This window comes from Indicator indicator, chromosome 16, assembly GCF_027791375.1.
Source record: "Indicator indicator isolate 239-I01 chromosome 16, UM_Iind_1.1, whole genome shotgun sequence".
NCBI lineage: Eukaryota > Metazoa > Chordata > Aves > Piciformes > Indicatoridae > Indicator > Indicator indicator.
The window spans coordinates 11,825,155-12,065,144 of NC_072025.1; the positions used below are offsets into that span (position 1 = coordinate 11,825,155).

Here is a 239,990-nt window from a genome sequence, read left to right on the forward strand (position 1 = left end):
TGTAGATTATCTATTTGAAAATAAGCTAAATAGTCACATCCTAAAGGAATTTTAATTAAAGCTGGTCAGTTACAAGATATTTCCTTTTACAAAAGGTCAAATGAATACTTACTAACAAAATTTTCCACAGTTTCTATTCTGGGAAATAGAAAATGACTGAAAGCTAAGCTAGTTTTTAAATCAAAGTAACAGCTACAAAAATATTGTTGTGAATTAAATACACATATTAAATGTTTAACAGTGCAAAATGCTGAGATGAAACATATGAAATAAGGGCTGCAAACCTTTACAACAGTTAGTTTTAGTACAATTTCTAAAAAGTTCCTGAGTTCCTGCTTTTTCTTACGGCATATAGATGGTGTCTGTATGTTCTTTATCCAAAGAACTGCAGATGGTGGGTTTATGTTGAGTGTCGCTCACATGCTTATCATTGGTCCATTCCTCACCATCAGTGGCTGGATCAGCCTGCTCAGAAGTCTCTATTTCTTCCTCTTCACTTTGTTCTGCATTGTCTTCTTCAGCACCACTAAGGGTCTTCCCAAGCTGAAGGGTCTCCATAGTTCTCTGCGTCTCTGAAACCCAAGACTCAATTCTGCTATTAAGCTGAACCTCTACAGAAATGGGTTCATGAGCATAATCCTCATCGTCATCCTCCTCCTCCTCCTCCTCCTCTTCTAACATTCCTGGTACAAGAGTACTTGTGGTACTGGTCATGGAGGAATTCAAAAGATCTCGACAGCTGCCATCCAGTGATCCTGTTTCTGTACTCTGCTGTGAGGCCCATTCCAGATTGTCATCTGGTTTCACCTCATCTTTGTCACCTGGTGTGGATTTTCCATGATTTGTTGCTGAGGTAGTGCCAGTTGTAGCCAGAGATGGTTGTTTATTAACAGTGGCTTTTTCAATCTGACCATTGCCAGCTTTTTCTGGTACTGCAGTCTTACATGAGGATTCTCTCTCATTTTCAGAGGTTTCTAACCCATCAGACGTTTCCACCATATTTCTCCAGTTTGTTTCTACAGATGTCAAAAGAAGTAGGAAATATTAATTCTTTCTATATAAAAATATTTCTTAACATTCAAGAATTGTTTAAATAGCAATAGGACCTAGTAATTTTAATATTCTGTGTTTGCTAGAAAATTTTCAATTAGAAAAAAGAAGGAAGATGGGAGAGACAACAGAGCTGTGAATAACCTTGTGTTTTACAGTATCCTAAATCAGACAATACAGAAAGGTGAAAGTTTGTGCACTTAGTTTCCTGCATAAAGTGTGGAAGCAGCAGATATAACAGTGAGTTCAAAGAGATTACTCTCAACTATAACTTAATATTGAGGCAATTTTCTGCTTTTAAGTTACTTGTTAAACATTTTTTTAAAAAGTCCTTAAAACAAATGAAATAAGTTCAAGACATCACAAATTAACTAAAAAAAAAGACAGTAATCTTTAATTTGGTAAGAGAGGAGAAATAGAGAAGTCTTCTGACTTCAAATAAGCATTTTCTCTTTCATTCCCTTTGTAATTTAGGCTTAAGCCACCAAAAATAAATTTGGCTTTTGCTCACACTGGAATTGTTAATTTTCGTCTCAAATTAAAAAATTTAAACTACATGTGTTATCTTCAGAGGCCTCAATAAATTAGTTTCTACCCTCTGTCATTACTTCTTCCTCAATCATATAATCAGTTCTGTGTTTGATACCAGTCCAATAAAATTGGAGAAGCCACCTCCACTGATGAGAGATCATTAACAATTCTGAGGATCAGAAATTACTTTTCATACAATTTGGGGGAAGAAAAAACAAGTTACAAAACTACCTGAAAACTAACCAATGTTCCCTTATTTCTGAAACTGCAGAATACTGCAAGTTATGATGAAATACTGAGTTTAGCTACGTTTTGCTATTATTGGCATTTGGAAAATTCCAGCTTCTAGTTACAAAACTTTTAAACACACTTACCATATTCTTTCTCATTCACTTCAGATATGGGTTCAGAAATAACACTACAGAATGAGATAGCACTTGCTGCAGAGGGGTTACGGGAATGACCCATATGATGGGGTGCCTTCTTGACATTCTTCAAGGCTTCTTCTGCCTGCTCCTGTTCCATTGCAGCAACCATATCTCTGTATGCTTTTCTGGCCTCTTCAGTAAGCGATACCAGCTTATTAAATAGGTCCTAAGTACGAAGGTAGTTTTTATAATCAGTACTACTCACAATTTTTGCTTTAAATTACTCCTTTTAGCCAAAATTATACCACACAGCGAGCGTTAAGCTTATTAACACCAAGTACCTTTACTTTCACACTAAAAGTTAATTCTTCTCTGCGTTAAATAAAAACATCACCCTATTTACACAACTTTAGGATGTACCAACTTCCAGATACTGTTTTTCTTAGGATCTTAAGGCTTGCAGAGAATTTTAGATGGCGTTTAAGTCTATTCAAAAGCTACAGGGACGTTGCCCCGTGTTTTGACGTAATTCTCTCAGTTCTACAAATACTGAATTGAAGAAAGTCTCACACCCTAATAAAGATCAGGTCAGGGCCTGATGCATATGAGCTAAGTGAGCTCTAATGCAAACCGGCTCTTAACTACGAGGAACATAACTGTTTACTTAGGCAACTTAGGTGAATGGAATTGCTCACCTCAGCACCTGAGTAGTTGAAGATGCCCACTACGCTAACAGGAACCAGCTTGTTCACACAGCGGCCAAGAGCTTTACGCCCAAGCGCAAAGACAAAAGGAATTTCCTGTTCCCGTGCCATGGCTATTACATTATAAAGAGCCTCATCTAGTCCACCTTGAAGAAAGCAATGTTAAATAGACATGCAGTCAGTTCAAGTCATGGTACAGTGCAATGCAAAACTATCTCATTTTAATTGTAATTAGTCAGTACAACTTCCATACACACAATCACCAGCTACTATGTCCTGCAGAATAGGAAGCTACACATTTCTATTATGAGTGTGTATAAATAAAGGCAATGCCCTGCATTCTCTATTATTCTCTATTAGTCCTGCACACAAACTGAATCAGAACTTTTCTTGGTGCCTTTCTGGAGCAGAGCTTTGGTCTTCTATCTCAGGAAGCCTCTGTTAAAATGTATTGGTTGGCCAACTAACCAATTCACCCCTTGTGAACAAGATTAGAGCAGACTAGAAGAAAATCTATGTCGAGTGGCAGTTACCCTCCACATTCTGGAGCTGATTGTGGAAATATTACATCATGCATAGTAACTAAAAAAACGTCTTAGCCTTGCTACCCAGCACTTCTACTCATCATAAGAAAACTGTAAACAGTCAAAGTGCACCACTTGTTTTACCGCTTTATACCTTTTGACTGGATTTTCTCGCAGTTGGGAGATATGATGACACACTTGATTTTGTTTAGTTTCATATGCTTAGTGACCTCACGCAACCCCATAACAAGCCTTCTCCTTGCTTTAGCTCTCATGGGATCCTTTTGATAAATCCGTTCCTGGAAGCTGACGAGCTCTTGCAGTAGAAGAGTTACACACTCATCTATTTCTTTACTTAGAACTTGGTTACAGTATCTGTCAATTTGAAAAAAAACCATCAGAATACCGGCGTTAACACATAACCAACATTGTTTCACAATCTACTCTTTTACAAAGAATTCTACTTCCTTAGAACAGTTAAACTGATTTATAAATAAGACTGTATACTCTAAGTTAAAAACACATCTTGAAAATGATTGTATTTCCAGTAACATACCTCACCTCAAGAAGTCAGTCAAAAAGACTACTAAAAAACACAAAATAAATACTCCAATAGCAAGGTATTAAGGGAGTGACTATTGCAGTATTTTCAGCATTTGTAAGTATTCCTTCCTTTCCATCCAAACTGTATGTGTCACTCATTTAAAATCCAATTTCATAGAGTACTTCTACCTAGGTTATTTGTTGCAGGCACCAAAGAAAGTCCAAAGCGCAAGTGTGTACACGAACACACACACATTTGTACACACACAGCAACCCATCTATGGCAAAAAACCCAAACAAAACCAAACAACTTGCAGAAGCATCTATTCAGGTCAAGTTAGCTCATTTGTTAAGCTAAATCCACTAAAACTATCCAACACTTAATTAAAGGGACTTAAGTAGAAGCCTTGACTTTATATTAGTAATGCAGAACTTACTCTCTAAATCTCTTGCTGTGAATTTTTGTTATTGCAGAAGATGCCATTGGGCTGCCTATTCCAGAACTAGCAGGTGAACCTTGTGACACTGGGGTCATGCAGTATGGAGAATTCTGACTTGCTGGTGAAAGTGAAGTATCACTAGGCATGCTTAGGCCAGTTTCTGAAAGACAATTTTGAAACATTATAAAATGCAAATACCTTCTCACATTAAAGAAACAGCATCAGACTTGTTATGTATCACTCTCTTACTTTTTCCAAGCTGAACTCAGAAAAAACTAAACAGTATTCCTCCCTGGAGGGGTAATTGAGGGACGAAAGAAAACAGGCACATACCCAACACTCAGTATAGGTTGGGTAAATAAGCAGATTTGAATATTCATCAAAAAGTATCCAAAATTTAGTTTGGAAAAGAGAGAGAACAGAAAGGGGAAACATGTCTAACTGCCACAACTTCTTTCAATATTTAACTAACTTATTCCTAGAATACTTAAGACTTTCACACTTCAGTCAAGTGAAGCCAGTCACAAGAATTTCTGATGCAGTACATCTGGGAATCTTGATAGATACCTCTTGGCTTCCTACTCCCTCACCCCAAACACAAAGACACTGGAAATTCTTGGGAGTTTCCCAGTGGCTCAGGCCTGTGCTGCAAATGCAATCAACAGTTCAGACACTGCAATTGACTGAGCATTTAACAAACTGTAAAACCTTATTTGCGGTTTGCAACTTCTGTGTTGCAACATTTTCAGTATGTTCATCTTCAAAAAGCACTACGATAACATGGAATGGGTTGACAACATGTCACATTTTGTCTGCTAATCAAAAATGCTGTCAGCTCTGGCATGTGTTGGGAACATCCACTCAAGAGAAATTAATTAAAAGGCTGTATGGAGATTATGTACTTAGCACCTATACTGTCTGAGCCTTCCACAACTGAGGGACAGACAAGATGTTTTAGAAGGTTCCCATTTGCAGTATTTCCTAACGTTGAAAAAGCTAAAAGATAACAGGAATAAATTGTGCTGCATAAAAAGACAAAATACTAAAATAATCATGTTAGTACAAACTTAAGAAGGAAGAGGGACTAGAGGCAGACACCAACCCTCTTGAGAGGCCAGCTCCTGAGACTGATCAGCAGTCAAGTTTATATGGACCTCTTTCTGTTCCTCAGTTCCCAAAATGCTATGATCAGCTGATAAACGTCCTTTCTTCTCTTCTCTCTCTTTCAAAATAATCTGGGAACAAAACCAATAGTTATCAGCACCTGAAAGTTACAGAGATACTTATTAAAACGTCCATTTGATTGAAATAACATAAAATAAGTTCAGCTGAGTCGTTCTGAACCTCCCTACTTGTGCTAGGATAGAAAACTCTGAACTTGTTTCAGGTTCCTCTTCCATTACAGAGTATTTTATTCCAGCATTTTACAGATGGTGTATTCAATACTTACACTTCTATTTAAATAGTGCTTTCAAAAGTATCAAGTACTATCATGGCTTTTTTCTGATACGTAACAGTAACTCCTCACTGTCATCCTTCAAAAAAACCACCTTATGTAAGAATACTAGTCATCCTTGTGAGGCATCACAACTAGAGAATGATGGCTATAAAGGTCAAAGGTAAGTACCCATGGATATATTAGTATCACTATGATAAGAACAAAAGTCATTGACAACAAATAGTTTAGAAAACTTTTCTGAACTGTGAAGCTGTGAATTTCTCTAACTCAAGTAGGCGAGTCAGAAAAAAGATTCCTGGGAAAGAATAAATTAAAGAAAAACAAAAAACACCAACAAAACTGGCAGCTTAGTCAAGGCCAATCTCTGTACAAACACAGCTGTACCAGTTTCTAACTGGTGATCTTGACAAGCCATGTGGTGCATGAGTACATGTGACTTGTGAAATTCTTGTTTGAAGGTGGCTTTCACACTACCTTTTTCAGGGCTTTGTAAAATTTACCTTCTGATTTCCACATGTACCTACTTAGTACATATCTACTGCACATATCTGCTTAGCGTGCATATAGTTACATACAACCAATGATGTCTAAATTTACTCTATTAAAAATGGTGGCTTTTCTTGAAGTTCTATATCCATCTCAAACAAAAAGCCATAAAACAGAAAGTTAGCATACTACATTGGCACTGCTGACTAAGATTCAATAACATGAAAAATGATGCAAGTTTTCCCAAGAAAGGTGCGTCTAACAGGTCTTGAGAGGTTCTCCTCCCTCTCTACTCTGCCCTGGTGAGATCACACCTGGAATACTGTGTCCAGTTCTGGGCTCCCCAATTCAAGAGAGTGAAAGATCTGCTGGATAGAGTTCAACGGACAGCTATGAGGATGACTGTGGGACTTGAGTATCTCTCCTATAAAGACAGACAGAGCTGTGGCTCTTTAGTCTTGAGAAGAGAAGGCTGAGATGGGAATCTTATTAAAGTCTATAAACATCTGAGGGGGAGGTGTCACAATGAAGGTGCCAGTCTCTTTTCAGTGGTGCCCAGTGATAGGACAAGGAAGAAGTACAAGCTAGAACACAGGTGGCTCCACCTCAGCACCAGGAGACACTTCTTTATGGTGAGGGTGATAGAGCACTGGAACAGGCTGTCCAGAGAGGTTATGGAGCCTCCTTCTCTGGAAACCTTCAAAACCTGCCTGGATGCGTTTCTATGTGCCCTGCCGTCAATACAGATTGCAAGGATTTATTTCTACCACCTTCAACTAATTATAGGAGCACAGAAGCTATGCTACATGCCTAGATCCAAAGCACTAGACATCACTGTAACAGTAACTAGAGCCAGAAACTTCTGACTCTCATACTGTCTCATTCCATGCTCATGGTCACTAGCCTTAAGTAAGAAATCAACAATTTCTAGAACTATGAGTATGGGTCAAGAAACTCCAGGGTTGACACGTTTACCTTTTTAAGTGCTGTAGGGCGTTTCAGTTTTGCAATCTCTCTTTCTTTTCCTCTTTTCACTTTTGGGGCAGTTGAATCCAAAGGATTAAGGCAACCCATAGACGGCTGTCCCTTTGTTAAGGACTTTCTGTTGGCAGATTCTTTGGTATGAAAGGGAGCAGCACTGCCAACTAAATACAAGATAGATATTAGTTTCACCAGAAGACATGTCAGCTTTATTACAATACTGTTTTGAGAATTTCCACTGATGAATTCTCAAAGTACATTTTCCTTCCTTGGAAAAAGAAACCAGTTCATAATGACAGGAAAATCACGTCATCAGATATTGTTGCTTCCAGATGGTTTTAAGCTTTCTTTGACTTAGTCTCACATTTTAGGAAGCTATGGATTCCAGGAAACAAATTACTTTAATACTGGCAAGACATGTCTCCCAAATGACTACATGTAGCTTTACTAGTAAGAGGTAATAGTAAGGTAAGGTGCAAATATTTATCCAAATGTTTTTAGTTGTCAAAGATTTAATTGACAGGACAAAACAGATGAGAAAGTACCACATGTAGTTAAGTATCGTCTGCAAGAAAGACTAATGCAGTTTCCAATGGAAACACCAACTATTCTTTACTGAGCTGTGTTTGATATAACCTTGCCAACTTGAATTAATGTTTGAACACAGCTGAAACTCAAAGCAGGTAAATGAAACACCACAGAAGCAGCCGAACAGTAACTATGTGCATAACGACGGACTCCAGGCTACATCCTACTGCTCAGGAATGAGACTTATGGGTTGTACTAGATAACTACAAGAATGTCAGTTCTGCATTCAGCAGCAAGCATTAAAAAAGCTGATTTAATGTCAACTGTTGATAAAGAAAGAGAACAAAAGAAGAGTTAAGTCATTGCACACATTCATGATGGTACTAAATAGTGTGCACGTCTGATCTTATTTTCAAAAGAATACAGCAGAAGTACAAGAAGGCAGAGACAAAGTGATATGGATTATTGGAAATGACATGCTTCCACAATGGAATAACTAACTAGACGAGGACTTTTCTTCACACCAGAAAGGATGACAGATCTCTCAATGTAAGAGAAGAGAAGGGAATGATTGCTCAGTCATTTCCAATAAAAAAAGCAATGAAAGGTAACAAAATACTGAGCGGAAAAAAAAAAAAATCCATAAACTGCCCTAAACTCCTGACCCCATCCCAAAAAGAGCACAGTAGAAGGAAAAAGAGAAGTGATTGTGCCACTGTAGTTAACACTGGTGAGGCTACCCCTCAAATACTCAAGACATTGAGTTGCTGGAGCATGTCCAGAGAAGAGCAATGAAGCTGGTGAAGGATCTAGAGAAAGTCTTCTGAAGAGCAGCTGAGGGAAGTGGGATTGTTTAGTCTGGAGAAAAGGAGACTGAGGGGAGACTTCAATACTCTCTACAGGTCTCTAAAAGGAGGTTACAGTGAGGTAGAGAGTAGGTCTCTTCTCCCAAGTAGCTAGTGATAGGACAAGAGGAAATGGCCTCAAGAGGGGTCAAGGGAGGTTTAGACAAGGAACAGGCTACCCAGTAAAATGGTGGAGTCACCATCCCTGGAGGTGTTCACAAAACACACAGCACTTCAGGATATGGTTTAGTGGGCATAGTGGTGTTGGGGTGACTGTTGGGAGTCTTCCAACCTTAATGAGTCTATGAATCACACACAAAGCACTTAGAATTCAATGCCATTGGACCTTATGGACAGTAAATACATGATGGAAGTGATGAATGATTTAAGAAACAAACTTAAGTATGAGAAAGCCTTGGGTCAGGAAACCCCAAAATTTTATCAGTAGAAGCAGGAAGAACACCCTGGAGAGTATCCCTCTGCATCATAGTCACAGATAACCTCTCTAAGCTTCTTTCAAAGAATTCTGTAAAATCTCCAGTAGGTTTGGTTTGACTTAGTACAGTTCTTTTGACATATTCATTCCAACACTACTCTTAAGGCAGGAATCCAAGTTTTAAATTGTACGCCTTTTAAGAGACGTTTGATCTCAGTTCTATGAGGACATTCAATACTGTGTACTGCAGCTCAGAGAAAAATAGCACAGGTGAATTTTTCAAGAAACTACTTGCAGGTTATCATGTGTGTATTCACAAACTAAAACTTGACAGAAAAAAAGCATATTTAAGATGCTCAGATCAATCACATTTATCAATCACAAAACACATTTAGTAATAATCAAGCAGATGAGAGGTACCTGTGTATGAGATAGGCCTGGTGTTGGTAATCTGACGAGCTTTCATTGCTTGCTGTTGCTTTTCAAGAGCTGCTAACATGTCACCCAAATCTAACTGAACAGGGGTCTTGCTCTTCTTCCCAGCCGCTTTTGATAGAGCCTCCTGTAACAGGAACATCACATGCTGATAAACGCAAAGGAACAGAGCAAAGCATGTTTTGCAGGCAAAGAGATTCCTGCCATTATATGGAGGAGCAACACCTCTTTACTGGGGGGTGGGGAGTTGTGCTACACACTTGAAGTTTTTTCTGTTCCATGCTTATCTCTGAATACTCTTGAGCTGTTGCAAGTGCTGCCGCCAGGGCCTTCTTCTTCTGACTTTTTGCACGCTTTGGCACAGAGGTTGTAATGGGAATGGGAGTTTGGACTATATTGATTGGAGAATTCTCTGGTAAGTCATCCAACTAGGATTTTAAACAAAGTGCAAAAAAAACCCACAATTAAAGACCACTTCCTCAAGATTATAGAAAATGTGGCACTCCAGAGACCAAATGAACCATTACTTCAGTCAGTGTGACACCCCGATTAAGTACTGCTAGATGACACAGTACATCAATAAAACTAGAAAAGCTTATGTATTTCATTTTTGTATGGGAAAACAATTCTATCTATCTCCAACTACGATTTCAGAAGATTTTCCAGTCTGATTGCTACATAAGAGTGTTTTCATCCCCCATGAAGGTATCAGATAGGGCTTTAATTCCTGGAAAGCAGTCAGATTAAGTAATACCATAAACACACAAAATGAATTTTCATCTCAAAAGTCCCGTTTCATCTCCTGCTCACCCAAAATTCATCATGGAACTCCAAAAAGCACAAAGCTCATTAGAAACCATCAGTAAGACAGAAAAGTTTGGAGTTGAGCTCAGTCCTCAGAATTCTAATTTGGGATAGTCTATGATATAAGTGTCAGTCTTATGTACCTTACAATTTCACTTGCTAACAACCTCATTACTGGACAGAAGTCCAGCAGTCTTCGTTAAGATGGTTCTCTGCACCACTTATTAGGCATTTCTTTAGCATCCAAAACTAGTAACATGAATGCCCTAAGAACATCACAGTTACCACAAGTATTGTAGCAGAGATTCATAGAAAAGACAAACCAAATAGTCTCAGGACAACTCAATTTATAAATGCTTTGCAAAAATGAAAGAATTACTTACTACTTTGGGTGAAATCTTTTGCTGGATGTTATTACTTTTGCTACTGTTGTTGTCACTATTTAGCTCTGGAAATTCTTCTTCATCCTAAACAATATACAAAGTAAGATTGAACAGAATGGAACCAAAAAGTATCAACTGAAACAGCTGAAGCTAAAAGAATGAACTGAATTCTGAAGTCCTACAAAAGCTAGAAGGGCTTAAAAGTGACACAAACAGAAAACAATAAAAAAAAAAAAAACAAAGCCTTCCCTTATCCAAATAACCTTTTTAAAAAAAAAAACCAATTTATTAATGTTTTATACTAACGAAATCCAGTTACAAATAGGGAGAAGGGGGGATGAAGCAAAGAACACAGTAATTTATTTGCACATGAGCACAGCTAGTTACTGGAAATTTGCTCATCTAATTTGTCAGTCACGGATAGTTCTAAATTCTTACTTTTCACAACACCCAATACAAGTCTTTGTACATACATACAAGAAAACATCATATAATAAAGTTAGTGCATTATACCGTACACTTCTGGAGTCAGATGTTTTTCAACTTATCCCTGTTGAGTAGATCACTTATTCCAACCACTTGAGTGACTACACAGAAATAAGTTTTCACACATTACCTCAAAATACAGAGGCTCAGGACTCTGCTCTGTTCTGCTTGACTGACTTGTAGCTAAAGGTTTTTCATGTCGTTTCTGCAGATTCCGCCTTCTTTCTGAAGAAGTACTGTGGTCTCTGCACCTGAAACTGGACTAAAAAAGTACAAATGTGATTGGCACAAGATGTGTGTGCATTTCATGCCTGCTTACCAGCAACTACGATAGTATAGCTTTCACAGAATTAGATTTAATGAACTACATTTTGTTTTGTGCTGGCGAGGGGTGCTGGTTGGTTGCAGAGTTGTGGCCTTGTTTGGGGTTTTTGGTTGTTTTTAAAACCTTCACAAACGTATTCCACAGGCAGAATCAGATTATTCCCCCTGCAAGCTAAATACAGTATCTCTATATATTCATCCCTAAATTTCTAATTTTAAAAAATAGGCCAAACACGAGGCGAACAAGAGTTGATAGTGACTATGTAACTGACAGAAACCCTCAGGAGCTATCTGTAACCATGATCAAAGAACTTTCTCCCACTATGTAATTTTCTGCAAGCAGTTACTGCAATTATTTCAGTGTGGTTTATGACAATGCACAGAGTTCTGCAAGAGACCTCAGTATACGGATATAAACACTATGTGAATCGTTGGTAGAAACCCATATGCACGACTGGCTGGCTGAAAGCAAAGCACATTTTGAATATGAAATTTGGATCTCTCACACTAATGTATTTCTCAAGACAATTTCTTGCAGACCTGGTACAAATTTAGTTTCAAAGGAAAATAGTTTCTAGGACAATTCTGCCTTGAGGAACAGGGAATTTGGCTGGGAAAACCTCATTTAAAACTCCTTGTGCCAGCTTTGTTTTAAAATCTCTAAAATAATTGCTGAATTTAGTCTGAACTATGAAAGGAAATGTGGTTCTTCCTACTCTCTGAATGTCATAAACCACAAACAGTGGCTTCTAAAAGCCTCAAATTTGACTCAGAACTGCTATAACACCAGATACAAGGATCAGTGAGCTTCTCCATATAATAAACCCATAGATACCAAAAGGGGAAGACAAATTAACAATTCCATTTAAACAACTAAACAGGGCAAGCTAGCTCACATGTATCTGTGCATATATGTATGTCTAAGATAAAGCTCCCACTTCAAGCTCAGCTGTTCTTGTCTGCAATAACTGAATTAAAGCAAAAGGAGATGTTTTAGCTTCCTCTGCCCACTCTGCATCCCAACTTGCAAGAGAATTAGCAGAAGGCCACCTTCTCCCCACATACTGATTACAGAAATCCTGTTCCACTTGAAGAAAGTTTCACAGAAACTTCAGGATTGTTCAAGATCTCGCATAAACCAATTTAAATTCATTATAAAAAATGCTAAATATACAGTATGCAAATAAAAATTAAAAAAAAGAAACTTTCAAGGACAACAGGAGTGAGAACAGAGGACTCGAGTTCACCATCACATCGGAATCTTTCTCTAGAGGGTTTAGCTTTTGTTTTGCTGACATGTGAGTGGGTCAAAAATGGACCTAACTTTTCTACAGCCATACTGTCTCCATTTCACAAGTGCTCATATATCAAATGTTCTTCCTAGGTAGATAAAGAATAGACTAAAGGCAGAAAATTGTCAAAAGCATGAATTTACATTCATAGATATATACACACACACGCTTTTATATACATGTACGAGATATAGTGCTAGCTCAACATACAAGGTAGAAATGTAAACTGACTTCTAGGCTATATTTCTACACTTCACATTGACTGAAATATTCATTGTTAATTTTTAAATCAATTTAGAGTTCCTTATTTTCATACATTACAAGAAACAACACTTAAATTTTAGAACCATTAACACACCTGTGAGCTATTTCTTTGTTCAGCTTGTCTTCCACCTCTAGAAAATGTCTGAGCTTTTTCAATCCAAGGTTTTTTTTGAGTTGCCTGAGAATTTACATTAGTCCAATTTACACCAGCTGAAAGAGAATTGCCATATATGAAAAGATTAGTTGGTAGAACAAAATGTGTCATGATGATACCCATGCCACAAGCACAAGGAACAAAATTTTGATAAAGTTCTCTGAGAATGTCTTACTCTCCTCCTCTGACATTTACTTCTGCAGCTATTTCTAGATCGTATCAGAACTGCCTTTATGGAAGAACCAGATTAGAGACATTCAAATTACCAATAACTGGAAAAGCAGTCAAAAGAAATCTCAGGTTCACATCCATACCAGTAAGTAATATCCATTAGTGGTATCCACTCTACCAAATTAATGAAAATATTTATTCATATTACAGCACTCCTTAAAGCTTTTAAGAAAGAATCAGCACTTCTCTTACAGAGAATGAGGATTGTTTGGCCCTATTACTACCCAGGTACAAGCTCAGTCCAAAAGGGTAAGGAAGCTTGAGGACAAAATACAACAGTCACAGCTTCAATAGGAGTTTTGGGCCTTTAAAGAAAGGAGCTGTTGATAAGACCAGGCTGGATGAGGCTTTGAGCAGCCTGGTTTAGTAGGAGGTGTTCCTGCACATGGCAGGTGGGTTGGAACAAGACCATCTTCAAAGGTCCCTTCTGACTTACACCATTCCATGATTCTATGGAATCAATAGCGATAGCTACTTATACACCCGTTCATTCAACAGGTAACAGGGGTGGTAGGAATCACAGCAAAGATGGATCTTAACACACATCTGATCAGTAGCATGCTGGAAGTAGATCAAGAGATGGTTCCTAGTACTATGTAAAGCAAAAACACAGAAGTGATCCTGCCAAAACGATAACAGCTCACCAGTCAAGACAATGCTTACTTGTATTTATCGACGAGTCTGCAACCTGAAAAGGAAAACCCAATTTTTAGTATTGTTTAGGAGTCTGTAGGGTACAAATGTAACTAACTTATTCAGTTATGTTTACATACGTTCATTGCACACGAATCTGTATTTCTTGAAGCCATAGCTGCAGCCTGGTTATTGCCATGCTTAGGACTACAGTAGCCACTGTCACTGTCAATGTCTGCTTCGCTTGCGCCCTGTTCACTAGAGGATTCCGCAGCAGGGTGAGAAGTTCTTCTGCGCCTGCCTTTTGATTTCCAAAGCATTGCAGAAGAGCTCTCAGAAAGTGACTTATTAGCTATATCTGAAGGAAAATCTGCAAGAAAGAATACAAAATTACTTGTACAGGAATTGTTAAAAGAGATGAAAAAACCACACATCATAAAAATAAACAGAAAAAGTCAAAGTTTTTGCACATGACTACAATTTCCTTTTAATAAAATTAAAAACAGCAGTGAATTTAAACAAATTATGTCTAGGTACAATAATAGTAAACTCCTTCAAGATGACTCTGTTTTCAACATAGTAGGAGTATCAAATCATTGCAATGTTACAATGGAGAGACATGTGGAGTAGGTCTCTCCAACCATCAACACCTTTCCTTCATTATGTTTTTGATCTGCAAAGACTTCTTAGATCTGCAATCAAACCCAGGTCCACCTTCTTTTAAGAAGTATATTAAATGGAATGTAATTCTAGTTATTTCATACAGCCAGAACACAAGAAATTACCCGTTTGCTGTGATGCATCAACCAACAAAACAATCTTTGATCTGTTCTCAGGACCTGATGAGCTGGTCTCCTTTTGAGTGGCGACATTTTTCACTGGAGGACGTTTATTTTTTATGTGCGTCTGTAACTGCTGTTGCTGTTTTAAAAGATTAGCCATGCAGACACATAAGTTACAAAGTGACTTCACAGTTGTAATCAAAGCAATTAAAAGTTCTAATGCTCTCTACAGAGGTTGTATGTTTAAAGTAAAGAGATTAAGGGAAATATTCATAAAAGTATTTGACTACTTAACCTCTTTGCAGTATTTTCTGCATGAACTGTTTGCCAGAATGTGAAATTATCAAAAAAGTAAAGAAATCATAGGTATACTTCCTTTGTTATCTAATGAAATAATTTGAAGCTCAGACCAAACTAGCAGAGAGGCAGTTGAAGGAAGTTTCACAAGTTAAAATTGCAGCCTTTGAAAACTTGTGAAGTATTCTACCACAAAATATCACAGTAGCTAGTCAGATTGTAGCAAAACTACCTCCTTTTTCTGACCACCTCTTCTGGCATTAATAATACTACTGACATGCATGTTCTTGCTCAAATGAGATGCATGCTTCCTGTGAAAAGACATTTTCTTTATATAGTTCTCCTACTAAAAACAGACTTACTTTTTGTGTGACTGGTCCCCTGTTACTGCTCCTGCTTCGCTGACTGGACAATGGAAAGACCTGGCCTGACGGGCTGGGACGCTCAGTGCATTCTGTAGTAACTGTACTTACAGCATTTGCTGTTTGGAAGGGTGCAGAATAAGGGGTAGGGAAAGGATGATAGAAACCCATGACCTGAGCACATGGTGCTGGCATCAACTGATAGTATGTATATTCTGTAGAAACAGGTGGCTGCGCAGATATTATAGGATAAGCAAGGTATGGTCCTGCAGGATTTGGGTTGGGTTGCTGCCATCTGATGTCGTTGTTGTATAATGGAAACGGTCTGTAAAAATCCAAAGCAGAGATAACTGCTCAGAAAGCTTTTCCCTCTCAAGGAAATTAATCTTTCTACCAAGCCCTTAAAAACAAACAACACACCAACCAAATAACTGCAACTCATTTGTTTAATGAGCTCCCACCTTTTAATAACTGAACTTAAATTTACTAGCACTGTTTAGAGATGCCAACTGAATATAATGTGAGCTTATGAATCATTTAAGCACACAATAAATATCTTTGTTGATTTTGTATTTCTATAAACTTATTAAACTTCTAGTACTAAACATAGAACTAAAATGTAGGCATTTCCTTTGACAAGTACTTCAGACCCATTATCCTTTAATCATTTCACAAAACATATAACCTAAGTAGATACCTAAACTTACAGAAGGTAAACCAGCAGATCCATGGAATCATGACCTTCGTTAGCTAACTCATGGCCAAGTACTGGATTAAACTCATCTGTGTTTAAAATTCCTGCGAAATGCATACATGAAATCTGACATTTACAAACTTACGCATTAAACCAAGTGTGGAGACTTCTTCCTGTGTTTATTTGTGATACAGCACACTACAATAAGACCCCCTTAGAAACTATGAACCCAGCTCTCTTCAAATCCCCCAGAGACCTGGAGACCCATCTACATGGAAAACGAGGAGGCACAAACATTAGAGAGAAGTAATGGAGAGAACAATAGGAGAAGTAATGATTCAGGGTAATTTTAAATACCTGAAACAGACAGTGTCTAAAGGATTTTGTCTATTCAAGTCCAGCAGCACTGAAGTGCTGTCCTAAGCAAACACTCAGTACGTTTTTCAGAAACAAACAGCAATAATCATTTGTGCCTTAAATAAAAAAATAAATCGGACATCTGGAGCCTTGCTTCAGTATTCGAGATTCAAACACAGACCTCTTGACTGCTCTGGATAATGGAAAAGCACAACAGGTGGCTTCGTGAGGGATTTGTACTAGACCTCTATAGTCACAGAAAGAAAAGTAGCAAACACTATGAATAGAGAAAAGCAGAGAGGAGGGAAGGAAATAGGTAAAAAGACAGCTGGGGACAAAGAAAGTTCATCCTCACCCATGAAGGGTCAGAAGATTAAAGAGAGTGAACAAAATGAATATACAGCAAACAGTCACCGAAACCTTTCAAGTCCATGAACAGTTTAAACTTATTTAAAAAGTCAATCATCTTTCATGAAGACCACAACCACTTATTACCTGTTGGATTGGTTCTCCTGTACAAATGGATAGCAAGTTATCAGGTAGCTTGGGATAGGAGTTGGTTCCATGCCATTAATTCCTCCACTGTCATTAGGAAGTGCCATTGGGATCATTAGTGTTTCTGGACTCTTCTTCTGAGGAATAAATGGTTCTACTTCAGCTGAGAGCTTGACATTCTAAACAAAAAGAAAAATGTCTTCATTAGATACAATCAAATTGTTTGGGAAAAATAAGATTAATAAAGTTGCATGGCAATTACCACAATTAGCAGGCAAATGGATGACAAGACTAAAGGGTTTCAGCAGTAAACTGAAAGAGTTGGAAAACAGTTGGCAAGCACTTGTACATCTTTCCAATCAATATGGGGTGTAATACAGATCATCCACACATAGCATTTGTTTTAACCTTTACGTTTTCAGAGTGCAATATAAACACTAATTAATTTTAAAGGAACTGAAGTTCAGATCTTGCAGAGAATATACCAGTCTGAGCACAGAAAGAAATCAGATTAGCACAGCTAATTTGCAGCACAGCTGTGTAGGCTTCTGTAAGTGAAACCACCATATGGAAGATGTAGTAATGCCTGGTCTGCTCTACAAAATTGACTACGTTCTTAGACAATTATAAACTAGATGGTGTATCACAGAACTACCACACACCCCCATACCTTCTACACAATTTTAAAGTGTTGAGTATGATTAAATTTTGCCATGCGGAAGGTATTAAAGTCTGCTTACAAATACGTTTTAAACTGTGCTTTCAGAGAAAAGCATGTCCTCTGATCCTGCAGATATCCTCACACTTCGTAAAATGTTTTTACCCATGATTTTGGACTTGAACAGAATAGCTGGACCTTAAACAATAAAAAATGCTCTATTCAAGACAATTGTAGAACTAAAGTACCTTTAAATTCTATATTCCATTACATTCAGGCAAAACCTATTTTTTTGTACAAAGATTTCAGCTCAATTATACTTGTCTGTCATAGAATACCAACTTCCAAGAAGTCCTCGGTAAAGCAGGCAAGGATTCCAGAAGGTTTTCTGCCATTTTCTAAGAACTCCAAAGCCAACACATAAGCTGTCCTAGTACATGCTCTTGTTTTACAAAAACGAAAGTCTGATGGTTTCATGTGCTGAGGACTGCCATATGTATTTGCCACTACCTGTCAAAGATCTACATGATCAGAAATACTTATCAATGGGAGCTCTGAACATCTCATGGCAAGTAGTCCTACATGCTTTTCAGCCCATGTCCTTCCTCTGTAAAACCCACAATGCATCCAGAGACAATCTCACTGTCCAATACCCAATTACATAAACTTAGGTAAAAAAAAATTAAATTTGAGGACTTTTAAAATAAGATCCCATATTTGCTTAGTAGCATGGGGGTGGAGGAGGTGGGAGGGTCAAGTCCAAAAATGTTTTGAAAATACAGTTGTTCCCACCAGTAAAACAAAAAAGCCCAAACAACAAGTTTTACTTACTGAGTAGGCATTATAATGTAACAGACTGAACAAGAAAAAGTGAGGTCAAGACCCACTCATGCAGAGGACTGGATCTTTGTTTAGTTAGTATGACACATTTATGTGCAAGAAAACTTAATTACTGAGCAAAAAGTACAATCACCACCAAGTAAATTACTAAGATCACAAGTTAAACTGTAATTCAAGTTGAAAAACAATGGGTATTTAAGTACTTTGCTATCAGGTACTCTTAAAAAGAGAAAAGAGGAAAAAAAAACCAAATAGTTGAGACATACGAAAGCTAGGGAACTTTTACAATGTATTATATTCACCATTAAATCATAACCGTGAGTGACTGATACACTGTATTTTCATAATACAGAATTATTTTCAATACATATTACTTACAATTTTAATAATAGAATTCCCTGCCAATTTAGAAAATTAAAATTTAGCATTCTCCTGAATTCCAAATATGACATTCAAACTAAGTAACTACCAAGACAGTAATTTTGTAACAGCTATTTGAATGACTTGTACAAGTAGAATCTAAATCTTCCTACAAAGTCTTATATATAAACTGGCTGCCTGTTTTTTTTTATCCTTGCATTTTCAAATTTGCTCATATTTCTTTCACGAGATTTTATGCTGTAGTAGCTCAAATTTAAACTGTTAGCTGTTTCTGTAAACACAAGTTCACCAAATAATTTCTGTTTAAACATCACTTAAAACAAACTTTATGAACACAGGAGGAAGCTTTCTGAGCAAAACACTGTCTGCAGGATGTCTACGAGTATTAACTTGAGATCAGAGTTACATCCTTAATAAATGTGATGGTTGGTCATTCTGCAAACCACAGTGACCAAGGCCAGAGCTTGTTTATAACTGGACTATGAATTCAAAAACACAAAACAGGTGTGGAAAAAAAGCAAAAATTGTGAAGTATAGAGTCCATGATTATTTTCAACCATTTCTTGAAAAGTGTGCTGGAAAAGTAAGTACATCTCTACCATCAAAACAAGTCTCTCCTTTGATAGACTAATTTTGTAAGACCATCAGTCATTTACAAACAATACTGTCATATGAATGATCTTAAGTTATAACAGCAATTTTAAGAGGAAGACAAATCTAAAAAAGTTAAAGGATAAAAGTGAAACTAGGGTAGTGAGGGGAAAAGAGTCTGTCTTAGCAAGTGATGATACACTAACCTTGTCAAAGTTGTTACTAATGACTGCTCTGAAACTGCTTATGGCTATAAACACCAAGTATCACTACCTGCTGTGCAACTAGGTCTGCAGTACAGAGGAACAACCACCTTCATATCAATTAAATGTATTTCTTGATCAGGCAGTGAATAAGCATTTCTTCCTTCTATGCTAATTCTTTTTCAATACCTGAAAGATTAGGAGGAAAAGCTTTGATGCTGCTGCTGCAGCAGCACCAAACTTGTGCAACATAAATTGAGCACCCTGCTCTAGCCAGAGCTTCAACTGTGACCTCAGGCACATCTCTCAGCTGCCAGCTGACCCATCTACCCTCTGCAAAACAGACATTCTCCTCAGACATCACTCTGAGCATAAACACTATTTATTGAAAAAAAATAAAGTCAAGTGCACCATACAGTGACCATGTAACAAGAGAAAAACTTACACTGAAATTCCTCCCTGAAAACTTGCCTTTTTTCATGCTGTTTCAAGATTGCTGGGCAAAAATTTCTGCTTAAGAATAGATTCAGTTGTGGGCTGGCCTACAAAACTGTATGGCATAAATGTTAAAAGGAACACAACATGGCTCTCATTCAAAAAATTCAACAGTAAAATTAGGAAGAGTGCTTTACAAATATGCTATTTCTAAGGAAGCATTGAAAACTTCCAAACAACTACCCTTAACTTGCTGGTCATTATCTTCCAGCAACACGCAATATGAACTTTAGCCAAGATGCTAATTATAAAACACTCTAGTACTGGTTCAGAAACAGTCATGTGATTCATGTTGGGACAAGATTCCCTATGTTAAACAACTTTCCTGTTTGGCTCTCTGTTCTTATCCCTTTATTATCCTAGGAGACTGATGTGGCAATAAATTAAAAAAAGAAATCCACTTATTTGTATTATTGCACTATATCATCATTCATTATCACTATTATTAAAGATCAGTCTTTCATGTACAGCATGAAAAAAAAAATATAATGGATCAAAACAGGAGCTGAATGACTCCCATCAGCAATGCTGCTATAGCAAAGTATTTCTCAGTTTGGAAAGATAATCCCTACCTTCCTTTTCCACCCAAGTGTTTTGGATAAATTTTTTTCCTCATTCTTTCCAGTAAAAATATTACATATATTTTAGGGATTGGGGTTGGTTTTTTATAATTTATTTAAAAATAAACCAACAACAAACAAACAAGCAACACACTGCTACCATGTAATTTGACCAGTTTAGGAAAATTTCATTTGAATTATTCTCTCGATGTTTCTAGGAGATGCCCAAGGTAAAAGGGCAACTTCAATGTTTCCTTTCCTGTTGTCCAGTCTCTTAGACAGGTAGTGATTAACTATTACTATGACAGAGGAAATGGCTGATATATTTAATTACCACTTTCTGTACTGCTCGTAACATAATTGGGTTACCCAGAGTGGTAAAATAAAGACACAGCATATCCTGTAATCATAAACACATATGGGCGTATTTGAAAGTTAATTTCCTTTTTCGCCTACAGAACTTTGATAACGTCTGTTATTTAAAGGAATTAAAGCTGCATTTCAGAAATCTTTAACAAGCATTATATCTTAAACAACATTGCCATGTGACATTTAATCTGCACCTACAGGTTTGTGGAGGTTTTCTTAACGCTTCAAATAAACTCGTTTCAGCAAAAAATTTACAAACCTTCACCTCTAAACATTATATTTGTGCGGTGTCTACAGAACAAAATGCATCTCCTATCTTACCAGATAGCAACTGAAAACTTAAAAACCTTACAACAGGTGTTTCAAAATCATTCTACAAGCATAATACAAGTGATCCTTAGCACAACTAATACATTCATTAGACAAGGCCCCATTTCCACTTCAGGGTAGAAAACAAAGACAGCTCACGTATGTTATCAACTAAAAATTATATTAGACATTTTGCTTCCTTAAAGCATTTTACCAGTCCCTAAAATACTTCAAGTTCCCTTTCACATAGTATGTGTCTTCAGATGAGGTCACAAAACTTCACTAAAGCAAAAAAAAGGGAAATAAATGTATTAAGTCAGGTCAGACTACCAACCAAACAAAAATGTAGACAGAATTAATTCCCCCATGAGATTATCCAGACATCTCAGTACATTTCACAAATGGCTAGTGGTTTCATCTGACAGGAGGGACACAGCAGCAAGGCTAAGCAATTTGCCTAAAGTTATCGCAGCAAATTTTTTCATTAGACTGTTGTTTTCTCAGCTAGCAATAAGGATAAGCAACACAACTCCTCTTTTTAGTAAAAGACATTTTAGGTTTGCCAGCTCCCAGGATGTTGCCAGAGCAACACAAATAATATTCACTCAACATAAGGACGTGAACTAAAAGTCAGAGAAAAGAATAACCAATTTAGTACTAAGTAGAGGTGATGTTAACTTCTCATTGCACTTAACAAGCAGCTCAGACTTACTTAACAGGTTGTCTCTGTGCTTCTTTGGCCAAATACAGAAATAATAATGCCAAATAAACCAGTTTACCATGGCTTTTTTGTTGTTGTTTTGTTTCTGGGTGGTTTTGTGTTTGGTTTGTTGCTTGCTTGGTTTTTTGTGGGTTTTTTGTTTGTTTGCGGTGGGAGGACATTTGGATTTGGCTTTTTTGGTGGTTGTGTTTGTTTCCTTTGTTGTGTTTTTTGTTTGTAAATACCACATGACATACTTGAGACTCAGTGGAAAATGCAACCAATAACAACTGAACTCCAGAATAAGAGAGAAGATCCTTTTTAAAATAGCATTATGTTTCAGAAGCAAATACAAATGGAGTGACAAGTGCAGGTGAACAGAACTAACAGAACCAATCATGCCACAAGTTTTTAACCAAGGATAATTCAAAAGCATTTGACAAGAAATATTTGTCAAATATTAAAGAATTTGAAGGAAGGTTCCTGTACTTTCCCTAATGCTTACAAAATATTATACTAATTTCTAGTCCCATTGCTCCTACAGTTTTGAGATTTACTCTAGTCTATATCCACTAAAAAACTAGCACTTTGCCACTAAAAATCAGTAAAAGTAGGGTCAGACTATCAACAGTCAAAATAAACTAATACCTGTTCTTGACCAGGCAATCTAAAGGCAAATATTGCCCATATTGCAAGACCAAACTTAATTCTGGAAAGCAACTTTATGTTTATTCAACCTTTCACATCATAAAGCTAACAAACCTTTACTGAAATTGACCTTTGATAACCAACACAGTTCTAAATATGTCATGCTGAAATACCAGATTTTCAATGAGTTGCCTATAAATGGAAGCACACCCCTTCAAAAGCAACCAATATTTGTACAGAAGTCTCTTTTGTAGACATCCTGAAATGTCTTTCAGTAGCTCGTTACATATTTCAGTCCAACAATTACAACTCTTTCAAGATAGCATATATACTGAAGTGATCCTTTGTTTCCCATATAAAAGCTACTGTAGTCATCAACAGCTGCAAAGACAGAAGATGACACAAGCAGGAACAGAATGGTAAACTTTGTCCTATAGTTATAGCACTGTATGTTTAATCTTAGAAAAGTTTTTGTTCACTGTAGCTTATTGTTATTCAGCATGCTGCCTTAAATAGGGTCTCTGTTAGCTTGCGTTCTTAGAACACTTGGTTATCAATCTTAGCATTTACAGGGCGAGAAAACAGACACAGATGAGACATTTCAGAGGGCTATAATAAAATCAGCTGGTTTACTGTCTCAAAGTCTGGAAACAAGAAGTCTCATCACAAATCTGCGATAAAACACAGCTCAAAAAACCCCAACCCTGCTTCTACATTTTGGATTTCATCACTTAAAAGTAATGTTAGTAGTAAGACAGGTCACAGTTAATCTATTTTAAGAGAAACTTTACAAATATGGTAGTCATTGTTTCTATAATTAGCTGCTTGTAAGTGGCAGATACTTCAGGAATGGTAAATATGCAGTCCAACTGGAAACACCAGCAGCAGGCCATTAAACAAAGCACAGAATTTATTCCTCCCTATTTAGATTAAACATAGTAATTTCAATGCAATACTTAGAATAAATACGCTATGAAGTTAGTCTTTCCCTTTTTCCTCAGCTCATCAAGGAAACATGAATAATTCTCTCCCCTTTCACAGTAGAAAGTACCATGCTCAGAATGTAACAAATTTTTAGATATGTAGAAACTGAGTGAGCAGCACAAAACAACAAGCTGGCATATTTAAACTGAAACCCACAATTCTCTCTCAAAAAAAACCAAACAAACAAAAAAGAAAGAAAGTAAAAAAGAAATAAATATTTGTATTTCACACGTCTTGTCCAAAGACAAAAAAAGCTACCAATTGGATCTCTCCTCACTTAGTAGTTCACTAAGCACTACTAAGCACTACAGCACTTCACAGTACACACAAACTTCTTAATCCACACTACTTTCAATGTGAAGTAGTAAAGTTTGAGTGTTTTGTAGCCTAGGCACAGAAAGTATTTATACGAACCAGTAATGTGAGTCAACTTCCATCTCCACAAACAGGTCAATGATAAATGTGATCAAAAAGATGTTCATATATCATACCAGTTCACATTTAAATTCACTGGAGAACATTATGTGGTAACACAACACAAAACTGTCATAAACCTTAAATTCTTCTGTAAGAGAAAGTGCAAAACACAGTACAGGAAAACTGACCTTTTTTTGAGTTTGTCTCAGCTGAAAAATCTGTCGTGGGTAAGGAACACCGAAGGAAATGGGATAGGATAAAGGGCACAAAACACTGATTAGGATCTGCTTCTATGGCAAGCATATTATCCAGCCAACTGTTGAATGGTCAACAATAGCAGAAGCAAGCAGAACAGTCTGTTTTTAAGCAATACTAATACAAAACACAGGTCACTGATTTTGCAACTTCACATGATTTCTCAAGTGCACTAATGGAACCAATTGTCTTAATCATAGGACAAGACATATGTATAACACTTAGGAAAATCAAAGCAGAGTGATATTTTTGAGAGGGGAAGTTGTTTCTTGTAAGTTTTTTTACCACAATCAGCTTCAACAGAAAGCGCAGTACAAGTCATGTGCTGAGTTTTATCTCTTGTAAGAAAACAACCCCCACTTAACTGCTGAAACCATGAACTTTTAAATGGGAACAGTTCCAGTTCTGGCATAGACAGAAGCGAATTCCCACACCCACTGCAAAAATCACAACATGTCCTATCATAAAATAATTATTTTTTAACAGCTTCATCACATTCTCTTCTATGTGAGAGAGCTTCCAAAATGTTGCTGAGCAGATGTTAATAACAAAAGTCATACCAGAAATTAAATAACAGAAACCTCGAGGGCAATCTACAAGTGACATCTCTGTCATTCAGGTGTCCCAAAGTTCTTGGGGCACAACTTATCCTATCCACTTACTGAGTCAGCAACATAAAACCCTGCTCAGACACATCCTCCATCAAAAGCATTTGTGATCCCCCTTTACTCTGGAAATACTACACTTTAAACAGATTATGAGGGAGTAGGAACACTGTTAATTCCACATTAGTTATTCCTATCAGTTTGTACACTTACCATACCGAAACCGAGAAAGTACTCTGGGGGAAATAGGAGAAGAGGTTAAGTACTGTTAACACATATCTGCATGCTTTAATATTCATTTATCAGATACCATGAAATACAGGTGCAGAAAGGAACCCAGATGAAAAGATGGTACAGTACCCAAAACTGATGCAACCTTACCAAACACTTACACTGGCAAAAGAGATTACATTCAATTCTTATAGCACAAAAGGCTCAAACCCAAAGCATTCAGGGAACTCTAATCAAGATACTACTGTACAATGAGAAGACAAAAGGAACAAGATAGTTGCATCATTTTAGAAACTCATCAGGTATTAATTATTTGTCTGCCTAGAAGCCTTATTAGTGGATAAGGAACCAACAGGACTAGATATGCTGCAAAGCGAATAAACAAAATACAGCCACTGCTTCAAAAAGCTAAACTGCACCTCCAAGCTGAAACACTGTACTGAGTTAAAGTAGTCACATCGCGAGAGTCAACACAGAAGCCCACAATGATTCTGTGTTTTCATGAGCTATTTCCAACAAATAAAAAGAATGGTTTAATAGGAGCATGTGTGTGAACTTCCAGTAACGAGAAGCTCGAACAACAGGAAATTAATATTTCACAAGTGTCCTTCAGTGCTAATGACAGATGAACCGAAAGAGTTAAAAACAGCCTCACACCACCTCCCAGGATTTTAATGCAAGATTTTGAGAATAAGAAAAATTTTTCTACATAAAGACAAATAATGAAGCATGAAAAAAGTGAATTTAAAATAATTTTCTTACTAGGCTTTCTGGTGTGACAAAGACAACAGGAGCCATACAATAGTAAGATACTCTAATTCACTAACTTCCTTAGACATATGTACAAAAAAAAAAAAAAGGCAATATATCTTTAAAGAGTGCATTTTTACTATCTACTTTGCCACAGGAGCCAAAGCTGAAGCCACAAAACCAAAAAAACACCCAAAGAAAAAAAACCCAACCAATTAAAAAAGGCAAGAATTCATGACTTATCCACACACTCTCCTGAAGCAGAGGCTTAGAAGTAAAATGAGATTGTTACAGATTTCAACATTAATTTCAGATGTCATGCACAGCTACCTCCCGGTGATGAAATATTTTATTGCGTATATGTAACAAATCACATGAACCCTTAAGTCCTAGCCTAAGCTTCCTCACACCTACAGCGTGAAGGGTTTTCAGAATAATGCAAACCAATTACCTTGACAAGACCAAGCTAAGGAAAAAAAAAAAAAAAAAAAAGAAGTAATTTTCAGAATTAATCAGCTACACCCAACTCTTCCCACTGATCAGCTGAGAACATCGGCTTTTTCTAACACTGAAAGCTTCAAGTTAAGAACTTAAATCCGATATTTAAAGTATCTCAACAAAAGTGACAAATCTCTCACATTGCAAAGTTCCCATGAAACCTGTAGAATTCTCTTCGAGTAACCAGGCAGGTTTAAATTAAGTGTCACTAACTGCAATTACTCCCCAAGCTTGAAACAAATCCTGCAGGAACAGGACAGAAAAGGCCAAAACGGAGCTTTACATCCCTTTGCGAATGCAAGGGGGGATGCTCACAGCTTTCCAGCTCTCCCAGACAGAGCAAGTCAAAGCTGGGCTGAACGTCTCTCGCAGGAGCCAGCGCCCAGCCTCCCGCACGGGAAAAAGGACGGCGGACGGGGTACAACCCGCAAACATACCCCCAGCTCCCGCTTCCAGCCTTGAAAATGCCTCATGCAAAGCCTCCTGAGGGCCCTTCTTTGGCGGGAAGGTACGGGAGCTCGCCGGCACGCCAGGTCCCCGTCGTTCTACCCTACGACACAGCTGGCCTCACAGGCCGCGAGCCGCGCCCTGCCGCTCCGCTCGGCCGCTGCCTGATGGGCCGCGCCTGACAGACACGGGTCTGGCAGAGACGGGCCGCAACGCTGCCCCAGCGGAGCGCTGCGCTCTGATCCCCTCCCGGCCACTTTCACCCCTTCCTCCCTCACCGCCGCGCCGGAGCGTCGCAGATCCCTCCCGCCGCCACTGTTTACGGTCTCCTCAGCGCCGACCCGCCCCTCGCACCTTGTCGGCTTTGTCCATGGCTCCAGCTGGGCTGGGCGGCGGCTCTAATAAAGACGGCGCAGAGTGCAGACTGCCTCCCCCATAGCGCACGCTTTTCCTGACGGGCTCTCGCACACACCCGGAGCGATGCGGCCCTCGCTCGCAGCTATCACGGAAACCGAGCCCGGCTACGCCACGGCCGGGGGCGGGGAGGGGAAGGGGAGCGGCGGCAGAGCGAGGGCGGCGGGGCGGGATCGTCTGGGACGGAAGCCGGGAGGGCCCACGCCGCAGCGAACGCCTGCGCCCGGTAGCGGGCGGTCCTTCCCCGGCATCTGCCCGGACCACCAGAAAACAAGGGAGGTTGTGACTTAAACGTTTGTTAGGGAATTCTTAAGAGATAAACGGGGAGCGGGGTCGAGTCATTCTCCCAATCTACGGGGCCTCTGCTTGCGGCGCTTCTGCCTGTGCGCGGGCAGCAGGTGCACTGCGGAGCTCGGTCTGCTCGGAGACGGTCTCGGGGGACCCGCAGGCCGGCGGTGTCCTTGAAATTATCTGGAACGTGGAAATAGGAAAAAAATCCAGCTCTGTGATTTATTTAGAGGCAGAAATCTAAAACTGTGGCACAAGCGTCCTGAGCGCAGCGCTGGGCTGTGAAACGGATCACAGGCAGGTCCCCGCTGCTGTCCTCGGTCGCCGCCCCCGGCACCCGCGGCTGGAACAGTCTCTTAGTGCCCCAGGCCCAGCTCCGGCAGCTGACCTCCATCAGCTCCGCCCCGTCGTGACTAGGTCCCTAGCATATGAAGAGCGAAGCTCTCAAACATGGGTTTTGGCACAACTTTATATTGCTGCCCTAGTTTTAACTTGTCCTTAATTATCGTGAGTAATGCCAGCAGTCTGGAGACCACCCCTGGGACTGGGGAGGACAGGGAGCGAGTGTACAAGCCAGTGATGCATCCCAATGTATGTTCCCAGGCACGTGTTTAATGGAAGTCAAGGATGATGTATTTACAACTTGATTGATAATATTTTATCAACGTTCCCTAAATCATGGCAAGGGAGAAGAAGGAAAAAATTGACAAAGTACTTTTGTAAAAGAGATATGAAAAGGATATTCTAGAGCAGACTCTTGAACATGTCCACGTAAAATACATTTATGAAATACATTAACACAAGAAGCAGGTTTCTGCTTGATAGAGACGTGTGTGAGGAATAAATGGCCAATGGGAAAAGAAAGCAAGCCTGTATCTGAATTTAACAGATAATACTACCAAAAATGTTTCTTCGGACCTCTGTTGCTAGATCTACCTAAATTTAACCTTTATTTTCTAATTGTTTAATCTTTACAGATATATGTTTATTATGCTATGTAATAATTTGTTCTACTTTGTAACAAAAATGGGTTTTTTTGATTAATGCACCTAATCTGTATTTTCGTCAGAGTTGCTCTTCACTGTTAAAACTTTGTAGGCAACATACGGCATTATGAAGATGGCTATTAGATTGCACAGCAAGATCTCCTTTCGTAAACATGACAGAGAACTTGTGCAGGCTTCTCTGCTGTTTTTGCTAGTCCATCTGTATCAGCAGATCACCATGAAATGTAACTTCTAGCTGTTATGTCTGCAACATCACTTATATTCTATGACAAGTTTTCATGGGGTTGCTGGTATCCAAATCATAGGTCCTGTGGATCATATGGGAAAGGGAGAAAACGAAGTTACAATCCCCATTAAATGTAACTGGTGTTTCTGTTAACTGTTTACTACAAAGGGGACAGGAGAGCTGCTGCAGAAGTGTAACTGATAAACCTTATCTTAACTGGACAAGCTGCAGTTGAACACTTTATATGCACTTCTCTATGCCATCACTTTTCTTGACTAGATTAAATGGTCAGCAGAACTGAAACAAGTTTCCATAACCCTATGCAGCCATTTCAAGGTAGCAACACAGATTAATTTGGCATTATGATATTCCCAGGGGCTTTTACACAACGACATTTGTTATTTTAACACAAGAAGTCATGAAAGTAAAACTGAGGATTAAGCTGGTTCTGTCAAGAGCTTGCAGTTGATGCAATGAACAGCATTTCACCAGTCACTGATGAACTTAAATGAGATGTAAATCTACAGATAAATGATTATGAAATATAAAGTAAGCCACCTAAACTTAATCTCTGTAAATCAAACAACAAATCTGTACTGAGTGAAATGTGTTTTATTCCAAATAGTTGAATGTATTTTGCTTATTTGTGGAAAATTAGGTTGAATTATATAAAACCTAGGCACTTTTTAACTCCCAAGTAATGTGGGAGAACTTGCCCGACTGGACAGAAAACAGTGAAAAAAATCCCACTGAAATAACTATGACAATTGTCTTCTTGTATTAGCACACCAGCATTTTAGTGTGGAATGCAGCCTGATTTGTCCAAATTGATGCTGACCATGGAATATATATCATGGCATTTGTTTAGGAGAGTTGCTGTATTTTTAAAAAAATAATGACTCATTATGGCAAGGCTGTTCATTATGAAATCCTTCTTTTGTTCCCAAGATACATAGCAACAGAAAGGTCACACTTGAAAGGGCTGTTATGCATACTTAAACAACAGTAACAAGACATTCTAAGATCTAAATTGGGCAGTGATTAAATAGACATCAGATCTACATAAATCTATACAATACACATAATATATAGAAAGTCATGTTGGGTGACCCAAGTGGCCACTCGGGTGAAAAGAACTCAAATGTCCCATAAATTTAACTCTGTGTTTATCATCAAAAGAAAAAATACCAAAGCACTTGGATGTTATGTTAGATCCTCTATCCACAGCTATCACAACTGTGCCAGGGTACCTGGTTACATCAGAATCATCTTGATCAAGTGTTGTGTAAAAGAACTCAACAGTGTTACAGTCCTTAAGGAAATCATTAAAAAAAACTTTCAACCCTGTTCAATTTGAACACACTGGTAACTGCAGTAGCTGGTTTTGAGGGACCAGTTCTCAAATCTTGTGTTTCGTAAACAGTTACTACTACCCTTTTTATTATTATTGCAACATGGAGTAAGTGAACAGTTTGGAAGAAAAAATGATGCTTGAATGTAGCAGGTGCTGACTGCAATTTGCTAGTAAGTTGTTGAGTTTACTGCTACATCTGCTGGATAATAGAGATGTCCTCCTGAAAAAAATGGAGGGCACCAACCAAAGAATCTAGGTCGACACAAAAATATCTCAGCAGTATGGAAAGGCACTTGGTAATGACTGTATTCAGAATTAAACCCACAAGATTACAAACAAATTTAACAGCATATATGTGGCTCCTCACACTCCCTACATATAGACTCTATTTACATCTAGTGGGTATAAAGTCCTACAAAACATGTAAGGATCTCACAGAAATCAAGGCAGCTTCTTACACTGAAAGCTAAACATAGTATAAGCGTAAATCACCCTGGCATGGGAGGATGAAAGAAGGGTAGCTCCGTAACACCGCTCTCCACCCTCAAGGATGAAGCAGGCTGGGATGGAGCTTCATGGCAGTACAGCCCAACAAGGACAGTGCCAGCAGGTTTGCAGGTTGCCACAGAGAGCAAGTGGAAGAGGCACAGGAATGATGCTGACTCCAAAATGTCAGTTTTACCGGATTGGGACTAAAATCTTCAGTGTAATTATCGCAAAGCACAAGTACAGAAAGCAAATTGTATCTTGGCAAATAACATTTGTGCCTGATGATTTGACACACAGCACCCTGCACAAACAGCCAACGGCAGACACAACAGGGAACAAGCTGCAACCAAAGGGGGAAGGTGAGCTGGGAACTAGTCCACGAATCTGAGAATCACAATTCAGATGGCACCATGTGATTACTACCTGGCAGCACCCAGAGTGAGCCCAGCACTCCCACTGAGCAGCTACAAAGAGACAGTAGAGCCAACCAGGACAAGATCCTGCTTTGCAACTCTTTGTAATGTGGCCAGAAGGGATTAAGCCTTTACTCTTGCTGTAATGCTTAGTTATTACACCTAAAATTTACTGCTAAATATGTAATTATTCTAATGCAGATGCAATTTCCAATCTACCTTTCCACAGATTTAGCAGCGTCTAAGGTGGCAGATAATCCTTTCTGTCAATGTCTTAATTAACACTTAACTATGACTAGCTAGTCATAGCTAGTTCTCTAACCTCATTCTAAAATATATCTTTTGCACTTTGAAAATAGTAAAGCAAACCCTAAATTTTGTAAGTTAATATTAACATCTATATATGGAGATTTAGTTCAAATAACTGCTGTATTTTAGAGAACACAAGGAGTACTGCCAAGAGTGATGTCATTCTACTCTTCATGTATACAGTTCCTGCTCAAGTAAATTAATTCACCACCTCAAAAAGTAAATGTGAAAATACAATCTTAAAATACAACGTTTCACTGCTGATTTCTGTGTAATTACAAAAATCAGTGTTTATTTACAGACTACAATTCAAATATCATCTTTATATTATTCTGCCAGGTACATTTCAGCTGCCTAATCTTTTGTCCATTTTATTTTTTATTCAATATATTTCTAAGCATATTTAAAATGAAAGGAAAATTAAATCCTCACTACATAGTTTCATATCCAATCCATTAGAGGAGTGAGAAGAGATGAGAATGCATTCCTCCACAGTATGTTTGATAAAGAATAATAAAAAATTCTAAAACACATGCAGTACCCACATCCTCCTGGATTTCATCTGCTTGATGTTCAGTTTTAATGCACAAGCTGCTAGCAACCTGCAATAGGTGTTTATAAATACACGGCTTAATTTCTGTTGTAATCTTATATAGGATTACAACAGCCATTAAAATGTGGTGGTTTTGTTTTTGGTTTTTTTTTTTTTTTTTTGCAAACAGTGTTACTGGTGCTAGCTAAGGTGCCAGTTTGTCTTGTACCAGCAGCAAAAAAAGATATATCAAAAATATCCAAAACCTTGTGAAAATCGTGGCTCTGACAGCTGCAGAAACTTAATGATTGGAATTGAGATTAAAGAATGCAATGAGGCTTCTTAGTACATCTTGAGTGAAATGCAGTGCAGTTGTGCTACTAGGAAAAAAAAAAAAAAAAAAAAAGGGCAATCATTCACCCTCTTCCTTCAGCTGCTTGTTCACTTTTCCAGAGAAGGCGGAAATGACATCACAGCCAGATCCACCAGGGACTAAGTGGGCTACAGCAACTATTAGCAGTTTTGCTGCAGTTGTATGACAACACAGCTCCTCCGTATTTCCCAACAAAAAATCCTCATCTTCCAGTTTACAAATTACAAGAACTCAGAATAGGGGCAGAATCCCTTAGGGATTACATAAATCTTTGTGACGTGCCTACAGCACAGATACTAAGGCACTGCATGCATGAGCAAGAACTAAAATATGCCAAAACATACAATTTATTAGAGGTAGATGCCTTTTTTGGCCTAAAAGCACATTGCTAGCCCTCACTATTCAAACTAATAGTCCATCACTAGTTGGACTAGCCCAACTACAGTTAGTCTGTCACAACAAAAAGATAAAACAAGGGAACTAAGTAAATATGACAAAATTTACTCCACTATTCCCATTTCCTTCTTCAAAGACCCAAGCATGCCTCTGGACAGGGCATAGCTGGAATGGGAAAGGTTACATCAGTTACACAAAGTCAAGACGACTCTTTCTGTTAAGTGGTACTAAGCTTACACACAGTTCTTCTTTTGCCCTCCTTTAGAAGAGGGTAGTTCCTGCACACAGCAAGGGTGGTAGAAAAGAACTGAAAAAGGAAACATGCTGAAATAGCTGTCATTGTCATAGTACCCATGGAAAGAAACACCTTACAAGACTAGCTACCCAAATTAAAAGTCTCTGGACCTGTAGATAAGGGTTCCAATTACCATGCATTTTAAAAGTTCAATTTCATATCATCTGATATTAGTGGAATTTTCAAAGTAAAAGCTATGTCGCATATCACAGCTCTGTAAGGAAACAAAACAGGAACAATGTGCTTTAGTAAATGTTATCTTCAGATTTTATGAAGGAAAAAACTTCACCTTTGCTTAAAAATTAAGTTCAATTTATGTCCAATTTATGTTTTGCAATTATTTTAGAAACGCCTATTGGTAAAAAGTACGCATCAGTGAAGGAGAGATGCTCACTTGAGACGCGGCATCGTGCTACTCGTGCAACACATTAAGTTTTACTTAATCTGTTTTGAGTGTAAAGTTTAGGGGAAAAATTAATTAGAATATCACTTGCTTTGACAACTCCAGAGCAAAATAATTTTCTAAGGGACATAGCTATCCTTCAGATGCAAGTCACTTTTATTCCATTTACACAAATACCAATTTAATTCCTCTCCTAGAACACTGAGTGTAGCATGCTGTCTTGCATGTATGTGATAGATGTGTAACTTATTAGGCTTTTTCATTATTTTTGGGGTTAATTGCTCTGTATACGTATTTTTCCTTCTGCTCTAACAATGACTATGTGTGGCACTGCTTTGTGCATCATGATACCATACTTTCAGCTTTAAAAAGGATTACTTGCAGTTATGTAAGAAGTGACCCTACGAAATTTCTTCTACATTTCTGAGATCTGCAAGAGATTTTTTTATTGTCAGCTCCAGACAAGCTGCTACAGGAAGAAAAGTCATGGTCAACACAGCAGCTCTGTATTTTAAATGGATCTGATGATCCCAAAATCTTAAGACACGAAAGGCATATGCCTACTATATAGTACGACCTCAGAACTTGAATAGCAGCTCTGAAGGGGCTGCAATACAATCAAGCATTTCAGACAGATCAAATTCCATTACCACTGAGTTCACTGTACTTGGTCTCTACTCAATACACAGTGTTGTTTTATGTACACTGAATCTAGTAAAAAAGACCACAGATTAGTCAGAGAGTAGCAATCAGAGTCAGCATTTCTATTCCCAGGGTACTGCTTGTCAAACCTGTATTCCTGAAGTACCAAAATAAAAACCGAGCACGTTCCTGAGAAATGCCAAATACCCACCAACGTCAACTAGATGGGAATAAGTTTGGTATCATGCGAAATATAAGTTAGTTAGCAAGACTGCTAAATGTCAGCTTTCAAACTCTTTAGTATTTACATTTAACTATTTCAAGGGGGAAAAAAAGGAAAAATCAGCAGCACGCATACCAAGGTTTAGACTTAAAATCTCCATATTGTCCCTCATAAGTGATGTGAGGATGAAAATAGAATATAATGAAAGCACATCAAGAAACAAACTGTACAATTTCTGAACTGCACTGTTTATTTTGCTGCTTGAAACCTAAGTGACAGTATGCCACTATAATTATGGGGTTTCTTCTAAACCTTTACTACACTGCAGGTACAGAAATATACGGACACATTTTTGGAGAACTGACATTTTGCAAAATGCAGCAAACATTTCAATTTATACATGAGAAAAGGAAGTGTTCAAAAGGGTATGCATTTCAAGTTATTGCAGGTTATTTCTGTGAGAGAATTTCTGCAGGTAAAACATGTTTAAATTTAACCAACAGTAACGCGTCAGTGTATTTAAAATCATGACAAAAATCTTCTCTCTGGTCATTAGTTGCCCTTCAACAATTTACTAGGATGTTGTATGTTTAGGGCAAGATGTCAATACAGCATAAATCCCATGGTATTTTGGTTTTCTTCTGGAGATTAAAGCTGTTTTGGTTTTGTTTTTTCTTGGGATAAATGCAGCAGCAAAACACAAACCAGCTGATCAAAAAAGCACTTCTGCCATAACTCCAATAATTTCAGGGCACACCAACCGACAGCAGTTTTGCCATTCCCAGTTCTTTTAAGGTTTACATCACTGCATTGTTGCCTTAAGTACGTTTGTAAAAGCTTGGTTTCTGTTAGGCCAGTTTGCTGACTACAGCCTGGTTGAGAGAATTTAGTTGGTTGGTCCATTTATCTAATGCAGTATACCGTGCACCACCTCTCTTCTGATGATCCAGTTCTAGGAGCTGGTTGACTTGATCAATTCGGCCATGTATAGTGCTGGAAGTAAGTAAATAAATAATGATAAATCACTAAAGCACATGGAAATAGGAGCTAACAATACATTGGATATAAAATGAGAGGCTGTCTTATATTAGACAGGCACAAAGTCCATTGTAGAATTCAGCAATTTTATAATATATTGTCCTGGGTAGTGCTGCCTATTTAGTTGTCACCATGACTGGAAATGAACAAATCCACTGCACAAGGCAGATTTTATCTGCCTAGCTATGACCCACATATAAAGTCAGAAGTAATACGAGGTAAACACATTTTCATAAAAATTTGATATTTATGTAAAAAATACATGAAAATATAAATCCATGTACAGATTATATTTTCCTAGTAGATGTAATAAGCTACCCTCCAAAGAAAGATTTTACAAATTGCAATTAAGTTTTTCCAGTCAAAAAGAGCAAACAACTAATTTGTGGATTTGAAAATGTACTTGCAAATACACATGGCTATAAGAAGCAATTACTAAGAATAATAAGTTTAATAATTTCATAATAATTCAAGTAATTCATTACATAATGCTAAATTAAGGTAAAAACGTCACTCAATCTCTCTGTAATTTTCTTGGCTCCTGTCTCACAAATAGACTTTACTGCTCATAAGCCAAGTAGTCCAAACAAAGTCAGCATTATTACATTTTTCTAAAATCAACCAGTACTGTTACAAGGAACAAAAGATTGCCTTATTGTTTCTTATATGTTTTGGTTATTTCTAAGTAATCAAAGATCAGTAATTAAAAATAAAGTACATACTTATCCAATATGCACTGCACAAGCAAGCTTTCCACATCAGCTACATCTATGTTTAACTCCTGAAAGAAAAAGAAAACTCATTACGCTGCTACTCTGTTTTGCAACAAAAAATCCTTCCAATCTTTATCTTCATACACAGAATCTGGTTTAACGTCTGGCTCTTACTATTCAAAATTATCAATTCAATAGTGATCTATCAAACAAAAGAACTCTACTTGAAGTATATACGGCTAGCGGATCAAGAGATCTGTAACTTGTCAGAAATGCCTGAACAGGCTAATGCGAATTTTTGGCAGCTCCAGAAATTAGGCCCTTTGCTGAGTTACTGAAAAAAACAAAACAAAATACCACCACAAACCAAACAAAACTCAACCAAACAGAAATAAAACAAAATAAAAACAACAACCCACCCCTCCCAAACCCCTACAAACACGAAAAAACCTCAGGAAATAAAAGGAGACAATAATTATCAGGAAAGAATGACTACACTCAAAACCATTTAGAGGGCTAATTATGTCTTCTGGCTCAAGCAGTTTCTATAAACATTAAGGCTAGCTTAAAAATAAAAAAGCACACAGAGTTCTCAAGAGAATTTAAGCATAAAAAATAGGCATCTCTAATTATTCATGATATATTTTGGAATGCTGTGTATTTTTGCAAGAAAAATCACATTCACAAGAGATTAAAATAAGTCATCTATTGTCACTGGGTTTTGAATTTTTTCATTCCAGACTAGGGAATGAAATCAGTGATGCTAGTATAATAGTTGGATTGTTCTATTACCATAGTTCTGTAACCTGTGTAACACAGACATTTGAAGATATCTTTAGAACAAAAGGAATTTAAATTTGGGTTTTTATTTTCATAAAACTTATATTTTGAATTACACAAATTTCATTTTTTCTCTTCAGAAAAGTCCTTTTCTACACCAAGCAGAAGTATATCCTACATAATTTTAAAAGTGTATAGATGGGCATTATAAAAAGCATTAGGATGACACTTGAAATTCATACTTTTGCACTGCAAAGCTTTCAACAGTGCCTCAGTACTACTTTATGGTTTAGATTATATTTTAGATGTTCTGTTTCTAGAAGCACTGTATTTATTTAAGTGGTATTATTCACAATTAATCATTTGCTGAAGCAAATGCAAGGCTCTATTGACACATACCTTAGAAATAAAAGGAATATGTATTCTTGTGTAAGGCTTAATTAATTTTATAAGCACTTGTGTTCTGATGTTTCGCAATAGCTCTGTAAGAGAAGAAAAAATAAACAGTACAAAACCAACAGTACTGAGATAAAGATGCAATATAGCTCCACACAGAAGAACATCCTAAATACCATCATCTTTTAAGGTGGTAATCCAGTGAGGTGGGAAAGCACAGCAAAATAAAGCGGTTCTCTTTTTTTCAGAGATCCAAGCAACGTGTAACTCTGAAGATGGACATACAGAGTTGAAAAGTGTTTAAACATGGAGCAGTGTATTGAACTGGATAAATCATAAAAGTATTTCTGCCCCTCTGATTTATGACTAGAATGCTTGTCGAGTACAAAAGTAGAAAAAAAAAAACCTTAAGGCTCTGAAACTGAAGTCTTGCATGCATTTAATTTCATGCGGAATATTCACATTTTACGTTAAAAGACTGGGGCCTAATGGTATAACTATGCTGAGGAACTAAAGAAGTGGTATAAAACAGTCTGCAGGAAGTGGCTGATTTTGCTTAGATACGATAGTGCAGCCACCGCTTTGGAAGTCAAAAGTTTTTACATTATGAAAGAAAGTTTGGATGAAATTAGAATTATAATTGTACATGAACAGAGAAAGAGCGAGATCCAGTTTTACCTAACTAGTTACAGAAGGACTGTTTGTATAATAAAAAATAATACTGGCACTCAGATTACGTATCTCAATAAAACTAAGGAGATTAAAACAATGAGGCAAGGTATGTGGACATTCTAACCACAAACACACATTCTGTATCAGTAGAGAGTGACAAACGATGACAGTGTCTTCATTTTTCCTGCACATCACTAGCAGACTACTACCATTAAAGTGGCGAAACTCAAGTTCTCTTCAATCCTTTTATTCAACTGCCCTCCTTCTCTTGCTTTCCAGCTCTGTCATACTTTCTTCCCTAAGCATCCATCTTTAATTGTACAGTCTCCCTACAAGACTTTGAAGTTTACCAGTAGTCAACATGTAACAGCAGTAGAGGGGTTATATTTAGTTTCCCCTGCTGTTTGCCATGTTCTCTTTTACAAACAAGAAGTGTCAGAAAACCAGGTCTCTGGATTTAACTCTCTCCTTTCATGTAACTATCCAACTAAATTACCTTGCAATGCCTCAGTAAGCCCTACTCTTGATGAAAACAGTAGTTATCTGAAAAACTGGACACTATATTCAAGTGAAGGAACTTTTAGAATTCTCAAGATACGTGGCAAATGCAGGGAGCAACTCTATTTTTTCACGTTAAGGGAATGGAAGAGCATGTGTTATTTTGTTCCCCTGTTCTATTAAGTATAGAGATTATTAATCCAAACATTGTTTTCAACATTCTTATCTCATTATATATTTTATTACTACATATCTATTAATGCAACCTTCATTACAATGCCACCATAGAGATTATTTTAGAACATCCACTCTTGCTAGAACTTTCTCCATCATTCCTGCCATTCTTTGCAGTCCTACATGCCTGGGTGCATGCTGACCATGCTTCTAAAGAACTTACAACTAGAAAAGGAATCATCCACAAGTAATTTGAAAGAACTCTCATCAAAAAGGAAAACAGATCATGAGGGGAAAAAAAAACAACCCAAAAAACCCCAAAAAAACAACCAACCAACCAACCAACCAATTAACAAAGGCAGCTTACCAAGCAATGAAACCAAAAAGGATTAAAATAGACTGCAAAAATACCTTCGATGTGCTCCCTTATGAAGGGATCGTCCATGATGTTGCTGTGATTTGTTTTCAGAATCTTCTCAAATTCAGTGATGTCATTATTCTGATAGGCACTTCAGAAAACACAAGATTGAATGATTATTTTTGTAAGTTAAACAGACTCATAGGACTGTGTTTTACGCATTCTAAAACCCCCTGTACGAAGTGTTGCTGGCAAATAATTATATTCAGAACCTTTGTCAGGAAAAAGTATTTCAAGGTGAGATACAACAGAAATGACCTTTCCCCTATTTCAATTTTAATAGCATTTACAGAAGTGTAGTATGAACATTCAGTTATTTTACAGCCGTGCTACAGCTTCAAAAATTTTGTACTTTTAGAAGTTATTATTTAAAGAGGCCCAGACTGTAAAAATAGGCAGTTTTGTAAAGTACCATTACTTGAATTTTGGCTTCATGAAGCAACAAGTAAGAGCTAAAAAAGAGTCTAGAGAGCTGATGCTGTTTCTACAATGTCCATCTTAAACTGATTTCTAAAAATACTGGAAGATGGAAGAAATGCTGACTTCCACAATTAAGCATCAATAATTCTGGCATAATATTACTGTTTAGGTTCTTCTTTATAGCTCTTTCTTGTATATGTGCCATTTAACTAGTAAATCGTATTATCTGAAAAAGGATTACATAAGGGACAGACTTAGACACCTATTATTCAGTATTGGCACCACAGCATCATTTAAAGATAAAAAATTGTAACCACTGAAACAAAACATTTTCCTTGAAATACCATGGGTTTACAATTCAAATCTATCTTATTTTCTTACAGAAACAGTCAGCTGTAGTCAGAACAATCTACCAGCTGATCAACCTTACAAGAGAAATTTAGTTATATTAGGCTATAGGCTGTCAGTATTTACCTGAAATACATGGTTTCAACTTCTTTTTAATACTAACATCAAAGACTTTTAAAACCATTTTTAAAATTGAATTTGAAATTTTAAAATCTATTTGTCTGTACATTCTTAAATTGGTTTTAAACTGGTCAAAAAGTCATTATTAAAGTAAAATGGGCAGAAAAAGACCTGTTAGATTCAAGGTAGAGCTTGAGGAGTTTATTAGATGGACTTATGTGAGTGAAATGGACTGTATCATAGGAAAACAGAAAATTTTACTTCCTAACTAAAAGGAATTTCAGTTACCTTATTGTTTATTCCAAAAGTCTCTTTTTATCATATATTAAGCTCTCAAATTCCCAATCTAGCATATAGGAAGATTTAAAAACCTAATTGTAATCTTTGGAATTGATTTTATCTTCTGCATATTTGTCTTTGCCACTTTAATGGCATTATTAATTTTAAAGAAACAGTTATATTCAAATGTCAAGATGAACTATATAAATCAGGAGCATGAGTAAAATCAGATTGGGTAAGGCCATCTGGAGTTTCTTCTGCCTCAAATTCACATGAAACTACGACAGGGAAGTAGAAAGACATGTCTAAAGTGGAATTACTAGAAATAGTTCCTTAATAAACCACCAAATAATTTATTCATTATTATGTCAATAATGGATGAGCTTCCTCACTTACAGGAACAATTTGTGTGCACATAATGGTACAGCAGCACAGCAGTATCAGAACAAGACTTGTTCCAACAGGAGATCAGCTGTGTATTTCAAGATGTGAGCAGGCATGACTTCTTACACAATTAAAATGTGGAGAAAGTTTCCCTATGCATTGTTCATTTTTTTTTTCACTTGATAAAGCAAAAGCAGTGGATGGAATAGGTTATCTTCAAAGCACAGTATATAAAAACTGTCTTGGTTCAATTTCTTATGCCTCGTGATTTTAATACACTAAAAGTTCTCACTTAACAGTTGCCTCAAGGAAGGGGACATGACTTGTGAGTTCAGTTTTGCATTCCTAAATTATGAAAGTCCTTTATTAATCATGACATATCCAATGCATCCAATTATTCTACTGGCTTTGGTATAAGATGTCAGTCACCTCAGTTTCTTGTGTATGATCAGTCAAGCCTTAAAGACCAATTGAAGTACATGGTAGAACAACTTTACTTAAGGTAAGAAACGAGGGGTTTGCCACTGCATAAGAAACAGCATGTTTCTGTACCCCTACCTGGTAAAGTATAGATACTTTGGTATTTCATAGAAAATAAAAGTTAGTTAAGAAAAAACAAGTCTACCAGTATTTGCCCAATATTTATGAAATAATTGTGGTGCCTGTACAGAGAAAAGCCATTCCTAAAACTATTCCATTTCTGGTTTGGATGCTACATCTTTGTATTTTCTTACCTTACTAAATTTGTCATTGCTAGAATCTCTGGATCATTTTTGTATGGTTTAGCCTACACAGAAGAGAAAGCACAGTATGCATGTTTAGACTTTAAATATTTTGTTTCCATTTATCTCTTTTGGGTATTTTGCATATCAATTCAGGAAGCGGGGGAGGGGGAAGAAAGGAAGAAATAAAAGAAAAGTACCTCCTGAGAGTCAAATGGATTTATTCCAGATTTCATGAGCATGTTTGCTAAGACCAAGTATTTTAAGCAAGTGGTTCTTCTGGGGCTCCCTGATTCATCATAATTCTTGAATGCTTCAAAAAAATCAGTATGTGCCTTTTCAAATTCTCCTTCTCTTAAGTGCATTTTGCCTCCACATTCTGAAAAGAAAACACAGATGAAGAGAAAAAGAACAGTGTGCTTGTTGCTGACTACAATAATTGTACTCAGAAGTTCCACGCTATTTCTAAATAGATTACTGAAATAATTTCAAGAGTCTATTCATTCTGTGAAATTACTAGGAAAAAAAAAAGAAAGCAACCAAAAACCATTAGGGCTTTTATATCCAGCATTGTGATTTGAATAAACCCATTCCAAAGAAGAAAACAAAACCCAACCCACATCGTAATTCATAATAAGAACATTAATCCTTACAGCCAATAATTATTTTAACCTTATGTTAAAACACTGTAAAAACTGAAATTTCCATTTCAGAGGCAACAGACTTCCTGTATTGATGGAATTTTTTTCTGAGGAGCAAAACCACACAGAAGAATTGAGAAGCTCTGTAGCTTCTTTTACTTCTGAAGTACCCACTGCTGCCAGATTGCCTGTACAAGTGCCTGCACTAGAGGAAGAGAGATGAAAAGCACAACACTACTCTGGACAAAGTGTTTTCAAGACATGCGGCACATTTCTACTCTTAATTCATCATTATGGATAATGAATAATATTTACTAACACATCTTAAAGCCCTTCAGTTCCTGATGAACTTTAGTGAAGTGAGACATGAAGCAGAACTTTACAAAACAGGACTGCAAAAATAGCAGTCCCTTCTGGTAGCAGTCCTGCTAAGCCTTTGCTTTTTTATCCTTTGCAAATGCCTTTGTATTTATTCTTTGTTGCCTGCCACAGTGCCAAACAGTTCAAGTTTTCCTCTTGTTCTTCTACTGCTTCTCTCCTACATTATATGCAGCCAACTGTCCTTCCCTTCTGACCAGTACTTAGGCAGCAGAACAGCAATACTGTAAGTCTTACAGGAGGCAAACATTAAGTGATGAGACCATAGCCACTGCATTTTTAGTCCTTTATTTGCATGCATTTTGTCTGCCTCTGATTATACAGGATCCTCTGGTTTTTATAGCTGGAATTGGAAAAAACTTTAACTATCAGATTTTCATAGAACTACTCTCTGCAACAGAAGTTAAATGAAAAATTCAAGTTTTACTTGCCTCTGATGACTCCCATGATCAGTGGATGAGGAATGGCTGACTTGATGTGCAATGACTGTTCATATAGTGCTTTAAGTTTTTTGTTATTTTTCTGTGCTGTGTACATTTGAATTTCCAGAGCATAGATTTCCAATAGTTGAGTACCTTTTTTTAGATCATCTTCCCCATCATCAGTCTAGGATAGATTAAGTAATAAATACTGTGAAATTTTAAGAGAACAGTGATTTCAGTTTTATACTAGAAAAAAACTGATTACCAAATATGCTAATTTCCTGACAGAAATAAGGATATTCCTAAAACTTCACAGTTTTAATATAACTATTAACACAAAACATAATACTCAAAGAACTTATGACTAACACACATGCATATATATAAAAAATACATACAATTCTTCTGCTGTCTATAACAAAACCATTTCCCAGATACTTGTAACCCACTTTCCAAGCTGAAGGAATAAAAGGGGACACAAACAAGCCCAGCAGGCTACATGGCTAATTTCCTCCCCGCCTCCAAGTGAGAAAGTAACAACTGTACTTCCAGTTTTGAGTAATGCTCACTTGGATTTTCACTACATTTTAAAATAAATGTCTATGCATTATAGATTATTTACATGTGCTTCTCATCCTTGCACCTGACTGAGCTTAATCGGAAGTTGTGAACAATGTTTTTAAAGATCATCTTTAAGCATGGAATAAAACATTCTCATTTTCTGTTCCATGTTATCAAACAGAGATATTGCGGCAGCCACAGTTTTTCTTACCCCTGTGCTTAAAACACAGAAGGCCAACAACAGATGTAAAAAAAACCCCAAAATGATCCATGTTGTTAACTAAGCTACAGTGATTTAGAGTATAAAGGTACCTGGCATGACTGATGCAGCTGACGCAAAATCTTTTGTAACTTTCCATATTCCTCTCGTTCTAAATATAATTTGCCAAGCTGTAATGAAAAAGAAGTTGAAGTACTAAGGTCTACTGAGATTTCACAATTATTGCTCATAAGAGTTAGCTGAAGGTGTCAAACAAAAAACAGTAAGTTATATATTTTACCTTTGTGTTTGTCTTAAACCACAATCTATCATTCTTAGCATCTTTCAGAGCTTCGAGTGTTGTTTCATAGAATTCCTGAAGCAAATCCATCTGACATAAAAAATCAGAATTCTATAATTGTAAACAGCAAATTTGTACCTGTTAATAAAGTCAATCTGAACAAACTAAAAGTGCATGCTTGAACTTCAAAATAAGAAAGGTATCTGCATTATGGTCTGCTTTTAAACCATTAAGAGCTTCTAAAGTAACAAAACTACACTTATTTTTCTTATATGAATCAGGTAACATTTTAAAAGTATTCACATTCTGAGGTTTGCAACCATCTATCAAGCTACTGAAAAATGAAAGCTACATTATACAAGCTCATCTTATACAACCAAGTAATAAAATTCCTATGTTGTGTAACAAAAGGCAAACACAGGCCACACTGCTCCTGCTTAAAAGAAGAACAAAAATAATTTAAGTATCAAAAAGAAAATACAATCTACAAAGAGAAAGAAATGGTCAAAGGAAAATATTCTTTCTCCTTTCTATATTACCAATGCTGCCTTAAGCACATCAAACTTTTTCTTTGCATAAAACCCAAAAATGCAACATCCAAAATGGAAATGAAAAGTGTCAAGTGGGCTCTTTAACAAACGTTCCACAGAGAATGAATTTGTATTGTTTATGGCCATTGTTCTTTTGGGGATGACAGATCTGTGCCTACATATTAAGATTCCCAGACTGTCCCTCCAGGTCTGAGTCTAACTGTATGTAGATCAAGCACACTGATTTCTGCCAGCAAGGTATAGCCTAAGACAATTCTTTAGATCTTGAGAGTGAATGATCTTTCAACTATTAAACTTTCATTTCCTTTGAGTGGGAACACAGGAATGCTTGTGATAATGACACAGGAGCCATCACTAAAGACGAGTGATCCTCCATATGCAGGTGCTACTTCCAGATAGCCAGTTAGGGGAGTTTTTTACTCTGTACTTCACAGCTTTTCAGAGGTTCCCCTCTCCCCTCAAAGTGAAAAACTGAAAACAAAAATTAATTACAACAATATTTGTTTAATTACAAATTACATTTGAGAAGACACTTACAATGAGCAACTACTATGCTAAAAAAAAAATAAAATAGAAAGGTCTTCCCTGTGCTTATTAGCATAGAATTCCCAGGGAAATATTGCCAAAAAAGACAAATTTATGAAAAGTTATCTATTGACAGAATTCATTAAACATGGGAAATGTATTTTAACATATGACAACTCCCTAAAACCAACAGACCACTATACACAAAAGTCCATAGCTAAAAAATGCAAAAAAGTAAGGCCATGAAGGTGAAAGAACTGATGATCTAACCTGCTTGGAAGTAGAGATATAATCAAGAATAGAATTGATGGATTTTTCAGAGTAATTCCTTGTAACTGCACTCCGTATGTAGGTCAATAGCTGTTTATATCTGTTCATCATTTCAGGAAAGTTAGTCTAAAAGAAAACCAAATTTACATTACCATTTTTGTTTGAGTGATTAAAACATGAGTTACATATTGCAAATACATACAGAAAAGAAAACATAACACAAAGACTATGCATTAGCAATTGCTATTAGGAACTTCTACATCACCACTTTTTTTATAAGCAGCAGAATCAGAAATAACTTCAGCAAGACTGCATGGAACAGATATTTATTTATCTCAATAAAATAACCCCAAGAATTGGCTATATAACTATTTGGAATGGTTGCATATATAGCATGTACATTTTCCACTGGAAGCACACATACAGAAACATTACTGGTTTCAATGGTATGGTACCTCAGGATAGCAAGGACTGAGCTTCAAACTTTCAGACAATATCATCTGAGAACAGTGGCTATTTTGCATCCATTTTGCCTTGCACTTGCAACCACCACATAATTTCCCTGCTATGTCTGTAGTAGCCATTAAAGGCTGCAAAAGATAGGTTCTGGCAGATTTAGTTGTCATAGCCATAAATTAAAATATCAACTTAAGACCTCTGGATCAAATATATATTTATGCCATTTAGTCTCAAGTGACAGCTGAAATTCCTACCAATTTAAAGTTTATTTTAATCATCTGTTTCAGGGCTTTGAATCCCCATTCTCCTTTTTCACCTTCAAGCTCCAGAACCTGAAACAGAAGAATTTAAAAAGGATTTATAAAAGTTTTATTCAAACTGAAACAGATTTGCATCTTATTTAAAATGTACATATCCCATACACATCTTTTCCCCCTGACTTTTTTCCTCACAAAGTAATGCTTCACTCTCCCCTGTTCTTCCACCGCTACTCTTTCCTGATATTATTATTATTCTCTTGCAGGAAAGAAATTTTTCCTACTATCCAATATAAATCTCCCCTGGCACAACCTCAGGCCATTTCTTCTTGTCCTGTCACCTGTTACTGGGGAGGACAGACCAATCCCACCTCACTACAACCTCCTTTGGGGTAGTTGTAAAGAGCAATAAAGCCTCCCCTCAGCCTCATCTTTTCCAGACTAAACAATCCCAGTTCCCTCACCCACTCCTCATAAAACTTCTTCTCTAGACCCTTCACCAGCTTTGCTGCCCTTCTCTGGTCATGCTCCAGCATCTCAATGTCCTTCTTGTAACGAGGGGCCCAAAACTGAACACAGTATTGAAGGTGCTGCCCAGTGCTGAGTACAGGGGCATGTTCACTGGCCACACCATTCCTGACACAGGCCAGGATGCAGTTGGTCTTCTTGGCTACCTGAGCATGCTGCTGGGTCATGAAAACACACTTAGGCCCATTTAATTAACTTAGTAAATCCTAAAGATTGAAAATTCAGTCCTGGGATAAAATAGGCATATTCTACATCCTATTTATGCTTCTTAAGAATGATCCTGAAAGGCAGTCAGCCACGAGTCTAAGTCATCCAATAATAAACATAGCACATTACTAAGTTAAAATATAAACACTATATTTACAATTCCAGAACATAACTCCAATGGAATGCAAATATTTTAAAATGCGAATAGAAAAATAAGAGATGTAATATAAAGATAGAAAACCTTCTGAAAACTGCTTAATGCTGCTTTGGGATCATCTTCCTTCAAAGCTTTGGAATTGTAGTATTGATTTTCCAGATCCACATTTGGTTCAGAATTGCTGTCTTCAGAATATTCCTGCATTTTAAGGGGAAAGAAAAAAAATCAGAAAAAAATAAAAAGAAAGGTTCAGAACATTCAATATTTTGCCGGAAACTGATAAAATATTTTAAGACTTAGTGCTCAGACTAAAACAGAATGTTTGTATATTAACAGAAAATCTTCAGTTTTAGAGTATGTAACAGGTATGGATTCTTACGATGATTTCATCTCTCTCCCATTACTAGGCCAGCCTCACTATCCATCACCACTTGTCTGTCAACAGATTTCTTTTTGGACTAATGAAATCATAGGTCTACCAATGTAGCCTTTATGACAAGAACAGACTGAATTAATAAAATTCTGCCCATTTTGGTGTTAAAGGACAGCTGTCTAATAACATCATGTCATTCTGTATGGAGAAGAGAACATGCTGGCCACTTGTCTTCTACAAGGTGCTCAATTATATGACGTTTGTCATCCACAGAAAAGACTCTGGCTGAGCTGCCACACAAGTAATGATTCAGCAATGAAAGATAAAATGCTTCCATGAATCTCTCTCTAATCTGCCTTTTTATGCTGTAACAATTCATACTTGTCTAAGGAAATTAAGAAAAAAAAAAAGTAATGATGATAACTCCAGCTGCTTCTCAGCACAGAAGCAGGGGATGATTGAGAAAATGATAAAGATACTGCCAAAGAAATGGGGTGGGGCACAGGCAAAATAATTTAATCAAATAATTACAATTGTGTATGTAGTGCCAAATAAATTTAAGAATTTGCTTCTACTAATTGCTATTTTTTTTAAAGTATTTTGAGCCCTCTTCTGATGAGAAAAGTTAAGTGTTTTAATGAAGGACAATGTGAATTTGAATTACAAAATACTAACAAAACTGTTTATTTAAATAATAATTTACAGAAGACAAATATATTTCACACCTCTGCATTTTCATGCCAGTGCTTAGCTATTAGGAGATGAATTGAATGTATTGAAATCTCAAAACTGCTGTCCTTGAATAACTTCCCCTCCTATCAATACAAAGAATGTATAGTCAGATGTCTTTCTTTAAGCTAGAATTTCTTCTTTACTGTACTTCATCAGGCACAGTTGTTCTTCTGTCCATTCAAATATTGATAATATTAACGGGATCCTTCAAAACCACAGGAATGAATGAAAAAGAGATGAGGCAAAAGAGAGGTTTTAAATTAACTCTCTCTTCCCTACAGTGCAAGCAAATCTTTCAAAGTTTAAGTTTTCTGACATCCTAATGGAAAAAAATTTATTACAGAAGCTCACAATTGGCCCAAATTTTATTAAATATGGTCCTTCAATGTTCCTGTATGTTACATGTAGGCATGTTGCTCATGTATGTACTTACACTCACATGATGCATTAGCATTAATAAGAATGAACAGGCTTAAAAGCCTACACACCTGTTTTCTGAATTCCTTGAGAATTGTAAAACTTAACACAGAAAACTGCAAGGAAAACAAGGAAGCAAGAGTCTTATTTCATTGGTTAGCTTGTTTTCATAAATTCTTTACCCTGTTGATCCAACAGGTGATGGAACACGTGCACAATGTCCATCACTGTAAGTCTATCGGGCACCTTATGATGCTACAGGCTGCTGAAGCTTAAACAACATAGCATTTGAGAGACATGCAATCAGCTGATGTCTTGTTTATACTAAACTTGAACAATGGGGAATATTTTTGGCAGAAGTACCTATTTGTAAAGATAAAAGGAGAGCGAACTAAATTAATTTGTCTTAGGAATTAATTTGTCTTGTTGTTAGCCTAAAGCCAGAAACATCTCAATTTCCATCTTAGCTCTGGTAGTAATTTGGGTTGTTGACTCATGCAGGAAGCCTGTTTTTTCAGCTAATTTTTTCTCAATGCTGCTTAAATATCCAATAAAATAAATATACCATTCAAAATAATATTAATGCCTAATAAAGAATATGAGTTAAGATGAGAGATCACGTGTTTCTAATGGAAACACTTTAAAATGCATCACAGGTAGTGTTCTATGTTTTAATAGCTGTATTTTTGTTTTATTTGATGCCTATTTGCCTCATTTCAAATTTAGGATGTCCATATGGACTCACCATAGATAATCAAAGGAAAAAAAAAAAACAAGGCAGCCATGTACATACTGCATCTTAATGTAAGCATCAATCCTAACTATGCCAGTGTTAATTCAGAAGGACCAGCACGCTTCACTCTTCCCTTGATGCAGTATTCTATGAATGTGGCTTTTGCCAAAAGCAAAAAAAAAAAGAGGAAAAGAGTGAAGTTGTACCCTCAAAGTTCAAGCTAAGAAAACAATGCATTTCCTTCTCAGCACTGAAAAGAGAAAAGTTCTTCTAATAATAAATTCAGATACCAAATGCTTAAAATTTCCTCACCCTCACTTTTAACACGCGTGCTTCCTGCCTGAACAACTTCCTCAACCCAACCTTTTTAGATATAAAGTTTGTTGCCTCAAACAATGCACAACCAAACCAAAAGTGAACAAAAATTAGATTGAATATCAGGTTTACAAAAAGTATTTCTACTTAACTCTCTAATGCATACCATCTAGATTTAATATTGAAGGATACCCTTTACAACCTCAAGTTCCAGTTGATGTTAAAAAACAACTGGCCTACAAATTTTTTTAAGATCTTGGTGACAATTTTTAAATGTACATCAATATGGGTATAAATGAAAACAACAGAAGTATGCAGAACTGATCTTTGAAACCCACTTAGTTCTCCCTTCCCGAGAGAACAAAAACAAACAATTGCAGGTTTTTTATTATTACCAATGAAATTAGAAAGCCCTGGCACAGCTTTTTTAAAAGGCAGTTTAAAAAAAGTTAAGGTATTATTTAAGCATTCCTCCATTGTGTGCCTGTTCTAAATGTTGTCAGTTACGAAAAATCCAATCCCGTATCACCTTTGGGGGGAAGAAAGAATTGCTGTAATAGCTCAACTGTAATGGAGATAAAAATCTCTGATACAGCTTACTCTGCCTGGAACATAGGTCTTTCAAATAATTTTAATAAAAGTTAATTAGTACCAAGGAACCCATTTATTTTACAAGTATTTATTATGTATTAAGTTTTCACTGATTTCATCTAGTAAACGGCTTTAAAACATGAAGCCTCAGCTTCTGAAATGAACACACAGAAGACAATTCACCCCAGTTAGCTTTAATCATCCTTTTTAGGGCACAGATCCATTTCAGCATCTCCAGCAGCAAAGGCAGGTTAAGAGCATCCAGCACTCCAACTCTCCCTGTTCATTTCTGGTCCTAGCATTCCCTTTCCCCTTAACGGCAGTGACTCAACATTTTATGCTCTACGAGTACCTGATGATGGCTGATCATGCCTGGTTTTGGAGAACAGACCTGTCAGCCCTTACACAGATGCAGTCCTGAGGCTAGTGAGCAATGGCAGAGGAGCAAAGTGACCAGGAAGAGTAAGAAAACCAGCTGTAACAGGAGCCTGTCACAGTGCTCTCCAGAGCTCCTGAAGCCCAGTCCCGTTCTTCAAAGACAGAACGGGAAGTACATGAATTTAAGAGACCAAAACACTGCATGAGTGACATTTAAGGCTAGATTTGTGGTATTCTAGCAGATTAGAGTGACACATTAACCTGGTAAACATGTGCAAAACCAAAGATAAATTATTTTTGAAAATTATTGTTGTCTCCTCTTTTGCCTGAAGTGCTCCCCTAACCTCTATAGCAGAATTGGAGCAATAATCTAAACTTTTGTTTCTCTCTGCATCACTCAGCTGTACAGGAACCCAACTCCTACTTTGCTAACCTTTTAAAATAAAATCTAAAAAAAGGGAAAGCAGCTATACCAAGGATCACTTTCCAGATAAAGACACTATACGAAGAGCTCTATTTCTGCAGGAATTTATCCTTCAGGAACATTGTTAACAATATTTATTACTGTCAATTTTAAATTGCAGGCAACTTCACCAGATTTCAGCCACCAGGCTGACTCAACCCGTTTTGGGTTTTATATGCAGTGCAATTACTTCTGTGAATAAGTCTTGTACAAATTTGATTTTCCTTCAGCTAACTTTGTTTCATAACTATGGCATTGAGGAGGCCTTCCTACTCTAGGATTTGGAGAAAAAAATTGATACTTTTCAAGAGTAGTAGTAATGTGAGATTGTGTGTATGTTAGTTTGTTTAAACACAATGAAAAAATGTCCAGATGCAGCGAAATGAAAACAAAACAAAAACCAAAACACACTAACCCAGTAACAAACAAAAAATCCCAACCATATCCCAAATTTCTCAATACATTAATATATTAGGTCACCAGCTTGAACATTTCATCTACAACGAACATGCATTATTTTCACACACCTCATAGGCACGACCAACTGAACAGCATGCTACTGGTAAGTACAGCTTTCTTTGCGTTTCTCTTCCTGAACCACTGGCCCCCAGGCACCAGGACAAAAAGCAAGCAACAGTTTCTATGTGTATTTGCTACTGGTATCCAGGCAGATGAATATAAAGAAAGCAATAAGACTGGAATGCAAAAGACTAACGATGAAAAGAACAGAGACAAATCATGAGAGTAAAAAGCAAGAGTGTGATTTTCATAAGAAGCCCTCAGTCTCTCAACCATGAAGTGGGAGGCTTAATTTTCTTTTCCTCATTCCAGGTCTCTTTGCTCTCCTGCTCCTGTTGGCTAACTGCAAAGTCATTTAGTGCCTACTGGCTCACACTGGGGGTGACACCAGGAATAAAAAGCCAGCAATTTGCAATGGGGTCAGTACAGCTCTATGGAAATACAGCGCTCTCAACTTTAGTTGTTTGTTGTTTTTTTTTTTCTAAGCAGAAGTTGGAAGATGCATAAAAATGAGACAGGAGACTGCAGAAGGAAAGGATAATATGACATGTAAGGAGTATTGGAAAAAAAAGTGCTTTTTCTTTCTGCCTCTATCAATGCAGCTCCCCTGTAGTTCTGTGCATCCTTTCCAGAAGTTGAGTTTTTAGCATAACTTAGATCAGATTTACTTCTGTTTTAGATCCAACTGCCTATCATATCGTAGGGAGATCTATTTTGAACAGTGTTAAACAACTCTTTCTCAAAAAAGCCCAAAAAACCCAGAAAAACAAAACCTACAACTTACTGGCACTATCAGTGTTCAGATGGAACGAATTTAGCAATTATTCTCATGTTTTTTGCCTCAATACTTCCTTCTGAGACATCATGGTAATTAGAGAAATAAGTTCTAAATATATTCATTCTGTGCTTAAAGACAAGTCTGAAGAGAACACATAAAATATCAAGACACTGAATCCATATAAAATATGAAACAGTAATCAATTCAGAAAACAGTATATTCTGTGTCCTCTGTGAAGCTCTCAGATTTTAAGACATATGTTCATGCAATCAAACATAACAAAGAAACAGAAGAGAGTAAAGCGGATCTGCTCAATTTGGTATTTCTCTAGTTCTGTTCTTGTTTTGGCAGCATTATCACTTTCTTGTTTGCAGTATGTATATATTTTTTTAGATTATGGCAATACTGAAACATAGAATTGGGAAGAGGTGACAGTACTGACAGGCATAAAATTTCAATTGTTTCTACTAAGAACGCATCAACATAAGGTAGGAAAATTTCCCTGTCTTCTGGTAAGATCAAGTTTGGTAACATACAGAAATTCCTTTTGAAATTGAGTTTATTTCTCCCTGCTGGAACAAAAGAGCGAACCAATTCAAATTTATAAGCTGCCATTCTGACAGCTTGAAATAAAAAGTAAGGCTATTTCCTAATATCAGCACAGCCTGAAAAGGTAAATCCTCAGTCATCTGAAGGCATGCTCCCTGCATATCTAAGTGATGCCAATTCTCATGAACCTGCAGACATCTCACCAGGGTGCAAACTGCTGGCTGTCCATTGGAATTGTACACAGCTCTTCTACTAAAGTCACTTAGGTAATACAACTCCAGAACATAAAAAGACAAGTAGCTCAGTAGACAGATTTGTCTATCCTGTCTCTCGATTAATTTTGCGGTTGAATTTTAGAACACAATGTCTCATTAAGAACACCAAAATTTCCTTATTTATTTAAAACAAAACAATCAAGTAGATGTGTTAACAAAAAGCTGTCCATATGTTGTCATTGTACCTGGATGAATCATGTTCTGGAGAAAGACTGAGTTTAGACTCAAAGTCAATTCTAAACATAGCTTTCTGCCTGATACTGAAAACAAAAATGAAATTTAGAGTGCTCATCCCTTCTTTCTCCTTCTCCACCCTCAAGTTCAAACTAGTAAAAAGAACCTGGATGGAAAACATATGGCACCTAACAGCAACAAAGCAGAAATTAAATTTGAGTGGTTTTCATAATGACCAGTAAACATTATTCTGCTCACTGAACCATAAAGTGGAATAATCCATGTTATGATCAAGACTGTCACTGTACATTACTACCAAATCGTCAATCTAGGTCTATCCACCCATGAATATAAATGGAATTTTTTCCTGCTACCAAGACATCCATAAAGTTAACTTCTATAGGAACTGCTGAGGCCATTTACATTCAAAACCTTGATTCTTAACCCAATGGAAAACTAAGCAGAAACAGTCAACTACGATCTGTAAAGTGGGTAGTCTTCAGTTGTTTAGCAGTACAGTAATTACTCTAATTATAGAAAAATCAATGATGAATCTGTAAAAGAGCTGGCCCTTCAGACTATCTGTTCATATTTTGGTTGAAGTGCGAAATATTTGCATACTTAAGAAAATTTAACTAACTGGTTCTACATCATCAGCAGGTCAAGAGCACATTAAAAAGGGACAGCCACAATCACTTCGAATAAAAGCTGACACAATGAAAACATTTTTGAGAGTCGTCTTTTCACTTTTTTTATGCTAGTAGCTACCCTGAGAGAGCTAAGTATTGTTTCACCACACTGTATTTTGACAAAATAGTAATTTCTCCTTTCATTAACTGCTTCTGTAGTTACTGCCCCTCCTATTCCTGAAGAAAACGAAAAAAGAAAAGCACCAACACTCACATGTGCTCTTTTATTTTCAAAACTGTATCTATCTTTCAGTATTTTGTCTTGTACTCACTTGGCTTCAAACTCTTCTGCAGCAGCCTTTACATTGAACTTTGGAATAACGCATCCTTTTATAGTCTTCTCTTAAATAAACTAGATTTATATCAACATGAAAGGAAAAAGACAGGCCCTTTCTTCAGAGCCTTTCTGTATTTTCCAAAACAGTTTTGTGGAACACCACAATTACAGTCTCAAGCACATGTGAAAGCAATGTCCAGTCATGGTTTCTTAGTCCAAGAATGCTGAAACTAGTGTAGCTGGAATATTTTTAATCTTATATTCTGTAGGGTATTTTTTTCCGTAAACTCAAAAATTTTAAAATCTGGTTTGTTTAAGGATGTATCTTAAGCATTATTTGATTATTTAAATGGGGATTATGTACTGAAAATAATAACTTGTTCCTAATTATTACAAGCAATATTTTTAAATTTTGGAAAAGTCTGGGCTAGTGGTAATTAATGACTATGAAAACATTACAAGAAAAGTAACTACAGTCAGGGAGTCAAATCTGTCACAAGCAAGAAATTTTAAGAAGGTTTTTCCAATGAGAAATAAGGAGAATGAAGGAGAAAAACCCAACCAAACAAAAAAACCAACAAGCCACACACCCCAAACAAACAAAAACAACCACACAGGAGAAAGCTTTAGACACCATTCTTGGTGAAAACCAACATCATGAGCTCCGAGCTGCACTCCTGCTCAAATTTCTTTGTAGACAGCTGCATTTAAGATGGAAAAATGTATTTCCAGTGCTTTCTCCACACATACAGTTCTCAGCGTTACGGATAGTCAACATTAATTCTGCTGTGTTTAGTATTCCTTTGATTGCTATACATAGGAAAATAAACACCACATTTTAAATCAAGACAGGAATTTCAGTGGTAATGAAAATGAATGGAAATTTATTTGGGAACAAACTGTAGTAACAAAGTATTTTTTAACAGTCTCTGTATTTCATTCACAAACTTTGTTTCTAGAAGTTTGTGAATTCACTCATGGACTTAAGAAGAATAGTTAACAGTTCTTGGAATACTGACACAAGCAGTTCGTAAGGTTAAGACAACAACATGTGTCAAACAAGCACTCTTAGGTGAATTTCAGAAACTCAAAACCAAACCCACATGCTTTTATTGTATATCCAATGTAATCCAGCCATTCTGAGCAGCTCATAACAAAAACTTCTCAGAAACTATTACACATAAAATTTGAGAAGTCTTTTAAAGTGAATTTTTAACAAACAACTATTATCAAATAATTAACAATTTGTTAAAAAGGAAATCTTCCAGATGCAAGTGTCTGTTTTTTCAGTAGAACTGGTTTAGCTGAAATGAATGAAATACAGACTATCAAGCCTGAACCATGCCCAGCATTTTTTAAAAATGTTTTTGTTTCAAATATGGCAGCTATTTGGTTTACTACCCTACCCAAGATGGTTTTACTTATTGTAAAAACTTGGGGTTTGACAGTTTAAAGGAGACTCGTTACAAACAGTCTCATCATACACCACATTTTCCCCGATAAGTTGGTCTGTTGATTACTGCAAGCAGCATTTTTTTAAACTATAAAAACTTAGAACAAAACCTGCTATCAAGAAGTAACTACATACAAGAAAAACACCAAACCTTCACATAATAAATAAATAAACGTGCAAAAATACCAGAAATATTATAGAACCAAGAAGTTAAAAAAGAGTACACCCTTGGCGTGTTGCATCAGAAACCGGCTGTGTGGCCGTTTCTCCCCACTCCCCCTTCTCTTGCCCCCACTCTTTTCTGAGTTGGACGCTCAGGCCAGCGCACGAATGACATCCACCCCCAGGGACCTCTCCGCGCCGCAGGTGGGGATGACGGCAGGCAACTTTGTAAATTTACTTAGTGCCCGGCACCTTGGCCAGAGGCAGGAGGTGGAAGGGGAAGCGGTGAGCTCACCCTGACACCCAGAGAAAACAAACGGGGGCCGAGCTCGCTGAGCCCGAGGGGGCCTGCCCGGGGCCTAGCTAACTTCCCGGACCCGGGTCTGGCCTGCTTTTCCGCGAGAAGTGGCAAAGTGTCGGGCGGTGCCTCCCCCGAAACGAGCACCCGCCCCTCACAGCCGCTGCCCGCTGCCACCATCCCTCCTCCGCAAGTGGGAAACTCATCCTTTCACCGCTCCCCCACGGGGCAGCACCCGTTGGGGCTGCTGCTGTACGGCGGGGGACGCACGACTGGGGACGCACGGCGCCGGCCTGCAGCGGCACCGCTCCCGCGAGGATCCCCGACCGCACCGCGCGCGGGCCCGCCGTGCCTTACCAGATCGTAGTCCTCTTCATCATCGCACATGAAATCATCCTCCATGTCAGACATCTTGGCCGGAGGACGGGCGGGGGGAGGGGAGAAGCAGTGGGAACAGCCCCTTCTCCCACAACCCCGCGCGGCGCTGCCCAATGTAGCTTCGCTCCGCCCGGAACCTGCTGCCGCCCGCTCCTCCTGCGCCCCCTGCTCGGCGTACACGGAGCCCAATCCGCGGTGCACCACCGTCGGCTTCCTGCCTGTGCTAGCAACCGGCCCGTAGCAACAGCATCCTGCAAACAGAGCCCACCTCCCGCCCGTCTCGTGGTTTGTGGCGATTGCGCTTGTACCCTGATGTCGAAGGGGCCTCCCTGAGCGGCGCTGCATCTCTGTCGCCCCCGGCCCAGAGAGGCGCTAGCGGCCGAGTATGCAGATGCGCTCTGCGAGCATGGCTCCTGTGCTGGGGCTGTAGGCCCTGCGACTGTGTCTGGGAAATTAAAACAGCCTGGCCGCTCGCCGATACCAGCAATGTCACTTAGCCCTTTGTGCAGTTTATTCGCCTCCCGCAGTTCTGGTCGGTTTACAAGCGCTGCGTTTACCATGCACACATAACACTATGGCAGACGCAGAAGCCCTAAGCTGTACAAAGCGCGGGCCTTGCCAGGCTCTGGCTTGCTAAAGATTCTTACACACCAAGTTCTGCTGTCATCTTCAACTGAGCGAGGCACGAACCCCAGACAGGCAGGCTTTGCCTATGCACAGGGTCCACAAAGTCTATGGTTCTCACAGACTCCGAGGAGCATTTGCAGTCTTTATTTGGGTCTCCAGATTTTTCTTTGTTGGTCATTTTATGTCGTTACAGTTTCTGACATGTTTGTTTTGTTTTGTTTATATTTCTCTCTGGCTGCAGATAAGGCTTTTTTAAATCACAGGTTCACAGAATCAATAAGGTTGGAAAAGATGGATAGTTAAAGTCCAACCTGTCACCCAAGACCTCATGCCTACTAAACCATGTCACCAAGTGCCACATCCAGTCCCCTCTTGTACACCTCCAGGGATGGCGACTCCACCACCTCCCTGGGCAGCACATTCCAACGTCTGACAATCGTACCAACCAGGAGAAAAAAAGTTTTACTCAGGCATGTAAATTACAGTGAAGCCTCAACGTTACCATGCTTCTCAATTCAAACACTTAAAACTTCGTAGATCCAATATTCTGGGTTGTAAAGCAGACACCAAAATAGACAATGAGCGAGTGAGCTTGGAAATGCATTTCAAAGTTCAGATCCCCAAAGTAACTGCAGCCATTAATCTTGAGAGGTAAACAGGAGCTGTGAGACTGAGGGAAGCTGACAGAACTATACACCAGAAAACAAACAAAGAAAAACCCCAAACAACTCACAAGGGGAAAAAATAATGCCACAGGGAATCATACTGCCAATGTGTTCTTTCCATTACATGTGCATGTTGCTGGAGAACTCACTTTAGCCCAGCACCGGGCGCTGAAGGGGATCCCAGCCCCACGCAGCACCCTGTGAGCTGCTGTGCACACAGCCGAGGGCACGTTCCGAAGTTTCCTTCTTGCCAGCTCTCCTCTGAGGGGAATACAGGGAAAACCAAAACAAAAAACGTTTCCTTCAAACGTGGCAGCAGCTTTCCTGTCGCGTCGGAAGTGTGGTGGGCAAGGAGCTGAAGGTAGGGCGGCCCTACAGTCGAGCGTGCAGGGTGTCTGCGAGACGGGCCTTGAGGCTGAGCACCGTCGCCCCAGCGGTACACCGCCACTGAGGCCAGGAGGCGGCCGGGCTGCCAGCTCCGCCGCCCGGAAGGACCGTGTCTGACTGTCCCGTGACAAGCCCGCCGGAGGCGCTGCTCCACGCTGCTGCCCGCAACGCGAGCCCCCATGGCGGCCGACGCCCCCAGTACCCTTCCGGTTCAGCTGGTAGAGCAGCCCAGGTGGGTGGGTTACCCCCCGCGACCATGGCTCCGGGAAGCCACATCCGTAGCCGGGACGTGAAGGCCCGTCTCCGTTTGTGCCAGGGTGGGTGGGCGGTCTGCAGGCGGACTGGGGCGGTGGGCAGACAGGTGAGACGGTCTGTCGCCGTGCCTCGAAGTCTGCGCTGCGAGAGGAGTTTGATTTGAGATCTTTTGGTTCGTTTCAACAGAAACAGCGTGACGCCGGCATTTCGTGCGTCTCCGGGAGCACCCTTGCCGCAGCCACGTCGGCCTGGGCGTAGCTGAATTTCCCGCTGGCAAGCGGGTCCGCTGGGCAGAGCGGCCTGTGGCCGGCCACGGGCCCCTCCCGCCTTTCCCCACGGAACAACTCCCTGCGGGCCTGGAGCCCCAGCTGCCTCTCCACAGTGCCACTGTGGCTGGAGGGAGAACCATTTATTCATCTTTCTCGTGAATTTTTTTTAACTTCCTCCCACCCAGAGTGGGTATTACTGATTTTATTACTATCCTCTTACCCTTTTGGCTATAACAAATGCCCACAAGGTTCTCTGGAACAGCATCGGCCTGGCTCTGCTGTTGCCCGCAGCACATGCTAGCCCCTGCTCCTTCCCCACGGATTCGCACTCGTGTGGAAGTAGAACGCAGGAACGCTTTAAGCGAACCGTTTTACCTGTGCTAGCACTGCAGAAGGGTAATTTTAAAATCTTTTGTTACTTGTGTACGATGACACTGTTCCAGCGTGGAAAGGACAAGTACAGCATTTCCAGGCTTGGATGTGTGAAGTTGTGAGGGATGCTTTTGTTTAACACTTCTGACAATCATCTTTGATGTAGGTGCTTAAAATGCAGCATGCATGTTGTAACATCAAGGCCAAAGCCTATAAATAGCCTTTCATTAGGCCTGCTTGTAAAACCCTCTTTAAAAAGAGAGATCAATCAGCACTTAGATAAACACGCCCCCATGACTGCTCTGTTTGTTCTGTGTCTCTTAGTACCAACACAACTATGAAAGTAGCTTTGAAACAAAGTAGCATTCCAACTACTGACACAAAAAGGAAGAAAGTCGACACCTCAAATTCTGCCAACAGATTCCCCCAAGGAGTATAATATTATTAATATGGTCTGGAGAAGGGATTATACAATGAAATGACAGAAATTGCTCCTGCTAACTGGAAGAGTGATAAACTAATCAGTATTAGAGGAGATTATAAGGAGGGGAAATTACAGAGGAACCTAATACATTTTGTTACTGAATACCAAAATGGAAAAGTACTGAAAAAAATAAAATCACAACAAATAATATTTCATAGTTTTTCATGTAAAGAGAACTTACCAAACATTTGAATATATGTAGTTGGGCAGTAACACAGCTTTTATGAAGTACAAACTAAATAATCAACTGCGAAAATTTTAACATCTGTTTCTCATTTCTATTTTCTTCCTTACACTTCGCATGAACTAGGCTTCTAGTTCTGGTTCTAGACTAAGTGGAGGAACCTTCACAGGTTACTCGTGTTACTGGATTTTTGTTATTGGACTAAAACCCCTCAACAAAAATTTAGTTGGTTACATGCTTTAAAGTCAACAGGATAAGGCAGTGAAATATTTAAAGTCCCGTTTTAAAGATTATTTTTCTCGTATTCCTACTGCTTTTTTATCATTTTAGTCTGTTGTGTACATTAATGGGTTAGTTAATAGGTTAGTGTGCAACCTAATTTTTTAAGGTAGTTTTGAAGTGAATCACTATCAAGTTCCTTATACTTCACTAAGATGATGACTTAATGTCTTCACAGTCTTTGTTTAGCCATGGTTCCTGCATGTCATGTCAAAGCATCCCAAGTTTGCAAATACAAGACGGAAGCCAGATACCTTTGCAGCCTTAAGAAATACAAGAATATGCCAAATTTCTGTTTGTGTTAGAACTTTGAGTGGCACATCTAGTACCACCAGATGGAAAACCTGAAGAACTTTCTAGGAACTGTAGAGTAAATAATATCGGAGTAAGTCACAGGGATAATCTGAAGATTGGAATTTTATTTCTCTGTATATGCATTTTTTACAGAAATTGGGTTGTGTCTAATATGGAAATTGATAAAAATCAAAACTTATGCTCAGGTCTGGTGTGGTCAGATCTGATTTTGAAGTGTGTATGTGACAAATCTCAGTGCCCCAAGAGAGACATTGCTCCACGCTGCTGGATTCTTCCTCAAAGGCAAAGGAGCTACCAATCTTTGGTTTGGGAGAGGTAGATAGAGGCCATGGTATTTTGTTACCTCAGGCATCTGCCTTCCCTGCTTCTGTCTAGAATGAACCTGGGCAGAGGACTTAAATTTTCAAGTGAACATACACATTTCTTACTAATTAGTATATTCTAAATAGGATCTTCTCATTATAATATGTGTCATGTGAAAAGGAAAAATAAGCAGCTTAATGTTCCTCCTGATGTAACAGAGAAAACAAAAAATTGAATTTACTTGAAGAAACATAGAAAATGTTGGTCTTTTATGGAAATAGAGTCCTTTTAAATGTTTCTAACCTGCCTTTCAGATTGCAGAAGCTGAAGGAGATGTTTATATCAAAATTTGGATCAGCTCCCAAGTTTTATGTTCGTGCACCAGGGCGAGTCAACTTAATAGGTAAAAGAGAAAAATTAATCCGTTATTTTATCTGCCATGATGGAAGCCCAATAGTTTAAAACATAGAGTCAAAATAATGTTGGTCTTTCTTTTTTTTTTTTTTCCCCAGAGAGGTTGCTTGTGATAAATGGGAAAGATAATATAACATTTTATTAGCTTTTAATACACCTTGTTGTAAACAATTGCACACTCACGTACCAGTTTTGTAAAAAAAAAAAAACATTTATAGACAGTAGTAGTGGTTTTAACTTGCCAGCTTATTGTTGGATACTATTTTTTTAAAGGCTTTGGAAATTCAGTCTGAAGTAGCTGATGAACAGTGCATACACAAATTAGTGTATTTTTTTTCTCTTCCATTATAATTTAAGTTACCAAATTAACCAGCCGCACAGCAATGCATATGATAAAGCATAAAATGATTCTACCACCATCTCTTCTCTACTTTTCCATAGAGCTGTGTTCACAGAACTTAGAAGAGTTGGTTGTGATTCACTGGCAGACTGGAGAAACACAATTATTTTGTGTTCAGGACTTACTTCTATTTCTGGCTTTGCCTTGTTTTTGAGATATCTCTATCCACGGTTAAGTTTGTGTTCTCCCTAGATCTCAGTGTCTTCTGTATTCATAAAGTAAGACTGCATATTTGAAGATATTGTAAGTAAAAGGATCCTGCAGAACAGATTTAGAAACTGATTAGTCCATTGTGCAATTAATTATATTTTTTTAACCTCTGTGTTGTGTGATCATATAGATTAAGTAGACAGCGTATGCTAACTGGGAATTATTCCCACAAGAGAGGATGTTTACTACATATATTTTGTATTTGAATGTTAATTCATGTATCATATGTAACTGTATTAATGGTTATTTAAGTATAATTATAATTATATATATAAGTATATTTAAGTATAATTATTATCTTATTGGAAAAAGATGCAGAAATTTTATGGAAAAAGAAAAAAATTTTCCAGCACAAGCCCTAGCTAATGGCAAATGAATCACCCACATGAGCAGAGATCACATAATGAGGAGTCATGTGGTGTCTTTCTCTCTTCCAGTCATCAATGTGAATGATTTGACTTTATTTTTTTTACTGCCACAACAGTGTACAAGTAATGTGCCCATATTTATTGCTGAACAATAATCTATGTAGCATTTTTTAAAGTTTTATAAGTCAGCATTAAAACATGAAGAATTATAAACAGACACAGTAGATAAAATCATTGTGCAGGAATGTGAAATCACAGAATACATCCGGTTAGGAGAGACCTCCAAGATCAATGGAGGTCCACATACTGCTTAAACAGCTCCAGGGACAGTGACTCCACTAGTGGCCTGGGCAGACCATTGCAATGTTTGATAACCCTTTCTGTGAAGAAATATTTCCTAGCATCCATCCTGAACCTCCCCTGGTGCTGCTTGTAACCATTTCCTCTAGTCCTGTTCCTTGACACCAAGAAGAAGAGGCTGGCCCCCTCCTCATTCCAACCTCCTTTCAGGTAGTCGTAGAGAGCAATAAGGTCTCCTCTCAGCCTCCTCCAAAATGGAGGAAATGCACTCCAAACTAAAATATGAGAGTCATAGTCACACATTGTCTTGTACAGTAAACAACACTGAATATCTGTAGAAGCTCTGTTGCTACTGTTCTAGAAAGAACTATTTCAAAATTTTTCACTTGTTGATTTCTTTGGTAGGAGAACATATAGACTACTGTGGTTATGCTGTGCTCCCTATGGCCATAGAACAAGATATACTGATTGCAGTAGAACCTGTAAAAACTCAAGTTGTCCAGCTGGCAAATACCAATTCTTTGTACTTGTAAGTAATTACTTGGTTTATTCACTAATTTTTATGAACCTGTTTATGCAACAGGTTACTTTTCAGAAGTCTGACAAATTTCCATTGCAATATAAGGTTTGATTGTGTTAAATGAATGATACAAGCAGGTGGAATCCCACTTGACTCTACACTGTGCATATGAGAGTAGTAAGTTCGCTGCTTATGTCTCCCACCTGTGTGTTCAGATTTCTCATGAGGCTTCTGATGTTTGCATTTTTCTAAAAGTGCAATCCTGTCTTCCCTTCTTTTAGCTCATCTTTCTTGATGTAATTCCCATAACTGGCAGCAGTTCAGTTTCTCCCGGAGAAGGGAGTGAAATGTTTTGTAATCAATTACTACACATGTAAGTTAACACCCCTCTGCTCTGGAGAACCTGGGGCTATATTTTCACAACACAACTTTAGCAACAATCCTGGCTCAAAGAATCTCTATTCTCTCTCTTCCACTTCCTCCACTGCTGCTTGTTTGTGGAATCAGACAATTTACGTTGGAAGGGACCTCTAGAGAGCCCTTGTAACCATCTTGATGGCCTTTTGCTGGACTCCCTGCAGTTTGACAGTGCCTTTCTTGTATTGGGAAACCCCAAAACTGGACACAGAATTCCAGCTATGGTCTCACAAGTGCTGAACTTAGGGAAATAATCCTGCCGTTCTTTTCAACTTCACATTTTTCTGCCTCCTTCCTTGTAACAGACTGATATTTGTGTGGTTGTGAGGCAGTTCAGATGAGGTCACTCATCCACATGAACTTTTGTGGGCATTTTGCAAAAATCAGAATCAGCACAAGCTTACTTTAAGCCATTTTTATTAAGCCATTGTAAATTACTCTCTGAAAGCACAGGGGCAGGAACATATTGCCAAAAGCACATATTCCTGCTTAAAGCTGAGTTTGTTATAAAAATATGTTCTGAGCTGCTGCCTGCATCTAAGGCAGCTGAAAGGAATTTTTACTTCCATGATAAGTGTAAGTACTCAAGTATTTTTTACTCAGTTTGTGGAGTACGTATTCATATCTTCAGTGGGCTGAATGAAGAGTTTACCACTGCCAAAAGGTGATGGCTTCCTTCTTTTACCCCTAGTCTCTCTTTCCCTGCTTCTAACATCAATCCACTCTCTGCCTTTTACCAGTACTTGTTTAATCTTAATGTAAAATGCACCTTTCATCCATTTTTTGCATGGTTAATTTTATGCCATTTTAGTGAATCGAGCTGCGCCATGCACTCAGCAGTAAAGCTGACTTGGTGGGAATACCCAGTGGTGAGCAGGGAGAAGAGAAATGCAAGACATGAGCAGGACCTTTCCCGGAGCAGGGAAATAGCAACCTCCAGCAGGGCTTAAGCTGTATTGCAAAAGCATTCTGCAAGGCTTGATAGTCCCAGGATTAGAATAACTTTGATTAGGAGAAGTTGTAATAACGGATGCTAAATAAAACAGTAACCAAAAGATAAACATTTTTACTTGGTCTTTAAGCTTTGGCACAATACATTGCAATTGAAATGGCCTTCTCCTACAGTAAATACAGTTCCTACCAACTCTAGAACTACAGCTGTTCAATTGATACTACATACACAGTCACTGTATTTTTATATCTGCCCTGGTTTCAGTTTGAAATCAGATGTTTTAAACCGTGAACCAAGAGGAAGTCTCAGAGATGCTTAATACTGTGTTCTGTTTTGTTGAGACACTGTTGCTTAAAAACAAAGCTAAAACATGCCCATAATTTCATAACAAAGAAATATTTTTCAACACTTTGAATGTTACACCACATAACAAAACTGTTGACAGTAAAACTTTTTTCCCCAGCCTGTTACACTGATGGATTTATGCTTGTGGTGAATGCATGTATATAGGCCTTTAGCAAACAAGGACTAGCCATAAGCCTCTTTAGAATCGCTGTTTGCTATTTCATTCTTATTTTATGAACAGGTAAAACATATAACAAATCTCTAGCCCTTTTCCACCTGGAACAGTTCATATTATATTTTAGGAAAAACAGGGCAGAGAACAAGTTGCAAGTAAAACCGCTTATGCGTTTTTCATCATAAATTATCCCAGCTGATGCGTTTTCTGTTATTTAGGCTAAAACTGTATTCAAAATTTAAAGCCTTTTGAAGTTCTTGATACTTCACGTAACGTCTTTGCAGTCAAGAAGGACGCGTACAGAGACTACCTGACAAAATACTTCTCAAAATGTCTCCTGAAGTACCACAGGATGACCATTATCAATTGGCTTTCATCTTGTGGCAAAACCTAAAGATCATTTTTTTACAAAAAAATCAGAGGGAAAGAGTACTTCAGATTTGCTTTCTGTTAATTACTTTTATGCATTGATTTCCATCAACCTTGTTTTTATACAATAATAATTTAGGATTATTGTAGACAACAAGCATAAGCAAACGTGGGATTTTTTCAAATCTTCACTACTTTTTGCAAGTGTTTTCTATTTTTCAAATATTTCTGTTTTTTAATATTCAAGTGCCATAAGCAAAGCTATTCTGTTTTACTCTTTGGCAATTGTGCTAAATATACATGAATCAAATTGAATGAATTTACATGTTGTCAAATTTTTCATGTATTTTAATCTCAATACTCCCTTTCAGATACTTTGTGTTACTCTGCAACCCCCAGTAATTTCTGACACTAACTCTCACATGACCATATTCTTTGATGCTGCATTGTTGCTAAAGTCCTGTAAGTGACACTATTTTGAACAGGTCAAACTGAAAGACAGCATTCCACTTAACATCAGTCTCTGATATTTCTGCATTGTATTAAATGTTGAAATGGAATGTGTAACTGACAAAATGGTAATTCTAAGATGATACTTAAAGGATAAGATCTGTTGTGTAATGTCGAGCTAGGAATACAAGCTGGAATAAAACAAGTGGAATAGCTCACTAGTGCTGAGCAGGTGTGAAGAAGAGGCAGGATTGTGGGTCCATTTTTCTACTGATTGTCAGGTTTGGGGGCTCCATAACACAAAGACTGCAACCTTTAATTCCACCAGAATACAGTAAAGTTTTCAGCCGCCATTTCAAGACAGTTACATCATTGTAAAGATGCTTTGAATTAGTATAGTTGTTTCTCCATAACAATACTTTGCCAATAAAAAAACACCTTTACACCAGTATTCATTACAGCCATTAACTAGCAATATTATTTTAGATAAAAATAATACCAGCACATCACTAATCTACAGTATACAGATACAGAATGAGACCAACCTCAAAACAAAAAAAAAATTACTCCCATTAAACTTAAATATTTCTGGGAGTTCAGCTGCCTCTCTGCTTGCATATGGTTTGTCAGTTGTTATGGCACAACTTAGCCTGCAACTTCTGAATATTTTTTCTTAGCTTTTCTGACATTCTCAATACCTTTCCTCTTTCTGTGTTGGACATCTGCTGTTATGACATCAGGTAGATCTAATTATTGGACATTCAACAGTATAGACTTATAAACAAAATGCACTTCTTGGTGATGAATGCCTATTCCTCTGAGGCATCACTTCGTGCCCGTTTTGATAGCAGCTCTCTGTAGCATTCTTTCTTTGTAGGAACATTCAGGCTGACCATTTTTATTATTTTGAAATTACAATGGAGTAACAAAACCATTACTAGAATTACCGTGGAGGGACCAGAGATACTATTTTAAACTACATTATCTTGATTATATCGTGTAACATACATACCATCATTTTGCAGCATTAGGCCTGTTTTAGTGAAGTACCATTCAGAACAAAAGTAATGAAGATGAGTTCCTGAGCAGAGATTACCAGAGAGCCTAAAGTGTATTTTTTTCTAGTTTAGGATTGACATATATGATTATTTAGATTTTTCACTTCTATGAGACCAAGAGAAAATAAACACAAGTGATGGCAGACATGCTGCCTTAGTTAAAGATACTAAAGACAGATTAATTTCTGAATTTATTTAATAAATTCTGTAACTTAAGAAAAAATTCTTATGTTTATTTAAAATACTCTCAACTGCTTAATAAAGAAGATCTTCACAAAACTCCCCGAAAAACATGGCACTGAAAAAAACTTCACATTGAAATGTTGTTGTTCATCAGCAGGTGGCAGTAATAATCCACGGGTTTTCAAACTACATTTAATGACAAGTTAAAGCCTCAAGGTTTTTCTGTTTTTGCAGGGATTTCAGTGCTAGTGTTAATAACATTCAGATTAACAAAACCAAACCTCAGTGGCATAACTACTTCCTTTGTGGACTGAAGGGTATTCAGGTAAGAAAAATCCATTTAACTTAGAAAATGAATGTAGAAGTAATACATGACAAACATACCTATTCACCTTCAAAATACTGCCCGTCTTTGATAGCTTTTCTTAAACTACACTTCTTCATCTTAAAGTCTGAAGAGGAGATACGAGTGGGTTCATTTTAAAATATTTGCAGAACACTATTTTTATTATATAAATTACAATAGCAAATCAGTCCTTATTTAGTAAAGTCATGATCAAATTAATTATCAATATGATATTTCTGTATTTTGAAGCTGAAAATAATGCTTTACAGTGGAATAATCTAATTATTAAAGTATGCTTTTAAAAAGGTTTGGAGCCTTGTCTGTCAGGACACACTAAGATCACATTCTAGTACTTTTCTTCCTATGGAAACACTTTAAAAACATTAATTGCCAGTACCACAACTTGTGCACAACATGAGTGAAGCTGACTCCTGCAGTCGGCAAAGGAAAATGTAAAAAGTAAGTGAACAGCATAGAGAAGAAATAGTCCAGTAAGAACCATTACTTATGCAGATTTTCTGTGTGTGGAACTTGAATGGGATTTTCAAAATTTCCTGAGTTAAGAGTGCAGCTATGCAGGAAGTGGCACACTTGCAGTAAAGGCAGGGACACTGAACATACATTTTCTTGTCTGCTCTTTTGAGCTTTATCTTCTCCTTTGTGAATTAGCTTGTCTGCAGACTGGCTTGAAGACTCAACTGCATGTGAAACCAAATGCTGATCATCAAGTGTTGTCCTGGAAGGCAGCTTGATCTCACAACTGAAACTTGGTGACTTCTTAGCTTGATGTCAATTGAATGATGTATGTGGAAGGGCAGATGGGATAAACAGTAATGGCTAGGTCAGGAACAGGTTGCCACAGCCAGTCCAAATTATAGGTAAACTTTCTTTTTAAAGCACACGAAGCTTGCCTCAGGATAGGCCCATCTAGGTCATCCCACAGGATGATCTGATCCTGTAGATAAGGATAGCAGACAGCCAACAAAGCTTGCCTCAAACCTGCCACTGTGGTCTTCAAAATATAATGTTTGTAACAAATCAGTGCCACAGATCACTTTATAATAATCCACAGTTGCTAAACAGAGCCCCACCCCTGTGTGTAGACACCAATAAATTACTTAGGTTTGCTGTAACATGAGTATTTTCAATTTTGTATGGTGCAGTAACACAGGCATGTAAATTGCTTTGACTGTAGAGATATAGATTAGGTTTCTTTACAATATATCCTTTCATATATTAAGGCTAGCATGACCAATTGACTTTATTTATTTTGCAGTCTGCTACCGAGATTTGTTTCCTAAGGACAAACTTTAGTATTTGAAGGTTAATTTGCAAACCAGGTTTGCAGACTCTAGCACTGGCAGAAAATAAGCATAAATCTTACAGACTTAAGAAACACTGAAATACAAGTACTCAGAGGGTCCAGCGGGATAATCTGTTTATATTAAGTTGAACATGCTATCCTTTTGGGATAGAACTATTGCAGAACTTGGCAAAGCCCATTTTAATTTTTGAAACTGAAGTACGTTTTCTATTTAAACATTGCATGATAAGTTTGCAATCCTGATTCACATTCAAGGCAATCCTGAAAGTATGGATCAGTTAGTGGTTACTCAAGCATTTTCCGGTTTTGAACAAGCCTGTCTAGTATTCTTCATGAAGGGGCATGGACAGCAATGGTATTTTAGGTATGAATTCCCTTATATTTGTAGAAAGAGAAATTTTAAATGATGTGAAGTGATGGCAGAAGACATTAAAGGAAGCTTTTTGGTGATCTGTACCATTGGTATTTATGCTTTAAGTTGTTTCAGGAAAAAAAGTAGATATCTCTTGAAAGTAGGCATTTCTTTATGGAAATTGTAATTTTTCCTGATTACTGACACTGTAACATAGTTTTTTGATTTAGAAATCTGTATCATGATGTGGATATTCATATACTCCCCCATGTACTTTCAATGATCTTCTAATAAGTACTGCATGTTTATTTTAAACTAACAACACGGAAATTTATATTAAAAGTGTTTATAAATAAAAAGACAAAGCAACTAAAGGGTGATTAAATGAGTATGTACACAAGGGTTTATGACTTCTGGATTAAACGTATTATCTGTGATACTCCTCATGGATGTGAAAATATTTTAAACTTTATTCTAAAAATGGCATGGCAGAGACCACCACTGCTGATATCTGACTTTGAATACAGCTGCATGGCAACTAGCTCCCCATCAGCATGATGCAGCTCCCTAATATCATATGTCAGCATTACATTAGAAGTAAAGCATAAAGTGGACCTTAAGATGTTCAGGATGCTTTAAGTGAGGACCTGTGGAGAAGAGAAGAGAGGTAAGGCATAAAATGGATGTTAACCTCTGGTACTGTCAGCACAGCAGCTCAGAGCAGAGCTATTTGCTGCAAAGCCCACCCATGAAGCTTGGTAAATTTAGCCTGTACTGAATTCTGCTCGGGGTACTGTTCTGGCAGCTCATACATGTATGTGCACAGAAATTGTAGACATATATTTGGCTGAAGCCATTGGCTTTGTTCTTAAGGAATAGAATGAAAAATTCGCTTTATTTTGGAGATAGCAGAAACAGGTCCTTGGTTCCAGCAACTCAACAGAAAGATTCTCTTTCTAAGTATCAGATAATTGCAAGCCTGAGCCTGTCTGTACTTGAAACTGAGATTGTTTATTTTTTCATTGTTAGGAACATTTTGGTCTTAATAACCCAACTGGAATGAATTGTCTGCTAGATGGAACCATCCCTCCAAGTTCTGGTCTCTCTAGCTCCAGTGCTTTGGTGTGCTGTGCAGGACTCGTGACACTAACAGCTAATGGAAAAATCCTCTCTAAGGTAATTTACTGTAAAACACGAGAGTGTCAGCCGTAAAATTCTACTTAAAATTAAATATTGTTAATGCCTGTAAACATTAAAAACATGATAAAATTGTTTTTGCAAAGAGTTGTTGGATATAAACCTAAGATATTGCACAACTGAGCAAACATCTTTGGCCAAATTTTGGCAGGATTTGAATTTGGCAAGAAAGCAGGCTTACATTAAAGCTGAAAAAAGGAGCATTATTGTAAGTCTGTACTTTGGCCAACCATCAGGTCCATGCCTGGACCAGATGTGCTATCTGCAGGCCAGGACTGAGGATATATGTGCTGAAGCATGTGGACCACACCCCCGAGGCCTTTACCCTCTCCCTGAATGACTTTTCATGGCTTTAACAGCAGAGCATCTGTTGAAGGCCTGTGGAACAACTTCTTGATAAATTATATAATCAGCACAAAGCAGAGATAAAATTCTTCCATCTGACTCTCCTTATTCTCTTCACAGTTTTTTTGGAATGAACATATTTACAATCCAAAATGTACTCCTCACTTTTTTAAACAAACATTATTCTAAAAACAAACCCCAAGTATGTGACCTGTTAGCAGTACAACTGTTAGTAGAATTTGGCTCATGTAATACACATTTCTGGAGGAGTCCTTGAATGTGCCATATGGAAATGAGGTTCTCTCCAGTAAAAATGTCTGGTTAAGTGAAACTAGGATCTTAAATTAGAACATTGTCAGGAAGAGAAAAGAACGGATCTAAATGTGACTGTTACGCATATTTGTCCCTATTGTCTAAGGCAGACATTCCCAACTTGTGGTACAAAGCCAACTTGAAGTGGTACATGATGATGGCAGCTGTTAACTGTGATTGTATACAAGCACTTATCTGAGCCACGAGGTAAACAGATCCACACAGAAGTTGTGACTTGTAGCTGCAGCTGCAGCAATCCACTCAGCAGTAATGCTCAGTCCCACATTGCACAGCTGATAGGCTTGCTTCAGGAAGGAATCGAACAGTGTTAAGGCAGAAAGAAGCAGGAATGGTGTGGCAGGGCAGCATTTTTAACTAGGAGGATATGGCTACAGTCACTGTCATCCAACTTTGTGTTGCTGTGATGTGTGGTCACATGGCAAGTAAGAGCTTGGACACTTAAGAGAGGCTCTAGTTGGTGAGGCAAGATGTGTAATGCAGGGTAGATAAAAAAATGGAATTGAGGATCCCATGTTGATGTTTGAGACTTTGCAGTAAGAGGGGTGGAGGTGACAGATGTTCTTTGTTATACGTATGAACCTAGCCTGGTAATAAGATTCTGGTTTTGCATAGATATTCTTGTCACAGACCAGCATCATCTCTGATGGTGGTAACCAAATAAGCTAAGCTTGGGAACTGCTGACGTGAATCACTGGAGTGCACATGTTCAGAAACTGGGCATCTGCAAAACCCATAAAACTGACAGAGGTCAGAAAACCCAAGCTTTACTAGGTAGTAGAAATCTGTATCTGGAAAACCAGAAGCCAGGTTTTCATTATTCCAAGAAATACTGCACAGCTTTCTTCAGAGAATAAATGATACAGTGTGTATCTTGAGCTGCATTTACACATGGCTGGGGGGTACCAGCCGGCATTGTGCCAGACCTGTTCTGAACAAAGGTGCAACACCTCTTTTGGCGTTTTCATAGAGACTTGTGGAGGAACAGAAGGAAGAGAGAGACTCCACTGAGTGTCTTTCCTTCGCCTCATGTGTACTTTTCAATCAACCCAAAATCTCTTCTGCTTACTGGTTGGAAAATGTGCTGAAAGTTAATCTTTTATCTCAGATATAGTTGAATGATTCAACACAAGAGACACAACTGCACATTTCTGTTAGGAAATTCTGCTGTCTGCAGCTACTTGTTATGAAAAATGAGCAATTAATGTATTGATGAGAATTCCCAATAGCCAAAATAGAAGCAGTAAAAAAATGCCTAAGGTTTAGTGTGCTTGCATAGACCAAGACACCTGGTTGTGGTGGTTGAGACAGAAGATGATAGCTCTGAAGACAGATTACTTTCGTCCAGGCTCTCAGATCTTACAGGACAGTAAAAACAAGTTGCGTGTTGGCTAATTTATGATTTAAAAGCATTAGAGACCTCTTAGAGCTAGCTACATCCAGATTCTCTATTGCACTGAATTTATGCTTAGCCTCACAGAACTGCCTTGTATAAGGCAGAGCTAGTCTGAATATAAATTAGAACAATCTAGGTATGTGAGCCTTCAGAAGTATAAAACGTGCTCTGGCCACTTCTTTCCAGCTCCTAATGCATTCTGTGCTGGTGTCAAATAGTATCTGTGCAGGATCCAGTGGTGCTGGCTGTGTATCAGCTGTGAGCTCCCTCATGATGGCAGGGGAATTCTTAGCTGGCCAGAAAGAGGGGCTTTCCAGATGCTTTCTACTAGAAAGCACACCAGGACCTTGCATTTTTAGGGCTCTGGCTATTTCTGTGTTTGTTTATTTTTAAGGAAGAAGTCTCACTTTACCTCTCCCCTCTGTCTTTTTGGTTTTTTCCCCCTCCCAAATGGTTAAGCATTGCGAAAGTTGTAAATAGTAGTGTTTATAAGTGGTGGTAATTTTATGAGAAAAGATTGACTTTTTGCCCCTAATTAGTCTGATGGACTTTGCAAAATCATAATATGATGGTCTGTAGCAGCAAGATAGAAACTCTTGGCTTCAGGATCGAATTTGGCTGAATTGTAGGGCTTCTGTAGCCAAAGTTATGAAAAATTGACCTTTTACTGAAAGGAACATTTATCTGTTTTGTTTCTGTGAAACTATTTTTATGAGAATATTTCCGTTTATGCCCTTTTGCCTGATAAATCTAAGTTTAAAATAGTAGCTGTAGAGTAAAAGTCATTGAAATTTCAAGCTTTTATGAGATAACACTTCCAGTGTGAAGTTTGAGCCTATGAGATTAAAAGCCAAAAAAAAAAAATTGTAAAAGCATGGCTAGAATTTCATGGTGGCTTACTTCAAAAATAGCACTTCTTTGATGTTGAAAACAAAATCAGAAAAAAAATCTGCTCTCACTAATTATTGTGTGTAGCAGTCTGCAATAGGGCATTGTTTCAGTGTGCATGCAGTGTTGTTTTTTTAAAACCCGTCACACACATACACAATAGTTTAGGGAAAATACCAGTCCAAGACAATTCAGCCAGATGTGCAGTGCTAACCAGTTGCAGCAGTACAATAGCATTCAAATAACAAGATGGAAAATTTAGAATATGATCTTTAAAAAGAATCCATTTTTCTCTTCCAAACAGGATACCAGTCTAAGACTCTGTTGGCATCACTCAAAGAACAGCAATGCTCAGTATTAGCTTTTGATTTTAAAGTGATTTTTAATTTACTGTTACAAAATCAATCTTTTGTACAACTTTTCATCAGGAGAAGACACTTTTTTCTAAAGGAAATAAAATAATGCTCTAAATTGTCCCAGCTTTGTGTTTCATGGTAGGAATTAATGAGTACAGAAAATCACTTAGTACTTTTGAATAACTAGATTTACTTGAAAGATGTGATGATAGTGTTGATGTCCAAATGTTAAATCTTGTTGTGTTAAGTTCTGTTCAGCTACTCTTTAACATTTTTTCTGTTGCTCAGGACTGGGCAGCTGTGCACAAACTTATTGGGAAAAATAGATGAAAAGTGCATATGTTTTATTCATTTTCATGTGACAAGTTGAGCACAGGAACTTGAATTACATTTGGCTCTATGTAGACTGAGAAATTTAAGTCAGACAGAATGATAAAAGACTTAAATCTAATCTGTAATCTCACAGTGTCCATTGACTTCAATTTTCTCAAGCTTTGGCTCAGATAGGTTTGAGTTTGGGATTTTCAAAACATGTGACATTGTCCTGTATTTAAACAGTTACAAGACCTGGAAATGCCATTGATTTCAGTGGGAAAATAGACAACTGGGATCCTTTTTGTGTTTCTGAAGCCTGTATATAATAAGGAAAAGGCTTTACTTGAATATGTTACTGCTTCCTAATAATTTTTCTGATGTGCTTTAATATCTAGCAATCTGTCAGGAATATCTGTGAGTATTCACATTGATATTGTGACTTGAACATTGATAACACGTGTTGATAATACAAGTTATTTTATAATCTTGCTGCATCAAAAATGTTTACTAGATGAATGCTCAAGTTATTAACATGAGAAACTCTAATTACTTACACAAAAAAATGGTACACAAATATTGTATTTTAAAGTGCTGTTACTACTGAAAAACGTTAAAGTTCCTTTCTGCCTGTGGATTTAAAAACCAGGGTTCTTTAACTTGTTAAGTTTGATTATGTATGTCTGTAATCAAGAGGAAAGAGAGCACTTTGGGGCAATGGTAATCAAAGACCGTAATCTCTCATCAACCAAATTGATAACCTTCTATTTGAGCATGTTAGAGGGCAGACAAAGTCAAGCTAAGATTGCTGTGCTTATGAGCACATCCAGATACTATCTGACAAATATCTTCCCATTTTGGGAAAAAAAAGTAAGCGTAATTACTTTGCAAAACATATATGAAGGGATTTTGCTTGCAAACTGGAAGCAGATGGTAACTTTCAGTAATCCATTCATAGTCAAAACCAGATATTAAAAGTAAAGATGTTCCTGGTGGTAAAAGCAACCTTAAAATTTGGGCATAGTTTTATACCTTAATAAATTAAACATAGTGCCTTGTATTTCAGAAGTTATTTTCGTACAGCTACATGTATGTATAAAACACCTACACACTGGAAAAAGATCACCATCTAACTAGACTTCAAATATGCCTTAAGTGATGGAGACTATTTTCCTTTTACTGTAAATACTCATCTTTCCCTAAAATGTTTCTTCAATTTCAGCCTTGTGTGCTGTGACTCAAACCCTGTAGAATCTCATAGAAAATCTTCACTAAATTCACCATAAAATCACCAACATTATTTGTTATAAAGTGAAGCAGCAGCCTGAGTCTGACTTTCCAGATTAAAGTGGCCAAAATGTTAATGAATGTGCATTGGGCAACCATTACCTTATTGCTATATAGAGAGTAAATGTACACACAGGTCTTTTGGCTCAACAGATATTTAAGTACTCCAGATACTTAAGTTTACCTGCTGAAGAGACTTTTGGAGCACTGCAAAAGACAGTCTAAAAATAATTAATATTAACAAATGTATTTTCTTTATGGAGCTTTCCTTCATGAACAAAAAAATTTAAAGGAGAAAGTAATTTTTGTTGTTATTTTAAAGATTAGCTATCACTTCATTGTTAGCTGTAGAAAATCTAACATGTTTAAATTTGGGCAACATGAGCTTATATAAAACCACCAAGGAAGATGTAAATTAATACTATCATTTTATAGAGAAGGTTGCTTTAGTTTAGCTGCTGTCATTCTGGATTTGTCTATATCAAGTTTCTGGGTAATGCAGGGTGAGCTGTTCCAAAAAAATACTAAGCAACACTAATTCTGTTTTACTAACAAATACTTGCCTGTCTCCTATTCACTAATTGTCTTACTCTTTTAAGGGGTTTAATCTTACACAAGTTTATTTCTTTAAAGTTCTATGTGAGATTGAAAGGGATTGATCACTGGTATGAAACATATTGACAGTGACAGTTATATAGGGACAAATTCTGTCACAGTTTACATACTGTCCAGACCCATTGGATGAGTGAAAATCAGAGCAGTTAGCCCTTGGCCTCTTTGTGAGCAAGGAGAATATTAAAGGTGAAACTCCCTTATCTGTTCTCACTCAGATAATTCTCTATGCTCCATTTTTAGGATTTCTTTAGTAAGTGATCCTCTGTTCACTTTATTCTTCAGGTGCCTAAATACTTCTGTACATTTAGGCCTTCATATTCGTTATCAATAACATTGAACTGAGAGAAACTAGAATAATGATGGGGTAACAGTGAATCAAATGAGCTGTACTGAGTGGTTCATCATGTGTTGTGCCACTGGAGTATCAGGATATATGTGGCCAAATCTCATACAATGTTGGATTGTGCCTGTAAACAGTCAGAAAAATATTCTTCCATCAGTTCTCCCTACATTTTTGAAATACCAAAAATACTCAGTTGAAAATCAAACCCTGAATTTTAGGTGTTTCAGTATGAAACAAAAACAAGCAGAGAAAAATACATACCAGTGAAAAGTAGCATGTTACTGAAACCCTACTTTTTCTATTAAAAATTCCAAACAAAGTGACATGATGCAGAGTTATTGATGAATACTTATTACCAAAAATTTGTCCGTTTAGAGTAACTATATGTAAGGCAACTATACTAAAAAATCAAACCCCTTTTTCTTTGGTCAGACTAAATTTTATCTCCACTAATACCGTTTCCCAGATTAGACTTTCAGCATGCTGGATAGGAAATCTTGTGGCTCAAAGATAAAACAGATTTAAGTGGTAGTAATTTCTTTCTTTGTAACCTAAGATTGACTTTCTCCTTATCAGGGAGCACCTTAAATTGTTTCAAACAAAAAGCAGAGGTAGTTAATAGAGCTCTTAGATCAAAGGCTAGCCTAGGTATGCACATGGGGGCCAGTTGCCTAGTAGACAAACTGGTGAGTGCTGCCTCCTGCAATAGGAGACATTCTGAGGAGGCTTTAGAAGTAAGCTTCTAAAAAGGAACTGTCTGATAAAAACCAAACAAACGAATGTTTTGCACATTGTTTGGTTTAGATTTTTCCAAATGCTCCAACTGAAGTTGTCTAAGACCTAAGAGTTCAGTTTTGGAATCCTTGAGATGCATCAGATTCCTTAAATAGATTATTACTTCACATAGATTACTTAATTTCTTATTAGGCAAGGGAGTGAATTGTATGTACTAAGATTCTACTCTTAATTATGTTGCTTTGTATTGGTTTATGTCTTGTATCTTTTTTGTTGGCTAAACAACAAAAAACTAATAGATCATGTAATTCACTGATACTAAACATCTCCCATGGAAGCACAGCCAACCTGGCACATGTCCTTGCCAGCAGCTATAAAAGTTCTGTTTGCCTTTGTATGTATTGGGGCTAGCTTTCAAAACGGCAGTATTTAGTGTTTCTTGACAGACCACCAGGGAGGCTTCAAGGTTTAACTCATCTACTAGCTACTACTACTACTGTCATGTTATGCTCATCCTTCTCCCACATTCAGAGGCTGAACAGTCTGGTTGTACATACAAAGTAGCTCAGGGTATTGCTGGTCTAACTAGATTTTTGTTTCCATCTCAGCCTCCCTACTTGCTACTACTCATTTTTATAGACCTCACTACAGTCAGCAGAAGGGAACAGTTTACTTCAGCCATGCCACTGCAAAGCAGGTTTAAACAAAGGGACTTAGCACAGGAGTGGCTGGCAATGTGGTCACAGTCTCTCCAGTTGACTGTAGTGTCAGGACAGTAGCCTCAGTATAAGAAGTGGAATACTAGTGCTGAAATTTGGATGAGGTCACATCACCATGTGTCTGTGTCAACGCTAATTAACACACGTTATGTGGCTCACTTGCCACATAAAAATGGCAAAAGACACAGTGATGTTTTCTCTAAGGTATTTTAGGAAAAGCTGCAAATCTGCCTCTCTCCTTATCAACTGAGATAGTTAACTGAAAGAGATTCAGGAAAAAGCCACGTGGATGATCAGAGGTACAGAATGACCTCTGTAAAGTAAGACAGGAAAAAGGCACTTGAAGGAGGAAGTGATAGAGGTCCATAAACAGTGAATGTAATCAGAGTGAATAGAAATCAGTTGTTCTTTGCCTCTCACATTATGAGAGCAAGAAGGTATTAAATAAAGTTAGTAAGCTGCATGTTAACAATCAACAAAAGAGATGGTTCTTCACCTGACAAGTTGCAGACATCCTTGTTACTGGATGTTCTGCATGTTAAAAGGGAATCCAGAGAAGTTCATACATAAGAAATTACTGGTAACTAAAGTGTGCAGAATTCACATTCACTTCAGAAAACTCTTTATCAAAAAATAACATTCTGGAGAAGTATCATCTAGCTTTAGTCCATACTAAGAGCTCCCTTTCAGGTATGAGATACAGAACTAGAAGGGGCATTGGTTTGACCCACAAAGGCTTCTTTTGTATTAACACAGTCTATGCTTTTATGCTCACCCAAGTCTTTTCATGAATTTTAGCTAGCTGACAGCCCCTTGCTTATTCATAGGCATTGTATGCACTTCCATGCACTTCGTTTCTTGCATAGGTTGTGTTTGTTTTGGTTTTTGGGGGAGGAGGGGGCACTGAGGAGGGGTTTATGCTTTTGGCATATTTCTCATGGTGCTTCACAAAAGAAACATCTCCTGATGTTTCAGCTTTACTATTTTAACTGCTATGCTAAATATATCATTTTGCTTGTTTAACAGCATAGATAACAGCTTAGGACCTACTGTCTGCGATATGAAGACTTGGTCTGGCTGGTCCTGCTGAAACAACTTCCTGGAACAACAGTACCAAAATTCAGAGGGTAGTAGCACAGCTACATGACAGAACAATTGACAATTGTTTATTAATCTCATTTTTTTTTCCTAGAATCTCTACAACTACCTGAAATGATGTTGTAATGAGGCCAGTAACTAGCAATAAGGCAACATGAAATGGATTTAAGTTGTGCCAGGGGCGGTTTAGACTGAGAGAATGGTGAGGCATTTGAACAGGCTGCCCAGAGAGGTGGTGGAGCTGCCATCCCTGGAGGGGTTCAAGAAGCATGTAGATGTGGTGCTTCAGGGTATAGTTTAGTGGTCATGCTAGTTGGGTTACACTTGGACTTGATGACCTTAAATGTCTTCTCCAGCCTTAGTGATTCCATAATTTTATTATGTTACTGTTCAGATCCGTTTTTATTTTAATTTTTAGTGTCATTACCATAATCTTAAAAATATTTTAAAATCACACTACAAAGGTCTCCCTGTGACCGTATGCTTTAGAGAAATAAGCCACAACACTGGAAATAGGGAGGGGTTTGTTCTCATTTCAGCGTTGTGGCTGATTCACACAACTTTGAACAAATCATGTTAATATCTGTGTTGTCTCTGAAGTGAAGATAAGAGCAGCCTTATAGGAATACTTTGAAAGTAAAGTATGCAATATTCCATTAAGACAAATTATGATTTATTAGTGTTTTTGAAATACTGCTTCGGGGAAGGAAAAAACATGCTAATGAGTCTTGGGTGTGTAGAACTAGTTATGTTTTGTGGTTGGCTTGAAGGGATCTCCCGTACAGATCAGAGCACGTGGGATGGAACTGTCTATGTATGGAAGGGGTTTATGCTTTTGGCATATTTCTCATGGTGCTTCACAAAGAACAAGTATCTGCTTTCACCTAGCTCTACAAGAAAGCCTCTTTAGGACTTCTTCATAACTCAGTAGGGGTGATATTGTTTATTTGATATGCGTAACAGTTGTACTTAGAGCCCTTCCAAGGAATGGCTGTACCCCTCTGCCCTACCTGCTTGGCAGGTGGTGCTATGGTGTAGCCTGTGGTGTGGTCCCCCTAAATATGGCTATGAGAATGCTCTGAGTTACTTCTGTGCTAGAACTACAGTGCAGCCAGGAGGAAGGAGGAGATGCATGCCTAGGTATTGTTCAGACATACATTTGAGATGTTGCCAAATTGTGCAGTGAAATTTGAGTCCTGAGAAGCTCTGTGTTTTTACAGATGAGACATACATTACAGAGAGATATAAATAACAGGTGAATCAAACAGTCCCTGCCCTAATGAGCTTCTGAGCGTTGCAGATTGAATGGAAACAAGGCATTGCTCTGAGATAAGCAAAAGTTATTTCCATTTACTACATGATTCTAGCTTTTTTTCCCTTAGAGAGATTGTCGGTGGAAGCCTAAATTCAGAGGACTTAGGTAGCAAAATTAATTTTGTTTCATATTCTAGTAATGAAGTCACACATAGTTATTGCATTAGCATTTAGGAATCCCGTAGCAGTTACAGTTACAAAGAAGGGAAAAATACTCCTCATTTTACTAAGGAAATGGAGCGATGATGAATTAAAGGGACTTTCCCTGAATGGCAAATTTAATGTGGAGCTAGAAATTGAGCCCAGACCTCCTGACATTTGGTTTGCTGTTTCAGTCATATGACCTTCCTTACCCAAGTATCAAATATGTACACAAGGCTCTCCAGTTTAGTCTTCACATTAATTTCCAGTGCTACAACTCAGTCCCTTTGAACTTTGCCCTCTCACTGGTTTTAGCAAAAAGCAAACATTTGCCCATTTGTCTCAGTAGTAAGTACAAACTGCTTTCTATACAGATGATGATTTTTCTCCCTTCACGTGCTTCTCATCCTAGTATTAGAAGGCCAGCCTGTGTCAGCAAGGGCCTGTTTAAATTAGAAACCAAATAATGTTTCAGGGATGCCTTGGGCTGTCTTGTGGAAAGGGTTCTTCTCAACCCTTGCCAGTTACTACTTGGTGGTCCTGCCAATCCTTGCTAAGTTTCAAAACAAAAGTTGCTCAAGCTCAAACAGGCCTGTTAGTCCAGCATATGCAGTTGGACAGCTGGTGAGCTGGGACTAAGCAAGGCCCAGTGCTTAACAAGGCACAATTCACCAGACCATGTAAAGGGACAGGGGAGTGGCAGTGTCCTAATTGTTAACATTCCTCCTCTGCAAGACGTCTCCTGATATTTATTTAATAAGCCCAGGCTCATAAAGTCTAAACGATTTAAGCAATCAAGCAGTAGCTGATGTGTATATTGAGATGACATGCAGCCAGACTAAGTGAAGGGTGAAATGCTTAATTTCTGACTTGGCAAAGCTTTATCTGGCAATTGCAGATGAAATAATACCTCAGGCAGCTGTGCCCAAGAGTAGAATATAGATTGCAAGTACCTCAGGAGTTGTGCTTCAGGCCAGGTTTGCATAGCCACATCTCCTATTTATGCATGACCAGTGTATTAGTGTGATCTTCTCAGCCAGTGAGAAGTTTCTGTTGCTGCCAGTGAGTAATATTTATGAACTCCAGTGTGATGTCTTCTGTCAGTGGCTACAAAAATCAGAGATGCTGTATTGCTCTATTCTCAGAGGATTGAAAGGCAGGTTCAAGCAGAGCTGGCTGAAACACAGCAGCATTTTCACATGGCAGCAGCAGCTGTTTGTAGATGGGCATGACTTATGTGTGGAAGGAGTGAGCATCTGGACATGCTCTGTGTGGAGGCTTGTACTTCTCAACTATGGAGCTATTGCCGAGTATTTCAGCATTAAATGGGTGGGGAAAAAACATCACTACACTCGTTAGCATTTTATTCAGAGTTATTTCCAACTTGTAGTGGAGCAGGGGCACACAGTTGCTGGATACTGAAATGTCATAAAGAGGCCTAGGGTTCAAACTGGAAATAGGTCTGCTTGGAGTAGGTGTGGGACAAGGGAAGAAAAATGAATTTTGATGAACCTGATTTTCAGCAAAAGTCAGGCACTGGGACATGGCTTTTGTTAGAGAGAACATCAAAATTTGTGATGTGCCTGTAACTCTCAAGAAAAGGAAAAGCAGCATTATCTCTGTTCCAGCTAATCTTTAAAATGCACAAAGGCAGTACAGAAAAGGAGAGCATTTTTGCTGATCATACCTTCTATGTTCTCTCATTAATGGTTGTTTTCTTGTGAGTGGTTATTTACCATGTTTGATCAAAGAGATGCAGTCTTCAGAGTTGGAGAGTTCTTTGATAACTTCTCCTTATCAGCCTAAGGTTTATTGGCCACAACTGCATCACAAGTTAATTGATTGGTGGTGCATTTGCAAACAGCTCAGCCTGGTTACATTAATCTAAGCACCAATTTTACAACTTTGTGGTGCCATGTGCATGCACATGCCTCTCTCTTAGCAAGGTGATTTACTGCTTCTGTCTGCTGCCTTTTACAGTTGTGTGCTGGCTAATGTCCCTGCCTTGCTGGTTAGCTTGTTTCAATCCTGTGATGCTACACCCTTGGTATGAAATCCAAATCTGCATTTGCCACCAGACTGAGAAACAGACTGGCTTTTCTGAAGTAGTTCTCCTATCTTCCCTGTGGTTACCCTGTGCTTAGAGAAACACACTGGTAGGGGTTTATAGTAGGTAGACACAGATGTTTTCTTTTTGACTTTTTTTTTTACTAGTCTATGTTCTTCAACCATTCTCCAAGGTTTCTCTTGTGGTTTGTTTTTACTTCGTTTTACTTTTATCTGATGGCTGAAAGCTTTAAATTACTATTTTGGGCAGTTACAACAGTGATATTCCACCCTCCCATAGTATCCTCTGACCTGCAGGTATCCGAATGCACAACGATACGCCTAAAATGTCACAAAAGAATGCAGATCACATATAGTTACAAATTAGTTTAGATAAACACTGTAAGCAGAGTACAGTATATCAAGAAGAAACAACAGACACCACTGATTAGAATATTTACAGTGAGAAAGGGTTTCTGAGTTAAGTTCAATACGTAATTTTTTAAATGGATTCAGTAAATTGAAATAGTCCAAAGTAAAAACTTTCCATCTTGCCGTAAGCTACCAAGATGCATAGATTGACTCAGCATGGGAGGAGGACAGCTACAATACTTAAGCATCTAAACAAGTATACTCTGAAAAGCAACTGGCTATACTGGGGCCAGTGGAGGCTGGATAGTTGATTCTTTTTTTTTTCTTCAGAACTAAAGAAAAAAGGGGTCATGTGGCATCCTGGTTGTTACCAGCTTACATTGCTTGGTGTGTGAGAGACAATGGTTTCAGAGCTCTATCATTAGTCCTTTGTTTTGTCACTGGTCCATATGTTAGCAGAATAAAAGTATCATCCTTAACCTTGGCTGAAGGTTCATGTTAACATTCTTTTCAGGTGGAACTTGCAGAAATTTGCACAAAGAGTGAACGTTACATTGGCACAGAAGGTGGAGGAATGGACCAGTCTATCTCTTTTCTGGCAGAAGAAGGAACTGTATGTGGATCTTTGTCATGTAAACTAACAATGCAATATTAACTTACGTAAACAAAACAACTTCATAGGAATCTAGCAGAAAAATAAGAAACGAGTATACCCTAGTAAGCAGTATCAGCACCATTGGTGTGCAAAGGAAGCAGTTGTGCACAGTTGAGGATGACAAGGTTGAAGGAGTAAGAGGATGAAAAAGAGAAATGTCAAGAAGGAAAGAAAAGATGTGGGGAAAGACGCACTCTAGAAGAGCACCACGTTCCACACTGTTTTGCTGATTACTGACTGAACTTACAACACTTCCATATAATGAAATCTGAATGGTCTGTATGCCTTGTATTCAGTGCAAATGGGATAATTGTTGCAAAAATGCTTTCTTGAAACTTCTTCTAACCAAACAGTTCTAGAAAGTTTTGCCAGGTTCAGTTGCAAAGACAATGGAGATTTTTTCCCCAGTTTTGCTAATTCCAGGCAATTCTGTGGCTGGCTTCTGATGTAGAAGACATTAAGCTGCCTTAAACATAATGACAGAAGGTAGACTAACAATGACAAACAGTCAGTGAAGTCTACAGTGGATTTCACCTACTGTCCAAGAAGGTACACAGGACTGCAGCTGTGCAAATCTAAATGTATCAAAATAGTTTTATTGCAATTAATGTAGTATTTCATAGCTGCCTTTACTTTCCTTATAACTGTCATGTCATACCTCTATAGTTTTTGTTCCTTAATGCTATATCTTAGATAAGTTTATATAGAAAATGAACTATTTCCTAGAATTATACCAAACATTTAATTCCATCATGAGGCATGTATTTTCAATTTCACATGATGTGTACTTACTCTACACCTCACCTTCACACTTCATACAGTTAGTAGTAAACACACAGCCACATGAATGCTGAAGGAAGCAGCGTATTTTCCTGGCACACACAGAGATGATCATCAAAGTCAAGGTTTGTCTGGTATATAGAGATGACGATCAAAAAGGCAAAGACAATGTTAGAAAAGAACAGAATAGAAATTTTGAACAAACCAGAAAATATCCTTGCTTCAGTGTACTTGCAGCTGAACGCAGTTCTGGCCTCCCATCTCAAAAAAATATACTATAATGAATAAAGTACAGTAAAGGACACTGAGGTTGATCAAAGCTATTTTTTTATATGAGCATTGACTGAATAATTTAAAACTTTTCAGCTTGGAAAACAAGTATCTTCGAGAGTAATGTTTGGAAGCTCTGTAAAACCCCTTAATGGGTAAGAGAAGGTAAATTGAGAAGTCAGTGGTTTTCATAACTGAAGAACTAATAGAAACACAATGACATTAGCAAGCAGCTTGTTAAAAACAAACAAGGAAGTTTGTTTGTTTTTTTCCAAAACATTCATTGTTAAATTGAGAAATACCGAACATTGTGGAAGGCAAAAGTTTATAAAGGGTTCACAAAAGAACTTCTTGGGTATACTAATGGAGTATTAGCCTATTTGTAGCTATTAAACATAATAGCCTGATGTTTCTCCCAGGGTAAGTATAACTGCTATAATCTTTGCTTATAGTAAATTAGAAAAATACACCCCCAAAAAAGATTGCTTTGTATGTATATGTCCTATTTTTATATTCTCCCTAAATATCCATTTATGGCTAATGTCAGAAACAGGACGGTGGATCAGCTTAGTGGTACATTCTGATCTAATGTAGCAGTTCTTAAAGGGTCTATTGAAATGTAAGCAAGTTTCTCTGTCTTGATAGTAACTTTGTGATCTGGTCCAGAATCTCAGTGGCAGGGAGTAACACACATGCTGTACATAATGTACAAGCAGATTTGTCATTGTTTATTTAGCACTCTAGCTGCTCAAGGAACTCTCTGAGGCTGAACAATGCCAAAACCAGTAAGACAACCCTGCTTACAGAGTTCCAGTCTATTCTAAAAAGCCAAAGCAGGGCACATGATTTACAACTTATCCCAATGAAAAACCAGATGTGAATTTAATCTCTTGATTACATTACATCCTGAATTATTTAATTAATGGATGCCTAGCTTATTCCATGAAAAGGTCACAAATGTTGGGAACATCTTAGGCAGCCTGTGTCAGGCATCTGTGAAGCAAGGCAGACTCATCTCAGAAAGAAGGAGACTAACTACTTTCTTACATAGAGTGTTATTTCATTTCTATTTGATTGTCTGTATGTAACATGATCACTGTCTCCATTCAGTCCTAAAATTTTGGTGCTATTTTGTACCTCAGCAAAATAACGTTGATTTAGTAGGAAATCAGAAAACTAAGGGGGAGGTGGATATTAGTGAAGGGGAAGGGAATGTGAGGCCCCTTGTTTCTAGTGGCATGCACATGAGTTTCAGTCAGGCCTGGTACTCTTCAGTAGATCAAAGAAAAACTGTTGTCTTAAATAGGCAAGAAAAATAGGTTAGGTGGGGTTCTGTAAAATGCTGAAAAACCCCACAGACTTAATGGAAACATTTTAAAATGCAACTATAAGGGAAAGGTTTGAAATGTATGTGTAACTTGGCTGATGAGGTTAAACCTTTCTTCACACTGTTTCATGTCAGTTTCTTTAACTGTCCCTGGATTTTCAAGAGAGAAAACATGCAAATTTGCATTTGATTTATAGAACTAAGTGCACTGTTAGCTAGCAGTAAATTAAAACTAACCTTTCATTTTTCTTTCAATAGGCCAAGTTGATAGAGTTCAGTCCTCTGAGGGCAACTGATGTTAGACTGCCAAGTGGAGCAGTGTTTGTTATTGCTAACAGTTGTGTTGAAATGAATAAAGCAGCAACTTCTCATTACAATATTAGGGTAATGGAGTGTCGTCTGGCTACAAAGGTAATGTATGGCTTATGTCAAACTCTAACAAAACCTTCATCTAAATATGTGCTTTTCTCCACTTCTGACCAGTCATGTCTTTAACACCTGGCTAGGTGCTACTTTAAGTAGCATTTTTCTTTCCAGAACCAGACACCTCCATTTCCGCAGAAACAAAACTACTGAGTTAAATGGAAGTATAAGGACTGTGCCCTTAAATAGAAGATTATGTGATTTAGTTCTATTCAATTTTTGATTATAATTCAATGGAAGAAATAAGTTATTTTTCAGCAAAAAATATTCTCAGTTAATAAGGTAGACTGTTTCTAATTAAAGCTGAATAATGACAAATAATGGAAAGCAACCAGTGTGGTCACATGTTTATATGTATAAATGGCAATAGATATGCATTTTCTAGGATTTAGAGGACATCAAAGCTCCTAGTTGGAGGCCTGGAAGTAATACTGGAAATGCTGAATAGCAGCATGTATGTCAGTGCAAAGTTTGAAAACTGGCTTGCATCAAACCCCAACATTTGGGCTGTGCTGCTAGTTTACAGCTTGGAATTATCTCTAAAATGGATGGAATTTGAACATGAAAAATCTAAGTTCCACTTGAATTCTGGATTTTGTAGACCAGACATTTAGGAATATGTAGCTGTAGGGTTTGATTTGAGTTTGTCAGAGGAATACAGTGGAATTTTTGTTGATTACATTATACAAGGAGCAAGCAATTATCCCTGACATAGCGTGCTGTATGAAAGAACAGAATTTCAGTCACAAAGTCTAGGTGAAAGTTTTAAAAACTGCAGTGTGAAGCCCCTTGCCCCAAAACATTTAGCCAAAATCTAGGCAGTACTCAAAAGTACTTTGAGCATTTTTCATCATAGTTCGATGAAAAATTTCCCTAGCTAATGCTAATTAAAAAAAAAAAAAAAAAGAGATCATACAATCATAGAATCATCTGGGTTGGAAGGGCCCTCTAAAGGTCATCTAGTCCAACCCCAACTAGATCAGGTCACCCAGAGGCCTGTCAGGCTTCATCTTGAATATCTCCAGGGATGGGTCCTCAACCACCTCTCTGGGCAACCTGTTCCAGTGCTCAACCGCCCTCATTGTGAAGAACTTTTTCCTAACATGATCAGATACTGACAAAATGTAATACAAAATGCAATCTTACTGGGAAGCTGAACTTCAGATGACATTTTAGATGGGCTTTAAACTTAAGTATAAAGATCATAGCTGCATTTTAGATCCATATAAGATATGGTAAAAATAATCAATGACCATAGTTTAAGCTGTGTCACTGAGGTTAATAAAACATTCTTACACCATTAAGAAAATGAAGGACCTGTCTGCATGTTGGTTCTGGCATAACTGATAAACCTTTAATTTAGGATAGTTAATTAACTATGTCATTCACAAAAAGTTTTTGGAAATGTTTTTGCATAAGAAAGCCTTCACAGCTTACCTGCTCTAAAAGGCAAACTACAATGAGTTCATTGTTATAAGACCTTTCAAAGTACCATTCTGTATACCAGATTTTGTAAATTGAATCACACTTTTCTATTTTGCTTTATATTATTGGTCCTGTGCAGGAAACTGAAAAGATAGTAAGGAGAGAGAATTTTTTTTTACATTCCTGTTAGCTATGATGCAATCTCTGAAAAGGTACTTTTAGCAGATGCTTGATTTTCAGAAGACTAACAACCTACACCTGTCCATTTTAAAACATATGCTACACACATGGAAAGTTGCACATGCTGTAAAAATTCATTGAGCCAGGAAAAGAGTGTTTTTAGGAACAGGGTACAGTGGGCTGAAGGAGACCATGTATGTAAGTGGAAGCAGGGAAGTCTTTTAAGCACCATTAAGCTAATGAAACTAGGAAATAACATGCTGGGCCTGGCAATAATGCTTTAAAAGAAAGTCTCCTTGGTAAAGTGCCTTAGGGTAAGCTTTTTTTCCCTTTCTGCTTTAGGTCAGTCTAGAATTGGCGTTCACAGGCTCTTGTCCTGCTGGGGAATTTCAGCCACCCCAGCATCTGCTGGAAATGTAACATAGCAAGCTGTAGGCAATCCAGGAGACTCCTGGAGTGCCTTGATGATAACTTCTTCAGACAGGAAATAGACAGCTCTGCCCAAGGGGATGTGATACTGGATCTATTGGTCATCAGTGCAGGTGAGCTCATCAGGGTTGTCAAGACTGGAGGTAGCCTGGGCTGCAGTGATCACACATGGTTGGAGTTCACACCCCTAAGGGATACAAGTTAGTCAAGGACCATAGTCAGGACCCTGAACTTCAGGAAAGCAAACTTCCAGCTCTTGAAGTGAGTCAATAGGGCCCCTTAGAGAATGGTCCTTAGGGATAAAAGAGGATAACAGAGAAGATATTTAAGGATGCTTTTCATAGAGCACAAGAGGTCTCAATTCCCAAGTGTAAGAAATCGATCAAGGAAGGGAAGAGACCAGCATGGCTGAGTCAAGACCTGCTGGTCAAGCTAAAACGCAAGAACGAACGGTACAGGCAGTTGAAGTAGGGACAGGTATCTTGGGAAGAGTATAGGGATACTGCCTGGTTGTGTAGGAGTGAGGTCAGGAAAGACAGGGTGCAGCTGGAGCTGAACTTGGCAAGGGATGTGATGAATAACAAGAAGGGCTTCTACAGGTGTGGCAGCTAGAAAAGGAAAATTAAAGACAATGTATACCCCCTGATGAACAAGAACGGTGTGCTAGTAACAACAAACAAGGAGGAGGCTGAAGCTCTCCACAACTTTTTTGCCTTAGCCTTCACTGGCATACTCTCTCCTTAAACCTTTTGAGTTGAAGGACCACAAGATGTGAACTAGGGAGACAAAGTACCGCTCACTGTAAGTGAAGACAGCAAGTTGAGAGAGGTGACTGTGCAACTCTGCTCTGGACACTCACCTCTGTCCAGGTCTACAGCCCTCAATACAGGAAAGACATGGACCTGATGGATAAGATCCAGAGGAGAACAACAGAAATTATCAGAGGGCTGGAGCACCTCTCTTATGAAGATAGGCTGAGAGGGGTGTAGTTGTTCAGCCTGGAGAAGAAAAGGCTGCAGGCAGACCTTATAGCCTTCCTATACCTGAAGAGTGCCTAAGGAAAGCTGGGAGTGGGACTGTCTGCAAAGGCTTGCGGTGACAGAGAAGAGTAAATGTGGACTGGATGTTAGGAAGAAGTTATTTCCTATGAGGGTGGTGGAACACCAGCACAGGTTACCTGGGGAGGTGGTGAAGGCCCCATCTCTAGAGATGTTCAGGGTCAGGCTTGGTGTAGTTGGAGATGTCAACCCAATGCCTTCCTTGATTCTATGATTCATACTATTTGCAGAGAGCTCCACGTAAATAAAGATGCCAACACAACATATCCCTGCTGGCGTTAGTATAGAACATTTTAATGTCAGTCTGTTCTACAGCAAGTGAGCTCCTAATCATCCTCAATTATCTTCCTCAGGTTCTCTTCGTTTCTGTTGCCTTGTGGACAGTCAGTCTTTTGCTTGGGGTTTGGGTGTTTGGGGTTTTTTTGTTTTCTTTGTTTACTTTTGTTGTAGCCTCCAAGGGCTTTTCTGTACTCTATTAAGCAGTGTGTTTAAAGACACTTAGGTTCTACAGAACACACACAGCTCCAAGGCAAATTAATTTGTCCGTTATACTTCAGGAAACTCACACGGTAGGTGCTACACAGAATGGAGACGAACATTAGTGAAGGCTGTGTTCTCCCCTGCTTCACTGTGTGTGGTTTGCTTCAGTCAGCTACAGAGCAGTGCCAAGAATGCCTGCAACTGGAATGCCATGCTGTTAAACAACTACTGTTTGTTAAATGTGGAAAGATGCTCAGATGACATTCCAGAAATGTAAAGTGTAAGACAGTGATGTTGCTATATATGGGCTAAGTATTGCTGTACCTACTCCTAGGCAGACTTTCTTTTATTTGTGTTTGCCCAGTCATTTACGAAGCATGTTTTCCTCCAAGTTACTTATTTGTCCACTGTGCCTGTGATGAACAATAAAGCCTACAAAGACTATATCATGGCAGTTAAGAGCCAGCTGCAAAATGTCCACATCTTTAATCTGTCTAGTCAGAGCTCATCAAGAAAATAGCCAATTGTGGGATCAGTATTTGGATTACTTTTTTACATTAAAGAGATGGGACTTCTTTCTATTTCTGGTCTGTGTTCATTACAATTTGAGCTGCTGCAGCTAGATGTTTTCAAAAAACATTCCTGTTTGCCCAGAACAGTGCTGCTGAATTGAAACTTTGCTATAAGCAGTACACGCCTTTTGTACAGACCATTCCAACAATGTGTTGCCCACTGGCCTGACTGAAGTCAGGTTCCAGGTGGAACATTTGACCTTTAAAACCCCAGTGCAGTCTCTTCTCAAATACAGCATCTTTGAAATACAGAAATGGGAACAAATGTGACAATACACAGGACATATTTCTGCAGGGGATCATTTATTTTACAAGGAAGTAGAAAAATGCTTGTTGCCTTATAGAACATTATTTTTTTGTAAATCATGATTCTGTTTAATTCTTGGTAATAAAGTCAGCAGCTGACCATTAGGATTACAGTGTGAGGAGAAAAATTTCAATTCATTTAGCACCTTGAAGCAGATCCAAGAATGACATGAGAGAATGAGTATTTAAGTAAAACAAATGAAGTAATAATTGTTATTCTAACTTATCAATAAGTAAGCTAAAATACAATTACATAAAGGCTGTGGAGTTTAGGTACTCAAAGCCTTTGAAAAGCAGGCTAAAAGTGACTTGGTCTCTTACAAGAACAGTTTCTCACCTTGGTTCTGCATTAGCCACTAGACAGTGCTGCTTCTTTCTCTGCCACTGAACATGCAAAACTGTGGTTTAGATGGTAACAGAGTCATATGATTTTGCTTGTTCTCCTCTACAAAGTCTTACATAAATCATAGCAAGTCACTAGATGGCACCAAAAGTAGTTAATTTCTGTATATTGTAATAAAGCAAAACTGGAAGTGCCCCTGCAAAAGCACTGTTGGGGGAGAACAGGAAAGTGAGACTGAAGCACAGTTGGGCAGCAGATCGTCTGCTTAAATTTCATGCTGTAACATTACACAAAGCAACATGTATGTAAATCTCATGATCTTTTTAACACAGGAAGTTAAACGGCTTTGCTGTATTGAGATGTGAATGGTTTCAAACCAATCACGCTCAAAACCAGTTTGTCGAAAAGAATAACAAACATACTGGGTGAAATCTTGGCCCTGATGAGTAGAAGTTTTAATGGTGATTTTAATAGGAAAAGTATTTCATTCCCTGGTCTGGCTGCACTGGTTTAAACTCTCTGCAAACATACAGCCTGATCTGGTATATTTAGAAGCTTTCATCTCAAATGATGCAGAAGAGGAGGTATGCCAGGTACCTAAGGATACAGTAAAACAACGTTAGTATGTACCTGCTAATCTGTGGTTTACTGAGTAGTAATCTGTTAAAACTAAAGGTTGTATGTCAGTAGGATCCCATGATGGCCACTTACTATCCTTTTATAACATAACATTAAAAAATGGCCACCTAATGAGAAAAGCTGTTCTACTCAACTATTTTCATTAGGCACATGAGATCATCAACAAATGTAGCAACCTTCCAGAGAAAAACCACTTTGACATTTCTTTTTAGGATTCTGGTACGTTGAAGTAACTACAGTCAATTGCCAAACCATCAGAAAGATACATAAAGCATGATATCATTGCCTGGAGTGGGAGAACCAGATACATCTATAACTAATTAGCATCATAGCAGTCACGCAGGAACAGAGCAGACTAACATGTCATAACCTTCCTGTAAGCTTCAAAATGTCCTTTCAATTGCATAAGAACGTACTTAAAATTTACTTCAAACTCTAGAGATTGAGAAAGCTTACAGTTAATTCTCCCACACAAATCTTACGCCCATGATTGTATTTTTAAGACTGTTACGAGAAAAGGTTTTAACGACAACCGCAAATGTTAAATCAGAAAACTCCAGGAGCGTATTGGAAAGGTCAAAATGCTAGTGCAAATTCTAACAGTACAGAAAGAAACTTCTTAGGGGCTCATAGCATTTGTATTGAACCATTGTCTGAATGTGATTGCAAAAGGTTTTTAAGTGCTTGAGGGAAGAAAACCTATGGAAAAGGATAATTCACCAATCTGATATCACAAATAATGCCAGTAAGATTTTTCCAAACAACGTCTGATCTGAGGGAAAAATATCTGTCATTTGCAGACCTTTCATAAGTAAATATAATTATTATCTGCTCTGTACTGATAGAAAGTATCCCAGTTAAGAAGGGAAAAGACCAAACAGGTCTTCAAGGTGCCTGTGGACAATTAAATAGTTTTAATCAGGAAGGCACAGTATTTTCTGTTTTATTTTTTGAATTTTAGCTTCTCTCAAAGTCAAAAGGCTTGGACTGGAAAAAAACAGTGCGACTCCATGATGTGCAAACCAAGCTAGGAGTTAGCCTAGAGGAAATGCTGACCATTGTTGAGGAGGTATTACATCCTGAGCCTTACAGCACAGAGGAAATTTGTAAATGCCTGGGAATTAGCCTGGAGGAGCTCCGCGCTCAGATCCTTAGTCAGAACACGCAAGATGGTAAGTATACATGAACTGGTGGGGTTTAGTGTACAATGTTTGTATTGCATAAAAAGTTCATGTATTAATAAGCAGTGCAAGTGAAAGCCTTGCCAGAAAACTTCCCCGGAATCTTGGGTGGCAAGTGAGAGAATTTATATCACAATTTTCATTGTAACTTTTAAAATAGTGCAAAGCTTTGATTTTGATTGAACTATCTTAGCAATGGCAGAAGTATCAGATCACTTCCTATTTTAGATTAGCCTGTGCTGTTTGAGAGTCAGCTCTAAACAACCCATTTTTTATTCTAGGGAAAAGTCTAAATGGAACTTCCTTTTTAGGCAATAGCTCTAACAAAACCAAATGTTTTGCATGGTTGCAACATCATTAAAATTAATCCTATTTGCTCTCCCTCAACTGGTGTTAACCACCAGCATAGATGGAGCTTGTGTTTCTGGTTTTAAATTGATAAATTCAGGAGCATATCATAAAACATGCACTGGGCAGCAAGTCTTCTAGGTCGCTCCTGAGAAAGGAGTTTCTGTCACTATCAATATTTTTTTCTTTTAGGAAAACGTTGGTGGAGGTGAATAATTTGCTATTTAAAATATTCCTCGTATATTATTGCTTATGATTATAACATGCAGTCATGAGCAGTGGCACACCTGGAACAGATCCTAGATGGATGTAGTGGGGTTACTAATAATACTGAATAATAGAGCACTTATAAAATAATTAATTTATATTAATAACAAGTTTCCAATTGAGACCACAATCTTTAAGAACTTTAAACAATCCTTACTTCCTTGTTCCCATTCAGTAACCTTAATATCTCTACTGCTTTGTAGCTGAACCAAGACTGCTTTTGAGGACATACATATTTGATGTATATAAATCAGTAACGTTGTCTGCGTGCTTCTATTTAAATAATCTGTATATCCCTAACAATTGTGAGCTTTACATATTGACTGAGGACCAGGTCCTCAATCTATATAACCTGTTCTGCACTTGAGTGGTGTAGGAAAGTATGAAACTATCTTACTGCCTAATTACACTGCCAGAGGGTCCCAGGATGGAATATGATATCTTAATCCAGGTCTTTATCTCCATAGGAAGAGTTAGGATAACTCTGTGCTGTATGTACATGGGGAATACACTGAGCCATGTACCTGCACTCTGCAACATTTTCATGGGTAGCTACAAGGTTGTAAATCTTCCCTGCTGTCCCCTTGCCTCTTCCCTTCATGAAGCAATGCAAGACTATTATAAACTTACAGATGTTTATACTCCTTATAGCTGGTTTGTAAAACAAAATTCTACAGCTCTCTAAAACTGAATTGTTTATACAGTTTTTTTTTCCAAAATGAAAATCAGAATAAAAAATTTATACATAAATGCTACAGAAGAAACTCAAAGGAAATGTTATACGGTGGCTCTGAATAGCATTTGCAGATGTTTGCTGAACAGAATCTCTTCAACTTGCATGACCATGATTTCATTTGATAAGGCAAATTAAAATGGGTTATGCTGAAGGCCTCTTTGCATGTGCAATATAAAATTAAATAACAGATTTCTGTAAAACTATATGCAAAGAAGAAAAAAGACAGACACAGAAATAAGGAATCCAAACCCACTGTTTGTTTTTGTTACACACTAAACAAATTACATTTTGTGTTGGCTTTGGAAAACCAGAGGCTGTTTGACAAAAATATTTGTCTTACTTCCCCTCTGCTTTCCCACTGTATTTTAATGACAATGCCTGGCTTCTTCATGTGAGAGAAAACACACAACAAATAAGTAATCTCTGCAGAGAATTTCAGAATGTTGTTGAACTTCTTTGTTCAACATGAGGAAAGAACCATAACGTTTAGGATATCTTTCTTCCTTTGCACACATTTTACCATCAACTTTCCTAATAAAACATTAGTGTTGTGGGTGAATGATTTGCATGATAATTACTATTAACATAATTTACTATATTATGAATTTTCTCTGTGGTTGAATATAAATTGTCAGTAGTTTTAAGTGATAGTTGCAAATAATGTTTTGTACTGGCATTGTATCTCATGTTTAGGGACGTGAAATTGCTGTGTAAGTATTATTTTAGTCTTAAGACTAGCTTCCCCTCCTCTACTCCTCCACTGATGGTGCTGTATACTTACATAAAGTTTTGTAAGTATATGAGGCTGAACAGATAAAAATTCCATACCTTAAAGAAAAATGGTATGAACCGGCCAGGGCAAGTCGTAGGCCAGGACTTCCAATGTGTGGAATCACACATCAGCTTTGCATCTCTTTTATAGGCAGGTAACTCAAGGATTTCTACAGTTCCCCACTGTACAGCCCACTTGTTCTCCAGGTTTGGAGAAGCACAGATGGTACATAAATTTCTTGCAGTTGTTCCTTGGTCAACTCAAAATCCTGAGCTTAAATCTCCTTTGCAAATGTTTACACATGGATTGAACTTGTGGCTTCTGAACATCTCTGGAAAAATAATCTTTATTACTTTCTAAGGTGCATGATGCCATAATTTTGGCTCAGATTTGAGTGTTACACAGAATATTTGGTGTGTGGTGATTGTGGGACATGAAGTATTTCTAAGTGTCACCACAAAAGGATATTCTCCTGTAAAACAATGTATTCTTTAACCATGAAATGTTGGGTTTTTTCCATCTTAAATGAGGTATTTTTAAACCCATTTTTCCTTTTCATGTATAAAATTTTAATCTCATTTTGACATTTAAACTGAGGAATGAAATTGCCATGGGAGAAGCAGATATCCATTTGCTATGTGGATTTGGCTGTTTAACTGCCCTCCTGCTTGTCCTCTGGAAGGAGCATTCTAAGTCTGTGCTGTAGCTTCAGCAAATGGTGCCTGAGCAGCCTTTCATTCCCACAGTCAAGTAATCTGAATTAAGAGTGATCTCAGTACAGAGTTTCAACTTGATTTGCACAGACAGGCATACATGGAAGTGGACTTTCAGCTGTTCTGTCAGGCTGCTCTGGCATACATAATGCTTTATCACATGCATCAGGAGAGTGCCCTTATGTTATGCTAATAGAAGTTCTCTCCAGACTGGTAGACCTAAGAGCTTGAGGGTCCAGATACCTATTCCAACCTTCCACAAAATTGTGGTTTACTTGGAATGAGCCTCAGAGATGTGGCTGCCCCAAGGAGATCACATACAGCTGCCTGAAGAATGCAGGCCTCTGAGGTATACCACAGCTTAGGTACAGGCACTGAATGGTTTAGGTTAGTTGCTAAAGCTAGTATTCCTCTGGGGAAAAAATCACTTTAAACCAATAGTTACCATAATCTTGAAGCAGGTGTCTGCTAAATGGGTCACCAAATCCAGCAATGACTCGTCCCCTGGTTTATTTTCAGAAAGCCAGATTGCAGTTACTTGAGCAGTCCCAGCAGAGTAACTGTTCCCCACTTTGAGTGGGGGGTTCACAATCTGGCTCAAATTAAAGCCATCTGGCAGCATTTTCTTATACACATTATAAGCCAGCAACCTTCACCCTCATCATGTTCAATCAGCAGGATGCCTAACAGAGAAGGGTACTATTCCATATGAGTAGTGGTGGTAGAAACTGCCCCTTACATGATTTTGGGTCGGTGAGTTTTTCCTGTTGTAAATTTCTAACAGTCCCATCAGCCATGTGTAGTTTATTAATCTACAGTGAAACATATCTTAAGAAGTTGCCAAAGCAACTAGAAGAAAAAAAAAGTATCACCTGAAGAGGTTGGTCCTGAGCTAAAGGCCAGATAGAACTGTACAGGAAGCCTCTAAAGAAAGGAATCTGCTGAAACTGAAGTTGTAACAAATAGTATGAGTTGCTTAGAAGCTACAACATTTAAAGGGAAAAAAAAGCCTGTAAATGGAGTGGACAGCTTTGCACAATTTTGTAAAGCTCAGATTAAAAATATGACCATGCAGTTGAAAACCCACAGTTGACTCTTCTGTTACATTTTATTAACCCACAGTTATTTGGGACTAATAGCCCAAGATTTTTTTTTTTTTAAAGTTTTAAGATATTTTATATGGATTTTGGACAACCATTAATGTTGGTCTGCTGTGTCTTAACAACTTGGAAGGTTCTTGCTGTAGTGTGATCTATGAGTGCACTGGAAAATGTCAGTGTTTCTTTCAAGCACTTTTGATGGTTTGTAAGTGAATTGAATCTACTACCTGTTCATGGATGATGTTATTGAAATGCTATGCAGAGGACAAAGCCAGGGTGCAGAGAATCCACAAAGGGTCAGCAAGAGTTGCTGACACTCTCTGAAAAAAATAGATAAGGACTGATAATGCAAAGCAGCTGACAGTGGAGGAGATTCCTTGTAGAAGGTTCACTGTGTCCTCTTTGAAACTTCATAAACACAGTTATTGAGGCTATGAGATGGAAGGTGGATTAGCTGTTCTGATGGCAGGCTGAACACCAGGGAAATCTGTGTCCTGGTTTGATATAGAACAGAACTAATTCTGTTCAGGGATTTTACTTTTCAGCTTAGTCTCTTCTGAGTTGCTGCACTTTCTGAAATTAGCAGCATGTTTTCACAAGCAGTGTCTGCTTTTAGTAGTGATAGGCTCAGTGTTTCTAGTTAGTACCAAGGATTGGTGTGCAGACCAAGGTCACTCCTAAATCTCTTGTACTGTGTTGGGGATGCAGAGTAAAAGGCTGCAGCTGCAGGGAGGAGCAGACAGTTTAGGTGACCCTAAATTGACTATTCCATGCCGTGAATGCCTTATTTGGTATAAAGCTGAGGGATCATGAGGGTCATGTTCTTTTTCTTCAATGGCTGGCATCAGAGGAAGACTCTGCCCATTCTGCCTGTGATCCTCATCCATGAGTTCCTGAATCTAGTTCCTGTCTGTCACTGAGTCCAGCCTGGGACTTCTGCCACAGCATCAGTGTCAATGATGACTAATTGCCATCAGGGGGGTGGGTTCAAATTGATTCTGTATATATTTGCATAATATTTAATCTTATTATTTGCATTAGTTTTAGTTTCCCAGTTCTGAACTCTCAATTATTCTGTTTCTCTTCTCTTTAGGAATGAAGAGGGGCTGTCATTTACTTAGTGGCCAGCCCAGCCCTAACCCTTGACAATGTATTAAAAACTGACTGACAAAATGTCACTAAAAGCAGACCCAGCTATAGGATTCCTTGTCCAAACCTTTCTTTGGTTTCATGTTGACTTCTCAGGTTTACTTTAATTTCTAATGACCAGTATCTGTTTCAGTCCATAAAAGGTATTGCTCACCTTCACTTGAATCCATAAGATTCTGTGCACAGCTGATGCCATACAAAATAAACCACAATCTGCATGCTGCCTTTTCAAAAACGGACAGCAGAGACCCTGATTGTGCTGTGTTGTGTCTATGTCTAATACTCAACGGTTCGCTCATGCGCGGCAGCGACCTCCGCAGTACCTGGCGGAGTAGAAATGTGCAGTGATTTTCAAAGAAGAGTTTTTGAGAGCATGGTTCTGGTCAGAGGCACCATCCTCAGCTGATCCAAACCTCCATCAGTTCCAAAGGCGCTACGCCACTTTGAACAAGCGGAGCACCTGGACTGAGTATTTCACAGATCTTCTTAGAGAAGAGACTTTAGACATGCCCTAGACAGTGTAGCATAGCAGCCAGCTGGTTTCATTAGGCTAGAGGCTTTAGGTTCCTCTCTAGTCACCAGAGAAATGGGTACCACAGGGCAATCTGGATCTTGGGTGGGATAAATGGTTCCCCAGCCTTCTGTTTTCACTGACAGAAGATAGAGCTGAGGGTACTTATACAGCTCATATGGAATGTAAGCAGGAGAAATCAGGCCTACGTAGTTTAGTGGATTAGGAAAATATAGTTACATTTTCAGTCTAATTAAATACCTAATTTCCATACACTGCAATAGATTTAAGGATGCACATGCTTTTAAGAATATGGCGTTAATTCGCTAAGCCCTACTTCTTTGCTCTTTTTCACATCACAAAGGGTGACACCCAGTCCTGTGCAATACTGGAAGGTTTACTTTGAGGGCTTCAGTTTTCGTCTTTCAGAGGACTCCAGCCCTAGCTCAGATATAAACTAATCAGTTGTGCGCACTTGGGTTTAATTTCTTTTAATCAGTCCTCTTCAATTGTAAAACATGTGGCTGCACAAAGCACGCAGATTCTGTTCAGTTTGTGCACTTTTCTAAAATCACAGCTTCCATAGCTCTTTAGCATGTCCTATTAATTCAGATTTTCTGTTTGTGGAGCCAATATACAGGCTGTGATGTAGCAAGGAGATTCTGATATGGATGTAATTTTTAGAAGCTGACACACATGTATCATGTGTAAAACTCCTGATCTAGTGTGAGGCATCCCTGTGGCAGGGAGGTTGAAACTGGATGATCTTTGAGGTCCCTCCCAACCGTAACAGTTCTGTAAGTTTGTGTGCTCTGCTGTATTTGATTATGTAGAGATAGGGAGTTGAACTCCCCATGCAAGCAAAAGGGATGCAAGAGAGTGGCTCTATTACCAGAGGCACGGTGTTGAAAGCTGAATACATATTTTAGGATAGGACTTACAGAGTAGAGAGGTGTTTGGTGTCCTGAAGGTAATTTTACCTGATCAGTACACTGCCAGAGGGGAAAAGCAAACTATAAACACAAATAGAATTTTCTGAAATAAAATGCTGCCTATGACCACCCAATAGCTAAGAAGCGATGCCAGCCATTGACTGCTGCTAATCCAGTAAGTGTCCACAAGTGCTTCTGAAAATAGCACTCAGACGCTCTTCTCATGTGAGAGCTGCCCGAAAGGATTGCTTTTGCAGTGAGAGAAAGCCACTATCAAGGTAGCAAATTCTCCTCTACAGAGTGGCTCTCCTAGGAACAAACACTCTCAAGGACACAGCTGAGATCTTTCGGCGGGCATCCAGCACCCATTCTGGTTGCCAGTTCATAACATGATGAGCACAAACACAACCCCAGAGATTTTGAAGGTAATCTAGCCAGTAGAGCATTGCTCTTCCAAAGGGTGGTCTCCGAATCAATCACAGCCTTTGGCAAGTCTGTTGCCTTACAATTGAAACCAGACATGTTTTCAGTTCATTCTTTGGGTTACTACTGTTCAACGGTGATTTACAAGAGAGTGTGAGCTATGGCAATCTCTCACGCAACTTTAGATATTCCCTAAACAAATGCACATTTAGAAATCTCTTTGCTCTAAAACAATAGCTTATAAAAAAGAATATTTAAAGAGAAATCATCCTTAAAAATAGGCCAAGTTCCCTTTCTTCAACATTCAAAAATACTGAGACATTGCTCTGCAAAAACATAGTGCAAGTAACTCCAGCAGCAACAGATTCCAGTGGGTTAAAACACACCTCTAAATGGGAACCCAAAATAGGCTCTTGCTTTGTGATACTCTCCAAGATGCTGTTTCTGGGGAGCACTCAATTTTCTCATTTCTGCCTTAGAAACAGGCATTCAGAAGGCCTGTTCAAAAGACAGCAACATAGGGTTTCTCAGTAGCAGACTCCATTGAATTACAAAATAACTATCATCAGAAGCTGTATCACCAGTAGCAGAACACTGCCATGTTCAATGTTTCTCTCTCAGCACTGTAATTTACAGCATTTACAGTTGTGATTTATACTTACTCTGGGGAAATACAACAGAATAACACAGGTGCTGATGAAGTTTGTAGTCTGTAAGGGTTGCAATCTGGAGTATACATGCAAGAGACTTAGTACTGGATACAATTTTCTTTCTAGTCTCTCAAGGAAGATTTCTGCATACCTTGCAAATATAGATTGCTGAAATCATCAGAAGTGGTTCCAGAACTTGTCTGTCTGCAGAACAGCCAAGTAGGAACTCCATGTGTCTGGGTCAGATGGCAAGTTCTGTTTTGAATACAGGGCTTGTCTCTCATCTCCTTCTACCTCTATTTGAGTATTTCATCAGCCATTTTAAAAAGCAAGAGACTGGAAGCTGAAATGAGGAAAGAGATCTTGCTCTAAAGGAGAATTTACATGTAGAAAGAGATGATTTCACAGGAGTGAGCTTGAGTTGTGGTGGAATAAGGAAACATACTGCAGTAGGTGCTCCACATAGAGAATAGAGTTTACTTATCTAATATTTACCACCCAAATACCTCAAGTAAATGAATTTAATTGTAGATTAAATTATGTCACGTGTTTCAGACAATACCTCCTCAACAGCAGTCATGATATTAAAGCAAACAGAACTATACTGGGAGAGAAAAACAATGAATTCTGAGACTGGGAAAGGCAAATCACTTCTCAGGTATTAGTTGCAATCCAAGCCCTCCTGTAAATAGGTGTAGCTTGAAGAACCTTTAACTACAGCCATCCCCTTAATTTTAATGTCCCACTGTTGAAGTCTTTACCCCAATGGCCATGAAGTTTTGGGTACCCCTCCACCCTTCTCAGAGGAACTGCTTTTTAATGGCACAATAGAAAAACATTAGCCAAAATCCTTGCACTAGGCTTTGATCTCAGTAAATCCATACTAAGCAGTACCTGTCAGGGCTTGACATCTCTTCACAGAAGCAGCACTGACCCTCTGTCTGGTAACACACATCAAAAATAAACCCTGAAAACCAAACCAAAAGCACCTGTGATCTTCAGTGTACCTTTAAGCTAATATTATTTCCAGTCAGAGTGAGCCTGCATTATTGTGAAAATATTTGAGAAGGTTTCCTTACCTATGCACCAGGAAATATGGATAATGGCATTTTAATTAATCCCAGTTTAAAACAAACAAACAAACAACAAATAGTTGGTAGCTTTTTGTGGTTTGGTGGTTGTTAGTTTGGATGAATTTATTTTTAAGAAAAGGTCCATCTGCACAGTTCTGTAACTGATGCAGATTTGGCCTGAAGCAGTCACACACAAGGCCCTGGGCCAGCAGGTGCTGGCTAATGACCACAGGGCACTGGGTTCCTTTCTGGTGTTCTCATGACTCAGTTTAGCTGGTATTTGAAAATGTGAGAGCTTTAGATTCATACCCTAAAGCATATTGCTGCTAACTCTTGAACTTGTGGCTTGCCTCTGCAAAGTGAAAGGAGAGACTGGATCTGTTCAGTGACACAGCAAACAACCAGAGCATGTGCATGAAGTTATCAACATGAATAAATATGTGCATTGTATTTTGATAAACTCTAAATACTATTTTATTAGGACTTTTAAAGATGTAGGTGAGCTGTTGCAGAAGACTGCTAGCCTAGCAAATCAACATAAAATAGAATTATTTTTTTTTTAGTGATTCTACTATGTTTTTGTTTGTTTCTTTTGTAGTGACTCTGAACACATTACTGTAGTACTTCATTTTCTACTTCGTTTTGTTTAGTTTCCAGCTTTAAGCTATACCAGCGTGCAAAGCATGTGTACAGTGAAGCTGCCAGAGTGATGGAATTTAAGAAGATATGCAGCAAAGCACCTGCCAATGCAATCCAGCTGCTGGGAGAATTAATGAACCAGAGCTATATCAGCTGCAGGGAAATGTATGAGTGCAGCTGTCCTGAACTGGATCGGCTGGTAGACATATGCCTGTAAGTTCTGACCACAAGGAAGAGTACTCGCCTGTGGAGAATATTGTTTGAATTGATGAGAAAATATGACATTGTTGGCTATTGCAGTTTTAAAATGAAAGTATTCTTGTCTCTTATTACGAAATTAATCTCCTGCAGGGACCTTACATGGTCAATTGTTTCCCTACTGACATCTGTGTAGTATTTTCAGATGAAAGCTTCAGGTTATGGCTTTATTACAGACTTTGCTTTTGGACTGACTCATCATCACAAGTGTTACGTCAGACTGTTGGCTGTTCTTTTGAGTCATAGAAGTAGGCACAACTAGTTTTATAAAAATCACCTTACTTGTTCTAATTGAACTCTGTTACTTTCTGTATATTTCTTAACCATTTCAGAACTGCTGCCATAGGAATTTCAGGGCATAAGCAAGCTGTTCTGCAGAATTCAGTTGCCTTGAAATCATAATGGTATATTGTGAAATGCATTTTTTTGAAATTTGAAAAAGATGTTGTTTAGGGTATCAGCAAGGTTGGACAGCATTTCACTGTTTAAAAGATGGGTGTGTTAACTTACAACAGCTAACACTGCATCTCCTCCCTGCATTTTGTCTTTGAACTTTCCCTACATGATTCTGCCCTAGCTTCATTATTTTAGCTGGGTTCCATGACTCAGTTTAGCCATGATAAAACAAGTCCTTTCAGCTGCAAAATACATTCCCCAAGTAGCATTTTGTCTCTTCCCATCTCTCACTATTCTTAGAATCATAGAATCAACCAGGTTGGAAGAGACCTCCAAGATCATCCAGTCTAACCTATCACCCAGCCCTAAGCAATCAACTAGACCATGGCACCAAGTGCCTCATCCAGTCTCCTCTTGAACGTCTCCAGGGATGGCAACTCCACCACCTCCCTGGGCAGCACATTCCAATGGGCAATCACTCTCTCTGTGAAGAACTTTCTCCTAACATCCAGCCTAGACCTCCCCTGGCACAACTTGAGACTGTGTCCCCTTGTTCTGCTGCTGGTTGCCTGGGAGAAGTTTCCCCAGTTTCACATCCTCTAGCCAAGTTTGTGAAGTGGCATGAAGTGAGCTGGAACTCAGAGGTTGTTTTGTGTGGCAGGCTGTTATTTTCATAAGTTTGCTCCAGTAGATGATGAGATCTGATATAACCACGTGTTAATGCAGAAAGTAAAAACAAATACTTGGTACTCGCATTATACAGTATTCACCCATATCACAGGACCAGCATGAAAGGTTACACACATTTCAGTCCCTCTTAATTTCCATTGTTCTGGTACATTTAATCACAGGACAGACATCTTTTGCTGACTTTGATCTAATTTCAGTGCCTATAGAAGGAATTAATTGGTTGGTGATCATTTTAACAATAGCTAGGGGGAATAAACAGCTGCCCAACCAAGCTTTCCCACCATGCTCCATCCCTGCCTTGGCATCAGCCATCTTCTCCCAGCCACTTCCCTCATTCACTCCAACATGGCTCCTGGTGATGCTGCCTTCCAACTGCTGCTCATCTGTTAGAAGGGTGTGCTTAGTTTGGGAAATTCTGCCCTAAGTAAGGGTGTTACTGCCCTGCCAGAAGGGAAAAGTAGGGTGCCATAAATATTTGCAGGCCTGAGGTCAAGAAATGTTTTTTCACTGTATTTTAGAAGCAAATACCCTATCCTCTCTATGTATCTTTCAGTCTTGAAGAAAACAAACTGTTTCAAATCTGAAGATTGAAAAAAAAAAAAAAAAATCTTTCCACATAAAAATGGAAGTTACCAAAATAAGTAAATAAGTTACAGAAGTACTTCTTTACCAGCAAATGGCTTTAAAACATTTGTCAGGCTTATAATGAAAATATGAATTTTACAAATGTGTGATTTGCCATGTGCTTGCTTTCCAGTGTTCTCATGTGGATTTTGTAAGTTGTAATACCCATTTACCAGGTTTGTAAATTGACAGATTATGCTATAGATGATTATTTAGTTAGTTTGATTTCTTTTGCAGACAAGATGGAATGACCTCTCAGCCATAAACTACAAACTTAAAAACTCAACATAAGACTTTTGGACATTCACAGATTATTTTGCATATGGGATACACATGTTGTTTTGTGATAAAACACAGAGAAGCCCCAATAGCCATTGGACAGTCTGATAGCAATTTAGCAGTACAATTTCTGATCCTTCTCTTGGGATCCAATCCAGTATGTAACTCACTAGCTGTGTTCAGTTTATTGTATCACGTAATGATCACATAATGGAATAAGCTACGACAGTCACTCAGCAGGGTAGTTACACTGTGGTTATTCCCAGCTACTCAAAGGGAACTGCTGATCTGTGTGCAGGAAGGGGGAATTGTCTCCAGAGTGTCTCTCTTCAGCTAACTATGCTCTACTGAGTTATCAAAGATCTTGGGCTACAAAGTCTCGGTCCAGAACAAGGTATCTGTGACATTTGACAGATGAAAGACCTTAAAACTTAACACCTGCATTATTTTTATGTACAATAACTAGCCAGTGTTGATGCCTCAGTCAGCAGCAGCTGCTGAGCTTCAGAGAAGCGAGTAGCCATTTTAAGTGTCTTCCCTTAGTGTATACAGCTTGCATCATACTGACAGGGACTACTCTCAGAAACACTGGGAGAAAGTTTCAAGTAGGGGAAAACAAATAGGTATGAAGCAAGAGGATCTGCACTAAAGTATGGAGTACCTGAGCTCCATTTCAGTAGAGTAGTATGGATGCTAGCAGCAGCCTATTGCAGCATGGAGCTCAGTACAGGGATGAAAATTCTGTTTCTCCTTTATGCTGAGCCCTGTGCTTTCACAGCTAGGCAGCTGCTGCTCTCTGAGCTAGCCTGGGTATCGTGACACTGATTTGCAGGCAGTAGCATTGACACAGCCACAGAACCCAGAGGAAAGGAGCAGGCAGTTAGGATTTTACTAAATTAAATTAAAATTAATCACAGCATTTCAGTTCCAGCAACCAAAATATAAATTGCAAAGGAAAAAAGTGTTCTGTGTTCCCATGTTACATCAGATTTCTAACTTACCAGCAGAAGAGCCCACAGCTATTACCATGAGTATAGCTAAGCGCTGCAGTGGAATGCCATTTGTCTGCAATAATTTTGAATTGCAATAGTAAAGTTATTTAACCTGTTGGGGGTTTTTATTACTGTCATTGCACAGAAGTAAATAATTTGTTCATTATTCTTTGCAATCTTATCAAGAGTATTTCCTAGGAAATATACCTTCTTCAGAAGTTTGATTTTTTTTTTTTTTGATCCTGTGATGAGATTTCTAGAAGGGTATAGCTATTCTAGGCGAATGCAGCCTAAGCAAGCATCTAATTTTTGGAAACTATTGGCTTTTCTTGAGTTGTACATTAAAAAAAACTAAGGGACATAAAATCACTAGTCACTCTAGGAAAATCTGGCTGATATGATTATAAAAATGGCCAGGGAACTACGTAAATTACATTCTTTACTTACAATGATATACAGCTGGCCTGTAACTTTAAAAAGCCTTTCCAAAAATACATTCCACAGAATTGCCTGAGTCTACTGCTGCTCTCTCCTTACAAGGTTTAAACTGTGAAGAATAATCTGCATATCCAGATGTTTTCTGTTTTGCCTAGATCTTTATGTTTTACAGTACAACCTCTGCCAAGAAGAAAAGGCGATCCATACTTGCTGTGTTCTGTAGTGCTGAAAATTGTAACCACTGGTTGGTCGCTTGTTTTTTGGTTTTGGTATTTTTTCCCTTTTTGCAAAGACAGGTTAGACAAAGTACAACTCTTCTATCTCATGTTGTTAATAACTGTTTTACCTGTTATCTTTTTTAAGTAAGTAACACAGAAGATTTACTGAGCAATTACAAACAAAAAATTGAATCTGAGCTCCTGAATTCATTAGGTTCTTTTGAAAATCTCTCAGAATCTGAGTGTTGAAAATAACTCTCTCATTCTCCATCTTGTGGTAGTATAAATCCCAATAATTTGTGTTACCAGCCATGCCCCTTTCCACTTGAAGATAACTGAATCCTCTCTGATACAGTTTTTATATTACATCCAGGCGCATCATGGCAGCTGAAACAACTCTGCTTTCTATCAGACTCTTATCACTGATGAGTTTCTTAAAGCTGCAAAGCCTGGAGTCATGGCAGAATTAGAAAACTTACCAAAAAAACCCAAACAAAAAAATCACCCTACAAAAAGCAGTTTCCAGCTCTTTCAGAGCCAGAAAGGAGTAAGTATAGTATCTGCCCTCTCGATTTTTATATTTTAAATCTCATCATGTTAACTCCATCCTTTCTGAATAGCCAGTTCATAACTTTGAGTATTTGGAATTAACAACATTGCTCTTTCTTTTTTTTCCACCTCTTACAGCACTGTTGTTTTTGCACTGAGGTACTGCAGTATCTTACCTATCATTTCTATATACCAAACTCTGGGACACCCATCTTTAGCTTTCTTTCCTTTGCTGCCATACTCATGTTTTTTCTCTCATTTATACACCTTACCTTCCTCATGAGATAATTCTCTTTCTATGCAGTGAATATTGAAACAAGATATAGAACCTCTGCCAGAATCAAAGACCAGAACCCGGGACTGGGAGCCAAGTGCCTGCCACACTGGACTACAGATACTTTACCTTTCTTGTGTGCCCCATCTCTACTTCTATCAGTTCTCCTAATGGCTGCAGCATAGCAGTGCCATAGGGTACTTTCCCCATACACTGAATCCACCTCACCCACCATGTGGCTGAACACTTCATCCACAAGGTTATTGTCTGCTCATACTGTTCATAAATGCATGATGTAGATGCCAGTGAAGAGAGTGTCTGGCTGTGAATCTCACTTTACAGGAGGAGTCTGACTTGGAACTAAACTGATGAAGACTTGAAAAAGACAGGTTCAGACCTGTTCCAAAGTTAACTTTCTTGTGTTTGATTTAGGTATCAACCATGCACCACTTCTCCAGTAGATGCAGAATTAAGTGCTCATTTCTGAAGCTGTGTAATACCAGATACCTAGTTTTCCAGTCTTACAGCATTGCCCATCAAAGTGCCCAAGTTTCTCAGTGTTAAGCCTCAAGTGTCTAATCATATCACCACATTTGAAACTGTTAGCCATGGTATTTTGAAACACAGTGACTTCAGCCCTGAAATGGGCATATTTTCTGTCTATGTTATGCTGTATTTCAGCTAAGTATTTTTAAATGACTCAGTAAAAATGAGGCATGAGCATGACCACAGAGAATTATGAAATCAAGAAAAGGTTTAGAACAATTCTGAAAGGATTTCAGTTGCCTACCAAAATAAAAGTCAGATACCATATGAAATAGGAAGTACTGACTGAGGTAACAGACCAAACAGACAGTTGATTTAGCAGACTCTGAAAAGTGGATTGGATCATATGAAGTCGATTGGAATTTCCCTACTGATTGCACTTGAGACTGGATTGGGTTCTGCTTATTTTAGGTTGCTCCATAGACCAGAAATGACAAAAATTACATCAGAGAATGAGTGGCCTACAGGAATAATAAGTAAAATAAAACACCAACAGGAAATAAAGAATGAACATAAAATTGAGTCAATATGAAGGGTGGCACCACACAGACACACTGAAGAAAGTGTTTCTGTTCAAGAAGAGATGTAAGCATGTTTAGAATCAAACACATATGTAAGTACTTGCTTGAAATATGACCTAAACCTCTAACCCAGCAGTATACCAGATTCATTTAACATAAAATGCACATATGAAAAATAACCGTAGCCTACTAGGAATGAGCTGTCATTTTCCAATGATCTTCACATGATGCTGTCTTTTCCTTCAAACACATTCTAGGACTGGGAAATCTCTCTGTGCATGACTTTTGGACACATAGCAAAAGTATTTGGTTGCAAATCAGATTAGATCTCTTATTCTTACAAGATTTTAAACGAATTTCCTAAATCATCCTGTGCTGACTAGGTTAGAAAAGCCCTAAAGAAAAGCATTACATAGTAATTTCCTACTTTTTCTGAATATAAGTATAGGTCAGGAACACAGGTAAGCAAACTAAAGAAAAAAATTCTACTAAATTCTAATAACACAGCATCCGAATCTTGGAAGAGTGTTGGCATAGGATTTTCTGTAGGACATTTCTAGTGGATCGGGATCTTGAGGCTAGAAATGGTTTATGTTTTGGATGTCCTTTATTTGTCATTGTTCTTTCTATTCACTCTCCTTATTAAGAGCATTTTTTTTCCTTTGGGACTAAATTCTTATTTTACCTCTAGTGCTGTAAATCTGCTTAAGTTCATGAGGTTCTCCTGAGGAGAGATTCCCAACTCTGTCCGCTCAGCATAAACAGATGTTTGAGTGCAATGACTCTGTGTGACTTTTTAAGACTTCCTGAACTCTCCTTTTCTTGACTGGCATGCTCAGCAATCCTGCAGAAGCCTGTGAATCTTCAGCATGTTTTAGATCTGTCCTGGAAGAATACAGCTATTTGTCTTTGCCACATTAGAAAATGGCTTGTTTGCCTACATCCTGTGCAATTAGTTTATGAACCCTCTTTTGTTATTTTTGTCATGTATTTCTGTTTTCACTTCTGATGTCTTACGAATGTTGCTAACAATTCCTTTTTTCTGCTTTTTTTTTTTTTTAATTCTCAGCTGTACCGTGATCTTTCACACAGCTGATATTGAAGCATTATAAAAGAGGGTGACTTTGGGGATTGAAAGAAATTCCTATATTGTAGTTTAAAGCATCAACATACTCTTCTTTGTCTGAAATGGTAACTGCAAATTGCTGTAATGTTGCATAAATGAACCAAATGAACTTTAGAAAAATCAGATTACATAGATATGTTTTGAGTGAAGTATCCATCAGTTTTCCAGTTTTCTATAGGAATTTTATGTATGACAAATTACCCCTTTTCAGTTTATTTTACAGAATTTTATTTTATTTTTTTTTAGACAATTTGGGGCCATTGGGTCACGTCTGACTGGAGCTGGCTGGGGTGGCTGCACTGTGTCAATGGTGCCTACTGACAAGCTGAACGCTTTCCTAAAAAATGTGAAAAAAGCTTACTACCAAACGGATGTCCAAAGGTTAGCACTGGAGAATAATAGTCTGTTTGCTACCAAACCTGGAAGAGGAGCTTTGGTTTTTGTTGAGGCCTAAAGAACGTAAAAATGTTAAAGAAACTATGTAGGGTATTTAGAACTGGCAGTACTTCCCATGCCACAGTAAGGGATTGCCTGTTCTGGTTTTTACAGTAATGAGCAGTTGCTACTATCAAAATATATTTCTGAAAAAGTGCTTAAAACTCTCATTATAAAGTTTTTTTTTTTTTTGTACTAAAAGCATCTTTCAGTATAAACACTGATTTACAAAAAACCTATTGACAAGGAAAACGAAATAAAGATGATACTTTGCTACACTGGATATCTCTTCTGTTTACTGTCATGAAAGTAAGGCCAGGTGGAGCAATGAACTATTTCATTGTAGGGTAGGAACCTTGCAATATTTGCAGGGCTGTTTGGTGCTTATTCTTTTTGGATGCTGGATATTCTTTTGTTTAGAGTGTCCTGTGAAAATGGAAGATTAAACAGCCGTTCAGAAGATTGTAAGGACCTTGCTAAACATTAGAAGTGTTTTGCTCTCCTCAAATAGGATTATTACTGTTGAAGTTGATGATGATACTGGAGTAGCACCTGCAGGCCAAGTCAAACATTAGGAATACATCACATTAAGCAGGAAAACATGCCTTCTAGCTGTGTTTCTTCTATTTCTTTGTACAAGGGTGACTTGTTAGGAGTTTCAACATGCCATCTATGAGCTGTACAGTAAGACTACATATTCCCTTAAGTGAATGAACAAATAATGAAGCAAAGTTTGGTTTTGAGTTATCCAAACCTCATATTCTACTTGTTGAGTCCAAGTTGTGCTTCTACAAGGCAGAACATTTGTATTTTAATGCAAAACTATTATAAAGGAATAGTTATAATCCATGGACCATTTTAAGAAACCAATAAAAAACTACAAGGAATAATTAAGGAGATAATTCACTCAGCAAAAGTAAGAAGAGATCCTCTGTATGTTACGCATGCTAATTTTGGCCAAAAGGTAATGGAGGCTACTAATTCTGTGAGAGGGCTCTGCCAAATCTGAATACAGTACATGAACAACAGCCAATGCAAACTGCCAGATCTTTTCAGGAACCTTAGAGGGGACACAGAATGGTAATGCTCTCATTAGAGAAGATTTCGGTTTTCAGACAGCCAGGAAAAGTGCAATAAAATGCACTGTAGGTCCTAGCAAATCAGGCACTTGAGCGGAAAAGGATGGTGATTGGGCATGATGGGGAGAGACTGAAAGACAGGATTTGGAGAAGGACAGTGAAAAGGATGCATCTGAGAAGGGAAAAGCAAGCGATAATGGAAACAGTTAAGAACAACAGGCAGAATTATAGAAAGGTTTCATCTCAGAACATCGACTATTGCTGTCAGTGGAAACAGAGTATCTTGTAACCTAATTGTAATATACACCAGATATGCTTGTACATTCAACTAAACTTGTAAACACAGGATTCCAGAAATAAATAAAACCCCCAGAAGCTTCTAAAATCTCCAAGATAACCTTCGAAATGTTGAAGAAAATCATACCATGGCTTTGTTACCAACTGCCTTATTAAATATGTAGCCCTCAGTTTATTCAGCAGGTTCCTGTTTCTTACACTATCATAAAGATGGAGTACACCACAGTAAACACCAGTCCCTTCGTTGATACATTTGCATTGAACTTCAGCTCCATTGGATTCATGAAAGCACTAGTGAGTGTATGAGCAGAAGACATATGTTAGGGTTGACTTTTTTCCTCCTCCTTTTTAGGCTGATCATTACACAAAGTCATGGAATCTTACCAAAAACATGCAGGCAAGTTTTTGGGCTGCAGTGCCCGTTTTTCTGTCAAATAATCTTAAACGATATTCTCGTAAACAATGATGAGGAAAACAGAAAATTGGCACTGTATAAAAGAATGAAACTGAATGCTCTAAACTTCTGATTAATTTCTTGCTTTCCTTTTTATTGCTTCAAGGTCTTTCCCATACTTTTGCTGAAATCTGCAAACAAAAATGGGACATAACTTTTACTGAGAGACCTACAGTATTCAAACTATATACTTAAACATGGCACCTGGCATTTTTATTTACTGTTTCTTTCTAAACAAAAACAAACAAAACCCAACATTTGAATGAATCAGTGTTTTGAGGTTGTGGGGTTTTTTTTTTGCTGTAAGATATTGACAGCAACACTGTCTGGTGCTATATTAATGCTCTGTGCCATCTTAATCCTACCGACGTGCATCTTCCTTACCATTATTTGCTGACTCCAAAGCGGAACCACAATAATTCGACCATTCACTTGATGGAAAGGAATCATGACTGTGTATTTGACTGCTCTCTTGGACACAGCACACACACACACAGAGGCACATACATATGGCAACCTAATATATAGTAATTTCAAAACATCTTGAGGAATATTGGTTTCTAGTTAATATGATCTGAATGCCAACTTTTATTTTAGTAGCTGCTGCATACTTACTCCATATAATCCTTCTGAAATTCCTCTCTGAGTCCATGTGTCACTTTAATAACATCTTGATATGCTGGAGCAACTGCTGAGCTACAATTTCAGTCAAGTGAAAGATCTGTGTTTTCAGCTAACTACCAAGTTTATGTGCTAAATCCCAGTGAGACAGAGTTAAACAAAGATACAGCGGAACAACATTCATGAGAGCTATCTTGTTCTAAAAAGATACTTTGCAAACCATAGTTATTATGAGCAGGACTGAAGTAGTGTTTTCTGATCCTCATAATTATATGCTTCATCAGGAAAAATGAACTCTATAAAAGGACTTACACTGCAAAGGAATGATAGCATGAGAAACAGAATGGCAGGGTTAATGTTGCACACCCTGCGAATCACGCAGCATGTTACGTTATATTGTAAATGCTACTTTTGAGACGAAAGGCTAGGTATTGATAAGAGACTAGTTTACAGCGCAGAAGGGAGAACAATGAGGAATGTGAAATCATAACTGAGAATTGCTCCCTGTGAACAGTCTTGTCTGACAGATTTTCCCACCACACACTGGATTGGCAGAAAAAGTGCTGCCAAGCAATATTGCTGTCACATCTGCCCTGCCTCTTCACTTTTCATTGAACACTCTTCTGAGATTCATTATCCCGTAAAAGAGAGACAAAAGATTAATTCTGTTCATGATCTTATTTCTTAAACTCTGCCCTCTGCTTTTGGACTTGTGTCAAAAGAAATTAACTGCAAGATACCACATCACAGCCTTGGAAAACTGCACCATGTTTGCTAGGAGATAACTTGTCATGATGCTGATGGTGGATGGTACCTAAACTCTTCTGTAATCTCTCATGCTTCAGTGGGACTGCAGTACTGGCTATGGGATTAGGACCAAGATGTAATTAATATATTGGGAACTGCTGTTCCCTAGGCAGACTTTCCTCCTCCCTGCCTCAGGTGAGCTACAATTGTTTTGTTAGTAAAACCTGTAGATGAATGCCTTCTGAAGCCCCTGAATACTCTGCAAATTTGGTCACTGAGTTCAGCAAAACATGGATTTATCCCAGCCCATATTCCCTAGCGAACAGTTCACTCAGCAAAGTAACACACAGTGAGCATTTGCACATAAGCTGACATGCCCAAAATCTCACATATAGTTAAGGCACTCATTCCAAATTCATCATACGTGTAAGACTTACTAATGGAAAATCTGCAGAGGAGTAAAAACTGTTGAAGCTGATAAGATGAGAAGGCATTAAGGAGCTTTCAGAATTAATTGACCAATAAAACATTTGAGATGGATTTCTAACATCGGTGGTTCCTGCAGAAGCAACAAACTGGATTAGGATTCGTACAAAAGCATTTGGTATATTTATTGGATTTTAAGTCTAAAATGTTTAGAGAATTGCTATTGTCTCCTAAGCACTGCACTGTTGGCCAAAATTACGCATTAATATTAAAAAGGAAAAAACCTCCACTCCCCATAAAAGCCTTTCTGCACTTGGCACACGAGGCTCAAATAACTCAATAAAGATTAGATGTACTTAGAAGTAAAACACACTAGTGCCCAAGCAGCTGTCTTCTTTCCAGACAAGCTGTGTGTGATTTGGGGTGGGAATAAAAGTGTGTTCCATTAGCCAGTGATTAAGCCAGATGTGTGGGTTAGTTTGGGTTTTTTAAAGTCCAAATTAATTTTTCAAGGGGCAATGAAGCAGGTTTGTATGAAAACACCACTTCCCAAGGAATATAAAGGCCTCAATTTTTGTCAGATTTCATACAGTGGAGGTTTTATTTACGTTTTACATTTTCTGATTTCTGTCCCTCATGATAAATACATATATATATTTATTTTTATTGGCTAAGATGTTCTGGCTTTGAGCAGAATTCTTTAGTTGTATTTCTGTTGATCAATTATCAACAATTAAATCATTCTCATTAAATGCTAAAGACTTTTCTATTGGCTTTCTCCCAGTGAATGTCCTTTCTTTTAATTGTTTCCTTTTTGTCTAGAGAAGAATTAAAACAGTTTTACCAGAACACTTAATCCTTGAGGAAGAATTTGTTGAGCCACTATGAATGGAAAGATTTGGGGACAAAGGGTTAAAAATCAAGGCAAAAATACCTAGTTATTCTTAAAGCAAGTTATGATCAAACCTTGACCCTAAGAATATATCCAGTTAAATTCCTGTAGAAGACTACAGCAAATCCAACTATATCAACAGCAGAACAGATTATGAGCTTTGAAAAGCCTGATTATTTGGGGATTTTTTACTTTCAGAAGACCATTTGAAAGTGAGAGGAGGCCTGGGCAGCTTTTGTTTCTGAAGATCTATAACCTGATGATAGCCAGTGGGGAGAGCGGGGAACTGTTGCAAAGGATTTTCAATACTTCCTCTAGAGGGAATAGCATGGCTAGTGTGAGCTGCTTCAAGAGACAGACTCACAGGCCTCTTGGTATTGTTGTTGAAAAACTCCAAAATTTATTGTCCTGTCTGAAATTAATAAAATATTCAGCTTTCTTGATTATAAGGATTCAGGGGTTTGCCTTCACAAAGCTGATTGCTGGTTAAAAAAAATAGTTAAATGAATACGATTTTTTGGACAGAAAAACGTAATGATTTATAGGATTTCTTACTACTATACTAAACTAGCAGCCAAGTGCACACAGTCAGCTCTTGGTGACCTTCTTCCTGCCTTTCTTAGCTGTTCTCATTTAGCAAAAAAATATACCGCAAGTGAGGGCACAGCTGTGTGAAGAAACACACATCATCTCCTGCAGCACACTGGAGGTGGGGGCTTGAGACATCGGTGCATGTTTTATGCTGCAGTTCCATCACCAAGAAAACAACAGCTACTTTGCAAGCTCTTTCAAGTGAGCCTAAGGGGTTGGGTTAGCAAAATCTGAATCCCAACTATCTGCCTTAGTTCTACTAATGAGATTTATTTTATTTCTATGTAGGTGGTCTCTTATTTCTTAAATGCAATTAGCATACAGTTGTTGCCTGATGGTTTTATTTATTTTTGAAAGTGCCGACTACTGGACTTGCTTTCATAGCTCCAGAGTTTCCAGAATTGAGTTTTGTGCTTCACAAGACTATTTTCAGGAAATACTTTGTAAAAGGGATAATATTTTGAGTTCTGCTTTTATGGCTGCAAAGCCTTCTCCTTTTGTACTCCCTTTGTCTGTTCATTAGGGGCCATCTTTAATTCCTAGATGTGTTTTTTGGAGATAAGTTCCTTTCCTTTGAAATACATACCAATAAAAAAACACCATTAAAAGTACTTTAAGCCTTTAGACAAATTTATGTGTTTATTTTATGAGATTCAGTGTTGTGTAATGTTCTGAGTGGTGCATTGAAATTTAGTTATTTGCCCATTTTTAGGTTTTCTCTAGACAATTCCTGACGTGTTCATTAGCTGCCTTTTGTTCACTACATTAAATGCATGAAAAAACATCCCTCTTGCTGTTTTAGCTGTAAAGTGAACCAGAGACTTTTAGCTTTTAATCAGCCAAGAAAAATTTCTACATCCTGCTTTTTTTGAGGATGACATAGATGAGTGCTGCATAGTATTTCCAACTTCTAAGTTTTATTACAGTCTTGCTTTCTGTGATTCATTAATTTATAATTCATACTCTCAAAAAAAGAAAAATGGAACATTTTTGAAGATCAACGTCATGCATATTGCAAATTACAATAAACATGTCAGCAGAAGTGGATATACTAACAGTTTATGGTGGCTAATTTGCTAATTTGTTCTTTTTACATAAATGGACAAATTATGACTGCCCATTGTGGTCACATTAAAGGGAGAATGGTGTGGAAATTTCTGTTCTCAATAAACCCATAAAGTGGACATGGCTTATTTTTAGACAGAATTCTTCTCATGTGTACAGTCACCTAGAATCTGCTGAGAAAAACATAATCAGTTTCACAAGAAGTCTAAAATTTTCTTTTCATCCCATTAGTCAGCTTAATAACTAGTTTTACAATTTTTCCATGAAAAGTTCATAAAAACAATATGACAAATATCACACTGAAAGTTGGAAAAAAGAAAAAGTTTTGCACTCTTATATATGATGTTGTGAAATTTGTTGAAGCCTGTGAAGTTAAACTATTATAACACAGAAACTTATACCTAAACACACTGAATAAGAGTTGTCCTGTTGTAACAAAAGCTGCTGAGCTGAATATTCCTTGTAAGCAAACTATGACTTCTCTGTGCTGAATACATTGAAAAGCAGTGGCTAGATAGTTTTTTTTTTAAAATGTGCTGTGTGAAAACTCTTGAGTATACAGAAGATCATAATTTTAAGAATTCACATCAGAAAATATTTCAGGGAAACTCGCATAATTCTTCATTAAATCCTCCAAAACCCAATCTAGCTAGAAGAATTTTATATACATCAGAAAAGGAATATAAAAATGTTTGCTTCTGTTTAAGGACTAAACACAAAGGGCTCTGAATATCTGTACTACACAGCAGATAAATGCTCTCTACATTTGGAACAATCAGCATCTGAGAAGAGTATGTCCAAATTCTGAAAAAGTCTAAAATTCCTCAATATTTATAGATGTTTGGCTCCAAAGAGTATAGTTCAGGGCCATAATAGAATCACGTCAATACTTAAAGCGATAATCCAGATACCGTAAGAGTTCCATTATGTTTTGATTTACATTTCCCATTCACCCTTACTCCCCCAAAATCTAACAGGGATGAAGTAACCAAGCTGAAGCGTACTTTCACTAATGACATTTTAAATCATGGTAGGTTAAAAGATAACCAAATGAAGGACCAACCAAATCCTTGTCTGTATTTCTAAGTCTCTCTCTTTTGGGTAAACCACTTGCTGAGATTGTCTGCATTACTGTGGTCTGTCCCAGTCTAGAAAAGAGAAAACTCTCCCAGCTATTGTGGATCATGGCAGAAAAAGGAAACAAAATAAATGGCTAAGACTTCAGCAATGCATTCTTCTCCTCCCTCCACCAGCTGGTTTAAACCATCCTGGTAAAAAGTTCTAAGGAAAGGATTTTAAACACATTACAGGTCAGGAGCCAAAAAGCTTGCCTTTAAAAAAAAAAAAAAAAAAAAAACACCAAAACAAAAAAACCCCCCACACACAAAAAAACCAGTACAATTAGTCCTGCTGGTCAAGCAATATGATAGCAGCATTGTCCATTTCATGGGTCTTAAGATAGGAGACCAAAGGACTTTTTACCACTGAAGTCTGTGGAGCATGGCATTTCATTCTGGATCTGACCTGGCACAAGAAGACTGGGTAAATGGGAGAAATATCAGTAAACGATATTATCAAACTATGTGTCTTAAAGTAATAACAGAACTATGAATTCTTACATCCATATTTTAAAAAAGCATTTATGCTGAGAATGTTTTGGTGAAAAAAAAACCAACCCTGTGGTATACTCCATGATGGTGATATCATGATAAAGGATCAGAATTTCTGACAGACTGATGGCCATGATGTAATGTTATGGGAGACTGTTCTCCATTTCAAGCAGTAAAATTGCAGACTATAATAGGCACAAGACCAAGTCCTTGGCATGGATTATAAACACCTGCAAGTAAGCCTGAATTATTTTTAAATCAATGCAGTATTCTATGCACTGTAATAAAATAAAAAGAAAAAAAAAATATCAAAGTATGTGATAAAATTAGAGTTTCATCAAGAACAACCCTAGTGAATCTCAGTTTAAACTGCAGTTTACTACCATCACATTCTTACCTTAATCTGACCAATAATTTTATCTAAGGCTAAAGAATTTTGTTTTTGTAGAACACTGAAATCATTAAAATACAGTAAAAAGGAGATGTAAAAACATCCCAGCACAAATACAGGTTGTAAAAGTAAAAGTCCAACATAAATGCAGAACTATCCAAAACTACTGACAGTATAATATACACAACCAACTTGAAGATTACATTTATGTCTTCACTTATCTACTTTTCTTAAAAACAAAACACACCTAAATTTACTGCAACTGCAAACGAGTAGAGCAAAATCTTGTTTTCTAGTTTTTCTCAAGTTTAGATGCACTGCAGCTTTCTCTCCATAGACATCTATATTCTGTTATTGCTACTGTGTAGACAACTTTGCTCTGTAGACTGTTTTAGCTGCACAGTTCATAAGGATTAACAGAGTCATGGCTTTTGTTTCTGAGCTGCCCCCAGTAAGCTCCTTTTAATATCAGAAGTTATTACATAAAGCAAACTTCTACTATGGTTTGGATTCCTTTGGCATATCATTTACATGATCATCACCTCCACTTCTTCATCAGCCACATATTTTCTGTCTGCAAGCAGATCTTTGCAAATTATATCCTCTGCTAACAAAAATATACAGATCATGCACCTGCACTTACTAGCAACAGATAAATATTGCTGTCTTCCTGTTTTCCGACAGCCCTTTTCATTATGTAGCATTTTCCTGGTACTGTAGGATACACATCACACTTATAGTGAAACGTTAATAAACTAAATTTCCCTTTAGTGCATTTTCCACTCTATTTACACACACACAAAGAAAAAACTATGCAAAGAGATTTCACAACTGATAATGAACCACTAATGAAAACTGGTTCTCAGAAGGTTATTTAGTCCACTTTCCGTACCTTGAAAGATTAACCTGCGTTATTTGAAACATACTGATCCGTCCATTCATTGGAAACTAGACAACATCTTACTAATGCCAGTGATAAAACACAGATCATTAGCTCTGCCTATCCCTGATGTTTTTAAAAGACTGCTATTAATAATCCTGAATTCATGTGGCGGTAGGAAGTAGAGACTAAATATCCAGTGTCAAAAGTCTGAGGTCCTTCTGCTCACCTGTGCCCACCATGCCTGCCTACTGAAGTGAAAAAACAGGCTGTAAAACACAGGCATGGGAGCATTCAACTTTGTGCAGTTTAGACAGGGAGCAGGCTGCTGGGATTGTGCCCAAGCCCCATACAGAAACATTACACTTCATGCAGTGCACACGTAAGCCCACACACAAGCCTTAGGTTCTGCAGAGCTCTGCTGTAATTCTTTGTTGCTATTTGTAACAAATGAGTACAACAATTACAGGACACATGGAGTATGTAAGCATGACATGCTGAATTTTTTAGCTAGATCTTCAGACCCCTCAGAAAATCTGTTAAAGGAAGTTGGTCACTTCTTGAAGGTCTTGAAACAAAAAAAGCAAGAGTTCTAACTTGCAGTTTCACAGTAAGCTGTGAGGCATCCACGAAGACAAACCCAGATCTTAACCAGGAAATACATCTTAGCCACAGGTCATAAAGCAGACACAGATGTACCAAAAAACCTATCAAGACAGGAAAACAAAAGTTTGGAAGAACAGTGAGAAAAGCTTTACATTTTTGCATAACAGGAAATCCACTGAACAAAAAAGAATTACAAATAACCACTAACATGCCTCATTTGCCTTAAAGAAATACAAAAGCTCCTAAAATGAGAAATCACATCATCAAATAAGAACCACAAAGTGAAGAATTTTATTTCAAAAATATGTCTTTGAACACAGCAGCTCAGTGCAGAGAGAAGATGGTGGAGCTGAAGACAAAGAACTGCTAGAAACAGAACTGGAATGAAAGCCAACATGAAATAAACTCCTCAAGTTCTGATGCTTGCAGACAAATACCATTCAAAACTAATTTTCCAGTAATGACAATTATCCCATAGGACTTCAAAACAATTTATAGGCTCACAAGAAGAATACATGTGGGAGTAATGTTTCAGCCTGCTGAAAATCAGCGAAAGGGGGAAGGAGGTAGCAAGCACTTCCAGATCAGTTAATCTGAATCCTTAGAAAGATGTTAATGGGAAGAAAAGTTCCCTCACACCGAGATATGCTGGCTCACAGGCAAACTTCTACTCCAGGAGCCTGCATCTCACAACTTCCCTTTTTGCAATACACACAGGTGATGTAGAGTCACCTTTTTTTACACCCTGCTTTGTGCACAGGGATACTCAGTTCTTCACAGTTTCAGAAGCATTTGAAAGATACCTGAAGAAGAGCAAGATCTGTGACAAAGACTGCTCTTGCCTTTTTTCACTTGTCCTTTTCTACAGCATGACTGAGGAAGCAGTACTCCCCTCCAGAAGCTCAAAAATAATTTAAAAACATATCTGAGAGTTCTCTTGCAAAGCAATGATTCAAGGAGTCTGAGGAGTCATTGTAGTCAAGCACAGAGCTTCAGAAAAGGGTGAATGTATCTCCAGGTATCTGCACATCTTTGGCCACATCCTTGTAGTAAATATACTGTTGCTGGGGTGGGTCTAATCACCAATGAAGAATATAATTTTAATTGCCTCATAGCAATTGTTTCCATGGCCCATCATTGAAGTGGTGATTCTCTCTACAGAGATGTGTATAGTCAAGTGTCTCAGCAATAAAACCAGATGCGGACATCATTAAAAAGGCCTGGTTTTTCAGACATAGCATAGAAACACTTTAGTCCTAAGATGTGAATTTTACATAGATGATTTAAATAGATAATTTAAACTGAATCACAGTCTAACCTTGTTCACAACATGGTGTTCAGACAGGTGCTATCTGGGAGTAACAATTGTATGCTGTTTGAAAATCTCCCACTGTGTGCAGAAGTGACAGGCACAAAAAAATTCTCCTTCCATGGAAAGGTGCAGCAGCAAGCAGGCAGACAAGTGCCTGAAAAGCTGATCAGCAGAAGTAACCAATTTAAATATCACTGGTGCAAGGTACCACTGAGAGGAAACACCCACATGCCAGGAATGGAGAAGACAAAGAGAGCTCTTCTGATGGGGTACTACGGGCAGAAATTATATTGCTTATTAAAAACAGGAGTGATCTCAAATCCTTGAAGTGTTCTGCAATGCAGTAATGTTCTCCTTTGAAAGAGTAAAGTGGACAGAGTGGAACAGGATTGGTCATTGACAAGAGGGTGCTAAAGAAAAGCAGCTGTCATCAGAGACAATGCCAGATGATCAGAGACTTAAAAAGGAGGAAAAGATGCCAAAGAATGTGAACACTTTCTCCTCCAACCTGCATCCCCAGAAGACCCCCATGTACCAGGCTGAGTGAGACAGGGAGATAGTATCCAGCTCAGTTTGCCAGCCTATTGAGAACATCAGTGGAAAAAGTCACATCTCAGGAAAAGGCTGAGCCCTGCAGCCTGACAAGGTCTTTGTTGACAAGACTGGAGAATGATCTGAATGACTGGATACCTGTCAAACAGAGGACTGAGTGCAGGGTTACTACTGATACCTCTTTCTTTTGCTGCACCACCAAGCTCAGTGGCGCTGCTATAAAAGCACAGAGACCACACTTGAGTGCATCTCAACATTTCCCAAGTCACCATTTCTGATAACATTATGACTAAAACTGGATCTAAGGCAGGGCATGCATGTCTGAAAGCTGATGTTTTTCAGATTACATCATTTGGTTTAATTAAAATATGGCTTCTTCCCACAAACTTCTCATTTATGGTACACATGAACACTAGATGCTTAAATCCTTGAGAAATTTGAGCTTAACAAGATAGTCAGTATGTCAACAGGACTTGTTTTGTAGCTCCTATGACCTCACACTCATCAATCCTTATGAGCAATGCAAAAATAATAGCTCTGAGGTTTATTCCTCTTCCTTTCACATTCCTCCACAGTAGGTAAGTCCAGAAACGATTTCAACAGACATAAGTATTTAAAAAGAATAAATAAAAATTAAGGAAGACTTAATAAAAAGTAACTAGGACTAGACAAATCCTGATTTTGACAAGCTTCCCATGAACAGAATCAATATTCATTTACAGTCCAGTGATAGCTTAACCAAAGGCAAGCTATACCCTGAAGAATGTTTTTATTGTTGACAGTAATACTTGGATTAGAATTACCACAGCGTGATTCTTAAATCCCAAACTGAGTCTGCAGAGAAGGCAGTTAGAAAAGGGTTGGATTTTTACTTACAAACTGAACAAACTTGATCTGGAAGTCATTAACAGATAATAAACATACCCTTCCCCCACTCAATCCCAAGATGTCATCCCTACAGTCACTTTTCAGAATACAGTTGTATTTTTACAACATATCATCCTACAGAGAAAAGCCTCACAGGCCCTCATTTTATCTGATTTCTCCCTTACTGGTAAGGAATTAATGCCTTCTCTTCAACAGGACTCAGTTCCTAACAAGGAGAAAGAAGTAGAGTCAAAGGAGAAGGAAAAGTTGGATTGCTTAGTGAAATATTGTACTGAATTATGTTTAGGATGACAAAGCCATTCTGAAAAGAAGGCAAAACATTACAGCAGGTTAACTTTAAATTATGCTGCAACAATCAGCCTTAAGCAGATACCTAATATAGCCAGCCTGTGATCTAACAGACTCAGTGATTAGCAAAGGGACTACTTCCCACAAGACCATTTCTTAAAGAAATCTTTTAAAGTAGCTTTGGATATTCTAACACTGTTCTTGTCACATAAGTATTTGCATACTTTTGGTGTTCAAAAGCAACTGGTTTATTTTGCAAGACAGTCTTGTAAGCTATAGTTGTTCTTTCTGAATCAGGACTGGCAACAGATTTGGTGAGCCACACACTGCTATCATCAGACTAGGCTTGGAGATGAACCTTTTTCAGTTATTGCTTTTCAAATAAATACATTTTTTAAAAAGTAATTTGAACCAGTAGCATTAGTAGCCCAGTAAACATTATATAACTAAAATTTAAATTATATACAATTAAAAATAATGACTCTGTTAGCCACTGCAAGAAATCTAATCTAGTGTCTCAGTGAGTTCTTTACAGCCATGGCAACACAGGAAAAACTATATCAACCTTTGACATTTAAATTAGAAACATTGTCCCTGATTATCTGCACAGAGAACAGCATTGCTGTACAAAGTCCTCTAACTTTTCCAGATATATAAGAATGATGAAAATACATTTCAAATCCTTATAGGAGAAGTACTATTGCCATACTGGTCAAGATGCAATGTAAGGTTTCTATGGAGGAGAACCTGTTTTACCACAAGATCCATGAGCTTCTCTTTTGCTATTGAAGGCACATGAACAGCTTGTCCTCTTTCCTCACCATGTAAGGGATTCAAAATTAGACATGGTGCAAACATCATGTCACCTGCTTCTCCCATTTGAAATTAACTACATGACTGGTCCTATGGGCTTCAGAGAAAGGTGGATTTGTTAAAAGAAGCAACAATTGGTGACCCAATGAAGATTAAAGGAAAAGATATTCAGTAGTGAAGAGACTAAGTGCAGAATAAAATAAAGATGCACAAAACAAGATGTCAGACAGAGTCTGGACATTCAAAATTAAATGTTCAAGAAGAGGTCAGTGATATAAGGATATTTCAAAGCATGGCCAACACATCATTCTAACACCAATGCAGAGGAATGACTGACAACCACAAGATACCACTTAGTTTCTCTAAACCTTCTACAATAATAAAATAAACAAGAAAAAGATGGTGTGCAGGCCCTGAGTGGAATTAGATAATTTAAAAATCAAGAAGATTTGCTATTGGTTCCTTCTTATTTAAATAGAGAATCACTAGATTAGGTTTTCTACTCTTCACTGGATGACAACACTGTAAAAATCAAAATGAACATATTGAAAGTTTGTATACCTAAAAGTCACAGGAGCGCTGAATGCTGCATCTGTTTTACTACCCTTGAAAATCTGACTTCTCTCAGTGGACAAAAAAAATAAGACATATCTGGATTGTTTCCTGTTATAACAAATACAAGAATAGCTGTACTCAGTCAAACCAAAGGTACATAGAACACAGTATCCAGTTTCAAGATCTGACCAACATCAGATGCCTAAGGAAGACCAAGAACGGGGCAAGCACAGACTGACATTTCCACATAAATCTCTTGCCCACAAACATTCTGTGGCTCAGCAACAAGAGGTAGTTACTCTGTTTAATAGCTCCTTGCAACCTTTTTTTTCTAACTAGTTCAGTAATCCTTGAAATGTTAAAAAAAATTAGTTTCTACAGCATCCTTTGGTGTTTATCAATAGTGTATGAAGAGACATTTCTATACCAGAGAACTTCTCGTAACATGTAAAATATTACGATAGCCAGATGAAGATTTTGTATACTAAGACATCCTACAAACAGAAAACTCATGTCCCAGAACGTCCTCTGGCAGAAGGAAATGAGGTTCATTTTCCTCCTGCTTTATTATTATTCCCAAACTGCCAGATAAGAATTTCTGCTTCCTTGATTCCAGATTTTCAAGTTCTTATACTATAACCAAAAATTTTAATAGCAGCTTTATCAAAGATTTCAAAGTTAGGGTATCTTTTTCTGATGGTACAGCATTACGTAGTCAGATGAAGCTCAGCTGCTCTCCCTACATTTTGTAAATCACAGTGAAAATGCACTTGTTGGCAGACCAAGATGCACAATGTTAAAGCACACCTCACCTATCTCAGTTCTTAAATAAAGCAATAACACCTCACTTCACTCAGTTCTTAAGCAAAATGAATAGCTTAGAGGTTAAAGCAAAGAGCTTTCCTCAGTAGTTATTCACTCTGAGGCAGTGTCAGTATATAGCAGTAACAAATCCTAAACTTCTCAGTACGCCTAGTGGATCAGAAGAGCAGAGCAGCTCTGATTCACAATGACTTTTCAGGATTCACCTAGTCCTAATTAACCTATTCCTTTATTAATATTGTTATCTTCATGCAGACATTGTTTCAGCAAAATATTGGACAATCATAATTCTGTCTAGGAAAACTAGAGGATAAATTATGTAGAAATGCATCATCCTGAAAACAAAGGCCACTTAACTGAGTGACAAACTCCTCTGTTGCCTAAGATGTATAGACACGCTCAATATGTTACCTAGCATGCAGGTAGGATCAATCAACTAGCCATGAAAGAAATTTTAATGTTCTGGTACAAGCCAACTGCCACAATGTATCTTCTTGCTGTCAGAACTCTTCTTCTGCAGAATCAATATTGTTGCTATCAGTAGAAGGATTTCTTATCTTTTTTTTTTTCCCCCCGCCTGGATAACTTTGTTTCTTAGAAGCCAACTTTTACTGTACCAGACACAAATTAATTAAAAAACCCGTTTGTTCACTGATTGCCTTGATAAAAATTCTGCCTTCCAGCAAGTAAGGCAAATTTCTGACACTAAGTTACTTTAGACATGCACATAGTGCATCGTGGCACAGTTACTGCATTAGTCCCAAGTAGAGTGGTTTCAGGAAAAGGATTCTCTATGTTTAAAGTCTTTAGGGACCTCTGCAAATGGTATGCTGCATGTGATCAAGTTATATCACATGAGCAGTATATACACCTTACCTCATGAACAAGTGTCTGAGTAGCCACATATTAATGGCTGTCGACCATTTCATCACACCAGCAATAACTAGAAGTACATATAAGGTTTGTAGTTCACATCCTGTACTTTGAATCATCTGCTGCTGGTGAACAAGCATTTGGGAGTTCATGTGCTTTCAATATTATTACTTTTGTATCACCTTTAGCGTTATCTCCCATAAACAACTGGGGAATAGTATGGAATTTTGCCAAACAGCCCTAACAAAATATGGCAGTAAGACTTTAAAGCAAATCTGTATTACTTGAGATACTGTCTTTCTTGATATCTTACACACATCTTATCAATATCTTAATGTGTGGTGGGAAGGACTCAAGTGTGGTGTTGCTAGCTGAATGACCTGAAAGCATCTTGAGGAATATTCAGAATAGACCAGTTGAAGAGATAAGGAGGCCACCCAGAAAGACCAAACCATCATGACCGGCCACCAGAATATTTTTAATCTTTTGCAGTGCGAGATAATAATTGGATCAGAGCTTGGCTTTAACATCTGCTGCTGGTTGAGATCTCTGACTAGCTTTCCCAGCTTCTATCTGAGATACATTTTGAACATTATTAACTCCCATGACCTAGAGTCAAACTCTGATAGAGAAAGCAATCTGGTGGTGTTATCTTCCAGTATTTAATATCAGTTCTGGGTAGAAACAGCTGGAAACAATATCACATTTGCTACAGTACGTTTTCAGAGGAATTTGTTGAAACAATCTCATACCTACAGAGATCCAATTTAGAAACTAGATTTATATATTGAGGTTGTGGAGAGGAAAAGTCCCACAGCAAACTGCTCCAGGTAAGTACCTAATCAGGACCTATTCAGACACCTGACACCTTATAAACTAAGACATAAGTCTAGGTATAATTTTATCCCAAACTCTGATTCAAAATTTCCTCAATTAAAATGAAGCAGAGTCAGATTACCTTATATTTACTATTTAGTAATCATTAAGCTGTAAATGGGTTCTGCAGCTGCCATTGATTTTAGTAGATGCTTAGAATGCAGAAACTTCAAATGAACTCTGAACCTGCTCTAGCATCATGCACAAATTGAACTATATGAGCTTTTACTCTGCTGGGTTTTTTTTCCACAGCTTAAATGAAAGAAATTAACTCTTTAAAAATGGTTTAGATTATTTTGATTTAAAAAACAGAGTATCCAGAATGTCATTAGTTAACATAGCATTCCACAAAATAGCCACAAAAGACAATAAGAAATGAGGAATTATTAACAACTCAAAGCAAGGCTTCATTTCTAATTACCTAGTCAAAAAAGTATGGCAGAATTTTGATGGGTCCCATCCTCCACCCTGTAATGAGGCAAGTGACTGTGGGATGAACACCTAGGAAATTCCACTAGTAGTGTGTGCACTGTCAGAGACACTACATCATGGATGAATGCTTCCAGAACCTTTCTGAGCAGCATTTGCACAGTAGGAAAAAAAAAATCTGGTAGAAAAATATTTATAGAGCAACAGATTTTAGGGCATAATGGAAAATAAGTTTGCTCTCTTTTTAGCAGTTGGCCATCAACAAATCTATATTAAGTGTTTCGCATATTTTTGCATCATGGAAGAGGAAGAGAACACAGGTATATTTTTTCTTTTCAGTAAACCATAGAATTGTCATGGTTGGAAGGGATCTCAGGGATCATCTAGTTCCAACACTTTCTACTAGATCAGGTTGCCCAGAGCCACATCCAGCCTGGTCTTAAAATTATCCAGGGGCTTCTACCACCTCCCTAGGCAAACTATTCCAGTGTCTCACCATCCTTATGGGGAAGAACTTCTTCCTAACATCTAACCTAAGTCTACCCTCTTCTAGCTTGGATCCATTCCCCCTACCCCTATCACTACTCAACACCCTAGAAAGTCCTTTGCCAGCTTTCTTATAGGCTCCCTTCAGATATTGGAAGGCCACAATAAGGTCTCAGAGCCTTCTCTTCTCCAGACTGAACAACCCCAAGTCTCTCAGCCTGTCCTTGTAGGAGAGGTGGTCCAGCCCTCTGAACATCCTTGTGGCCCTTCTCTGGACACATTCCAACATGTCCATATCTTTCTTGTAATAGGAGCTCCAGAACTGAACAGAGTGCTCCAGGTGGAGTCTCACCAGAGTGGAGTAGACGGGGAGAATCACCTCTCTCAACCTGCTGGCCACACTTCTCTTGATGCAGCCCAGGAAATGGTTGGCTTTCCAGACTGCCAGGGTACACTGTTGGCTCATACTGAGCTACGCATCCACCAGCACCCCCAAGTCCTTTTCTTCAGGGCTGCTCTCAAGCCAGTGCCATCCCAGCCTGTATCAGTGCTTGGGATTGCCCTGACCAAGATGCAGGACCCTGCATTTGGTCTTGTTGAACCTCATGTACTGCATGTACATTACTGCACGTAACCCTGTGACTAACAGCAGCACAATTTGGGCAAGAAAAAAGCTAATGCATTTTTAGCATGGTGGCAAACTTTTTATACATGAGTCTTGAAAAACAGTTAGCAATATCTTGGTCATTCAAACTTTGCCTCAAAAACCAGGTACAGAAATTCTGCTCTCCATTACTGCCATTCAAACGTTAAGATACTTTTGACTGAAACAACAACTTCCAAGAGGCTTCAGGAATTTATCTTGCATCCATTTTTTCAATAAGTGATTAAACACTCCAAGGTCTTGTTATTCTCTGAGGCTATTTGAGGCTTAGAAAGAGGAAGAAAGTAAGATTCTGGTTCTAATTATTACAGTAATTTTGAAGGAAAACCATCAGGTGATGAGGATCTGGTAGCACTTTAATATGTTCTCTGACTTTCAAAGGTGGAAGCAGGAAAGAACTAGTGCTGTAGATGGAACTCAGATCTTTCTGAGGTCTGTTTCTCTTCTCAGTGTAAATACCTAAAACTAAAGCTGTTTCTTTTGTACAAGTTTATACAAATCTGGAAAAGTTGCCCTTATGTATAATTTTCTCTTTCATATTAATGGAAAGCCTACTTTGTTTTCACCCTGTCTTCTTGAATACCAGGAGATATTTTATAATCTCTAATCCTTAATTAATTAGTGCCACTTATAAAGCAATCCAATCTGAGTGCTTATAGAAGATCACCATCAGTTTGTTAAAAATATGCACTCTTAGGATGCATCTGAGTTGAACAGCACAAATTTAGTCATATTATTTTAAGAGTCTGACAATTAAGTTCATAAGTAACTAATTAATGAATACAGACATGAACATCTGAGTAAAGATAACATGTACTTCTCTGTCTGTATTACTGAGTTTCATGATTGAAACTAGCATTAGGTGTTAAATATCAATTGTACTTGTCTTCAGTGTAAAGGAAAAGCATTGTTATAAAGTTCATCAGCAAAGGTTTACATTCCTGCAAATGACAGCATCTCTGGCTGTGACAAATATCAGTTTTGTTAGTATAGTTATGTAGTAAACTGCTGCTTCTAACTTGAGTGGAAAGTTAGAAATGCAATCCTTCCAAAAACGGACAATGATCCACAAGTCACCTTTTAAGGTTTGGGTTTTTGTTTGGATTGGGTTTTTTGGTTTGTGGTTGGTTCGTTGTTTCAAGGCTTGGTTTTATTGTTGGGTTTTTTGTTTGGTGTGGGGTTTTTTTAATGTAAAATCTGCATTTTGCTTTTAATCACCTAAAATACAGAAAGCTGGATTCGGTTAATTAAAAAAATAATTTTAAAATGTCTGAAATGAGGTTCTGAAGGAGAAATCATTTGAACTCTGCTCCTTATCTCTAGTTCTGCTCACTAAACTGTACCATCAATTTATAGATTAGAGTATCTGAAATCCCAAAACTTTTTAACCTAAAATTGCCATAATAGTGAAGGAAAAAATATATTTGGTTTTTTTTTTTCCAAATTAAAATTTCATCATGAGTGGGAAAGCTCTCCGAGTCTCTGAACACACTGGCTACTGTTGCCCAGAAGGCACTATACGTGCATCTCCATTTAAAAGGCAGCTGAGTTGCCACACACACACACAAATGTATTCTCAGAATAGAGAAAACCTTGAACAGGTGCAGTTGGGCAGGGAATTGCACACACATGCAAGCATGTGGCAGAGGATCTAACTGGAGTCCAACTCAGTGACATCAGGCACTCTCCTACAATTTGAAACTTTATCTCCAAATATTTAATTTATCTGTTTGGGGGGGGGGGGGGTGTGGAGAAAAAGAAAAAAAAAAAAGAGGGAGAGACTAGGTCAAACTCCCAGACTGACTCATCTCTTCAAGAAGGTGGCAGAATAGTTTATCCTGGCAAGCATGATCCTGACTGAGTCCATATGACAGACCTAATTAATTTGTCACTCCTGTGACCAGATTAAAACAACCAGAAAAAAATTAAACAGAAAAGCTGCATTAAATAGCCTTTAAACTGTAAGCAAAGACATAAGTAACATTTTAACTCAGGTTATGAAATATTTCCCATACTATAAATTATGGAATGGAACATACAATGAATTCTGAAATAACTTGAATTACCTTGGACCAAGCATGAAAAGATACATTGATTTTAGAAACCTCATCCTAGGAGAGTGTTTAATTTTAAAACACATCTGTCCTATTCCAAGAGTAGTTAATCAAAAGGGATTGATTTCTGACAGCTGTTATTGTTTGAAACGTTAATATCTAGGAATTTTGTATTGGTTTGAAAAGGCATCTGTTTCTAGAATGTGTAAAGCTTTGATAATGCAGATATAATTTATTTGCTTTCTTTTTCTACAAAAAACCTGCTCTTAATATACTTGTCTTAGAATATTGGATGTTAAATAGAGTGACTTTATCATACCATCAGTTTTTAAGAAAACTCATTGAAGTCAGGTGGGTTTTCTGTTCCAGAACAGAGGAATGATATGACCTGGTATCATGTTACTTGTAGTGTGAAAGTGAAGGAAAACTAATGATGTGTAACTATAAAATGAAACAGAAAAGGCTGTGTTATGGCACTGGTTCATAGATAGTTTGCCCATTGAAAAGATGAGAAATTTTACTTTATAAACTATACCTAGATTTGTATTTCATTCTATTTTAGATTCATTAGAACGTATTAACTTGCTTGACTAACTTCTTGGAGAAAGTGAGTTGACCCCAAATATTTCTTTCAGCCTCTCTCCTACCCACCCCTCCATCTTATTTACTCATTTATTCAACAAAATTCCAAATTGATACTACGCACACGGAAAGAGCAGTTTGAGCAAACAAGGTGTTCCTTGAGCCAAAGGAAAGTTTGAACTGGCTTCCATAAATAATACAGCAGCATCTTCCAAAAGAAGGTGGAGCTAGTGACTTCTAGTGCAGAGAGTGGGAGGGAAGTACCCTGGCAAAAAGAGCACCTGTTCTAGTACTGAAGTCAAGGAGAGAATTGTGAAAAACAACGTGCTTGAGCTGCAAGTAGCTGAGCAATATGTTGGGCAGGGCAGAAAAGCAGTATGGTTTATTTGACAACAGATACTGTTCCTAAATACATGTACATATAAAACTGTGAGCCCTTGTGTTCTTTTAGAAGTAGTACAAAAATGGAAAATACATGATAAGAGGGGAAAACTAGAAAGTGAAACACGCACTCCAAGATACAGCCCAAGTGGTTGCTCCCATTCTGAAAGCTCCTGCAGTGAGGCCACCTGAACTTAACTCAAAGATCTATGGCTACCTCATTTTATAGCCTTGAAAATATACATCTCTTCTTTCTACCTCAGCTATGATGCCAAGTTATGAGGACTTGAACTGTTATTTCTTCAGAATGATTGTTGCTTGCATATGCCTCTTGGTATAGAATTTGCAAACTTATTTTTTCTGAAGAAAGCTGCCAGGTTTCAGAAACCATGTATCTACATATTGGAAAGGGGTTTTATTTTCCTTTTTATTATTTACACAGTTATGCCCAAGTATCCTGAAACATTTATGCAACTCGTGTAGAAGTTAAATTGTGATACATTTGAGAAAAATCCAGGAAGAAGACACTTGAAATTAGATAAAAGGAATATAGAAATGAAACCAAAGGTCTGTATTCAAGGTATAATTTACAACACCAGAAACACTAGCCAATGACTTTAGCAGTATTGCAGGTCGGAAACTTTTTTCAGTACCCACAGCTTGAACCTGACTACTAGAAAAATATAAACAGTGCCAAAGGGACAGTAGAGTGATTGTCCATCCCTTTCTTCAGTAAAACAAAATTATTTTTTTCTCTCATGAAAGTCCTTTTAAAATGAAACGTTCTACACATGAAAATAGTTTATAAAATACAGTTGAAATGCCGAAATTATAGTGTCAAAATAGGAATAAAGTCAAACAAATAATAAAATCCAGTTTACCAAAGGAGCATTTAGAAGAATCTTCCATATTTCCATTGTTTTAAATTGTGCAATTCCCCCTAAACAAAGTATTTATAAATATAAAAACTGAAGAAAATCTGGCAAATATAATAGCTCCACAATACGATGAAGGTTGCAAATAGTAGGTAGTAGTATTTCCATTTATCTACCCCACTGAAACGTGTCCATGCCCACCAGAAAGGTATCATCAGTTTAAATCAGAACAAAAAGCATTTGACAATCTTATGGAGATTCCCTCTTGCAAATGGGCAGACCACTTTTGAAGATGATGGGACAAAGCTATTCAAGACATTTCCTCTGCCAACACAGGGCTGTGATACTATATATACCCTGCACTTGTTCCTGGTTTATTTCAAAATGCAAACCAAAAACTTCAAAGTGATGAGAGAGAGTTTGGCTCCTGTGCTTTAACGTGTAGTCACTGGATATCCCTGACCTGATATTCTGACCTCAAGCACAGAAGTTCAGATACCGTATTTCAAAATATTAGGTCCTCTAAAATTTCCATTGCTCTACACTGATGTTTTATATAATTCATGCATTTTGAACCATGAGAAAAATCGCTTATTTTGCTCCAAATAATAAAATTATGGAAGTGATAAGATACTAATCCATTAATCAGCTGTCTCAAGATAGGAAAGTCAGCTAATAAATTAAGAGCTTCTTAAAGAAGCAAAGAAAATTTCCGCTGAGTTTAATTTCTATCTCTGCTTCATGCTCTCCTACCAAGGACACAGATCTTCAGGAGAATTCCTGATGGTGACTGCATTTACAGTGCTCTAAAAAAAAAAAAAAAAAAAAAAACCTCCTGTATAAAAAAAATGAATTTTCAAAATTTTATTTCTTCTTTATTTCAGGCTTTAGCTTTTTCTAAAACCAGGGCAGAACAGAAGGAAGTAGAGGTCATGAACTCCAACTTTCATTTAGAAGTTTAGTCTCTAAAACAACTAACATATAACACTGTCATCTTGCCAAGAACACCACTCCTGGTTTGACCATACCTGCATTAAATCTGACCTTCCAATTTAAAATATCCTGCACCCTGCTTCAGTGAGAAACTTTGCTGAAGCAGTATCAAGGAAGAAGCAGGTATATATTAAAGTGACAGTTTCAAGAAATAATTTGAAGGCTGAATGAAAGGTTTAGAGTAGTCTGTCTCAATGAATAAGAGTATATTCCTCCCACCTCTTCAAGTTATTTCTAAGAGACTTTCTTCAGATTTTGCTGTAATATTGTGGAAGCCTAGTCTGGAGATGGTATCAGAATGGATATAAAGTAAGAGGCAACACAAATATGAATGTAACTGAGATAGACTCACACTTAAAGTCTTGCCTTGTCATATAAGCTATTGGAATCTGCTATTTTGCTGGACTATCACAAACTTATGGGGAAATTGCAAAGATCTGATGTTTCAGTTTTACATAATTGCCAAAGTACGTATGTATGCATTAGGGAAATAGCACACTCTCTACTTCATTGCTGGCTCAAACCAAGACAAGAAATACAGAAAACAAGTCCTACCACTTGAAGTTTGTTTGGCAGCCCATCAGAAATGGCAGGTCTCAGTTTTACTCCTAGCACAGTTTTTAATAAAATCACTTCTGTGGCTTTCTGGTGGTCTTATTGTATATGCCAAGTACTCAATCAACTAACAAAGTACAGAAAAACAACACAAAGACTTCCAGTCCTATCACTTCTAGACACAGAATTGCATCAAATGAAAGGCAGAACAAGTCTCTGTGTAGACTACCAGCAGTGCTACTTTACCCAGTTCCTTTGTCAAGTGATTTAGTTTCCACAACTGCCAGGTTTGCACTTTCCATAAGTAATAAAATGCTCAGACATTTAAGAAAAAAAACCAGGAATTCCTGACAGTTTGAAGCATTTGCCTATGCGGATGTCAGATATTTCTCTGTTATTAGAACCCAGGGTGAGTTTAATCTACAAAGAGATCAGTTGGCCTACATCATTAACACACTTCTACAAACAGTGGATAAAACAGTCTTAAATTACCAGAAGTTGCATCATTATGGATTATTATTTTAGCATTGTTAGCCTTCTATAATATGATGTTGCTCCCACAGGAATACTGATTAAAATAGGAACCAGATGTGCTTTTCATGACTAGATTGAAAAAGATAAACAACCAGAAAATCAATTCAAATAAAAAGGATGCCCTGGGGCTATTTCTCAAAACTGAAGAGGGAGAGCATATGTATCTTTTAGAAGGGTGGAGTAAGAACTGAAAAATACTCAAAACCAGAATTGTCTTTTTTTTTTCCCCCACCAAAAACACCCCAAGAAACATGAAACAATCTAGTTCTTCAGACACCTATTTTGATTATACTCTAGTGCACCATTATCTTGAGTGCAGTGGCTAACACTGAAAGAAAGAAAAATCAGTATTTTGGGGTCTGCTCATAAATCCCTAAGAAATAAAGCTCATAAGGAAAAAGGACCCACATTTAGATCTTGGCATTTTACAGGGATATCATTTTGGTTTACTGGCCTGAAAGTATGGTTGGAAGGTTAAAAAAAAAAATATTCCTGTCTTCAACCCCAGAGAGCCACTAAAAGTAAGCCTTATTCTCATGCCAGTCCTAATAGGAGCTCTGCAGTCTTGAAGACTGAGTAGAACTCAGTGGTACTATTTCAAAGAGTAGGTAAATTGTTTCTTCACTTGTATTAGAAAAAATCATTACCTCCATTCACAAAGGAACAGATCACAAATCACAAAGGAAATTACAGGACCAACCTTTAATTGCACGGCTTCTACTACAGATAGTGTGGTATGAGAAGTGTTTTTTCTGGATATTGAAAGGCTGATAGCAGATGAAATTTCCATTCTTTGATAAATCTTCTGCTATGCTTGAGATGCTGTACCTTAACTTGACATTGCAAACACCCCTCTAGAGGCATAAGAAAATGTTCCCACAGAGTAAAAATACTTGTAATGGAATAAGCAGCAGCTTTGGAGCGTTTTGTTCAAGTTTTGTGATCCCATACTTCCTCCTCCTCACTCTGCAAACTGTGTAAATCAACAGTCATAATTACCAACCACTCTAGTGTCAGAAGAAAATTAAGATCCTGAAGTCAAGTACTCCAAATTTGGGAACTACCAGAATTAACATTGTTCATGTATCCTTGCTTCAACTTTTCTGTGTAAAGAGATGATCTTTCTTTGTGGTATCACATACTTTCCCCTACACCCTCTAGCTGGAGAACTACAGACTCCTATAAAAGATATCTTCTCACTGCCGTTGAAGTAATGGCTATCAAAATCCTGTTGATATTGGGGATTATTGATAAAACCTAATTTCTAGAGTAAGAATTTGAGCAAGCATCCAGATTTCAGGATACTTTAAGAAAGCTGTCCCTTCTTCTACAGGATTCTCAAAAAAAAAAAAAAGGACATAAAAAGTTTCAGTTACCAACAGGAACAATCACAAGGGGTGCAACCCATTTACTTTAGCAGAAAAAACTAATCTGGAACTCAAGATTATAGAATACATGCTAGATTTGATAAACTATTCACCAGAGACTTTCTAGAGACCAAGAATTCACAGCAGGCATTGCCAATGTATTGTTCCTGTCTAACAATGCTAAGAAACAAACAAAGAACAGCATGATCTTCAGAGAGAAATTTTATTGAAAATACGGTTAGCAAGAAAGGAAAACCTACTTTGTCAAAATTCTTTTTTTAAAAGCTTTTCAGTAACTTAAATATTTATATCTTATTCTGTGAGTATCAGTCAACTGGATAAAAACAAACAAACTTGCTCTGTTGACTGCCATGTCAAGGGACTGCCACATTCTGTACCTCAGCATGGTGCAGTTCAGCAGCGTTGGTTTTGGTTTTGTTTGTGTGTATGTTGCTTGGTTGTTCTGTTTTTTGGGGGGTTGTTTTTGTTTGTTTTTTTTTTTTTCCCCACTTATAAAGTATCTGGAAAAATCAGTCTAGTGTATGTATAATTACAGAATAGATATGAAAAGCAATTTTCAAAGTTTTGGTTACTTATGAATTAGCTCATGGACTAACTCTCTGTGGTCAATAGCCTTCCAACTCACATATTTCTACTGCGTAAGTGCATAACTGGCATTCTTAGAGACAGCTATTCCTCAAATTTGTTTTCCCACGTATGCCACAGTTTTTCACCCATGATGTACAGCACAAGCACAAGACAACCTGTTCTATTTAAGTTCTTCAAGAAAAAACACTGTCAGAGGCTGCGTGAATACAATGTCAGGTCACACAGTTTTTTTACTATAGAAAAAGTCTCTGTTGCAGTAACACTGTCAAGTACAGGAGAGCTAACAGAGATGCAAGAGGTGTAAGCTAGACAGATGCTGCAGATGTACTCAACCCATCATGAAAAAGATAAGGAGAAGGTACCACTACACAAGATAAATTCCTATCAGGGAATTGAGTTTTCCCTCCCCTTTTACAGGATTAAAAAGTTATCTGCCATACGGCAAAGGGAATATACAGATCGCTCAGTCCTAGCTTTTCTTCCCCACCCCCCTCTTTCTATCATCTCCGAAATGTTCTATATTCCAGCTTCACATAACAGTGGCATTTAGGTTTGAGTGAAGAATATTTTAGCTGCAATGGACAGTTTTCATTAAAAGTAAGTGTGAAAAAGCAGCAACCAGAATGAATGTTAAAAATGTAGAAATTATGTTAGTAATGTGATAGCTGTGATAAGCAAAGTAAGCCAGAAGTAAAGAGGCAGATCAGAACATCAATTCTGATTAAGATCTGTTTCAAAGCCTGACCTCCATCAGTTGCTGACAAAACTCAATCCTTGCCACAAGCCAGGCAAATAACCATGTAACAGCAACAGCTGCAGAGAGACATTAAAACTCTTGGAAGTACAGCTGTTCACAGAAGGGATCACTCCTTCAATCTACAGGACTACATGTACAGAGGAGCAGGATGGTGCTATTTGCTTGAAGTATAAACTATCTGGCAATCCTCAGCTTAGGCATATTTAAACCATAGTCAGTTTGAAATCAATAGTGTCCCATCTTGCCTAACCCTCTTGTGTGAGCTCTGGAAGAAACTCTGCAGTTTTGGCATAGTCTGTATTTGCCCTGCTACTTCGAATGCAAAAGTATTTTGACACTTACTTTTCTAGTTATAAAAAGAAGAAAAATGGCTCACGGGTCCACTCACACACTACATGCCTCAGGAATGATGCTGACATGCTCATTCTAACCCTGCACATGGTATGGTGAACTGCACTCAGATCCCTAGCCCTTTCACACCCTTACTAGATTATCAAACAACTATAGTAGCCTGAATTTACAAAGATTTACTGGACTTCATTATCAGTAAGTGAAGGAATGGAAAAAGTGAGGAAATATGGTGGAGTTCAACCTACAACACAGATTGTCTAGTAAAGACATGGTTTTATTAGATTCCCTCAGTTCTGCAAATGCTTATCAACTATTCAAAAGGTAAACAGCTGGAAACCTCACATTTTTGTGACTAAGTGGTGTCCCTGTCTCTGACAAGTAGGTAATAAAAAAATGCAATCATTAAAAAAATTGCTTTCGTTCTGCATCTACTGCTGAGTTTTTAAACTCTTTGCAAACAGCACAGCATTTCAGGGGAACAGAGCACTTTCCTCATACATTATTTTGCTTTCAGAACATGTGCAATATTAGGACATACAATTAGCTGAAGGTCAGGAAAGGTCTTACTCCAACTGCCTCCTAAAGATATATATTAAATACACAGTAGTAATCCAGTAGTATTTTGCCATACACAGTCACACATTTTGTATTTTGCATGTTTTGGTACTGATTATACCAACCTGTTTTATTGCCACTGAGAAAATGTCTAGTTAGATCTCAAGAGTTAACACATTTGCAAATAACAGAGTCATAAAGAAGGAATCCACTCTAAACCTCAGGTAAAATCCTCTACTTGCTGAAGTATACGGAGGTACCAAGATCTTACTTTAATAACATTGATTTGGTTGTGTCTGTGAGTATGTACTATGATACAGACTTTAATTTTTAATCACTATTTTTTTCTTCACAAGTTCTCTCCAGATGCATGAGAAGGATCTCATAATGTGGTATCCTTGAGCCAACCCTGGGTAGCAGGGGATATCAGGATAAGATTCAAAAATTCCCTTGGGGTAAATTAAAGTGAACCAACACCAGATGGCTAATGAGTTGGGTTTATTAGAGCCAGTGAAAACTCTTGGTCATCAAGTAGAGCAGCAGGAAAATGGGGGGAAAAAAAGGAGAGAGAGGGAGAAAGGGAGTGAGTTAAGAAGTCAGAGAAAAAGAGAGATATCACCACTCCTTAGATTCAGTGACATTTTGACAGGCATAGCTCAAAGCCTTCAGTGGCAAGTATACATCCCAGCAGGGTCTTCTGTGGTAGATGCAACCCGTGGACCCATGGGCAGCTGAAGAAATTGCTTCTGCATAAAGCTTAATTTCACTTGAAGATTTTGGAACTGTTCCTGTTTTATCTTCCTTGTCTATCATCACATAGCTTCCATCCTTAGGTTCCCGTCCCTTCCTCAAATCATCCCAGTTCCCTTTCTTTCAATCCCAGCCTCTCTTTCTTTGTATATACCCAATCCCAACCTGCAGTTAAATCTTAGCAGTCTCCCAGCACAACCAGCTCACTTTCAGCTGAGTTACAGACTACCTTACACATACATACACATACGGTTACCTACCATTACATGATATTGCAAGTCCTTCCATTACGCAGTTATGTAAGCTGTTAAACCACGTGCCATTATATTTGCTGTACGTTTTTACTAATACTTTTAACAGACTTTTCTTTCTGACTTTACCTGGCAGCATCTTTACACGAGAAAATGCAGTGCTTAGTGAACTGCCATCTAACAAGGTGCCAACAGGCATTTACCAGAAGTCAACTAATACTTTCAGCTTTATTGTGGTTTAATCAAGGAGTGCAACTTGGTGCAAATGTGAGAAGACTATATGATTTGCAGTCTAGTTGTTTTTCGTGACTAGATTTTAATTAGAGATATAAAAAAATATTAGAATAAGATAATATTCCATTCTCAATTAATGAGCCATATAGATATTAGTAGCAGATCAATGAAGCCACAGTTTTAAAACTATTTAAAAAAAAAAAAAAAAGCTGAAAACCGAAACCTGTGCTCCAAAACATGCCTATGGGTGGGTTCCAATAGAAGGAACTAAAACTGTTTTCCTAGATTAAACAATAGCAAATAGTCTAAGTGTGTACATATTACCAGGATAACAAACTTCTTGCTTTAGATGTTCCTCAATTTTTTATACGGTCCATAAAATGTTTAATCATCAAATGGCTCTCACTATTTTTTCATATCAGTTCTACATTTCCTTTGTATCACTACCAAAGATCATAGAATCATAGAATCAAGAAGGCTGGAAGAGACCTCAAGGATCATCGAGTCCAACCTGTCACCCTAAACCTCATGACTATCTAAACCATGGCACCAAGTGCCACATCCAATCCCCTCTTGAACACCTCCAGGGATGGTGACTCCACCACCTCCCTGGGCAGCACATTCCAATGGCCAACTACTCTCTCTGTGAAGAACTTTCTCCTCACCTCCAGCCTAAACCTCCCCTGGCGCAGCTTGAGACTGTGTCCTCTTGTTCTGGTGCTGGTTGCCTGGGAGAAGAGACCAACCCCCTCCTGGCTACAACCTCCCTTCAGGTAGTATGTTACAGTCGAATCCTGCAGCATCTTAGATTATGATAGTCACAGTCTGAGTGTCCTGATGCCATCACAAGTAGGATCCCCTGAAGCTGAAGGTTATCAAGCTGTGCATAACAAGACCACTTGTCATAACCATATATTGTGCAAAATCCATTCAAAAAGTGAGATATAACTGCCATCGTATTTTTTAAAATTTTATTATTATTCCATCTCCTTCAAAAGTCAATATTATGATACTCCATTTTCCAAGTGAAGAAAGCCTGGATGGCTTTACATTTTAAGTTTATTACTGACTGAACTAAGGTAAGCCAAGCCTTTGTTTTCCTTAAAATAAGCTATGCAGAACACATTTGGTATAGCCTGTTAACAAAAAAAAAAAAAAAAAAAAAGGAAGTTCTTACATAGTTGTCAATTATTTCATAGTTTGGTATTTTGGGGTTTCTTAGTGTCTACTGCATCCCATTCAAATTTTTCTGTAGATTTAAATCAGCTCAATATGATTTGAATGAATAGGAGGAAACAAAGAAATGAATGGTATTTAAAGGATCCGTGTTGAAAATTGCTAGGGAATATTTATTGTTGTTTTTTCAATATGATTTTAATAACTTGCACCAAAACCAGAAAGACATTCTTATAGCCATGCAGACAAAGGATTTATAATTAAAATTTTTAATCTTAAGATTACACTTCAGTTTAAAATCTGAAAAGATAAATCCTTATTAATCATCTTTCTTTTGGCTTTACTACCTTGTTAAATGAGTTGCAGCACTTTTCCAAATATCAGTGTTGTCCGATGATTCGTGCTAACAGCAACACTTTTCTTGTAACTTTTACATGTAGCAAAAGTCAATCTTGATCCAATCCTATTTCTAAGATTAGGGAACTTGGGATAACGATTTAACCATGAGAACATTTAGCACCTTCACACCTGTGGATTTCTTTCTATAGGACCTTCCAATCCCATTTTAGCTATTGCTGCAGGGCATTAAAACTCAGCAATTTAGGTTTAAAGTCTGATACAGAGATTTTTATATTCCTGCTGTCTTAAATTCTGAAATTACAGAAGATATTCTACAGCAGATTTGAAACTAATCAGGGAACATGGAGCAGGTATGTGTTGCCATGAGGGCAAGCTGGACCAAAGGGAGGTTGTCTTTAAAAAGTTGCATTCATGATCCAATGCCAAACTTGGGCAGCACATATTATAACAGGCCAGCCTGGAGACGAAGCAAGCATGGATCGCTATTTCATGTTTTCATCTAAAGCAGTAATTTCCTATGTAAGGGAAAAGGGACAGACTTTATTAAACTGTTTCTATTTGAACTGGAGGCCTATGCACAATCATTGTAATCGGAAGCAAAATGCTTGCAACTCATTTCCACTTCTCTTATCTACATGTGCACTGTGGCAATGCTGCAGACAACAGTCCACACTGGTTCATATTGCATATTCGTATGCATTAGTTCATATATAGGGAGCAGGTTTAAATATTAGAGGATGGCTTACAGCATGTATATTGTGCACATTCTATGCTTCATGTGGTCCTGATACTGTAACATTTCTTCAAACACAATCTCACCAAAGAAACATGAAAACACTATAATTTTAGGTGGATAATTTACATATCTATATATCATTAAAGACTTGCTCAGGATTGGATTTACAAAGCCCTGGGCATGCATGTTTTTAAGATGACAGAGGAAAAAGTCCCAGTCAAGTCAAATCTTCCATAAAACTAAACCAATTCAGTTTGAGAGAGATACTAGTTATTTTTGGTTTAAACAGAAGTGGATTGGATCATTCAAGGGATCAGACATGTATGCAAAGAATGGCATCCTCTCAGTAAAAAAAAAAAAAAAAAAAAAAAAAAAAAAAAAAAAAAAAAAAAAAAAGAGGCATTTGTCGTCATTGTATAGTGAGGAATAAACTGTATGATTAAATAAAATCACAGTTAAAGCCTTGTGGAAAAAAAGTTATTTTATAATTAGAAAGTGTGAGGATATGAATGTTATCAACAGTAAGTAAAGATTAACTGCATTGTTGCCTGACTAAACTTAGAGGTAGTGCTTATTGAAATTGCTTTTCCTATATCCTAAATATGAATCACACAGCAAATTATTTATTTTTTTCAGAGCCAACAAAAATACATGCCTGGATCATGAGTAGCTCCAGCCTTTCGGAGCCAAAGCCTCAGGTATGCATTTTTATTTCTTACTAACTGTCAGAAACAATAAATTAGCAAGAAAAAATTAAAACCCATATGGATCTGAAAGTGAAAGTTGCACATAAAGGGCCCTGAATATTTACAGAAACATCTCTACTTGCATCCTGCTTGCTGAGTAAAACACAGACTACCTTTTATCCTTGATTGCTTTTTTATAATATACAACAGATAATCCTTCTGAATACCACAAATTTTTTTCATTGCTATCATTCTGAATTCAGACTGTGGAATGGATTAGAGAATACACTGATAAAAATGCAGCAAATGTACTGGCAAAAGCCACAACTGGGATAAACCACTTCAGTCCCTCCTTCTTGTCAGAATGGTGGGCATGGGTTGACAAGATACAAGTGAAACTGTAAATAGCTGTAATCACAGTTTACAAGGATTAACTTAATGAAAGCCACTTCTTCAATGTATCCACTGCAGGCATCCAGGTTTTGAAATTCCTAAGTGTCATGCTTCTCATATCCTAATGGTGCATACACTGCATCATGTGCTGAACCAAGAAAATTAAGCTGAACCACAAAATACGTAGAAAAGCTCAATATGGTGAAATGGAGATAATGACAAGAAGAGCTGATCAGCCTTGGACTTCAAGTGCAAATGGTTAAAAAAAAAAAGCAAAGTGAATGACAAACAGGATTAATCCAAGTGAGTAATGAGAAGGAAGCTGAGAAAGGAAATTACTCATTCTCTATGCATAGGAAAGGCTGAGTAATACAAGGTTGCCTGGTGCCATACACCTTTACGCACATTTTGGATCACTCCACTGAAAAAGCCCAATTTACTTATGTCCCCCTCACCACGAGGTGGCACATACGTACTCCCTAGAATGTTTAACTGCCTCTCCAGTTTACTTCATTTTTTAAGAATTAACTGTTACCCATTTCTACAGAGGAGGAGGAGTGCAGAATGAGATAAAAGCAGGAAATGACTAATTGATTTATCAGGTAGAGACAACTAGAAAGTAAGTAAACTATTCTTAGTATGTGGATTAATACCACATTTTCCTTGTTACTATTATTTTACTAAAAAGTCTGAACTGTATTCACTTCAAGGGTGGAAATGAAACAGGATAAGGTGCTATTGAAAACCTCCAAATTCTGTGGAACTTCTGGTGAATGTAAGGGTGAAGTGGAACATGGACTTTGGACAGCAGACTGGTGCGAAAGATGGGAATAAACACATAGAAGCAGAAAATCAGGCATATCTACCAATTATTTTAGTTCACTATATTTTAATCCTACTGGCCACCTATTGGTTAGTATGCAGTTTAAGGGGTTTTCTTGCATTCTCGTGTTGCAAGTTGCAAGAACTAGTAACTATGTATGCTAAGGAAGGCTGTTCCCTAGCAGTAGCTTTTCCTTCGTGCTGATAAAGGCTGTGTTTGAACATCAGACTTTGAAACATCCAGATACCTTCTGATTTTCATCCCAGTGCAGTTCTTCCTCTTTTCAAGTCTCTGATATAAAAATATAACGCATGATCTATAATGGCCACAGCACACCCTTCTCCACAGTGTATAATAGACCCACATTTCATATGTCCCTCAGAAAGGCACTAAGGAGACAACGAATCCACCAAACTTCAGAAGAGATTTGAAAGCAAACCGAGATAAGCATGCAAGTACAACAGAGGAGGAGAAAATTTTTTGTGAGTAGAAAAATACTGACCTAAATCAAAGCACAGAAACACTAGCTAGCATGCAAAGAAATTCTATCCATACACCACGGAATATATGTTTTTAGAAAGTAGATTCTTAGAGATTTAAAGCATAAGCTATGTACATAGCTCCCTCTGATGACCACTGGACACGATACAATGCAAGTCCCCTTTTATTTTTGTTCGTGCATTCAACTGACAGCTGAGTGGTTAAATTCTAATTGCTTCCAAGTGAGGTCAGCAAAGGTATTTATCGAAAAGGACTGAACAACAGGCTCAACACACACATGCACGCATAAGCACATACACACCATCTCTCCAGCGTGTTGATTTATGGAAACAATTATAATTCTGGTGGAGTCTTTCTGAGCTGAGGAAGTTTATAGCTACAGTAGAGTGTCTCATGTTGCAAAAAGCAGACAACCGAAATGGAGTACTCGGATATTCAGCTCTTATCAACAGTAACAAGTAAGTTATCTGTCCTTTACAAGAACATTCAACAGTTTCTAATAGCTAATAACTTTTATCTTCATTTGTATATGCTAGATGCTGAAAAGGCATTAAGAAAACTATTTATATTAAGAAACTGAAAAGAATCAGAATAAAAATACAGGGCTAAAACTATAAGGTCTATTCTGAAATCTGAACTAGAGAAAAGTTATCTGATAGATTGTGCTAACGGTAAATATACAGATAAGAAGTAATCAGCAGAATTTTATCATGCATGAGAAAGTAGCTTGACAGAATCAGTAGGGGATTTTTGGAAGGACTTAGATCTGAAGACAGAACTATGTTTATAATCTGCTTAAATGTCTGTTTGTGTAAAAACTTGTGAGAGATATCTTGTATACACGTTTGCATATTTTTAAATCTCATCTTAGTATGTTATACAATTATAGTATAGTACTTTTCAGTAGCATAATGTATCCTTGCACGTTTTTAACACTGGAGCATAAAGACTTATACATGCACCTTTTCTCACAGATCTTTTACTTCCAGTGCAAGCAGCAAATTCAAGTAGTACAGAAGGTCACGACAACAAAGGTTTTTATAACTTGTGTCTTTAAAGGATATTCTGACTGAAGAGATACTTAAGAAGTTCTTCTCTTTCGCCATTAACTATTAAGGAATAACGATCAGAATTCTAGAAGAGGGAACAATCTCGTTTAAATGAATCTGTAATTCGTAAAGACAGAAGGCAGGTCGGTGACCTAACAGCATCAGTCTACTTGAGATTTAATTTTCATTATGTTGTTCATGAACACCCAGAACACTGCACTATAATGCACAAATGGATACTGACATGGATCCTGCCAATTTTGCTCTACAGATCATACTTTTACATTATCTTTCTAATGGGCACTATATCTTTAGCTTGCAATGACATGACTCCAGAGCAAATGGCTACAAATGTGAACTGTTCCAGCCCTGAGCGACATACCAGAAGCTATGATTATATGGAAGGGGGGGATGTAAGAGTGAGAAGACTTTTCTGTCGAACTCAGTGGTATATGAGGATTGATAAGCGAGGGAAAGTAAAAGGGACAAGAGAAGCAAACAACAACTACAGTAAGTAATATTTTTTGTTTTTCCTGTTTCTATGATTTTAGAAATTTACATTGTTTCCTATCCCTTGATTTACTGTAATTTCAAAAGAATTTTGTACAGTCTACTGAATATTGTATAAGACACGTTTTCCAATTAACCCTACAACAGGACATTTGTTATTGATTCTGAAATGCGTCATTTTAAATACTACTTTGTAGATCTGCTAATGTATTAGCTACAGCTGGTAACTATTAGCAAACAGAGAGCCTATTTTAACAAGTGAATTAAGGTCGTTAGTATGAAAATGTATAACCACAAACTCTGCCCATAAAATGCTTATGAAACATTAAACCACGTTCATATAGTCCATGAATTACCCAAAAGTTTGGTCTGTTTGAGTTACCAATTAAAACATATGCAACACTAGAAAGCTTAATGGAAAGAATTATGTAAACTCTTGCAAAATCTTTTAGATAGTTTGCCAAGCCAGGAACAAAGTCTATAATAGTTTCTGCCGTTCGTTAATACAATGATCATGATGCTGGGGAAAAAAAAAAAATCTGCCCCTTTTCCTCCAAACCCATGATGCATCTAAGGAGAATGGACATGTAGTATTTTGAAAAGCTGTACCAAATACAATTTTTGAACTGGCAAGATAATTGTTGTCCTAATGATTTTTCCCACAAAAATGCTATATCTTCCATTTACAATTAAATGTATCTATTTTACAGCCACTATTTTTGTCTCTTTGGCTTTCATGCTATTACAAATATATTGTTTATTTATAGAAACAGGACATCTACTCAAAAAGACATTATTTCACTAAGACACAACAGGAAAATACATAGGATTATATTGTGTATTTCAAAATTAAATTATGAGGAAAAGGGGGCTGGTCTAGTGTTTATAGTCAACTGAAAGGACAACTGTATTTCCAAGGATGCTATTAAATACAGTTTTAATGTAGGTTGTTAGGATTATTTTGCTTTTTATAACAGCAGCAAAACAAATTTTGAGAACTGTTAGCGTGGTTCAGCTTTCAACTGAAGTTGACTAATTATTTTCTATAAGTACATCAGTTTTGCATGCTGAGCACCTGGCTAGTAGGTTTCATAATTTATTTCTTTACTTCATGACTTCCTTAAGTGCTTGGCAACTTGCATGGCTAGAACTTCAGTGACTAATGTTACTGTTTCTTTTAAAATTTGTTTCCATATGTCTCCTTTCGTCCTGTACTATAATGCAGGGAATAACCATACTCCTCTGAAAGACAACACATGGCCAGCAGCCAAAGAAATTACTTGGTCCATGTTCAAGAAGACTCCCATTGAGTTTCAGGACATTGCTACAACAGAGAACCATAGGGCTAGTTTTGAAATTAAGTATTGCTCCCATAAAAAAAATGAGTGGAAAAAGAATGTTACTGACTATTGAAATAGTTTCTTCTAAATTTTATGCCGATAAGTGAACACTGACTCAACTTCTTCTGTTACTGTTTACAAACACTTTAAAGAGATTATGGCAGCATATAGAGCTATGAGTAATTCTCTAAATTTAACTTTTTTTTTTCCGGTTCCATGATGCTTAAGTAAAAACTTTGTTAGAATTTTAAGTAGTGCTAAATTACAAGTGTAGGTTCTCTGTAGGATCCCATGCTGCTGAAGCACACCAATGACATGTTGAAACTTTCTGTAGTGAGTCCATTCAAGAATATCAGATCATATACTAAGGGCAATCTATTTTCTTGGAGTTTTCTGAACACTTCATGAATATTTAGTCATGATTAACTATTGCAAATTACAGAAAGGAAGCAAGTCATTAAATCCTTACACTTACATTGCAGTGAAAAAAAAAATCCAAACTAAAAAAACCCAACAAAACAAAGTTCCTTTCTAGTAAATGTTACAAGCATCAGAAGGAAAGACAAACAAAGAAACAAACCAAAACAACTAACACAAAAAGCTTTGTTTATCTGGTAACTGATGTAAATTGCAATGAATTGTCTCCACTAAATTTAACCTAAGCACACAAGAAGTCTCCCACCATCTTAAGCCTCTTCCTGGAATACCTATTGCACACTATGAAATCATGTCCAAATGCTTTTGTTGGGAATATGTAAATATAGGTCAAGAGGATTGGAAAAATGTGAGGACTGACAACTTGGATTTTCTAGGAAACTAGAAAAAAAATAGTGTCATGAAAAACTTCTTTTCTTATACCTTCTATGGAAGAGAATACCTTCTATGGAAGCCTTGAAAAGGCTTCTTTCATCATATAGAATATATGATATGAGGGAAGAACCACAAAACGAAAAGCTCCAACCAAGCAAAGATAAAACAAAAAACAAACCCTGGACCTGGACTATTACACTTTTCCTAAGCAAAATTTTTAACAATAGAAGACTAAACAGGATGGGTTTGTCCTAGGTCTCTGAAAAGCACAAATTAAAAATCCCACCTATCACAAAAGTGTATTAATCTGGGTGTTCAAATAGTCTTATTCCATGATTTCAAGCACTGAAAGTCAGTAAAAGATAAATCAGACCTGTCTCTAAGGATAAAATCCCAGAACAGTTGCAGTTAATGGGTACAAAAAGTGTTGCTCTGAGAAGTATCATCTTATTTTATCCTAATTTTCCACGTTATAATAAATAAAAGGAATCTTTTTGCCTTCTGAATCACTACTACATGTTACTAAAATGAAAATGAGAAAAAACCACCATGTTTTATCTATCAAATCTTTGCTTCATAAAGGAAGCTGCATTTACAGTTTTGCAGTCAACTACTTGCTTTCAACCCATGAATCGTGAAGCATGAACGTGAATAGCAATCTTCACACTGAGAAATGCCTGTAGAATAACTTCATCATAACTTTGGCAAGCGCCAAAATTCACAGAGCTTCTCTCATCACTCAAGGCTATAAATGTAAGAATGCCATGATAGTGAGGAATTAGAGTCTTAATACTTCAAACTTTTCTAGCAAGCTACACAAAAAAAAATTCCATGTCACTCCAAGTAGGAGTGAAAGTGTTAACATTTCCCAAGAATTTAATTCAAAAGCCACTGTCTTAAGTGATTGGGAATTGAAATTCCAGGACAAAATTAAACACTGAACCAAATTCGCAGCCACCAGTTCTAATTAATCTCTATTTATCATTCACTTGTTTGAAAACACATTAGAATTTAACTCCATAGTCCAAGAAATATGTCCATGTACTGTTTCAGCAAAAGCAATTTGTTGAATTCTGTTTACAACAGTGATGACCTTGTTAGGTACCCAAAGAGCATTATTCTATGTACATTTCACAAAGTAGTAGAACCTTCTGGTGGACATAAAGGTGATAACTCAAGAGTAAACTATGCAAATCAGAGGACAGTGATCTCCAATAAGCAGAGGAAATAACTTTGCACATGAAAGTTTTCATTCTGAAAACTAAAAGGCAGAGAGGGAAAAAAAAAATATCAAGAGTCATATACTGAAAAACTAAAGCAAGAATTAGTAAATAGTCCAAGAGATGAGGTCACCCAGAAAAATCTGTCATTCTTCATAAAACAATATCTCTTTGACAATCACTTATTACACCTTCTCCAAGCCTAAACTATATGCTTTTCATTAAAAAATAAATTTTGTATCATGTTAATCTAAAATAACCTATGTGGGCTCACAAACCAGATTTTTAACTTAATGACTGTAAAAAGTGGGAGTGACTGAGCAAGTCTTGGAGATAATACAGCAACTTGTTAACTCTGTCTTTGACAGAAAATAAATGTTTTCCTTATCACTGCTTACTCCTCCTTTCATTTTAGTATTTATGACTTCTGCCAGATTTTATTTGATTTTGTTCAGAAAAAAAGGCAGTAAAAATCAGTTTATTTTGACTCTATCCAAGAGGATTGACAACTACAACGAGATGATGCTTTAGGACTTTCCACGCTCTGTTGCTTTTGGAATCTCATTTTAAAGACTTCAAACGGTCTCTTAGTTACTAGAAAAGCCTTCCCGGAACCTGAATCCTAAGATGTCTGATCCTATCATATTCCATGTGTGCTCTAAACCCAGAAAGTGCCTATTTCCTCTTCTCTTTTCAGTGAATATAGCCAATAAAAGAAGTTATAAGAGCAGATAGTCTAGTGAGATCTTGGCACAAAACAGACGAAATCTTGATTGAAATTTTTATCTTGGAAAACTACTGCTATTTTGATCAAAATTCAACAAAGTATAGTTTTTAGCAATAGGAAATGAACTCTAATTCAATTTATTCAAACCTAAACCCTAAGTGATGACAAAATATATCTTAGTTGTTAAATACTCATACTTGCTTAGAAACCAAAACTATTTCCCATACCATTTTATATATGTTTCTTAGTGTAAAACAAATGTTGGACTATGTGTGATGTGCCACTACATAAATAGATGAGCAAGAACATCCAGTAGCTGAAAATTAGATATTTAAAAGAAAGTATTAATGTACCTGATTGAGCTAAGGGTTATAAGTGTTCCAAACAAATAGAACATCTACTTTTGCAACTGCATTATTGATTTTTCAGAAGCTTGTTGGTTCAACTAATACATTGGCATCAGAAGATAAACCTTCATTAATGTGAAAGTGGGTTTGCTTCGTATTAGTACTCTGCTGTTCTTTTCAATTATAAGCGAAATACACCTAATTCAAATAGCAATATATCTCAAAACCTACAGTGCCAAGAATTACTTTGTCTCCTACAGCAATTAATCTGATTTAAATATAACATTTCCCTGCCCACTCTCTAGCTCATTGTCTAGCCCTGATAGCAGATATCACATCTCAAATTTCAACCAGTTTTTACTCCATGCCTATACATTAGTTTTTGCCCAACTGCTGGTAAGTTTTAGCAAAGATGCAGGTAACAGAAACAGCTGAGTGATGTCTTTCTTCTTATAGCTTCTATTGACTTCTTTGGATAAAAGTATCTTTGGGGGAAGCGAAGAGAAGAAAGGAGGGAGTAGAGCCTTGAACCACTGCAGCAAGGTTCTTCAGAGCTCATGCTACCAATGTCCAGATCAAAGCTCAGCTGATACAGTATGACAGGGGCACCACAAAAAACAATTAAAACTGCTCACCAGTTCTGAATTTACCTCCTGAATCTTTATCACCTTGTCTATTCTGTGGTATTTACCAGATGAAAAATGTGCAAAGTTAGAACAGTAGCTGTTTATACTCACTTCTCACACAAATGATTGCATGAGCTCTGTGAGGCAAGGATCAGAAATCTGGGCTCAGGCATAGGTAGCAGCTTCACAAGCTTACACCATTAGGGCTGTGTCTGTCTGCAAGTGCTTGAAAACTGGAGTATAAGCTAAAATCAATATAAGCAGTGAAAAGTATCTAAGTTGAACCTATACACACTGTGCTTAATCTGATTCAGTTGACACACCTTTGTAATTCAGCCTTGACTAAGCAATTTTTCTGAATTTCTCAATATTCAGATTTATCAGAAACAAGAAACCATCATCTGCTTTAGCACCCAGCTGCCAGAGCAGTTTCAGGATACATTGAAAAAGATAAATTGCAGCCCCTTCTCCCCCACAGCTTTTTTTGCCCAGTTGTTTACAATTTCTGAATGTACAAAAATTTCAGTATTGTATCATTAAGCATGTTATTGCTCCATCCTGAAGAAAATGTGCTGAAGTGGCCCTGACCTGAAACTCAAGAGACTTGAGGCTAATCCAAATTTTTAAGCAATTTGCTTACAGACTTTGGGAAAACTCTTCAAACTCTCTGTGCCTCTATGAAAAAGAATTATTCACTTCTGTGCAAAAAGCTTTAAAAATTATTAGTGAAAACACTTCCAAACGTACAAAAGAATTGTCTGTTAATGTTACTAAATACTTTTCTTATAGAATATGGAGTAATAAAATGTTAACTAAAATAACTGAAGTCAGTATTTATACAGGAAAACACAGAGCTCAGATGAATCTTAAGGAAGCAATTTTCCATACTGGCAAATAAAAATGGGTAGAAAATTTAATTCCTTATATAGTAAGTCTCTCAAAACAAAGCCTAAAATCCAGACATTTCCCTTCACAGCTTCCAGCTTTCCATATTGTTCAAGTATTTGAAAGTAATTTTTTCTTCAGATTTCTAGGATCTTGGAGTATGGAACAAAGCTGATTTTCTTCTCCATCTTCCTTAAACCTCAGGGAGATCAAGACTTCCTAAAGTATATAATTATACTGTTCCACACTACAAGACATATGAATTAGTAGCATATTCTGGAACACTTTCCTCATAAGATCAGAATAAGTTTAAACGGTTGAAGACTGTTATTCTTCGTGGGTGGCACACAGCTTTCATTGCATAATTGACTGTCTATGACTATATTTGGCATCTGTATTTCAATTGTCTTTTTTGACCTTTGACTTTATTTTTAAATTTTAAATTTTGGATAGGGGCTGATGGAATTGCCAAGTTATCCTTTTGGTGTGTATAATTTGGAAATACTATTAAGAAAAAGTTTGAAGTGAAAATTCCTATGGCAATAACATAATAGAGGTTAACAGTCATAGCACTGAGTTGTCACACTTTAAAACTTTCATAACACATGACATCATTTATACAAATGGAAAAAATTATTTGTAACAATTGGTGCTGAAAAGTTGGGAGTGGATATTCACAGATGGCCCACAACTTCATGAAAACATACCAAAAAACCCAACCAATGCAATCAATATGCTCTCTTAACTATTACCTAGTTTTTGGGGAAAAAAAAAAAAGGATTTTCACAGCATTCACACACTGCCTATGACACAAATCCAGTACCTGCACAGTTCATCAACAGAAGACCACAATGTTCTAAACAGGATGAGATAATCAGACAGGTAAATCTCAATTAATGTCAGCAGAGTTATGTCAATTTATTCCAAAGAACTATTTGCTCTTTTGAAGTTGTAATGGGAATGTGACAGCTCAGAAACAGGATGTAATTATTCAGAAGTCTAGGTATTTTATTAAAAACACTGACATTTTCCTTCAGTATGCAATCCTTCAAAATTAAGCACAGTCAGAACATTGATAGATTAATGCAAAACCCATCAACAAAACCACTGAAAACATGTCTGTTTCACAGCATTTATAACCACAGTAACTTCAACAGAGAGTTGAATCACTCATTTCCATCACTTCACTTTTTGAATACTCCCATTAACTGTATGAGGTTTTTTTTAAGGATTCCCTAGTGTTATTACTTCAACCTTCAATTGCATACATGCTTAATTTACATCCATTTCTGGTAAGCCAGTGTTCTGTTTTAAATATGTTAATAGACACTGGGAGGTGCTATAGACTATGAAAAGCAGCTGACCAGACTTGGCCTTGGCCTTTTGATACCTTGGAGTTTTGATTTTTGTCTAACTAGAAAGGAATGTATTTCGAAACAGAAAACACCACTTACTAACAAGAAGCATATTTTTGTTAATAACCTGCACTAATTTTATAAGTTTTTATTATGACCTTTAAATATCAAGTGAGGTGTGATATTTTAACCAGAAGTAACTGTTTATGGGGCCAAGGAAGTAGAGAACTTTATGACTGTTAAAGACAGAAATTATTATAGATGAACATACATATTATCAGGAGATGAAGATGTTGGGGAAAAAAAGAAAGCCACAATCAATATCAAATTTTGAATCTATGCTGAAGTCTTAGAACTGCTCAGGCAAACTGGTGGCATAGTTCTGACAACATGCACAACATTGCATTATGAGGATAGATTTGCCCTTTGAGTGATCTATGTGAAGTCTAAGGGCTGCAGTGTTCAGGGTCTCCAGCCAGCCACTAGGCAGATGGATTTTGGAGAAAATGCAGATCTAGCTAAGTCAAGGGAAGAAGGCAGCACGGACTGGGGAATGGACAGATTCCACCCAGTGCTTGCGTAGCTTCTACAGCAAAGACCTGGTGAAAACAAGAGTTGTATTCCCTGACAAACTCTGACGTAAAATAGAAAGGATAAGTGAACCCTAGAGAGTGCAGCCAATACCAGTACCACTGGGAAGTGCAACTTCCACCAGCAAAACCAACAACTCTAGCATATTAATTTATTTCCTTTGGAATAACCTGCGGAGCTTATGGCTTGAGCATAATGTGCAAGATAATACAAAGATACCCAAGCAGTTCTTGTGTATTTAGCACTGACATTTCACAGTTAGGGAACTAACTATGTAAATCCACCACATAATGATTCAAATAATGAGATTTGATTGTTAAGGCCACCTTGCAACAATGGACAGATTTATGCTGTGGGAAAGGCCAGCACAAAGTCTTCCTCAGCAGCAGTCCTTTGCTTACGTGGGGAAATTACATTTAAGTCATCACAACCATGTAATTTTTCAAGGCTACTAACAAAAATTGTAATACTACCTTTGCATATAGACAGGGACAAATACTTGTGCCCAAAGTGAGATTCATGCCAACCAAATTCCCCAGACAGCATGGTTGCTTGTTATTCACCAATACCAACAAAGTACAAAAAGCAATTTCTGCCATTTACTAAGCACATCTCTAACAACACATGAACTACAAGCATGACAAATACTAAACACTACTCTGTCTACAAACGTTGTTACTAATCAAAACTGAAATTGGATAATACTTCAAGAGGCTATTTTCAAACTAACTGGTGACAAAAAGGCATTCTTCCAATTAACATAAACTCCATGCTTCTAAGTGTGCTTTTCACTTTTCTTCTGGAGTATGGGGATCCTGATCAATATTTCTAACACAGACCAAAGAAAACAGTATCCTTTTATTCCATGGCACACAAGCCCCTCTTCAGAGCACTTTAAAACACTGTATACAAAACAGAAAAAAAAAAAAAAAAAAAAAAGAAGCTTTCTTGTTTCTAAATTACATTTCCTGAAAGACCATTCATCCACTCCGGAAACTAATATTACCACCTGCCTCATCAGATAAGAGACATGGAGAAAACCACAGTAGGAAACACAAGGTTGAGCCTCTTCCCCATAAGAAGCCCTCCTTTCTCACTGCTGGATAGTTAGAAGGATTTGGCTATGCTCTCCTTCCTCCCAATTACTAATATAATCAACCTTACAGGCATTTTGAGCCTCTCACTCTCTTTTACACTGTGCCATACCAACAGTCCTTGTACTATGTTTTAAGCTGCTGATCATTCTGTCTGAGCATCTGTTTCAGCAGTCAAGAAGGATGTTTTCTTACTGACTATTCAAAAGAAACTGTCTGTCATGTTTTCCTACCTTACCAACAGTGTAATAGCAATATATTTGGATGAACTGGTATTGGACTTTGTAGTTATTAGTTCAAAGGAAAGCAAATATGTGACTTGAGAATAGCCCTAGGAGAGTCTCCTCAAGTTATGAAGTAAATGGCAAGAATCCTACACCACTTACACTTGTCCCTTTAAATGCCTCTTGAGTAATAAAAATAATACAGCAGTTAATAAAACCATTCTTTAAAATTATTATACATCAATTTGTCAGAATGAGCACCAGTTAGCTATTTGAACAGACTGTTTTATTATAAATGGTGAACTAAAATTCTTTTGTTGTTGACTATATCTTTCTGCGATTTTTGGAAATTCAGTCTATATTACTGAATATAACTGTCATGCAACAAAACTAGAGAAAGAAAAAAAAAATATTACCACATCTTTCTAGGAAACTGTTTCCACATCTTTCAAGGAAATCATGCTCTGTTAATTCTTTTAGCTAACCAATCCAGTGTTTTGAATTTGAATTAATCTATTTTAATCATATTGTTTAATACATGTTCTGAATGATTTAACGAGAATTTCTGAAACGGCACTTTCATCCAGAGGGAACACTGGAAGCAAACCCAGTTCATACCCAAATCATAAAACTAGTATTAGACCAAAAGCAGGATTTTTCAGATGATTCATAACATATGAGGCATAAACCCCTTAATTTAGTAATGTGGTGAACAGCCTAGCTCTGATCCAACCAGATTATTTAAAAGAATGTGATGAATTGCAATGGCTATATCATTTAAGCAGAAAATGACCTAGTGATAGAACTTTAACATTTGGAGTATAATAAATATGTATCTTTGCAAAAAATAGACTAAATACTAATCCCACATTTTCTTCTTATATAAGAAAATACTTGCAAACACGAGTGGATATATTGTAAAGTGTACTTTTCATTTAGGATCTGTAGATACCCCAAAGACAATTTTCTAAAATTGCTGACAAGTACTCAAGGGACATTTCAAGTTACATTTCAAAAAGCAATACTTAAGCCCCCCAGCAGACATATGTACTTAAATTTCTAAGTCACTTCAGATGATATTTTTCAAAAATGTGCAAGTAGCCATTGTTATGTAACTGTGTGAGACAAAATAAGTAATAGAACCCACATTTCCTGACTTTCTCCTAATCACTTGCAAATTATCATCTTGTATCCCTAAGTTACATAATTTTTCTTCCTGCCTAAATTAAAATGTATGAGTGCCATTGCAAAAAAAAAAAAAAGGAAAAGAAAAAAATCTTTTTTCCCTTTCTCTGTGTTAACATTAGCTGTTCACACTTTTCTGTCTGTGATACCATTTTGTTTGGGGTGTCCTTATACACATACTACAAAATTTAACAAACACTAGTTTTGTGCTAATTGGAAGTAAGCTTGCATATCTCCCCAAGGCATTAACTATGCAAATTACAGAATTAGAATGCAGGTGATCACCCGTTTGTAGGCAGTGTAGGAAAACACAGGATATTTCTGCCTGTATACAGAACTGGAATATTTGAAGATTTGGGATCACAGCTTATTATATTGTCATCTTCACACTTCATCAATACAGTTATGAGTTCTTTCAGTTGACCTCATCTTAGCAAAGTAAAATTGCAAGTTACAGCTCCCACTTCATGAGCCTACTCTTTCTGGCTCCAGACCCATCACAGTGGGATACTTTGTCTGTTTTCCTCCTAACAGTTCTCTGGCAGCTGCATCCCAAACTAGCTTCTGTTAGTGGATGCCTAAAGAATGCCTAAAGGCACATCTATTGTGATCATACGTGCTACAATTTATGTCACAGGTGGTATTGTACAAAATAGTCTGATCTGAGCCCTGTCAGACTCTGCTGTATTTATTTCATTAACACAGATCTCTAAAGAAAAAATATTCCCTGTGCTGTGTACGGTATTTGATTGAAAGAGTTTCTCAACAACAGAGACATATAATCCACATGAGAAAGTAATTTTTGAGTACAGAATTAGCTCTCTTTTCAACATAAAGTCAAAATATGTCTGTTTTATTTATATTGACTTACTGATGAAGTATAGAGAACTATCATTAATAGTCTAAATATCTGCTGTTGAAAGTTAAAAATATTGCACAGCTGTGGAGGAGTTAAGTTACTGACTAGTGGAAAAGCTATCTAACCCTGTGATTCATTAGGAAAAGTTTGCTCAAGAGCTGAAAGACCCATATTAGGAAAGACACAAATACATGCCATTTGTAAAAGCCTGGCTCTACTGAAATCAGTAAGAGTTTTGTTGCTGATGCCTATCAATGGCTGGAGGAGTTAGTTGAAAAGGATGCCAGAAAATGGCTGTTGCTTCTGCAAATCCATGTGCTTTCACTTTAAGATATGGTTTCATACCACTGGTAATACAGGCTGGGCATAAAGAAAAATGAAATTCCTGTTCCACCATTAATCTCTTCCTGACTTTCAAGTCGGAATGACTTATACAGATAACATCTATCTAAGAGTAATGTTGCTATCTCTATTTATTCTACACAAGATACAGGCTTAAGAGCACAATACACCAGAATATATACAATCTAGGATAGTCATTTTGAAAAATAGCTGGCTATTACTTTTCAAATATATGTACAAATCTGTATTTCTGCATGCAATATATTAATGAAAGTTTTATTTTTCATTTTAAGATCTCTTAAAACCACAGGTCCACATTTCTATACTAAGTAGAAAACAATTTCATTGTTTAATTATATTACATTTATCCTATATTGGAAAAATATAATCTATTTTGGTAAGGGTTTTTTTTTTCTACTTTATAACACTTGCATTCACAAATAAATCAAGAATACACTAACAGTCATGAAGGAATTAAGGTGGCACAAAACCCCCAAGTTAAACACAGGAGAAGAACTTTGTTTTTCTTTGTGTGGTAAAACCCAATAATTTTCTCAGCCAGCTTCCACACTTTTTCTCCAGATCCTTGTTGCAATACAGCTGAGCTCACAAATATTTTACTCAAAGAAAGAAAACGTTTCTTCACCACTTGAATAGCTGGGAATAGCCATAAATGTTTACATCAGAGCAAAAATCATAGTAAGTTCTTTACCATAAACTAGGTTTTCGTACATATTTTAGAACATACTGCTATGGGTACAGCCAAGCTCTGTGCCTTGTAACTGCATGGTCAAGGCAGTTCTAGAATTTCCTGCTGAGTTCAATGTTACACAGTAACTTTTCTTTTAGTTTTATGTTATAAACACTAGGACTATAAGAACTAGAAATGATCATAAATGCAGAATCAAAAAATATCTACAAAGTGATTCTGCTAACCACAAAATTACATAATCTTAACACAAATCCTCCACAAAATAAAAAAGAGCCACAAACCCTTCATCTGCATGTACAGCTTCTGCTACACAGCCCATTGTCTAGTATTAAAACCCTACTTTAAGAAACCCCTCTACCCGAGTCCTCTAGCTCTACAAGCCCATGGAAGAAATATCTACCATTTTACACTACTTCTTTATAGAGAACACTCTAGTCTTCCCTCCCTGAACAAGGTCCCTATTTAAGCCCATTAGCTGAAATGCATGTTTCCAACCATCTACAGACACCAGCTGTTTTCCAGATTTTACATGGCTCCATACATCCTGCTACAGATTTCTTATGTATTATGTCTGCAGAGCTCATCAAAACTTCATGTCACAGATACATATAAAAGCAAAATAAGAATTATGCAAATTGTAGCACAGAAATTGAAAAGTGAAGCATTCCCCAAGAGCCCTGCTTGAAGCTGTTATCAAATGCTTGAGTGGTATGAAATCTTCCATTTGTCTCTAGGATCAAGAGAAAAGCATCTCTTTATGCTTCTGCCAGTATACTGCACTGTAGTCTGTCAAGCAGGTTGATCAATTATTGTCAGAGATGGAAATTTGGAATTCTGCCAATATAATAACATGGCTGGCAGGATGGATCTGAATGTAAGATATTAAATCCTTTAACAGACTGGTCACAGATAACTTTATTATATACAGCCACCATACAGTGATACAGCACCTGTGTGCTCCAAGAGCCAAGGAAATGAACTGCTGCAATTTACAGGCACAGCAGAGCTCGCACTCTTCCTTATGGAGTTCAGGGCCACAAGTTTCCTCAGCTGATACGATACTGTATGTTTCAGTAACTAAAAGTGGATTAAAGCAGCCTTAGGTATATATGGAAATCTTCCTTTTAAACTAGCCTGTAGGTGAGGTTATTGGTGATAATGCAGAAGAACAGTGCAGAAGGAAAAAGCAGGTTTCTAACTTCATAGTTTCCCTTATATATGTTGCCTTCATATATGTTTAGCTGATGTCAAGAATGATAGTTTAACTGAAATAAACAACTGCACTGATTCACACGTGGGAATATAAAAAATTGGAACAAAAGCAATGAGAAACTTAGTTGTGCACAAACCAATAATACACAATAAAAATGCGTTCAAGATAAAGTTTAAAGAAACTTTTCATATGTGGTTGTTCCTGTGCTCTGTTAACTTTTCAGTACTGTTATCTTTTTACATTTTAGCTATAACTGGTAAGCTTTCTTCAGAAGAAAACGTCATACTATTCTATCACAGGAATGTATGAAGTTCTGGAGTCTCTTTCTACCTTTAGGGTACTAGTAACTTTCACTAAAAAGCTAGGACCCTGTGCCTATGTAATACTTGAGAAAAATCTAAGCACAATCAGGCTTTGATATCTACAGGACACTAGTTGAAACAGTTTTCCTACTGACTTCCTGATATTATGCACGTGGGCAAAACAGAGTGCACAGATATTTGTACCATTAATGCTTGGTTTTCTAAGCATTTGAAATCAAAACTGAAAAAACAATCAACAAAAACCCACAAACAAAACCCAACACACACCGAACCACCCAAACCATTTCAAACTCAATAATTCATCTGAATTTAAAAAAGACAGATTATGAAAAAAATCACAAAAATACAAAAGAAAAGATAAATTTGGCTACAGTTCCCATAGTAAATTTGCTCTGGTAATAGCACTTGCTCCTGCATCGGAGGAACAATTTTATCCACTGCTGCTGCTAGTTTTTCCCTTTCGATATGGAATTGTAAAGCTTGAAGACAACTAAAGATAAACTGGATGCCAGTAACACATTTATAAATATCTGATGATGTAAACAAAGACCAAGGTTTCAAAGAGCTGCCTGTGTTGAATGGCAAATACTCTATCAATTTCCCTAACATCAAGCTTTCATCTCAGACAAAATTTGTAGACTGGTAAAACCAGTGTGTAACTACAAATAAATTAATGATAACAGACAAAATTAAAACAAGGAATAAACACTATTTAAAACAAACAAAGAAGATGGCTAATGGACACACTTCGATCAACATAATGAGATATTTTCATCAAGATGATATAGGACATCTTGCAGAATGCCATAGCCAAGTTTTGTAGACAAGAGAAAAAATTACCACTAACTGCTTCAAGTTTAAAATAAACATCAGGTACCAAAATTATAATTTATCAGAACTGGATTAAATTATTAGATTAGTTTGATTTTGATGGGGTTTTAATTTTCTGCCCCTATTAATTTATATTTCAGTCTTTGGTCTAATACAGATTTTGAAAGTTCACCTAACTCTAAATTATTTGTCAGCAGCAAACTGGAACAATTTGAGAGACCATATCACTTATATTTATGTTCAGTAGTGTTTTGAATGCAGAAAGAGTGAACCAGATGTTTCTAATCAATTCCCACTCTGTGGTGCAGCAAGGGATTAGTATGATTTTCCTAGCAGCCTCTTGCATTGTGCACCTTGAAAGGAATTACTTACTGTCTGCTTGTGCTCTTGTAGACACTGCATTTGACACATTTAGATGGCACCAAGTAGCAGATCTGATTTGGAAACTTAATAAAATGTACTTGCTTGGGTAGTGCTTGCTCTATGTAACTAACTACTTAGAGTGGGAAAAGATTGCTATCTCTTGCAGTGCTTATGAATGAAATGCTCTCTTAACAGTGTGAAACAAGATTTTACTGTCCAGAATTTCAAACCATTTACAACTATTTGCTCTTATGCCAGAGACCTCAAAGTATATATTCAAGCTCTGCAATGCTGCAGCCACCTTCCTTCTTATGCATCCACATTCTCAATCTTACTGATTTTAAATAAATGAGTTACTAGCTACATATGGAAACATTTTCAATATTAAAAATGCATTTTACTTTATATTGAAACTGATAATACAGTTTTCAGCACCAAGAATGTAATTATGATCATTCCATGAGCATTAAAAAAAAAAAAGCTTTTAGCAATGTTTGTCAACAACATAATTCTAAATTATTCTGAAAGAACAGGACAGCAGTTCTTAGGTTCAGCTTGTGCCCTGAATACAGCTCTGCCACTGCTTCTGTCAATCCTGCTTCAGGGACCAGAAAAGCTGTTACAGGAACAGCTGGAGACAGTACAATAAACACAACAAAACAGCTAGACCTTGAAGGTAAGGGAATAATTCATATAATAAAGAATAGGTTCTGTCTTAAACATATTTTTGCCCCCTTTAACCAAGTCCAGCACAAAGTGCCATGTTATGTCTACGCCATCTTCGCAACTACCTGCAACTAGCTTGTAAAGGTGATAAGCCATAATATCACATGAAATGCATCTGGTACTGAAGTTCTTCAGAACACACATCAGATAATGAGCAATTTGACTTTTCATACACAGAAAAACAGAAGAAAAAGTCTTCCACAGAAGTAACATAGCTAATTTTATGTCACATACAATCACCAAATCTACCCCAAGAAAGGGAAAGAAAATGTAATAGGCAGTGGTGCTGGGGCAAGACACCAAAGTAGCAGCTTTTTACTAGATGAAAACACAAAATTGTACAGTAACGAAGATCGAAGAATAAATTGATATATTTAAATGCCTTTGAATTACAGAAGAATTTGGAGAAACACTAAAACGCTACATTTGGGAAGGTTTGCACCACTAATTAGATGTATCCCATTTTGCTCTGAAAAAGTTAATTAGCAGTGTTTTACATGTACTTTTGTTATTTTGAAGCTAGAATCTAAATGTCTGCAAAAGCTAGAAAACACCTTTTGTGTGGAAAAAAACATTTAAATACTAGAAATATCCTTCATCTAAGCTGCAGGCAAAGTATTTGTTATACAAGTTTAGAGCTGAATTATGAAATCATTAATTCTTACTGCTTGGAAAGAAATATATTTTGTAAACAGTCCCTCCAAACTTTTTTCCCATTTTTAATACCAGCACATTATTAATGCTGTAGTAAGAGAGTACTTTTTCAGACTGAGGATTAAGACTTGGATTTTACATGACACTATTAATCCTAAAAAATAATATTATTTTTCATTATAACCATGTGTTTAGCTCCAAGGCATTTTTTTTTTAATTGGAGGGAAATGTAGTTTCCTGTAAAACTGAGAAATTACTGTGTGCTGTATAAAAAAATATTTATATGAAATGCACAATAGCGATTAGCAAAGTGAAGGGTTCTAATAAGTTTAATGGGGAATTCACAAGTGAATGGCTGCCTGGGGCAGCATTTTATTCAGTCATTACAATGTACTGCTATTCACAAGTCAAACCTCTAAATTGAAAAGTTCCATACTTTTTCAATTTACTTCACTAAAAAAAAAGTCACACCCTTTTGGTTCTGAAGACCAAATCAAAAGAAATATTGGAAAGACAATGGTGCAAGTATCACTTTGGACCAAAGAGATACACAGGAGAGAAGGCGATTTAGAATTAGAATATCCTAAACCATTTTTTATCATACTATTGCTTTCAGTTAAAAATGAAGCATTTGATTATAAACCCAACTCAATGTTAGCAGAATGTCAATATGAAACTGATAAAACAGGTTGTACACTAAGGGAAAATACATAAAAATTCTAACCTACTTCAGCAGTCATTCATTGCAATATGGTCACTGAAATCATCAGTACAGTCATCAGTGGAGTTTTACCAAGCATTGCAAACTGATGGGCATTTCTCTACGTTTATTTGCTTTGAAAAAATAATTAGAAGAGGCATTACGGCTTTTAATATTTCCCACTGCAGACCAAAGGCAGTAAGTTTGTAAGTGAAAAGGAAGGGGTATTACCTAAGTATGGAAGTTGAAACCAAACTCTTCTTTTCATGATGTGATACTAGTAAAATATATTCAAAAGGACAGATTTTACATGTGATGATGCACATGGAACTGTGTAAATACTTCAAACAATGCAGGGTGGAATTTGGCTTACTCCTTCCTTTTCTGTCATAAAGGTAAACAACCATAACTTCAAGCACACATACAGCTCTTCTAAGAAAAATTGCATCATTACTAAACACTCAATTCTCTGTCGTACCTTCTCACTTCTGTTTAGCTCTCATTTTGCGTTTTTAGATTTATCTTCACAGAGTTATGATGTTAGCAGTATCTTTCAGAAACCTTGACAAGTCTCAATTCTATAACTAACTTACCTGGCAACTGGCGAAGGAATACCGCTAGGACAACAGTTTATTACAAAGTTCTTCTATCTAGCAATGTATGTATTAATCAGTTTGTAGGACGGGCAAACACTGGAGAAATTTATAGATAAGATAGTGTCAAGTAAACAATCTTTTGCAAAAAAAAAAACCCACTTCATGGCCGTCTGTTTAGCAGTCTGTTGATTTTTTTTTTAATTTATTTTTTAATACGCTATGTGATCTCTTTTTGTGCCAAAGAGGGCACAATTTAAAAGGTAATTAAATATCAACTACTTAATTAAATGTGTTCTGCACAAGGACTAAGTCTTACAAGCAAATTCTGCCCCTTGAACAACATGCTGCACTGAGTCCTCAAGGGCCGTCTCTACGGTTAATCATTTTTCCTCAGACAATTACCTCTTTTCCTGCTTGGAAATAACACAGAGCAAAAAAACAGGAGTTCTGAATGCTTTGAATATTTGCCCACGATATCCAGATGTCTGAAGCAGTAGCTTCAATGTTCCTACTGTAAATCCTAGACAGATCCATTGCTCATGTGCAGGATCATTTTTACAGTCATATGAATATCTAGAGTGTTCAGATAGTCTACACATGCACAGCAAATGCACGCATGGACACATCACAAAGCCAATAAATAAAAGCTATGCTAGCCTTTCATATTAATAAATAGCAATGCATTTTCTATGTCTTTATGCCATAAATCCAAATTCTGAGTATCACAATGAGAAGGAAGTATATGACAGTTTAAAAAAAAAAAAAAAAAAGAGAAAAGTTAAAATAAATGTATATAGTAGCTTGCTTTCCATTAGCATACTTAATCATAAAATTATATCCATAAACAGAAAATTCCTAGGGTGGAGACAATCTCATCTATGCTTTGAAAACCATTATAATATGTACTTGTACATCTATTTCTACCTATAAGGCTTAAGAGCATAAATTCTGTGAGGTACCATCTATGAAAATCTTTCACTCTCTTCTAAGGAAAATACAAAATATAAATGCAAATTCCACTTCCCATCAATTGTAATGTAATAATCTGGAAGGGTAAAAACCCCAAGTCATTCTGTATTATCTCTTCTATTAATACCTTTATTTACTGTTTGTTTTTTTTTTATCATTAGATTTGACAAAGAATGAGCACATAGATTGCTCTACCTAAAAATGAAGTTTAAGATGTATCCATTAAAAAATATTAGTAAGAATCAAAATAACATAAGCACAAACAAATACTTCACAACATACATACTCTTATTTAAAAAGAAATAGAAAAAGTAATGTTTTCTGAAACAAGTGGCTTGCAAAACCATCCAGTGAAAGTGTTCCTTTACTTTCAGAAAACAAATACAGAAAACATTTCAAAAGTAATAACCCAGCTAATCAATCTATTTACTGTGCTGGCTCACCAAATGCATGCATGCACTACTAACACCAGGAAAGTTTTCCAAAATACTGTACAATTGACCACCATGATTTGTATTTTCTTGCTTTAAGAGGCACAAACATTAACTTATTAAATCCCAGAACAAAAGAACATATTCTATTTAGCACCATTAAACTCTGTCTTGTACACAATAACGAGAGCACTTTTCTTGGCCTTGAATCATCTGCAAAGGTCACTTGAATTCATCGATATGTGCTCCAAATTTAATTAATTAGAAACACAAGTTAGCGAAAATTGGAGGTTTTGTTTTGTTTTCACTTTTTCTCCATCCAAGTCCCTTCTGCCCCCTCTTTTCCTAGCTGAAATTCCACATACTTAACCTTAAGACAATTCTGCTTAAGAACGGGTGTTTCACAAACATGTTCCTCGCAAGTGCTTAACTATCAGTGCCAATCTCCTTACCCTTAAAAATCAGCAACAGACTGCTTTTTTCAACCTCAGTACACAGAGAGACCGCAAGATATAAACTGCTGTAAATATCACACAACATTTGATATTGTAAAGCACTTAAAATATTTTTAAAATCAGCATTACATATATTATCAATTAGCTTTTTTTAAAAAAAAGAAATAATAACATAAAGTAACAACTAGCCCCTGGACTTTGGCTTTCTTTCCTCAAAAAGCATAATTTTTCTTTTCTTCCTCTTCCCTTCTTTCCAGCATTCAGAAGACTACAGAAGTCTTCTTGCCAGTTTCCATCTCACCCTTAGACATTTCCTTATAGCATACATACCTGACAGACCAGAAAAACGCTGGGACGGAATTCTTGTCAGAAAATAATGGATGCCAAAATTTCTCTTTGAATTAATGCCTACAGAAACTCTACTTACAACTTGAGGAGCAGTGACCAGCAACACTGTGTGATAAATACTGAGGGGGTATTTGCAACATGTGAAACGTTTAGGAAAAGCTGATAAGGGACTGAAAACACCTGAAATCTTCCTGAACAAATCTTATCACCTGACATATTGGGGCAGTTCTCTAGTATATGAAGAGATACCTAGTTTGGTAGTTCTGCTCTCTCTGCTCTTCCAGAGACCCATTGGGCAAGTTGTTACCACCTGCTGGATCTTCAGTAATGGGCTGCACTTTGTGGTTTCCTTACAGCAACCAGATGGAAGAACTGCAATTGCTCTTCCAGCCAGTTGGCCGCAAAATGATTAAAGAAAAATGACCTAATTTTGTTAAGTCACAAGGCTCTAGCTACTTTACTATAGACAGGATACTGTTATTTGGAGAGATTATGGGTAAACACAAAGAAACTCTGCATATTCAGCTATATTAGAAATTAGTTGAATACACAGCAATAGAAGATTTGTTAAAATAAATAAAATACCACAGTAAAATTGTGTTGTAAAAGCAAAAAAAGCTTAACAAATAAAAATAAGATGAAAATGTTAATGTAAAAATATTAATTAAATCAGAAAAAGATACTTAATATCAAGTGATTAAAACCAAAAATGTCAAATACCACTTAACAGGAAGGAATTCTCTCTCATGAGAATGCTCAATTTTGTATCAATGTTGTAGCTAAAGGCCAATTTTTTTTTTTTCATGAATTTCCAGCTTAAGGTCCTGTCCTGTCTCTCAGGTCAAAATCATGGACTAAGTCCAGAAATAAAGGTACCTACCCAAAAGTACTAAGCCACTGTCATTCTAGACAAGAATGCCAGGAAAGTCACCATGCAAAATGTCTCTGAAACTTGGTATATATTTCGCCCACTAAAACTGTTGTATCAGCTTAAAAGATTGTTTTTTTCTTTGTTGTTTGGTTGGGTTTTTTTCACTGGATTTTATATGAACTATCTGTTCTTCCATTTGCAGTAATGGTTAAAAAGACTGCTGCCAGCAGCTACCTACCTTCTAAAAAGAAACTATAGCTCATCTCAGCTGAGACTTTTATGCACACAGAACAGAATTTCAGCTCTGTAGGAAACTTCATTCACTACAGGAATTTTAAGCTGCATTTGATACACTGACCATGCAACCATACAAAATTGTTCCGAATTTTATGCTGATTTTATAGAAATTACAGTTGTTTTCAATTTTCTATGCCCATTTCAGGTTTTGGCTATTTCCACACCCCCTCCCCCTCCCCCCCAGCTCCCCCCCCAGCTCTCCCCCCCTTTCTGGCCTTAATCTGATTTCATTCTTGGTTACTTTGTGGTATATTCAAGTCTTCTCTTAAACTCCTTCTGAAAAACACAGTTCACATTTTCACTTTTAAACTAAGGATATTTAACACCTTGTTGAAGCTCAGCCTTCTGAACTTCTCATTATCAGCATTTTAGCAATTTCAGCATATCTTTAAAGTAATTATGGTTATTAGAGTATTAAGAGAGCATTTAAATGAAACATTCTACAGATAAGATTCTTCTCTTACCCACCCTATCCTGGTGACTTTTTTTGTTTTTCAGGAACAGAGATTGAAAGGATTAGAACTTTTCACTTCAAAGAAAGACTTGTTGATGTAAGACAAGAAATGTTGATTATTAGATTGAGAAGAGGCTTTTCTTAATAGAATTTCTGACAGTATATTTTAGTCCCTGTGATAAAGTCCTGGCTCTCCTGAGTCAGCTGAAATCTTACTATTCATTTTAATAAGAATATAATTTTTGCCTTTATGTATAAAATAGCCTACAAACATAACACAACATAGTAGGTTTACTTCTATTGCCACTTTTCTATGGATATAGGGATTTATCTTCTTCCAATGAAACTGCTAACAAGAATATATATGTGTTTATATATCAAGATAATTATTAAACAAATAGAAAAGTAGTTTAGATGTTTTCACAGTGAGATAATGTTGTTTATAAGTGTTAAAGATTCCATTAACTAGTTCAATAAAGAACTTGTACTTTGAGAATTATGCAGTACATAATAGCTGTGCAGGAAAATGTCAGTCACCTTATAAAACTTACATGGTCAGAAGCACCTTGAAAAATAGTTAAAGTACTGGAATCTCTGTCTGTATTAAATTGAATATTACTCAAAACCCATTAGTCCCCTGTTCTGTAAGAGACCTCTGGTGTTGGATACTAAATTTAAGCATGTGATACAACTGCAATGCTGACACTAATAAACTAATAAAGTTTTGGCATAGGGCTTCTCAACCTTAGCAGTTTCTTTCCATAGTTTCTGGACATAAAGGAAGAAATTTTAAATTCTTGTATGTACATAACATTTTGAAATAAACAAAACAAGTGAGTTCCACACAAAAGACTATATATTGAAAGATCATAACTAAAATTCTCAGCTAAAATCAGGAATCACAGTTTTAACTACACAGTGAAGTTTCACTTTTTACAATTTGCTAATAATATTTCAATTTCTCATATAATTTATTTATTTAAAGGGAAAAAAATATGCACTGAATTTCAGCAATACTACATTTCTGAAATGACTAAAAGAATTACTGAGGCACAACTTCCAGAAGACAAAAAGGGAGCTTATAATATGCTATCTTACTGCTTAAGGAACTTGTGTCATACGCCTTAGAACAGAGAGAAAAACTCATGCAAGTGATGAATCACTTGCATATCAAATACAAAAGTTCATGTGAAGTGCTGCCTCAGAAACCTAAATCACATCAACGCTTTGCTGAAAAGGGAAGAATTCATGTTTTGTTTCTCCTTCAGGGATATGTTAAGACACATCAGAACAGATGAGACATGATCTAGAACTGGGAACAGAAAATCAAACACATGCAGTTTATGATAGGCCATTTAATTCTGATATAGCCATGATGTGAGCAAAGAATCAGAATGCATGCACTCTATTTCCACTGAACTCTCTGTGTTTGTGATTTTGGGGTTTTTTTTGGTCTTTCTCATTAACATTGCTATTATTACAACATTTTTAGTGTGACATAGTTATTGGAGAGTTTATGTAGGGTTTCCTCAAGAAACTTCACAGAGATGAACAGAGGATCTTTAGAAAAAGTGCCATTCCAGAACCTAAGGCATTCTTTTGGATTTTGGATTTCGTATCACCTCACAGTCAGGCTGTCAAATGTTACTTATGTGAGAGCTAGCCTAATTCTAAGGGTACACAATTGCTTACCGTTGTGAAAAGCACATAATGGCACAGGAAATAGTATGGAATATACGTAACAATTTATTAATCTCAAATTATCAGTCTGTAATTAAAATGCATTGCTGTACACGGACAATGGGATTTTAACAAGTAAGATGAAAAACCGTGTAAAGGTCTGAACAGAATAAATCTATCACACATAGTGTCCTTGTAAATTATAAGCAAAATATAACTTTGATAGATGTCATTTGTTTTGCCATTCAGATGTGCTGTATGGGAGCCTTAAATTTTTTTTCCTATGCTGCATTCTGTAAGGACAGTATAAAGTTTCTCTATAAAAGACATTTATGTCTCATGTGAGAATAAAGTAGAAAAACAATTACCTAAACCCAAAATAAAATAATTCCTACAAGTTAGTATGAATGTCACCATCTCCTTCAGAAAAAACAAAACAAAACAAAACACCAACCAACCAATCAAAACCCAACAACAAACAACCAAAGCTAAAAAAAACAAAGTAAAAATCTAATGGTAATATTGTCTTGCACCAAAGTTCTGGCATTTCCTTTTTAAAAGTATTAGTATTTCTTACAACTGCAATTTCAATCAACATCAGCCTACAGAAGGAAATCTCAGTTCCTATTATCATGACTTCTTTTAAAAAGTAGTTTTGAATCTTTCACTTTTTAAATTCTGTATAAATAGAAATCTCATACATAGATTTTTTTTTTTAAACTTCTATTAAAGTTAGTGGCCAGTACAGGCAGAAGAACAAATGGATATAGGCTGTCACTGAAAAAATGCAGATTGCAAATTACTATAAAGCCTCTAACCATTAAAATAAATCAAATTCTGGAACAGCCTTCGGCGGAAACACTGGGGGCAAAGAAATAACATCTTCAATTTACTGTTGGAAAAGTTTATGAAAAGAGAATTATCTGATGCAGTTCCCAGACTAGCAGAGCACTGTACTGGATGACCCAGAGATCCCTTCCACTGCTATGCTCTTTGTTTGGCTAGATGCAGATGCTCATCTGGTTTTCAGCCTCACTGTGGTTTTTCTAAAGTGAAATTTAAATGAAAGTTAGTACAATTTTTTAAGTTCCTGTTAGAAATTACCCTTTGTAAGAATTGTTGCTAGGCCTGCAGCAGAGCAGAACTTGCATTCGGCTTAGCATTATAGAGAAATACGGAAGGGTTCAGAGATGAACGCCCATCAGGGCACACACCGGCAGAAAACATAACTGATCTAGTAGTAGGGAAAATAGGAAGAAAAAGGTAATCAGTACAGTACAGGGCTGAGAGATCAGTAATAAATATCAAGCAAGAAAGAAAAACAGAACAGTAAAGAAAGCAGAGGACACCAGAATAGAAAAGAAAGGGATATGGAAGAAAAAATATCCTAGATATTTAATGCCTTTCTAAAAAAAAAAAAAATCTTATTATGTGTGGTGGTTGTGAAGAGTCATTACAAACTTGAAAGAGAAAACAAGGAAAAGTTTTGTTCAAGAGGAAGTCAGACACCTTTCACTGACAATCTAACACAGGCCTCTCGTATCCCCCATGCTTAACTATTGGAATTTACCTAGAGTTGTCTGGTTTTAAAGACCCCATTTTGGAGAACAAGCCACAGTACACATGTAACTGCGATATGGAAGAAAATTACCCAAACTCAGAAGAATAACTCTAACCTACTGCTTATAACAAAAATAATATTTAAGATTAAAAACAACCTGGTGTTCCTTAACTGGCAACATCCTCCTGCCTTTGCTAGGTTGTTTTTTTTTAATTAATGTAAGAATATTGTTTATGTTGTGGGTAACTTAAATCTATCATAGAGACTACAGAAAGCCATTGCTGATAACCACCAGTGAGATGAATTTCTAGGAAAATGATTTCTAGGAAACAACTCTAAATGTTTTCTGATTTTGAAAAAAGTAGTTCTCAGAAAATATTTTAATTATTTTGAAATACACATATCTTTATAGCTCTGATCAGTCATAAAAGCATACAAAGGTCAAGCAAATACTTTATCTTATTTAAGACACTGGTCTGTTTTCTGTCACTCACAAGTTCTAAGGTTTACACTCTTTCAAGGATCTGACACTGCTACACCAGTCTTCAAAATAAAGGCTTTACACAGATTCTGTGAACCTTGATGTCTATGTACATAATTCTTCCAAATGAAAGCCTGAGTCTTGCAAAGTCTAAGATATGCCAATTCTTTGAAAACAGAAAAATTACTTATACTAACATCACAGCTTCGGTATACACTTAAAAACCATCACTGCCATTTTTTTAAGTGACTGTGTGCAGAAATGATCATATACAGAGGGTTTTTAAAGTCCAGCCCTTTCTTCACATCTAAATGTGCAATATTTTGTGCTTGCTAAGAACAATTGCGGCTGATGTCCAATAACACATAAGTATCACAGCATATTAGTTCAGGTAAACCTTCTAATCTAACGGGAGAACAACCAACCATTTAACAGCCTTTATTGTGTGTCTTTTTGCAGGTATCCTAGAAATCCGAACAGTGGCAGTTGGAATAGTGGCAATCAAAGGAGTGGAAAGTGAATACTTCCTGGCAATGAACAAGTCAGGAAGACTCTATGGAAAGGTACAGATGCAAATTTCTCTTGTGCGTACGATACTACATTTCTGAAATGACCAGAAGAATTACTGAGGCACAGCCTCCAGAAGAAGTCTTACTGCTAAAGGAACTTGTGTCATACACCTTAAAACAGAGAGAGGAACTCAGTCAAGTGATGAATCACTTGCACATCAAATAAAAAAGTGCACATGAGGTACTGCCTCAGAAACCTAAATCACATCAGTGTTACTCAGGAAGGTTTTATGAAAATGTACAGATGTAAACTTCTCTCACGTCTACAATCATCACATACAGTCTTAAAGATACATATTTTCAGAGGTAGCCTTCTTTCAGTTTGTATAAAATAGACTACTAACAAAGTAAAATATATGCTGCACATCCCATACCAGACGTCTATGTCCACTGATTTTATCCGTGATTAGAGCTTCCATACATTTTTAAAATGTGGAATAGTAAAGGAGAATAGGCAAAGGTAAAATATTCGATTCTCATATTTCAGAAGTCAAATTTCTTCAAGAAAAGTATTAATAACATGTGGGATTTATAATGCATATTCTTTCTACATCTTTTAAAGCCCAAGTATCTGAAAAAAACCACAAAACTTATTTTATTCTATTTTGTTATTTACTCTCAACAGAAGGTATGCAATGAAGACTGCAACTTCATAGAACTAATTGAAGAAAACCATTATAATACATATGCTTCTGCAAAATGGACGCACAAAGGAAAGGAGATGTTTATTACATTAAACCACAAAGGGGTCCCCATGAAAGGTAAAAAAACAAAGAAAGAACACAGAGCATCCCACTTTCTTCCTCTGGCAATATCCTAATCACAAATGGTCTATAAAGAACTAGTTCCAGCAGGAAGATTATTTTAAAGAATATTTGTCAAGATATCAAGAGAGGCTGGAATACTACTGAGAAACTGAACAAGCTGGACTTGCGCATTTATGTTTATTTTTAAGAGACTACATGAAAAAGATTTGAAAATATACACAAAACCAGATTTGCTAACTAAAAGTAAAAGTTGTAAAAAATTCTAAAGAGTTGTACAATCATTATCTTAGTCATTGTAACTGGGTAGTTTCTTAAATTAATTTACCCTGAAGAATAAGTCATTACTTGATTATCTGATAATATTTTATTTAAAAAAAAAAAACAAACTTATCTGCTTCTTAAATATGGCTGCTATAATAATAATAAGCAGATGATAATGTTATGTAAAATATGTCAGACTTTAAGGCTGCTGGAATGAGTTGTCAGATTATCAAGTCAATAATAAATGTGGAGGCTGAGCAGTATTTTAAATACTTCCCCCCAAAAAATTGATATCCTATACATAAACTATATGATCAGAAAAAAATATATAATCTTGTAAATGTTTATTGTTGTATTCAGATAAAAGAGTTAGTTTGGGAAAATTAAGTTTACTCTACTACAAAATGTTCCTATCTATTAATGAAACAAATACCTAATGCTGCTCTAAAAGATGTTTCAAATAGTGTATGTAAAAAAAGAATAGGAATAAATAATGTACTTCATCTCACTTTTCACAAATCAACATTCTATATAACGACGAAGCAAAAATTCAGATATATTAAGGTTTTTTATGTAACATATCCTATCTTTTGTATAATTCCTGTTAGGGCATACAGCTTTCAATATTGTTTTTCCATCCTTATACATGCTTTTTCTGTTGTTACAGCATTAAACTTTATTTTAAGTTGTATTTGAACTTTATTGTTCTAAGTTATTTAAATGTTATTTATAAAAAAAAATACTTATTAAGCTGCATCTGTTTCATATGCTTTTAATTCTAAAGGAATAACAAAATGGTCTGGCTGAGATGCATGAATTTTTTTCTGTGACCAGACACAAAGACTAGTACACAACTCTCTTGCCAACATACATTGGATGGCAGACAAAAATGACAGCCTGAAGCAAATCACACAATGGACATCTCAAAAGAAACAATGCAAAAATGTAAAACATCTTTGCCACATACTCCTGCTAACTGAATTACTGCCATGCTCAGAGTTAAACCAGGTAAAAGACGGTTAAGTTCCAGGAGGCGCTGGAACTAATCCTCAGATGAGTAGAGTAGGTAGAAACTATACTCACAGATCTAGAAATACATAAGAGCCTATATGACTAATTTGAAACTCTAGCTAAAATCAGCGTGACCTGATGAAGACAAGACATCTTAATTTTATAGCTATTAAAGTATTCAGCCATAGCTCTATGCAACTAACACATTGTACGGTTTCATTCAGTTCGGTTTGCATACAAGTTTTCTTGGTATTGTGATAAATACTTAAATAATGATCACCAAGAAATTAGCTAAATCAACTGCTACATGACTGAAATAGAGTCAGCTTAATATCACTAATGGTCCTCAATGCTCTACTTTTCACTACAAATGTCTAGTCAACCGTTTTTTCCTATACAAGACACTTACTATATTACAACAGCACTCACAGAAAATGACAATTCTCTTTAACAGCTTTTGGTTTTTTAAAAATAGCAAAATTTGGAAATAATTTATGATTTTTGACTTGTTAGTATCAAACATCAAAGTGTAGATATAAACTGATCTATGCTGAAAAATTTGTCAATACATCAGTAAACCTTTATTTTGGTTTTGCTATTTTATCTATTACTTGTTCACTAGAGAGTGTACTATAACTTTCTTTGCTGATAACTGTCTGCACGACTTTCTGTAACTATATAAAAAAAGTTCACACTCATCATCTACATTAACACACTAGCAAAAGTTTCTAGATCTAAAATAGGTTAGTTGATGCTTCTGGCATTTTAATAGTCAAACAGACTTAAAGGTTAGGACATATTCTGGGTTGTTCTATTCCAGTACATAATGGAAAAGATGAATAGAAAAGCAAGACCAGATCAGCTCAGTTGAACAATTCTCAGTGTATCTTTAACTTAGAAAATCTCTTCTGAAATATAATTTCAGCTGTTTCAAAATAAGTCAGTTTAGTGCTAAACCAGAGAATAATAATCAGAAAATTTATAGTAATGATCTATGGCATCAAACTATTAAAAGAATTTAAAAAACAAACAAATAAAAAAAAGACTCTCTTAGATTTTAACAGGTATTATTCAAATAGATATCAGAAATCCTCACAAAAGCCTTTTTTTATCAATTACATCACAACCCAGTCTTAACATCAATCATGTAATATACCATGTGGACGAAAACACGTTCGCATGAAAAGAAACAGATATACCTGTCTGGATATGACTCACTACTAACCTTTTGAGTACTAAAGGTTCAAGAAAATCCAAACAAAGTGGGCTATAAAAGCCACTCTCAGATGTAATTTCTTTGTTTTCCCTTCAGATGCACTGGCTTTCATCTAGCTTTTTCCTCTGTTTACCACAGGCACTAGAAAGTGCAAACAGACTGAGTTCAGAACTGAAATATAACTCCTGTGGTTTAAATGGCTATTCTATTTAGCCACCTTCAATAACCATTTGCATTTCCCAGAAACTGCTCCATTACGCAGGCTCTTTAAATTTAATTAACAAGGCTCTACTTGCTTATCTTTTGTATTAGTGCTGATAAATACTCTGTGATGCAGGAATAAGCTAATCTCATCTGTGGAATTTCTAGAAGACAGCAGAATCTCCATTCTCAGAGGTTTTCAAGACCTGCCTGGACAAAGCCCTAAGCAAATTAGTCTATAATTGGCATGGGCCCCACTTTGAGCAAGAGACCTGCAGCACCCTTCCAACCCAGCTGAGTCCATGATTCCATATGAAAGTTATTTTTCTCAAACCAGACATTTAAAGTGCAGTTTAACCTCTCTGAACAACTATACAAAATGAACATTTACAATGTTATGGGAACAATTACACATTTGCCTCATAGTTCATCTATAATAACTTGTATGTCATTAAAGGTATGCAAAATGGTGTAAACACATTCCATTCTGTAATAATCAGATTGCTAAATAATTAATGGAGTAATTAGTAAAATACACTTGCCTGTGCTTTAAATTATTTTTTGAAGACGTACGTTCTTTCTGAATAAGCTGAAACAAAATGTAAGTTATTGTTAAATCAATAAAGTAATAAGAGCACAATAGTATTTCACTGCACTCACAACCAGTGTCTGAGTAGAGCAAACAGTTCATAAGCCTATGCAATCTTATTCCTCAATACTAACGTTTGAAAAAAACTAATAATTTCATAACATTTAACATAACTAGAAAATGAAAGTGACAGGTTAGATGATTTTCCCCAAATTCCGGAAACAGTCATCATCAGAGTTGAGATCCATACTCAAACATTGCAGAAATGCAACTGTTTACATCACTGGATGTATTTTAAAATTTAGCAGTTATTTAAGTCGTGTTTACTTAAAACAGGAGAAAAGGTGGATTTATTGGCAGGAAAAAAAAGCAAACTTTTCCGTGCCATTAGCAGAATACTTTGGAACATCAGGACTGCCTTTAAAGCAGCAAATCTGATGGGAAAATATTCAAGGAATTGTGTGAGGATATTAACTTCAACACTATGCAGACAGGGAAATTTCTACAAAGCGTTTTTAACACCATACATTTAAATTAATAATATTTTGTAAAATACAACTCCAGAATGTAATTATAAAATTATAAACATTTGGAAAAGCAAAATAAAATTCATATGGTATTAAAACTAACAAGTGCTAAAACTTGAGCTCTGTAAATAATTCCACAATACCTGGCTGAGGAAAACTAGCTTGTAAATCCCAAGCATTCCAGACACTGAGATTTAACTGCTTACATTCCAGACTTAAAAAGGGAGATTTTCTTCAATTCCATTTAGAAGACAGATCCTAGCTTACCAAGATCAGTTGTTTCATTAAGAAACCCCTTTTATTTAGAAGTCTGGCACTTGAAAAGACTGACTCTTAACAGAGAAAATTACTTCCTTGTGAGAAGAATCTATTTTCCTTCAGTGCTGACCAGAAAAGCAGAATAATCAGAATGAAGATGCATACTTTTCTCACCTAAACATTATGGTGTTTTCAGACTGTCCAATATCAAGTAAGAATCCTTATTTTTAAGTAATTTCTAAAACAGTATCTTAGTGAAGACCATTAAAGATCTGAACACTGATCATTCTTCAGAGAAGTACAGACTTGAAAGGATACCAGGTACCTAAAAGGTGGATATTGGTACCTAGTGAGAACTTGAAGGTGTCAGGTTAACGCCGTTTTCAAGAAGCAGCAGACAGAATGTGCTCAGCTACATGAGGAAAGTAGCTATCTGCTGTACCCACTACCCGGATAATACTTGGTTTGCACCTCTGTTTTCTGACCATGTGCCAACAATGGACTGACATATTTAGAGTGTGATGTTATGCTTATGTAATGTCTTAATTAGATATTACCAGTTTCATAAAGCAGCAAATACACTACTTCTAGCCTATATCAATGAAGGGAAGAACCTCAACCAAATATGTTTTATTGTTCCACCTTTATTTAAAAGAATCTCTGTCTCACGTTTTTCACAGACTCACAGAATGGTTGATGTTGGAAGGGAACTCTGGAGGTCATCTAATCCAACCTCTCTGCTCAGACAGAGCCACCTGGATCCATTTGCCCAAGATTGTGTCCAGATGTTTTTTTTAAACATCTCCAAGGAGAGGGACTCCACAATCCCTCTCCCCATCTGTGCCAGTGCTCTTGTCCTGTCACTGGGCACCACTGTAAAAAAACATGGTTCAGTCCTCTTTGCACCCTCCCTTCAGTTACTTACACACATTGATATGATCCCTTCTGAGCCTTCTCCAGACTAATCAGCCACAGGTGTCTCAGCCTTTCCCGATAGGACAGATGCACTAGTCCCTTAATCATCTTTGTGGCCCTTTATTGAACTTTTCCCAGTATGTCTACGTCTCTCTCTTGCAGTAAGGAGCCTGTAACTGAACACAGTAGTCAAGGGGTGCTGTCACCAGTGGCAAGCAGAGGGGAAGAATCACTCCATCTATTCTTCCAACTAATTCAGTAATATCTTTATTACTATGAGAAATGTTTTTATAATAATAATGTTACGTGGTACAATTTTAATCAGAATTCAGGATTACTAAGAGCTGTATAAACATAAACACAATTTACTCTTACCTTGGACAGCACCAGTTTTGACAAACAAGAATCAAGTCATCAACTACTGACTGTTGAATTTTCATAGTTTATCTGCGCGCCTTTAAAACTGGATTCTGCTACAAAATTCTGATTTAACTTCGAGCAAGCCACTTCCCATGTCCTATTCGATAAGCAATAAAAAGAACACCAGATGAGACCTTTGGAGGAAATGAAATATTTAGAAACCATGGACACTCAATTCTTGTGTAAGACATGCTATGCTTGTTCAGTTTATCTGAACAAGCAACTAACTTTGCAGTGCCCATAAAAGAGAACAAGTGATTGCTAAATAAAACTGTGAGCGTCCTGCAAACCTACAGCAATGAGGCAGATCACAGAATAGGATATTAACAGGAAGAGCTGAAATAGTAAGGCTTTTCTCTTTTATTTTATTGTCATAGGAAAAAACCAAGTCACTATATGTTGGAGAGAAACATCAAGATAATGCCTTTAAAACAGACTTCCCTGGGTCAGAAGTGTTACTATAAACAACACCTGAGGTGATTCACTGAACCTGCTTCACATAAAATCACCTTCCACTCAGTTTCTTACTGTTGTTTTCATATACTAGTAGAGTACTACAATGACCAAGATCCAAAAGGAAATATCATTACCCAAACAAACCCACTGCTATTTATAAAAATTATGCAAATTTTTCCACTGGTTCAGGTTTTGTAAAAGCACATTGCTTTTTAAACCCAAATGTTCCTCTGTTCAAAAACCTGGATACATTTCTATTTCTAAATAATGTACTGTAAACTGAGCAACACACCAAAAATTGATTCTGAAACAAGAATTTCCTTTGAGGACTGTAACTTGATGAAACACTGACTGTCACCGTTAAAGAAACCACATTATTTTTTTTTAATTGCATTTGAAAGGAAATATTAAAGTAAAATAAGGAGAATTCTTCAGGAAAGCCAACAGGCAAAACGTAACAACAGTAATATACTTCACTCAATTAAGCCACAACATATGTGTGAACCTAATCCATGTGAAGATTCTACAAATCTGTGTTCATTTGTTGAGACCAAATTGTTCATCTAGGTCTCAAGAGAACTCTCTGCTTTGTTCAGATAGGCTGTTCCACTGGGAAAAACCCACGCAGTTCTCTTACATCTACATTACAAGAAAAAGTTTTATGGGAATCATGGTACATGCCAGAACACTTCCCTTCCTCTGAAATGTGTGGAGTACTTCACTAATTCAGGATTTCCTGAGTACAGCACAATCCAAACCTTCTCTCCTTTAATAGATACAAGAGATGATCCTCCATCTTTTCCTAAGCATTTAACATAACTCTAGAGAAAACATTTCAGAGTTGTATCCAAGAAAAGGGTAGGGGCTGGGGAGTGGGACTGTTATCAACAGAGTGGGGTGAGGAGTCTAGGGAATTTGCACAGAGAGATCTTTTCTCATTCAGGTAAGTTCCATCACTAAAGAATTTCTAAAATAATTCTTCAGCTTGTCTTAAAGATCCCTTTTTTATACAGCAAATTAGAAACTAGAAAATGAAAAATCACAAAATCAGAGACTCCACCGTCTTAAATAACACAAATTTATGAGTTTTGTCCCACAAAAAATAATGTTTTCCTACGTTGGTGACTGGGGAATGATCTACATGCAGAAAAAGCATATGAGCCCATGGAAAGAAGGCAAGGATGGGAAAAGTTGTTAGGTTATGGTTGAGACAGGAAGAAGATAGAAAAGAAATATGAGAAGATTGGTAACATAAAATGCTGGATGTAGTTGTTAGAACAGACAGAGGGAAGAGAGAAAAAGCTGGCTAGTTTGAAGAAACACAGTATTGGGTAACATTCAGAAAGGGAACAAGCTAGAAGCAGCATCAGCTTGGAAAAAAACATGTGAAGATAATGGTCACGAGAAAGCAGGCTAGTATGAAACAATAAAAAGTCAAGATCTGATCCATCAGGACAGGGAAGACAAAGGGGTAGTACTTATAGGCTGAAAATAGGAGCTAGGTGCTAGAGAGAGGAGTAGAAAGAAGAGTAGTTGTCATTACTATTAGAGGAACTGACAAATCAAAGCCATCAGATTTTACTAGACGGAGTATCAGCTGCTTCTTCAATACCCCGTAATATTGTTGACAGCTTAATCAAACAGAAGTGTCAGTATATTTGGAGTACATGCTTCTGGTCAATCAAAATCTACAATTCATTTTTTAGCGCTATCCCATTTTGATTTTGTGCTACACAATCTGAAAATGTTACTAATAATTTATGTTGACAATTAGATTTTGCAATGCACTGTTTCATTCTGAAATACTGAAGTTACATGTATTATGTGTTTTAAAATATTTACAAGACTTACTGGCTGTTGTAGAACTGACAGAGCTTGTATGTTAACAGTAGCATCTTTACTAGTATGATTTACTGCGGCAGCCTTAAGGCTTTCAAGATTCCATTTCTTCCAGGCACATTTCCTTGGTTTTAGACCTTAGAAACAAAATGTTACTTTAGAAAAATGTTTTATGCTAATTTTGAAATTGCCAAATGAATGTTCCCCACTGAAATTAAAATAGCTGTATTTTCAGTCTCAGTCATGCAAACTTTTATGCCTACGGTCAATTTTAGGCTTGGGATCCAAGCTTGTTAACTGAAATAGTTACATTCTCATACTTGAAGCCAGCCAAGATAGTTTTTGCTATCTCCCTTCTGCTTCTGCTTGGTTTTGCACATGGGTGAATATCCTTACCCTGTGGTTGTTCCAATTCTGGTAATTTAATACATTTGTATATGTTTTGTTGAGGTTGCGAATTACTCTGGCAGCAATACATAATTTACTTCATTCAGTGGTTTTCAATATTTATTCCAGTAGAATTTCGCATAGCTCCCTCACCAAAACTCTCATACATATACAGAATCTGTACCATAGCAGTGGTCTCCCAGTGTCTTGGAATTTCTTTCTGTCCTGACTAAATTTCAGTTAATTCGATTCATTATCTACTTAGAGTGGTTACACATTACAGAGTATACTGTGGGTTTACCCAGCTCTTCCAAGTTAAAGGCCCATTTGGAGTTTGATGCATATGTAACTTTGAAGTACGCAAATCTCCTCTAAATTAAATTTTTCAGGGTGATCTTTTTCTACATACAATTTTCTCTGGCTGTAACTAAAAATAAAATTCTGCCCAACAAATAGTGATTGACACAGAGAAAGGTTTTGAGGAAATATTTCTGTATTTCATATCTGCTTCAAAAACATATTTCTATTGCATTTGTCAATCAGCTTCAACATACGAGATAATGAAATCCACATTGTCATGAAATCTAAATAAATAAGCACTAAAGATAGAAATCTGCTCTAAATCTAAATTTTGGAATGGATATTAAATGACATGTACAATCTAAAAATCATAAACTGTTAGTCAAAATATGCAGATACTTGATGGCAATATAATACTATTTCCAGTGGAAACTTCTAGGACAGGTACAGTCTGAATTCTTTAAGAATATTTAAATGAAGTGACCATTTTTTATAGACACCTTCAAGACCATCTACAAATAGTTATTGGTAAAGAGCTCCTTAGTCTGTTATAACAAAAAACTCCAACTTACTATGTTCAGCAGCTTTTCCACAAATTAGTATAGTTTTGTTTATGGCTTGAATTTAAATTCCTGACTGCATTTAGGGGCTTACTATAGAGTCTTCCAGAGTATTCCTACACAGTAACACAAAGAAAGCAGTGACATGAAATCTGCATTCATCAGTTTGGTTATAAGTTATCTCTCTGAGTACGATCATATCCTTGCTGGCTAATTCTGCAATAGCTAAAAGACTGAGCTAACAAATGTGCTTCTGAACAGTCTCTGTAAAAGGGACAATGACTGGACTGGAGCCTATAATCTTAAAACTGCAATACTTTATTTTCATTATCATCCTGATACCAACTCTAAAATAGATTTTCAGTTCCTATCCACTCCAACTCTGAAGCATATAAGCTTTTAAACAATTAGTGACATCAGAGCTTAATTTAATGGGGGAAAATATTTAATTTAATTCAATGGAAAAACACTGGTCTAGCTTCATTCTCAGTCATCTTACACAGGAAGAGTTCCAAAACTGCGTCTAATATGTATCACATAAATAGTTAGAGACACAAGCAGGTTCTCAGAAATGTCTCATATTTGCAGTAAAACTTTATCATTATTAAACACTGGGTGATCCAGTCCAGCTAATTGTGCTACAAAAATAAACATTTAGAATGCAGTATGCTTCCACTGAGTCAGCAGTGGGCTACTAAACAGCTACAGCAAGATAGATCTAAACAGCACAATTTAACAAAGGTTACATACTTTGCCTGACTTTTTTTTTTGTCAAAAACATTTTGAAATGCCTGATCCACTTTATTTTTCTTTTAGAGAAATAATGCCATGAATTGTCAGCTCAGACTTCTTTTGTCTCTTTCCCAGGCTAGTGTTTTAAACTACTCATCCATATTTATATACCAACAATCTGAATTAAGATATCATCATTATTATTAATGGAAGGAGTGGCTGACTCTCAGGCTGTCATGCTATTCAGCAAGACCTGGAAAGGTGAGGCAGAAGTGAACTTCATGAAGTTCAACATGGGCAAGTGTAGAGTCCTGCGCCTGTGGAGGAATAACCACCTGCACCAGTACAGGTTAGGGGCTGACCTGCTAGAAAGTAGCTCTGTGGAGAAGGACCTGGCAGACAAGTTCACTCCTCAAAAAGTTGCTTAAGGAATGTGTAAGTCGAAGTTCCCTGTTAAGGCTGAACTAGAGCACGTTGATTTCAACAAATTACCTACTTTCAACAAGTCTCTTAGGGCTAATGTTAGGATATAGAATTAAGTATTATTTGTTAATATTTAAGTGGTCATGTTTAATGAAAAACAAGACCATTTTAAAAAATCTTTTATATCTAAATGTTACTATTTACACATTATATGAACCAAAAGCCATGTTGTTCTTCTAAATGTATTAACAGAGTTTTTACTATATATATATATATCACAGTAGTTAATGATTCAAAATAGCACTTAAGAACATGCATTATTTGAAGCATGTTAAGTCTATCAGCCAACAATTAAGACCGAGTCTAAGTGTTGCACTGAATCAAAGCCAGAGTACATAACTGCATTCTCCTCCCACATTAATATTTTCCTTCTCCTCTTAATAAAGAACACAGTGATCACCTGAGGTAATGGAATTCATGCACTTTTGATTTATGTTCTTAATCTAAATATTCCAAACTCATACCTTTTATAAAACCCAGCACCACTACACAAAGTAAGCAAAGTAAAATAAACAGTCAATTTGATCTAAAAGTTTATATAAGCTTGATGGTATAAACTTGCTAACTAAATTAGTTCCTTATATGTTGAACTGATGTACTTTAAAGTTTTGTGAAAAGGTAGTCTTAGGCCTACACTTGCTGCAGTTGAGGTTAATCAATAAAACACAGGCAGAACCAGGACTTCAGCTTATTAGAATTTTTAACATTATAAATTTGACACTTCACACTCACAAACTGAGGAGAAGCTGTAAAAAAAAGAAAAAAGAAAAAATCTGAGCCAGTGTCTGCCAGTACTCTATTCAAAGGCAGTACGTTACCTCTACATCTGGTGGTCCACATTGTAATGAGAATATTTTTTCAGCATGCTACTCTAGTTCAGTGATACTGTGTTTATTCTCCTCTCCAAATCTACAGTGGACTGGTGTTCAACAGAACATACTAACACAGCACTGAAAGAATCTTTTTGTAACTTATCTACCAAGAATAAATAAGGCTCATCAAGAGAGACAGAACTTGGCCATTACTTCTGCAGTCAGTATGTAGTTAAAACAGTTACTGTGGAAAATTAACCAAATGTAACAATTAAATTAGGTAAAATTGTGAACTTTATTCAGCATAAAGAGTTGTTGTATCAGTATAAAAGTATTTACATATACCTTCTAAGTATCATTGGCAACATTGTTAATGTAGAATGTGATTTCCTCTTCTCCCATGTGCTGCATTTAGATATGATTGCCATCATTTCAAAAAGACAACAGAAATATATCAGGAACACCCATTATGAAATACACAAAGTAATTGAAAGACTGTAAGTTTTTAGTTAGAGAAAGGACATAAGGGGGGAAACGGTTATTATGTTTCTAAAGAGACAAATAAAGTTATGTGCAATTTCAGTTCCCAGAAAGGACACCTGTTGACAATCACCTTGGAAGCATAGGAGGAAACTGTTCCTTGATATAGCAAAGAATTTAAATGAGCAGCTTCAATATTTGAGCAAATGTTTCAAACCGACAGTAGTCACTTGAAGTTAATCATCAAGTTGGTCACTGTCTGAAATAACTTAGTAAGTATTATCACAGAGAAATAAATGTGTTTTTAAACCACTAGTTAGCTGAAAGACAATAGCATGTTCTGTCTTAATAGCAGGACAGCAAGTAAAATAATTTCTTATTTTAAAAATTAATTGCGGTATTTTTTGAGTAAAAGGGTAAAAGGTGAGTAAAACCAACTAGAAAATCAAAACGTATTACTTGTCTGCTTCAACATTAGCCCAAACTAAAATGTTTCCAATGTCAGATTGCTCCAGATTAAAAATGCACCTTTTTATAAAAAAATAACGAAATGTTCCTCCTATCAAAATATCAAACATCTTTTGTTACTTAGAGAGAAGAAGTTCTGTTTTGAAGCAGATTTCTCATATCTCTGTAGCTAAAGGCTATGAGTGAATCAATACTTGCACATAACATAGGCAGGTCAAAAGGAATGCTCTGTTTCTTCCAGACAGAATGTAATTCTGACACATCACTGGTAACCACATTATATTAAATTCTTTAATAAAATACGAAGGCATATGCAAAGATTTCCCTATCAATACAAGAAAAGAAAGGAAACTCATGAAAAACAAAAATTAGATATTCCCCTTTTCATGCTCCTGAGAACTTTTCATCTCAGGCTTCAGGACATTGTGTTATGTTAGTAATGCTGTGGACAAAGCTTGATTCAGTGTCATCACTCAAGCATGCTTCCAACAATTGAAAACTGCTGTACAGAAGACAAAACTTTTCCTTTATGGTTCAGCTTTGAGAAAAAGAAAAGTTAACAACAGAGACTACATGACCTTTGGAGGTCCCTTGCAACCCAAACCATTCTATGATTCTATAAGGTTTGTCATTTCTACAAACCTCTTCATTTCCAGTGCCCAAGGGTCTTGGAAATACAGTCTATGCTCTGACTGAAGTCTCATTATTTATATTCACATGGCTTTGTCAGAACCTGACTCCAGCATGTTCACCATACACAAGGGTACTTAAAATATGCAGTCAACCTCACCCTATCTTGTGACTATAAGAATTCTTCGAAAGTAAAACAAGGCTTTTGCATTTTCTGCTGACATACAGTGGGAGGTGTTTTTAAAAAATTAAGATAACATATATCAGCAAATATTTAAACTGTAGATAATTAAAACTGACAGTCAAAGCTATCACTATAGCATATATAGAGCACGTTCATGGTAATTTCTTCCAATAAACAGAAGAATACTACACATTCCTAGATACTGAGAAACATACTAAAAATTTGAAAAATATGTAAGGACACTTAATCATAAAGGCAGAAAATACATTTTCTTCTCAGTACCTCTACACAAAATATTTGTACTATTATCCACTTCTAAAATACATACTGAAGAAAAAGTGAATGCCCAATCACCCAGCAAATCCACTCTGTTCTTATATATTCAGTTCTTGTTTAGAAGTTGGAAGAAATGTAAGAGTTGTAGATTAGAAGTTTGAATGAAGTCAGTCGGCTGGTACAGCTGAGTTCTGTATAATTAAAAGCTCAAGGACTGTCACATCTCAGTAGAAACTCAGTGTGAGAAATATTGGTTTGAAAAAAAATTACCTTTTTAGTAAATTGTGAAATTATGAACCCCCAAAAAAATTATATAGCAACCAGTCCTGAAAATGGTTCTATTAATATCACAGCTTTTGTGTAATTGTATAGAATAAAATTACAAAAAGGAGTAATTCTGAGTTCAGAGTCTGCTTTGAAATAATAAAAAGGCTCTGTTTGTTTCAAAAAAGTTCTAGATTAAGCACCCAAATAACTCACACAAAGTAAGAGATGGTACACTTAGTAAAATATACTATAATTAAGTTTGGAAAGGAAGAATTTTAGAAACTATTATAAAAGTTTTCTTTGTGCGCACTGAACATTTTGTTATTTTGAATAATAAATAACTGCACATCGAGCTGCATTGTCATAAGGAAATAAAATATGGATAGTGACATGTAGCCTTTTCCTACTACCGCAATGTGTTACATACTGCTAGCATGAAAAAAGGATCAGGTCAAAACACAGTAAGTAACAACAGAATGCTGGTAGAAATCCTCTGACACTGAACCTAATACCACTGAAGGCAGTGAGGTTTTCGGGGTGTAACTGAGATCAAAGTTTGGCATAAAATCTGCCTACAATGCCAACGTTTCCCCTTAAGGCTATTACAACTAATATGTCACAGACTTTATTTCACCAAGTTGAGAAAAATATTCTCTGTACCAAAATTACTGCTTAGTTTAGCCACTTCAACCAAAAATATGCAGTTACTGAACACTGAATATTGGCTAAATGCTACTGTAGAGTAGTACCCTCAACCAGGCCAAGGAATTCCACAGAAAAGATTGTATGTCCTACTTAAAGAGATGCAAAAGAACAAATACGGCAATGCAATTCTTTCAGCCCTCGGTGTCAACCATAAGTATGCAGCAAGTATACTGCTATAACTGAGGGGGAAAAAAACAGGTAAAAAAAATCTAACCGATCTAGATTTCCTGGAGCTTTTAGCAAAACCTTCAACCTCCTGTGACAGTGGTTCCCAGATACTTCTAACTTGGTGGACTGAGCCTGCCAGGCAGCACCACCTCCCAAGGAGGAGGAAATACCCCCCAGAGTGAAGCCTTGGGGACCTTCCACATGGCTGAGAGACCTGGAAAGAACTTTGTGGGAAAGGCCAGGTTTCTTCCTTCAGGTAAAGCACCGTGGTTTCTGTTCAGGCTTTTGTGACACAAAAGATGAAAAAGCCAGCTTGGGGTGGGAGGCCCTCAGATAAAGACAAGATTCAAAGTTAGGCACCACATGCTGACTGGGCCTCTCTGAGCCATCCTTCTCCACTGGGGAGGCTGGGAGGCTCCAGCTGCAGCGGGTGTGGGGGGTGAAAAATTACTAAATAAAGCCATCACTGGCCTTTTTCATGCAAGGTAGTTGTAGGACCTACAATAGGTGTGAGGGCAGACAAGATTATTTCTTCTGATCTAAAATTTACGAATTAAACTAAGAACTATTCTTTATGGCTGCAGTGGGGTGTGTGGGGAGCCAGGCACCCGCCCAGGGAAAGACCCTCAGGCCCTCTCTGCTGTTGGTTAGTCAGCCAGCGTCAGTCAGTCTGTCAGTGTCGGTGTATCTCTCAGTCGTTCTGTCAGTCTGTGTCAGTCAACCAGTGTCTGTCCCTCTCTCAGTCCGTCAGTCAGTGTCAGTCAGTCTGTCGGTCTCTCCGTCACTCTCAGCCCGTCTCTCAGTCCGTCAGTCAGTGTCAGTCAGTCTGCCGGTCTCTCCGTCACTCTCAGCCCGTCTCTCAGTCCGTCAGTCAGTGTCAGTGTCAGTCAGTCTGTCGGTCTCTCCGTCACTCTCAGCCCGTCTCTCAGTCTGTCGCTTGCTGCCGTCGCGTGCGGCCCTCCAGCGCCCGCAGGCGGCACGTGCTGCTCCAGGCCCGGCGCATGCCGTCCCCAGGCCCTAGCAACCGTTCCCCGCCGAAAAGCGCTCTCCCAGGCACGCTCTTCCGGCCCGTTCTCCCCGCGGCGGCAGAGCCCGACACTTTCGTTCCGGAGCTGGTGAGGGTCACAGAAGAGCCAGGCCGCCCTCTGGTCTGCGGAGAGGCTGGGGCCGAGGGAGCGGGTGAGGACCGGGCCGGAGTGGGGCTCTTCGCCTACCGCGAGGGCGTCGAGGCCCCAGGAGCGGGGGGAAAGGAGAGAGGAGGGAGCGTGGCGCGGAGGCAGCGCATCTTCCGGCAGCCCATCGGCCTGTAATGGGGAGGCGTAGACGCGCGCTGGGCGGCCGGGCAGCTCTTCGCAATGGGGTCCACTCCAGACCGGTGCCGGGACTGGGGTTGACGGCTGGGGTAACCTGCGGCAAGAGGCGGCTTTTCTCCCTCAGTTGCTCAGATCTCTGCTGCATTCCCCACAGCCAGTTTTATGCTGCCCTGGGACTTTCTTGCCACGGAAATTCCCAGACTTGTAAATTTTCAAACCGCGTTCTTCCCGGACATCCGCCGCCTCGGGAGCTGTTGTCACCGAGGTCTAACCGTGTTGCTTCCACACCGCTCAGCAGACATTAATGAGCAGAGATGAGCGAGCATACAGCAGTACCAGATGACCGTGCTTTCTGGCACTTCGCGAACTTTACACAGAACCCCCACGTCCTGACAGTTTTTGAGTTGTCTTAGAATTGCAGTTGGGATAAGAAAGGTACCCTCCAGCAGCAGTGATTGGGAGTTGGAGATAGGTGTAGATGGAGTTGTTATTTACGCTCTTAAAGTGCTATGTCTGACTCGAAATTTGGGTCTTAGAAGTTTGGTAAACCGTTGCTGTCTTTCGAAAGGCATATTTTATGTAATTGCCGTAACTTAGCGAACCGCTATTATTTGGAGACCAAAAAGGTGTGCCTGTGCTGTTACAGCGGCGTATCATTTGTCAGTATCGATGGGGAAAGTGCTTCAGGGTGTCGAATAGCACACTGCCATAAGATACTATACTGAAAAGAATCAGTTTGCAGGCTGGGAATGCATGTCCAATTATATGGCCTCTTGCCCTCTTTGCTTCTTGAGGAAACTTGATAGTCATATGGGTTAGTCTGAGATACATTGCCTTCATCTCAAAGGCATTTAAAAGCAAATTGCAGTGTAAAATTTGTATGCATATTAGATTTTGTGTTTATGTGAATGGACATCCCCGACCTTTCAGAAATTGGAGTTTGTTGGCAGGGGAGTAGAAGGCATCATAGCATACACCAATATTTAATTTTCTCAGAAAATAAGGAAGACTTTCTTCCTGAATTTTGATTGGAAACTTAACCGAGTGTTCCTGGTTTTGTTATTTTTCAATTAATTTAACTTGGTTTTATTTAACATTTAATTTTGGATCACATCTCAAGAATTACTGTTTATTTGGTTTTGTTAAGCATGACTTTTGTTAGATCATTTCACAAGTGTGAGCTCTGACACAAAAAAAATAAACCTAAATTAGCTGTAAGTAAATACCAAGAATTGCTTTTTTCATTTTAAGTGATGCAGCAGAAAGTGCAAATGCTGCGGGCTGTGCATGCTCCTGGTTGTAGAAGACCAGAGAGGATGGTGAGTTATCTAGTCCAAAGAGTTTCACTATAGCTGTAACTTTGTCTATGAATCTATGTACACAGGAATATTGATCCTGTCTGGATCAGGCATGGGTATACAGTCCTGTTTCTGATGCACTGCGCAGAGTGCACAGTGGAAATTTTTGGCTGATTACAGAGAGTGAGGCATCTATACTGAAGGAAGCCTGAAAAAAAATCCATCAAGGAGTCTAGATTGGGTCAGCACTTCCTATCACATACATGTAGCACCAAAGTAGTGTTTTAGCCCTTGACACTAATTTGTTCAGCCTCAAGGCTCAGTCCTGGAGGATTTCTTTTATCTCACAAAGTTCTGTTCACAGAGATTTCATTCAGGTAGTTTGGTTTGCCCACACACAATACATTTCAGGACAATCTGCACATTAAATTTTCGTTTACAGATTCCTGTTCTGTAGACATTTTGTTCATTGTCAGTAGTCATGATAAAGAGTAACAGGACTGCTCATCCAGGGAACAGTGCCTACCACTGTTTCATAAGCTTTTAGATGCTGATGCCACCAATAGACAAAACCTGCATGAGTGGAATAGGATGACTTAGTAAAATGAATGTTCATTAAGGATACAGATCTCAAGTTCCTTCTAGATGTTTATCTCATGCTGTCCTGAAATGTGTTTGGAGTTCTTGGTGCTATAACAACTGAATGAGATTATTTTATTGTTCTTTCTGTTACCTCTGATGTGTCTATTTTGATAATAGGATCCTACAGAATAAAGCATATTGGATTTTTGTTTAATAGCTATAACATTGCATTTCAGCTAACCATGTCCTTAAATTCATCAATACTTTTAAATGAAGAAAACTCTGGAGGACCAAAAGGAAATACTGAGTGTTTGGAAAGTCTGGAACTGCAGACTCCATCATCATTTCAAGACAACCCACTTCAACAATTACAGTTAGCATCACAGGAAGTACTTGAAAAGGCAAAAAAGAGTGGGAGATCAAAATGCCCTCGATGCAGTAGTTCAAGAATGTTTTATTGTTATACATGCTTTGTTCCTGTTGAGACTGTCCCTACCAAAGAAATTCCAACTGTGAAGGTTAATATTTCTTATGATTTTTTTATAATTTTCTTGTGCTTTGTAGTTACCAGGGATGGAGAACAGACGCTCTGTCTGTGATCATTTTTCTGACTCATTCTTTATGAATGTACATCTTTAACACAGCTATAAGTATAATTAAACTACAGTTTAAATTATTACAATTAAATTATTGGTTTTGAGGAATTACATGTACCAACTCTGACAATGTTTCAGTCCTCACAACAATATTTAAGTATTTACTAGATGGGAAGGTAAGTTGAAGTCAGTCAGCTTGCAAATGACTATGTTTTCACTTAGTTCTTAAAAGTTTCTTTACAGAAATGTCATTCTTCAGTTTCTAAGAGCTCTAACAATAGAATATATTGTGAACAAAGAATGTGATTTATCCATAACCACATGTGAATTTTACATTAAAAGTGAGCTAAAAGGCATGCCTAAACATCATAGCTGTGAATTCACGTAACCAGAGTAAAAAGCATAATGCCTTACAGATAAAATACTTGGAAGAAAACAGCAGAGAAGACTGAAACATTTTGTAAAATTACCTAGAAACTAAAATTCAGTTTTGAAGACACTCTGTAAGGCATTGTGAAAATGCTTTACAAGTACTGTGAAATTTTGACATCCTGGATTGAGGTGTATTTTCATTGAAATGGCAATTTTTGCAATAGGGTGAAATATTCAGATTTAGGACCATTTTGTTGCTCAAATTAAGACTACGTCTTGCTTAACTTTACTATTTCTAGAGGTTTCAGCACACTACAGCTTGCAGCATTGCAAGTTCCATTCATTTTGGACTTAATTTGTTATTTACATGAACTGAGAGCATGTAACAGGTGCTTCTTGTCACTTGCCTCTGGTTTAGTTCTAAACCCATTAAAACAAAAACATTGTCCCAAATTGTCAAATATGTCTTAGTTATGTGCCCACATGGAGTTCTCCTGTATTTTGCATAAATGTTTCTACAAGTTTTTGTACCTGCATGTATGAGCATCAATATTGCTTCTTTTCTTCTTTCTGTAGTTACCTTTGAAGATTGACATTATTAAACACCCAAATGAAACAGATGGAAAAAGCACTGCTGTGCATGCTAAGCTACTGGCACCTGATGATGTTACAATATATAAATACCCTTGCATTCCAGAATATAAAGAAAAAAGACATGAAGTAAGAAATTCTGTGTAGATAGCTGGGGAGATGCAGTGGTATCTTTTGTACTTGCTCCTGCAGTGGTACTGCACTCTACTGGGAGGGAGTGGGGGGCAGGCACTCTTCTGTTAATCCAGTTCACTTTGCTTTGTGCTCTGTCAAAGTGTGGGCCTACAAATGCACAGTGGTTATGGACAGACCTCCAAAGCTTAGAAAAGCTGTAGGAGTATTTAAATTCCTTAAAAGTTTTAGCATTCACTGTCAAAAAGAGAAAACCTACTAAAATGGCACAGTCAGCACAAAAAAAAAGATGAGCTATGAGCTTGTATTTATGTGCACATTGAAATGGTGTGATTAATCTGAAATCTGATATTTACACATTTTATGTCATAATTAGCACTTATTATTCTTTGGCTACATGAAGAGGATAATAATAATCTTTTCTTCAAGTAGTGCTCCATCAAGGAAAGCACTGCAATCTGAAAAAAACATCAGAAAGAGCAATGGGGAAACACAGGCAAAAATGGGAGGAGATTGCAGCAACTTTGTGTTGTCCAGGCTTTCCAAGTCACAGGTTCTGAATGCTGCAATAAGCTACTGAAAGATTACTAAATAAAGCCTTTTTCATGCAAGGTAGTTGTAGGACCTACAATAGGTGTGAGGGCAGACAAGATTATTTCTTCTGATCTAAAACTCATGAATAAAACAAAGACCTACTCTTTATGGCCTTCCTGCCCCATATGCTGCAATGACAAGTAGCATTTGAGCTTCCTCAGGGCTCAGCTGTTATCTTGCCTGATTTTTTTTTTAAGAAGTATTAGCGTTGCTAGTAGAAACATGGAGGTGATATTTAGTTAAAGATCTCTAACAGTCATTATTTTAATATAGTCTTGTATCCTTTTAGGTAATAGAATGTTTTTAAGAGATACTTTTTCGTTTTGTCCTGACAAATGTTTGTGGACAGCGATAGAAAATGTCTGTTCTTTACTGAAATAATTCCTGGTGGTTTATTAGATTATATTGACACTAAGATTTCTTTATTTTCTTCATTCAGATAGCACTTGTATTTCCTGGCCCAAATTCAGTTTCAGTAAAAGATATTGCTTTCCACCTCCAAAAGTACATTAAGAAAAGTGTTTCTGATAATGACGATGACTGTTCCAGAGAGCCGTTTCTTAAGCAAGCAAAAATAGAACCTGAAGAGGAAAAAAATGAATGCATCTCAAGCAACAAAAGTGAAGGCACTATACTGAAGAAAATAATATTTATTGACAGTACCTGGAATCAAACTAATAAAATAATAACTGATGAACGACTCCAAGGTAAAAAAAAAAAAAAATCTATACTGAGATGTTTTTGCTCTAGAAATGATTAAGGGAAAGAATGCTTGCTCGCTTCCACGCTGAGTGCATCTTTTTCACTAACGAAAGCATTTTAAAACTCCGACTTATCTGAAAGATAAATTTAGCTGTTGCTAAATCGTGGTCTTGGCTTCAAGGAACTTTTGGATGTGGTCAAAACACAAATACGTGGGAGTTTACATTGGAGGAATTGCCTCTTAAATTTAGTTTACTGCTGTTAAGGTGGAAAGATTGCTGAATTTGATGAAAGTTCGGTTTGGTAAGGTCTGAGAATTCAAATCTCAAAACCTCTTGTGGGAAACAAGCTTGTTGCAGTCCCTCATTACTATTTTGAATATACATGCATGTGATTATTAGAGGTAATAATTAGACTGCATTATTTTGAATTTTTGGTTCTGAAATGTCAACAGTAAAATTTAAATTCAGTGCTGAAATCTTCTGTTGTTCAGGTTTTCTTAAAAACCTGACAGATTTCTTTTACTGTACGAGATACGTTGCTAACTGCAACTGCAAAGCAAACTAAATCCATCTTGTAATTACACTACAAAAAATTAAACACAGTTAGAAGGTGAAAAGTGCAGAATTACCAGTGGTGGGCTATAGGCCAGTTTGTGCTCCTGAATTTGGACCTTACAGAAATTTCTCTGTCCAGACTTCTCTGTCATTAACCTCCAAGCAATTCTTACACCATGTTGTTATTTATACTAGTGCTTGTACAAAACTGTCCCATGACACATATATAGCATCAAATTTTAACATTTGGAAAAAGAATTTTACAACCTGGTCCTGAAATTCTTAACAGATGTATGCTCTGTTCTTTATAATCCATCTATCCATCCTGTTTACACAGTAATCACACATTAAGGTGGTTTTAATCTTGAGTAGTTTGTGTATCGTAAGGAACGTAAAACCCAAGATATGTGTTTAAAATCAATCTGAATAATAAAACAGTTTAGAATATTTTCTTGTGCCATAGAGACCAAATTTCTTTCTTTCTTCTCAAGTGGGAATACTTCTACTTTCTAATAAAATTAATGACCAGATTCTGCCATACTCCTGAGTAATCCCCAGTGAGATTTCCGTTACTTAATACGCAAAAGTATTTTAGTAATGGGATTTTAATTAGCCAATACATTATACTAACAAAAAGTGCCTGGCTTTTAGCAAATATTCCTCAGTTCAGCAAAACTAACACTTGAAAGGCATTAGCTTTGCAAAAGATGAAGTTTATTAATAATTTTATGGACATTGATGAGTCTTTGTAGGTGTGGGTTTCACTCTTCGCACCTGAAGAGATCCTGCAGTTTACTGAGGGCAGTTGAATTAAAGGATAACCTATAAGTTTTAATTGCAAATAAAAGGGTGGTGACTTAGAACTTACAGTACTTTTTGATCAAAGTGATCCATAAAGGAGAACAAAATTACTGCCTCCATTTTACGGATGAAAAGTGGAGGTAAAGGAAGAGAAATTATTTGCATGCATCTAGCAGGCTAGCAGCCAAACCAGAAAAAAAACCCTAAATACTTGTTTAGCATCCCATCCATCTGACAATCTACACTTTCTAATCTGTCATCTTTTTTTCATAACAGGCTTGCTGCAAATTGAGTTGAAGACAAGGAAAACTTGCTTTTGGCGTCATCAGAAGGGAAAGCCAGATACATACCTTTCTACAATAGAAGCAATTTATTATTTCCTTGTGGACTATCATCAGGAGATTTTGAAAGAGAACTACAAAGGACAATATGATAATCTGCTTTTTTTCTTTTCATTTATGTACACATTGATTAAAAATGCCAAGGGCTGTGCAGAAAAAGAGTAAGATGTCTGTCTATAGGTAAGTAACACTACATTTTATTTTGTTTCTTTTGTAATGATAAACTTCACAAACACACTAACTGAAATCTGCAAATAGATGGTACTCTTAATAACGACTAGAGCGTTTGTCCAAAAGTAAGCTGCAAACCTCATGTCCTTTGCAGTGGAAGTTGTTGAACTACTCAAGATGAGCAATCTGATTACGACTGCTGATTTGAAAACAGTTCTGCTGTGCTCAATACTGGTGTGTTTGCACCTACAGAGCTGATAAAGCCCATCACAGTGAGAGCATTTCCTGAGGAGGACAGACAGGAGGACATGGACCCTCTTCCCATAAGAAGTGATCTTTTTAAGTGTAAAAAGGAATTAACATGTTAGCTTTTTAGTAGTAGTAACTTTGTTTCAGGTGTTTACTTTGTGCTTTACCCAACAATAATGCTTTCACTTGCATAATATCCAAACCTTACTGAAATTATTAAGATGGTGTTTAAGGGGGGAGGGGGCAATACAAAATGAAAGGCTACATTATGTGAATAAAATATAAATTATGTACATTCAAGATAAATTTTAGACTTCAAACATTTAGTTTATTATTATGATATCATAACTTACTAAATGTCACTATGTCATATCATAAAGCAGGAACATTTTGTAGATGCCACATACTTGGATTCTAAGCAGCAGAAAGAGCTCATTGCACTGTAGCAGTTGTCTGAAAATGTCTTTTTGCAGGACTGAAGAGAAAGTAATTTGCAGAGACAAGAAATAGGGAAGATGGTTGTTCTGACCACAACATTTCTGATGAGACTTCCTTAAATTGTTCAGACTATGAATCTGCTGCGGTTTTTCTTTTGCAGTAATAGTGCAAAATTGAACAGCTGACAGTTTGTCCATGCTGATGAAGTTTTTGCTGATATGTGTAGCACTGCTGTCAGAATGTAATTATACAAGTGTGACTTTGCCAAGCTATACCAGAGTAGCTAATGCTGACAGAAGTAATAGACCTAAGCTGTATCTTTACAAGCAGAATGGTATGAATATATTTTTACTGTACTAGGATGTTCTGCCAGAAAAATTCACGTCTGTAAAAATTACAGTCTTAAAGTGGAAAAAACCCCCCATTTCATTAGAGGTACAATACAAGAAGCAAAAATATTTCTGAATATTCTCAGAAGTGTGTTGCCTGAGAAAAAAAAATATATCATGTTGTAGTGACGTATTGAAAAATTATGTAATTTTTTTTTAAATTGTAAAATTTTTATTGCGTATTTTCCTGTAAAAATGACCTGTAGCATACCTGCCAGAAGGGCGCTCTCACCCTGAAAAACACTTCAAGAAAATCTTTCTGTAAGAGCAATCCATGCAGGCTCAAACGAGTGATCTGTACTTTGCTTTTGAATGTTTCAAGAACTGAAATGAAAATTAATATTCCTTAAAACATGAGATATAAATACACTCTTCTCTGCAAGTCAAACTCATCTTCAGGTTTGTTTTCTTGTTTGCACGTGTGAATGCATATAAAAAAGCATGTTTCAATGGACAACCTAAACATATCTCCATTTGTAAGTTAAGTGACATGAGCGCACATGAAGTGTGCACAAACTATAGCAGCACCACAAGAAACACAGGATGGAACTTAGAATGAGAAAGAGCGTATATATCTGTTGAGTTCAGGCATGAGAAAAATCAGCAGTCATGTCTCAATGCTATTGAAACAACACTTTCTTACTCATTTGGTTCTTAATGCTATTGAGAGGTTATTTTGGCATTTTACAATGATTAAATACTATTTTCCTTCAGTATGAATTGTGATAGTCTTCTGACATTTCCATGGGTTCTTGTATTTCTTAAACAAAGATTGTTGTAATATTTTCTTTCAAAAAAATCACTTGAGAAGGAAACTTTCACCCACTTTAAATAAACAAAAATAAAATGAACCCACTGACCTAATGTTTTACAAGAACCAGAGAGAAAAATCATGAAGGGGGAGGGGGAGTTACTTCCAAGACATTTCCCTGAAAACATGTTTTTTTATTTAAGAAGCAGAGGTCAGATAAAAAAAGCTTATATAAGCTGTTCTTTGTTACTTTTGGAAAAGAGTTTCACGAGGTTAAAAATGGTTTCCAAATTTAAGTTTTGTGTACCTCACTTTATTTGAACAATGGGAATTAAGAGTCTCTTCCAAAAGTAAATTAATTTTAATTCTCAGGTGAAATCACTGTAGAGAAAATATTCTAAATTTGGAACACTGTGTCCAGGAATCAGGTTCAAATTCTTTTCCTTCCAGTGCAACCTCAGTTTAATGCAAGAGTCGTTCTTACACTAAGTGACAGAGGCACATCTAATATTTGTCATTAATTATGGTCTGTTGATACTCCTGTTAGAACCTTTTACGAGGGCAGAAAGGTGGTTATTGTCACTTCTGCTGCAGATCTGTTCTGTCTGAGCAGCAGATGTAGTTCCACCTTCTTCCATCTCCTGCTCTCCCCTCTGTAAAAGTATTTAAATCCTCTATTTAATTTCAGTACTGGTACAAGAAGCCAAACTAACCAAGTCATCCACCTCACACTGTCTCAATAATGTTGGTATGTTTTCCTAGCTTTGAGACTAAAGAATAATTTTGTGCCACCAAATGAAAGCGATGAAGTGGTTAATCCTTTCAAGTGCAATTAGCAGTACTGACCTCCCTGTTCTTTAAAATGGGGGTCATGGGGAGGTAAAGACCAGTTCTGGGCCTTTTCTTTCGTATCAGAATACCCCTTCACTATCTCTTCTGTTTCCAAAAACATCAGAGAGCAAGGGGGAAAACAGGCTTCTGCTTCCATTAGCAGTAACTTAAACAGCCATAAGTTAAAGGGGGAGGAAAAGGAAGAGCATCTCTATCTATCTCCTTTCACAACAGAAGACATCTGGCCTTCTGTGGAGAGGCCCCAGATAACAACCTGTCATTACAAACCTCCGCGATGTGTTCAGAGAACCATTTTACCTGCAGTCTGGCTCACTCATTTCCTGCCACTGAAGCCATCTGCTTTTGCTTATTGTGGGTATTTTTGTTCTTTGTTTGGCCAGGAGCGTGAAGTGGCTTCACTTTAACATGCTTGTTTGCTTGGTCAGAGGGAGCATTTAATCCTTTTCTCAAAATGAATAAGAGAGGGAGCTGCGAAAAACAATTCCTTTCCTGGAAGGTAGAACAAATGTCATCCAAGCCTAGGTTGAATAAAGGGTCAGGTCAGAGAATAGTTTAAAGATACATTGAGAGATGGCAACTTGGATTTTACAGAAGAACCTTCCAAAGCATTTGTAATCTCACCTGATTTAAATCCTTTGCTACTGCTGCTTGCAAATTTCTTTTTAGTCCATCTGGTTTTCCACATAGGCCTCTTCTGGCCCAACTCAGAGTAACGCAGCAATCTGTTCTTGCTTTCTTCTTGCACCAGGTTTCTGTATTTTGCCTGAATGCTTTAAAATCAGTCTGTCTTCATAAACAATGGACATAGCATACTGACATGAAATGTAATGTGTAGTGAAAATCGATTGCACTCCCAGATACCAGTAACCTTTGCCTCAAAGTATTCCAAAAAGCTGAATTCAAACTTGTTTTTTGACACAAAATGGTGATTGCTGCAACGTTCAAACAGGAAAGCATTCCCACTAAGATGAAAAGGCATCAAAAGCCAGCAAGATGCTGATCTGTTGATACCAGAATATGAGGTCACCCATTAAAATATTGAACAACTCAGCATAATTGCTGAACAGATATCCCTTGTCTTAAGAGATATTATTTTAGTAAAATTCCAATGCTGTCATTAGTTGGAATGTAGATTTTGACTGGTGATAGCAATACCAACATGTAAAGTAAGCATTTAGATGAAAAATGTACAACATTCTTCTTGTTCACTGTTGGGAAAAATAACACATTGCTGCCATTGTATGGATTCTGAAGAGAAATCAGATGCTGTGGAATTTTGAAAGTAGTGTTATCACATTAAACTTTAAAAACACCCATAGTGGTGTGATTTCTTCAGCACTACCTGCCAGAAAAAAATTCAATTAGTTATTGAGTCCCACAGCAAGAGGTAGGAGCAACGTCTCTAATGCAGACCAGACTTTGTATTTTCACCTCACTGAAAATGGAACGTTTTGTTTAAGCTTAGCAATACTGCTGCTGTTATCACATTCAAACCAAACTATGATTTTGCTGTTGATTTTCAGACCATAACTGTTGCAATAGCATGTCTAAAACATACCACAGAAGAGTGAGCAGAAGAGAATGCTCCACACCACTGTACCCAAGATTGAGTCCTGCTCAACCTAGGATCTTGTGCGCTTCACTTCCCTTACCTGTAAAGTTAATTTCTGCCTCTGAATAACATGTCTCTACATGTGAATCTGAACCCAGAAGCTATCTGATCTTGTGAAAGCAAAAGGCCATTATTACTTTGAAGGTTCTGATGGTAAAATTTCCCAACAGCAGGGACAGAAGAGCTATACAGAAGTAGGTATACACCTGTAAATATCAATATATCTGTACCTTCCTCCTACTGACAAATGCATTAGGACATGAGCCAAAAATTTTCTCCTGTGTTGTTTCTGTCTTAGGGAACATCTAATCCAAGTGTGTTACCAGACTTCACAAGATTAAAGAATAAACTATTATAGGTACAGGGCAAATAGATACTTTAATTGGATACAGACATGTAGCTGAGCCTGTTAATGTACACAGATGAGTAGTTTGGCTAAGGTAAGCACATCCGTCTAGGCTTAACAGGGCATGCCAAAAGAGGCCACAGGGGTAAACAGGTTATTCCAAAAGGATAAAACTGCAAAGAAATGTTTAGAGTGTTGAACTACACAGAAATTCTGATTTGCTTGCATAGGGGAAATGCCATGGATCATGCTCTGCCATTTGTTTAACAAAGAGGAGAAAGAAGTAAGAGCACTGCCACCCTGGTACTAAGGAAAATACGTTCTCCTCAAGTCATTCCTGCATGAACACAGACAGTGAACATGCACATGTATGAGTCTTGATGGAAAATTCATTTATATGCAATGTGGTGCTTTATTTACTGTCTTTTGATTTTTTGATTGCTTACTGGAGAATTAAATAATCACACCAGAGTTAGTTTTTCTCTGATGTTTTGGGGGTTTATTAATAATATGCAATTACTTTGTAAATTCCTCAGATCATGCTAGTATTTATTTCAATGTAATTTTATTACAAACAGCATATTAACTTATTCATGTAAATTTTATAATACACCATGTGTCCTAACAAACTGACATAAGACCTGGAATAATGCATAACTTTAATAAAACAATTGTCTATCAGGTAACTAACATGAACTCTTCATTTTTTTGAGGCATTTTATATCTCAGTATCATCTTCAACAGACCTGTTACCAGCAGTGACTGGATATAATCTCTACTCTGATTAATGTCTTTATCTGTTAATGTCTACAGGTCCTGGTTCTAAACATACTTCAGGACTCTGAAGGCTTTCATCTTAATGAATAAGGCTGGTTTCCATATGGAAAACCTTTGTTCTTCTCAATTAAAAATTGGATTTGAAAAAGTATTGCTAAGGTGCACTCTGTTTTGAATCCTGGAAAACAGTTTCAGTGTCATTTCTGAAACTACTTCATTTAAAGACAGATGCTAATGAGTTGAACAGAATCAGACTCTTTGTAGGTCTAAAGAAGGTAATCGTAATGTCTGCTCTACAGAAGAACAATAGTTTGGGTTCCAATAAAAAAATATTTGCTCAAGCAGAAACTACAGACTTAATTTCAAATGTTGCTGTTAAGGCTAAATAAAAATTCTGTATTTCAAGAACATCATAAATGCTTGCTTTTTTTTTTTTTCCCCAAAAGTTACTTTTGGGGATTCAATTTCATGACTGCATTGTCTGTCAAATATAGCATGAATTCCAGCTGACCTGAAGCTGCATTTTTCTAGTGGTTAGTCTATGCAACTTAAACATTCCATCTAGCTTTCTCTGTTCATAGGCTTCCTTTGGGCCAAATCAATGCCACAGAGTCTTTTTTTTCCATGTTTATAGCACCTCAGTCTGTTTGAAGCAGTTGGATCACGCTACTACCTCTTTTAATCTCATACATGTCTAAGTGTGTTTAGAATATTAGCTTTGATCTGCATACCTATGTCAGTTAAGAGTACATAAATGTTTGCATTATTTTCTATCATGACTGTTCTGGCAAAAAAAATATAACAGAAACCTTACATCACCAAACCTTCCTCTGTTCCTCAAGTAGGGCTTCATTTAGCTGAGGATTAAAATCAATATCTGAAGCAGCTGCCAGGGAATTTGCCAACAAAACTGTGCTTCCAAACTCTAAAATGCAAAATAATCTAACGTGGGTGTAGCCTAACTGATTTTGCTCATTTTAAAAGGAGAATCCATTGAAAAAAAAAAAAAAGGGTAAGAAACAAGTCTTGAATCTTTTGAAGTTCATGAAAACAAAAACAGTAGGTTCAAGTAAGCAAGGTAACATGCAATAATGTGGCTGTTCCAATATTTGGATGCTCCTACGGAAATTACCAGGATTGCTTTTCCCAGTCCCCTGAAAAGTTCAGCCTTCTCTGTATAGGCAGTGTCCATATTCAGTTAAACCTGTGCCAGAGAAGACACTTCTCATGTATATGTTGACACTTGTGAGAAATTAATCATAACTAATGCTGTACTGAAGTCTACTGGGGGTTTAGTACCTTTTCACGTTTACCAGAGTGCCAGGGTTGGCATGCTAGTGATAATAGAACTGGGAGCTTCCTGTGCTGCCGAGTTTACCATGTGTCATTTGCACTTAGGACCAGAGCCAAGTCTGTATCTGAGACGAAGAGGAAATCTATTACAAAATGTGTTATTATGAAGGAAAAAGCCACTGCTTCAAGTTATCAAGACAACACCAAAGCACATTAATCAAGCATACAATAAACAATGACAGTTTGTTGCTCCATCAGAATGAAAAAATTGGGTCCATCTGTTGGTGTTCAAACCTAGAATCAAATCTTGGCAGTTACATGTGCTAATGAAAACTATTTTAAAAATTTTGTGTGTTCTCTGAGTAAAATATCATGAGAATAAATACTCCTAAGATTTAAGAGGCAGTCTTACACGAAGCACTTGTGAGGCCACTAAAGAGAGTGCATATGTGGAATCAGGATGACGTCCATTATGTTACGTGGTGTAGTTTCTTTCAACACTACTCAACTTCAGTTCAAATCTACCATCTTTCTTCTCTTCCATTCCTCAGTTGCACGCAAGAAGCACTCCTTTTACACGCAAAACATTGTAGCTCCAGGAATTAGCATTTTAGTAGTCTAAGAAATTCCCCAGTTTAAGATAGTAGAACACAGCTCTATAACCTAAAATTCCTAAAACCTCTAGCCACAGTGCTCATGAATGGTGTATTTCTAGAGATACTGAAATTAGGTTTAACTTAGTGATGTAGCACCAGCAGTGTCAACTGGATCACCCTTATGCTCCTACTCATCGAATCCTTCTAGGAACTATTAATGGCTTTCTGAAATGCAACATCTGCAAAAGATGTAGTGATTCCTCTGCCAAACACACTTACACATGTGCCTACTGATGTTTATTTTTTTTAAGTTGTTTGCAGTTTGCCCAGGAAAAATCAGCACTGTCTTCCAGCTTCCATTCCTCTTAACCTTTTTACAGGGCTGGCCTATGCTTTGAATGAGCCTGGCAACCTGAGAAGACAAGGATGTGCTGGCTCTACCATTTTATATTTTCTGCAACAGCCCTCCAAGTGACCAAGATGCCCGAGCCAAAGGAATTTAGCGTTCTGTTACATGGAGAACAGCTTCCAGGTGTAAGACAACCATGGGTCTAACTTTGAGCAAAGAAGGGAATAAAAGTCTAATACAGAAATGTCTGTTTCCCTTGTTGATTCTAAGTTCCTAAAATGCATGCAAACACAATGTCAACAAAATGATAACATCAGATAGAACAATGGGAGGAGACTAGCCTCAGTTACAGCAATGAAGCTACACCTATTTCAGACATTCATGAAAAGTAGATCTTGCCTTTTCAGAAGGTGTTGATAGGATGGCCAGCAAGTCAGAAACATTTTAAGGCTGCCAACTGAAAAGATCTGACACAGAGTCAACTTAGAGGCAGTAAATTCGAGGTCCTAAGTTTAGCTCATAAACCTTCCTTTATAAGCTATCACTTCCATATTTGCTTGGAACAAAATCATATCGTTTGACTCCCATCCCTTAAACTGTGTGCAGTGATGCAAAGCAGTTCTAAAACGGTTAAAGCAGTTAAAGTAGCAAAGAATTCTTATGTGACGGAAATATGGCAGTTGCAAGGTGATACAAAGATCTGAAAAGGTGCTGTTGAAATTACCAGGTCCCTACCTGTCAGTGGCCTATGTAGTTTCTGGCAGTCCCAGAAGGAGGGGAAAGGCCTAGAGGCAATAGAGAGCCGTTTTGGACTTTCTTCCTGATACTACAGGTCATGTGCATCACTAGAGAAACAATCACAGCTTTTATGGCCTTCCTTACTTATGTTGTGTGGAATACATTAGGCAAGATGTGCCATCCTCACAAATTTAGGGCTTACATAGAAAAAAAAATCCAAAAGAGACATGAAATGAGTGAAAATGACAACTGCAAATCATTAACACCCTAAACACTAATTTATGTGTGTGTGTTTTTAACACTGCAGTGTTCTATTTGGAATTCACTGTTTTATTGCAAATAAAGCCTCTGACCCTTTTAAAAATAATTTATTTAATCTTCAGGGGAGGAGTGTATAAACATCTTGACTAATAACAAATTTGTAGGACTTCAAGTGTTTTCTTTTGGATTTTTTAATGTGACTGTACAAAACCAACAGCACTTAACATTACCCTCTATGGCAGCCTGCTTTGCTGGGGGAGGCACTTTGGCACTTCTCTTCCTTTTTTTCCACATCCTCTCCTTTCAGAGGCCCCTCATCATGATGACCCATCCATTTGGCTAAGGGCTGCATGCAGCTGCATCTGAAAGAAGCCAACTGTATTCTTGGGTCAGCTGGAGAAGTCTGCTTGATTACAACTGTAGGTATATACAGTGCTTCTAATGCCTGTAACTTAGGGGAGAGAAGACCTAGGTCTCACCTCAGGTTTCAGCAGAGGTGTAAGACAAGCCAACTGCCCATATAGCAAGTGCTCAATAGCTTCAGGCGATCCTGTGCGTTAAAACTATTTCATTTAAAGATTTCCTCCTACATACACTCCTACCATGGTCTCTTGCTCATGTACATTCATAAAATACTTTAAGTTGTTGCCATTTATTTACAATGAAAATAGAATGATTAGCTGACACGCTTCGGCTCATTGGCTACACTGTCCTGTAGATAGGATGTGTGAAAAGTAAATGTTTCCTGATCTCTGTTAATGTTTTCCATGTGCAGTTATCCTACAGAAATTAAACTCTCCTAAAATATCATGACACAAACTTTTTTGTAATTGCTGCAAATTGAAACTGAATATTGGCCAAAGCTTGCCATTCTTAGAGAAATCAGACGGAATAGCTGATTACCCTGCATAAATCTTGACAGGGCCAAATTACCCATTTCTAGGAAAAGCAAGACATTTTTTATTGCATGAGAATTATCATGAAGAGGGAGGCCCAGTGTAGTAACTTTGGCCATTTCAACTCATATTTCTTTGCTATAAACCAGTACCATTCAAAGGCTCTATGCCGGAGGGTTTAAGATGAGAAAAACTTCCCAGTGGAGTTCATAAATAAAAAGTGAGTCATTGTTCACTAAAATCTAATCATAAAGAGCAGGTCTGACTTACATCATAGCTGGAATACACAATCAAAATTCCAGGATGTGGCAAATGGTGTAAACCTGATGAAATTAAGATTAGTTTTATATCTAGGGCCTTGATAAACCCTTTTGCCCTGTACTGTATCTCAGTAAGAGGATAAGGACTGTAGTACTGCCAAGATGTAAGCTGTATTATCAAGTGTGATACTTCTAGTTAACCAGTGTTGCTCATCAGGACTAATAACTTTAATTGTGGTTGTAATTCACAACATCAGGAAGAATTCAGATTTCACTCATGTACATCCAGAACACTGTATTAAATGGGTTTACAGGTGACAAAATAGGCACTGAGTCCCAAAAATATTGTACTTGTCTGAATATATCTGAACAAAATATTTTACTATAAGCATAGGAAAAAAGAACTACAGTCTCATATTTTGTGACAAAATATTTGTTATAACCTCATCCTTAGCTTATAGTGAATTTTCAGTGTCTAGAACGCAAATTTTCAAGTCTTTTGCACATTTGTACATCACTGGAATAATAATACTTACCACTAGTCTGCAACAGACAAGAAAACAAAATCTGTACCCTGAAACACTTAAAAGCAAAGATAAGAGTTAGCATCAAAGGCAGAAGAGTAGACTTGAAAAGGTGAAGCTGGGCAATGCTTTAATAGCACGCATTTGGATATTCTGGAAGCAAATGGCTTGGCAGGCTTAAGCTTTCAGGACAACATTCAAGGTAAAGAAAAATGATGCTCTGCTGGAAAGCTCGGACACTCCAGCTTCTGAGGAAGCATAGCATATACATTGGAACAGAGACAATTAGGCATGAAGTTGACTGATGATTGTAAAGGTCTGTATTTATGGGCAAAGCCCAGGCAGGAATGTCTGCTAACATCTGATGAGACACAGGTGGAATAAAAGGGGAGAAGAGACGTTTGGAAATATTTGGATAATAAGCATGGATTGGAGAGATTCAAAGGAAGTGGAAACAAGAGTTTGACGTGATTGAAGTGACAGTGAACAATGAAATATGCAGAATGTTATGCAAGACCCAAGGTAGCTTGAAAAGTCTACTATTGAGTAATTGAACAACAAATATCTGAACTCTCACCCAGGGTAATGACAGAATTAGACTCCTTTATGATTTCAGTAGCTTGGTCTAGCTTCAGTGCAACATCCAACTATTTCCATAGGTTTTCTTCCTGCTGTAGATGCTGTGCCATACTAACCCAAAAATCACATTTGGCAAAGGTCTGATCATGACCTAAATGTGAATGTATTAAATGAGCATACTGGTCAAAACAACTGTTCCAAGTCCATTAAAAGAATCCTAAAGTAAATAGTTCATTTACTGCAGATTCCCATGTAGTTTGTTTGGGAAGACAGACTGCATTATTCTTCAGCTCATTAAAGTTTACTTTAACAAGCTGTGAAGCTGATACAGCAATGGTTCAACAGTTCAGTACTGCATTTCTTGCTTTTTGAAAGCTTCAGCATCCCAATTGGCATAAAAATCACACATTTCAAACAGCTTTTCAGGTGTGCCTTTGAGAAAAGCTTGGTTTTCAACCATTTTTAAACAATTTTTCTTCTTCTCCCTAAACTACTTCAACATTTTTCCTGAGAAAAACAAAGATGTCCTTTGTTTAACTAACAACTCCCGTCTTGCTTGTTATGAAACAGCACATTTCCCATTTCCTCAAAGTCAGTTGCTGGGTGAGATCGTTCAGGAAAGGCCATTCAGCATTTTGTAAAATATAAAATTGCATTGTTAGGCTTATGAGCAAATCACATTGCTGTTATTGCTTTTCCTAGTTGTTTCCAAAGTTCAGTTGCCAGTTTTAGTGTACTATTAACTGTTTACATACAGGATGCCTAAGACTCAGGCAAAGTTTGTAAGTTCTCTTACGGTGTAAGACCATGTATTGGGTTTGGCTAATCTGGAGTTGATCCTCCCCAAAGCATCTTTCTAGTGCCAAACCTAATACAGACCACCACTCTGAACTGAAGGAATCAGCTCTCTCAAGGGCAGTAGTTTAATCTTGATGCTGATGTGTGAATGCTAGTCAATGCTCAGTTCGCCATGCCTGTCACCAGCCAAAACGGAACTGTTAGTATGTTTACACTGTTCAGTGAAGTGTGACAGGGAAGTTCTTGAGCAATGGGTAAAGGAGATACTAAAAAGCAGAGTTAAAATAAGGAAGGGTTCTCCTAGCACATATGATACTACTTGCAGTCCTTGAGTTGGCTGGGTATCTCTGCACAGCCCTGTATCACGCAGTCCAGACATATTTTGATTTCCTTGCTGTCCTTGGCATTTAAGAAGTTTATTTGCCAAATCCTGATTCTAGAAAACCTGCCAGACATCTATCCAGTTGTCATAACTTTTCATAATTTACTACTATTATGAGCAAAATTCTGTCAAGGAGCCAGTCCAGTCATCCAATCTCCTGCAACATTTTATTTCTGAAAGTTCCCAAAGCAGATGTCCTAGCCTTCTTTCACACAGAAAAGGGGCCAAAGTAGTGGCATTTCCTTACCACATACAGAACACATGACAGGATAGCTCCATCCAGAGGAACCAGTCAAGGCACTCACAATAGTCAAGACTGTTGTCAAGAAGAAATCCTTCTGCACGCAAGGCTCATCGAGAGTAACTGTTTGGTATTTTAGTAACAGGAATATCTGCTCCACTACAGCTGTCAGTGTCAGACCCTGCAATTCAGTAAATACCAGAAAAGTGAAAGAAAAAACAAATTAATATTTCAAGAAATTATATCATTCCTAAAATATTAAATAAGTGAAACAGAAGCAAATAAGAATTTATTCAAGCAGAAGATTGTTATCTATGATCATGGTTGGGTTCAGTCATGTAAGCAGATACTCCTGTAGAATTTTTGCTGAAAGATTATATAGGCATAATAGGAGCTGAAATAATTTGTTAATTTGCAGGACAAGACCCTTGCTTTCTTGTTTAGTTCCAGAACTAGTCCGCAGTTACAGAAATGGCCAGGATCACATATACATCTGACTAGATAAACATCCACAGCTTATTTACAGTACTGCTGCTGGCTAAAAAGTTTTAAATCTCTGCAGAGTGGTTTGTGGGATCCTGCAGAGTCCTGCAGACTTATTACAGAATTTCTATAGGGCTAGATAAACATTCTGCAGAGCATTTTGTTGACTCCTTTTAATCAATGCCAAATTTCTCAGTTAACATGCCAGACTGCATTGTGGATAGCATTCAGCAAGTGCTGGATGTGTGTGCAAAAACCTTATTTATTTGCAATGAAGAGGTTCAGGAATAGCTCTCTCGATGCTATTACCGTAACTGCTGAGAGTCCTGTAACACCAAGACTGCACACTAATCCAGGAACGTAGCTTGGATCCAGAGTACAAGTTATCATACTCACCACGTGAATGCTGTCAACAAGCCAGCATTCAGTTAGCGGTACCCATGTAGAAATGGTGCCAGGTTCAGCAAACCTGGAATCAAGCACAGCTGCTCTAACACTGTATTTGCTTTAGCACTAACATATTTTCAATGCTGAAGCACTAGAAATTAAAATAGGCTACAGATTCAGAATAAAAATCCCAAAGACACTCCTCTTCTTGGAAATTAGCTTACCTGGAAGAAAAATCCACTTATTGTAGATATAAGAAAAAACCTTAGACATTTTTAGGAAGGGCATTCTCAGAAATTGAAATGCTCCAGCTCATGTCATATTCCATGACTCCTCCTATTTAGGCCTTGTTGATTATGGGAAAACAAAAGCAGTTTGCTATATGATTGCTTTGTAGTAGCAAATAGGGCACTGTAATGATTCAGAACACAAACCTTCAGTAGTCTTGTATTATCACAGTAGGAAATAATTGCTACATAAAGACCTAAAACATCTCTTACTACAGTTCTTCTAGCCAGTAATAGTTCACATCAGAATCTTAGGAGTAATGTCCTGTGGAATCTAAATCAGGCTCAAATACTCTATAGCAAATTCAGCAAAAGAAATTCTTGAGACCAACATCAACATCTCTCCTAATCAATACAAAAAACATTTACTAACCTCCTCCTTCTCGTGTTCCACTCCTACCAAATTTAAGCTAACTCGTATAAGGCTATTTCTCTTCCCTCACAAACGATCCAAGAGAAATAACCCCCAACTCCTCCTAGAAGTCAACTGTATTTTCAGGGGGCAGGGGAGGAAGGAAAGGAGAGGAAAGGGCCTCTACTCATCTTCATCCTAAAAGACTAAAGTAAAGGGTTCCCAGAACCTTTCCATATGTCACTAAGGAAGCACTGAAAGCTACACCTCAATATAGTGTCCAGATATGCCACATTTTTGAGGCAACACATGCAAGAGCTGCTGCTGCCAAACCAACTAGACTGTGAAATGCAGCTACAAGCTGAGGCAGGTCAGAGATTTCAATTCATTTTGTAATGGTAAGACCTGCAAAATTAAATGATTCAGATCCAAAATAAAATATTACATTGTGTTTCATACTCAAAGCATAAACAAACCATTGAGCAAGAAAGGATTGTTTACTTTTTAATGTTGTTTTCCTCTTTGTACAATGAAAAAGAAATATAATAGTTAGAGGAAATTTTAACCCAATTTAAGTCTTTTCCAAAAAATACATAGCTAGAACATTTGGGCATGACAGCTTGTAAGAAACAGAGCCAGAACAGCTCTTTTGAAGCCACTGTTCCTTGTGTACAGGAGACAGTTGAGTAGATGCACTTGCCAGAGTTTCCAAACACATTTCGCCTACAAAGAATGAAGGCAGACAAAACAACTCTGGACTCATTAGAAGACTGCCACAATCTAAGTGACAAACTGGCACAGAAGCAGTATCTTTCCCTCTCCTCTCATACCAAGTTTCACAATAATAACAAGAAACAAGAAGCAAATTAACAAGCTTACCAGAACATGTCTCAAGCACTCAAGGGACTCATTTGTAAGACCACTGGAAATAAACATTAGCTTCAGTGATTTTGCACCTTTAAGAAGCAACAATGCAGTATATTTGAGAAAGGTGATTCTGGCCCTCTCCTCTGCGCTGGTGAGACCTCACCTGGAGTATTATGTCCAGCTCTAGGGCCCCCAACACAAGACATGGACCTGCTGGAGTGGGTCCTGAGGAGAGCCACCAAGATGATCAGAGGGCTGGAGCCCCTCTCCTGTGAAGGTGGGCTGAAAGAATTGGGGCTGTTCAGCCTGGAGAAGAGAAGGCTCCAGGGAGACCTTAGAGCTACATTTCATTATCTGAAGGGGACCTATGGGAAGGCTGGGGAAAGACTATTCAGAAGGGTTGTAGAGGCAGGATGAGGGGCAATGGTTTTAAACTGGAGCAGGGTAGATTTAGGCTGGACATAAGAGAGTTCCTTACAGTGAGAGTGGTAAAATACTATAACAGTTTGCCCAAGGATGTGGTTGAGGCCCTGTTCATGGAGACATTCAAGGTCAGACTTGAAGTGGTTCTGGGCAGCCTGTTCTAATTGGAGGTGCCCCTGCTCACTTCTTGTCCAAACATGTTGGACAAGATGACCTTTGAGGGTTCCTCCCAGCCCAATGCAATCTGGGAATCAATGAATCATTTTGATCCAGTGTTTAACCTGGTGCTCACAGTGAATCAGGTCTAAATTTAAGTGTAAGAATTAGAGTCTTCTTTATCTGTATGGAGAACAAACTGAAAATACCTGCTACTGCTTCCACTTCAGTATGAGCGCTCTCAGTCCTTCAAGCATTTATTACTTTTAAGATTTTACTGATCCATTCCTTTTGTGTATTATAGCACAGCAGGAAATGCTTTACTTTATTCTTTTTATATGCATATAAGCTATTCTAGCACAGTAATACACTCTTACTTCAAAGAATGGGAATGGGATTCCAAGGTAAAGCTAACTGTGAAACAGTCATTTGGAAAATAAGCTTTGTTACCTCTGTATCTTGACTGCCGTGTAATCTTCTGATAAGTTCCAGGACATCCATCAGATTTCTCTCCAGTGATGGCATTGTTTGAAAAACTTTAAAGAATTAATGAAGTCCAACACCTCATTTCTTCCACATTTAGTGCTAATCACTAGGATGTAGAAAGCCTTAAGGGCAGGTAAGAGAACCAGTCCAGGTCTGATTACTCTCAGATTGTTTTCTACCCAAAATACTTCCTTTCTTTGTCTTTAGTAAAGATAATTGCCAATTAGATTCTACCTCTAATAATAAATAGGTCGGTTTTAGTAAGTTTAGAACAACACATGCATCTGGAAGTGGATTTAAAAATGGCAAATAAAAGTAAATATGGTTTCTCTCCTCATGCACTTACACTAAATTAGATACAGATTGGTATGTCTACAAATTAATTAAGTTCTTTGATTAATGTGTTGCTGTTTTGTAACTGACTGATCATTATGCAACTGGAAATGCAAATCTGTTTTCTCTTGAATGAAACATACTACAGTCAAGGGATATGTTCAAATAAGGTCAGCAGCAAACAAGAAGACTGTAAAATTGTTTCCCTGGCCCTAGGAATAACAAATTCCATGATCTAATGAAGAGGGATGGCAAATATTTGCCCATATAAGTGAATGGTTTTCCTGGAGTGCCTGATTCTGCACATACCCATCATTCCTCACGGCTTGTAGGATTAATATTTCAGGCAGAATCAGGCTCTTTGTTTGCCTGTGTGACTAGCTTTGCTAGCCAAGACCACCCTTCTAGTTTTGAATTACTGAAATACTGAACAGAAGGAAACTGAACACTGAGTAACCTGTTCAGTGTTATATCCAATGGCGTGGATCAGTACCATATTCTCCTATAAACACTGATTAGGGAGAAGGCAGAAATAATCATATTCTGGAATAGGTAATTTAAATATATCCATCATTCTGTCTAATAAGAAACCACCTGTTCAGAAACAGAAATTTTATCTGTAAAAAATAGCAAATAAAAACTCCTGTGAGAAGTTTCTTTCTCTGCACATCTTTTCATGTTAACTGCTGTAATTTTCATTTTGTCTTCTGCAGCTTTTACTATATTTTCCTTTTAGTAGAAGCATTTTCAATTTTATTAACTATTTTTGCTTTTTTAAAATGCATTCCTTATACTTTCTCTCAAAGTCAGGCCTTCCTTAATCATCTTACTTCCTAAACTTCCTGCACAGCTATGATATACTACACACAGTACATTTGCTTTTTTTAATTATTATTTTCTAGTTATAAGGGACTTTGTATTGATTGTTTGTGATTTTTTTAAAATTAATGTTATAAAATTCTACCTTTTTTTTACCTGAGATTTACAGAACTTCATTCTATATCATTACCTAATTTGTTTGCTTTTCTTGCTCTTGCATTTTAAAAAATATCCTATAACCTCTGTAATGCATGCTAATAACCTTTCATCTTTCATTAGCTAGGACCCATCCTTCTGTTGTAAGCTCTATTCCATAGGTTTCCCAGTTCCTTAAAAAAACAAAACAAAACACTTTTTTCTTTCCTATCAATGCCAACTTTTGTCTCTTTGGGGAGTATTTTAGAAAAACGCTAGCATGAAGTTTCTTGTCTTTAATCACAGAAAAAAAAATTAATTGTGATTCTACTGTCTCTTGTCCACTTTTATCATATCCCTGGTTGACCACAGATTACTACTCATAACTTAGACACTGGCTAGATATCTTAGAAGATCTGATACATGTACACTTGAAAATTGCTGTAAGGTCCTAATCAGCACAACAAATCCATTGACTGAAACAAGTGATAAACAAATGCCCCAGCACAGGGTCCTGGCACCTGAATTGAGCTGATTCCTGGTATCATTACAGGCTGGGGGATCAAGGGATCAAGAGCAGCCTCACAGAGAGGGACTTGGAAGTAGTGGTGGATGACATTAGCCAGCCAATTGTATCCTGGGCTGCATGAAAAGAAGCATGGTCAGCAGGTTGAAGGAGATGATTTTGCCTCTTTAATCTGGTGAGACCCAACCTGGAGAACTGTGCCCAGCTCTGGAATCCTCAGCGCAGGAAAAACATGGACCTGTTGAAGTAGATACAGAGGCCACAATAATGATCAGAGGGGTGGAGCACCTTTGCTTTGAAGACAGATGGAGAGCTGGGGTTGTTCATCCAGGAAAACAGAAGGGTCAGAGGACACCTCACTGTGGCCTTTCAGTACTTAAAGTGGGTCTATAGGAAAGACGAGGACAAACATTTTAGCAAGGCCTGTTGTGACAGGACCAGAGGTGATAGTTTTAAACAAAAAAGAGGGGCTAATTCAGACTAGATACAAAGAAGGAATTTTTTACAGCGACAACAGGAAAACACTGGCACAGGTTGCCCAGAGAAACAGTGGATGCCCCATTCCTAGAAATATTCAAGGTCAGGTTGGACAGGACTCTGGAAAGTTTAATATTAAAGAAAAAAAAAAAGAGGTTACTGATTTTGATGTCTGATTAGTAACATAGAAACCTAACATTAGGCATAGTGAACGTCAGAGATAGGTGTTCTGTATAGCAAGAATTAGGTAGTTATCCTAGAAAATACTTTTTCAGACCCAAGGCCTTGAATAGCAACAACTGTACTTGGAGTACTCACACAAAGCTGTACGTGAACAAGTTCTTCTGATTAAAGTTCTGTAAAATATTAAATTGGAATTCAAATGCTTCTAAAGCCAAACTGATGTCCTCTTGCGTTCTGCTTTGCTTAGAACAGAATCCAGTTTTTAAACACTTTTTCCATACTAACTGGAAATTTAAAGCTGAAAACATCATAAAAAGTCTGCTCTGCAGAACGCTTTAGTCCAAGAAATTGACAGCTGACTCTGTGGGGATGCTGCTCAGATTGTAAATTCCCACATGCAGCTTCATACTTCTATATCATAGCAAATGTGCATAGTATCTTGGTCAGGCAAAGTAACCTAGCTACTTGTGCATCCATGATCTTTGAAAATGTAGCCAAGTAGTTTCATCAGATGAAGAAACACTTCTTTTGGAGACATCTTTTGGACAAGATCCTGCAGAAAGAAGCTGATCTATCCTATGCAGATGAAGAAGCAAAGGATATACACAAACATACCTGAGTTGACTTCAAAGTTTTCTCATCATGTCTTCTCACTATTCTGATAAAAAATTTATTCTTTGGTCATCTTATCATTCACAGAAATATGTATACTTACTGTAGAGACAATGGGTACACACATTAAGCTGTTGTTTATGCTGGCATTCCTGTATTTACAAGCAATTATCATTACACAGTCCTTTGGTCACCAGTAAAAATTTTGTGCATGAATATGCATCTAAGAAGAAAATGGTGTTGTTTAATGCCTGGAGTATAAGCTTTGAGGCAGTAACTCATAAATTCTAAATCTCATTAGACTTGTTTTGACTTCCTGTAGGTCCTTCCTAATGAAATAGAACTCAAATCTGTTATAATGGAGCACACAAGAGGAGAAAGCAGCAGAGAGTACACTTAGCAATAATAAATACAGTTTCTGGTATAAGAGGCAAATGGAGGCCAGGTGTGACTCCCTGGGTAGTGTGACAACTGCTGTTCTAAGCAAGAACAAATCTGGTCACCATTTGAGTAAAAGATGGATTAGGAGAAACAAGCATCAGTTCTAAAATACCTGCCAAGCCTATAAAGAAAAAAAGTACACACTCAGAAGAATACAAAAAACATGATTCTTTATTAATCATAAAATGAAAACAGGCAGAGAACCCAAACCCTACTTCTACTGAAGCTGTGTCACTGACACCCATGGCAGAAAGAGGCATTTCCTGCACATGCTTTTACATGCATAACTTGTATACATCATTTTTGCCAGAAAACTAATTTTGGAATAATAGAATCTTTGTCAACCTGGGGATGAAGCGGGGACCCCAGGATCCGGCAGACACATATGGGACTGCCAAGCTACATTTTTTTAAATAAAAAAATACTCCACTTGGGCAAATATGGAGAAATAGTTCATCAAAATAAATTCCCCACAGACTTCTCACAACCTTTACTGCTTTAGTAGGAATACAGACCACAGTGTTGCATCTGAACATTGTTAAAAGATGCAGACCACACAGAGAGTTCAACAATACTTCCTTGGGAGACAATATTATTGCTCCCAGTACTAGTGTCTTTGACCATATGTGTTGGTGGTTTAAGGAAATGTTTTTCCCTCTTTAGGAAAAGACTAGATCATTTCATTAATCTGAGATAATATGATATTTTACTCAGAGACACATTTTGACATCACTGCAAAATGTTTTGTTAAATATACCCAGGTTAGCTCTAAGCAAATCAATGTACAGTGTGAATTTCTCCAATCAAGGCAAAGGCCAATGTAGAAAGATATCATAGTCTCACTCTTGGAGAACACAGGAGTTGAATTTCCATTGGGTTATAATTTTAGGAAGTTTTTAATAAAACCGTTAAAGTTTGTATCCAAACTTGCCCAACATTAGTCAAAGAAAATAGATCTTCAAACAAAGAATTTTACTTTGGACAAAATATTTTAAGTCAATGAACCTGAGAGGAGACAGAATCATAGAATAATTTTGGATGGAAGAGACCTTTAAGATCATCAGCTCCAACCATTAACTCAACACTGTCAAATCCAAACTAAACCATGTCCCTAAAGCACATCTACACATCTTTTAAATACCTCCAGGGATGGGGACTCTACCACTTCCCTGGAAACCCTGGTCCAGGGCTTGACATCCTTCCAGTGAAGAAATTTTTCCAATTATCCAATGTAAACCTCCCTGGGTGCAACTGGAGGCTGCCTCTCTTGTCCTATCACTTGTTATTTGGGAGACCAAACTGACCTACATCTTGCAACAATCTCCTTTCAAGTAGTTGTAGAGAGCAAGCCTCCTTTTCTCCCAACTAAACAACCTCAGTTCCCTCAGACGCTCCATGTAAGATTTGTGATCTAGATCCCTCACCAGCTTTTTTTGGTGTTCTTTGGACATGCTCCAACACCTCAGTGTTCTTCTTGTAGCGAGGGGCCAAGTACAGTGCTGAGGACAAGGAGACAATCACTTCCCTAATCCTGCTGGCCACGCTATTTCTGATACAAGCCAGAATGCTGTTGGACTTCTTGGCCACCTGGGCACACTGCTGGCTCATAGTTAGCTGGCTATCAACCCACACCCCAAGGGTTTTTTCAATCAGGCAGCTTTCCAGCTGCTCTTCCCCGAGCCTGGAATGTTTATGAGCTTGTTGTGACCCCAGTGCAGGACCCGGCACTTAGCCTCGTGCAACCTCATACTATTGTCCTTGGTCCGTTGATTCAGTCTGTCTGGATCCCTCCGTGGAGCCTCAATATCTTCAAGCACATTGACACACTCACTTAAGCTGGTCTACAAGGCTTTGTTAGGGAAAATTTCACTGAGGGAAACAGACTTGCTTCTCTTTTGTATTCCTTTAAAATCAACTTTCTGTGCAACCAAAAATTGCTTTTTTTGGAATAGTAGATATTTCTAATGTTACTCATTTACCTTGCACAGGAGCTCTGAAGGTAGTGAACCCTTCAAAAGGTGTGCTATGTGTATCCTTTTCTGGTAGCGTTTCCATTATTCTTTTTTTGTTCTATCATTATTTTTAAAGACAGTCAATGCAGAGACCATAACAATCTTGTTTATGAGGATCATATTATTCAACATAATGAAAACCTTGCTATACAATTCATTCTCCATTTCATATATATTTCAACACAGATAACTACATCTGGAGTTCTGCAGTGTATATAGGCTGTGATCCAAAAGCTTTTGAGAACAGTCTCTGTTAATTTCAACTGGCCCTGGATAGGGTCCCTAACCTATACCATATTGGCTCTTTATTTCATACATAATCAACAGCAGAAGAAATTTCTTGGTAACAAAAGGTACACAGTGATTCACTAAGGACCCTGAAAAGTTGCATCTTTAGCTTTTCATTCAATTGGAAAACATAATACGTTAGCAACCCTGACTTACCACTGCCTGCTGCTTTTCAACATTAATCCACACTAACTTTTTCAGGAGCTCATTTTATTTTTACATTATTCCTAACATGGCTCATAATTTAAATGCCAAACAGGCAACAAGAAATATAGATAAACTAATTCCTTTGTAACTTCTATATACATTCCAGCTGTGGTTATCCTTTTCCTAAATGGTAAGAGTATGACTCTTCCTGCTCTTGTGCCTTTTTTTCCTTTTCTTTCTTTTTTTCTTTTTTCTTTTTTTTTAAGAGAAAGGAGTGCTGTTCTTGGGAAAGGCTGTTGAAATAACAGTTTACACCTTCCTACTGTGGAACAAAACAATCATTATGATGGATTCCTATTGTATCTTGCCTTTCATTATATTATAGATTGACTCTTCAGGCAAAGTTCTGTCATGGTAACACATATGACATTCTTAAATTAGTGGAATTACGGGATTTGGCCTTTACTTTATCCTGATTATGATAACCCTTGGTCTGCAAAACAGCACTGACCATCGAATTCAGTCACTTGTTAAAAAACATCTTGTGTTCTAAGTGCACCAAATTTGGCCTGATACATTTCAGATGAAATACACTTGACACTGGAGGAAGGGGGGAATCAAGCAAGTCAAAAAACCACACACACACAAAAGCCCAGAAAACAAACAGTAAACAATAAAATCTACCTAAATCCTAGACTACATTCCTTAAGAGCTGAACATGAATACACTTCTCTTTACAAACACTTTCTTAGCCAAACTGTAATTCCAGTCTGCCAATATTAAATGCTTAGCATAACAGTACTTTGATTTAATGCTACCTGCAGGCAAATATGGATTCCTGTCAATCTTCAACTTACCATGACTACAGAAATTAAGCCTTCCTCTCTACTACATCCAAAATAAACTTAACTGGAAAAGAATATCTCAGTCTATCTCAAGAAACATCTTGCATACAGAAAATTGCAGCCAAGATACAATATCAGTTTTCACAGATCTTAAGGCTGCCTCCTGATTTAACTGCATATCTACTTCCTTTTCTTCTCCCAAAAGGGAGGGGCCAAAGGATGTAGGAAGGTATGAAGGCTACTGCTATTGCAACAGAGACTATGCAGGATGTAGCCCAAGGATGTCATGTCAGGGTTGAAACACATTTCATATTCTGAGGCTAAACCCCTGCTTGTTTCAATAGAAACCACTGTATCTTTATAAGCAACAATGCTCTACCTCTCCTGACCTTGGCAGAAAGACATTGTAAAGCCAAACCATTTGGCCTTCAGTGTACTTGCACTACTTGGAGTCCTTCTGACTATCACGCACGGCTCACCTATTCCTACTTGTCAGCACCTTTGTAATACTGATTGGAGTCCATAAATGACTAGCACTTCAGGTCATATTAATAAAGCACACAGTCTCAGGAGATGGGCAGATTCTCAGTAACACATTCTTTAAAAACACAATTTTAAAGTACAACAATAATTTTATAGTATTGAAATGGTTATAAATCCTCTTGCCCCATATTTCAGTGCTCAAAACATGAAAGAAATTCCCTTCATCACATTATCACTAACATAGACATTGAATGATAATGTTGCCTTGGAAGGACTAAACTCACTAGCAAAATCACTGCTTCATACAACACATTTGAAACATTTTTTGATAAAACCATAAGTGGTGTTGAAACTCACCTTCATTACCAAAATTCTTCTAATGACATGATCAATAGCCCCTTTTGTTCAAAGTTAAAATATTCTTTCTCAGGAGAAACAGCTTTAATAATTTCAAGATGTTATTGGAATAAAGGCTACTGGCTTGAGTAGCCATTCTGCTTGGCAAGTTCTTGTGACCAGCGTTCACCACACCCTGATGGGAAAGAAAAATAAATAATTGTCAAAGCTTTCATGTATTGGAAACTTTTCACGTTCTCTACAGATCTGGTGCCTGTTTTATATATGTTAGTAAATCAAATTTGCATATTACTGCAGACTTCTTTTACAAGTTAAGGATTCTGTTTAAAAACTAATAGCTTACTCTGATGCATGACCAAAGAAAGTCAGCAATTTTGTCAGGAAGCCAGAGACTAAATGAGCTGGGAGGCCAGTCAGGGAACGGGTTACAAAACCATATGGTGCTTATTTTTGAGAAGAAGAAATCAACTACTTCTTCAAATTCGAAAACACCTCATGATTGTCTGATAAGAATCACATTGCACAATGTGTTTCACGGATTAATTGCACTCCCATCATTCCCAAGAAGACAGAGATACCTTCAAATCCTTCTTTGCAAGTACATGTGCATTAAGATCACATTTCTTTAACATTCCTTCATATTATTATGAATGCAGAACACCCCACAAAAGACCTCTAATGCCATGCTCTGAAAACAACTTGCATTGAATTCTGATCTTGAACTTTGTACCCTAAATTACTGGGGTTCTTTTCTTTGATTGCATCATTCCAGGATAGCCATCTGGACATTGCAGTTGCCAGTTCATCCCATATGCAGCCACACATGGAGGCTTGACTATACATCGTCATGACATGACAGTCAAGTATGGCAACCACAGAGAAGTCAATACCAGGTAAAACTGAAATACTTTTAGCTGGACTGTTCTTGTCACCTTGCTTTCCAGAACAGGCCATTATATGTATCTACCTGGAGGACAGTGAAGGCTGCAAGTATTTTGCCTTTGCTTTCTACCCCACTTCCCTAGTTGGTTCCTGATGAGACACACAGTTCCTGGGTAAATTCCCACATACTTAAATGATAGCTTTTTAAATTTTCAAATAATGGGTCTTTACAAAGGAAAATTAGTTATGCAGTACCAGAAAGAGGAAAAACAATATAGCATTATAATTACTAGAGAGGAGAGTAAGGCAGGGAATAGCAGGTGCATAGAGGATTTTTCCCATGCACAATAGTATTTGAAGTGGTTTTGACCTACAGAAAATCTCACAAGCTGGGTAAGTTTTGCACTATGTAAGTGGGGTATTTAAATTGACTGATCAAACTTTGGAGCCTTCACAGAATACTTGCAGGCCTTCTGCGTTGCTTACAGCCCACTGCTACGTGAACACACATGGGATATGCAGTCTAGGTAAGGAGAAAAGGCAACCATTATCCATGCTGTTGATTCCATATGACACTACATCAGCTCAAAATGCTCGGAAATGGTTAAGTAAGGGAAATATCTAAATTTTCAATATCTACATAATTGACATAATAACATAAAATCAAAATATTTCAAATTTTCAACTGAAAATTGACAGAAGTCTTTCTTCCTCTCCTGAGAAAAAAGCCATAGCAAGGCTTTCCCCATTAAGAGAAGATGATAGCAAATTTCTTCTCAGCACTGCTAATCATAGAGTTGGGAATTATGCAGATTTGACTATCTTTAAGCAGGCTCCAACATACAAATTTAAAATAGTTTGGACAACCTATTTAACACAGCTGGAGATGCAAAAATCAAAAGACAAAGGTAGGCTCTTCTAGTAGAACATATGTGTAGGGCAGCAAGACTACATCATCAGTTTCATGATGTATGTCACTGAGTTTTAACTGCTAGAACTAGATCATTGCACAAATAATTTTATTGTGATGGAGGTTGAGTGAATTCCTTCTAGATTTTGATAAAGCCTAATCACATCTACATGGCTGTCTGAAGAAAATGAGGAGAGGAGAAGGTATTTCTTGACTACAAGTAAATAGATCCCCAAGTGATGTGAGAGAAACCAGGAGAGTTTAGTTGCGTAGGGCACAAACTTCCTTAGTCATGTAAAAGGGACTGTAGTTAATGAATTATGTTAGCAGAGGAATAGTCTGAATGATATTAGCAGGGTTGCCTATCCCAAATTATTATGATTTGTTTTCCAGTTTTTGAAAGTTTGAATACAAAGCAATTGACTGACAGGAATACAATAGCTGTAGCAGAATGACAGACAGCATCTGCTTACAGTATCTCCTTACTTGAGGCAGGGGAGGATTAACAGTATGTACCAGTACAGGCTTAAGACCAATGACCTGAAAGCAGCTTTACAGAAGACGACCTGAGATCTTTGTGTACAACAATGTGCCCTTGTGCCAGAGAAGGCCACTGGTATCCTGGACAAATTGCCACGTTAACACATGAGTGCACAATTAATTTACCCATGAACACCCAATTAGTAAATACATGAGTGCTTAATCAGTTCATGTGTGAGTTGTAGCAGGCATAAATTGCACAGTATGGTGGCAGGGGCTGCAGAGGTGATCTGAGCAGAAAGTGTCCATGAACCTCCCTGTGTCATCCAGTTCTGGCTGGCTCTGAAACACATGTAAACACTCTCTCACACATCAAAACCTGCCAGAGCAGCACATGGCACCCCTGCTCACACATGTGAGTAGTAGCTGCTAGGGTAGGACACATGGAATATAGAAACATGTGGAATGCTGAGGAGACAGGCACCTGGTGAGACACCCTTGGAAGCAGCCATACCAAAGGGAATTCTGTATCTGAGGGAAAGTGGCCCAGAGATGACCCACACTGGAGTAGGGGCAGCCATGAAGGATGAGTCAGAAACAGATTGCACACAACACCACACTTAAATTAATTGGGATGAACTGAGTGTAATATGCAGGGGAAAATGAGGAAAGTTAAAACTAGGGTGGAGAGGAGGAAAATAATAATGTTTGGCTTAAGTCAGGCCTGGGAAGCAGGGAAGAAGCATATTTAAGTATTTTATTTCAACTACCTTTTCTTTTTATGAATATTCAAATGAAGTTCATTCTAATTACCAATAAATTAAGTAAAATTTCTGCTAATTAAGACACTTTTTTCCTGTGACAGAGAAACCTGGCAGATTGTTTTTGAAGAACATCCTTCAGCGCAAAGCAGAGCACAACTTTAAGTGTTAAGCAATGTTCTAGATTCTAAGCCATATTTTCTTACTCTACCTGGTATCAAATCCCCTGACAGTAACTCCCATTGTTTTGGCAGCTCCTGCTGCAGTCAGCCCAGCAATGCCATCATGAATTATCAGCATCTAGAGAGATCAAACAGATAGTAAAGTGCATTTAGTGTTCACTTATTCCATCATATGCTGTGTCTGCAATACGCCTTATCTTCAAAAGCATGTGAACTTTAAAGACCATCAGAGGCTAAAAACTATAAATACTTCAGGAAAGGGGGGAAAAAAAAATCTTATCTCAACAATGCAACATAGTTAAACAGCTGGTTTAGGCTATAAGAGCAGGTGGTCATCTGTAAAAAAGGTGCCATATGTAGAAAATAAGATAGAAATGTCAGGAAAAAATTAACTTAAACCATGACTAAAGCCACTTTTTCTGTTCCACAGAATATAGACCTTATCTTAAACTTTGATAACAGAGGATTGCTAACTTTATTTGTACAGCTATGGAGATGTTTTTACTATGGCTCTTCTCAGACATTAATTATAACAGGTATGCTGAAATGGGTATCAAATGCAGCAGTCTCAGAATGAAAAAAAATAGACTCTTTTAAGATCCTTTAAAAATAGCAAGTGTCTTTCTGAGGTGTAATGTGATTTACTGTACTTTTTTTACTGTTAAAATAATTGCAATTGATTAGGTGTTTGCCAAAAATACATGAAAACCCAAGGCATAACTGAAACATACATAATACATTCACCTACAAACATCAGTTGCCTTTGGCTGTGCTGCATTAAGGCAGCTGAAAACCAGCAGTAGGAGTCCTTGATGGTGGTATCCTGTCAAGCAGAAGCAGATGTAGTGCAACATCCTTTTTGGGACCATCCTGTGAACAATCCAATCCTGACCCCTTGAGAAATTCTTTAAAGGTTTTGATCAAGAAAACTCTGCATTAAAAAAGGCTCAAATGCAGTTAAATCAGCTTTCACTGGGTGGCTGAAACATCTAAGGCCAGTACAATACAACAAACCCAAACAAAAGCAAGGAATCACACAGAAGAGCTGAACTGCCTTGCTACACTGGTAGTCCAGCTTTCTAGTACAAAATATTACTCTAAATATCAGCTGGAGCAACCAACACAGGAGAAGATCATCCTGCTGAGATAATCTAGCCAGTAAAATCCCTCCAAAAATTATTAGATACCAGCAATACTGATTCGAACATATAACTTTGTAGATAGGTAGTGACACTCTCAGATGAAAAAAAAAATTCAAGTATCCATGCCAAAAATATGCTATGGAATATGGCACTCCCTAGAATTCAGATGTCAGCATATAAACTGCAGAAGCAGAGCCAAAATCTTGAGACAAACATGTAAACCAAATCAATTAAGTAATTAATTGAAGCCTCATAACAATAGTATAATGAACATCTCAAAGCAATACATTTTGAAACAATACATTCAAATGTCATTCCAATTTATAACAGTGAAAATTAAATGTCTGATGAAGGATAAACGCTGGGAAGAGAATGCATACCAAAGGTGGTGACTCATGGTATGAAGTTCTTGCAACTGCAATATTTTAATTATTTATTTTAAATTCTGTGGATCAGCTGTTATGTCTATAATTGACTGTCATCCCACTTGCACAGAATGTGGACAGTGCACAGGGCTGCTCATAGCTATTCCAGGAATTTACAGCACCAATTCCCCTGCTAAAGTCACAAGTTGATGATTACATAAACTTCATATGAACTGGAAAACAGGACAAACCTTTGAGTTACCTTCAAAAGGAAGTATGTTTGAAATGTGCAAACTGCATTCATAACTGCATACTGCTTAAGCATTCCCCTTCAACTTATCCCTCACAATAAGCTATTGATCAAAACTCTTTTCAGATATTTTTTCTTTCCTCAGGGAACAGGAGGTGGCCTAGAAACTGTTCACTAAAATGTTGTCTGGTGTCAAAATTTTTTAGCAGTAAGGATCATACTAAAATGTACCTTTGCTACAGAAGACTTTCTGTTAGCAGCTTCTTATATTTGTGAGGGTTTTGGTGGGTGGTGGCTTTGGGGTTTTTTGTTTGTTTGTTGGTGGGTTTATGGTTTTGTATTGGTCTTTGTTTTGTTTTAGTTGTCTTATTTTACTTACTGGGGAATTAAGGAAACAATTGTTGATTCTTCAAAAGTGCTGCAAATACACAGTAATTTGAAAGGGGAGTGCTGCTGTTTTGGGTTCATTTTGTTAACAAAAGATTTTTCAGGCCAGAAAAATACGGGTTTTCTCAGTGCTTGATTTTTGAACAATTGGAGTTTTTTTCCACCTTTATAATTTTCCATCTTTACAATTTTCATACTTAAAACCTTTTTCTATCAAAGCTTAAAATAAAACCAATCTGGGCACAGGAGTAAAATCTTCTTTATCCTAAAAGGGTTACAAGCAAAAACTGAATTTAACACCAGTGATCTAAGTGCTGAAGCAGAGTGCATCCACTGCAACTCTCTTGATTCCTTGAATACAAATGGCAGAGAAGTTCACCCACTGTCAGTACAGCAGGGTAAGAGGGGCAGTCATTCTGGAAATACCCATACATCTCTACAAATTAGTATTTTGTAGGTAATGATGAGTGCTAATTTTTCCCTACTGAAATTAATGGCAAAATTTCTACTAGCTTCACTGAAGTGAAATTTCACTCAGTGGAAGGAAATGAAAAACTGGCAAAAATGAGGATTGCTAATACTGAAGTTAGGCCAGGGCAAGAAAGTCACTGTATACACATGCTTTCTGTGTTACTTGAAAAACTGTTTTTCTTCTGTGGCTTTCATCTGCTTTGTGAGAAAGCAGCGGGTCTGCAGATTTCTTGCCTGGGAAAGAAGAACTTAGCCTTGGACAGATTACTGTGTATCCATAAAGATATGGAAAGTCTCAGGGCAGAATCTATACAGATAGTTTACAAGGATGAAAAGCGCCTGGGAAACTGTGGGATATAAAGTTTGAATTCTGCCTTTGTATGGTGTGACATAAGTAGCTATAACCATAGTGATATAGCAAGAACCGATGAGAATATTAGAAATAACCTGTTAACCAATTAGGAATAGTCACAATAATATAGAAAACATATAACTACGTGCTGTCAGAAACAATAAAGGCTCTACTCTGTTTACAAATACAAATGTGTGCATGTCACTCTGTCTGCCACAATACAGCAACACTGCTTCAGTATCACAGCCATACAGCCCTGAGGTAATAATTTATTTTGGTATACAGGCAAATAAAAAGATAAATGTTAAAACCAAATATTTTTAGAGAAGTTGATATTTAAAAAACAAACAAACAAAAAACCCCAAACAAACTAAAAAACCACACCAGCATTGTTTAAGGATCTGAAATCAGAGAGTTTGACACTAGGTTAATTAGATTTAAATAGCTTCAGAGAGAGGGAAAGAATGTGAAAAGAGAAAATACCATTCATCTCTGTAGCCAGATTGCTTAAATTTACCAGAGCTGTCATCAAGACCTTTTAGAGACTAGTTACATGATTTTGTTTATGGTTCTGTAAAGAGAAACAATACTGAATACTGACATCATGGCTTGTAATTTTTCCCCCCTTAACTTCACCATGTTTGACTACATGAAAAGTGATTTGCCTACCTTCATCTCTTTCTGCAACAAACATCTTTTAATAAGATGCAACTGAAGAGCCCATTCTAAGTCAGGAGGTCCAGTCTCCTTCAGTTGCAAACACCACTTATAATCCCCATCATAAACATAATTTGGCTTTGGAAAAGTTATCTTATTAAAGGCAATCTGAACTGTAATGTGATAGTCATAAATTCTTTAGAGAGATACAACTGAAAGAGTAAATCTACTGTACCAAACTGTTCTGCTGTGGATGCTTCATATATGATCCAATTCAAATCCTGATGAAGTCAGATTAAAAAAATGCACTGAGTTGGAAACTGGGTTTCTTGCGGGTTTTGTGTTGTGGTTTTTTTTTCCCTCTCCAAAGGTACAGGACAAGGTCTTGTTCAGTGTCCCCAGAGATGTAGGAAGATTACATACAGTTATCACAAGAAAGTTTTTCATTTAGGTTACTGTTTGCACAGAGATGCATGAGATATCTACTAGTTCTCTAGAAGGTTTACTTTGTTCTTCAATCCACAGGTAATACAGTTAAAGGAGATTTCTAGGTCTCCAGTCCTGTTGCTCCTGGTGCCACTGAACTACCACTTCCCTCTGGGGAAAAAAAACAATAAAATTGCTAATGCCCACTTGCTGTCAGCTAACTTTCAGCTTGTCTTTATTAACACACCTTACTGCTCACCACCTTACCTCATCTTGCTTTTTTTATTTTTTCATTCTCAGATATGGCTAGAAAGTAAAAAAGGCAATTTCTGGCTTGTATAATATATTATAAATTAGTCTGCCTATAGAAGTCTAGTTTAAATACATCAGGAAGTGAAAATGACACATGAAAACTCTCCAAATACGAGCATATGTGAGTTCATACTTCTTTTCCCTCTTTAGTAATCATTACTGAGTCCTATTCTGTGGATTCTTTGCTATTGAGGGGTAAATGGATAACAGGGCTGTAAGTTTACTCTTTTCCTGTATTATAGATGGTTTCCTCATTTCCAGCTATCTCAGTTTAACTAGCCAGACACTAATTCAGATCATACCAAAATTAACTACTTACTCCTGCAAGTTTGGGTTTATTTTCCTTAGACTGTGTGGATTCAGAAGGTATAGAAATACTAAATACTAGGAGATGGACCTCTCTACTAGGTCAGTCTTATTCCAAGAAGGAAAAAATTGGTAAATGATTTCCTGTGATTTCCTGAAAGCACAGAGGGCCAAAACAGGTAGGATGCATAACAAAGCAATCTCTTTCCATCCACCTGCAAGAAGACAGGAGTCACAGAAAACAACTGCTTTGAATCATTGTTCTGAGCCTGCCAGTCAGAGTTGCTACTTGCCAAGTAGGTGTCATTGTCACCATTTATCTAGAGCTGGCTCCATCAAACCCAGAGCGAGGCTTTGTATTGTGCTGATGTGAGAAACCTTGACATCAGAAAACCTAAACCACAAGATATTAACCCTGTCTCTTCTTAACTGCCATATTCTTAGAAGAGCATCCCAATACAGCTCCCTCAGTGCAGGATGTGAGGCTGAGAATCAAGAGAAATACTGGCAACAGAAGTTCTTTGGAAACCAGTGGTGACAGCACTGTGACAGTAAACTCGCAAATAGGAGAATACAGTGGAGAGGATTGAATTTCTCTTGCCTCCTTTCTCCTTGGTAAATCTAAGCCTGCATATACACATGGCACAGCACTAAACACGCACAGGATAACACAGAGTTATAGTGGAATTGAAGCAGGGTTTGGGTGAGAGCTGATGTGACCTCAAGCACTTAACAGGGCACTCGAGGAAGGAACAGCATGAAAATACAGGTATCGGACAGTGAAGGAGTTCTCTCCCTTCAATAACAGCTCAGTGTTTACCTCTAGTGGGGAAAAAAAGGGAGGACAAATGGCTGCTCTGTGGACTGCTGCAACTGTCAAGTATTTTTGCCGAATGGGTCTCCTATAAAGCAACATGAGTTCTTAGTTTGAATTGTTGAATGACAGCAAACTACTTACAGTTTGATTCAGCTTAACTCCCCACATGTCCTATTGCTGTTTTATTAGACATACCATAATAAAGGCATTAGCCTCTGAGTACATCAGCCCAGCTGTACCTTATTCTTGGAATTAGGACTGAAAGAAAGCCTTGCATAAAAACATAGATTTTGTAAAATTTAACACTAAAAGTTGAGCTTACTGAGTCTCAAGACACTTAGATATCCAAGTTCTGGGCAGCTTGTGAGAAAATAAAAATCCCAGGAAAGGGTACTTTCTTTTGCATAAAGGATATTTAAAGCTAAGCAGGATGGGCCCAAACATCCTTCTTGCTATGAAAGAACACTTACCTTTTTTGGATATACAGAGAGCAGAAATGCATAAAAATTACTTTGCCACAGCTTTATGCATGACGTGGAAAAGAGAAGACTACATTCCCTCTGTACCTCCACACTGAAAGGGGAAAAGCTGTTTTCAGATCAGGCAGCTAGTGGCAGGGAGAATGCCTTGTTCAGTGAAGCACTTGTATGTGTCTGATATCTTTACCAAATTGATTCTGTCTGAGATGAACTAGTTCAAGTTTTAAACCATTTCAATGTGTAGCCTATGTACATAAATAATTGATTCAGTATTTAAAGTAGTTGTTTGTGGGTGTTTTGTTGAGTTTTGGGGTTTTTTTCAAATTAATTCCTCATAGAAATCTAAATGGCTTTGAAATCCGTTCCAAACCTGAATTGTTTCAAAATGTGTCTTATACTGAATGAGGGCTGGTCTTGACTGTTGGGCCACTATGGGAGGAGCCAGGGTTCAAAACCAGCAGGGGAGGATTTTGCACCTCTAGTTGTCAAAGACTGCAAGGTTACAAAAGGTAACAGATTCTTTTACCCAGTTCCTAACTGTCGCCAGACCAGGCCTCAAATTAAATACAGCAGCATCAAAGACAGTGTATTACAGGTTCCACTCCAAGCTGAAGAAAATCCTGTTTGCATGTTGTGATCAGTTCACAGTTTCCTTTGCAAACAATCTTATATTACACTCCTACTTACGTGAGACATTATCATGGAAAAATAATAAAAAGTGGTATGTTAAAGCTATGCCAAATATAAGACACATTTATCATGCTGTCAATGGAATTTCTTACCATATGTCTCAATGGATTTACTAAAATTAGGGGAGTTTTATACCTATAATAGCTGTTGTTCTTAGAAATGGTATGTATAGTGTATTTTGTAAAAAGAAAGGGGGATGTATAAGCAGCAAAAACCACTCCATGATACATTAACCCTACAAAATGTTCAACCTTTTCATAAAGCAATCAAAACCATTTCTTCTGGACTACTTTTGTAACACAAAACCTAGAAAATTGGAGTATTCCTAAAGCTCAAATTGCTCTAGTTTCTAAACTGACAACATTTAGCTGACACAGATTAGGTTAATTCAGTTCTTTTTTCACTTCTTCCTCTGGGTTGTGCTGGGTGCCTCAATTGGTGAGGAAAACCATTCTTTGCTAGCTCTGTTTTTGCTTCATGTAGACAGCATTTCAGCTGGTTCCGCCTCTCTCAGTGCCCATCTGGAAAGCAGGTTCTAGAAACCACCAGCACTGCTTTAGTCTCCTTTCTGAGATAATTTTCTCTGTGTGCCAAGGCCCACAGCAGGACAAATAATCCAGTATGATCTGGCATGCAAGAAGAACAGTAGTGCACTAATGTTGTTGTCTAGTAGTACTCTGCAGATGTTGGCCATCATGCTAAGGGTGTCATATCCTTGAGCAACTTCGTCCATTGCTGGAACCGTAGCTTTGCATTCAGTATGTTTGTCCGGAGGACTGGGTTCTGAGCTGGACAGATGAAACTAAGAAGTGTTGCATTTTTGTTGAACAGATTTGTGCACTCCAAGATCCTCATTTAAGCTTGGAGAAAAAAGGTATCATGCTTGTTTAATTAAACATACTAAACCAAATAATTTAAGACTGTATTAAGTCTAATTTAAGATTCAGCTTTAAATAATCATAGAGAATCTTTGCTTGTGCCATCCTCCACTATGCTCTCAATACATTTCCCATACTAAGTAGAGATGTAGCAGATCCTGTCAAAAGTAAACAGGAGTAAATTTATTTGCATTAAGTGATCAGAATTCCACCAGTTGGTCATGGGACTCATCTAGCTAAAGGTGACACAAGCTGAGTGATCACTAATAGAATGGGCTGGAACCTACATAAAACAAGATCAAGTGTCAAAAAAATTTAAGAGACATCTACAGTGCTGTCATAGAAAATACCCATTCCTTCACTGCAAATATTATGAAGCTACAACTGTTTGATGAACATGTTCATACCGTAGATAATTCAACTAATTTGGTACAAATATGAAAAGAATATGGGTTTTCAGAATAAACATGGTTACATTATTCACATCAAATGACAAACTTAGCTTTAAAACATATTTGATCCAAATCCAGTTTTTACAATATTAATTACTGCTCCAGCTTGTTTGCATTGCTCAGCAGAAAATTTTGCTTCTTTGTCAGCTTTATGTTCTGCTTACACTTTTAATCCTTGCTTTACAAAGGACTGGACACCAGTTGCAGAGTGTGCAACCCACTCCTCACCTTTAAATTTCTCTGCTTACTCCTACAACCACATCTATATAAAAGGTCCACTTATAAAACACAGAACTAAATAAAGACTTTCCCCCCTCTAGCTCATATTAACTTATGGTGGGTTTTTATTCCAAAGACACAAATTGCATTTCAACATCCAACGGATGTCAGCAGACATGGTTTATATAATTCCTTTATGAAGTTTGAAAATTCCATTCGTATATCAAATCCAGTAAAGTTTTATATACCTAAATCATCCTTAAAGAAGTATATTCACTGGGTGACCTAAGTGGGATGGTTAGCGTGAGAAAAGGTGGCAGGATTGGGCCCCAAGTTTTCACAAATAACACAGAACATGTTCATCTCCAGATGAACATTCCACTGTTAGTTTTTATAGTACGTCTTCCACAGCCAGCCCACATGGTCTCACACACACATTCATAGATGCCAAAACAATAACAAGTTAAAGTTTGGTTTATAAAAGGGCCTTGGCTCAGACACTGCTTATACAAGTTTGCACGCTGTTTACCCTAAAAAAGGTGTGGAACTGACCACAATGAGGTGACAACCTCAATTCTGCTCATACATGAGGTGGGAAAACCAATAACAAGACTTCAGGATTAGGAAAGGACACTTTGTTTTTCCTGGCTTGTGTGTGAATAAACTGTGTTTTGTTAATAAAGAAATGGAGTAATTTTGTGAAGCACACTAAGGAACATCTCTCTTCCACCTTTACACATACATGCATGTAAACATTTGTTTATATATACATATGTGTAACAAATACATTATATTCAGTGTGTATGTATACATATATGTCTATATACATATATATGTGCCTGATTAGACACAGATATCCATACTAAATACAATGATCCACAGAAAGATTAAATCCTAGATTATTATTCTCCTACCTTGCTGTCCCTTGCAGGGAGTGGAAGATTTTCATTGACTTCAGGGAAGCAGGATTTCTAAGCATTACACTCCCCCTGTGCTTAGCACTGGTTCAGGGACTACATTATCACACAAATCCCATCTATGCTTTCAAAACAGAGTTTAAGTGATAGATGAGATACTTCCTTGAACTAATTAGATTTATCTTTATGGTTTGAACCTCCAGACCACTATCAAAATCCAATGCTGTCTGGTGAAGTAGTATGCACAGAGAACAGGGAAATGCCTTAAAAGATGAATCAGTTTCATCCAAGTGCTGTTCCCATCCAATTCAACAAGAATGTTCTCACAAACATTAGGCAGATCTGATATTCAGCCCCAAAACAGACCAATTTAAAAAGGGAGTATTTTACATTTTGTTTCACCACACCACCTACATCCACATCATTTCACAGTTTTTCTGCAAATGTTTTTCTTAAATATACACAATCAAATTCCAGATTGCTTAACAGCTCATTAAAACTTGGTTGTCCCCATAATTAGCTGGGGATACCCCAAGCTATACATTAATTACTAGCAGTGATGCAAAAGCTAAAGCATGCTTGCTTAAACATACAGTCAGTTCAATGCCAGAAAACATTGTACAAGAGATTACACAGACCAAGCAGATACATGTGGCAGGGACATTTCTATTAGAAACACTCTAAACAAAGCCATTTAGTACAGAGCACATTTTACTTAAAAGATATACACATGGCATTAGAGCAAAGCTGGGAACAACTATAAGAACTTTAATTGACACTAAGAAAATAACTGCCAGTATTTACAATTCTACAAAGAAAAGTGTCATAATGAGTTCACTGGAAAAATCTCAGCTCCATCCTGAACATGCGTGCATGATATTTTCAGGCCATTAAGATAAAAATTAATATAAAATACTTTTCCTTTTTTTTTTAACAAGGAAAGCTTCATATGTAAAGCGCTACAGAAAATAGAAGCTTTTCGTCACAATCCTGGGAAGATAATCAACTCTGTTAAAGAGAGAAAATATGCTTCGGATACGCTCCTCAAATTAGTAGCTCTTCCCTATCCTTCAGAAGGAAGACTGTAATTCATCTTTATCAACAGTTACTATACACAATGCACTTGCAGTATCTCAGCTGCTTGCTTAATGAGTAGCAGGTAAAGTAAAGCAAAACATCCCTCTAAACCCTGACCATTTGCTCTAGGAATGAAGGAAATAAGCACAGAATACTCCTGTTTCAAGATCTAAGTAATCTAAAGGAAAAGTAAAACCAGGTTCTGGAAATGCTTAGCCTATATCCTGTTCTATCCCATATGGCTAAGAGAATTATACAAATATAAGGAAAAAAAATTAACCCATAGTAATTTTTTTTTCTCCTAGAGTCTAAGGTCAAACAGAAAAATGTTGTTGTCATTTTAGTATTTTTTAAATCCATTATAAAACTTTACTAATTGGTTGCACAACATGGGAAAAACTGGGTTTCAGCACTAGCCTTCAATCTGCAGTTTATTCTACGAGTCATCTATATCTACTTCCATTCCTGGATGTTATGACAGCACTACAGACCAGCATCTGGTCTACAAGGTTTAGATTCAGGTTTTCTATTGGAAATGATATTTTCATTTACATACCAAATTTGAAAAGGCTGACTCCTCAAATCCTCTTGCATGACCTATCACTACTTCAGTGTCGTGCAAGGAACCATGACTGTTACCTTAAAGTGAAATATTATTCTAAATGGGAAAAAAAAAAACTTCTTCAGTAGCACAATGCAACAACAAAACAAACAACATAGTTCTAATCCTAAAGACAGGCTGTAATCAAGCTAGAACAAGATCTGGAGCTGAGTGCTGTTCTTTTCTCTTATACACCACTGTACTTCAGTTGCCAAGCTGGGGATTAATTTCAAATTTTTGCTGATGAAACATAGCACTGTCATAAATCTGGAGCTACATGAGATCCCATGAATAATATCTTCACTTACAGACCACACCTATTTCAGGCCTGACCCTCCTTCAAGCACATTTTACTCACTGGTCCAAGGTACATTGTTCATTAATTATGTACAACACAATAGATTAGTCAGTAAATCAGTCCATGATCTTATAGAAAATAACACACTTGATTTTAGAATGCTTGCCTAAGATAATTATTGCTAGCATAGGGTAAAGCAAAGTCCTCCATTTGTACAGCAGGAAGAATAATTACAGGAAGCTTTACCACTGAAGTTGAAGAATTCAGATAATTTATTTTCTTTTATGGTTTTAACTAGGATGCATATGAGGTAGGTTAATTACATTTTTAGGTGCCATGAGCAAAACCACAGGAATATTTCTGAATGTCATGCCCCTGAGACCTTCTAGTAATGCAAATAGTTCTGAATAATCATGCATTATGCCCTACAGCAAATTTAGAACCTCATTAAGACTGAGCTAGTGTACATATACAAGATTAGTTACAATCATGATGCTTTCTCTAAGTCAGTAAATTCATTAGTTTTAACCTTTTCTGTACACACAAAGTGTTACGTTATTTGATCAGGAACGACAGACAAGGCAAATTACTGAAAATAATTTTTAAAATTATTCTGGTTTAAAATCTTTTTTGTCCTCATATATAGTAGGGCTCCCATAGAATTCAACATTCTTTGGAACTTGGACTTACATACTTTTATAGGGGTTTTTTTACTACATTTACATTCATTCTTCTAATAATAACATCATTAGTTCTATTACTTCATTCCACACACATGATAGATCATGCATTCATTCTAATCATTTATAGTTCTTCCTTTCTGACACAATTAATGCCAGAGACTCAAAAGTTTAAAATCCCTCTGCAACAAGCATTTGGCGCATTTAAGTCAAACCTCCTCCAGAAAATTTAAATTTTCCACAGCTTTTCTCAGTCTAGATATAGTTGGCAAAAACCTAAACCACATCCTTATGTTTTCTTGCATTCTAGAGGAACTCCAATAGCTTAGTTTATGACAAAAGAAATTCTGTAATACACACATATCCCACTCAAGGCCCAAGCTCCTTGGGTAAATCAATAATTTTTTGGATTATGCTTTCAGGCCTGTTAAAGACTATTCAGGGTTAGCCACTTAGTGTTTTATTTGTCCATAGCTGTTCACAGAATATACTAATAAGTTTCCCAGAATTCAGGGAAAGATAGCCCTTCACTGAGAAATTCATAGTCAAGAAAACAGGAAAGTCAATTAAAGAATTGTGAAGACATTAAAATAAAAAGGCATTTAAAAAAGGATACTTTCACTCTAGATGAACTGTGATATCAGTTTACCAAGACAGTTTGGGAAGCTTATCGTTGCTTTCAAGGTGAAGGCAAAGATGTTTGAGGTATATATAGTGAGGCACAGAACATTTATAAATCATTTATATGCAGGTAGTGTGTCTAGCAAGAGAAAGCACCACTTTTTCAACCATGACTAAATCTATGAAGTCTACTCTAAACACAGAAGAATTATTAGTGTGAAATGCTTTGTGTGCTATGCCTTTAGAGAAAGGTTAGCGTATCTCCTGCTGTTTGGCTGTTTTTCATTTGGTTTGAAGGGGGTTATCATTATTTGTATGGTGAGAAATTTTAAAACCTCATTTAGCAACAGAAATTAATGTGCTAGGCATTATGAAACATGTTTAGAAATTTAATTTTAACTACTCAAAAAGTGAGCTTTAAAGTGGCTAGCTCAAGATCATCTAGTAGTGTGTATCTATGGCAGTGAGCCTTATTGTAGGCATATTGTGTGTTTACTCTGCCTTTCAAAATCTACCACTGATTACACTAAAAAAATGCTGCTGTTACACTGTTTGCCATACATTTTCTAGGTTAATGTAGTTTACCTGCCTCTATAGTAGACTGAATAAAAGTTGCACACACACGTACACAAAAGCATGCACCCTTAATACTACAACTTGTGTCTAGCCCATTTGATTTTAGGAGCAGGAACTGCACTTAAGCAATATTCCTCATATGATTCATTACACTCTTGCCTTAAAGGCTTCCTGCCATAGGAAATCTTTTAGTTTTTACTTCTTATGTAATTCTTTAACATTTTCTAATCATTTTGAATGAAATACACTTTTCAAATACTCCTTTATAGCAACATGATTTCCATATTCTACTGATTACTCTTCATGTTTTCTCAACTTTTTCATTAAAATGTTTGAAGACTGTTCCTAAGGGAGCAGTGACATATTAATTATTGTTTGGTTTATTCTTTCAAGGACAGTAATTTAGATTGTTTTATTACGTTCCAGACAGTGATTGCCTAAACAGATATGTAAGCAAAGTAAAGTCAACTGGAAAGAGTTTAATTACAAAAATCATTGCTTGGAGCTTTGTAGTGATGCATTTGTAGTTGGGAAATACCCAGTAATTCAGGTCACAGTGCAGGGAAAATAACTGCAATATTACAATGATAGCCAAGTAATGCTGAAAAAAGTTTTAGCCAAGAAGTAAATAATGTAATTGAAGAAAGGATGTAAAAAAAAGTAGTGCAATATCACTTTAGAGGACTTCTTATCTTGGTCTTACTAAGCACAAGATGGTATCCCAGATACAACTATTACAGTAGTCAAATGGCTGGTTTACCTTTTATCAGATATACTATGCCACAGAAATTAATGTGCTAGGCATTAATGTGTGGCATTTGGGAAACAGATATACATGCTCTCATTCTCTCTTTATTAGCATCACAGCAATAAAACTGTGTCAGAATCATTATTTCATATAAACATACCATAAGATGGTCTTCTGGAACCACATACACAGCCCACAGCACTATTAAAGTACAAAGCAGGCTCTAGTCACTTTAGGATTCAGGGCCCTGTGTTCATAGAATTAGGCACAGATAAACCAGGCTTGGACCACTGAGGAAAAATGTAGCCCAGTAACTGCAAGCTGCTCAACATCACAAAGTAAATCCTTGCTATCACAGGTAGATCGAGGGGGAGACATGGAAGGATTTTTGTTTGCTTCTAAAATGTTATCACCCTGCTTATAAAAACATGTAAGAACCTCAAAGTCAAGATATATATCAAATTGCTTCTCCTCTAGCCCCAAGGCCTGCTAACAATCTGACAGACAGAAGTCAAAGTAGTTTGGTAAAATTTTCCCATGACAAATTTGTTCTGACTGTTATTCATCTTGGTTTGTTTTTTGTTTTTGTTTTTTTTTTTTTCCAAATACCTGGATCATTTGTGATAACATTTCTTTTTATGGGAACCAAACCAAAATTAGTTTGACTATAATATTGCACCTGCTTTATTTTCCTTCTCAAAGAGAGGCACTGATTTTTCCTTCACCCATTCTTTCAAGTCTTAACTTGCCTTTCAAAAAGAAATTCCAACAGATAACATGGAATTCCTTAATAATTCCTTAAGACACAGTAATATAAAACTCAGTTACACTAGGTGTGTTATTTTGCTGCCAAATGGACTGCTTGCATGTCTCAGTCATATGGTACCCTAGAGTAAGAAAATTAAACTGATTTTCAATTAGTCAAATTAAGTGTCAGCATAATGCAGAAAACAATCAATTCTTACTATTACAATCAATATCAAATAGTTCCCGTGTTTTTGTTTGGATAATATTAAGGCATCATTATGATAAGATTTTTACATTTTTAAAAAACAAGCTCCTGCTAAAGCACTGTATTATTCAAGTTGTGGATTTTGCTCTTCACCCAACCTGACAGCTGTTTCGGTCATTTGCAAAAGATTTTTGTTCTAAAAACAGAACCCACTGGCATTTGAGGTTGAGCTTTACTCATCTGTCCTTTTCCTGGAGCCTGAAACATTGACATGATGTTAATCTTGAGCAGCTGCTTTATAAAACAAATGGAATTTGTTATAGAGAGCCATTTTAAAAGTGCAAGTAGCCAATTAATGAGCAAATGTATAATTTAATAAAAACTTCACCAAACACTTGATTTTTTTCTGATATAGTTACATTAATTTTGATCAATATTTAAACTGCAGAAAGGGCCAAATAATTTATCTGACTTCATTTCTCATGAAACATGGAGCTGAACAGGATGAAGCCTAACAACGCTTCAAAAAGAGCAGGGGAAACACAAATCGCAAGCTATACAGGATAAGGCTATTCATACATAACTATGACAGATATGAAGGATATCTATAGTCTCCATATAATCCCATTTAGGAACTATTACCTATTGTTTAATCTTGGAAAGTCAAACTGAAATTCTGATTTTATTAGAAAGCATGTTTGGAAAGTGTGCAAACTAAGACAGTAGGACATCCAGCTCAGAACTTTAGGGAAATAATCTAGGCACTAAAAGACAGCTGCTAGATGAAGCAATGTGTCTTGTTCAGCACAGAGTAATTACACTGGATACATTAATCTTTATAACGAAGGAAAGTGCAACATTATGCTTTACAAATGATCTCCTGAAAATGAGCTGCAAAGCTTAAAGTTGTGGATTTAGAAATTTCCAAAGAACATCTCAGCAGAAAAGGTTATCCAAGAGGTGTCATTTACGTAAGCCTCATATTGCAAAGATCAATAGTATTGCAACGTAGTAATTTAAAAAACAGGCTAATACATCTAAACCAGATTAATAAACCACTTTAATCAAATAATGACTATTTATCCTCTTAAAGGCCACTATTTAAGGCAGTACATCAAGAAAAATTCACAAGAATTAAACAAATATAAAACAGTCATTCTTAAGACTATGAGAGAGAAGTGCAGAGTCACAATGGCACACATCCATGGAAATTTCTCAGAGGAAAAAGTGAATGCTATCAGGGTACTTTCTGTTTTCCCTTAAATCAAAATGTCTCTGTCAATAACAAATAAAGGGGAAATTATTAGATCAAAAGCATAAATATCATTAAAGGGATATTGATGAATGCTCAGATCTTTGGCTCAGAAGCACCTCACAAGATAAAATTGCAGCATGCCCTGCAAAACTATTGTTACATACTTAAATGTGCAGCTGAGGTTGCTTCTTTCTCTTCAGCCTCTCCAGTCTCACCTCGGCTTTGAGGAAAAAAAACTTAGAAGTCTAAATGAGAACTGATGCATGAGAATTCAACTTCATAGGAGTATTATGTGGTTATTCATGCCTATTTAACAGAGAAAAGCACCTATGATGACTCATTGATAACATATGATTACTAATTATGTGCAAACACCTGATAGAGTTTGAGGAGAAAAAAAACCTTTCAGAATGCAAACTCAAATCCCGTAAGTTATGAATCCACTGGTCTTATAATGCATGAGCCTCAATAACCCTGATGACAAATGTGAGTTACTGATGCCCTTATTCCTTCCAGATGTTACGTTTCCCATAGTCTCTTGATAAGGAGTAAGCAGATCTCATTGAGCTTGATATGATTAGTCTACGTCTTTAAATATAAGCAAAGAGAAAACATTCTTGATTACTATGCCTTCTTTGCACTTGATTGTGTTTAGCACTAGCAAATTAGATGGTCTTTCACCCTCTGTGTCTCATACCATTGTTCTGCTAAAAAGACCCTCCAGTAATTTCTGTGCTATATCCACTCATCACAACCTCTGGGTAGTAGGAATCAGGGCAAGAAAATGATATTGTCAGTAAAAAAAATTATCCATAAATTCCCAGCCCCTAGATAATTCATTGCTTCAGCTGTGGCTAGCACAGTCAAAGCAATCCTCAAGTAGCCTCTTCAAGGGATTGTCACCTGATGCGGGGACCACTTTAGCACTTGTCACGATGTTGTTATTCTCAAATTACTACTTTTATTCTGAATACCAAATAGAAGTCTACCTGGTCAAATAACCCCATATCTAGTACAGATGAAGTGTAGACAATATTGAAGAGGGCGATAAAGTGTAAACAAAAAACAGGGGTGGAAGACTCTGAACAGCAGAGAATTTACAAAAGACAGATCAAAACCCCTGTGTGCTTAGAGTCTATGGAATCTAGTACACTAATTTATTTTTTTTTTCTTAATACATTAAATATTGGGTTTACACATGTGTCTTTTTTTTTTTCTTTTGAATATATAATGCCACTAAGTGAATAAATTTGGAAATAGGAAAGCTAAGTCTTCATTCTTATAAAATACATCTGAAATGCTCAGGAAACAATATTTAGGACTCTGATTGAACATCTCCAAATAGGCTCCCATAAAACTCTCTCAGTCCAACATATCAATAATTTGTAAAACACGGTATTTAGCTTGCAAGAACTCCACTTGTGTTCTCCTTCCATATTTCTTACATCACCAGCTTAATGTATTCTGAAGAAAAATGTTCACAGAGAATCAGTAACCAGGATTAAAAAAAACCTAAGAAATGTAGGTTATGTGTTAAAAAAGCATGAAATTCCAGACAGCTCTTTACCTTAGTAAAATTGCTTATTGGATATCTTTTGTAGTGGATGTAGTTTGGTTAGGCAGTCATTTCATCATGGCTTATCAACACACTCTTTATAACCACGCAGACAAGCCTGGGGCTTTCCCATTAAAGCAGAACATATGGTTCTCTTTTCCTTCTAAGTATATGGCAGAAGTAAATAACATATGAAAATAGTATGTCTTAACAAAGTGGGAAAATGTAGGGAATCATTAAGTGTAATAACTGCAGTTGTTTGTTTTCAAAAGAGAAATAGAAACAATAATTATTTTATTTAACATCCAAAACAATTGTACTCAAATATTTAGGTTGCCTAACTCATTCTTCTGATTTCCAGTACTTCTCCTTCTAGGTATTTAGGTATCTAAAGAGTACAAGTCACTGTTTTGTTCACTTGTAACACAGAAACAAAACTGAGTAGAAAAGCCATAGAAGACAGACCAGAAATGCAGCAGTGTGTAATCAAAGTATTTGTAGAAAAAATAACACAAGAACTTGCACATTCTCAAACAAGAATGGCTACCACGAATCTGCAAGAGCCTCTGATGACATTTGAACCAAGTAAATGGTCACTGGCCAAGACTACTTCCATTCCTTCATGGCCTCTGATGCCAACTCCTATGTGCACACCTGCAAGCAAATTGGCAAGAAACTTACTTCTAAAGAGCTGAAAAACAGATGTCAGCTTATTAAGCTACCGATTAGAATCATAGAATGGTTTGGGTTGCAAGGGACCTCCAAAGGTCATCTAGCCCAACCCCCGTCTAGTGAGCAGGACATCCTCCATTAGATCAGGTTGCCCAGAGCCCTGTTGAGCCTGACCTTGAATATCTCCAAGGATGGGGGCTCAACTACCTCCCCAGGCAACCTGTTCCAGTGCTCCACTACCCTCACAGTAAAGAACTTCCTTCTAACATCCAACCTAAATCTACTGTTCTATAATTTAAACCCACTTCCCTTGTCCTATCCCTACAGGCCTTTACACATACTTCCTGCAGGCCCTCTTCAGGTACTGGAAGGCCACTATTATGTCTCCCCAGACTTTTCTCCAGGCTGAACAACTGCAGCTCCCTCAGCCTGTCCCCATAGGAGAGGTGTTCCAGCCCCCTGATAATTTTCATGACTCTCCTCTGGACCCACTCCTTCAGGTCCCTGTCCTTCTGTGTCAAAGGCATCAGAGCTGGACACAGTACTCCAGGTGAGGTCTTACCAGAGCAGAGCAAAGTGGCAGAATCATCTATCTAGACTACAGGAAGTTTGAAATAAGAACCAAAATTGTTTATGAAAGAAGGAATGGTCTCATATCAACACTTGCTTTCAAGATTCACTGATAGAGTACCTCCCACCCCAGGAATTTAAGCAGCAACCTGTGCAAACTGATTGTTATGATTATTTTTTATCTAATCCACAGTTTCTCTTCTTTTTCCTTCCACATCCTCTTTAATGTTTTCTTTCCACTGTTGCCTCTAGAAGACTATTTCCCAATTCTTCACACCAAAATAAGTGAATAGATAGATGAACTTAACTTTACAGTAACCATAACCTTCCCCAGGTTTATATGGCAACAGCAAAACTGTTAAAGAACAGTCCACTCCACAAATATTTTGTGGACCCCTATTCTGGAATCATTCCTGCCTCAACAGTATGCAATTGGAATTTGAAGTTCTGACAAATTTACAGGGCAAAGCTAGTAGGAGCAAGAAGAAACAATGTAAGCAAGCAACTCAGGCCATTACTCATCATGAATTCATCTTATATCATTTCAAGAGAGCCCATCAATTAGAAAGTTACATATTTATTGTATAGTCTCACAGAGCTATTGTACTGTAAAAAGGAACTTCCAAGTTTACAACAGTAAAATAAACAGAGTGCTTACAGATATTGACTTAAGCATAAAGTATTTTCTGTGCTTAATGGTGTCTGATATTCTCACCCAGTCATGCTGCATTCTTAACAGGAACATGAATCAGATGGAAAATTTTACAGGTTATCAAAGCTATGTTTAATATAATAGTTTTCTACCATGTTGAAGCATTAATTCTGACCAATATATCTGCATGCAATTAAATGAGACCAAATTACAGATATCCTCTACTGCATACTGAGGTTTATGGTACCTCTGAACAACAATACATTAGGAGTTCTATCAGGTCAAGCATTTGATAGCCCAGCTCAGAGTGGTTAAAATAACAACATTTTTCTGCAAGAGACTTGAAATTTTTATTCCAAAGAGGAATATAAAGCAATGAAATAAATATTTCAGCTAACAGCAGAAGATGCACTATTTGTTACTCAAAAAAAATCTCCTTAAAGGAGGACAAAAAGCAGTCTTTCAGGATGGCAGGGGTATTGAATGAAAAGGAAGTCCATGATAGCAGGAAGAGAATAAGAATTCTGCTTATAATCCTAGCTATCAGCCTCCCTGTCTGAGAAACACAGTCAACTGGCTCAAGTCCTTCAGTTGTACTGCAATGAAAAATAATAAACTCTTCAGAAGGAATAGGCAGGGAAGGAAAGGTGGTGGAGTGGCACTCTATGTTAGGGAGTATTTTGACTGTACAACTTGACAACTGTGATGGTAAGGGTTAGTGCTCGTGGGGAAGCATTAGGGAAAAGGCCAACAAGGCAGATGTCCTGTTGAGTCTGTTCCAGGCCACCCAACCAGGATGAGGAGGCTGATGAGGCATTCTGCAGGTGAATGGTAGAAGTCTACAAATCACCAGCCCTTGTTCTCACAGGGGACTTAAGTTTACCAGACATCTGCTGGAAATACAACGCAGCAGAGAAGAGGTTCCTGGAGTATGTAAGAAGAGAGCTTCCCGACACAGCTGGTAAATGAGCCTAGCAGGGGAGGTGCCTCATTAGACCTACTATTTACAAACAGGGAAGGACTGGTGGGTGATGTGGTGGTGGGAGGCCATTTTGGGCTTAGTGATCATGAAATGACAGATTCTTGGTGAAGTCAGGAGAGGGGTCAGTAAAACTGCTACCATGGAATTCTGGAGGACTTCTGGAGGGCAGACAGTTCA

General features: G+C 37.2%; 5 protein-coding genes across 6 annotated transcripts; 3 read left to right on the forward strand and 2 right to left on the reverse strand.

Annotated features, from left to right (window-relative positions):
- Positions 1 to 201: 201 nt before the first annotated feature.
- SECISBP2L (SECIS binding protein 2 like) lies at positions 202 to 17,941 on the reverse strand. The gene is made up of 18 exons (XM_054388173.1): positions 17,885 to 17,941; positions 16,889 to 17,067; positions 15,343 to 15,667; positions 14,687 to 14,822; positions 14,042 to 14,271; positions 13,932 to 13,956; positions 12,978 to 13,093; positions 11,134 to 11,265; positions 10,518 to 10,601; positions 9,591 to 9,758; positions 9,316 to 9,457; positions 7,081 to 7,250; positions 5,263 to 5,395; positions 4,158 to 4,320; positions 3,332 to 3,552; positions 2,645 to 2,799; positions 1,956 to 2,175; positions 202 to 1,016 (listed from the first exon to the last, which is right to left on the reverse strand). The coding sequence occupies exons 1-18, from the start codon at positions 17,939 to 17,941 to the stop codon at positions 343 to 345; spliced, it is 3,330 nt and encodes a 1,109-aa protein (XP_054244148.1). The 3' UTR covers positions 202 to 342.
- Positions 17,942 to 34,439: 16,498 nt separating this feature from the next.
- On the reverse strand, positions 34,440 to 56,198 carry COPS2 (COP9 signalosome subunit 2). Of its 2 annotated transcripts, none has more exons than XM_054387818.1 (13): positions 56,145 to 56,198; positions 46,696 to 46,809; positions 45,717 to 45,794; positions 45,004 to 45,129; positions 43,658 to 43,747; positions 43,470 to 43,547; positions 42,606 to 42,780; positions 41,356 to 41,534; positions 41,168 to 41,220; positions 38,876 to 38,973; positions 37,124 to 37,206; positions 35,954 to 36,012; positions 34,440 to 35,186 (listed from the first exon to the last, which is right to left on the reverse strand). In XM_054387818.1, the coding sequence occupies exons 1-13, from the start codon at positions 56,196 to 56,198 to the stop codon at positions 35,042 to 35,044; spliced, it is 1,332 nt and encodes a 443-aa protein (XP_054243793.1). In that variant the 3' UTR covers positions 34,440 to 35,041. The 2 variants fall into 2 exon arrangements, with proteins under 2 accessions (XP_054243793.1, XP_054243792.1); XM_054387817.1 differs by having other exon boundaries at positions 43,658 to 43,768.
- A 1,825-nt stretch (positions 56,199 to 58,023) lies between these two features.
- On the forward strand, positions 58,024 to 108,755 carry GALK2 (galactokinase 2). Its single transcript, XM_054388080.1, has 10 exons — positions 58,024 to 58,076; positions 60,620 to 60,708; positions 62,403 to 62,526; positions 66,701 to 66,791; positions 69,518 to 69,664; positions 82,497 to 82,595; positions 85,273 to 85,425; positions 91,831 to 92,041; positions 101,375 to 101,576; positions 108,521 to 108,755. The coding sequence occupies exons 1-10, from the start codon at positions 58,024 to 58,026 to the stop codon at positions 108,726 to 108,728; spliced, it is 1,377 nt and encodes a 458-aa protein (XP_054244055.1). The 3' UTR covers positions 108,729 to 108,755.
- Positions 108,756 to 143,722: 34,967 nt separating this feature from the next.
- On the forward strand, positions 143,723 to 170,667 carry FGF7 (fibroblast growth factor 7). The gene is made up of 3 exons (XM_054388219.1): positions 143,723 to 144,008; positions 169,738 to 169,841; positions 170,473 to 170,667. The coding sequence occupies exons 1-3, from the start codon at positions 143,723 to 143,725 to the stop codon at positions 170,665 to 170,667; spliced, it is 585 nt and encodes a 194-aa protein (XP_054244194.1).
- Positions 170,668 to 188,179: 17,512 nt separating this feature from the next.
- On the forward strand, positions 188,180 to 192,803 carry DTWD1 (DTW domain containing 1). Its single transcript, XM_054388206.1, has 4 exons — positions 188,180 to 188,470; positions 189,497 to 189,640; positions 190,677 to 190,944; positions 192,574 to 192,803. Exons 1-4 carry the CDS (start codon positions 188,195 to 188,197, stop codon positions 192,801 to 192,803), a joined length of 918 nt encoding a protein of 305 aa, XP_054244181.1. The 5' UTR covers positions 188,180 to 188,194.
- The last annotated feature ends 47,187 nt before the right edge of the window (positions 192,804 to 239,990 follow it).

Excerpts from the sequence above, each read along its gene's own strand:
- SECISBP2L (XM_054388173.1), bottom strand. The coding sequence starts at position 17,941 with ATGGCAGAAAACCTTCTGGAATCCTTGCCTGCTTTACCGAGGACTTCT. Across the intron at positions 10,602-11,133 it reads CTGAGCCTCTGTATTTTGAG|GATGAAGAAGAATTTCCAGA; the intron begins GTAATGTGTGAA and ends TATATTGTTTAG. Across the intron at positions 1,017-1,955 it reads AGTGAATGAGAAAGAATATG|AAACAAACTGGAGAAATATG; the intron begins GTAAGTGTGTTT and ends TGACATCTGTAG.
- FGF7 (XM_054388219.1), top strand. The coding sequence starts at position 143,723 with ATGCACAAATGGATACTGACATGGATCCTGCCAATTTTGCTCTACAGA. Across the intron at positions 144,009-169,737 it reads AGAAGCAAACAACAACTACA|GTATCCTAGAAATCCGAACA; the intron begins GTAAGTAATATT and ends GTCTTTTTGCAG. Across the intron at positions 169,842-170,472 it reads CAGGAAGACTCTATGGAAAG|AAGGTATGCAATGAAGACTG; the intron begins GTACAGATGCAA and ends TACTCTCAACAG.
- COPS2 (XM_054387817.1), bottom strand. The coding sequence starts at position 56,198 with ATGTCTGACATGGAGGATGATTTCATGTGCGATGATGAAGAGGACTAC. Across the intron at positions 45,795-46,695 it reads CATTAAGCAGTTTTCAGAAG|GTTCTGGAGCTTGAAGGTGA; the intron begins GTTTTCTATCTT and ends CTTCTGTTTCAG. Across the intron at positions 41,535-42,605 it reads GATCATGGGAGTCATCAGAG|AATGTGGAGGCAAAATGCAC; the intron begins GCAAGTAAAACT and ends TTTTCTTTTCAG.
- GALK2 (XM_054388080.1), top strand. The coding sequence starts at position 58,024 with ATGGCGGCCGACGCCCCCAGTACCCTTCCGGTTCAGCTGGTAGAGCAG. Across the intron at positions 69,665-82,496 it reads ATGGAAAAATCCTCTCTAAG|GTGGAACTTGCAGAAATTTG; the intron begins GTAATTTACTGT and ends CATTCTTTTCAG. Across the intron at positions 82,596-85,272 it reads TTCTGGCAGAAGAAGGAACT|GCCAAGTTGATAGAGTTCAG; the intron begins GTATGTGGATCT and ends TTCTTTCAATAG.
- DTWD1 (XM_054388206.1), top strand. The coding sequence starts at position 188,195 with ATGTCCTTAAATTCATCAATACTTTTAAATGAAGAAAACTCTGGAGGA. Across the intron at positions 188,471-189,496 it reads AAGAAATTCCAACTGTGAAG|TTACCTTTGAAGATTGACAT; the intron begins GTTAATATTTCT and ends TTCTTTCTGTAG. Across the intron at positions 190,945-192,573 it reads AACTGATGAACGACTCCAAG|GCTTGCTGCAAATTGAGTTG; the intron begins GTAAAAAAAAAA and ends TTTTCATAACAG.